The sequence below is a fragment of the Heliconius melpomene genome, chromosome 13, assembly GCF_056956725.1.
Source record: "Heliconius melpomene rosina isolate 202511_hmr_F chromosome 13, ASM5695672v1, whole genome shotgun sequence".
Lineage (NCBI taxonomy): Eukaryota > Metazoa > Arthropoda > Insecta > Lepidoptera > Nymphalidae > Heliconius > Heliconius melpomene.
The window spans coordinates 4,055,072-4,263,926 of record NC_140401.1 but is presented as its reverse complement, the minus strand read 5'-3'; the positions used below and the strand labels follow the sequence as shown (position 1 = coordinate 4,263,926).

Sequence of the window (208,855 nt, the reverse complement as noted above, 5' to 3'; positions counted from 1 at the left end):
AGTATAATTTATGGAGGCTATACTTAAATATATTTATAGCTGGATATTTCTGTATTTTATATTCTGTTTTAATTAAATTGTAAATTTGAATTTTAAATGTGAAATTATCTAACTTATTACTGATTCAATCCAAGGCGACCAATGCTAACAATCAATACAAAATGGAAAATATACTTAGGATAGACTCTGAGTATCTTTATAAATTATATTTATAATGTTATAGGCCGTATTGTAAATTCCGAATATTCAGAAGGTAGAGAACTCTTGTCTAAAGGAAGTCGAGTTAACAAAAATTGTCAATTAATCTTTCGTTATACTAATACGAAAAGTTAAAGTCACTTATCTAAGTACATTTTTTATCATTATAGCTAGCAAAGTTCAGCTCATATCTAGCGACCGCCCAGGGGCGCCAGATAAAAAGGGCGCCGTAGACGCCCGTTTAGGGCGCTTTGCGCAAAGATGCCTCCTCGCTGCAGTGGCGTAGCTAGGGTATTTTCTACCCGGTGCGGCTTGATGCCCTTTAAAATGGCCTAAGATCTAAAAAAAAAAAACAAAGTGATCGTCGACTTTGATGCCCCTTTCCTTTTGATGCCCTTTAAAATGGTCTAAGAGCTAAAAAAAAAAAAACAAAGTGATCGTGGACACAATCTAGCAATCTAAATTAACAAACTTAACAACTTTGAAAATAAAATTGCAGAAAACATAGACTTTGAATGCCTAATAAAAGAGTTCGCAGATAGAAAGGCTAGAAGTGAAATTTTATTAGTTTATTTCATTTTTTTTTTAAATAGATGGTTATTTCGTTGTACCCATTCAAATTCAAAATATAAAACAAATTCAAAGTGTTCAAAAGTTATTTTAGCTAGACATATTTTTAAAATTCTTTATATATAAAAGAACCCATTCACACACTTATTTTATTATACATTTTCTCATAAGACAGTCAAAAGACTGATATTTCAGGAAATCGAAATGGAAATTTTGTATAAAAAATCATTTTAGCTTTTATCTATCGCTTTTCAAATATTTTTTTTTTTTCACTTCATGCTGTATCCTGCATAAAGCAGAGCCAGAGGGAACCTAATATTAAGACCCTGTGTTCCCCGTTTTCCGTCGAATTTTTAAGGCAATATGTCTTTTGCCTTGTTACAAGAGCGAAAAAAACAAAATTTTAATAAATGATAATAAAATTCTACGAGTGGGAATTGTGGGCTCACCACAACCGTCGCATTTCATACGCTTATGCCACTGCGCCACGACTGCCTCAAATAATTTTATTCTATAATATTAATAATAATAGTGATTTTGTATTTTAAGTATTTTATTATTACAGTTTTATAACAACAAAATATGTATATATTTACGAGTCTATCTATAACTTTATTTCATTTATATTTCTTCAGCTGTGGACTTATTTTTAACCCTTAATTTAATATCTATTACTACAGTTTTCTTGAACATGTCCATAAGATCATTTCTAACATTTGACTTTATTTGTTGTAATCGCCCTCCTCCAGACCCACTTATTAATCTTACTAATCTTTCTGATGGACATTCTACAGACACAGAACAAAGAATTCTATCTAATTCTGTAGTATCTTCATAATATTCCAGTTTAGTAATCAAATTGTAAGGGATTTCTTGCTGAAGAAAGTCCATAAATTTTGCTCTTACAGCTTCTTCTATTAGTACCTCAGGTGACTGATCACACCAATCTGATGGATCATAACACAAACTGCGAAGCTTAGCGTTATTTACTAGGTATTCCTGAAAAACAAAAGTACATTTGTTTAGCGAGATTTGAAGTTGCTTTATCTTAAAAAAATGAAGAAAGCAAAATAATTCATTCCTCTGTGTGGGGTTTGAACTCGCAACCATAGCATTTTCTGCACAACACGGTCTTGCTGTACCACAATCTTCTCAAATATATTGATATACACAAGATTTTTTCTAATATACCTTTATATCAGACACACCATCACCATTTAGTGCAGATACTATGAATACATCAGAAAAATGATCAAAACCCTTCTCTTCTGTTGTTTTAACATGCCTAGAACGAGGTATTGGTTTCCCAGCTATCATTCCGTTTGTAAGATTTCTAATCAAATCCAATAATTGCTTCTTAGACTTTAACATATCTACCTGAAAAAGTAGAAAAAGAAATGCATTATAGATTTTGTTAGTTGAAAACTTGAGGTTGTGGGTTTAAATCCCACTAGAGATTGTAGAGAGAACGAAATATTTTCATTTCTTCATATTTATAACAATTAAAGCTTCAAAAATTGGAAGAAAAATGGTGACTACAGACAGTGTCTTATCACTAGGTTTTCACTACCTACACTGATATATATAGGATTTAATGAATGGCAAAATTTATTTTTAAAATTAACTGTTTAATTATATTTATTACACTTAAATATCATAGGACATTAAATTTACCTTATTGATTATTAAAAAACTGGGTATGTCTTGAACCATTTCCAACATATTAATGACATCATGATGGAGAGCCTGTTTTGACCATTTATTTGATATATCATGCACTACACCTATGACATCTGCACATCTTAAACTTTTATGACATGCTGCAAGCATCGATTCTGGTAATTTGTATCTAAAATATAAATATAATATTTTTTATTTCTCTAAATAAGTAAATACATATATAAAAGAAAAGACATATTTTTTTTCAACTATAGACTTTTCTTTAGAAATGATCTCTTCCAGAATGTGCCTGAAATTGTATTACCTGTACACAAAATAAGGGCTGAGACAATAGTACAGCAAAAATTTTAAAAAATGTTATAAACGAAAGTATGAATCTAACAAAAAAAATATATGGAAAGTCATATATTGCAAATATCTGCAATAAATATTATTATAAATACATAAGTAAAAGTTTATATGATAATTACTATAAATATAAAATAATGAAATGTATATATATTACACGCTTTTCATAAGCTTTATACTATCTATACAGATACAAAGGAAGTATAAAACTGGGTAATCACATACAAAGTAAAATGTATTTTAAAAATAAATGACATTTACTTTTTCTTTTCCTTCTCAGTTACAATGCCAGGGGTATCTAAAAATATAATTTGAGTATTATTCTCATAGGTAATGGCTCTTGTCAATTTTGTTGTTGTATGGACTTTATTAGAGGCAGCACATATCTGTAAAAATAATATGAATTACTAGCTTTTATATTAATATTAAAAAATTAATAATAATTAAGAATTTATCATACACTAATTTTAAAATTATTAAAATTAGTGTATGATAAATTCTATGTTCCCTTTGTAATTCTGACCACAAGTATGGTAGGCTAATTACAAGTGATTAATATAATATAATATAATTTATTCATAAACATAAACAAAATTACAAAAAAAAAAAACAATTTATAATGATTAACATGGTGTTATATATAACACTCTATTTATAGAGCTAGGCTATAGCCTAGTATCAAGACATGAATTAAAAAGATTTTTTAATTCTAACCAGTGATTCCCGATATTGTGTTATAAATTATAATGAAACCAGTTATGATGCAGGGCCACAAGCGTGTGGCTGTGACCGCGACAGCTTTTGGGTTTGAACTCCATTCGAGGTAACAAAATATTTAATATTTTCATTTCATTACTCTGGTGTCGAGTCAAAGTGTAAGGTGTAGAGTTCCGCCACTCAACACGCAATTCCTCCAGAATTCGCCGGTAAATAGATATTAAACTTCTACTTTGAAATGATGTACCTATTTGTAATTTTTTATATAAAGCTACCTTTATAATTAAGTGTACAAACCTTTCGGTTCAAGATTTTGTTGATTAAAGTGCTTTTCCCAGCGTTTGGTGCACCAATAATAGCAACATTCACGACTTTTCCTATTTTTTTTGCATTTTCATATTGTGGTTGAGACGAATAGAAAAGAGCTCTCACTATAAAAGCATTATTTATTTTTATGCCTGATGTAAAAAGGCATAATAATGACATGTTACCGCCAATATCAAACAATTAACATTAATGACGAATTAAGAGGAAAGCCATACACTTATCAAATCTTTATATTACTTTTAAATTCAATATTAGTAAAATAAGGTTTCAGCTTCTAACCTCTAACCCTTTTTGGAAAATGTCAAAACAAAATTTATATAAAATGTCACAATGACGTTAAATGTATGTAAATAAACCCAATGGAACAGTCAACATATATAATAAGTGAACCGCACTATTAAAACAGACCAGCACGGTACCGTATCGTACCTAGTTTTCTTATACGTTATTATATTTTTAAATGATAAAAGTTAGAAAATATTAAGGGTATATAAGGAGTGATATGTCATGTGGATTATATTACAATATATATATAACACAGCATAGACTATTATACTACATACTTACGTAGGGTAGTGTACTTACGAGGCGCAAGTGGTAGTGTGCGTGCACTGTGCAGTAAGCAGTTTAGATTAGACTTTTGTATACTCGTCGAGTGCGAGTTTCTATACTTGAATACTTTTTGCTTACAACTTTTATTTTAAGGTTTATTTTTTGTTATTTATTTTACATATGCTACTGATAATTAAGTATCTGTTTCGACAATATATTTAAATTTGTCGGCATGTATTTGCTCAGGTATTAATTATTTTCATTAAAGTTATCCTGCTTTGCCTACATAAATTAATAATTATTAAAATACAAACTTATTTCCTTTTCAGAAATGTCAGAGATAAAGTATAAAAATCAAATTTTGGCAGCAATTGATCATTTACGTTCTCGAAAATCTAGACCAGATATAAACAGAATTTGCAAGTTTATGCTGAAATGTTATAAAGTATCACCGAAAGATACAAAGGCAGATCTTAAACGGTGTCTTAAAGAAAAAAGTATTTACAAAGTCGATTATAAAGATAATGTAAGCTACAGAAACGCAGCTAAGTGGCGGAAAAAGTCATCACAAAATCACAGTAAGTCAAATTTTTGTTTTTTTTTTTTTCAATTTAACTAGCAATAATTAAATATAAAATTTTCAGAAATGAGTGCTTCCGTTGCAACAAGTGAGCGACGAATAATTACATCTGCTATTGCTACTTTAATATATCAAGATCAAAGTTACTTAGAAAATGGCATAGCATTTGATGAACTTGTTAAAGTTGCTGCCTCACAAGAATCTAAGTATAGTAAAAAGCAATTAGAAACAATTATCAACAAAGAACTTTTATCTGGAAGTTTAGTAAAATTACCCAATGGTGCTTTAGCTCTCGGTCCCGCCGACCATGATGGAGATAGCTCTGATAGTTTTAAGTTTGAATATACCGATTCTAATACAAAGGTAATATTTCTTTGTAATAATCTAAATATTTTTTATATTACTTATGCTTAAAATGTTTTATATATATTTTATTGTTAAACATATATTTTTTTATTATTATTAAAAGTACAGTTGTTATAAAGATATTTCTTTTACTAATTGTAACATATTTTTAGATGACATCTTCAGCCAATTCATCATGTAGATCCTCACCACAGCGTACAAGAGGAAGGCCAAAAAAATCCAGAGGCGGTGGTACATCTTGTAACAGTGTGCATAGTAATTCTCACAATACTGGAGTCAGAGTTGGAGAAAGACGTAAAATGGCTAAGAAAGTATTTGATCCTTCAGATAATAATGTTCCAAGTAAACGTAAAAGAGGGCGTCCCATTGGTTCTCTAAACAAAAGCACAATTAGAAAAAGAATGTTAAATGAACAAAATGAGCTCAATGGTAAAGATAAAGATGATATTCCTCTATCTGAAAGCCAACAATCGTTTGACGGGAGCGGAGACGAGATGGATCATGAGGAGCCAATAAGTCACGAAACTTCCGGAGTGTGTTCTGTTTGTTTAGTACAAAAACCTAGAGGATCTAATGATAGATTAGTGGAATGTCGGGATTGCAATAATAAAGCACATTTAAGCTGCCTTCAATCAGGTTCTGGAATTTTAAAGCCAAGGCCTGATAACACTTGGCAATGCCCACATTGTAAAACTTGTGTGGTTTGTTGTGAAACTAATGATGCTGTAAGTTTTAAAAATGTTTCCTATATTGTTAGAAATAGTATAAGTAAGGCACATACCTTTTTGCTTATCATTTAATTTATGTAAATAATTATCTGCAATTTAACTTAATATACTGCTTGAATAACAAAATATATTTAAAAATAACTTTAACTTAGTTGTGGGGAACAAGCATTGGGGGTTCGATTCCCACTTGTGGAAATTAAATATTTAATATATGAATTTCATTGCTCTGATGCGGAGGCAAAGCGCCGAGCCACTCAATAGGCAATGCCTGTAGAATTCGCCGGAAAGTAGGGAGCAGTGTTTCCTACTTGGCTTCCCCTGCCTACCCTGCTGCATGCATAAAGCTGACAAAAAATAATAAATAACTTTATTACAGGGTATATTGACTGTATGTAGTATATGTTCTGATGCATATCATGCTTTATGTCATTCACCACGAATACCCGAACGACTAAAAGCATGGGACCAATGGGAATGTAACAATTGTTTGGAATCTCGACCTACAGTTGTAGGGTCTCCAGCAATTGTACCAAGTTCAACAGATTATAGCACAAAAGGCTCACCAACAGATCCATTCCTTAAACCACATGAATTAGATAGAGCTCCTACTAAATTAACAGATGTACCTATAGACCCAAATATACCTGATGTCAGTAATTGGAATGTGGATGATGTATATGATTATTTTAGTGAGCATTTGCCTGAAGCTGCTCCTATATTACGAGAGCAGGTTTGTAGTATTTATTTTTTGTCATTTTTCTTTTCGAGGCCCTTATGGTCCGGTGCCATACTGTGAATGAGAAAGTTTGATCCTCCAACTCCTGTTTGAGGATCAAACTTTTGGAACAATAGGCTTTTAAAAAAGCGTTAAATTGCTTATCAATTTCTTTAAATAAGTAAAGAAGTACATTTATAAATATTGTTGCTTAATATATAATACTAAAATAGATAAAAATAAAATATACTTATTTGACAAAAATGTCACGTTAATGTTGAATTGAATTGAATTCTTCATATATGGCGTTAACACGTTAATATTATTACTGTAGCTAACTTATGATGAGGCCGTCATGGCGCAGCAGCACAGAGTCACTAAACGCGATTGTGGGTTCGATTCCTATTCGTGAGAAAGAATTTTTTTAATTTATACACTCAAGTAAGGAGACAAAAACGTTGAGCCATACCCCTGCTATATGCGGAATACAGTGTGAAGCAATTTTTTTTTTTTTTATTTATTTTTTTTTTTTAGGAATTTGATGGACAGGCTTTGAGTATGGCACGTAGAGCTGACATTGTTAGAGGTCTCGGACTTCCCTTGGGTCCTGCATTAGCTTTATACAGAATCATAGTTAAATTACAAACACGAAAAGATGATTGGACTATGTGTTGGGGTTAGCTAATCTTAGATAAATGAAGTTACAAAATTCATGCTAGATTTTTAAAGAGAACTTTATTTATATCAGTTTAAAAGAAAAATTTGAAAAAGTTATTTTATTTTACTAGAATAAATTAAGTAAAACTCTCTCAATGTCTGTTTTTTTATTAAATAAACAAAGTTTTTCAATTTGAGTGTGATTTAATTTTATTTAATTGTAACTTTAGTCTTAATATATTAACAAATACCACATTCACATCAGTATCCGTTTCTTTAATATTTTTTAAAAAAAATACTGTAGTCGCGCAGTGGCACAAGGGTGCTGTAAACTCGACAGTTGTGGTTTCGATTCCCACTCGCTGGAATGAATTATTGTTATTATTTTTATTTTCTTCGTTCTACTAACAAGGCAAAAAGCAACGACGTTGACTTCCAATGACAATTTGGCGGAAAGTGCGGAACGGAGGGTCTTAACACTAGATTACCATTGCGTACCATAAGCGTGAAGCTATAAAATACTTGTTTAATAACAAATTCGACGCTTCAGTTACCTATCATCCCTGGTAACTGATAAAAATAACGGCTACGCTATCTTTGTGAATTTATATATTTATGTTATACGACTAAAAAGTCTGTGGGACACACCGATAAGCTGATTTTAATACATATTTTAATTTAGTTAAACGAAAATGAGTCAATAAGAAGTATTTTATAATTTGTGAGAAATTGGTAAACACCTAATGTGACCATACTTGTGTGTCACATATTTTACAAAGTGCAAAAATTTTTTGCAAAGAACTGTTAAAGTTATGTATGATATAGGATAATTTTCGATCATGGAATTAAACTAATTTGCTCTTTGTATACAGTAGAAAAACCCATTACCTTGACTAATTGTTTTGCTGAAGCATTCAGAATTCAGATAAACAAACATTAGAATAATAATCCATTTGATTATCCTATGATGAAGAAATTTAAACATATATTTTGCTTAAATTATTAAATGAAATATGTACACAAAGTATGTTTGTGTGTATTTCTTAAATATCTATTAATGTTTTTCAGTTTTGAATTCAAATTTGTCTTTCAATCAAATATCTCATATACAGGATGTCCCAGGAGTCAACGATAAAACGAAAACAGGTGATAGAGTTATATTTGTAGTCCTGGGACTTGAAAAACCATCACAGGGTGTCGGTTTTTCCGATATTTTTTAAAATCAATATAATATGAAAAATACATGACACAGATTTTTTTTAATATTTTTCTCATAACTGTCACGACTTGGTCTATCACCTGTTTTCGTTTTATCGTTGACACCTGGGACATCCTGTATACAGCTATAATACTGAAGCCATATAATTGAGGGCTGTGCTATTAAGTCACATACTCCGCCTGGCTTGCGTGAGGTGCGGGGAAGAGCACCTCGCGCGCGACTGCCCGCGGCCTCGCGAAGAATCTGCCACCTGCATTAACTGCGGGGGTGCCCACCCGGCGAACTTCACCGCGTGCCCGCAGTTCCGCAAGGAATACAGAAACAAGAGGGCCGGCACCGTGGCCCTCTCCCAATCGGCGCCCCGCCCAACCAGGGGCGCCCCACCGGCTTCCACTAATATGGTTAACTCGGACGAGAGTGCGCCAACCCTGATGGCCCCAGCCAACCCCCCTTCGACTAGGGGCGCTGGCAGGAAACACAAGAGGGGGGGGAAGAGGACAAGGAGGCAGAAGGAGAGTCAACCCCAACCTCCCCCCGCAGCAGCAACCACCCACCCCGTCACCACCGCGGCCCCTGATGCCGCCCGGCGACCAACAGCAACCGCAGCGAACGCATCGCAACCACCGGCCAGTTCCCACCCGCCGGCGCAAGTGGCCATGGACAGAGCAATCGACACCCTCAAGGACGTACTCATCGCCCTAAGGGAAGGTCGGGACCCTGTTCAGTGTGTCCTTGAGGGGATGAAGAACCTCCTCCTCAATGTCTGACCACCTCCGGATACTCTACTGGAATGCCTGTGGCTTGAGGAGGAGGAAGAGGTTCCTCCGGCTCACGTTGCGCGACCAACGAATCGACGTCGCGCTCATCAATGAAACCCACTTGCCATCCGACTTCTCTGCCAACCTGCCTGGGTTTCATACTCTGCGGCTGGACTCCACCACTGACAACCCTTACCGTGGTCTCCTCATCGCTGTCCGCAGAGGGATAGTGTTTTCACCGCTGCCAGACCTCGGCACCCAGTCTTTCCAATCGCTGGGTGTCGAGATTCACCATGCTTCGAAACCCCTGAGGCTCTTCGCCTTATATCGCCCGAGCTCCCGTCCGCTGGTGGTCAGCGAGCTCCGGGCGATCCTCGACAGCACCACACCAACGTTGGCGGCCGGGGACTTCAACGCCAAGCACCCCGCTTGGCGTTGCTCCTTCGCCTGCCCTGACGGACGCCGTCTCCTTAGAGATGCCCAGCGCGCAGGATACGAGGTGGCTGGACCTGACCAGCCCACCCACTACCACTACGCCGACTGCTACGCGCCCACCACCATCGACCTGGCGGTGTACCGAGGCCTGGAAGCTGTGGACCTCGAAACGCTGCCCGATGCCTTCGGGTCGGACCATCAGCCCGTCCTGATTACTCTCTCCGGCGGGCTGACCTTGGCCAAACCACCTCCGGCCCGAGGCCGGATTTCCTGGGAGCGCTTCGAGGCCTCCCTTGCCACGAAGCCGGGGCACATCCCCCCGCTCACTGACTCCGCTGCCATTGATGACCTGGCCGCCGACATCACCGCGTCCGTCCAGGACGCGATGCAGGCAGCGACGGCGCCCCCAAGTTCGCACCGCCTCACGCCGATCCCTGGGCACGTCGCCAAGCTCATCCAGGAGAAAAGGAAGCTTCGCACCGAGTGGCAGACGACCAGGGATCCGGCGATCAAAACAAAGGTCAACCAACTCATCGAGCGCATTAGGGCCGCGCTCGATGAGGACGCTTCCGACGCGTGGGAGCGTCGTATCCAAAGGGCAAGCGAGGACCAGCCCTCGCTCAACCTGCTCAGCCGCCAGCTGATGAAAAAGAAGCCGCCCACTGGTCCGCTCCTCCACCCTGACGGCTCCCTCCGCTACTCTGCGGAGGAGAGAGCCGCGATCCTGGCGGAGCACCTGGCGACCACGTTCCAGCCGAACCCAAGTGAGCGTCCAGCACTTCACGCGCAGATGGAAGCTGAAGTGTCTTCCCGTCTCGCTGCTCCTGAACTTCCTCTGCCGCCGCCGCCGTTCATCTCGCCGACTGCCGTCAAGAAGGCAATCGGCCGGCTTAAGCCCAGAAAGGCGCCGGGTTTGGACGGCGTCACCAATGGGGCGCTCCAACACCTACCTACGAAGACCATCGCAGCACTGGCCAGGCTCTTCAGCGCCATTCTGCGCCTGGGCTACTTCCCCCAGGCGTGGAAGGAGGGCCTGGTCGTCATGCTCCCCAAGGCCGGCAAGAATATCCGCCACGCCGACGCCTACAGGCCTATTACTCTACTGAGTTCAGTTGCCAAACTGTTCGAGAAGCTACTCCTTCCGCTTCTCCTGCCGCACCTCCAGCCGCGGCAAGAACAGTTTGGCTTCCGCAGTGGCCACTCCACTACGCTCCAGGTGGCCAGGGTGCTGCACTTCGCTGCAGCAGCAGCTAACAGGAAGGAGAGTGCTGCTGCAGCAATCCTCGACGTGGCCAGCGCGTTTGACCGCGTCTGGCACCCGGGACTCCTCCTCAAGGTGCTTCGTGCTGGCACCCCCCATCACCTTGCTTCCACTGTTGCCGCCTACCTGAGCGGACGCTCCTTCTGCGTGAGGGTAGAACACGCCCGCTCCTGTACCTACCAGATCGCCGCCGGTGTACCCCAGGGGAGTATCCTCTCCCCTGCGCTCTACTCCTGGTACACCGACGACCTGCCAGTCGAGCAGGACACAATGCTCGCCCTGTACGCCGATGATGTCGCCCTACTCACCAAGAGCCTCAACGCCAACCATGCCGCCGTCAAGCTCCAACGAGCACTCAATCTGCTGCCGACCTGGCTCGCGGAGTGGAGGCTCTCGCTCAACGTGGCCAAGACTCAAATCATTTCATTTGGACGCCACCTGAGCCTGCCTCCTCCGCTGAGCCTGCAGGGCCAGCAGATCCACTGGAAGCCCACTGCGACCTACCTCGGCGTCGTGGTTGACCGAAGGCTCTCGATGATAGGACACGTCAAGAAGGCGGCGAACGCGGCACAGTGGCGCTGCACTTGCTGCGCCCCCTCTTCCGGTCCCGTCTCCCCCTCCGACTGAAGCTCGCACTGTACAAGACGTACGTCAGGCCGCATCTTACCTACGCCGCCCCGGCGTGGTACGCCCTAGCGAGTTCCCGCCAACGCAACATCCTGCAGGTGGTCCAGAACGTTGCCCTCCGGCGCGTTACCCAGGCTCCCTACTTCGTCAGGAACGCCACTCTTCAGCGTGACCTGAGAATAGAGAGCCTGGAGGACCACATCCGCCGGCTCGCGTCCGTCGCGTTCCGCCGTGCGGATGTCTCGGACCACCTGCACCTACGCAGCATCGCGCCGTGGCACACGCGGCCCCCTGACGTGCGTCGTCTTCCGAGGGATCTCCTCCCTCCCCCTGAATCCGATCCCGAGTCCGACTCCTGAGCTGCCACCTCGGTCGCTGGTCGCTTAAGCTGGGCCTCCCTCGGGTCAACCGAGGGTCTCACCCGGCTGAGCTTGACCGCCCAGGTGGCGCACAGCTCGTCCTTCCCCCTGAGTTAGTTCCCCCCCCCCCTGTGCCCCTGTCACACACAACAGGCGCACTCCTATTCCCCTGGCTATATGCCTCCCCAAAGACGCACCCATAGCAATGGGTGGAGACTGAAGCAGCGATCATAGGGCTAACGCCCTGCAATCGCTTCCCGGCCCACGGGTCGGAAGTATGAAAACAGATGGATGGCAGTCACATACTTACTCAGTTGACTTAGTAATGTCCAGTGTAAATTATTTTAAAGGCTAAAAATTAATGAATTCTTTCAAGTTTAGTCAAATCTCTATTAAAAAATTAAAAAGAAAACAATTTAAATAAATAAAATAAATTATATCTGTCACTAACATTTTTTATAACTACATAACAAAGGAATGATAATTGAATTATAGAGGTTTTTTGTGTTGATCATTATGTTTCATATATGAAAGAAATACATCAAAAACCATAGTTGCAAAGTTTATATAAAATACCCTGTAGTGTGTAGGTAAATAATAGAAATTAACAAATTGTACTGGAGGCCAAAACACACAGTCACCCTAAAACAATATAATATTATACTTAATCATTGTTATAATTTATATTTGTAACTTCACATAATTTACATATTGCCAATTGATACATACCAAATATACATATTTGAACTTTTCTTTTAATTCTTTTGTGCATTGATCAAAAGATTTCTTTTCTAATGCCCCCATTCCATAGAAAAAACAAACAATGGTTGCAGGTGATGCAAAAAACTGATCACCCATAATCTTTTTCATTACTGTTTTTACATTTACTTGAGGTAGTAATTTATCCAAATAAATATAATAATAATGATGTAATGGTCCCATCACTGTACCGACAATAAACATCCGGGCTGAAATTTTAATGATATGCAATAAAATATATGAATTACATTTTACATTAACAAAATATATGTATCTTAAGTATGATACCTGCTCTAGCCCAATCATATCTGGAAGGCAGTATTTTAGATTGTACTTCAATTTCTTGTTGAATCAAATCACCCATAGCCATAAATCCTCCAGATGTAATACTGTTTGTCAACAATAGATTTTTTTTAAACAGAAAATGCACTCCCCTATGAATAGACCACTTCATTGTCTTTTTTTTATTTATCTTTTTCCTCTAAATATCTGAAATATTTTAATAGTAGTAGAAATAACATAAGTAACTTTAAATAGCGATTGTATTAAACATTTAATTGATATTAATATCAAATTTATGTATTTTGAGGAATATAAAAAAAAAATAAAAAAAATCAGTTATACTTTGGAAATAAATATTTTACAAAGCTTACATAACATTTATATTCATAACTGCAATATTTACTGTTTTATCAAATAGAAACCCTTAAATCATCCAGAGATTTATAAAGATATTTTAAGCATATACATTTGCTGATTAAATATAAACATTTTTATATTGTAATTTATATATTACTGACTAGCGAATTAGCGATTAGTCAAACGAATTCAACTTATCATTATAATATACAAACAAATAACAAAATATAAATACAGATTACAGATGGTGATACAAGCTATCATCATAGATAATATAATTAAAGTTGAACTTTGCTACTTCACGACACTTATTATATTTAAATTATTTTCACATGTATTGTTAAAATAATTCAAGATATAAAGTATGTAATAAATTGAAAATAAAACATACCGGTAAACTAGGATGTCGCGCGATGAATAGACACGATATCGGGAAAGTTTTGTATCAAAATATCCAATTATTTGCGTTAGTAAATCTTTTATATTGATTTTATTGCTTTAAATTGTAATTTTTTTTTTCATAATGACTGATATAGCCTAGCCTTGTCGTCACTTGAACTGCTATAACTGTTGTACAAGAAAAGTTGCTGTTTTCTATATTACAAACGTTAATATTATTTTGATACAGAATATACTTTTATTAAATTAGTGAATCAATTTTACATTTTTAAATATAAATTATTATAAAAAAAATACATTTAAAAATATAAAAAACCACTCTTCCGAGGGCGGGACAAGGGTCCAAGCCATCGGTGGCTAGGGCTCCAGAGAGAGGAACCGCCACACAATACGTGCCATCTCAAGTAACACTGCCTTCTGTATCCGGTTCTTGATCCAACAGCTAAGCGATAGCCTCTTAAGGTGTTGGTCGAGGCTTTTCGCTATTAATTTTGATTATTATTAGAACAATTAAAACCAAATTCAATTTAAAATGAACTATAGGTACATTTAAGATATTTAGTTCTATTTCACAACCCATAATATTCACAAACATATATCGAGAGAGTAGAAACCCTAATATTTTCTATTATAGGCTAAATTTAAATTACCTATATTTATGTATTTTATAATTTATAATGGATTTAAAAAATAGTGGAGTAGGTTGAGTAGGAAGGCAGACCCTGGTAATAGCCGGGATTAATGTCAGGAAGAAGAAGAAGAAGAAGAATGGATATAAAAAATGTTTTCATTGTGTGGCAATATCGACTCATACTTTAGTTCGTTTTATATTTAAAGTCATCAGCATTAATTAAATATCTAAAATCATTTCTATCCACCCCATTTTACGGCGTAAGTCTAACTCTTTAGATTAGAATAAACAAAAAAAAAACGTTAATAACATTCGTGACAGTGGCAGATGATAGAAGTCAGCTGTTAAGCCTTAAGCGGAAACTGTCTTCTTTGAAAACTGCATATTGCAGATGCGCATTGAGCGAATCTCTCAATAAAAAAATACAATGCTATGACTTTTTAAATGAAAATATTGTATATTGGAAAAATTATTACAATATTTGTGGGAAAAGAAGTCTGAAAACAACAAATAATGTCACAACAAAGTGAAAATTTAGATTTTTCTGGTTTATTCAAATTAGATGTTTTAGTTCAACTTGATATTGCTACACACAGCTTTTACGAGGTTGGCTTAAATAAATTTTTGGCTTTGTCAAGCAACAAGGAACTTGTGTTTCTATATATTAATTCCCAATCTGAAAGATTTGATAATGTATTTGATTGGGACTTTTTGGATAATCCAGTTTATTGTATGTGTTTTGAACCAAGTGGCACTTGGGTATTGATTGTGAGTGATCAAAAAGTTTTGCTTGTTCCTTTTTTGCCCCGGTTTATACCGCAAAACACATTTGACTGCAAATGGTCACTATCAAGTGTCACAGTTTTACCATTACCTGAGATACCTCAACCTATTTCTGTTGTTTGGTGGCTTACCAAAGAATCGGAAAACATTGTTATTATTGGCTCAAAGGTAATTATTGAAAATAATTTATATTGTTATTTACTATGATAAAAAATGCCAAATATGCCTTTTTAAATTAGAATTAACTTCAGTATAATTGAGTACTTACTTGTTCTTTAAATTAAAATGTAAATTATTAATTTCAGTCAGGATCAATATTTTTTTACTCTTTGGAATCGCAAATAATTGTTGGTGAAACTAAAGTTCCAGGAGAAATAGCCGATTTGCAGATATGTTTTGATGATTCTTTGGATCTACTGGCTCTTTTGGTAAGTAATATAATATTATTATTATTCAGCTTTATTTATATTATTATATTAATAAAGCTGAATATATTCATTTATGTAACACTTTTCATTCAAGTTATTATTTTGTTATAGTATAAGGTGAACTTTTATCTACTTCCATTTTATATGCAGTTAAATATTCACTAATTCAAATCCTTTACATTACATTTGATTGTATTTATATTTACCTAATTGAATATCTTGGTCATCTTCTAATTGATGATTATCATAACATATAATAAAAAAGGAACAATTGTTGATTATTGATACATGGAAGATATGTTAAAAAAATGTTTGGAGGCACTTATCAATAAATAAAACTAAAACCCAAACTAGAATATTACTTGTTGTCTGTGTTACTTGTTTTTTAGGGTTCTGCACTTTTAAAAAAAAAAAGGAACCTCTCGGTCTGTATGTCTGTCTGCCTGTGTCCTAACATAAAATTTAGCAGCTAGCATCTACAGTTCAGGGAAAAATCTGAAACTCCAGCTAGTACTAAGTCAGGGAAAAATCTGAAATTTCATTTATGGTACAACCCATGCCCTGTATGGAAATTGAACCAAAAAATGTTTTACGCTAATAGTTAGAAGCTGTATGGGTGCAGTACAGAGTACTCCGTCCACGATGTAATCGGTACTACAATAATATTATTATTATATATTCTTTATTGCACATAAAAACACATAGGAAATACAAAATTAAAAGTTTAGTTAGCAAAGGTGGGCTTATTTCTAAAAGAAATCTCTTCCAGCCAACCAATGGAAGTGGGTGACTGTCAAATAGCGGGAAGAGAGTACAGTGCAGTTATCAAAGGAGAAAAATCACTAAGAATTTAAATAAAAAATAATAATCACAAAAAAGAGTAAATACATATCCAAATACATAAATAGATACATATACACTAAATTTATAAATACAAACTATATATAATACATATATACTAAATCTATGACAATATACTAATATACATATATAAATAAACATATATATATATATATATATTATTATATATTTATTATAAACATATATATATATATATATATATATTATTATATATATTATTATATATTTGTTTAAGATATCAAAAGGGCCTAACCAACAATGGAAGTTGGTTCTTGAACATAGATCGTTTGGTTATAATTGGCTTCAACAAATGCGAGTGCAAAATGATAGAGAGAAGAAAGATGGTTTCATGTCTTACATTAAACAGCTCTCTAAGGATAAAATTACTTTCTTCACACAAGGAGGATCCAAAGGTAATATTATACTTCCAAATTTATCTTCTTTACAAAAGTAATTTTCATATGTACTAAATATTTAGATTCAAAATATTCATATTTTATTAATTCACGCTATAAGCTACATTTTGACGGATTAAGTTCCCTCTGCCTATCTTACTATACAGAGGGTACAGAGGTAAACAGAGGGAACTTCAACTGCCAAATTCTCGAACCTTTTCCCGAACTCAAATGTTGATTGTCAACTCGACAAGATATTCAAGCAATCTATAAATTTCTTTTCTTATAGATGAAAGCAAGCCTCAAACAGTGGAGTATCTTTTGAAGCCTATTGAATATTTGCCAAATTTTCGGAAAAACTCTAACAGTTGGGCACTCACTGCGCAATATGTCACTGGTCGACATTTTTTGACGGCTTTCGAATTGAATGAAGGAATTATTATTGTAAGTTATTTTTAGATGCGTTTTTCTAAATACTAGGGTCCCACTGCCTACCCTGATTTGCGCTGGATACTGCGTGAAGTTGAAAATAAACATTAAATATTTTACAGTTGGAAAGTCCCGCAGATGATACTCCATCAAGAACTCTTAGACCTCAAATAAAGAAAGACGGCCTGTACTTACAAGGATTATGGTCGCAAAGGTTGATATATCTTGTTAGAAAAAATCAACTGGAAATACACAGTGCGCAGTTTTCAACTTCTCAGGTAAATATAATATAACTTTATTAACTTTTAATGTAATTCAGGCGCATGGTGACTTATCTTTTATGGACGTATATACGTTTAACGGCGCTAGAAAATTATCGTTATAAAGAAAGAAAAAAAAAAACAAATTGTCTTATTAGAAACGAAATTATATAACAGTTTTTAAATTGTATCTAAAACATGATTTCGACTTTTTAGTAACTTTGTCGTTAAGTCGAGTTTCGTTATTTCAAGTTTATGATAAGTTATTTCATTTTAAATCGTCAGAAAATCGTCAAAAAATTCAGCGGAAAGTGGGGAACTGAAATGTCTTAAGACTAAGGTCCCAGGTTATCCCTTCTATTTGTGGAATACAGCGTGAAGCTCAAAAATAATATTTTTAATAGGGGGAGACTCTGCTTGCAACGAAACGAGACTATTCCGAACTTTGGACAGCAGAATTAATAGGTGATGTGCACAGAGCATATCTAATGTCGGCAAAGGAACCGCCGTCTAGTTCAGAAGGATGGAAGGAACCAACGTTTATGTGTGATTTACAATTACCGAGGTTTATACTGGAGCCATGTCTTATAGTGACGTCTTGTGGCGCTTATGTGTTAAACACTGTGTAAGTATTTTCTTAAGTTTATTTTTAAGTTTGTTTTTGTGATATTTTAATTATTTTATAAAAAAAAAATAATCAACATAACTTGGTAGAGGGAACCTAGTGTTAAGACACTCTTTTTCCCGCTTTCCGCTGAATTTTGGAGGCAATGCGTGTTGAGTGGCATCAGAGCAAAGAAATGGAAATACAAATGGAAATAAATAATTAATTTCCTCCAGTAGGGATCGAACCCACAACCAGACACACTTTGTACCCCTGCGTCATGACTGGCCTCATTATTAATTATTCTATAATCTTCTCTATTAAAATTGCATATTTTGCTTACCAACAGAAAAATTAAAAAACAAAGAGCAATTATTTTAATATGTTTTTATATTTTTTGATATATCTATCTATCCTGTCCGTCGGCCCGCAGCAGTGACCCGGCAGAGTGGCTGGTGTCGCTGGTGCTGCGCGGCGGCGCGGGGGCGGAGCAGTCAGCGGGCGCGCTGGGCGCCGCCGTGCCCGCGCTGCTGCGCGCCGCCGCCGACCTGCACCTCTCGCGTGGCAAGGTGGCGCCCGCGCACTACCTGTATTGCTTGTCACAGGTTTGTTGGTTACACTGACTCTCTTTACATTGTTGATATCGTTTCATTTTTGGAACTTTTAGTGGCGGAACTTAACGCCATGCTTAACCACTTACTTCACTCAACCAGGACGTATGAATTAAAATGTTACATATATTTTATTTCCCGTTCCGTTGTGTTCACAGTAACGTTTGTACCACTGCATCACAACGCTCTGGACGGAAAATATATTATGTTGATGAATATTAACAATATATTAAAATTCAGTTAGATGATGTTCAAATTAAGTAAATATTACTGATTATTACAGTGGGGTACCCACCTCACATACCGCAGAATAAGCAAAAAGAACCTTGTGTTACGAAACTCTGTTCACACTTTCTGGCTAATTGTCAAGGCATTACAAGCTGAATGGCAGAACTCATTGCCCCGCTTTTTCATGCCACCAGAACGAAATGAAAATAACCCATTCCTCCGAATCGAACTCGAAAAATCGAACCCACACCTATTACGTTTACAGTTACAGTATATGTTGTATCGCTGCGCCACGGTGACCTTGTTTAGTTTTAATATTGTGAAAAATTATATTTAAAAAACATATATATTACGTAAGAACAAAGATGAATTACGAAGATTAATATTATATTTAACTAGCAGACGCGCGCAGCTTCGCTTGCGTATTTAGGAGTGAATTCTAATAACCCATGAAACATGTGTTCAATGAAATATTTTTAAGAGTCTAAATTTCAAATTTTATAAAAATCGGTGGCGATTTAAAGATTTTTCCATAAAAACTTTCAACCCCTTATTTGCACCCTTAGGGGGAGAATTCTAGAAAACGATGAAACACGTGTTCAATTAAATACTTTTAAAAATCTAAATTTCAAATTTTATAAAAATTGATGAGGATTAAAATTTTTTTCCATACAAACTTTGAACCTTTATTTCACCCCTTTAGGGTTAAAATTTTTCAAAATCCCTTCTTAGTGGATGTCCGGATTACGAAAGTAAACATCTGTCCAAATTTCACGTGTCTACGCACAGCGGTTACGGCTGTGCGTGCGTCTTACCTCAGTCAGTGAGGACAAGTCCTTTTATATATTATTTAATTATAGAGTCAACCAGATGGCTGGGTCGCCCGTTTGGGTGTCTTTGGGAGACTTCACGAGCTGTCCATGTATAAGCAGGTGGGCAATGTCGGCAGTCTCGGCAATGCGGCTATAACAGCTAAATTACTTGCGTTACTGTTAAAAATAGGAACTAACAGTGAGGAGAACTTCGATATGTAAGTGAATTATTATTTATTTTGTAATTATTTTTAAAATAAAGTTCTAATGAATATGTCATTCCATATCCTTTTTATGCGATTGAATCTTAGATTAATATTTAGACTGATTTTAGATAAAATTTTGTAATTTAATATATTTTTTAAAAAGGTAAACATATAGGTATATTGTAACTAATATTAATTAGAAGTCAATTCATAGTTATTATATCTTGAAATATGTTCAGTTCATTTCTAGAACAAGCATGTTAAATTTGGTTAAGTAGACAAAGGAACTTGTTAATGGAGACATGCTAAGGCATAAGCATGTGAGGGATATTATAATAGCGATCTAAGTATAGGCTATTTGGGCTGCCAGTTCCAGGTACTGCTCTAAAATCCTCTTTTTGCAAAGTAATGGAATCATTGAATACAAATAAAATACAGCTTTAAGCAATGATCTAGAAATGCGCGAAAAATAAAAAAAAACAATATAAAATTAGGTAAATTCTAAGGTACGAAAAAGGTACGAACTTAAGGATGGGAGGATCTTAAAATATTAAAATCCTTAATTTTTGCAATTTAAGTTTCGTAGTAACACAATAGTGTTTTAAATGTTTATATAAATTTCAGGGACGTCAAATTTACATCGCTCAGCACGGTAGAATTTCAAGAGCTAACTTCTATAGCCGCTGCTATAGGCTTGTGGGACTTAGTGCCGGTGTTCAGTATCCATAGAGGATATCCCAATTTATTGTTAAACGCTATTAAATCAAAAAACGACATTTGTAGAGGCGCAATCGTATGTCTTTTGAAGCAAAAATCAATTGTTCCGATTCTTTTGGAGGAAAATGGCCAGTGGTTCTTTGATTTTATTGCAGAGAAGTGTAATAAATTTGATACTATTATTTTGAAGGTAACTAATGACTTTTATTTATTTCTAATATTATTTAAGTTATGCTATGTACGCCTTACGAGAATATCCTTTTTACTGAGGCCTGAGGGTAACATTAATAAAATTATTAATTCAAACGAAATTATTTCAGCGCTTATGCTTATGGTTAAATCCTTTACAAGATCAGTTGCGACCTGTGATGAGAGATTTAAAACAAGGGATTACATCAATTTATGTAAGTATTAAATTTTTATGAATAATGTGTCAGACATAAATTTTACACCATTTTTAAAATATATCAAAATGTGAGCACGACTTGGTTATTTAAGGTTGCCTTTTTTAATTTTTAACTTTTAATTATTTTAAAAGCAGGCACTCGCATCATGTAGTTCTATAAACTACAATATTAGCATTGAGATATGTGCAAATAAATATTTTTTCTATTGTTATTTTGTGTGTTTTTACTTATATTTAATTTGTTTTACAGGCAACTCGAATGCTCCAATTAATAGCAACATTTATGCACATAACCAGCGCTATAGAGTCTCGACAGCCGTGCACAGACATACACACGGATATGACACAAAAGGCCGACACCTGGAAGACACATGTATGTTAAGAAAAATCCAGTTAGTTTAGCTTACCAAAATTAGTTTACCAAAATCGCTGATGTTGTGTATCAATAATAAAAATAGGATTAAACGTAGCGCGCCTTTACCTTGATTACATCGATTCCCCGTAATTATTTTCCAATAGGATCCAAGAAAACGTCTGAGAATGTTTTATATCAAAGCTTCACGCTGTATTTAGCGCATAGCAAAGGAGGCCGAAGGAATTTAATTATTAATTAGGTTATTATCTAATTAATGATTTTATAAATGATAACACGCCTTGGAATTAATGGAATGAAATTCGTCTAATTCATTTCAAAGGTATCGTCGCCACTAATAAATAAGTGTGATTCTGTATAATCTCTGTATATCTGTTGAATCAAAAGAAATCCCACCGAGTTTCATGTGCTGATTGTTCTCAGGTCTAGGGAGCTTATGGTAAATTATTTGACATTTAAAAACTGTATAAAATTATTTGACTTTGATGCAGTTTACACCGCGTAGAGCAGTGTCGTGTGGCCTCGGGCACTGGGCGGTGGCTGACGAGGGCAATGCCAAAGTAATGGTGGCTGATACGGCGGTCAATACGGAGTTGATAGGCATGGTGGTCGACGTGGCCTGTGGGAGACATCACACGCTGTTGCTTACTGAGAATGGGGTGAGTATTTTTTTTTCAGTTTCACTGTTTTCGATAGGCAGAAGAACCTAATGTTAGGACAATCCATTTTCCATAACCGACGCGTTTATACTCACACGTTTGTGCCCTTGCGTCACGATGCCATCGAGTATTTGTTTTTGCTATGATTTTTTATCTCATGTATAGCATGGTAGACAGAGAGAACTTGTTGTGTGAGCGCTCTTATATTAAATAAACTTAAACGAAAATTAAATGTAGATTAAATGCATTCCGTTCACAAGCACGTAATTCATAATAAAATATTTAATTATTTTAAAATGTTTACTTTCTATTTTTTTAGCGTCATGCTATGGAGGAAGCATTACGTGTTGAGTGGTGGAACTCACGCTCGTATTTTACTCCGACACCAGAGAGAATTTCATTTCTTCGAGTGGGCATCGAGCCCACAACCTGTCGCGTTTACAGTCACACTATGTTCACAAATTTCCTAAATGACATTCTTCATATATGTCAGATATACGCGGCGGGCGACAACTCGTTCGGTCAGCTGGGCGTGGGCGCGCGCTGGGCAGGCGCGGCGGGCGAGGGAGCGCGCGCGGGCGGCGCGCTGCTGCACGTGGCGTGCGCCAGCACAGCGCCGCTACGCGCCGTCGCCGCCGGACACTACCACTCTGCCGCCGTGGACGCGGGCGGCCGCCTCTACACCTGGGGGTCGGTGGTTCACAACCTTAGCATGAGGCTAACTCGTGTATTCAATATATGGACGAAAAAGTCATTTTCGATATACAAAATAATGTAGTTAATTATACCTAGTATCAGCTGTGCAGTTCAATCGACGACTCATGACCGCCTTACTAGGTTTTTTGAACTTTTGCCCATTTTTCACTCGGAAAGACAATAATCTAAAACCAAACCAACGCAGCCATTTACCTACAGAAAACTTTAGAGCAGTCACAACTCGTCAACCATAGTGCACTTTAGTGTTGATTATTTTCGCTAGGTAGCAAAGTGCTCCCTGGGTGGCACCTGCGTGGGCGTAGATACTCTTTTATCGTGTCTTTATACCACCAACTCCAGAGTGTCGCCAGATGGGGCCCTGTGTCCCGAACACGACAAATATATAATGTGATAAAACCGTATTTTATTATGTTACAGTTGGGGCGTGCATGGACAACTATGTTTGGGGAGTATCGACGATCAGTATACTCCACAACTGGTTACAAAGTTTCAAGGAAGAAAGGCGAGTTATATTTAATAAGAGTAATATTGCTAAGTTTTTATGCAGTATTGAAACAAAAGTACGGCGGGAAAAGTCGCCACTCAACACAACTTTTTATATTATATTAACGACGATATGTTGGGCAAAGCGGAATAGCGTCTGAATGTAAACACGAAGACTGTTGTTTCGATTCCTACTTGAGAGAATGAATTATTTTAAATTCCTCGCTCTGTTGAGAAAACAGAGTGTGGCGTTACTGAGAAAAATTTAATAAAAATTAAATACGCATTGTCAGGTACTATCAGTGGGCTGCGGCGCGTGCCACACTGTGGTGCTGATGAAGAACGGCGAGGTGTGGGCGTGCGGCGCGGGCGTGTTTGGGCAGCTAGGCAGCAGCGCGCGCGACAAGACCTCCGTGCCGGTGCGCGTGCCGGTAGCCGATGTGGAATCTATCGCTGTGGGGTATTTTCATAATGTACGTATGTTTGTTTTTTTTTAAATTGTGAATTACTTTTTTTAGCTGTGTCCTGTATTCAGAATGTGCCTGGGTGGTAGGGGACAACTTGTATTAGGATATTCTTTTCCCATGTGACGTCTCGCATGTCTCGCAAATGTAACATTAGATAAATTAACCTTTGAATTATTTAAATGAAACGCTCAATTTTAAAATATATCCATACGTTTTCAGTTAGCGCTAACATCCAAAGGGCAAGTGTATTGCTGGGGCGCGAGCCCGCAGCAGGTGCGCGCGGCGCAGGCGCGGCGTTCCGCCAGCCCGCCGCCCCCCGCTCCTGCCGCGCCCGCTCCCGACCCGCACCTCGCGCCGCATAGCGTGGACCTGAGCAACGTCAAGGGGACAGTCGCACAGGTCACGTATATACGCTGTGCTAAGTCAGCACGTACGTGCAGAGGGCAATTGACTGCTGAGAGAGACTCACACAGAGTCAGTCATAGCGCAAAAGCACAGAGTGACTGTAAACGCGACAGTTTGTGGATTCGATTCCCGCTCAAAGAAATGAAACATTTAATATTTTCCTTTCTTCGTCTTGGTGTCAAGGCAAAGAGTGGCGTTGAGTTCTACCACTCAACACGCAATGCCTCCAGAAGTCGGCAGTATATGGATAACGGAATGTCAGAGAGTAAGACACTCCCTGCCCTACTTTCCGGCGTATTGTAAAGGTATTGCATGTTAAGTGAAGTAACACAACTAATGCGAACAAAAGAAAATATAAAATTTCATTCAATCCCTTGAGTTGGAAAACGAACCCACAACTCACAAGCGTCGCGTTTACAATCGTTAGCTTGTGCCACTTTTAATATATTTAATTTATTTTACTGTACGTTTTATAGATATCGGCAGGTTGGCATCATTCTTGTATTGTAAACAACGCAGGGACAGTTTATTCGTGGGGGCTAAATTTCGATGGACAACTAGGTAAATATTTCTATTTTATACAGCTTTTAATATGATTTTTTTAAATGATTGAAGGATATTATGTAGTTTTTTATATATAAGGCACTCTTATATCATTAATATTTTTTATATAATAAGAATTAATATATATTTTTTAGGAAGTGGTGATCGTAAGCAAGTGCAAATACCGACAGAAGTTAAATTAAAAATAGACACACAACCGGACAAAGGCAATAAGTCACCCGATAAAGAGATTGCTAATATGAAAACTAAAGCCCTTATCGCTTGCGGTGGAGACTTCACTATATTTATAGATGATGATGGAAGGATTTTTGCTACGGGAAATATGCATTTACAGGTATAATGTATTTTTATTTGAGTTTATGGTACAGCAGGACAGCGTCTATACCACAATGACTGCGAGTTCGATTCCCTTAATGAATCGCCAGAGCAACATTAAATTCCGCCACGCAACAAGCAAAGCTAATTATTAAAATTGAGACAAATTGAGTGCATAATACAGTAATTTAAACTACATTACTTCTATCTAATGCCTACCATGAGCCAAATACGGGAAAAGCCTGAGGCTAGTCATGGCGTACTGAAAACGTACTTAGCTGTTTACACTAAAGTTGTGAATTTAAATGCCATGCGTGCAATTATTTATATGGTTTTTATTTGCATGATTGTCTCTATTGATAATCTACTTTTGACACTAGTACTAAAATGTACAAAAGATACAAATGTATTACCTTTGTATGTTTTGTATTAAGAGAAAATTTATTCAAAATAAATGTATTAAATATTTGACATCTTGACTTTATGCAGGATTAATGAAAATCCATTGTTGCAGTCAATGTAGTATATAGTAAATAATTGTATATTATTATTTTTTATTTGTTATACAGACTAACAATGAAAAGGACAAACCAAACAACCGTGTCATAATGATGAAGACGACGAAACGTGTGATAAAAATACCAGCGAGTCGAAGTAATAACAAATTCGTATTCCACCCAGTAGACTCTATTCATATCATGTTTCCGTTCGATATCGACGGCATCGAGAGAAAACCAATTGAACCTCGACTGAATCCTTTAAATATACTCACTGATTTTAAAAAGAAGTCTTGGGCTGATGATATTATATTACTATTAAGACCGTGGATCAACGAAGAAGATTTATCCGGAAACTTAAACATGGCGGCCAAATTGGCCTACCACAGACAAATGTATTCTGATTGCCTAAAATTTATGCTAGATAATCTAAAACTTGGAGTTCAAGAAGATCAATTCTATGTAACACACCAAGATAGCGACAATGTGAACCCTTCACGCAAAAAGGACGAACTCAAAATCGTCATAACGAACCTAATGTCTAAACGTGTAAAAGAAATTTCGTTATCGATTTTAAATGAGGAGAGTTATCCGATAATCGATTCTAATATATACATATCGATACCGTGCTGTTGTGACGAATTGAAGTACACCACTAAACAAATAATACCTAAATCGGTATTAAATATTCCACAAATCGATTTATCTGTGAAAGCGGCACAGTTGATAGATAAATCAATTAGTATTTTCCCAATTGACAGTTCGCTATGGGAAAAATGTTTCCGATATGCGAAGGATTTTTACGTTGACAACAATTTGGTTGTAGAAGAATTAGAAACGGTTTTACGTAAATATATGGAGAGCAACGCAAACACAATGGCGGCCGCCATTATGTATTCTAACGATTGTGCTCAATACAGTGCAATTTTGTCACCAAAATTCTATTTGAATATGTGCAGCGAAATATTAGACACGTGGGGCTGATATCACCACGATAATTACAGGATGGTTATATTTCAAATACTTATTTGCTAAAGTATCAATCATGGAATAAAAATTAACAAGAGTTAATTGAGCGAATTAGTTCAAACTTGGAATTGATATTGCAGATGAATTAATAATATTTTCAACATATTGATATTCATATCAATTTAAATAACTCTTGTAATAAGTGTATTCGATTATAAAACGAAATATAAACTTTTTGATTAGTCACGATTCTAACTAAATATTAACTACGATTTCTTTCGATCAAATGATTTATGAGAATTGAAATTTTACAGTTCACAATTGACTACAGCATGTCACTATGATTGTTTGTTGCTACGTATATTTGATACAACATAAAGATAATATTACTTAATTTTTTTGTAAACCAAAACAATATCTCTAAGTGTTTTTTGTGTAATAATATTATTTCTTTTTAATTTTTCATGACTTTTCATTCACTAATGAATAAAGTCGTGTTTTAAAGAAAATTTCCAAGTAAATTCTTGGAGTGTAACAAATTATTTATAAAAGTCTTCTTTAACTAAACAAAATCTTAAAGAACTTTACATCCTTCTATCTTAATAACACATAAGCTCTCTTAAAAATTTATTTATAAGTGTTCATAAATAGTTAAGGTAGTTTCAAATCAATTTGATACAGCAATGTATATCCACGATACCGTGTTTTAGTTGTTTTATATTTAGTTATCTATAATATTGCCATTGTTAAAGTTGAGTTGCCATTTTATATTGTTATATTTATTTGTAATTTTCATTGTAGATTAAGTAACTAACTATATACAAATACTTATCACTTTTTTAATTACTTATATATTTTATATTTATAATTGTTGTAAAATCAACTTGTTTGTTCCCATTTTATAGTTGTTCTATTTACTATTTTATTTTTATTATTAGTAACTTTTTTTATATCCCGTTATTTTATCTAGTCATACAAAATATTTTTTGACCACGATTTTAAATGATTTATCTATTTGTGTATATAATTGCCGTCCGCTGAATTACAATAATATTTTGAATTTAATATAATTATTGCTACACCAAATGTTATTTATCGAGTTCCGTTATTTTCTTGCCTTATTTATAAACGGATTCCGTCTGTTCCTTGCTTGTAAGTAGTAAAATGTTTTAACATTGTCTTTGTAGATATCGATATCTTATTTTTTTAATAGATTTTTCTATTTTTATATGTGTACTGGGCAGATTTTAACTTATTTTAGCTTCATCCAAAATAAACAATTATTACAAGCTTAATTTGTATAATTTAAACATAATCGTGTATCAATGTTTGATATTATTTATTTCAATTAGCATTGAATTTACACCATCAAATAATTTTATTCATTATAAATTAGTGTGGGAGTTTTTGTCATACGTGTTTAGAGATACAATTAGCATATATATTCGATTTTGAATAATAATGTCTGAGAATTGGAAATAAAGACATACAAAAGATCAATGGTATTTAATTTTAAAAAAAAGAAGTCAAAAGACAACATAGTGGTGTTTATTCTGTAAAACTATTATTTACAAATTAAATAAATACACAATTATTCACAACATTTACGTTAAGTAAATGCAGATGTTGAGTAACGAATCGGAATGAAATAACAACACTATGAAACAAAAATCTTTACATATTAACAAAACATTGATTCGGATCATCTTAACATATATAATTATGTTTATTTAATACCCAATTTCACATAGATTCATACGAGTTTTCTTAAAGTGAAAAGGTGAAGTGGTGAAAGGGCGACTAAGTCGTAAATTATTTGTACATATAAATAAATATTATATATATATTTTCTAAGTTAGAAGTTGATGGGTTTGCCGATGTACGCTGCTAAGTTTGCTTCTCGCAACGCTTCGGCGCATGTCTGTAAACAAAAAAAAATACATATAATGTAAACTCCATGTAACGTCACTGGATTTAGTGAATTACTCCGTAAAGCGACGAATTTACTCGACTTTGAATGCTTTAACTTGTTTTCCCATTGTTGTTAGGAAGTAATGAATAGTCTATATGTTATCATATTCTTAGTTGAGTAAACGTGACAGATTGTGGGTTTGATTCCCACTCAAGGAAAAGAAATATTTAATATTTTCATTAGCCAGAACTTCGATATTTTATAAAGTCTAAAAGTTTCTGTGTGCATACACCCAACACTACTAAGTACTCTCAAGGAGTATATGTAAGGAGTAGGAGATATGGAGTTTGGGTGGTGGTTACTTTGGCAGTTATTAGGTAACTAAGATACATAAGATAGTACCTAACTTTAGTTAAGTTATAAAGCTCAATATTTTTATATTTTCTTGGGAATAGAAATGACGTCCATTGCCAGACACTTAGCATAGTTTTAACCCCCTTTAACAGAAAATTTCAGGTTTTATTATATAACGAAGGTCTGGTCCTACTGTTTTCTCTCTTATGCAGTAGTTGATGTTATTAATATTAATGTTTGTAATTAAAGTTTTAAAAATGTTTTGCGATTAAATTTTACAATTCTTTTTAAATGAGTGTAAACTTTAAACTCATTTTGAAAATGTTTAAAATAATTTAATTATATTAAAGTAGAATTAATATTGATAAAGACTACTCTGTATTACGGCAGAGAATGCGCAATACCTTCGTTGTTATATAGACAGTATATTGTATTTTGAAATCAATGTTATTTAGTAAACAAATTAATATGTTTTGTTCAAAATTTTATAGGTTTTCCAACATAAAAAAGTACTAACGGGATGAGCGTGACAAACTCTCGCGACATCTTCAGCTGCCGCGCCGTACTCCTGCGCCAACACCGCCTCGTTGATTAGTTCACCACCGCCCTGGAAAATTACAGCATTATTTAGACAATTTTATCTTTTTTATCTGCCGATTCTTTGATAATTTCGTTCAAACGAGATTAGTTGAAATTGTTCAACGTCCAAGACTTTCCTACTACCCCCTTTTAATTTGCTACTATCAATCAAGAAAATAAAAAGAAATCCGTTTTTTTCGATTTTTGACCGTATTCAAGTGTTCAATGGCGGGACTGTGCTTTTTGTATTGTCATCAGAGAGAAGAAATCAAAATTATTAATTGAAATATACCATGCAGCAAAAAAAAAAAATGTAATTTTAACTTACGGGTCCAATAATGTGTGTGCCGAGGATGATGTCAGTGGCTTTGTCGGCCAGAACTTTGACAAAGCCTTCGGGCTCACCGTTTGTCTTCGCTCGGGAGTTCGCCATGAATGGGAACTTACCCACTTTGTACGCTCTACCCTGAAAAGTAATATAATAAATGTATAATTCGCAATTATTACACATTTTAAATTGTACTATTTAACCGGATTAATCGTGTATATTTATTACTAGCGGACGCGCGCAGCTTCGCTAGCTTATTTAGGGGTGAATTCTAATAAACCATGAAACATGTGTTCAATGAAATATTTTTAAGAGTCTAAATTTCAAATTTTATAAAAATCGGCGTCGATTTAAAGATTTTTCCATACAAACTTTCAACCCCTTAATTGCACCCTTAGGGAAAGAATTCTACAAAACCATGATATATGTGTTCAATTAAATACTTTTAAGAGTCTAAATTTCAAATTTTATAGTAATTGGTGCCGATTTTCAAAAAACTCTATACAAACTTTTAACCCCTTATTTGCACCCTTAGGGGGAGAATTCTAGAAAACGATGAAACACGTGTTCAATTAAATACTTTTAAAAATCTAAATTTCAAATTTTATAAAAATCGGTGCCGATTTAAATTTTTTTCCATACAAACTTTTAACCCCTATTTCACCCCTTTAGGGTTAAAATTTTTCAAAATCCCTTCTTAGTGGATGTCCAGATTACGAAAGTAAACATCTGTCCAAACTTCACGTTTCTACCATGAGCAGTTACGGCTGTGCGTGCGTCTTACCTCAGTCAGTGAGGACAAGTCCTTTTATATATATAGATTATACATTTTTAAAAATCCGACGTTTCGAATACTTTACAGTAGTCTTAGTAGTCATGGATAGTCTGTTCTTATAGTCTATCTACTTAAAGTCACTTATTCTATTTTTTTAGATCCACGCTGTACTCCGCACTTTCGAGTGATATTCATAGCGAATGATTGGAGTGACGGAGCTCAACGCCGTGCTTATCTGGTATCGTTATCGTGGACAACTCAACGTCTAGTGACCAGAGCGAAGAAGAATTATTCATTCCCCCGAATAGGAATAGAAGTCACAATCATCGCGTTTACATTCATACGCTTGTGCATCTGCATCACGACGGCCTCTAAGACTATATATTATCTTTGAAGCTTTACGTTGTATACTGCACATAGAAGGGTACCTAGTTAGTACCTGGGACTAATAAACAATATTTATTATATAATAACCTCCTTCTTGAGATCCTCTTCAGATTTCCCGACCCAGCCGACTTCAGGTGACGTGTAGATTACAGATGGAATGGCGTCGTAGTTGAAATGTACCGGCATACCCTGACATTGAACCATTTAAAATTTTTTTATTTCTTATCGTCACATTATAATAAGCGGTTATTAAAAATTGGAGTAAAATCTAAAGATATTGTTTTAATTGAACTTGTATTTTACCAACTGTTTTTTAGTAAATATTACCTTAATTCCTTCAACACACACAATGCCTTCGTCCTCCGCCTTGTGCGCGAGCATGGGCCCGTGGATGACGTCACCGATGGCGTAGATTCTAGATAAAAGTACATAAAAAATGTAACATTGACTTATAAATTCTTGATTTGACTTATTTATTTTGACTATTATAACTATTGACTTATAAAGTCCTTATAGGTAATATTACTATATATTTTTTTACCAAATTTTAGTCTTCTTCGAAAATTTTATTACAGCGGCGGGATTTGAACCCGTACCTCATGCAAATCGTTTAAGCGCTCTAAGTTGAAATATAAGTACCTTTTTACTATAAGTTCTCCTTGTTTGATGTTTTAATGATGTTTCCAAATATTTTGTTTTTTTTTCTTGGAACAACATGTTAATAACTATTAAATTATAAATATTTACCCAGGTATGGTAGTCTGGAACTTATTGTTAACAGGAATGCGGCCTCTGTCGTCCAAGGCGATGCCCACTTTTTCTAAACCAAGCCCTTTAGTGTACGGCCTGCGACCTATCGAGATTAAAACTACGTCGCAATCCAACTGTAAATAAAGTACAGAAATAATACAATGTTATAGTATTTAGAATTTTGTTTTATTTAACTAGTCCATTAAATAAAGCAACAAGGTATAAAGTATGAGGTCGTCGTGGCACAGGGGCACAAGCGTGCGACTGTAAACGCGACGGTTGTGGGTTTGAGTCAAACTCGGGGAATGATATTTTCATTTCCTCGTTCGGGTAACGAGGCAAAGGGCAAAGTTGAATTCCGCCACTCAACACGACTGCCGAAAAATTCTCCAGAAAGGGGGGAACGGATGTATTAACACTAGGTTGCCAAGTGTTAGTAAGTAGATCTGTCTACCCTACTAAATGCAGGATACAGTATGAAGGCAAATAAAATCATTATATTTCACTATTAAATATAATAAATTATATCTTGTACAAATCTTGTATATGAAATGTTTATATTTAACATAACTTAAGATACGTTATCAAAGTGATAAACGAATCACGCATAAGCTTTAGGAATGTTTCAAATTATACTTTTTTATATTCTTTTTATTTTAAAATAGAAAATTTCCAGAGGTAACATGTAAAAATGATTTGGAATTAGAAATATGCTTATGGGGGTTTTTCTTCAAGACCCCACAGCAGGGTAGGCAGAGTGTTAAGACACTCCATTCTCCACTATTTATATTAAATGGAGACATTGCGTGTTGCATGGTGGAACTAAATATCGCGCATTGTCTTGTCAAGAGAGAAGAGAAATGACAAGAAATTATTGCCAATAATTAATATAAATTCTTCAAGTAGGGAACCCACAAACTACATAGTGTTGGCGTATAGATGGGACTATTATATTTCATCTAGTTTCATGCATTATGTGTATAGTACGCTGGAAACCTAGTGGTAAGATACTTCCTTCCTTACTAAGACACTTCCATACTTCCCCACCACCAAATTGTCGAGAATACATACCTAATATATGCAAGATATAGTGTAAAGCTTTGAAAAAATTAAAAACTTACAGTCTCCTTATTTCCTCCTTTCGCAGCTTCAACTTCAATTTTTACAACACCACCTTCCTTCTTAACAGCAGTCACTTTAGTGCCGAGTTTGAATTTCATACCTTGTTTAGTCAAAATCTTCTGTAAAGTTTTCGATACTTCCCCATCTATACCAATACCTGATGATGTTAACAAAAAAAAATTTTAGCTTCCTGCTGTATTCCGCACATAACAGGGTGGGAACCTAGTGTTGAGACATTCTGTTTCCATTATGACAATTCCATTCTCAACTTTCCGTCGAATTCTAAAGGCATTGCGTGTTGAGTGGGGGAACTCAATGACGCGCTGTACCCCGTTACCAGTGCGAAGATATAAATATATAGAAAATTTTCAATTTCACCAATGCGTCACGACAAACTTCGACTTGACTTTATTTATTGTCTTACGCCCAATGTTAATAACCAATCCTAATCCAAAAATTGCTACCATAGATTGAAATAGACAGAGATGGAGGTAGGCATGCAGGTTAGTGATTGGATAGATATGTCGGACAGTACGAGATAGACGTTAACTGGAGATAGGAGATACATTATTAATATTGGGCGTTAATGTACCCCACCCACGGTACCTGTGGTTATAGTGCCTAAGGGTATTTAGAAGGAAGCACATACACAACTCTTTAATTATTTTCATTTGATCACAGTTTAATAAACACTAATTTCAACATAAGTTATTTCAATTTTTTTTTAAACCTTATATTATTAAAAAGGGAGACATCTAAAATATAAAAATCAAGACACACTTATGTACCTCCAATACTCTCAAGGAATTCAATGGCCGTAACGTCAGCTCCGAGCCTCTGATATACAGAGCCTAATTCAAGACCAATCACACCAGCACCTATTACTAACATTTTCTTAGGCACCTTAGATAGGGAAAGAGCACCAGTTGATGTTATTATTTGTTGTTCGTCAAACTGAAAACAATTGTGTTAAATTTGAGATATTTTTGAAAATTTATAAAAACATTAAGCCTCAATAAAATAATGTTTGTCAAGCATTATTGTATTTCTACTAAATAATTTAGCAAATTTATTTTGTACAAATTTAATTTTGTCAATTGTCCTAAACTTTAATATTGAAAATATTGTGAAATTAATTATGAAAAGAAATGTACTGCCTAACAAAGGTGTGTAGTGTATGTTTTATAAACAAAAATAAAATTACATAAAAATCTATTTTGGCCAGTTTCATATATACATAATATTAATAAAAAAGAAGCCAACAATACTTTGATATAGACAAGATAAATTTCTTACTGTAACTCCTGGGAATGGTGTCACTTCAGATCCACTTGCAATTATGATATTCTTAGTGTTAATAGTTTCCACTCCTTTCTCTCCTTGTACTTCAACTTTGTTGGGGGCTACAACTGACCCTACACCGCGCACTAGTTGTACCTATACAATTAATATCAATATATATACAGAATTATAAAAAGAATTCTAGATTTATCACTTAAATATTTATTATAAGAAATTAATTATTTCAATTTTCTGTCTACAATAGAAAAAGACAATGTTGTCTCTGCTAAGAGGCAGGTATACACAAAAATAAACAAAGCTGAAAGACAAAATATATAAAATTAATGGATCAAATTACCTTGTTTTTATTGAAAAGCATAGCAATTCCACCAGTAAGGCCTTTAACAGCATTGGATTTATAAGCCATCATTGCATCAAAGTCAAATTTGACTTCACCCACATCAATGCCTCTATGTTTGAAGTCATGTTTGGCCATGTGGTATAAATGAGAGTTATGGAGGAGGGCCTTTGATGGAATACATCCTACATTAAGGCAAGTTCCACCTAAGCTGGGATCTTTTTCCACTGAGATTGTCTATAAATACAATAAAACAGATTACTGTATGTTGGCTGTCAAAATCATGTTGCATGATACTGTATGTAATTTACATTTAACTCCACATGTTGTGTATGTAGGGCAAAAAAAGTAACCTTGTGGAAAGACACTCAGTTTCCCACATTCCACAGTATTGAATGTTGAGAAGCATAACCCGACAACTTGCTTAGGTTCTTACTAGAGGGTGTAAATTAAAATAGTTCCAATCCACAAGGATTAAACTCATAACTATTTTGTCTAAAGTAAGATGATAGCCCACAGATTGTATAGGTCTAAATAGGATTAAATGCAATAGTTTAGAATAAAAGGTAATGTTTTATGAACTTTGTAAGATGAATATAAACAATAAATATTTACTTTTAAGCCCAGTTGTGCTGCTTTAATTGCAGCTACATATCCGCCAGGGCCCGAACCAATGACTACAAGATCAGCATCGTGTGAGGTTGCATACTGTCTGACTCCAATTCTAATTGTACCACTCTAAAAAATGTTTTTGCATTAATATCATTAACTATATCCATAATAGTGTCAAGAGGTAAAGTTCATTTAGTAACTCATAATTTTGAAGATGGTATTTTTCAGTACACATCATTAAATAAAAATTAAATAGTATATTATCTGTTGATTTGACAGTCGGTCACATGTTCAAGGTCAATGAAGATAATTTAGTTGCAAAAAATAAATTCCTTATATAAAATAAAGAAATGTCTGTCTTTAATTAACCTATAAATAGAAAGTACCTATAATTATTTGTACAATAATTAAATTACTTAATTAAAACTTTTGGGTACGTACTTGCATATGCGTAAGGTTGCATAACTTGTATAAATGTAGATCAATAAAAACATGAAAATAAAAGGATATAAAAGAAATCTCACCCTAATAGAAGTTGATGCAAATTTTAAAAATTTATAGCCCATTTTCCAATTGCTTTATAGGGCCACCAAGAATAATTAATAAAGCAAAAAGTCTTTTTTTCGGAACCCTGGCGATCGGCGATATTGACAGCTATGTCATCGCTGTCATAAATTGTCTACAGAAAAGAATCTTTGACAGAGTAAAAAAATGTGCACGATTTTAAACTTACAATAAAATACGGCCTAATCTTTTAAATATAAATTGAAAGAAATATTATTTTTTTCTTGGTTTTAAGTTTCATCATATATTATTTTTATAAATCCATACAGAGTACGGTGAAGCTTAGTTAGATTTAGTTTTATGGCAACACAAGATTGCGCGCGCTGCTAAAGCGGAAGTTTTGTTTATCAATCAAGCGGAGCAGTATGAAACATAGCGATCTTGGACTTCGGTGCTGTTTGTTACTTGAAAACGCAAAAAATAGTCGTTACAAATTTTAATAGACAAATATCTTTATATTTACATACAACGTGACTTAAAATTATAGTTGAGTGAAAGTTAAACTAGTCGGCTATTATTTTTATTTGAAGTTTATATTACTGGTAAGTATTTTTTTTGTAATAATAAGTAACTTAACATTGATAACAATTGAAATGACTAACAATAATTTAATTTATATTTTATACATGAAAAGGAGGATTGTAGATTTCCAAAGAATTTGTTATCGTAATTCTGTTATAATAATTTCTTTATTTATTATAATAATTTAAAATAATAGTTTCGTTTTAAATGTTTTTATATTTGATAAAATTATTAACGTTTGTTATTATATAATTAAATTTTGCGATTCATATCTCCTTATTTAGATAAAGGTTTGGAAAAAATTGTAAATTGTTTTTTTTTTACACTTTTCGTAATTTTAATAGTGTAAGCCCATTAAATTATTGCAAAACAAAGATCCTCATGGTTAATATATGAGAATGTATTTTGTATCGATAACCTATCATAATTATTAAGTAGGAGCAATTTTTTAATATGGAGTTATATAAAAATTTATATCAGTTGCACAAATTAAAGTAGTTTTTTATATGCTCCAAATTAAAAAATATTCTTAAGATAAAATATGTTTGTTATAACTACATATTTTTATAATAAAGGATAGTATACTGTCTCTTGTGGATTCCAATCTCTACGAACATATTTACGAATTATAAAGCAATTATTGAAATAGTTAACTTACTTAATTATTTTCACGCATTAGGTAAGTAATATAATTAATTAAATATGCGTATGAACCGATTTGTCTTATTCATAAATTATATTTATTACACGAAACGTCAATCAAAATATACAGCCGTGTGTCACGAATCCTTTGTAAACATGCAATTGAAACAAGAAACTAATTTAGATAACAAATATGTATGAATCAATGGAATTCTTCAATGTTCAATTACAGTATGATTGTGCAACTCCTTAGTTTACGACGACCGTCCAATCATATTAAAGTATTTATTGTTTAACGATTTGCGGATTAGTTCTCTTGTTATTGTTTTGCTTTAATATTGAGATATTTTTTATTGCTTAAAATAATTTGATTACCTATAAGACCAGTAAGAGTAACATACGAGTATGGTCACCAGGTTCTTTGGACATAAATTTGCAAAGTAATTTAAAGTATTATAATAGACAACATTGTAATAGATCATAGGGCATTTGATGCTCCCCATGAATATCTCTAGAGGCCCTGCCACTTTTTTTCCTAGAAGGGATCTTCTAATAAAAAGTAAAACGGTATTGAACGGACGGTAAAGACGGAGCCATCACAATATTTCATAAATCATAACATAGGTATCTATAAAAAAAGTAACAAACACAGAAAGAACATTTCTGTTAATATAATAATATCGAACATCCTTAGCGTAACCTGAGCCTAAGCGTCTTTAAAGGTCGAGTGGGATAAAACTTGCCTGCTCATAATCCAAGAAATATCATAAGCCGGTTAAAGCATTTCTGGCCCATATCTAAGGTTCAGTTTACCTGCGCAGTGGAACAGGTAATCCTGTTAGGTGGCCGTGACACGTTGCCCGGCTTCTGCGTGAACCATTCGAGTCAGTGTGGTTCGGTGCGCATACGTGCTCGCGATGTGCGACGAGAGAACTCGTAAAACAGCACCTGCTATAAAAGAGAAGCTCGCCATCTATGAAAACGGTATACATATCAAGCAAAACAAATATTCACATTAAAGTCAATTTTTTTTTCAAAATAAGTATTTTTTAATCGTCAAATTTACCACCAGTTCGCTAAAGTTAATGCCTCAGACTTGAGAAGAACCGGTGCTGGAAAGTCAGCGGAACTTATTTCCAATAATTTACAATATCATATCTGACAATCCGGATCTGGTCAGGCCTCGTATTTGGTCAGTCTTCATTTTACGATCGAAAGTGTCCTAGCGTTTATAATTATGGCAATGCATATTCAAAAGGACGCGTTTCACCATGGCTAGTTGTCATTTAGTGCACGTGCTATTAATGCAAGCTAAACAAAAGAAGGTAGATCAGGTGCTTTCACACCTCGTGGGTATGTCATTCGATCCCTATGACATACTGCATCTGTGTCATGATACTGATTGTTGCAGCCATCACGCTAACAAGTGGGCATTCACTTTTTTTTAGTTTTGCAATTATTCTTATGAGCAACTGAAATCAAGAACAATGTATCTTAACAAGGCTTATGTGTAATTTGTTTACAACATCGTTTTTCGCCACCGCAATTGACTTTCTTGAACGACACTATTCTACTACCTATATAATAAATATAACAATTCTTGACAATAAGGCTAATATATTTTGGTTTAAATATTATTGCATATTTTTGTTTATTTTAGCATTAGAGTATACGTAGGTTACGTCTTATATGCAGGTATGGTGAACTTTGTCGGCGAGTTCTCATTAGCTTTGTCGGTTAGATGATGCGCTGTTCTCAAGTCACGTACGTTCAGGCGATTAGTCTCGTCCCTCACCGTTCACACCGATAGAGAACAAACTAGCATTCATTAACATTATCAGCTCCTTTTATATATAGAGGTCTCACATTTCTCGGTAAAACAGATCTATTGTAAAATTATTGGTCAATATTACATTTTAAAAAAAACGTATCAAACTTAGCAGGATCGATTGAGTTGATTCACATGGGTATCCTACATTTTCAGCAGAGTAGAAAGAACGTAGTGTTACAACACTCGGTTTTCTACTTGTCGCCCAATTTGCAAGACATTGCGTGGAAATGAAAATCATTCATCCTCCGGGTGGAACTTGAAACCACAATCGTCACCACGTCTCGCCACTACGGTAAACATTTCTTTTGCTATCTATACATCTTAAAACGTTTCAATTAAATACATTAATTGGACGTGACTAAGTTATCCATAGCCCTATCTAATACCAATTAAATAGAAGTTACTTCATCCGAAGTTTCATAGGCAAACATTAACTTTGTGAATTCATGTAACTCATTCGTTCACTTTCGCCGTAGGGCTTCTATTTAAAACACATAACACATGTTTGCAATTTTCACATCGCCCACTTACATATATTACCGTGTGTGTATGTATTACAATGTTGTAATATCTACGGAACTATTTGACCGCGGTCCATACTCCATATACATATGCGAGACAACAGTTACTCTTTGCGCGTTGCATGTCAAACGTCAAACACTGCATTACGTATGCACCTCGTACTTGTTGTAAGGCAAATGCTGTGCGTAGTTCATGGAAGGGATAAAACGACCTGGGTGGGTTTTTTTTATATCTGTGCTGTTTTTAGGGACTATTCGCTAGACTTAATTGAAATGTTCCTGTCGAAATTCAATTGTCAAAATGGATTCATCAATAAATAAGATATAATATAGTTACAGTTTAATGGGGAAGTATTGTATTTTCTTAATAATTATGTCATAGGCATGATATATTAAGACACTATTAGTTCTATTAAATGATATATTGTTATTTAATGATATATGCGGAAATAACCCGGTTTACATAAGTGATAGGTATAATATGGTGAAAATAATTTCATTCAGTTTGTATTTACCGATAGCTCCTATTTTATTAAAATATTAAAAATATATTAATTTTATATTTTACTTACATAAAGTGTACGTAAATATTTCTCGGCAAGAAAATCAATGTAAAGTTGATGATATATATTTTCAAGCTAACTTCAATTAAAAATATATTTAAAAAAAAGCTATATAAATAGGTATATCGAATGTTATAATTTTTGAATCAATATACTTTTTAAGAGCTCTCGTATATAATAAAACATAATATCCGCGACCAGCTTCATAAGAAAGTGTTGGTATTGTCGTGGTTACGACACGGCTATTACGCGTTTGTTGTAATTCCTTACGAGAGCGGAGCTAACCTGCTATCCGAGATAATCACCTTAGAGCTGAAACCTGTTTATTTTATTTGTCGGTAAAGTTTACCTGTTGCTTGGACATGTTTCTAATTTTTATTACTAATTAGATCTAAAGATAAGCTTACTTTCTAGGCTTTTAGTTAAAATGTGAAATAAGATAGTAGATGACTCCCAGTAGTTACATAAGAAAGTTATTAAGAATGAAAGAAATATGTAGTGGGCTAAATTCTTTATAAAAAAAGGAACCTGAGTTTAAATAATTCCAGTGATATATGACTTAGAATTGAAAACTATTTAATATTCATCATCAACAAGCCGCAACTTTATGAAATGTATATGTAGTAGTACTCTAAGATAAAAAAATCTAACAAATAATGCAATGTTAGAATGGAGAGACTATTTAGAGAAGAATAAAAGAATGTGTAATGCATTCGAAAAGGAGATTTCCTATATAATGATCGTTATATAAACGCTATTAGAAGATTAGGTACCGATATACAATTACTCGACACACCTTTTAGGCACGATAAAATAATAGTTTCCGTGATCGCAATATGTGCCACATAGGTGGAAAAGGAATCTACTGATGTCTCAGGGACTATTGGTTGAAATTAAAATGATTTTTTATAGATTAGTCCATTCATTCATTAAGGCTATATTACACGAGGTTAACCGTTAATCGCTCCGATACTCCGAAATTATATATAAAAAATGTTTTTAAGCTTTGAAAATTTAACAAAATAATATAGCTAATATTTTATTTCTTTTATTATCGTTGTATCTCATTTTCGAGTATTAAAAAAAACCTTGTCTTATGAATGTATGCGATTTATTAGGTGAGTACATTTTGTGCCTAATAAGGCTCCCTACGCAAGTATCATTTTGACAGAGGGCTTGGCATCACGAAAGCTCTTAAGCACGGATTTTTGGCGGCTGACATCACTTAAGTTTTAAAACATCCTGTAGTGTTACATCCTCAAGTGGAACCGTGAAATCAATGATGAATAACCGTCGAGAATTTATAATTGTTCCGTCTTTTATTAATTTCTGTTGATATAAGATACAACTTTCTTACTAATTGCTTTGGCCATTTTATTACGTTATGCAAAATTAGTATTTTGCAATTACTTTATTTTGTAATCTATTACACAATTATATATAGACATAGTTTAGGCGGGCGGCAAGTAGGGCGAATGGCGAAAAGCTTCGTCTGCGTCAAGGGTTCAACGCCCCAAGAACCCTGCCCGTGAACGTGGCGAGGGATGTTTCCAGTTGTTATCGATATTGTTTTATTTGCTAAGTGGCGGGTGACTCGAATTTTTAGATTTAGATGAAATACTTTTTTTTATCATTGATATAAATTAGTTAATTTATTTAAAAAAGTGAAAGAAATTGTAATACAGCGTCACGTTTTATTTCTCGCATTGTATACAGTTTGGTGTCAATACTATTCTCCGCTTTCTCCCCATATTTGAGATTTTGCCGCGATTTGTCTTATCAGAGCGGAGAAGATTATTGATAAATAATTGTATTTTATGAATTAATACTACTAACCGCTCGCGAGAATGATAACAATTATCATTTTCGCGAGTAGTCATAAAATTCACGAGAACTAAATCTTGTTTCATGTTGATTTCATTTAGGTAGTCATAAATAAAAAAAAACAATTTAATATTTTTGCAGTTTAGTAAGGATATATGCCGCATATAACCTGGAGGTCAGGTTGCTTTTTTAACCGACTTCTGTAAGAAACGAGGTTATCAATTTGACTGTATTTTTTGCGTTTATATTGATCTAAAAAAAGACAAATATGTAAGCAGAAATTTGTTTGTATTTCTAATTTCTGTTTCTTTTTATCGAAGTAAGTAACGCAGCACTTCGTTTTCCTTGTGAAAAATCTTATAAACAGCATAGAGTACTTGAAGTCTCGTACGAGTGCATCTTATGAATAACTTTACTTATGTTCTTTTAAAATTGCTTATTATTACTATTTAAGAAAATAGCACAATTTTAATAAGTAAAAATATATAGTTTTACGCTAAATCTCGAATACAGCATGGGAACCTAGTGAAAACACACTCCGTTCCCTACATTTCGCCCAATTTTCGAGTCTTGTTGTCAGAACTATATATTTTAAGATTATTATTTAACTCCAAATGTCAAATCAATAATAATCTTAACCTCCTACTTATTCCCAAAAGCTTATTTAACAAATACGAATCCTTATGTAAAGATAATAAAATTCATTACGTAGTTTAATAGAAGAAAGTAGAAACTGACTTGACGAAGGCAAACAAAAAAAAATCTCGTTTTAATATATGTACTTCGAGATTATTTAAAACATTTTGCCGAGGCCGTCGTGGCGCAGCGGCACAAGGGTGTGACTGTAACGCGACGGTAGTGGGTTCGATCCTCACTCGAGGAAGTGAAATATTTATTTACGTTTATATTTCCATTTCTTCTCGAGGCAAAGCGCGGCGTTAAGTTCTGCCACTCAACACGCAATGCCTCCAGAATTCGGCAGAAAGTGGGGAACGGAGTGTCTTAACACTGGGTTCCCTTTGCCTATCCTGCTGTGTGCGGGATACAGCGTGAATCTGACTTCTGTATACATATATAAATATAAAAGATTCAACATCATTCAACGCTAGCTGGCGTAGGTTTCTTTGATGGCTATAAATTATGCGTTGAGCTTCGATATTGCATTTCATTGCAACATTCATTAAGGCACTCGCTGCATAAACATGCATCTAGGTTACTGGATAAGCTACGCTGCAATAATTCACCATATTTAGATACGACTGGCTTTACCTACAGGTAGATTCAGCAGTTTTAAATACCTTAACATGCATTACTTAGTAGTATTAGATATGTACATTTATATAATATAATTATTATTTACTATATTATATTTATGTATTTTCCGCACATAGCAGGGTAGGCAGGAGGAACCTGGGACACTCGGTTCCTCACTTTCCATCGAATTCTGAAGTGGTGGAATTAACGCCGCGTTTTGCCTCGTTACCAGAGCTAGGAAATGAAAATATTAAATATTTCATTCCTCGAGTGAGAATCAAACCCACAGCCTCTCGCGTTTGCAATCACACACTTGGTTCCCTGCCCCATGACCTCTTGTAATAAATTGATGATCAATAATAAATTTGGGCTATAAAACGTATTGTCCAGTATTTTACTTCTTCAGCTTATCGAAACATAGTTCGAGTAGGTACATTTCTTCCACTTCAAAGCGTAACGCGTTTACTCATTACGCCCCATATGCGTTTCTTTGTTTACAAATACGGAGGTGTTATAGTGATTTAAAACTATGCTTAACATACACCTAGTTAAGGTGTATTTTTATTTATATATTTTTTAATTTATATATAAAATATACTTAGTTAACGTATTTTTTCTGATCAGCGTATTAAGTGTGTCGAGGTGATATTATTTTTAACATTAACGGCGTTGAGCGCATTTATGAGTTATATGAATTATGAATTGAATGAGCCCTAATCAGTTAAGCTGCTTCTATCAGTGACATGACACATTTCTGATATCGATAGATACTTAAATATGATTTCTTTTATTTGTTTTATAGTTGATTTAGAATTAGTGCTATTCCTTTATGGTAAGATGAGAGTTTGTTCACAATTTTTTTGTGGGAGAGACTTATATTTCTGGCTCATTTTATACAAAATGAGTGCATACGCCCGCAAATTTCATACTTTTATAAGTAACATTCCTCGCTCATTTGTAGTCTTGAAATTGGTGCGCCATTATTGGTGGCAAAATCGACGCGAGCTTGGCTGGTCTTTTAAATATGTAGGTAGGGAGGTCGCCGGATTATCTCGCACATATAATAGTACTAGCGGCCCGCCCACGGTTTCGCCTGCGTGAACTACTTTATTATTAGTTTCTGTCTCCATGAGTACCTACGTCCTATAAGTGACGTCCATGCAAAATTTGAGACTCCTAGCATTTGTAGTAACGAAGTTTCATACAAATTTTCAACCCCTTAGAAGTCGAATATTGCAAATTCCCGTCTTAGCGAGCACCTACGTCCTATAAATAACTCCTATGCAAAATTTGAGATTCCTAGCACTTGTAGTTTCTGAGATTTCGTGATGAGTGAGTGACCTTTCGATTTTTATATATATAGATAGATAAGATCTACCCCTACTTCTGCAAAAAGTTTAATTTATAAGTCCTAAATCCTAATATAGATAAGCAAGTCGACTATCTACACCGACCACGTCCCCTAAATCGCTTTCAACCCTTCACTATTCGCACCCTATCCGTTTCTAACCCGACTATCATTGTCTGTCACTTTATATGTTACTCTACATAACAAATTGTTACAAATTCTTTTAATTTGTTTACATTATTAGCTATATGCTATATTATTTCTAAATAATATAATTCTCACAATTCTTACCACATGTGCTATCTAAATCCTCAAAGTATCTACAGTGACCCAGAATTTGTTTAGGATCAATTAAAACAATGGAGTTCTATTAGTTTCATTAGAATGATTAAGCTCTTGCCTGCTTGTGACAACTTCTTGAGGTTCGACCTATCATTCTTATTTAACCTCGACCTTTAAGTCACACACAGAATTCACTATTAATGCTGTAACTGTCATCAACTTTAATAGCTACTCATATACGCCCGCATTAGGAAGTGGCTTGTTGACAGAATCGTAGTTTGATCTGAGGGGATTTAGTGATTGCGTGACGTCATCACCTTTGAAGGCGTACTAAATAATTTTTAGGTACAGTATTTTTAATTTACTGTAGTTCTCCTATAATGACCACTTCCATTATTGTAATAAAGTCTAAATTTATACACACGTAGACGCTATTAGACAAAGCTCTTAAGTGCTACTTTAATATGCTCCCCATATCTTAGAAATTTATTAGCTGTAAACTCACGACTCGACTACTACGTTTTACTTTCAAGAATTTTTCTAGACAATATTTCTTAACGACGTATTTCTATCGACACATAAAACTAATGCTTTATTGTTTAAGATTTATGCCCGTTTCATCATGATTACCCGAACCGTACACCATATTCAGGAATTCCCATTAATGACGCAATGCAAAATGTGGAACGATTGAAGCTTAAAAGAAGGCTGGCCCACTTCTGCTTTGTTCCAGTTCTCATAGTTTTTCTTGGTGTTGCGTGCACCAACTCGTTAAAATCCGATAGCAATTACTGAAACATATTCACACTTACATAGGTTTAATTGTTTATTGTAATAATTAATATATAAATTAATCAATATTATATATAAGTGGGCTCGCTTAGTTCGTCAACTCCCACTCGTAAATAGTAAATATATAAAATTCTTTAATCAAAAATATTGTTTTCTTTTTATTAACAGTAAGACACAAACGACAGTGCGACAAATATACATACTTATTTTAAAATTACAGGCCAAACTTTATTCATAATAGAAAACAAATGATTGTGATACTAGCATGATATAACATGTATTTATAGTTAACTTCAAAAAAATAATAAGTACAATCATAATAAACTTAGAAAAATAGATAAAAATAATGGTTTAACCTCAGTAGGCAAGTTTGCAATCCATCAATGTATCGGATATCCTTACCACATTAATTTATCTGTAGGCAGGGATCACCCTGTCCGCGATGGCACTGATTCGATTAATCAACTTAAGTAGTTTTATGATAGACTAGCGGACCCGTACGCGGCTACGCCTGCTTGAAATATAAGAATATAATTTCTATAGAAATATAATTTCAATCTAGATGAAATGCTAAAAGTGAATATTATATTTATTTTCATAAGGATGAATATCAAAATGACGCGGTAACGAACGCGGTCGCGTAGCGACGACGGTTGTTATTAACATGGCAGAATAAATTGCATGTCAAATTAGAAAGTATTTTAACTTATTAGTATGTATGTGTAATGTAATATTATATAGCCTATAGCACTTCTGAAGAATGCAGCTTTCATACAAAACAAAAACATAGTAAATCGATCCAGTAGATCCAGAGATCTTAGCGTTCAAACAAACAAACAAACAAACAAACAAACAAACTCTTCCGCTTTATTATATTAGTATAGATCAGGCGATAATATTATTTACATATTTATTTTCCATTAAAACGTCATTACAGTGTCATTAAATGCAAAATCTTAAGCAGAAAGTATACAGAATTTAATGATGACAAGTAGAGAACCTTTTTTTATAGTGAGTTTTAAATTAGCTTACAGTTTATAGTAAATTTGTATATCTTATAATTACAACTTCTTTTGCTTCTTTATTGTAGCGAGTGGTGCTTTTTTCATATGTAGTATAAATATATTATGTACATATTTGCTTTTATTTATTTTCTACTTACGAGGCTTAGATAGGCTGTAAAGAACATCTCTCATACCACCTCAGTAATAAAGATGGAGGAAAAACATGAAGCAATTTTTTTTGCAGAAACTGAATAGGCACAGTTTTTCATACGTCAGGTGACACTTGAAAGCTAGGAAATATGAAAAATCTTGAAGGAACGTATACAAAATAATATCATGAGGAGTTTTTTAACAATAGCATTTAACATAATTGTAGTTTCTTTGTAATAATTTAATTTTATTGTAAATAGGCTTTCTATTCTATTTTTTATAATAATAGTTGGTCTGTCGCATGTCGATAACAAGATTGACGGCGTGGCCTTTAGACGTGTTGTGACGTCAATTGTTTCAGCAAATGAGCAGTGGTGCGACCTTGCTGAAGCGATACATTGGATGGGGTTCTAAAAATAGTGAAAGGTCAGGGGTCGCGCCGCTGCGATTCATCAATGGATGGAAATTGTATAATGTCAATGTTTAATATAGATTTTTTTTATTTGTCGAGATTAAGTTCTTTTGGTATAACTTTACTTTAAAAATATTTCTCTCGTACAAAATGTTTGTGTACCAGTAGGTCCAAGCCATAGCTTAGGTGTGACTATACGATAGATTGTTCGAACTTATTTACAAAGAATATATATAAACGAATCTTATTAAATATATCTTTTTCGCTTATTATGTATTCCACCACTGAATCTTTTTTAGAGAGTGATGTGGTTTTACATTTTACACAATGAATTTATTATGTATGCATTTCATGAATATGGCTATTATACATAGGTTTGTATAAAGTCATAGCATACCTTCAAAGTGGAAAACGGAGCAAGTAGGTTTTCTAGTAAATGATAAAGTAAACTTCGACAAATGATGTTCCGTTAAAGCTTATACGTTAATATCAATATTGAAAATATTTTTTGTTTTCAAACGGAAAAATTTATAAGAAAATAAAATAGGCAAATTCTAATTTAAAATTATTATATGAAAACAAAATTTAATGCATACTTTACTCAAATTTCTTTTTTTGCACATATATGTAGGTATATGTAGTAAATACCCCAGAAAGACCTTGATAGAGACTTCTCTGGCACCTGCTCGCGACGACCTTCACCGAAGACTGGTTCAATAAGCGCGCCCTATAGCAACGTAAATATCCTTTGAAGGGCACTCCTTTTAGACTTTTACAGATGAAATTTATATATTATTTATGGTGTACTACACAGCTGCCCATCAACGATGTCTGTCTACACCATGTACATTACTATTCTATTTGTTTTCAATAATAAATTGGTATTGAAAAATAATAATTTTAAATGTTGAATATAACAATTGTTATTATCTAATAAGAATTATTAATTTAATAAAAAATATTAATTAATTATCTGTTTAAAATAAAATACATAATACAAATATTTTAAGTAATTACAACTACATCCATCACACAAGTTAACTTATCGTATATTTTGTCATGTAAACGTCCGTTCGTTCCGACAACTCAATACATAGCCGGTAGCATTTGTTTCCCGTATTGCAATTCATATACTCGTAGGTACCTAAGGCCCGTGCTAATATTACAAGATCGCCGTAATTTCACACTTTAATGAACCGTTTGTTATGATTTGCGGGGTGAAAGTGGTAGCTAAAATATAATGCATGAAACGTTTATAGGTACTTATATAAAGCATGTTAAATGATATATGCTTTATATGTAACTGTATGTTTATTGATATTATAAACGATATGTCTGGTCCGATGGTTGTGAGTTCAATCTTCACACTACAATCGTGCAGCTTATAGTAATTACATAAATTAATTAAAGCTATTTTTCCTACATTATGAAAATCGTACAATATAATTTTAATTATAGCTTTTCTTTCCTTTCTTTTATTTTGTTAAACAAAAACGTTCGGTCAAGTATTCAATTTAAACTTTAACTTGAATATTTTACGATGATTGTATAACAGAAAGTAACAATTTTTACCGAACGATAAACTTTAACTCTCTTTTGGTAAGTGTTTTTTAAAAGTAAATAACTAGTAGTTTCATTTGTTTAAAGCGCAGGAAACGAGGTCATGGTACGCCATAATGAACCAGGAGCTCGTGGTTAAATATTATTTGAGTTGCAATATGAGTTCAGTTACCCTCCGAACATATTTCTAGTATAGCACCGCTTTATTTTTATGGTAAAGCAAAAACCGTATTTTAATTATGTTTTCAACGAGAAATATGAAATATAGATAAAAAATCGTACATTCATACTCTTTAGTGCTTACCTCAGATGAAATACATGTTGACTATTCAAAACTGAATACAATTAGGTAGTTGTTGCGAAATGAATGCGTTAAAATATCAAAAGTTTAAAGTTAAACAGTGTTTTTTAGGGAAAATTCATATTAGCAAAATTCAGTGTACTCATCAATTTTTTTTCCATGTATTTCGTTGCTGTAATCGATGTTCAATTTTATTATTTTTTCTTAAATTTATAACTTGCAATTTCGGAAAGAGCATTCCGTAAAAAAGCATTTTATATTTCAGTTCTTAGTAAAGCTGCCTGTATCCAGTATATAGCAGGTTACGGGAACCTAGCACTAAGAAATTCCGATCCCGTTAAGACACTTCTTTTCCCCACTTTCCGTCGAATTTTCGAGGAATTGCATGATGAGTGACAGAACTCAACGCCTTGGTACCAGAGCGAGGAAATGAAAATATTAATAATTTCATTCCCCCGAACGGGGATGGAACCCGCAGCCATCGCTTGTAGCCCTGCGCCACGACTGTCTCAAGGTACTTACATAAAAGCAGAGCAAGCATAAATATTAATGTCAACATTATTTATTATAACCATCGCTAACTGCAACGTATCTATACTATCAGATTGCCCGACGATTACGTAGCAATATACATAATGGCGAGACTGTGATAAAGTCAAATGTATACCGTAAATTAATTATTTACCGACCAGACAGACGTAACTTTTTTATCAATAAATAAATTTATTTCTAACATCTGCTTATGTTTATTGTAATTCAGAAATTAGTCTATTTTTTATTATTGTTATTAAAATACCCAAATGATCCTTGACTTGAACGAATATTTAAAATTTATTTCGTTTGTTATTTTTTTATAAAATAAATGTAAAATATACGCTAACATTTGTTTTACAGTAAATCTTCAATTACCTACTGAATTTACTAAAAAGAAATAAAATATTTGACCCCTAAATGCATTATTAATATATTAACCCAATTAAAAATAAAAGAGCTATAAATATTTATTAGCATTATAATTGATTTATTAATTAGATTAATTACAATGACGGATTAATTAAAAATCTATAACATGCAACTGGAATGTGGTAACTGGCGAAACAAATCCTAATGATGATGATATCATCGCTGATTCACAAGGTTCTTTTTATAACGTAATCGTTTGTTTTACACTTAAGGTATCTGAGGATACTAAAATTCTAGCAACACATAAATTAAGTAATTTTTTTATCTGCTGTCCTTGACCTTTTTTAATATATATACAAGTTAATTTTTATATTATGTTAATAATATCCTAATGTTTAATTATTTAAAAGAAACTTTTATATAATAAATCTGTATTACATACAGAATTGGAACCATTATAATGCTATTTAATAAAGAATTGTGAATGAATTTTAGAATGATAATTCTTAATTACATTTGTGCAACGCTATTCCGTGAATCGAATAATTAACAATAGATATAGCAGTTAATTTTATTATATACAAATTAAATGTTAACATTAATCGTGTCAAGGTGATTTATTCTTAATAAGTAAAACATTTATATTTCTTTTATTTTTTGGCAGCTCTGGCAGTGGGTACATTGAACGAGTGTGGTAGCGTGGGCATTGGTCCCACGCTGTCCGAAACAAGACTGGGAGCCGTGGAGATGGTGCAAGAGGGGGAGGGCGTCGGCGATGGACTCATCGCCCCCCGCCGCCTGCCCAACCCTTGTTTAGAGAACCCCGTACGAATGGATTTGCATAGAGAACTAATGTTCAATCAGAAAATGTAAGTATTCAATGACATAATTTTAATATATGGACCGTTTATTTTGAAAGTGGTGTAAGTCCATTTTTGAGAAAAATGAGATATCACGTAATTCATGTTTAATTTAATGTAATGTTTTTATATATAACTAGTCCGTGTTTAATTTCGCAAAAAAAAACAATTTTTTGAACAACTGAAAATCGGTCGGTATATGAAATTGCATAATCATCGACATACTAACCTTTAATTTTCTCGAAACAAAAGAAAATGGACTTACACCACTTTCAAAATAAACGGTCCATATGTAGATGAGAAGTTGACACTCCGTCAGTATGTTGCTTTGAAATAATATGATATACACTTATGACATACATATGTATATGTCACGTTCATTATTATTTCTTACATAATTGTATATAATATAATTACCTAAGCGTATTATGTTTAGTACGAAAAAAAGTCGTAATGCTATTATATGCTTAAAAATACTTATTGATTTGAAAATATGTGCTATTTGCAAATATGTAATATATTAACACCGATAAATATGGTACATGTATAAATATCGTGTCTGTTTATTTCGTTATAATTAAAAATCAAAAACAGTAAAGTATACATAGATTAATATAAAGCAGTAGCCATTTGCAGGCCTGAAATGTTAAGTGTACCTTCAGCCTGACGTTGGCGTCTTTGTCCATTGTAAAGCCCTTGTGAAAGCACTTTGTGCCTCTTCAAAAGATTCTTCTAAGATCGCAAGGTGACACGGGCGTGTTATATCTTTTCTTGAAGAAGGAAACCCTGCTTCCGTAACCGTTCTTGATGAAAATGTGCGAGTGTGAGATGTATTATGTAATAAGTATACTTTAAGAAATAACCGTAAACCAAGTTATTATACTTATATAATTTATTGCTCTAATAAAGAAATTTTATTATAGTAACAATTTAAAACTATTAGCTCAATCGTAGCTGTGTAATTTATCATATAAATAAAAATATATTTCGTAAATATAAGTCATTACGCAATTAAATACTATTCTAGTAGGAAAAACAAAAACATTTTATAATAGAGGAAAGTAATGCTGGTGTAATAGTAAATACTATTATTATCTAAACAAAGGGATTAAGATAATTACGTAGCGTAAGCGCTAATGAGATATGTCAACATGTGCTGGGTGCTGGGTGCTGGGTTTTGTGATTATCTAAGGAATTTTTTTATTGCCAACATAGCGCCACTATTATGAACAAAAACAGTAAACTGTGAGCTCTTTTTTCATTACAGTTTTTAATCTTCCATCACTTCGTTTTTATTCCGAGTTCTTGTTTTTTTTTTATATTAAAACTCTATTGTAAATGGCTATTTTTAATTATTTATTGAGTTGTTTGCTTTTAACTACCTAGGACACGTTGGAAATTACTGAAACGTACACGTTTTATAAATGTTTTGTATATAAAATAGTTCTTTGTGTTTTTATCTCTACATACCTGTTATTGTAGGATAAATGCATTTTTGCTTGTACCGATTCGATTCGCAAATAACTCAACTAAAAAAAAGTTTTTGCTAACGCATTCCTGGGATCCTGCCCAGCCGCAGGTGCACGACATCCTGTCTTCGTCCGAACTCGTACTGCACATCTGCTTCTTTCATATTGTTATTAATGATGAACTATTTCTAAACATTTTTGATAGATGTAGATAGATATAGAATACGGATAATACAGTCTCTCTCCATTTTATATAAATAATATAATTTTTTAGAACTCTTTAATATAAGTTTTTGGGAACTCTTCTAGAATTTCTCACGGGACGTCAAATTCCGCCACCCACCACCCAATGTCTTCGGTAAGAAAAATACAGTGTGAAATGATTTATCACAATGTTCATTTTACTGACCTTGCTACGTATTGTAGGTATTATTTACAAGTGTCTTACATATAATAACGCCATAATAATACGCTATACTCGTACCTATTCTTCAAGGTACAATGAAAAAAATATAAAAAATATCAACTACACGTTGTTTTCCGCACACAGCAGAGTAGACAGAAGAAACCTAGTGTTAAGACACTTCGTTTTCCACTTTCCGCCGAATTTTGGGAACATTGGCGGAGTGGCGGAGTTCAACACAGCAAAAATATTATCAGGCTATTTCAATGCAGAAATTACCAAACTATACGGTTTATTACTCACCTGTTGATTCAGTCCATTTCCCAGTCATTTGTGATTGTCGGGACCTCCTCGTCAGTTATTTCCGCATTGCCTGTCGACGCGACGGAAGGAAGCAATTCCAGATGCCAACTGGGGCGCTAACAGTGAATATGTCACTGTTAGCATTTCTTTGTGAAACATACAATAATCTGTGGTGTTATGAATTCAGTTACTATATTTTCTTTACTTATTTTATAATTTTGAACTGGAACTTACTTGGCTTTACTTATTATTCATTATTATCCGACTACGGCGAAGCAAAAAAGAGGGTTATCATTTTGATTTTAAATAATAATACTGTTTAAAATTCAAAGATAAGTTTAAATTAACTATTAAATAGCTGCTCTAAGTATCTGTGCAGCTACTTTAAAATACGATTTATGTAATACCTAGGCCTAAATTAAACTAAGTCTAAATTAGCTAAAGATATAGAAAAGCGTAAAATCAAATGAACGATCGGCATTTCCTTATTGAAAACATCGCAAGCAAATAAGTATGCGAGTGCCAGACGTATTTACGATAGCAATACCAGTTTTGCGCTCCGGTACATACGCTGTACGCCTTCTAGATTTAGTTAGCGATATATGTTTCAGATGGCCTAAATTGTGTATCTTCAAATAGAAGCTGTTTTAATGTAAACTGTGACGCTCGGTGAAGTCGCCAGCAATTAACTGAAATTGAATGTTGATGAAGCTGGTAATGGCGTGGAAATTTCATTTCAGGACTCGACGAGCTCATAATTTCCAAATATAAACGTTGCATCTTTTTTTTCATTTTCCGTCAGTGTTAGGTAATGAAATAAATTTCATGTTTATGATTTCATAAAATCAATTTCGTTAGTCGATAGCTACAAAGTACAAACCAAACGGGATATGTAAGTAGTAAGAATGGAAATCCGAACGTGCTACAAAAATAAACACGTGTTATTTGCTATTTGGCATTGACGCTTTTAGTAATCCTTTTGGGAGGTATTGAATCATAGCAATCGCTTAAGAAATATGATATAAGTGTGTTGAAATATAGGAATGAGTTTAATTTACTTATGAATCAACTTTGAATATATGTGTTATATTATTGAGATAACTTAACACTAAGTTCCCTCTGCCCTGTACCCTGCTGTGTGCGAGATACAGCGTGAAGATATTCATTTATTTATTTTATTATTTAATGTTATACGTTTACAAGAAAATCAAATATTTAATATCAATATCATGTAATTTATATTATTTAAAGTATATTTAGTCTACCAAATTCAACAAATGTTCATCCATCCTCCCTAACGCTCCAGATGGCCAACAATGCAACGATTGACGTCATAAAACTAATAGTTCACACATGCAGGTAGTACGCGTGGGAATGCTATGAAGGAAGCTGCATCTCATGCAGTTTTTTTATTTAGCTATAAGTTTATTATCATTGATTTAATACAGAATGGTCATTCAATCAATTGTTGTTTTTATCTCGTATAACGACAATTATAAATTGTAATGTTTTATTAACTAATATTTTTTTATGGAGAATATATTAGAAAGTTTCACATGTGTTTAAAGTAAGCATGACATAAATTAAATATCTTAAAAGGCAGCAGTACAGGTAGTACAAGTAGCTAATCTTTATAAATTATTTGAATATTTTGTTATTCAAATATGATAATGGTAATGCAAAATAACAAAACTAACGCCATTATATTTTAAGGCAACATAAGACAATAGTCAACCACTTCTAATATTTATCAGGCAGGGTTTACAGGTACATGAAGATGTTTTTTTTTAAATATAGGTATTTGCCACAAGAGCGATATATCGTAGGACAACAGTTATCTTTCAACCTTGAAATCAAATTTTTGATAAACTTAAACAAAGATTTTTTATAAGATAAAATCGATATTATTGCTATAAATATACTTTCAGTTACATTTAAGGTAAATTCTAAAATAGAATGAAAAGAGGAATGTGATAAACGAAGTGCTGTCACTTAGTTTTCTCAAGATATTCTTTATAAAATAAGACAAATAAATAAAATAAAAAACTTAGTAACAGACAAAACAACATTAATATGTTATATATTTTTAACAAATAATTGTATAAACTAAACATGGACACCGAAAATATCATCTATATGTATGTACTCGTATATGCATTACAAATAAGATAGTCTTTGTAATAATTTGATATGAAAAAAAAGCGGTCATATAATCGCGCGAGTGTAATGACATTCTTGTCGTTGAAGTCGACATTGCCTTATATGGTAGCGAAAATGAGTGCGATAAGATTATAAGCAACAAATACTCTGTTATCATTTTTGTCGGGTTGTAATCTCTATTTTATTACGACATAGTAACGCGTGCTCGTTTTGTGAACTACGCACATATCTATGTATAATTTGAATGATGGTCAGGAGACTTAGACATTTATTTAGGGCTAAATATTTTTTTTTATTTTCCATATCAATATAGTCAAAAATATTTTTAAAGTAGTGGCTTAGTTAAAAATTAAATATCCTTAAAAATATAATATTTTTTGCTTACATTTACATTAGTATATAAAAATTATAATAATGTAGGGATTAATTAGGTTAAGCGTTTAACCGTTTGCATTAACTAATAAAAAGTATATTTTTTTCCAGAGGCAAAAATGTTCTCAATCAAAAGAGTGAACTACAAAAAGCACTTTCGAAACACAAAGAGAAGCAGCTCATGAATCAAATAAAGGAGCACAAGGAAACGCCAGGCAAGTTAATATTTAAATACATTTGCTAGTAGAAATAATATTAATTTAATACATTAAATAAATATTATTTTTCTATTTTCACGCTGTATTTCGCACATAGCAAGGTAGGCAGAAGGTACCTGGGAACTTAGTGTTAAGGCTTAAAACTCTCCGTATCCCTCCGCCATTACGGTCGCGTTAATTTCTTTAAAAATATAAGAAATTTAAAATCATCTCACGTTAAGAGATGTAGGTATGATTAATCATTAAGTTTTAGATGGCGTAACATGACGTGGTAATGTCAAAACGTAACTGTTAACCTCTGGCATTGCGTTTCATAATGGCTAAGGCTTCGTCGCAAGAATTGCTCAAACATTGTGAATTTTGTAATTATTTTTATATATCATACACAGAGGCTGTTAAAGCTACGCAAAATTAACAAATTTTTACGAAATATTTTCTATAGCAGAGCTGTAATAAATCCAAAATAGAGAGAATAGAGAGGGAAATTTAAAAAAATATGTGGTAATTATATGGACAAAGAAACTTATTTTGACGTACATACTAGATATAACGTATCTCATTCCATTTTTATTTTGTATTCATTCTGAGTCTCGTGAATAATTTATTTCAATATGGGATATTTAATAGGAATGACCGAGTTTTGCTGATGCTTTATCCTCTCACCCATATTCCGATATGTGCTAAATATTCTTTATTCTGTGCTTCAATGCTTTTATCAATATGACATGTATATTTTAACATATTTATATAAATAGTGTGTTATTTTATTTAATTAAAAGAAATATATAAACTAAAAAGGAACATTAAATTCAGGCACCGCACAAAATTTCTAGAAGAAAAAATAAATCACAACTAATCAATACCTATTTTTCTGAACATTTACGGGAAAAACAGTAATTTATATGTTTTAAATTTAAAGCATTTATCATTAAAGTTTAATCTTTTATAATTTAATATTAGTCATTATTTTTAAACGGCTTTGCGTCTCTGAATGGCTCAATATTTCACATAACACATAATTTTTTTTCTTCATATTTGGCGGCCACTCTGTCCGGTTCAGTGCAGGTGCATCGGGCGTTAACCCCTTCAATCATTATATTAGGGTTGCCGCTCGTGGCCGTTCGTTAAATTCCATATGCCTTACACCGTTTAGTTGGAAGGGTAGAAAAGTGCTTAAATATACAGGTATATTTAAATACTTTATATAGGTTTTAAATTTATTTAATGCACTAAAAATGCTATAAAGATATAAAATGTAAATGCAGAATAAAATTGTTTTAAGGAAGTGAATAGCGTGAATGTCACAGATTAACAAATCAACAGTTTTTTTAGCATTATGCTATATCCCGCGCGCACAGCTGGGTAGGCAAAGGGAAAAAGAAAGAGTGGCGGAACCCAACCTCGCGCTTTGCGGCCACACCAGATCGAAGGAAATGGGAATAATAAACATTTCATTTCCTTAAGTGGTGATCGAACCCACAACCTATCGCCTTTACAGTCACACTTTGTGCCCCTGCGCCACGACTGGCCTCAACCGTCTTTCACATTAATCTCGATAACCCTAGCATATGTATCTTTTGCGATCACATTTAATCCAATTGAACTCATTGAAATCTTGTTAAAAGAGCGCTCTGTTATTTCATTACCGAGAACGTCATCATTCATCTTCTTACAAAAGTAATATTTAAATACTTTTAAATGACTTCTAAACCATTAACTTAAATGTTTTAAAATTAGTCAAGAAAATATGCACTTATTTTAAGTGTAAGAAGAAATGTAAATGGTATAAATAAAAAAAGCTAGAAAATTATTAATGTCTCTAATTGGCTCCGGTCCTGGATGTCAATGACCAAGGTTGGAAGAAAGTGAATTGCTAACTTGTTCTACTCTTTCTATTGGCGGATTACCAGGGATATTAGCGCGGATAACTAATAAATTGCTTCAAAAGCTAATCCAACTACACAATTTACTTGACGTATAATTTAATTTAAAATATACTTCTATTGTGTATTATTATGTTATTTTCAAATGAGAAACAGTTGATTGTATGTAGGTATACTACAGACGATAGTACGGTCAACAAGTAGTGGCCACTTTGAAGTTAGGTTTTTAAACTTAACTAAGAAAATAATCAAAAATAATAAAAATCCTAAGATCAAATCTGCGCAGCCATCCACAGCTAACTTCAGGGCCACGACTTGTATGTACGAACTGTACGTTTGTGCTGTAGTTTTATGTAGGTGGTCGGATTTTAAATTTTATTATGTACCTTAATTTATTAAAAAATGTAAAGTCATAATGATATTTTTATACGTTAATACACCTATCTTTAAAAAAGATAAGAGTATATAATTCTTGAGGAGTTTTTCGTACGTTTAAAATGTACGGAAAGGTAAAGTAGGTAGCTACAGTGAATTGTTCAGAGCTTGACCCAAACCTGTTATTTTTTTGCATGTTACATAGGTGTTGCTTTAAATACATTTAAATATACCTTTTTTTAACAAACGTGGGAAAATATATTTTATTTAAGATATTTAATATCATTTTATTATTCTACAAAGTTTATTTTCAAGGTTTTTGAGTAGATATGATAATTATAAAACCGGTGTCGATGTACCTGAGTGATAACTTAATGATCTTCTAAATAGGTTAGGCAATACCAGTTTTACAAATGATAATTATTATTTAAAAAAACCATTAACTTACACAGTATTTAAGTTAACGCTTATACTCACCTTTTTAGCAACAAATAAGTATTTAATTAAAAATTTATACCATAATAAATATTTTTATATTAATTAGTCTATTGGTATTACATATAAAGTATTTCAAAACGTTGGTACAATTCCCAATGTACTATGAACTATTAATAGAAATTAGAATGTCTCATTATTTATTTGAGTCCTTAATAGCCACAGCGACACATCGTCTAAATGTAAAAGCGTTGGGTTCGATTCCTAATCGAAAGATGGATCATTTTCCTTTTTCTCGCTCGTGTACCAAGAAAAACAGCAGCATTGAGTTCGAAATATTCGAAAATAAGGCGTTGCGTGCTCAAAGCGGTGTCTTCTGCCTACACTGCTATAAGTATACGGGATACACCATGATGCTTAATAATGATTCTGCTATTATTTACAGAACTAGAAAGGGCAATAGCAGAACGAGCGCGGCGCCTCGAACAGGCAGAGCAAGGCTCGGAGGAAATAGAGGCAGGGACAAATCCTACGTTACAAGAGGTCCGCGCCCGATTAAGACACGCGGCACCCGCGGCCTCAGCGCATTAAGTATCGTTTAACTTTTGAAATTTTATCATTAAAAACCGATTTATATTTTCCTAATATCATATTAAAGTAGATATTTGATGTAGAAAATAATTACTTATTGAAATATTATAAATATCATATTCTTGTTGTTATCTTTAGAGTTTGTTAACGAAAATTTCAGGTTTGTATGATTCCTGCGATTATTTATTATATACGTGTTTTACGGTATGAATTCGGTTTTTATTGATAAGAGCAAAATACAAAATCAATCAACTATCGATAGTCGATAATCACAAATGTATTGTCGTTTTGAAATTATTTGCTTCATATCAGTTTAAAATACATTTCGCAAATGAAAATCCAAGTTAGGTTTTAACCTTAAAATAAATATTGTATGTGATGAGCGTGGGAACGATAAAGTAGAAAAACAATAAAAATTATAATCGTTGAAATTCTAAATCATTTCTGATTCAAATGATTCTAGAGTCAACTATTTAAAGTTATCTCGAAGCTCGAAGTAAAATAGATTGTTACTAACGCCATCTATTGTGATATCCTAGACGTTGGTCATATTTTCATAAGTCATAACAGATGTCGCTAATATTACGGTACACCAGAATGCTATTGCCCACTGACAGATTGTCCGATTAAAAATATATATAATTTGTTAACGTTTTTTAAGTTCGCTTATAAATCTCTAGATGGTTCTGTGATTATTTTATAGTGTAATTATAAAATATTTTTTGTTTGCTGATTTTTATAATGGCTTCTTAAGGATTTACTTATGTACAATTTAAACGATTTTACTATATTTTTCATTCATCATGATTATGCATGAATGTGACAAAATTAAAATTTGAGTTTTATGTTGTCGATAAAGCATATTATGTTAGATTTTGAATCTTTATAATTTGAGCAGAAAGTAACTAAGTTTGCACTTTTTAATGACTTATTTTCTTAATATTATACTACTACTTATTATACTACTTTAATAAAAAAAAATTTTTGTAACTTGCACATATTTATTTATTTTTATAATAATGCATTTAAAATCGTTAAGTGGGCAATAGCTATATGGTAAACACAATTTGGTACGATCACTTGAACGAAATGATAAGCTGATTTTTTTGCAGTCTAATTGGCGATAGTTAGTGATAGAGGGCGCTTTGAACGCAAAGCTTGTACGGTTCGTGAGGCTTAAGCTGAGCTGTGCTTTTGTGTGAATGATAAAAGTAAAACCAGGAAACACTTAATAAAAAAGGATAATTATTTCAAGTCAATAAAAAAAATATATGAATTCTTCTACGCCGGACAATACATCTTTACAATTTTTAGTCTCGTCTGATATGTCGTTAGATTTAATAATAAATTAAGAACAGTGTTGTGTCCATTTTTTACTGCTTGGTCATATACACTGTAAAAAAAAAAAAATTTTTTTTTATACATTGTTCTATTCTTATATAGTGCCAACTTTATCTTTTACTTTTAATAAATCGAACAAGAGCTAAGAGGTGTAGGCCGATTGTAAAACAGAAGTATAAGCAGGTTTAGGCCAATTAAGTGTCGTTACAGATAAACTATGTATATATGAACACACACAAGTGCAAAGCTCAGCTTAGACCTCGCGGACTGTAATTATTTGATTAATTATAATTTGTGTATAGTTAGATAGGAATTTGGTGTTTATTGTTTGTCATTGAAGCTAAGTCACTAAAAGTGTCACAAAAATATAATTTTTATATTGATGATTTTATTGTGTATGGTAGTTTATAATTGTATATTATTGTTTAAAGTTTTGGTATATTTCTTTTACGTATTAATTGTATTTATTTTGTATGTGTTCGTTACCGTCTCTAATTTGATGCCCATAAAAGTATCAATATATTCTTATAAGTCCAATATTGAAAATACTAGAATATAAAGAATTTTAGATTGACATATTTTTGTCTGTACTATTTTATAATACCGTTTCTTTAAGAATCCATTGATATTTTTATGATTAAGGTGTCTCGATTTTATTCATTTATACTGATAACATAATTTATTTAAATAAACCATTGACTGAGGAATGGACTGCGTGAGCTATAAACGTAAGGGTATCGTTGTCTTCAAGAATAAAAACATATTTTTCTAAACTTTTTAAAGTTACACTAACATTTTTCATCATCGAAATCGTAAGTTTACTATTCTTGTAACGCACCTTTATCATTCTGTAGATTTGTCTGTCACTAAAATAGGTATCATCGTACATTTCTTAGAAACTAACTTTATATCAATAATTACTTATAGAAGTAGTTAGATGTTGAAAGTTGCATTATGGCTTAGGTTTAGAGGTAAGTAAAGTTTATTATATTACGTATTTACTACAAAAGTAGAGTTCTTATGAAAACTAGCGGATTTACGTACATACATACAGAATTATTCCCATTTAAATTTTAAATGTTTACTCCCATATAGCTGTCCAGTTGATAATTTTTATCAAAGTGTTCATGAAAGTGATAGAAATGAAAGATATTTTTGTATTTTTATGTAAAACCTATAGAGCCTATTTGTCTAAAAATGTCTAATAGTAAGTAGTTCCCATGAAAAGCAATAAATTTTCATACAGAGTTGCTGGCATTTGTATTTTATATGCATAATATGATATTTAAATTTTCTTAGATATTTCTATTTATATTAAATAGTTTAATATATTAGTATAATTTGTTATTTCTTACTTTAAATCACGTTTTCTTGTATTTTGAGCAATAATGGTAAACTTTGACTGCAACTTCTGTATGGATATTAATTATATATCTTATGAATATTTATAACATTACAGAATCTCTAATACAATTGCAACTTAAAATACAATTTCTTTCTAGTCTATTACCTCTAATTAAATGAGTGTCTTTGAAGTGAATTCATCAATCCTTAAAACCAACACATATTTTATAAAGCGAACTCTTTCGATTTATTTAATATAGTAAAAGAGAAAATATAGGACAACTAAAGAACTTTAATTTTTTCAAAAAAAATGTTCTCCAATGTGCCTATAGATTATTGTTGATTATTTTCAAAAAAATGTATGTATATAAGAGTCATGTATAGGATGATGAGTCTCACTAAAACAAACAACCACTCGTTATTTGTTTCACTTCCGATCAAACATGTCTTCTTTTTATCGTTTATTTTGTTATATTAATATGACTTAGTACAAACAAAATGTCTTCTAAATGAAGAATAGCTTCGGCTTAAAAGCTGTGTGTCGTGGCCATTTTAAGTTTGATATTGTGACTAATCTAGTGTTAAGTGATTTAATTCTTCATAAAGTTTACAAAAATGTATCAAAGTTTGATAATTTACATAGAACAATAAAAGTGTTTTAGCATTCGAGTGTTTTGCATTTACCACTTTCCTCATTTTCTATAATATAAACCTTATATTTAATTTTTATTGGAAAATTTTATTGAATCGCTCCATGACTGTCTCTATATTTTTTCACTTGCTTGTGTTGTAATAGTTGATGTATTACATATAAAATTATACATATAAAATTATGTTAATCGTAATAAATCTTTAATTAATTAATATTACACGATTATTACCGGTCAATTTCCTCCGTGTGTTTTCCATACAACGTGACATTGGCGAAATGAATTGTGCTCAACTGGCACGCTCGAAACGCCATATACCGAGAAATCAATGAATATTACACGATCCAAAAAAATATCCTTTATAGGAAGTTAACATCGATTGTGATATTTAAACACACGTAATGTCATGCATTATTTAAACAAATTAATCGCTATTAGCAAACAATGATAATGATCGGGGGAAAATTGTCGGGTTCGCGAAGCGTAAACGCTTTCGTTTTCGAAGGACGGAGTCACGTCAGTGGTTAGTTTTACACCCCGGGTACGGAGCGAGCCCGCGCTCTGTTCTGATAGCTCAGTCGCATCTCGGACACCTATTACCGTCCACGCCTTTGGAACATGTTATAGCGCGGTTTTGCATCAGTGATCATGTATATCAAGTTTATCTGTGTGGCTCTCGTCTCATTTGCTATACTTCAGGATGCATATGGAAAGAAATCCAAGAAGAAACGAACCAATAACGACGACAATGAATCGACACCACAGCCAAATGTTCTAACATATTCGACGTTCGGTTTTAATGATGTTGGATCTTATGACGGTTTCGTTCCAAGCTCTCCAGATTTTGCCAATTATCTTACAAAATCTCAAGAATCCTCAACGCGGCTTTACGCGCCGGCATTCCCCTCGGCTATAGACACTACGGGTTTGGGCAGTTACTATGATCCGCAGCCGAACACGGGACCGTTAAACGTGAATAGCGATGTCACGGGAAACGGGAATTCCTATCAGGGAGTATCGATAAATTTTTTCACATCTCCAAATCTTGACGTTCATAGTGAAGACAGAGAAATAACGGAACCACAGGATTTAACTACTGATGATATAAATTCACCTATATATGGAGCTAAATTAAGTTCAAAAAGTAAGAATAAACATTTAAATAATTTTAATAGAACAGAATTTAATATATTTGACAGTGTATCGTCAGTCATAAATGATAATGCAGGTAATATTAACAATGGAAATAACTATCCGAGAATACCCTCAGCTTCTTCGGCAATTGAAAGCGATAAAATTGTGTCTTCGAATATAAACCCTTCAAATTCTTTAAAATTCACTAAGTTTGTTGATTTTACTGATGTTAAGAATTACTATCCAACAAGCGTAGAGAGTAAGTATCAAGAGTCTATGCAAAAACCAATCGTCGTGGAGCCGATCCAAAATAATGAGGGCGAGAATTATCAATCTTTCCACAATAGTCCTAATAATGAACATAAAGTAGAACAAACATATAAAAATAAGCTCAAATTTGCTAATGATGAATTAAAGTATGACAAAGATATAAAGAATTTTAAAAATGACGAAATACAAAATAGTAACACCAAACGACAAAAAATATATCTTAAACCAAACACTTTTAATAGTGATATTAAAGAAAATACGAAAACGAGACCAGTGATCAATAATAACGAGCGCAAAAGAATACGAAATCCAATGAAGGGATATCAATATGCAACCAATTACAGCACTACGACTTTCAAATTTGATTATGAACCTAAAAGACCTTTCAACAACAGCATTGATGAAATTTCACCTGCTAGCAGTAATCTAGAGTTTGTAGATTATAAATTACCCGAGAAAGAATTTTCTGGTTTTAAAAATATACATGATATTAAATCTTATGATATTGATAATCTTGATATACTTTCTGGTAACTATCAAAATAAGTATAAATTATCTGAAGATCATTTGAATTCCTTCAAAAATTTGTATACAACAGTTCCTAGTGCGACATCTCAATGGGGAAATATTTTTAAGAATTCCGAATATTCCTCGTATAAAAGTCATCCAATCAAATCTTATTTCAATGATGACTCTTCAGACGACATCATATATATTCCGAAAAAACCAAAAATCAAATTCGGAAAGAATACCGATTTTAAAATAAACGATTTCTCAATTTCAAACAGTTATAAACCATATAAAATAAATGATAACAAACAGGAATACGACTGGCCAAAAGATTTCTTCAATACCAGATTTAAATCAGAAGAGGATTTGTTGGGACTCCGAAACCAAGACACCGCGTATCCGTATCAACCAACTTTCAAACCAAGTTACAGTGATTTCGCAGAAGAAATTGATTACAAAAAGTTAGCACAAAAGTGGAAAAACAATTACTTAAAATCAAAATATAGAGATGCTGCTCATCGTGAATATGAGAGTTATGCTTCAGAGACGAAACCTGTCCACGTGCCACTTCCGAAACCATATCCGGTAAGTATTTATTTGCAAGACATATTTCAATGTTAGAATTACTGTGTGCACTGGCTTGGAATTTTTCCATTTTTCTTGCCTGATCATCATTTATGTAATTAATCAATAAAAACTGTAAACTGGAATGCGGATCGTATAAGTAAAATTCTCGCGTCGCGCACTATTTTCCTCGTCAGCTCGTGGATAGTAAGACGACTCGCTCATGTGACTACGTTTAGTAGGTGAAAACTGGAAACTGAACACCATATTCTAGATTTGTTAACATATCACGTTTCAATAGTTTATAGTGTTATTTTCTATCCAGAACGTTGAGAACATAGGTAAAAATTTTAATTCTATGGCTTAAATATTAGATAAATAACTTCATCTGAAAAAAATATTTATATACAAAACCTATAAAAAATAAAAAAAGGAATAAAGAAATAAAAAAATAAAAGAAGAAGCAAGTAAAAATAGAATGGCGTATTATTAATAAGATATTTACTGTGAACTACATAAAGTACGTTCTTATTTGTTACTTCTGAGATAGTAATGACATAGCAGGATAAGTTGTTGAATGGCGGTTACGGTACATTAATTTTCTTTATAATTTTAGTATGCAGAATGAAAGTTAAGCTTAAATATATATATATTTGTTTACGAAATCAAATATTCGTATAAATTTAATATTGTATGAGCGTGTTTCGCCTTATTTTGAGACAAATAAATAAAATAAAACAAATTTTACAAACAGATAAAAAGAAAAATATTGTTATTACATAATATCATTAAGGAAATGAAAAATCTACGGATATATTCTACATGTAAATGATTTACGCGTCATTTAGTGACGGCAATTAAGCTAATTTCTCACTGATTAGCTATCAAATTTGCATGTTTTAACACTTTACACTAATGCACATGCGGTGGTTTAATAGTTTTATTTTTATTTTAAGAGGGAAATGGTATTGCACACGTTGTATATTCTTCCGTTTCATAATGGATTTCAGATAGAGATTCCTCATCCCGTTATTGTACCGGTACCACAGCCTTATCCCGTTAAGGTACCGATACCGAAACCTGTCGCAGTACCGGTAATTCGGGAGTTGACTGTGCCCATCGAGAAGCCAGTGCCGTACCCGGTCATCAAAAAGGTCCCTTATCCCATAGAGAAGCTCGTTCCTGTGCCTGTTGAGAAACAGGTGCGTTCTCTTGTAACGTTGTAGGCTTTTATTTGTTTACGCTATACAATTTTTTTATGCATAATTTGTTGCCAAATATTTATTGTTTTTTTTATATATTTCATTTTTAATATTCAATAATGTTAATTATATGTTATGTTATATATGTTTATGTATAATTATGTAAAATATTTATTATATGCACTAGCACACTAATTAAGATTTGCTAGCACATGTATCTACTTGTAGTGATTGGTTATCACATCTTTTGTTATCTTATATTCTCTACAAAAATGGCATAGTTGCATGCGAATATGCATACCATTATATGCATTACGTGTATAAATATTTTAAAACAAAGCATCGACAACTTTTCTTTTATTGAACGTGGTTCATTGAAATGGAAAGTAAGGTAGAGCCGTATTAGAAATTAAAGTGTGTATTAAATAATTTATGAGGTAACTCTTTGTTTTGGTTTTATTTTCACGGTTTTCCTGTTCTCACATGATTTCATTAATTCCCAGGTCCACGTACCAGTAATTAAACCATACCCAGTACATATTCCACAAATAAGGCCAGTTTTTCATCATACCAAAACGCATGATTACGACGATTCAGATGTTGATGATGATGAATATGCTTCTCGACCAGATACCAAGAGGCCGGTTTATAAACGACCAAAAACGTAAAGTACAACCTTATACGTACCTGTTAATTTTTAACAATATGCACACTTATATGTAATTTCTATACCGATATTGGTTTTAATCATCATATAAACGTATTATAAATAGATATTGTTTAGTTCGAGAGTTGTAAATTAATTTTGTTGGTAACTTTAAAAGTTATAAGGAAACTTTATATTAAAAATATATATTTATGAAAGTTTTTTAATAAATTATTACTATAGATAATACTACTTTTAATACTGCTTTTAATTTACAGTTCACATAATCGGCCACGGTCACCATCGAGGAGACCTTCACGCATGACGTATCAAGATCATATCAAAAAACGGGTTCCAAGCAGGAGACCTGGACACTACGACCAGAGACCCCGACGTCCTTACCAATCAGAACACCGGCCGCACAGGCATCGCGATGTGGAAGAGTACGACAGTGATAGTGAGTTCGATATTTATTGCAGAAAAACGGGTAGATGTTAAATAGTGTAGAATTATTTTATTATATCGTTAGATATTAGGAATTGTGCATTTTCTTTAAAGTATTGTAGATGTAATTTAATTAGTTCATATCGTATTTATTTTTTACAATTTTATTATTTTGTGTATATTAAATTTATTTTATTGCTTTATTTTTAAATAATAATATTTCCTTGGAACATTGTGCCAAATATTTTATTTCTTATTGAATACGCGCATGCGTGCAATAAATAGAAATGTTTCATGTGGACATCAAGTAATTATTAGATATTTTAAAAATGATTGTAGTCGTCATTTTCTTAAGCAACACTATGTACATACTTACTTACATATGTTAAATTCTACTTAATTATTTATTAACTTATACTATAGCATTTTGCTGTAGACGTGATCTTAGGCATAACTAATTTATTGAAATTTATATTCATAAAATTTGTATTTTTTATATCTTTTAAGTTAATTTTATATATTTTGATAATATGTTATTAATTTATAATAATGTATTGTAAATAAAGTAGTTTTTATTAAACAGTTCTTTTATTTATTTTCTTCTAGTTTAGTTCCAAAGATAATTTATATCTGATTATTGTAATAATTTATTAAGTATTATTACTTTTTCCGTATATGTATGTAATGTATTTTAATAGTATTTAATTATCATTTCATTTAAACACTACGTGTTATGTTTTTACGTGACATTATAAAGGTTAGAGGTTTAAGTTACTGCAACTGTGCCGATATTGTAATAAAGGGAGTATTGCAATACCGGCCTAAAACCCCCTACTTCCCTAATACAGTATTTTATATTATATGCATTATGCATTATTATTTATTATAGTAAATATATAATAATGTTTATCCGACATCTTATCCGTTCGACATAGTCATTGTTATTGGTTTCGTACACGCATCGAGATCAACGCACCGTCACGGTTCGAAGCGCGCTTTTACCAACGCTCTGCTAAACAAGTCTCATTCCACGCTGATCGTAATATATTATTAAAGATATGTGTAGAAGAAGTTTATTTATTTTTTAAATTATAGTGAAACAGATCAGAAGAAAACAGAAAGAGCAATCAATCAATCAGATTCGCGGAGTAGAGTAGGTAGAGGGAACCTAGTGGTGAGACACTCCGTTCCCCACTTTCCCGCGAGTTTATTTTGGGCATTACGTGTTGAACTCAAGGCCGGAACGCTTCGGAATTCACTTATTAACTCAACTTGTTAAACCTATAATTGTGTCACGATAACACTGTAAAAGCAATGCTAAAGCGAGCAAGCGATTATGAACTATAATCTCACTCGAGGGAATGTTTATGTTTGCTATATTTCCGTTTCCCTTGTTTGATTATAAGGAAATTGGTGAAAAGGCATATTCACTAAGATCTATTCATTTACACCAATACCTGTTTAAAATGTAATAGATTTTTTCATTTCAGGGATTTACCGCTCATAGCAACGATACAGTGATGTTTGCCCCGATTTGTTTTTATCGACTGCATTACTCTTTCTTCTTCTTTCTTTCTTCTTTTGTCATCAGAAAAGAGGTCCAAACTACAATCACATTCTTATTCATAAATTTTTGTTATTACAAATTTGCTAGACACTCTAATGTCCATTGAAGATGACAGAGATTGATTTTCTGACAAATGAACCAATCAATATTTAACAAGGCACCACTTTTATATTTTGTTATAATGTAGCTGATCCCTTAGTTCACAAGGTCAATTTTCCAGGTCCTATTTTTTATGTTTTTATTTAACACCGTGTAACAAAATCGACAGCCCGACAGGTAACGGCAGTAAGGAGATAATACCGGTAAGTACAAAATCTCATTTATTATAGGTATATTCTTTGTTGTAATGTTCACATGCATAAATATCGGGTGACGCGACGTTACCCATTTATAATTTAAGCATTTACTCTAGGGAGGTTACTGGAGGAAGATCACATAAAAAGCATGAGGACCCCCCGAAGGGCATGTATGAAGAGGTTGATGTTGTTGAGAGGTTGTTGATGACAGTGGACGAGGCGAAAGAGGTATGTAGAGACGGTAGTGTTTGGCGCTCCGTTCTCTCTGACTACCCCGCTGGGGATAAAGCGTGAAGTTAAGTTAAGTTAAATTACTCTAGGGTAGAAAATGTCTGCATAAGCGTTTTCATTGAACACTAGCTTTATTTAAAAAAAATACAACTTTTTTTAAAAAAAATAAAAATTTTATTTTTTTATTTATATCTCTTCATATTATCTATCCATACCTATATTATAAATTCGAAAGTAACTCTGTCTGTCTGTCTGTCTGTCTGTCTGTCTGTCTGTCTGTCTGTCTGTCTTTTACGCAATCAGGGCCATACCGCTAATTTAATTGTGATAAAATACTCATATAGAGATACTTGAGGGTCTCGGGATGAACATAGGATACTTTTTTTTCTCTTATTTGTAATATTTTCGATATATACCAATATATTAAAATATTTATTAATTTGACATGCAATTTATTCCGCCATGTTAATAACAATCGTCGCTACGCGTTGCTAAGCAACGGCTTGCAAAGTTTGTTGTTTTAAGAAAACGTCACCCAAAGTGAGTTTGCTTAATGCATACATGACGCGCGCCGATATAGATTGTATACATTAACAAAAATTAGATGATTTCTATAATTTGATATTCATCCTTATGAAAATAAATATAATAGTCACTTTTAGCATTTCATCTAGATGGAAATTATAGTTTACTGTGTAACATTCTAATAAATAATTAAGGAGATGTCACTGATTCCAAATGACCTAGCCTACGAGTGGTATAGTATGACCGACGCGAACGGGCAGATGACTTTGATGATTTTGTAAATTTTTATATATTTTCGAATTACTATAATTTTTTATGTAATTATTTGCTGCTTATAATTAATTTATCTCAGTTCGGTTATCTATACCGATGTTATACACTTAAAATATCGTAATTTTAATCATTTGGGATTTTATTTAATATTGTTTGCAAAAATTAATAATTATTTAATATAGAAAAATGTTTAGTAGCGCGCACGGCACACTTTAGGTACTTTTTCTAATATTAAGAATTTCCTTTAGTTACTTTTACTTCTTTTGTTTGTTCATTTCGGTTACTCAGATATTTTTTCTAATAATAAATCTCCACTTATTATTATTTTTTAACTTATTTTAATTATTTAGGCTTATATTTTCGCGGGCGTAGCCGCGTCCGGGTCCACTAGTACCTATATAAAATTAAATATATTACTCAGTATTCTATATAATGTTTGCTTATAGCAACGAAGTAGCATTTAATATTTGCTAGGTTTATTTCAGCTAGGCGCTTGCGGTAAGAAGTCAGATACAACTTAATAATTAGTAATTTAGAAACACTAATTAGTGCTCAGGTCAGGGCTAGTGGTTGTTCGTCACGAGTTCAATTCCATTATTATTTGGATAGGTTATCTTTTTCGTAAGCAAGGCTATAATATAATAAACTATTTAAATAATAGGTAAACGGAAATTAAATTCTCATTTTAGCATCACAAAAATGACATGTTCTTTAAATAGGAAATTGTTGTACATTTATAGATAAAGGTCATTAATATACAACTATAAATTATTCAAATAACACCTTAATTGATAGTTATCGTTAAGACAAAGTTATTTAAATATCATATAAGACTATAAATAACTAAATAATATCTGAATGTACTATTATTTTAATTAAAAAGAAAAGAATACTGAAAAATATATAATATCTGTATTTTTCAACCAATAGTTTGTTATATCTAAAAACAACTTGTAATGTCGAGATTACCTATCTATGGCTATTTCTAATAAAAAAGAATCATAATATCTCATACATTGTCATTTATCTAAGTACCTAAACCTATCTACCTATTTCTTTATAAGCCAACGTAATAATGTTTGAATTATGTTCAACAACGATTAATCCTTAACTAAATAATTATATTGGAAATATATAGAATAATTCTCTTGCTAGCGGTTTTGTAAAATTTTATAGTTAGGTATTATTACTATTATTCTTATAATTTGTTTAATTATATGCTTCTCAAAAAAAAATGCAGACGTTAAGGAGTTTTCAGTTAATAAATAGAATAGTATTGAAAATGAGAACGCGTTACAGAAAATGTCTTTTGTATATTGGACCTACCTATACAATTTTTGGAATGGAAAAATGGAAATCTTTCATTCAATTTATTTACTACGACGGTGTCAAATTATATTTAATAGTTACTGACGCCGCAATTATTATTAAGCATGATAGAAATTTAATTTACAGGTGCCGAAACTATTAGTTCAATCTCGAAAGATGGAAAAATTTCAGCGATGTAGGTTTTAGTTTCGTAACTTTTAATCTTTGTTTTATTTAAGTTGGTTTCGAAATATAAAAAACTACATACTACTAAAAATAATTAATGTAGGTATAATTAACTATTCTAATTTATCAAAACAGATATAGCTATTTGGGTGTAAGTCATAGAGAAAACTCTAATATTTAATAGCTCTAACTTTGCTAAGGTTTTTTAATTTACCAAATTATATAGCGCGTACTATTATGAACATGTTATTGTAATTGTTAATTTGTGTATGGATCATTTTTTTACTTAAATTATTAATACAATTTAGAATTAATTTTAACTTTTGCACTGCGCTGTTATTATAACAGTTCAATGTGGCCATTACGTTGATTATTTTGATGGTACAGTACGACTGACGAGTCGTGGCCTCCCTAAAATTGATGGCTGCGTAGTTTTACATTCTAGCATTTTTCATACAAAATACTATTCAAAGAATACTCATTTTTCGGCAAGATATAAGACGTATGTATAATTATAACCATCATTTGCTAGTGGTTGTTGCGCAGGGGCACAAAGGTGTGACTGAAAACGAAATATTTGCTTAAATTTATACTTCCGTTCCGTCGCTCTGGTAACGAGGCAATAGCGCGGCGTTAAGTTCTGCCACTCAACACGCTATGTCGCCAGAATTCGGCGGAAAGTGGTGAACGGAGTGTCTTAACACTATGTTCCCTCTGCTTACCTTGCTGTGTGCGGGATACAGTTACCAAATTAGACATAAAATATTAGTATTATACGTAATAGGTAACGTATAGGGACGTAAAGGTACCGGCTGATAATCGTAGTAAGAAGGTTTTTTGGATAGTCTACATGCAGAATTAAAGGACGACTACTTAAAGTTGATTGACCTTTTATTTTGTATGACTAGCCTTAAAAATGATTTTAAGATATTTAAGAAATGCGTTCTTATCGCTTACAAAATATATAAACATGTTAAATGAAAGAATTCACGTTCTAATACTAATGCACAGCTCCTTCTCTAGCATTGTTTTTGCTTTGCTTAACAATTAACTTAACAATTATAAAATTTCATACCAATATAATTTAATATCTACCCTTTTTATTCCGTAAACCATAATGAGGGGAACTATATGAAATTTATTATTTATTTATTAGTATCGACTTTTATTTGTATCTCGCTTAGGTTTTGGCGACAGGCAGTTTTTTGTCACGCATAGAACACAAAGGTAGCTAGGTACAGTATATTTTTGTACATTATCAATAGTCGCATGAACGGTCAACAACGGATAGGTGAATCATGAGGATGAGCCTTGAATTATCTGAATCGAATTCACAACGGCTCGCGCAATCTATTCAACTTGACACACTCGCTGTGTGTACTGTGTACTCGTTAATCGATGGTTTTTGTAATAGAAATAATGATGTTTGAGCAGTTTCTCCGACCATCGTGATGCAATTATGGATATAGGAATAGGGGGAGGAAGGGGGCCTGATTTGGGGTGTTAAGGGTTGTAATAAATGATTTTTTTTACTTTTCTGGACATGTTTTTAGAGATATTACTAAAAATGTTTACACGAACATATCTCCTTAAAGCTAAAATTTAGATTCCAAACCCTCCCGGAAAATATCTCTAGATACGTCCATGGGTGTAATGATACAGAGTCTTGGTGTACTCAGCATGGTTATGAATTCATTTCTTGTTTTTAAGAACCATTATCGTCAAAATGTTTGCGTTCTGGGTAGGGCAAATCACTTCATAAAGCTCGAAAGAATTTACAATGCCTCGAAATACGAATGAAAGTGGAGAGCTGTGTCATAACTCAACTAGATATTTCTACACATTACATATAACATAAAATATAATATGGAAGAGCGTGTCGATAAAAATCTATATTTCGCATTAAGGGCATTAATTCCCTTTTAATATTTCGTCATATTTATGAAGCTTATTGTAAATGAGTATAGCTACTAAACAATTAAGTGAAAATTTACATAAGATAAAAGTACATAAGATTATAAGGATATATTAATTGTGATATTTTACTGTGCTTGATACAATCATTTAGATTGTACCTACCGTCCACCTAAAAGTCATAATCAAGTCACGCTTCATCATTATTATTTAATGGCTACCTCACATATTTATTATAGTATCTAACGTACGTTTCGTACTTAGCTTTTAAGAAATTTTATGTAATATTTTTTATTTTCACAGAGTTATTATAATCATATGTCCCGTTGTGTCGTAGGAGCACAAGCGTGTAAACGATTCTCACTCGAGGGAATTAAATTTTAAATATTTTCATTTTCTTTGCTCTGGAGTTGAGGCAAAGCGTGATGTCGTGTTCCATCACTCAGGGGAGTGGGGAGTGGAGTGTATTAAATTCCCTCTGCTTACCCTGGAGCAAGCGAGAAGCAGCACGAAGCTGTATATATTATGATCATATAATATTTTATTTAAGAGAAATAGAGGTCAGGTAGAGAAGTCCCACCTCTAAGACTTCTCAGTAATCAAAGCTTAAGTTATATTTTTCTCTATATTGAGTTAGATTGTCTGTCATACTAATAGTGGAACATGTAATAATTTAAAATAATTTCCACCACAAGAAAAAACTTAGAGAAAATTCTGATTCATATAAAAACAATTTCTTACGTTCACACAATTGTAAATTCTTTTTAATTAATTACGAATGTCTCAGCGCTTGCAATGAAGAGAAGACAGGGTTTATTCTTCGTTATACGTAACCCATGGAATCGAAATGCAATTTAAATTATTTCATTGATAGCATTTTTTGAAAAGCACATAAATAAATATAATAATACAGTGTATGCAAGTTTGTGGATAAAAAGGCAGTAAAAGCCTCGAACTGTTTAGTCTATGACTGCGGCCTCAGTGAACCGGTCGCGGACTGACCTTACGCGGTAAAACCAAATAGTGCACGTAAGTTTTTTTTTCTTATATCAGTACTAAATTTCGTCAGAAATATAATATTAGTGCTCTTACTATAGATTTTAATTAAGCATATGTGACCAAGGGAAGCTCTCTCTGACCAAGGGATTTTACTTTCACATTTTCATACTTAATGAAAATAATTTTTGTCATTTATATTTATTTAGATATATTAATTTTCATTGTGTTTAATAATAGCGGGCAACCGAAATTAATTTAGTTTTTGTTAAAAAAAATATAAATGTAAAAACTTCAAGTGAAAAAAAGTTTATTGATATAAATTAGTTTTATTTTTTTAAAAATAAAAAAGCAATCATTATTTTTATTTATTGTGAATGGTAGAACATATTATAATTGACTATAATCCGCTATAGTAGTACTTATATCACGGCTGGTTAGTCTAACTGTATACATACTAAATTTTAATTTCAAGGACTTTAGAAGAAATTGGTTAAATAGACACTGCTAATGCGGATATGAATTTAAAAGTTGTATTGATATCATATTCGTATTATATACTGGTTAGAAAAATATATGTAATGTATGCAAGTATTATGTAATTACTAATACTAATACTAAATAAACTGGTAATTATTATTTAAAAAGATAAAATTTTAATGTTTCGTATAATAATCTGTGAATACTGCCTAATGCAAGCACGGTAAACCAAAACTATAGATACTAACCATTTTAAAACAATATCTATATATATTATAGTTTATCTATAACATATTTTATTTATATCTTAAGACAAGGGCTCAAGTTAATTTAAATAAATAAATAAAAAATCAGCTTCACTCTGTATCCTGCACGCAGCAGGGTAGGTAGACACCTAGTGTTAAGACATTCCGTTCTCCACTTTCTGCCGAATTCTGGAGACATTGCATGTTGAGTGGCAAAACTAAACGCCGCGCTTTGCCTCGACACCAGAGCGAAGAAATGGAAATATAAACGTAAATAAATATTTCACTTCCACGAGTGGGGATCGAACCCACAACCGTCGCATTACAGTCACCTTGCGCCGCTGCGTCACTTAGTATTATATTTATCGACTCTATTATAATATGCAAGACAGACTCTACAATTCTGTAAATGTGATAGGTGCTATGAAAAATAATTCACAATATGTGGATTGATTCTGATCATTTCATATTACCATAGTATTAGTAAATAATTTAATTTAAATTTTTGATATTCAGTAAAAACAATTTTCTGTTCCGCGTAACAGAATCTTTTTAATATAAATAGATTTTGTTACGCGGAATATTTATTATGTAATTTCTGTAAAACGGAAGGCAAAATAGCGGAAAATATTGTTAAATTACACTAAAGTAAATAATATATTTTTTTTCAATAACACCAACTACTACACCTTGAGGTTATTATTAACTGTAGTAACTGTTTGTAAAAGGATTTTTATGGCACGTACTTGGACATGACTTGCTCTCTATTAAATTCATTAGATTACGTACAAAAGAGCTGAGGACCTTGAACGGCTGAGGCAAAAACTCATGACTTAACGACATTCTCTCGATCTCTTCTCTTTTATTCATTAAAAGACAACCGAATTAAATATAAATAAATATACGAACATTATTAATGGGAAATTATTTCTTTTTAAATATACACGTATGTACATAATATGAGTAAAAAGAAGCCTTATATCTGATTTAAAAATATTATTTTTATTTTCTTACTTAATATTATTTTACGTCTTATGATAAAACAATTAAAACAACATGGCTTATTAAATTATTACAATGGAAACCAGTATTATTAATTAGTTGTATGTATATAGTATAGCCTTTGTTACGTCTCATTCAAGAGTTGTTGTGCAACTGTCTCAGTTCTCATGATATATAAGCACATAACAAGGTAGATCTGCAATGATAGAGAAGCCTTCTCCATGTTTTAACATTTTCCCAATAATGAGTGACAAAAACTCATCTTATCTTTAATCGTTTCATACGTTACTGAGAAAAGTAAATACAATTTTCTTGGAGTGAGCTGCTAGATATTTTTATTTATTTTTGATTATTGTGACATATAGCGACTCGCTCGCGGCTTCGCCCGCATGAACTACACATTTTTTTACTTACTAATCTAAATTACATACTTTCGTGTTCGTATATAATTCTCATTGTAAAGACATCAATGAAATGAAACAGTTATTTTGTGTCAATTTTGTTGAATAAAACATTTTATATTGATATTTATTTTTTTATTTAGGAACTGATTTTAAGAAAACAAACACTAAATAGTAAATCGGTTAAGTCGTTTCTGAGGTGCACGGCGTGCACGGACGCACACAGCAAACAGGCAAAAATTTTAAAAATCATTGTTTTACTATTACCTTGATAAATGCCCCCAATAAAAGAATTTCTCATTAAATCTTCCATGTCCAGACAGCGATCAGTGTCAATTTTATTATAAGTATATAGGTATTTTTAGATAAATCTTATGACACTATCAAAATTTATGATTTTACTAACGAAACTAATAAGCTATTTAATATAATAAACAACTTAACAAAATTTACTTACGCAAACTTTATATCATTGTTACAGGCCGAAATGAAGGCAATTAGCTTTATTATTGCACTAACGGCGGTAATAAGTTGCAAGGCAGCGACCCCACAACTGCGTTTCGCGTGGAAAGAAGTAGACTTCACATGGGACTCCCCAGAACAGCGGGAAACAGCTATTAAAGATGGAGTATTTGTAAAGGCCAACAACCTTCCTTTAGGTTTAGCGAGATGGAAGAACAAGGTCTTCGTGACTGTTCCAAGATGGAAGAACGGAGTTGCATCTTCGTTAAATTACATAGACTTAGACGGTGCTCCAGACCAAGAGTTGAAGCCATATCCATCATTGAAAGATAATCTTGTAGCTGATGACGCCAAGGAACTGCCATCAAACAGCTCAATTATTTCTGTTTTTAGAGTGTTTGTTGATCCTTGCGATAGATTGTGGGTAATGGACTCCGGGTTGGCGGATATATTAGGTAAGTTATGCAGACTAGCTAGTTTATAGCTTTCAGGCACGTACTTATCGCATTTACATATCTTAACAATTTATGAAAATTTCCCCCAGAAAAGTAGGGAGAGTGGCTTACGTCGTTTAGAGAAAGTGTGTCACAGGAAATATAATAATTTACGATTGTTTATTATGTTTATTTCTTTGTATATTGACATTATTAATATTTTTTTGTAGGATCAGCGAATCAAGTGGTTGGTCCGTCTCTTGTGATATTTGATCTAAATACCAATCAGTTGTTACATCGATACTACTTCAAGGTGTCTGATATGAAAGAAGATTCCTTCTTCGCTAATATCGTAAGTAATAATTATATTTAAAAATATTTTATAAAATAATCTATTAATAAGTAAATATAAATAATATGTATTTTTTTTAGAAATGTAGCGTATAAATATCTTCCAAAGATTCCATTCAAAAACAATACTTCATACAAGTGTGCAATAAATGTTAGGCAATCAGCATTTGAGATAGTCATCATCGTAAATCGAAATAGCAATAATTGTAATTGAACTTTTTGCTTGAATTGCTTGTGTTAATGATTTATGGTAACATACAGCTAGCAATTAATTTTAAATAGCAATTATACTAAATAATGTATGTCTACAGTATACTCGTATAGGAGTGACGATACTTTCATATGTCGCTACCGCATTTTACTAATTGATATTAATTGCTTTCGCTCACGATTTATTTTATAATTAGTTTCATTATAGACGACATTTATTGTACGTTTCCTGAAGATTAATAAGCCCACGAATTATAATTTAATATAGAAATCATTAAATAATGCAGTAATTGTTCGCCGCAGGTATATTTTAAAATATTAAGGAGGTCCGTAAATTTAGATTTTTTTTCAATGTATAAAAAATATCTATCCAAATTAGATGCTATAATTGTTATTTATTGTTAATACAAAAATATTCAAAGTAGTCATTATAGCGAAGTTAAAACACATTTCACTTTACATAAAGGATCAGGGACCCATATAAAAATAGTAGGGATATAAAAATAGTATTAAATTATTTATATTTAATTAGATAAGTGAATAAACAAGTAAACCGACGTTAATTTAAATTTCATTCAATATATATTTACAGGCAGTGGACGCAAATAAGGATACATGCGACGATGCATTTGCATATGTGCCAGATTTAGGTGCATACGGCGTTGTTGTATACAGCCTTAAACAGGACGATTCATGGAGAGTGAGCCATCACTACTTCCACTTTGAGCCACTGGCTGGTTCTTACAAAGTGGGTGGTGTGGAATTCCACTGGACCGATGGAGTCTTTGCTTTAGCACTATCAGAGCCAAGAGAGAACGGGTGAGTGGCTAAAACCTTGTTCGTGTAATGCACGTTGAACTGACCGAAGGTATATTTGTATTCGTCACGCTCTACATAGCGTATACAAAGCGCGATAAAGCTCATATAAGTATTTTCTGTTCGATTTTATTGATGGTTTCTGTGATTGTTTACTTTTGTTATTTGTCTTGAATAAGTGGGTATGATGTATGAGTTTTGTATAACCTAACATATAAGAAATATTATATTTTAAAATTGTTGAAAATGACAGTCACTACACTACTCTCTGCCAACCCTGCTGGATGCGCGCGTTCGGACAGCGTGAAGCTGATTTATTTTTTATTAAAACCTATTTCCATCGGTCAATATCTACTTAAAAGATAAAGATTAAAAAATAATTTAAAATAAAAAAATGTATTCTACGCACCACACTATATAAACTATCATAGTTAAGGGTCACCCGGTTTCTTATAAGCACTAACTATTTCAGATATCGCACGATGTTTTTCCACGCGTTCTCCAGCACCAAGGAGTTCTGCGTGTCCACGGAGCTGCTTCGCAATTACACACACATCGACAAGAACGAGGCATTCCACGACTTCAAGGTTTGAATATTAACATACATTTTGTATTTAACAAAATGCACTCTACATTTACGTTGACATGAATTGTTTAACTTAGAAAGCAAACAAGTCCGGTCAGTGTAAAAACCGTTCAAAGTAACAAATAATTCTATATTTTTGACACCTAGATTTAATTTTTAAAAATTAATGATATTTACAGATATAAAGATAAATCTTAAATGTTTAAATTTTGAATCCACTTTTCCTATAGTGTTTTACACACAAAATATAAACAATTCACGACAAACCTCGTATTCGTTACAACATTTATTTTTGCTTTATATGCTTAAAGGTAATTTACATAAATATAATTATATAAAAGAACCTTTGTTAATAAGCATTTAACAAATTTCAAATAATTTTAGATTCACTTTTGAACTTTTAATTTTTTAAAAAAAGAGAGAGGAGAAAATTACCAATAATCCAATGCAATATGCAAAATTACATTTTTAAAATACCTAAATTAGTTATAATTTTAAATATTATAAAATTTATATAAAAAATATTCTGTGTAATAAAAATAGTTTATTATTCAAATAAACACCACCTTTTGCTACCAGAGAATGCGATTTATCGGTTAGCGGTTGGCGTTGGTCAATAATAAACGGTTGTTTATTTCCATATGTCATTGACTTTGCGCATACTAATGTTTAGAAGGGACATGCATTCGATCTTCAATTACGTACTTTACTATTAAGGTTTATTTTATTTTATTTAAGAATTTGAAATTGAAATTACTTTAGACTCATTAATTGATTAATTAACTAACTTAAATTGAACTTATGAACTAAATAACAATTTAACAGGGTCCTATTTGCGTTTCATTTGCATTTTCTTTCATTTTAAAATATATAATTGCATTAAACTTTTTTTATTAGTTACTTAACGTTTTATTTTTATATATTATATTATATTTAAACTTATTATGCAAACCTTGAAAAATATAATGTAAATTTCATTTAACAAGTGTATGACTGAAATAAATGCAAACCGTAAAATTATATGATCAATTTTGAATGTTTTATCCTTCGACTCTGTTGAAATTTGGTCATTTCACATGTTAAAAATAATGTAGGTATATCATTTATTTAGTAGTCTAGATTTATTTAATCCTCTTTAGCACTGACCTTTTCAAAACTGTTCCCAATGATTTTTATCAAGTTCATATTACGAAACATTCTTTAACATTACTACACTAGAATTACTTAATTGTTGACATTTATACTTTGTAACATTAAGATATCCTTATTGCAGCTGCTGGGTGATCGTGGGGAACGTACACAGTCTTCGGCCAGTTTCTATGACGAAAATACTCACGTTCTATTTTACACACAGGTATGATATTAAATATTACTAAAATATTTTTATACAGCTTCACGCTGTATCCCGCACACAACAGGATAAGCAGAGGGTTTCTAGTGTTAAGACACTCAGTTTATCACTTTCCGCCAAATTCCGTCCCGGAACTCAACGCCGCGCTTTGCCTCGACACCAGAGCGGAAAAATGAAAATATAAATTTTAAAAAATTTTTTCTTCGACTGGAAATCGAACCCACAACCAGTCATATATACTTAATGTAATCTATTAAAATCTATGTTATTATATATTTTTTACACTATAAATTTCCTTCTAGTATTATATAAGCATGTGTGTTTAACACTCCAAAGTGTGAGGTGTGTCATCCGAGTACCTGGTACCTGCTATACTTAGCTTCTTGTTTAGATACAAATTTCAAACTTGGAAATCCTTGGGTATTTCCAAGGAGGATAATTTTAAGGAAATACATATTTTTTTAAATCAATGAGATACATATAGATTTGACTTATAGTGACATAATATGGATAACTATTTAAATAAAGTTGCATCTTTCGGTTTTCTAATTATTTTACACTTAAGACATCGTCGCGCAGGGGCATAAGCGTGCGACTGTCAACGCGACGGTTGTCGGTTCGATTCTCTCGGAGTACGTAATGAAATTAATGGCGTTAGGTTCGGCAGGCGGTGAATTTGGCATAAAGTGAGAAAGAGAAGTGTCTTAATAGGAATGAAGTCTCTGAACAATAGTTTCCTTTGTTCCCTAAAAATAAAAATAAATAAAATGAAAAGACAGAGAATAAGTTACAAGAACACAGTGTTTATTTATCACTTTTCTCCTCTCGGATTTAACTCTCAAATATCAAATACTTGCTTAAGTGCCACATATAGCAGTATACCAGTGAAAATAAGTCGACCTATCTTAAATATAGATTTATGATCGACGAATATTATTATTTATTTTTGTTGATGTGACAGAGTAACAAAAATTAAGTAAGCCAATTGAAAATTATATAATATCATAAGGTAAATAATAATAATTAAACAAAGTAATGTTGCATTGATTGTGAAGAGTAACAAACTACGTGAAAAGGCAAGACCTATTTCTCAGATAATTAATATTTCCTTTATTATGAGAGCTATTATAGATTACTTGTTATCTAGAGATGTGAGATTATTGTTATATGTTTTAACAACAGTTGGCATAATACAGTACAAACTATTTATTTATTATTAATTTTGATTAAACTATAAATATGAATATTTTCTAAAGTAGGTAATATTTTATCACCAACACTGTAATTATTTAAATAAAATTGGAATTGCAAATAATTTACCAATTTGCCATAAATAATGTCCATTTAATTGTACGTGGGCTCGATGGTCGATCCTCACTCGGATCGCGTCGGAGGAATGAATTACTTTTTTTTGGTATCTGTTCGAGTAAGGCAAAGTTTCCAAGTCTCAAATTTAGGAGAAACGAGTATTTTGACTGTAAACGGGTGTGGGTTCGATGACCACACGGGAAAATTAATTATTATTTCTCCATATATTCATTTCTTCGCTCTGGTAAAAAGGCAAAGCGCGGCTTTGAGTGCCGTCGATCAACACACACTGCCTTGAAAATTTGGCGAAATTGGGGAATGGAGTTTCTTTATACTAATTTCCCTCTGCCTATTCCATTATATGCGGGATACAGCATGAAGCTGACAAAAAAGAAAAGTTATTACCTTTCTTCTTATTTGTAGAATATAACGAAGCTGAAAAAATATATATATATATTGGTGTTCATACACGATTTCACTTAATCCATACATATACTCATTTCAAAATGTATGCTTTTTACGTTACTTATAATTTAATACATAAAGTTTAATATTAAGGTAAAATTAATATATTTATAAAATATTTCAAAAGTAATATATCATTTTATTACATATTTCAGGTAAATCGTGATGGCGTTGGTTGCTGGAACTCTAATAAGCCATATACTCCAGAAAACAATCCTCTTATATTCAATGACCCCGAAATGTACGAGTTCCTCAATGACTTAAAGGTATACAATAATATACTTATACGAAGTATACAATAATATACTTTCAACGATAGGTCGATAGGTAATTAATTCGGGTAGTGGTCATAAGTGGGGAACAGAGTGTCTTAACACTAGGTTCCCTCTGCCTACCCTGCCGTGTGCGGAATACAGAGAGAAGCTGATTTAATTTTTGATTTAAAAACAATTCACATTCAATAATAATTCACATTTAATATTTTTTTACATTTTCTTTTATTATTTTTTGTACAATAATTTACATGGGTGTTATATTAAACTATAATTATTGTATTTACAGGTTGATAACGAAGGCACTTTATGGTTCCTGAGTGACAAGCTGCCGCGTTTCATTTACAAATCACTAGATCCCAATGAGGTTAATTTCAGGATATTCAGCATTAAAGCGACGGACGCCATTGCTGGGACCGCTTGTGCATAATTTAAATATAGATTTAAGTTAAATATTTATATTTTTTTGTTCTTTTTACCAAGTCACCTCTTATAATTATATATTAGTAATGAATCGGAAACAAATATGTTTAAATTTAATTCTTAATGTCGTGAAAATATCCACTGTCCATACATACCACCAAACTTACAATGCACTTTTACAATAACCCTTCCTTAGCAGTCGGGAAGAAAGACCGATTTTAATATTTATAACGATTTTATGATTTAAATATAAATATTGTCATCTTACATTTTTATTCATCAACACGTTTAAAACATTTATGTAGTTGGTTTTTTTAAACTTATTTAAGTTAGTGTAATACCTAATAAATTGTGTAAATTAATTTCTATTTAATTTAAATACTCTAAAATTGTCAACACGTGATGTCACGAAACAATAAATTTTCTCTGCAGATCCTGTGAAAGTGAGAAGCACCCATGTACATTTATAATGATAATTATTTTCTTATCAATTTTAGCATAAATAAAATATTAAATAATAAATTTTATCTTTAGTGTTTTACAAGAAACCAGTTTGCATTATTATCAAAAAAAATTAAACATTTCAATACCCTACTTTCTTTATTGGCTTTTCAATATCTTTGAATAGTTTTAAGTAAGTAACTAATATAAAGGGGCCTTTTATTAATAATCCAGTCCAAACGTATTTATTTTATTTAAATAGTAGTTTATAATAATATAAATATAATTTGTAAATCATCAATCATTTATATTATATAAACATAATTTGTAAATTACATAACGTATGGTTCAATAGCAAAGGTTATCTGTTTGTTGATGTCATAAGTAATAAAAATAGTTGTTTTGTATAATTAAAAAAATATACTTGTTTGTGGTCATTTTTGCAACAAGCGAACAATTTGCGAGGGGAATATTTTTTGTTCAAGAAGTAGATTATAGTTTTATTTTATTTATTTTTTTATATCTCGGTATCTCTTATACATTTTAATATTACCTATCTTAAAATTATTATATCTCTAACTTAGTCAAATGACAGTTAGAAAATATATAATTTTTATTTGATATTATGTGTTTTTGTATACAAATCAGTGCTCACTTAACTCTTTTTAATATAAATAAAATAAAATAATATAAATAATTACGATTATTATTTTTAGACACAAAATAGAAGGCTTAGACAATCAATCTATAGTTCAATGCAAGTATAGATTTTACATACGGGTCACAGGAAATGTCGTTTCCTCATTTAAAGTAATAAGCAAAATAAGTATTTTATTAGACAATAGTTGTCGTCCAGATTTTGCTTGTGAGATATTTTATACCGCTGAGAGGTTAATTTAGTTTTTCTTTTCCCGGAGGAAATACCCCCTACGCTACCCTAGAAACGTAAATTTCTGGTGGAAAAGCTCTGGTTTTCAAGCTCACTAGTATCAGCTATGCAATCCCTGGCAATAATTTTACATATTTTGTTGATTGATAATTTGATATAAGTATTCATACAAGGTATTTAAACGCCCTCGACATAAAATGTACAATGTTAGTAAATAAAAAACAAAATAAACTCTTAAGCGCGATATTTATTTATTTTGAAGCTGATGATTCAATTTTTAAGTAGTATTGCACGGTAATAGGTCAAGTTTGAAAGGAAGCGTTATTAGGAAGTAGAACAATTATTATCGGCACAATTACTTACTTCTGGAAACAATTAGTAGTTTATTAAATATTAATAAAAATAGAAATCGCCATTGTATGTGGGCAGAGTTCAGAAGTGTCTGACGACACGCAATCGTTCTGGGTTCGATTCCTAAACGGGAGAAATAAATTGAATAAATGTCTTTGCTGTCTTAAATTTGCAATCATGTATGGCTTAACAAGATCAAGTGAATTTTGTTAAAAGTAATCATTTGTAATTCTATATCAAGGGTGGAACCCACCATGCCCACTCATGGTGGGTTCAAATCAGCAATATAAATATAGCTATATTTATTTTATGTTTGGGGCTTATTACGTACTGCAGAAATGTATTAAAGTAAGAACAAAAAGTTAGTTAAGATCACATTGTTTTTATCAACGCTACAGTTATTGTTTAGTTCAGCAAATTGAAGTGAGTCCCGCTGATGGAGACTAGATGTATAGCGATAACTAGTTCGAAGTAATTACATAGCGGATTCGCGGAGCCGCCATTCCACCGAGAGTCGCTCGAGAAGGACATTGTGTCGCAACTTTGAAGTAGGCTACTTGCAAAATGGCGCCAAAGTTTAAGACTGAAAAAGTTGGAATCGTTGGCAGGTAAGATATAATCACGAGGTATTTTAATTAAATAATACAAAGATTATAATTAATATTTAAGTAACAAGATATTCCAATATAGTGTTGTGTTAATGGCACTCGGTAGCTGTCAATTCATTGTCATCAGTTGTAGTTTGACGTTTTGATTATTATTATTTTCCTCATTCAATGAAAGTAAGATTACGGACAAAGCTAGACCTATAAGTTTAAATACTATATTATTTTCTAAATGTATACTGGTATACCATATTTTAAATTGCATTGAATATTTTTATATTCAAAGAAATTCTTTTATATTTAAATCAAATTAATGGATAGGAACATCCCTAGTATAGGCGACCTTCACCTACTTCTCGTAATACAAGACCCACCCGTACAGTTATGCGAACTCTTTGTGCTATTGATTTACCTACTAAAAAAATACTAAGATGTTTCGAATACATTTAATCAAAATAGTTTTAGAACCAAAATATAATATAGGGGAATTGTGCTTAAGATGACATACTTTTTGTTTGAAGACAAATATTTCAAATAAATAAAGTCATCTGAGAACAGCATATTGCGTATACTATTATATATTTCATAATCAACGAAATTATTTTAGTTTCAGAACAATCATCTTTCAAACATCATAAAAACAAACAAAAATCGCATTTAGGTCGACCAGTGTAAGACGATATATCTACAGGGTAAAATGACATACTTAGTATGTGGCATAAAAACGCCATCATTATTTGTCGAGCATAGTTCACAAATAAATAGTTTCTTCTTTGCTGGGGGCTTTTATATAGTATTAAGGCCAGATTCATACATGTTGCAAATTTTATGAGGTGGGATTCCATTATCAGTCACTTCCTTTTCCAAAAGGGAAATAAGCTTCGTCACTTGCGGCTATTGAATGCCCTTGCTTTAGCAGCCTTATCCATGTCTTCTTGTGACCAATATATATTCGTTTGTAATTGCCAGGCATTTTGTAGGTAAAGCAAAAAATATATCGATTCTATTTATAAGGGTAAGATAGTATGCCATCTTATACTCACGTTATGTATGTCATCTTACCCAATAGATATATGAATTTAATTTTAACCGTTGTGTCAAAAGTTTATAGGTTAGGATGCGCTTTTAACGTAAGTTGTGTCATATAATATTCCTATTTTACATTTATAATTAGTTCAAATAGAAAATCTTTATCTTACATGTCTTTTCACCATCAAGCAAAAGCGAAAGAAAAATTTGTTGCAATTGAAAATAACGAAAACATGAATTATTTGCCCATCTGCATTCATTTGCACCCATACTGAATTTAAGCACTAGCTGCATCTACAGACACTCTCTAAAACGTCACAAGATCGCACTTAGCGCTAATAGTTTCATCAATATTGGTAGTGTGTCATCTTATCATAGTATGCCATCTTGAGCACAATTCCCCTATATTTTCTTATTAGAGTATGATATATATTTTCTTATTATAAATAAACTGTATATAATGCAATAATTTTAAGTGAATTTCATTACAATTACTGCAAAATATACCTACTACTTTACTATCATAATGACTGTTTTTAGTTTAGTTCTTTTTATTTTTTCAAAGTTAAAATTTACGCCTAGGTAATATTTTGATTTTGATAAAGCAATAATAATAGGCCGGTGGTGGTGCAGGAGCACAAAGTGTGCTGCAAAATCAATTGGTTGTGGGTTCAATCCCCACTCGAGAAAAGGAAATATTTATTTAAATTTATATGTTCATTTCTTCGCTCTGGTGTCGAGGTAAAGCGTTTTGAGTTCCGTTACTCAACACACAATGCCTCCAAAATTCGGCGTAAAGTGGGGAACTAGGTTTCTTCTGCCTACCCTGTGTGCGGGATAGAGCGTGAAGCTAACTTGATTTTTTAAGTAAGATAAAAACATATACAACGGACATATTACATGTTTTTAATTTTGGGGACCGCCAACATACTCAAGTCCTCTTACCGTAAACATCTCTTTATGTGTTGATAATAAAAGATATTGTATTTCTGATAAATATTATAAGGTTAATTTACATAAGATAACATTCAAGTTATCAATAAGTGTGTAAATATAAATATGTATATTTATTTGGACATTATATAATATGTGCGTAAACTGATTTTAAATAATTTTACGCACGTATTATGTAATATCCAGTCTAATCATATTTCAAAAAAAAATCAAAAATATACGGTACGGTCAATAAGCCTTGGCCGCTTCGAAGTTAACTTAAGACTGCGCAGATTTGATTTTAGAATTTTTCTTACTTTTTATTATTTTACTCCTGCGTGAACGATGAGGATAAATTCCGAAAAGTTAACTTTAGGGCCGCCACAACTTGTTGACCGTACTATACGTGACATGAAAAACTTGAAAAAGGAATCAATTAAATTACTCTAATAAATAAGTTAAATAAGAATAAATTAAATAAGTTACTCTGCCAGTTATGATAATATTCATGTTTTGGTTTCTACAAAAATGTGTGCAAATACAAAGTTAACAAATGACCTAGAAAAAACTTGTATATAAAATGTATTATACTATTTAATTTAACTATTAATGTTTAGTAACAATTCACATTAGAAGCATGTAGTGAGTCTAAATTATAAATTAAAAATTTATTTGGCGAGTTAGATACTGATGGTGATGGTCTTTAATCATAATCCTGTGACAGAGATAGTGTGGTCAAATCCAGCTCCGGAAAATTAGATTAAATTGTAAAATTCAATCAATAGAACGTTTATAAATCTATGGTTAATGAAATTAACACAAAAATATAAGTTGGGATGAATTAAGCAAATGTAACGTAGCTACGTTGCTTCAGTAGGCAATATTTGTATTAATTCTAAAAAGTAGATGAGTAAAAATAAAATATGCAACATTATAGTAATTTTTTTGAGGCCATCGTGGCGCAGCGCCACAAGGGTGTGACTGTAACGCGACGGTAGTGGGTTCGATCCTCACTCGAGGAAGTGAAATATTTATTTACGTTTATATTTCCATTTCTTCTCGAGGCAAAGCGCGGCGTTAAGTTCTGCCACTCAACACGCAAAGCCTCCAGAATTCGGCAGAAAGTGGGGAACAGAGTGTCTTAACACTAGGTTCCCTCTGTATTGTTAATCATATTTTGTATACTAAGTAAACTTATAGATTAAGTTAATTGAACGACATTACTTTCAGTGGCCTAATTGGAAGATCATGGGCGATGCTCTTCGCCTCGGTTGGTTATCAAGTGACAATTTTTGACATCATTCCTAAACAAGTTTCTGACGCACTCGAAGATATTAAAGTGCAGCTGAAAACTTTAGAAAAAGATGGGTTATTGCGTGGCGTATTAAATGCTGATCAACAAATGAGTTGCATTAAAGGTAATTTTTGGTTCATTTAAGGTTAACATTTTTGCACTAAATCACTTAGGAGATTTTTTAAATAGGTATTCAGTACAGTTGACGCAACTAGGATATTTTTAGGACAATTCGCAATGTTTAAATGAAATAAGTTATAAATAACACTCAATTCTACAATTATTTTACTAAAGCCTGCATTCACTACAATTTTTAGTTCTATATCAACCCATAACACTTCCCCGTGGACATTGCTGGAAGACAAGCAATGTAATCTTGTAATATCGTGAGCATTACAAAACAAGTAGTAACCATTTTCAATTAACCTTAAAAACAATTAATATAAAGATTTACCTTATTTCAATAATATTAAGTTGTTACCTAATGAGAAAAATATTCAAGTTAAGTTGTCTTTTGTCACGTAGTATTGAAGGTCAAAATCATGAAAAAATATTTCAAATATTTATTTCATTGTATCAATTACTTTATTGCATACTTACAAAGTATTTTCCGACGTTCACGGTAAATTTTATGAGCCTATTAGGCATTGTCTCTTGAGGTACCTCTATGTCTACTATGGAAAAGAACGAAGGAGATTTTTTTTCCGCTTCCTTCTGTATTCCGCACGTAAAACGGTAGGCAGAGGAAGCTTAGTGTAAAGGCATTGCGTGTTGAGTTGATGAAATCTAAAGCCACGCTTTTAGCTTGGTCTATCTTGGTCTATCTGAGCGAACAAATGAAAATATTATTAATTATCCATTCCCCGAGTAGGAATCGAACCCACAATCATCTCGTTCTGTCACACCTTTGAGATTTTAGTTCTTCGGCGATTGACGGAGCTCAAATTGAATGCGACTTAGGGTACTGCTAAACAATGTGTACTGAAAGTATTGTATTTCAAAATGAATGAACGGAAAAACGTGTTTTGTAATTATAAGTAGCTTCATATATACTGTGTATTAATGATATTTACCGAAGAGAGTGTAGATGCCTTTCTAATCCTGAATATCAGGATATCTATCTGTTATCTATCTATTATCTCGCATCCTAAGCGGTAATTAGGTAAATCTCAGTATCAGTCAGTGAAATAAATAATATTCTATTCTAGGCTCTACTGACCTTGCATCAGCAGTTAAAGATGCCATTTTCGTACAAGAGTGCGTACCAGAAAGTTTGGAGCTAAAGAAGAAAGTCTTCCAAGACCTGGACAAAGTTGTCGATGACAAAACTATACTTTCAAGTTCCACAAGTACTACTCTACCTTCTCTCTTTTCTGAGGGATTGAAACATAAGTCGCAGGTTTGCATGAATTTTATGAATTTCAATTATTTAATTTTACCCTTTATAATCATACTGTATTTTATAAAAATTGATATGTCAATTTATATAATTTTTTTTTTAAATGCGTTTTCATTTTTATGAAAAATAATGTCGTAATTGTTTTTATTTTAGATTTAAGTTTACTAAATATTTTTTTGGTTAAGTACAAATAATAGGTCGAAAAGTAAATTAAATACAATCTAATCTAAAAAATGTTTTAATAAACATAAAATGATCACAACCATGTGACAACTTCAAATTTAAAATTTGGTAATGATGTTTAAATGATGATATCTCCGAATACGTTTTTATTTATAAATATTACAATACGCTTTAATTGTTTATTTAAAATTTACGAATGAAAAACAAAAATTCTTAATTCTATTTGTCAAAAAATAATAATTTACATTATTATTATTAACAAATGACAAATTTAGGTGGTAGTGTCGCATCCAGTGAATCCTCCTTACTACGTGCCGTTAGTGGAAATAGTGCCCGCACCCTGGACTAAGCCGGAAGTAGCTAAGAAGACCAGAGAAATTATGGTTGAAATCGGTCAAGAGCCCGTCTCTCTGTCGAGGGAAATCGATGGCTTCGTATTAAATCGTATACAGTAAGTATCGTCGCCAAATCACAAGTCTAACTAAAATCGCGATGGTTGGGGGTAGAGTCCCACTAGGGGTTATAAATTATTTGCATTTTCTCGTTCTGGTAACAAGACATAGCGCGGTATTGACTTCTGCCCCTCAAGACGACGCTTAATATCTCAAAAATTCGACCGAATGTGGCGAAAAGAGTGCCTTCTCACTAAATTTATCCTGCCTACTCTACTAAATGCGGGATACAGCGGGAACCTGCAAAAATATAAACCACAACCTTTACAATAAGTCCTTGCTCTTTATATTTATTCACAAAAACGTAGGACGTGATCTAGTTACTTAAGTTTTTATCACTTTTTTTATCCTACAAGTTTGAAAGTTGTTTTAACCGTTAGCTCTAATACATACTAAATGGTATGTTACATTCAATAATCGAAAATTTAGTTTGAATTTAATATCAACATACAAAAATACAATATACATATATGAATAAATAAAATAATAATAAATATGTTTTTATAGATATGCAATTTTGAACGAAGTCTGGCGTTTGGTTGACGATAAAGTAGTGGACGTGCAAGATGTGGACAAGGTCATATCGGAGGGTTTGGGAATGCGTTACGCTTTCCTTGGTTCTCTAGAAACTGCCCATTTAAATGCGGAAGGCATGAAAAGCTACATTGAAAGGTAATAATAGAAAAAAAATAAAAATATCCTTATGTTATATCAAATATTATAGTATATATCACTTTGCTTTTACTTTGCTTTTTATGCATTTTAATCAACATTAGCATTTAAATATAGATGGAAAATAAAGCCAAAATAATCTTAGGCCACCTAAAAATTTAAATAAAGAAACAATTAGCTTATTTTTTAATTTTAAATATTTCAGATATGGAGAGACTATTTATAACGTGAGCAATACATCCGGGCCGAATCCTCGTATGACGTCATCATCGAGCGCGGATTCGATTTGCACGCAACTCAACGACATGGTGCCGCTAGAGCGCCTGCAGGAGCGCCGCGCGTGGCGGGACGCGTGCCTCACGAGGCTGGCGTTGTTGAAGAAAGAAATGAATACTAAATACAAGAACTGATCTAATATATCCATTAAAATTTAAATCATTATTTACAATATATGTATATAAAATATATTTGTTTTTGTATTATTATATAGTTGTTTTAATTATTATATAAAATTAAAATAATTTTGTCCTTTTCGTGGAATATATATTTTACTAGCCGCCCTAGGCGGCGTCGCCTGCATGCATTATACTAATATTAATTTAGGTGAATTCTAAAAAATCGTGTAACAGGTGTTCAATTAAATATTTTTATGAGTCTGAATATCAAATTTGATAAAAATCGGTGCCGATTTTTTAAAAAATCCAAATAAACTTTCAACCCCTTTAGGGTTAAAACTTTTCAAAATATCTTCTTAGTGGGAGTCCACATTACAAAAATAAACATTTGTCATAAAAATAACCACCGTATGTATGTTTGTTTTTTATTACTTAGTTTATATTATATAAATCAATATTAGTGGAATTCTGTTCTTTCTCAAAATTATTTGCTTGTAAATTATTATAATATTGCGCAGCAAAAGATGGCCGTTCCGAACGAACTCTTGAGTGAAACTGTTCACTGTTGAATTGCTGCTGAATTTCCTTTAATCTATGTTTAAGGATACTGGTCAGTGGTCCGCGTCGGCAATGAGCTCTCAATGTCACAACCAAGCCAAGCACTCCAAAATCACACGCTTGTATTGGTGGATTTGGTGGATGTTTGGCAAGCCTCGGCTAGCGTGTAAGCATATCATGACAGTTGCTGTTATACAACAAATGGTTTCATATTATCTATGTAATAACAACTTTTTTAATCTGCAATTTAACTTATCTGTGGTTTAATTGCAATATTTCAATTTTTCATGGATTCATATTTTATTTACCTTCATCCATTGCAAATAAAAATATAATTTTTATAAAAATCTTTAGTCCGCCATGAATGGATGGAATATATTTTGAGAAATGTGTAATTTATTTTATTAAATAGGATATATATATTGGCGAGATGCCTCGTAGTTAATATAAATTTACGGACTGTTTTCCAAATGTGTTGTTTTGGTAGATAATGGATCCAAGAATGTGTAGAAAAATCAGTAGTAGTGAAAGTCTTCCAGATGCTGAAAATGTGGAATTTGAAGTATCAAACATCATTGCACCGCAAGAAAGCGAAGATAATTTCTTATTGGATGGCAGTCCAGAACTTCACTCTGTAACCTGGCTTGATGACGATCAAATAGATGACTTAGATATTAATTTAGATCAAACTAATCTATTTTTTCATAGGGTTGATAGTGCAGATGTTATATATCGGAGTAAGAAAAAAAAATGTAAAATGGTAGGTAAATATGTAATGGGAGACGTGCTAGGCGAAGGTTCCTATGGTAAAGTGAAGGAAATGTTAGATTCTGAGACATTGTCTAGAAGAGCCGTTAAGATATTAAAGAAACGAAAGCTGAGAAGAATACCAAATGGTGAACAAAATGTACAGAGAGAGATTCAATTACTGCGAATACTTAGGCATAAAAATGTGATAGAACTAGTCGATGTAATGTACAATGATGAAAAACAAAAAATGTATTTAGTTATGGAATTTTGCGTAGGTGTACTTCAGGTAAGAATAAAATGGGGGTCTGTTTTTTACATGTTATGCAGACCATAACATATTTTTTTCTAGCTCTTTGTTATATTTAACATATAAAAGGTTAGGCAGAGGGTATATAGTGGGTAAGATAGTAGTCAATGCTTTGTCATACTTTGTCTTGTTATCAGAAATAGAAATAATTCCTCTTCCCCGAGTAAAACTAAACCTACAACTGTTGCATTTACAATGAGACACTGCTATTGCAACACTGGTTTCACTAACATAAAGAAAAATATAATTATTTGTAATAACTGCATAATTTGTCAATATGTCTATTATTAATAGGATATGTTAGAATCAAGTCCTGGCAAGAAGTTTCCTCAGCGCCAAGCGCACGACTACTTCACACAGCTACTGGATGGCTTAGAATATTTACACGGCCAGGGTGTAGTTCATAAAGATATTAAACCAGGGAATCTACTACTAACTTTGGACCAGACACTGAAAATAACTGATTTTGGTGTTGCTGAAGTAAGTAATTTGGTATATTTATTATTACACTAAATACTTGAAAAAGAGAAAGGCATAGAAGAAATTACTTTGTATTTTTAAAAACTTGAGGTACACAGAATGTCTCAATTTTCAAATACTAAAGGGTTTGACTCCATCTACATTAATTTGTTATAAATTTTGTAAAAGTATATATAAAAGGATGTTATGATGCAATGCACAAGCATGGAATTGTAAACGCTGTGGTTCTGGTTTTGATCCCACTCGACAGAAGAACATATGTTATATTTCCATTTCCTCATTCCGGTAGTGTAACAAAACACGGCTCTGAGTTCTGCCACTCCTCATACAATGCAGTCTGCCTATATGTACTACTATGTGGGGGATACAGCATGCAGCTAAAAAATAAATAAATATTTTCCAGGCATTAGACATGTTTTCCCCAAAGGATACATGTTATACTGGACAAGGCTCGCCTGCGTTCCAACCTCCAGAAATAGCAAATGGTGCTGAAACTTTTTCTGGGGTCAAAGTAGATATTTGGAGCAGTGGAGTCACTTTGTAAGTATTATTATTTTTCATGGTTGAAAATGAACAGCTTTGTTAAACTTTATCCAACATAAAGCCGCAGGGTGGGGATGGACTGTCATAACATTAAGTTTCCTCCACACTTAGTGTTAAGACATTCCATTCCCCCTGCGCCTATTCTTCGAGAAATTGATTGTTGCGTGGCAGAACCCAACATTGCCCTTTGTCATGCTACCCCTGGTTACCCCTGTTAACCCACACAACAAATACTGTGTTGCTATGCCACAATGGCCTTCCAATCCTTGTTAATTTTCCTTAAAATGACAATAATGTCAGTTGTTTTGTAACTTTTCCTATTATTAGTTTTCCTTTTGCTCATTGTTTTGTAATAAATATAACAAGATTAACTAATCAGATATTTTATAGTCCATACTATTCAATTCCTAAATAGAAAAATGTCTAGGTATATTAATTGATACAATTGTGATGCAATCTGACTGTAAGATATGTTATGATTGGTTTCGATTCCCACTTGGGGAAATGGGTTCTTGTTATTTCCCCGCTATTCTAATTATTTAACAAGCAATATTTTGAGTTGAGACGATAAACTGAAGTTATATGTTATTGTTTTGAGTAAATCATTATTATTAATACTCATGTTATTTAATTATATTTCGTGAGTCATAAACATAAGTTTAATTTTATGAATAAACATTGACTCATCCAAGCGCATTATGTGGAATTATATGAATTATAAAACATTTTTGAAATTTTTATATGTAAATAGATCCTTTAAATATTATAAATGTTAAAGTTTGTGAGGATGTATGTTTGCTCCACTTTCACGCAAAAAATACTGAGCAGATTTACATGAAACTTTACCCCTAGGATACATGCATGCAATATTTTATTCTACCAGAATAAAACATTTGCACTGTTATCATAACTTTTATAACTGTTTTTGTACTATATTTAAACGTTTTATTAATATAGTGGATCAAATTACTGGATTTTTCTAATCGTGTACTCCAAGGTTGACGCCAATCGTGGCAGATTGTGGGTTCAACTCCCATTTGAGGAATTGAAATATTGAAATTTTTCATTTTCTTCGCTCTGGTTTCGAGGCAAAGTACTTATAATAATAATAATATAAGCACAGACGCCTAATGTGCTCTAGAATTTTAACCCTGGGTTAACCTTCACGATTATTTATCACGTACTATATATTGCATATATCGCAGTGGTATAGCGTCTGAATGTAAACGCGATGATTGTGGGTTCGACTTGCACGTCATATTTACTTCTTTCATATCATCGCTCTCACAACAAGACAAAGCACGGCGTTTAGCTCCGCCACTCAACATGCAAGGTCTTGATTAATTTAATAGAATACAGCGAACAGATTATCTTAATAACCTCACTTCGTCGTAATGTTAATAATCTCCCGCCTACTCTGCTATATCAGATATCTTTATATATAAAAAGAAGATGTTCCTACTGACTGAGGTATAGAGTATAGAGGCACGCACAGACTCAACCATTGCTGGTAGAAACTTGAAAATAAAATTTGGACAGATGTTTATTTTCATAATTTGAACACCCTCTAAAGAAGGGATTTTGAAAATTTTTAACCCTGACGGGGTGAAATAGCGTGTTAAAAATATTTCGATGATAATGGGTTTTTTTTAATTTCATAAATATATTTAATAAATATTCATATAATTCAAGCGGGCGAAGCCGCCTCGGTCCGCTAATGTAAGATACAGCGTGAAGTTGCGTACCTTTACAGATATAACATGACGACGGGGCGGTACCCCTTTGAGGGCGACAACGTGTATCGGTTACTGGAGGCGATAGGGCGAGGCGAGCCCGCGCCGCCGCCGTCTTCCCTAGGATCTTCCCTTCAAGCCCTTTTAATTCATATGCTCAAGAGGAACCCAGACGAACGGCCAACTGTACAGGAGATACGACGGCACGAGTAAGTTATTTTTCAGCTTAACTGTATGCCGTGCCGTAACAGCTTCATGGCGAAATTCAACGCCGCGCTTTACCTTGATGAAAAAAGAATAAAAATTAATTTCTCTGGGTGGGAATCGAACCCATAACTCTCGCGTTTTCAGTCACATGCTTGTGCCATTGCGCCACGACAGCCATAGCAGTTTTTGCCTGGTACTTTAAATAAATAAATATATATATTTATTTATTTAAAGTACCAGGCAAAAACTGCTATGGCTGTCGTGTATATTAATATATATATATATATATATATATATATATATATATATATATATATATATATATATATATTAATATAAATGAAACTATATTTTAATTCTGCAATAATTGTACGATTATGAGAGTGAGTCATCTTTTATTTTTGAACAGATAATGCATATAGGGTTGATTCTTATGATGATTCTCCAATAAATTTTAATGAACGCTATAAACTTTGTTGTGTTGTTTGTGTTGCATTCAGCACGTGCATTACATACGCTTCTGAAATCTGTATGATCTTATTAATCCATGAAGCCAATTTACCTCACTAAGCTTTATGATGTTTTTCATGAGCGCAAAATTTATTATCTTTTTGTCTAACATTTTATATTGTTGTACAGTTAGTAATATTTATAGCAAAAAATAATAAATTTACGTCCATACTTATTTTATTCCCAAATCAATTTACAGTACTGATGGTGTTTGCTTAACATTTAAAATCCCACTTTTCTTGAATTATTCCACGCACTGAGATAATTATTTTTTAATAATTTTATTTTTTGTTATAAGTTACTAACAAGTCCAGAAATAAAAGTTTCGGTAGACAAAACTTAGACAAAATCTGGCAACGCTGGTACGTACGTACCTATATTTAATTATGTACCAAATTTGTAGCTGGCTCAGATCTCGACCGCCATTGCGGTCCGGCGAGGTGACAGTGGGCCCGCGCTCGCGTCGCTCGGACGAGCTGCACAGCTCCACGGTGATACCGTATCTAGTGGAACGTCACTACGCCTCCGCACACCACTACTTTACCGAACACGATCTTAGGAACGGTGAGTGTTATTGATTTTATGTTTATGCTGTATCCAGTATAAAGAAGAGTAGGCAGAGGGAAGGTAGTGTTAAGACACTCCGTGGCCCACGCATGGCTCAATTTCGAAACATTGCGTATTGAGTGGCACAATTGTATGCGACACTTTATCTATCAGACAATTGAACTCTCCGTTCAAAGTTATTTGTTGTCCCTGCCACTAACTTTGCTACTACTTTTTCTGCAGCGGCATAGCTGTGCGGGAAAAGTGTGAAGTTGTTTTCTTTTTTTTTTGTTTTCAAGAACAAAATTTGTGGAGTAGAAAATCATTTTTTGTTTATTACTATATTTCAAGGATTTTTTAATTAGGAAAATATTAAACCTAAGCAAAAAATAATCGTTTAATTATATGTATCGTATCGTGAATAGTAGTTTCAAATATTTTTTAATGTTTTGATGTACCCTTGAACTGTTTTTGGTAATTATAATAATGATCTTCAAATTCAGGAAACTGTTACATTTTATGATAATAATAACAATAAAAAATTAAATAAACGGTTACGAACATTTTTGTATAATAAATAGTTTGTTCATTTTAAACGATAACTAAAGAGTTACGCATATAAATACAAAATTATAATTTTTGATCGACGATAATGTCGTTTAATTGTTATTATTCGTTTGTATATTCAGTTTAACAGATAACCCAGTATAGGTGCTATGTAAATATTCACTTCACGTCACTGACATGATGTAAATATGGCTGATTATCATTTAACACATTTCACTACATTTATTATTTTCCACAGTACTAGAATGTTTTATATAAATCTGGATTCATACTTAATTTTTATTTATCACATACACGGCCTTATAAATATATAAATTATAAATTTAGTGTACACGTGATTGAATGACATAACTTATTAAGTAACCGAAACCTTATAAAACTATGGAGAGTCGAAATGGCGTTATATGATTTGGCGGTGTTGAGTTCCGCTACTCAACGCGCAACGCCTCCAGGATTCAGCGGAAAGTGGGGAGCAGTGTGTCTTGATACTAGGCTCCTCTGCCTACCCTGCTACATGCGGGATACAGCGTGAAGCAGAAAAAAATACGGTTTAAAATTTAACTTTATAGTATTTAGATTATTGAATTACATATTACAGATACAGAATGTTGCAAAGAGGGTCAAGTTCGCGCTCGTATATGTTCATTGAGTTAGGTTCGTAGCATGGAAGTGACCCTGCATAGGTTTTATAATGTTACAATTTGTTATCGAGTGAGCACGCGCACTTAACACGGCTAATCTAATTATAAGTACGCTGCGACGCAAATCCTGTTTAACTATTAACAGCTTATAATTGCCGTTTATTTATCTAATTATTATATATTATATAGTGTTGAGCTAATAAATATGCATGCTCATAGCTACCTACGTATTAATTTAATATAATAGTTTGTTTTTTTTAAATCGTGCATTTAGGAGAGGAAAACGATTGACATCACTTTTTCGCTTTCCTTTTGATTGCAGAACAATCGGTAGCATAAAAATGTTACTTAAAATGTCCCTAAACATAATTAATCATTTTCTTAATTATAATTTAATACACGACCACTTCAATAGCCTTTACCAAAATTTTTTTTGGTAACAAAATATTTTTTTTAATTTAAATATATCTGCTATTTATTTAACTGTTAGATGTATCAACGTTTGCCTTGTGACATCTTTTTCAATAGTAAAAAGGAATTTGGTTAATATATTCAAATATATTTATGTAGTCAGTTGCTATTCAATATGGAAGTGTATGAATGTGAATGATACACATTTAAAATCTGTCTGAATTGCAATACTAAAATGTAGGTTCCTAAATATTATGAAATATGATACAAACTTATCCCCTTTTTAAGAAAACATAAAAAGTTTCAGAGAGCTGGATTGAACCTTTGCTTCTTGAACACCTTCCAAAAGCTCTGACCACTAATATGTGTAGGTACATAATCGAAATGTCGAAATTCTTATATAGTACTTAATGATAAAAATAAAACTCATTATACAGAATTAGGTGACAACGGTTCCCGCACAATGTCGACGGCGGAGCTGTCCGACGCCGAGTCCACGCAGTGCAAGCGGCGCTGGCACTCCTCCTGCGGCCGCCTGCCCTCGTGCCGCCTCACGTGATGTCACCCTACTCACTAATGCTAGTCTTACCGCGGGACTGTCCTGTTTATTGTTACTGTATTTCTATATATTAATTATAATTTCAGTTAATGGGGGCCACCGCGTGACAATTCTAGTTAGGTAGCTAGGTCCTCAAAATGTCAAATGCTATTGAACTTCACTGTTTGTAAGCCTCCGTGGTTTTAATTAATGAATTTTATCACTGTGTGGCGATTTATGAATAATTTCGGCAAATAGAGAATATAAATTAATAAATGCTAGAGCTTTTAAAAAAAATTGTCTTTTTAAAGCTTCTATGCGAACAAAGTATTTGTTTTTTTAATTCGAAATATTCAAAGTGATTAACGATACTTAACGATATTAAAAGTTGTCGTAATGATGTTAAAATTCATACAGTTAGCTAAATACAATTTTGACTTTACATCTATACTTCGAGAACCTACACGCTAAGAGCGCTAACTGGTGACCACAACAGCAATAGCCCCCATTCCATCGTTTTTTAAATTGTATTGTCTCCCTACTAATCAATGTTGTATAATCAGTGCTGATGTCACTCCAGGACTGCCTTGAATTTTATTTCCTTATTTTTATCATCATTTTTTATTAAATTGTATTGTCAACCTACCAGCTAATGTATAAACAGTGGTGATTTTGGTCCAGTATTGTCCTGTAAATTGTTATTTGGATTTTTTTGTGTTAACACTAAGTATATTAGTTTTTTACGGTAACGTTTTGTATTATCTCTGTCATCCCACTAACATTTATAACTATTTTTTTTAGTCATCAGTTTTATAATTAAAGGCAAAAGCTAAAGTTTTAGTACGTAGTCACGAATACTGTAATAATTTATTATACTTTAATTATAGTAAATAAATTATTACAGTAAATTATTTAAATTTCCGTCTTACTTACGTATAAATTTTGTGGGCGAATATTAAGTGATCGGACGCCATTTAATCATAGTCAAATTGGATTTTTTATGTAAAAAGTACTATTTTTGACGTATACCACCTATTTAAGTGTATAATTCTTAAAATGTTTACAATAGTAAATATTAATTGTTGAACTGCCATTTCGACAACGAAATTAGAAAAACTTTGTACTCTTTTTTACTAAAAATTTGCTGACAGAGGTACAAAAACATTTTGCACTCCTTCTCTATATCAACTATATGTATAATACATATAGTTTATATAGAGAAGGAGAGCAAAATGTTTTTTTTACCATAATGAATAAAAATACATTAAATTAATAAAATAAATGAAGAGGAGTTCAAGACATGAGTTCAAGTGATATGTCTATGCACTACCAAACGTTTACACCATATACGTCACTACCATATGTTTGACAATACACACTTCGGTATAAAGTGACATACATGTTGCTATGGCAACGGGTCCATTGATTCTCTACTTTTTTAAATTGACGTCGAATAAAATCACCACTGAATGTTATATAATAACTGCATTTGTTTCAAACAAAACCACATTAGTTGACAGCTTTATGTGCAATATGGCTGTGAGATCTGCTATTTAGTTTAGATAATGACATTTGACGTCGTTACTTTTATAGAATTATATTTTGGTCAAATTGCACATAAAAGATTGTATTGTAAATGGCGTCCTTTTACGTGATGTTTTTAATATGTTTCTGTAATTTAACATTTATTCTAAATATTTTGAATTTGCTGTAATGTTTTAGTGTCCACTACATCAGTACACTGAATATTATAAAGTTTTTTTTACTCTAACTGAAACTATTGGATATCCGGTAGTCGTAATAGAATCCCATATTATTACTAGAAAAAGTTAAACAATAAATATCACAAACTGTTAATAACAGACAAGGAAATCTTATAACCGGAACAGACGAATAATCTGAAATTATGTTATAATCGGAACCGTGCCCACCATAGTATCCATGTAAACGTATTCGTATCTGGGTCTGAAATGTTACATCCCTAACGTCCCTGGAAACATTATTACAGATTAAAAGTTTTTGAGATATCACGTCCATATATATATATTTTATTCGATGAAACACCGTTGTGCCTTTTAGCGCGTAGTCAGTACGGATACAATGAATTGTATAATAAAACTAAGTCTTCTTATTTTCATTGATAATGAAAAAATACCTAATTGTAAAATAAGAAATGAAAAATCGGCTACAGTTCTTTATAATTTTATTTACTGTTGACATTTTGTTGATGTGTCTGTCACATTTTTTTTAAATTATAATACAAATTGCATCAACATCTAACGGAGATTTTGTATGAATGGAATATCAATATAAAAACAAAATGCTAACAAACAGTACGATCATAAATATGTTAATGTTTTAAACATAAAACTATTTTTTGCTTTTTTTTTTGAAAAGCATTCATACAACGACTTCGATTAAAGTAAAACTGCGCGCATAATTTATATAGTCTTATTTATATATATGGACATGATATTTTATTTAAATAAAATAATGATTATTGTTTGTTTATCAGTAAAGTTACTTGAAGTTGCATTTCACCACTAGATTACGATACTGCAGGTAATATTAATATTAATATTTTATTAAAAAGCACTACAACTTATTGTCTTATTAGATTCAGGGACACTCCTTGAATCTGATGACAATAAGATTTTTATACAAAAATGTTCACAGCAATCCGAGTGGCGTATATTTAATGAACAAGAGAATCAGAAAGTTGGACAAAAATGATTTTTATTACTTTTTTTATTATAAATTCCAAAAAAGATGACAATAATAATGTTAGCTTTCAGTAAAGTATTTTTTTGTGTAGTTTTCTGTAGTGAAATGCGACTTCGGTTTTCGATATTAAAATAAAATAAAAAATAACTCAAGTACTAATTACATTAAAAAGCTTAGTTGACCATAACAAAAAAAATGTCATTAGATACCTTTCTTTAAGAGGTCAAAAAGTTAATTGTTTGAATAAAAAAAAAACTTTATTTGTCTTTTTACCGTTTTGCTAATTAAAATTATTTTGAAATATTATGTACTTAAAGAAAAAATAGTGTCTAACCTTTAGATATAACCTGATAAAGAATTCATTTTGTAGTTTTATGTATGTATATGTGTTTAGCAGTTTCATAATTTTCTCTTGCATGCGATGCAATTATTAACACCATTGCCGCCAAAATGCATATAAACTGCCTTTTTCCAATTTTTTCATATGTTTATATTATTTTTTATGTTCTTTATGTTTGTTTATATAATTCGATGTCAACTTTTGAAATTTTGATGTTCTTCTGTGTTGTTAGTAATTGTACAATATAATGAATTCAAGCCAAAAAGATCCATTTCATGGCTTATTATAGAGGCCGACAGCGCCTGCAAACGTGACGATTGTGGGTTCGATGCCCACTCGGGGGAATGATTTTTTTTTCATTTCTTCGCTTTCGCTCAGAGAGAATGCAGAATTCGCGCAGATGAGAATGTGAAGAGTACGTGGGGAACAGAACGTTAACGGTAACGCTAGGTCCCCTCTATCAACCCTGCCATATGCTAGATATAGCATGAAGCTAAAAAGGATATAATATTTAGCTCTCATAGTAACTGTTATTAGCGCCACTCGGACCTCACTTTTTCTATCATTTTTATTTTAATATAAATCTTAGTATTTAGATTGATATAATATATTCGTGTAATCGTTATTAAATTGGCACATTAATAACTAAATAATAAAAATAAAATAAAAAATGAACATGTTCACAGATAATTATATAAAAAAAGATTTCATATTTTTGTGTAAGAAATTTTTTAACTATATTCTAAAATAAGCGTTTTAATACTGTTTAATGTAGATCGTTTTTAATTTCTATTATATAGTAGTTCAAATCAGTGATGTTACGCAGTTCCGTAAGTGTAATCTAAACTATCGAATATCCAAAATAATAAAAAAAAAACTATATTTCAATTTTAGATTTTGCCTGGTATCGGTATAAAGAACTTACTAAAAATAGATACACAAACTGTCAATAACAGTTTTTTTAAAGTATCTACCATTTGATATCTGTTATCCGAAATAATCTTGTAATTAATGTTCATATCAGAAAATAATCCATAACGAATCCGGAACTAGTTATATCCGTATCTGTATCCAGTTCCGAAATGTTACATCCGTAATATCTCTGGTCTAAATAAACTCCTATGGTGTTTAATTTCATAGTAATTTGTAGACAAATGTAGTAATGATTTTTAATGTTGTTAATTTAACTTTTTTATCATAGATTTTATAAAAAAATCGATGTTATTTTATATCTCTTTGGTAATTTTATATTTTTTTTATGTTTCGGGAACTTACAATAACAGGTTAGTTCACTGTATACATAGATTTACAAACTATATGAAAATAGCACATGTTTATTCAAATTATCTTATTGAAATGCATCAAAACATCATTAGTAATAATCCTTAATTACCTCGTTTTTTATTACATTTATAATTGTCATAATGAAAATATGTAGTGAAATAATGCTAATTGTAGTTTTGTATTATATTATATAAATTGAGTAGAATTTACGTTTTTATTGGTATTTTTTTTATAGAAAAAGTGAGGTCTAAATTGTTACTTAAATTATAATAATATGTGAAGCTTAATTTGACATATATACAGTGCCTGGACTGATTATGAGCAACGTTTAACAGAATGAAAACAGAGAATATTAATATATTGTAAATAAAACAAAAACAACTGAAAATCATTTTCTTTTATTTCTAGTCGACGTTTCTACCCAATTTTATTGTCAAAAAGCAAAGTTTTGATAACAATTACATATCATATAAAGTTAAATTTAAGATAATAAAAAAAAATATTCTAATTTAAATTTTCTTAAAATGTTATAGATTACTATAACATTTGTTGGCGTGCATAAAGTTCGCGAGGCTTAGCTGAACTTTGCATTTTTGTAAGTGATCGCTTAAAGTAGAGCCAGAAAAAATATTTTAAAAATAGAATGTATTATTTTAGATCGATGAAAAATTTAAACAAAACAAGTGTCTTAACACCGGACTCCCTCTGACTACCCTCCAACATGCGGGATACATCGTGAAGGTGAAAATAGGGATTATACAAAATGACACTAGATGGCACTAACCAATGTGGCAATTAACTTTACTCACTACTAGATAGCGTATAGACTATTTGATAAAGTCTGGCTAAGTTGTTTCAGAATTGAGGCTAATAACTGACTAAATACTCTATAACTGGCTATTGGCTGGCTCTATAAATACTCTATAAAAGCCCCTAAACTCAAATGGATATACGATAAAATTAATTCATAATATGAATTAATTTTATCATAATATGAATTAATTTTATCATATATCCATTTGAGTTTAGGGGCTTTTAAATATGTTTTTTTATATTATTTAAACATTTTAAATCAATATATTTATATTATATAACTAATTAGCCAATTATAGCTAAAAATAATCAGTTTCAAAATGTTTGCTACTTTATTGCACTTGGTGTAAGATTAGAAATAATTTAATATCTATAGTACAAAAACTATGTATGTAAGCGAGGCCATTGTGGTAGGTTGGCATAGTGTCAACGATGTAGGCATAAGTATTTAAATATATTTACCAGAAAGGCAAATCAAGCTATAATTTGGAATTGATCTTTTAGTGTAAACGTTTTCTTTTTCAGTGTTATTTACTAGATTAATATGGGGAAACTAAGATTTATAATATTAACAGAGTAGGTACATAATTTTCATTTCTTCGCTTTAGTAAGATAAAATCCGGAGGTTGGCGTGGGGAGGACCGTCATCTAACGTGCTACTTATTAGGTACTTAAATCTTATCATTCAAAGGGCGTCGTTAGTATTTACATGGAAAGTGAAAAACGGAGGGTCTTGACATTAGGTTCTCTCTGTCTTCTCTCCGATGTTACTAAAAGCGTGGAACTGACAAACAACTGATGGCTTTAACTCTATAAGATTAAAATGCTAATAAGGTATCATGATAGTATACTCACTTTTCTTTAAAAATAAAATACAAAAGATGTTTAGATCTACTACATTGTAGTATTTCGCCCTTAAGTAGTAAACCAGAGACAGTGTTGCAAGTGCCCGCGACACCATTCCCACCCACAATGCGCGGAAGTAGGTGCTTTGCCACAGTCTTCCGCTATATCACCTTTTCCCAATTAGATCAGTATGCCACGCCACATGAATGTACGTTATTTACATAAATTTGTAATTATTACTTCTTGAATACTTGATGGTACATAATATAATGTGAAAAAAAATAATAATGTAAAGTAAAGTAAAAGTAAAATACTCTTTATTGCACACCAAATTATTAATTACAAATGTGTTTACAATGATACAAAAAAATAGCACAATAGGCGGCCTTATTGCTAAGCCAGCAATCTCTCCCAGGCAACCTTTGGATAGAGGAGAGCATTAATTAAATTAGGAGGGGTGTACTAAATAAATCTGAGTATATAAAATATATAAATGGGCAAATATATACACATATACATACATACATTTATGCATTATTAAAAAACTGCTTGACTCTTTTAGATGAAATTTAAGGCATTTATAAATAAGAAGACAATATAAAGTATAATAGAATGATATAAATATTATTTTTAGTAATACAAATATACCTATATATATACGCAAATGACATATAGTTTAAGCAAATCCAGCAGGTGTTAACATCTAGAAATTGGACGATTTTGGCTATATAAATTACCAAACCGAAGTTTTACCAGAACTATTCCGAGTTTGTCGCTATGCAATGGTGCTCGTCCTGTATGAATTGCTAGAACGAATATCTCGATCTATAAAGAGACTTATAAATTTTGGTTATTAAAGCCAATGACTATATAGGTTATATAAAATGCGTACCAAGGTCTTTACTATATATAGTAAATAGCAATAAATGTTTGTGAAATATATATAGATAGATGCCTACTTACGGATTACCCACTGATATAATTTAACATAATTCAATATTTATTAATATACCTACAATAAAAGTGTAAATTCTAGACGTAAAATATATTTTAAAAGTTATTTTATATTTACAAAGAATATAAATATTTACGTAACATTACAAATTCGTATAGCCTTGCTTTACCAACTTTTATAAATGGTCACTGCAGTGCGTGAGCTCTTCGGAATGGTGTCATCGTTTAAGAGTAATCAGAGTGAAGGGTTGCGAAGGTGCCTAAGGTTGTAAACGATTTTCTCATTGTCGATGCTTAAAGATCAAGGTAATTTTTTAAGTTAATAGCTCTATTTTTTTTGTATAATTGTATAACATCTTCACGGATCGTGAGTTGTTACCTTAGTCATCTTAATAATAGTATTTTTATAGTTTCAAATGATATAATGTTACAAATACAAATGTATGTTTTTCCAAATTCGTACTTTGACATTTAAATTTTAAATGTTTATAATTTTATTATTTATGAAAAACCACTCATAAAAAACTTACCACTATTATATTAGCTTAGTTCCAAGTGCTTCTCTTTTTTATACTCTTATGTTTATGGGTAATCTACACTCGAACGAGATTATAAGCTACGACCACTGCGAAAGTGCGAATAATCAATAGTTTTGTTAGTTATGTATTTTAGCGGCAGGTACTAGCAGTTAGCGCCTTTCTTACATCGTAGTCAATATGTATAAATGCTTAACATACGCCGACGTCCACTTAGAGTTGATAATAAATTTTTATTCTTATTTCTTCGAGTCGGGCACTGAACGCTAAATTTGTACCTAGATGCGTCATACAAAAATATAGCGCAAGGTCCTTTCTACACCATCACATTAACAGCAACCTTTTCCCTTTCGCTCCAGCTTTTAGCGCTTAAAAATATTCAACTCCATTAAACATCAATAAAAATTAGAATAAAATACTGTCTTACTCGTAACTAGTTACTTAATATCGTAGAAGTTAATTATTGATAGAATACGGACTGTATAGGTTTTCAGGGCAATACATACAAACGAGTAAGTTAAAAAATAATAACTTAATAAATAAATAATTATCATTAATATTCGAACCTATTAACATTTTAAAATAGATTATTAATATTAATAGGTTAAATATAATTTTTTTTGAAAGTAAGTAATTCTTGAAAATGACAAATTTTAATATTATATTACTAAGCACATCCGTCATTTGGATGCAATATTACAGATCATTAAGTAAAATACCTTTAAAGGTTTCCATATCCATCGTAATAGATGTTTTAAAATATACACAAGTAGGTAAATGTCCGTAGGTCGTGAAAGGATGTTCCGAGGATATCAGCTAGTCGCTTAAGTCCTTGGCTCAGTCACAAACATCTTATAGTTATAACCTACTCATCGAATACTAAATTACAACATGTAAATACAAAATATAAGATATATTATAAATAGATGTGGCGTCATGGAAATTCTAATTAAGATTTACCGAATCTGTAAATCAATATCATTCGGGAATTTAACTTTTTACAAAATAAAATAGTTTTTCCTTACGCAATATCAAAAATTCTAAACTCTTTTTTTTAAATAGAATAAATAGGGAAATAATCTCTCTTAATTTCTTTCTATAAACGAATTATATAATAATTTGTTTTTATTATTGATATTAGACATTAATATGCCATTTTTGCTATTGAAGAGTGAAGCGACGTATAAGGTCGCTACACTCTTCAATACGACGTAACAATTACGATGGGAACCTAGACTGGAGTTATGTCATGCGGATATATATTGTTTTAATTAATCTTCTCACCGAGCTCTCAGTCAACCATTAAAGTTTTATCAATTATAAATGATCGAAAGATTCAGACAGACAAAGATCAATAGGTGACGCGAAAGGAATAAAGAAAGCTACTATTAAATTCCATTGTTATCTACCGATTTACGTTCGTAACTTATCTGTCTACAGTATACCGTAGTATTGTTCTTCTTTTAACACAATTTGAGTGATTGACATCTTAAAATTTAAACCCGTTTGAGTATAAGCAACACCTCTTATAGATTTGGTACAGATGTATTTTTTATAGTCTTCATGTAATATAACAGTTTTAACATAAAATCGATTTGTACTATTAATAAATCTACCATGAAGAACGTGTATTACTTCACGCTGTATCCCGCAACATTGGGGTAGGGTGTAATTTTGATCGAACGACTTTGTTTTTATCGGATTATACGACGTCTTCGCTAAGACGACGAGGGTACCTAGATAACTAGAAAATATAAAAAAAAGTTTAAAGCATATTATTTTTGCTTATAAATAACACTAATAATTACTATATTACTTGAGATACTATGATATAGTTTTTCTCTTTTCAACGACCAAAGAGATCGTCCATTACGAAACCGTACGAGTTTAATTTGCGTACGCGCATCAATTCGTGGTCGATTTAACCTTTAGCATTAGTTTTGCAAGTATAATGGTTTACAATGTGTATACATAAAGAAAATCTTACTTGATGAACTCAATTTTAAGGTAAAACTAATATAAAAATTCTTGCACCACTGCAAAGGGTTCGAGTTATTTTTATTTTTTATAATAATTATAAATAGATTTTTATCGATGGCAACAAAACATGTACATATACTTATACTTTTGAATTCGACAAAGTCTATCATATCGATGATTTTTTAAGAGGATAAATTTTATTTTTGATGAGAGAGCTATGAGTGGAGAGCGCAGTAGCAGCGCACACTAGGCTCTCTGTTTATCTAGCTGTTTTCAAGATGATTCAATATTAACGTTAAGATGTGAAAAATGACTCAATATTAGTGCCTATTTTCAGTTCAGTTCCTAATTTATGGTGTTCCGAGCGTGCTAGTTAAGCACTAATCACTACCATTGGAGTTGTTGGGATCACATTGTATGGAGAACACACGAAGGAGAAAAAAAAAACTGCCTTCACCTAATAATAATATTGTTTTTAAAAAATATTAAATTATAAGGTGAAATTTTAATTTAATTAAAATTTATATATAAATTATGATTTAATAAATTTTATTATAAACTAGGATTAGATACCCTATTATTAAAAATTTAATTATAAATACTAAAATAGTAAATAATAAATATTGAAACTTAAATAAAATGGCGGTATTTTAGTTCATTTAGAGGAATCTGTCTAGTAATTAGATAATCCACGAATAAATTTACTTAATATAAAATGTTGTATATCATTGTTAAAAAAATTTTTTTTAAATAAAAATCAATATTTAAAATATATACATGACAATGGGTTACAAATATGTTAGTTGCTTACATATATTTTTGTGGTAAATATTAATATTACCATGAAAGAGAACAAAAGTGATAATGTAATTAATGATATAGATGATAATCTATATCGTTAATTATTTTAGTATTAAGAACTTTTCCATTCAATTAATTGTATGTTCTTCAAAAAAAACTATAATAATAACCTTAGACAGCGGAAGTGGGAAATAGCGTGCAATGCGAGTAGTAAAGAACTATTTGTTATTACATTACAGCAGTAGGTAATCCACGCAAGGATGATACCAGGAAGTAGTCTGCGTAAGATTTTACGCAAGTAGTTAAAATATACTTTTTTTTTTTAATAATATAGTTACCGAACGCATAAAAGTTATTTTTTATTTATTTTTTATAAATAAAATATAACAGTCGAGGCCAGTAATGGCGCTAGGGCACAAGTGTGGGACTGTCTTGAAAATTGTCGTGAAATATTTAATATTTTCATTGTTTCGCTTGGTGTGTTATTCTAGTCAACACGCAATGTCTTCAAAATTTCATGGAAAATGGAACACAGAGAGTCTTAACGGTAGGTTCCCTCTGCCTACCCTGAAGAAAAATAATCTACGAACGTAGGAGTAATGATCGTACCTACATACAAACACGAAACAGTTTCATAATATATCTCAGTATATCGACATTTGAAATAAAACTTCTGACATCTGACACCTAGACCTATTGCTCTGACGTTGCAGGAGCAATAGTAGATAGCCATATACAGCACATTCGTGATGCTTGGAAAATTTCAACTAAATAACAAACCAAAGTTTAACATTTCAAATAAAACGTCAGATTGAATATCGAATAAATATCGATAAAACAAGTTAGAGCCACTTATATTAAAGAATATATATATATATATATTATAGATAGAGAAAGATATGATTTTTGCATACCATTTACTGCAGAAGCATTATTGCTTAATATTTAATAACGCTATCATTTATCTATATAAATTTGTACATACATACAAACCTCTAAAGATATAGATATAGATATTTATGAAATAAATATTTTAATTATGTAAGGGTGATATTTTGTATTATTCAATCGTTTAATATGGAATAGGTAAGGCTCAATGCAGAGGTTACAGGTCGTGAATCGTTGGGTCATAGAAGCTTCGGGCAAGAGTAGGGCTACTAGCAATATTTTATTTATTGAAATCTTACTACTATTTGCGGCCTTATTTATAGAATTTAAAAGAAGTAAAATTTTTTACAAGATTCATTAATATTGCATTAGCATAATTAACGATTATGGTGCTTTTAATTTTTTTTTTTGGTTAAGAAGGAAATGAGTGAGACTACTTTACGTTTATTCATTTATGTTTTATTTCCTTGAAGCCTGTGAGCCTGACAAAGGACAGTAACTTTAATTTTTTTATTGTGAAACATAATATTTTTATAATTTTATTAATTTTACGTGCTGATACTAAGAATATATTAAATAAAAAATATATATATTCATGATGTTTTATAAATATTTTAATCTCTTAACATCCACATCTACTTGAAAGCCCTGTATGAGAGAGGGGTCCATTCGTGATATACCGGGAGTGAAAGCGGGTTACCTAATTCAGCCTTGGCTGCGGGGCATGGAAAACGCAAATGTCACTGCTTACTGCCAATCCATCTTCTATAAATAAATTACCACTGCAGGGCCTGATGAAGTTCTATCATCATCATCATCATTGTCAGAAGTCGTGCTGTTTTTAAACACACATAAATCCAAAAACGTGACCAATATGTAAGAGAATGAGTTGTCAATAACTAAGGGACCTCACGACAGGAAATATAAACAATAAAGTTTTCATATTATAATTTATGATGAATCCTTAAGTAAATATATTTAATTAAAAGATTATAATTTATAATTCATAAAAATATTATAATATTTTGACACCTTGAACCTATGTTAAGTAGCAATATAATATTTTATTAAAACATAAAATTTTATATAGCTGTGAGAAGTTTTTTCAAGTTTTCGCTGACCACCCTCCATGCATGGAACATACGAGTCTACGAATTAAATTGAACAAAGAGAATTATACAATTTCATCAAGATTTAATTGTGTGCACGTAATCTAAAGTGCCTTATATATACTTATCTTATTTTATTCTTTTCACTTATAAAGTCTACAAATTATTATGAAAGATGTTCAGAAATTATATAAAGTTTCATAAATTATATAAAGTATTTAGCGTATCTTGATTATTGTATTTAAGAAAGTATTATAATTGACTTTCTTGATCGTTTGAATATTAATTGTTACACATTTATACTTTGAGGCCACTCATAGTGCAGGGCCACAAGTGTATGATTGTAAGCGCGACAGGTTGTGGGTTCGATTCCCACTCGAGGTAATGAAATATTTAATATTTTCATTTCTTCGCTCTGGTGTCGAGCCGAAGCGCGGTGTTGAGTTAGCTAATCAACACGCAATGCCTCCAGAATTCGGTGGAAAATGCATAACAGCGTGTTTTAACACTAGGTTCAAAATATAAAACTAACAAAAGCTATTTCTTTTTACATAGCATTCCGACTGACCTGTTCCTCATCAAAGATATATAATTGATTTATAACAGTAGAAACAAACTCAGCTAGTCCATTCGTATATAAAAAAGATATGAACATTAATTACACTGTAATTAAAACAGTAGTTTAACGCATAGCCGGCGGCACTGGATCAAAACGGTAACAGCCATCAATTGTTTTACTACCTCACATGGCCAGAGGCCAGTCGTAGCGCAAAGGCACTAAGTGAGACTGTCAAATCGAATGGTTTTGGGTTCGATCCCCATTCAAGGAAATGAAATATTTATTTAAATTTATATTTCCATTTCTTCGCTGGTGTCGAGACAAAGCGCGGCGTTGAGTTTCGCATATTAATACGCAATGCCTCCAGAATTAGGCGGAAAGTGGGGCAACGTAGTGTCTTAACTCTAGGTGCAACGTGAAGCTGATTTTAATTTTACTTAAAATATTCGCTAGGTGATTCATCCTAATCATTCCAAAGTACGCCCCTGGGTTTATATTATGAAACAAAATTATTTTAAGCATTTCGTAAGAAACTTATCCACGACCTTCGGCAGCCGTGAGAATCATCGGCGTGCTCTGCGTGCGACCAAACATTGTCTCCTTTAAATAATCGACAACGGGTTAAATGCACATGTTGCAACCGAACCACGAAAACAATCATTAGTTTCTTATGATCGCGTGTTGGTGGATAAACATTCTATATTCGCGTTTTAGTTTTATCGATGATTTTTACTTGGAAATGTGATAATAGAGTTTTTTGTGGTGTTTCTAAGTAATGATTTTTAATGATTGATTATTTTTGCCTAGTATAATTGTAATAGCTAATGTTTGAGAACTCTACAATTAGTTGAAAATAGAAGTTAGCGGCGTTGAGTCCCTTCACGCAACGCGCAGTGCCTACAGAAGTGGGGAACGGAAGTGTTTTAACATTAGATTCCTAGGTTCTCTCTACCTACCCTGCTATACATATCAAAGGTAATATTAACGATATCTAGTTGTCCCCACCCAATATTTTCGTTTCCGATTCTAAATTTCGCATTTATTGAATAAAGAAAGTTATACTTAATATATTTAACATTTTTGTCTCAAAAAATAGTAAAAATGTAGCCCAACCATGTATGTAGTGTCTAATGACGTAAAGTATACATAACAACTCGGAAAGAGGCAGCTATCTTGATCTATCACAACACGCTAATTGTGAGAAAGCTCTGAGAATAAAATACGAAACAAAAGTGTAAGTGAATGTGGTTATCGAGAAGCTTAGGCGCTAGGTACATATATTTCTTATTGACATCACGCAGTATCCCGCAGACAACAGCGTAGGCAGAGGGAACCTAATGTTAAGACGTTCCATTCCTCATTTTTTGTCGAAATCTGGAGGCATTACGTGTTGAGTGGTGGAACTCAACGCCGCGCGAGTGGATATCGAACCCACAATCACAGTCACCTTTACAGTGACACTTTGTGCCCCTGTGTCATGACTTTTGCTATGTTTTATTACAATTATATCTACTGACCTGTCCTAGTCTTAAACGTATATAATCCAATTATAGGCTATATCTTGGGTTCTCGGCGACATCTTAATATATATACTTATACAAAAACACATCTTCACATAGACCATTAGTCACATGTAAGGACTTATTGCGTTTTAATGATAATTAGTTTGTAAAAGCAATTTGTACTTGCGGCTTGACAGCTTAAAAGCTAGGGTTATTTCATTCTTGCAAAAATACTTATTAATTGTTTTAAAATGTATTTTACCTAATTGAATAACTTAAAATAATGAACGACAGTCTTTTCATAAAGAAATAATAAGGACTTGAGACCGTCATGGCGTAGGGGCACGAGCGTGTGTGTAACGCGACGGTTCTGGGTTCAGAGTATCATAACACTAGATTTCTTCTGCCTATCCTGCTATTTGCGGGATGCAGAGTGAAGCTAAAAAAAACAGCAATGATGACTATTCAAATGACTTTAGTAGTTATCTCGTTATAAATGTGCTAAGTTGGTAGAATTCCGCAAATAAAGACCAGATCCTGTTGCGATAGTCATCGTCCATGAGGTGGTTCCGTGTCGGTAGGATGCGCAGTAAAGGTTACACAAAGGTTTTAACATTTATGTTATTGACCATTATAAAATATTACATAGCTTACATACCTACCATAACAGGTATTTAGAAATACTTGGTTAATGACCGCAAAAATACCTAAAATAATAAGCTTTCATAGAACATAATGTTCTAATGCCATACTAATTTTGATCATTTATTTTCTGTGTTTATCTTATTATGCTTAGATATCTACCTACACGAACGAATTTGTAATTATAATATTATTATATTAGTAATAATTATAATTATTCAGGCTTATTGATTGCTCGTAGCGCAGGGGCACAAGCATGTGGTTTTAAACGTGACAGGTTGTGGGTTCGATTCCCACGTGACGAAACGAAATATTTAATATTTTCATTTCTTCGTTCTGGTGCACGGCGTTGAGTTTCACCACTCAACACGCAATGCGTCAGAATTCGATGGAACATTGAAACTGCAGATATTTTTTTTTATTATATTTGCATCGTAGAATGTTTCTATTACTTAATATATAATGTCATTGAATATATTTAAATGGTTATTGAATTTAGGTCCAGAATGCAGTTAACATTCTTGTTACAATTGATTGCAAATTTAGTTGGTTCTATATTGCTTAAGTAATAAGATTTAAGCTTAAAATTTAGCTATATTACAACCCGATGTAGACTACTATTGCCGTAATATAAATTTATTACAACCATTTTTTTATATAATCAACTAATTATGTATGGATACATAAGGTGTTTAAAAGAAAAGTATATAAAATTCATTTTATCTTTCCTATAAAAAAGGTTAGGCATTCAGTTTTAAGACAGTCTCTTCTCCATGTTTTGTCGGTTTTTTTTTATTTTAATAAAATAATTTATCCCAGTGGAGATGAAAATATAATCATTGCATTTTATAATAATGCAATAACTCACCAAGCCCCGAGGGCAACAATTTTAAAAAATTATATTATATTTTATTTTTCATGAAATTTAAATTGTTTTAGTATATTTATTTCATATTATTTCATAGACAATTTTGAATTGAATTTTCGCTCATTGTTCGAGTTAAATCAGATAAAATTAGGAGGTTACTCAATTCAAATATACTAGACGACAGCGACGCAACGTGAGGTGTGACTGCCAACTAAAAACTTTCCCACGTCGCGTCGCGTAGTTCGGCAGCCTTACAACGAAATTGTACTGAAATTCGTCTCGCATCAAATTAAAAGACACGCTATTGTAACGAATGAACGACGTACCGATCTAACCAAGAGATGGAACAAAAAATTGAAAAGAAACAGAAATTATAATTTAATGTCGTTATTTAAGTTAAAACAGCGAAATTGTTATACGGAATTATGTGTGTGTTTTAATTTCTATTGTTTTTCAGAATTTCATGATTTTATCGAATACCTGATTGAGAATTATTATCATTAAATAATTAAATCAGGCCATTCGAGGCGCAGAAGCACAAACGTGTATCTGTAAAGGCGTCAGATTGGGAGTTCGATTCCCACTCGAGGAAAAAAAAAATATAATGTTTTCATCTGCTCTGGAAGTTCCGCTTCTCAACACGTAAAGCATCCAAAATTCTAAAAGCTAAAAAAAACATATATACAAAGTTACTTAGTTAAATCGTTCACATTATTGTCGCAGTAATATAACCCCCAGTACAACAACACAGTGACAAATTGCAAAACTCCGGCAGTCGAGTGTTTACACAAGTGGTGCACATATTCACTCAAAACAATGCATGTTATGGGAAACTTTTAGCACAAACAATAATTGTTAGCAGTTTTAATCTAAATTATTACGAAATCACGAGCTCAAGGTGGATTTTATCTTTAAAAGCTATCCTCTAAACATAGGACGCTTTATTCTCATGATATCTATTATAAGTCTCGATTGTATTTATTATTGTTTTAAAGTTTTTTAGCCTCACTTTGTATCCCGCACACGGATCCTGTCGAAGCAGAGGGAACCTAGTGTTGAAGACACTCCGTTCTCCATTTTCCGCGGAATTCTGATGGCATTGCGTGTTGAATGGCGGAATTCAAAGCCGCGCTTTGCCTTGACACTAGAGCGAAAGAAATAAAAATATTAAATACTTAATTTTCTCGAGTAATCGAACCCCCGACAAGTCACGCGTATGCTTCTGCACCACGATCGGCCTTCTCTTAGTTAGGAATACAAATTTTCAATTATTTGCAATAAATATAAATTAATTTTATATAAATATAAATTAATATTATTTTTATTGTAACTTGTCTAACAACCATAATTTTTATATCACAAAAAAATTGTATATATTATACTTATGAAGAACAACTTCACCCGCTTTTGAGGCTAGCCGCCACTAAGTAGCATATGACATTGTTTGATCTAATTCTAAGAACAAATATTAGTTTATAATGAATAGAGTTGCATCACTAATGAAAGAATAACAATACATGATTGAGGAATCGTTGCTCCAGCCGATACAGATACCGTCCGCAGTCGACCGCGCACCGTGAAGAACATTTGGTCCACGGCCATCTTACATGTTGCATCGGAACTAATAGTATAGTGTTAGTATGTAAATACTAATATCGAAATATGAGCTACTGCTAAGTTTAATTTTATGTAAATGTTCTTGTTTTTACTAAAAACTTACAGATTTTGCTCTTTTAGGGAAATCGATTTTATAAAATTAAACGTGTATTTTTAACCTCATCTAATTCATTTTCTTTCATTTATACAGAATTTCTTAGAAATATGTGAGAATAAGTAAGTTGGTACGTGTATTATACTGCTTGTAATGCTTGTACAGTACACTCCAAATCCTCTCAGTCTAACCTTATAACAATATTAATATAGAAAATCTAATAGAAATTAATAAAATAATTAACAACTTTATGATCCTTTTAAAAAAATCATAAATTAGACCTAAATTGAATATAAATACATAATTTTTCTTATATAATAACATTATGAATTTATATATTCGATTATTTATAGTTCTGCGCCAATATGTACGGTATATGCCAGCCAAGTATTACAACTAGAAATTGGCTCTAGTGCCATAGCGAACCATCTAGAACTAAACTTTAACACGTTTACTGTATCTAGGTAATAACATTACATAAGTCTTGCAAGATCCATGACACTTCGATATATTATCGTAACGGCAAAATTATTACATTATTTTATAGCTTCCATCACTTAAAACGTAGTTGAAGTCGACATAAATACAAATTATTGTTTTGGACTCATAAAAATAAAAAATTCAATCAGCTTCACGCTGTATCCCGCACACAGCAGGGTAGGCAAGGGTTTCCGTTTTCTAATTTTCACCAATTTTTCAAGGCATTACGTGTTGAGTGGCGGAACACAACGCCACGATTTGCCTTATTACCAGAGCGAAGAAATGAATATATTAATTAATAACAATTGATTTTCCCGACTGGGAATCGAACTCTTAACCGTCGCGTTACATTTCTAAAAATAGTACTAAATAAACAGAAAATGTTATCTTATGAATCAGCCATAGCAAATGTAGTTCTTGAAATAGCAGGTACTACGTCTAACCTCGGTAACCGGTTCACAAAATTTATTGCTACAAATTATATTGTATAACGAATGAAGTATTCATAAAACAAACATATTTCCGTTGATGGTATGGGCCCGTCACGACCTGGTGCTGCACGTTCAATTTGTATAACGTAACGTCGATAAGCGTTTTACTCTACTATTCTGCAATGTATTTCTTTTATTGCTAATAAATTTCAAAGAAATCACACATTTAGATGCATTTTTGGTAAATACATCTTATATTTCATCAAAAATGCAGACGGTGCTAAAAATATACAAAAATCTCTATTAAATTTATGACAAGACTAAAAGGGATAGATGAAGGTATTCTTATTACCAAGTTTATTATTCTAAATTCTAAAATACTAAAGAAACTAGTGATTTGATGGTTCTGGTTATTGGACTTTTGGTATGGATTGACTTTTACACTAGGAAACTCAATCTATTTAATCACTCTAAATACGAAAATATACGAACGTTTTTTTTGCTTGTAAACTTTTTGCAACATTACATTGCAAATTTAATATTATAAAGTAATATTTATAATATTAATAAAATATATATTTTTTAAATTATATTTTCGATATTTATAAAATATTTTTGGCCTTTACTATCTTTCATCAATACAAAGAAGGCAGCTCCTTAAGTGATTTTAGTCACATGCACTATGACTATACGAATACGAACAAAGCACATTGTTATTGAGAGAATGGAGAGATAATCAAATTAAACACCTTTATGTTAACTTAGAGTTCCATACAATACCTTTTATTTTAAATTACTTGAAAAAAAACGTATAATTCACTTATTTGTATAAAATATAATACGTGAATATATGTATATATTTCCTTTAAAAGTTTTACGTCCTTATGATGAAAATGTTTAGGATTTATCAAAGTTCGCTGTAATTTTCAGTTTATTAACAAATTGATCTGGAAAATTAAGTATCATAGCACTAATTTCCTTCTGCCTACCTATCTGTGTCCGGGATACAGTGAAAAAGATGAAAATTTGATCTAAAGAAGTAGTTATAATAAACTGCTTGAAAAACTTTATGAAAAAAAATAATATAAATCATTAAAGACCTTGAGCCATTGTCTACCACCAATTGAATGAACCATCCGTCGGATGCCACAATTAGTATTAAAACTATGATAAATGATGATCTCAATTATTGTACCCAAATTACTAGTAAGTTGTGGGAATTAGACATCGGTAGATGCAAACAGTGTTGCAAAAGCTGACCTTTAAACCACCGTTTATTGGTCTAACTACTTTCATTTGGATATTTTTTGTTTTTATATGTATGTAATAGATGATGAATGTATTAAAAGAATAATTATTTATGCTATTTTTGAGATTTTTAGCTTGCTAAAATATAAAAGCATAGAAAATTGGTTGATATGATAAACTTTAAATATAAATAGGGCAAAGTATGTACATACTATGTATGAAAATATTCAGACAAGATTTTTATGTAATAGTGAGACATGCGATAATATCTAAATGATTAGAGGCCACCGTGGCGCAATGGCTCAAGCATATAACTGTAAACGCGGCAGTAGTGGGATCGATTCCCCCTCAGGGAATGAATTATTGAATATATTCATTTCTTCGGTCTGGTGTGGCAAAGCGAACTGTGGCGTTGAATTTCGCCAATACGCTGCGCTTGAGTAAGCAGGGAACGGAGAGAGAGAGAGAGAGTCGGAAAGTAGGGAACGGAGTGTCTTAACACTAGGTTACGGCTTACGGAATACGGCGTGAAGTTCAAAAATAATCTCTACACGAATAATGTAACAAGCTTAATTTCCTTTATAACGTAAAAAACTAATTTGTGCAAAGAAATAAAAACAGTTCATTATAAAATGCTTCTTATATGAATTACATTACATTATCTTAGATGGCGGAATATATTGTTTATATTCATTCTTCATTTATTTACAGCAGTCATTAGGTAGATGAGGCATAATTAACCTTTCCACAAATAGTAAATATGAACCTAGTAGGTATTACCGAGGTACTCACGAGACAAGTGTCCGCTTGGGAAATCTTCAGAGTGGAATTTGAGCATCCTCATCAAAGGTCACCACGAGGTCACAGCGCAAAGCTAGAAGCAGAACGTACAATAGCAATATTACAATTAAATAGAAGGTGAACTGCGAGTACTGGTTTACGTGAACATTCCCAATGCAAATAAGAAATGTTTAACGAATTTTGCCATTTACTTTATCAAAATTTATTTATATTTTGCAACTTTTAAATTAGAAGGTAAATAAATAATAAAATATTTAATTCTAATAATAACTTTTATCATTGAAACAATGAAATATTTTCTTAAATGTTGTAAGTTGATTAAAATGAAATTCATATTGTGTGAATTGTGTGTGAAATTGGAGATTTTTTAAAATGCTTTAAGTCCACTTCTTTTCAATTACTGACACCAAATAAAGAAATAAATAAAGTGAATTATAAGTAATTTACAGATAATTCACATATAATAATGTGTTACGGATTGGTTTAATGATTTATGTGTGATGAACAAACACAAATAGGGCGAAATTGTCCATTTATTATTAATGTACATACAGTATATTACGATCAGTAATATGTTAACAGGTTTATGTAATAGCTTCAAGCAAGATTGAGATAGGCACGAAGTCAGATGTAATGTAGTGTTTTATGACTTTGCTCATTAAAATATAACTTATGTAACCAGAAATATAATGGGGGTGATACCAATTGCGGTCAAGAAACACGCTGTGAGATGACCTGAGATATACTATGCTAAATGATACTATTACATCTTTAATTTGTAGAAATATTTTTTTTTGGCTTTACATTGTATCCTACATAGCAGGCTAGGCAAAGGGAACAAATATTTTTATAAATAAAAGTTAACCATAAAATTATTATAAAAAATTAAATATACTAACATAAGCTTTATGTTTAAAAATTCTATACACAATAATTCCTTAGTTTTAGGCCATTTACATTTTATACAAAAATTTCATATAAAAGACTTCAACGCCATAACATAATTTTGAGATACTAAAATGTTTATTACCCTTACAAGGACTTAACTTCTCCAAATATTAAACTAAAATAATAATGAAATTTATTAAATTGAGATATTTAATCACATACTTAAAGATAACATAATATAATACAATAATAGTATACTCCGTCATCAAAACTAGGCTATTTCAACCGCAACGACATTGTGCTCATTAAATAACATTCAAGTTTATCTTCCATTACTAACATATATACTGTTTTACACATGAAGGATTATACCGGCTGGTCTTCAGACCCTCAGTGGACAGAGAGTATCGAGTGTTGAGGGTGTGATAATCAGATATATCATCTTTCATGGCTAATGGAACAGAAATGATGATTGTGACATTAGCTGTTCTACGGCCGGCTTATATTACAATGTTTAAAGTTGTTATTATAAATTGTTTATAACGAATTATTATAAGCGTTGTAGATAAAAACAACAGGAAGAGAAACGAAGTGTTATTAATATATGAAAATTTGTTATCAATGTTTTTTTTCAGCTTCACTCTTTTTCAGGTACCTCAGGGTAGACAGAGGAAACTTTGTGTTAAGATACTCCATTCGCTACTTTCTGCCTAACTTTCGAGACATTGCGTATAGAGTGACGGTACTCTATACCCCGTTTTCTCTACCAGGGAATTCTACGGGGAAATGAAGATAAATGAACTAAAAACATTTCTCCAGGTGGAGATTGAACCCATAACGACTATGTTTACAGTTAGACGTTGTCTCGCTGTACCACGACCACCAATGCTTATATAATCCATATTACTGTAATAACTATATGTATTGGACTTTTTGTCATTATTAGTTTATTAAACTCCTCCTTAAATTAGATATTAGCTACTGCTTATAGGTATATTATATATGTGTATAATATGTGTATGTTTGTATGTATATAATGGAAAGAATGGTAGTTAATTTCAAATACTATATGTTTAGAAATAATAAATATAATTTACATATATTTTGCCTAAGAAACTAGTTTTAAAAGATACGTACGTATTAGCATTAGTTGGTAACGTTGTGGAAACCGTGTCGGATGGACTGCAACATGAATGCGGAAAAGTTATGAAACTAGGAATATGAGAAATTTCAATAACGGGTCTATAACGCGCTAAGTGCCACATAATTGTTTGTATGACGTAAAGTTGTAACTAATTGGTAACTTAAAATAAGAAGATGAATTCTTTAAAATAATATTGATATATACTTTATATCTAACACTACGTATTTAAGATGAGTTTTCACTATGAAACAACAAAAAATATAATTTAAATTTGAATGAGCTTAAGACTTTTTTACTTATACTTATACTTATATATAATACTAGCGGACGCGCGCAGCTTCGCTTGCTTATTTAGGGGTGTATTCTAATAAACCACGAAACATGTGTTCAATGAAATATTTTTAAGAGTCTAAATTTCAAATTTTATAATAATCGGTAGCGTTTTAAAGATTTTTTCATACAAACTTTCAACCCCTTATTTGCACCCTTAGGGGGAGAATTCTAAAAAACGATGAAACACGTGTTCAATTAAATACTTTTAAAAATCTAAATTTCAAATTTTATAAAAATCGGTGCCGATTTAAATTTTTTTCCATACAAACTTTGAACCCCTATTTCACCCCTTTAGGGTTAAAATTTTTCAAAATCCCTTCTTAGTGGATGTCCAGATTACGAAAGTAAACTTTTGTCCAAATTTAACGTTTCTACGCACAGCGGTTACGGCTGTGCGTGCGTCTTACCTCAGTCAGTGAGGACAAGTCCTTTTATATATATAGATTACAAATATTTTACAATATAATTACTAAGTAAATACTTTACATTGAATATCTAAATTCACCAATGCATTATCTTAGCGTTCCATGAATTCTCTGTACAGAGAATGGAACCTTTATCAGTTCCTGTGACTTGGGACCTATTCCGTATAATTTTACCTTTTATAACGCGCATTTATGATCACCTTTTGTTTTTACTGAATGAAATTTACAAAACCCATAAGCATTGCATACCTACGCAAAACTTCCCACATAAGTGTCAATACTATAATATTATTATATATAAATTACATAGATTTTTTATATTTGCATCGCCCTGGTAGCGAGGCAAACAGTGGCGTTGAGTTTCGCCATTCTACACGCAACAGAATTGAGAACAGAATATCTTAACACTAGATTACCTCTGCCTAACTTGCTTTGTGCAAGATACAACGGAAAGCCAAAAAAAAATTATACTATATTTTAATAAACTTTCGAGCATTTAATTTCTTTTATTATGAGATAATAAACACATTTATACACAACTGGAAAAATTCTATTGAAAGGAACAGAATTATGCACTATAGCATTGTTGAGTTGGATAACAATGGCAATTCCGATTACGTGAATGCAGCCAGTTTTAGAAGTGGGTGGTGGGTGGTACTCAACAGATGTGAATACCTTCGTGAATCATAGTACTCGTACCTAAACCTTAATCTCTTATAGATTGCTTAAATTTTAACAGAATTAATATTAAACTAAGTATTGTTATATTATTAGTAATCAACATGCTATATTCTTAAACATTTAAGGAAACCCGCAAACTCGAGTTTGTAAATTTTTATGACTTCCCATTGACCTAACAATCTGAACCCTCGGTAGACGGATCCGACTCGCACTTAGCCAGTTTTTTATATATTATCATATTATTAAAGAATCAGAATTGCGTAATACAAAGTAAAGTGCACCATCGCAACGCATGAAACATGTAAATACTAAATTCATTAGATGTGTTCCGTTTACAACGATGAGCAAACTGCATGCCCTTTCACGACGCTTACAACCTTTTATATGTCACGCTTACAGAAGTGAATATCTACTGTCATGGCTTAGACGTACATTTTTATATTGATTCTAATAATAAGTTTCTTGTATCATATATTTTGTAAGAAACAACAGGTTTATAAAGTGGATTTCTTATGCCTACACAACTAAGCATTACTATGAGCCCCTATTCCTGCAGTTATAGACCCGGCATCCGTCCAATAAAAATATACTGCATTTTAAAATCAATAATTAAAAAACACAATTATTTTAAAAGCAGAAAATAAACTCTACTGCAAATCTTTAATTATAAGAGTATAATTTTAGAGGTTTTCTCGTATACATCTGTATATTTAGCGTATAATTTGTTAGTAAGTAGAGTTTTAAGTATAAATGCGCTAAACGACATGTAAAATTGCATAGATTTGCATGTGGGTTTGTCAATGTGGCTCACGTTCACGTTTTATTTGCACAACTGTTACATGAGTCGTGTGCGCGTTCTGCTCGCTTAACAAGATGGGACAATCACGATCAGATGTTTTCTTTAAGATTATCTAAAAATCTATTTAATCTAACATTATAATATGATTGAGGCTATCGTGGTGCCCATTTGAGGGGATCAATTATAGGTAAAACGCTAAGTGTGGTATTAGCATACATGGCAATCCAAATGTAATATCATGAATTAGGGTAAAAAGTGGAGAATGGAGTGTCTCGACACTAGTTTTTCTATGCGATATTTAACCCTTTGATCTTCCGAAAATCTCAATAGAGTGCCTCTTGAATCAGAGAGATTATGAAGATTTCGAGAGACGGGGTCACCAATTGAACATCCCGGGAGTTGAATGGGTCATTGCTTGGGTATCGTCGATAATGTTGGGCTTAAATTGGCTGGGTAATCCAGGTGGGCTATGTCATCGTGTCTATATTATAGACGACACCTAATATTCAACTCCACAACACACAATACAATTATTATATTTTAAATTTAGTTATTTATAAGTTACAAAACATTAGCTGAAAATAATTTCACAACTGCGTTTTTAGTAAATTAATTTAGTGCGCTTACATTGCATGCTTACAAATATTTGTTTTGAATAACATGTTGTTCAATAACCCTATACTATATACAAAATGCTGTGTAATAATTTATATAAACGCATTATCGAATTTCTATTATCTTTACTAGCTAAAATTGTCAATTTTAGTTAGGTAAATTTTGATAAATATAATAAAGATTACTTAATTTTCTTTTCCACATGTTTTTTTGTGGGATCATGCTGTGTAATATTAATAATTACAATGAATCCTTAATATTCTAAATGAATTATGTTGTATAATAAATAAAACAAGGTAATATCTAGCATATACGTATGAACTAAGAGCGTTTACAATATCTAAGTATAAGCGGTCGGGCCGCGGGCGGGCAGGCGAGGCGGCGAGCTTTCAGACCCCTACCGAGCGGGCGGGCGGCGCGCGCGCATCCAACTCAGTCCCTTCGCGACGCTCCTCGCGGCAACATGTCTCCCGTGTGGATAGTTCTCGCATTACTCCCAATACTCGGTAAGTTAGTGATTTGTTGTAAAATAGTGGATGTGCTTACTACAGTGCAATTATTTTTTTAAATAATATATATTTTTAGTGATCCGGAAGGTGAGGATATATGTACGTAGGTAAATGTGCTAGTGCGGTTACGAGCATCTGATTATTAAGTGCAGGACGTCCGGACGCGTGGGAATTGAATTAATTAGGAGGAAATAATTAGCTATTATTAAAAAATATATACGATTTTTTCAATTCAAATATATATTTTTTTAAATGTAAAATGTAAATTTTATTTTATATTCATTGAATTTTTGGGCTTTAGGTTTGTTCTAACGCAATAATTATAAATATTTTAAAATATCCTTTATAAGTTCAAGTTCCTTTATAAGCAATTCACTTAGGTTTTCAAAAATTTTAATATATCTTCACCATACATGTATATTTTTTGTATAGTAAAAGTTGTAATTGCATCAATAATTCTAATTCACTTACCAAAACAAAATATCTTATAATTAGTGATATTATTTCGTGAAGAGATAAAGCTTTCGGTAATACAGGGCTTATCAGCAACATGTTTATATAATTACATACATATTTATGTATATATATCTAAACATTTAAAACTACGAAAAAAAATAAAAATAAACGCCTTCTCATGTATCTATCAATATAATGCATTTACTATCGCCATTGCGTACACTTGCGCAACGGTAATGCACTTTCCCTTCGACCGTACGACTCTAAGCAACCTATCGTACCTAACGTACGTCGCGTCGCGATAATCGATTCCCCGATTTACATAAGTTGTTTTCTCACGAATCCCTTCCTAAAAACTGGGGGGGCGTGACGGCTGGAGAACGGATGTGACCCAAGGCTCTGATGCGCACCAAAACAATACCTCTGTACGTGGTCGAGACAATAAAAGAATCATGTTCAATATTGCGTTAGATGTACTCTACGTACAACTTAAGAAATAAACGGTGCCTGGATTTCTATGGAATACTCATTAAAATGTTATTATTGTAATTTAAACAGATATTGTTATTTATAAAAAGCTTTTAATGCGCGTTATATTAAAAGCTGGTTTGTGGTTGTCTCATTATTCTCTAAGCTGCATATTACATTAAAGTACGAGTACACGTTATATGAGATTATATAATAAGCCTACACTTTCCATAGTTTTTACGATCTGACAATATTTATTATAATATATAATATACATATTGAGGGCAGTCGTAGCGCAGGAGCACAAGCGTGTGACCGTCAATCCGAGAGGTTGCGGGTTCGATTCTCATTCGAGGAAATGAAATATTTACTATTTTCATTTCCTCAAGTGGCCGACGCAAAGCGCGGTGTTGAGTTCCGTCACTCATCAAGCAATGCCTCCAGAATTAGGCAGAAACTGGGGAGCGGAGTGTCTTACCACTAGGCTACCTTTGCCTACCCTGCTACATGAAGCTAAAAAAAATATTTGCATATGGTACATACAGCATCTCTCTCTATTTTATTAGTTTCGCTATTAACGTATGCTTTTAATTTTAACACTAAAGTCAATACAAATAAAGAGGTTCCAAAATCAACACATTCACATAGTAATTTGTAGAAACAATAACAATTTAGATGCGTGATCATCAAAGCGTGAGAAATCTCGTTACGTGAATAGAAAAAGAAAGTTCCTTAGTCGTAGCGTCTGTGAAATATGAGACCGTAGCCCACCATTGATGGTATTGACAGACAGAATGTTGACAATGAATTGTTCTAAAGTAAGTGCTGAACATCACAACAATCAGTTATGTCATATTTTTGACACCTTGTCGAAAGTCGTGACCTGCGACTCGTAATATGAAACAAGTGAAAAATTATCATAATTACCAATAACTTAAATTATTATATTTACCAATAATAGGTAAAGGGAACCTGGGAACCTAGTTCGTTCTGATTAAGATGCTTCCGTTCCCCACTTCGTGCTTTGTCTCGTTACCAGAGCAAAGAAACAAAAATATTAAATATTTACTTCCCCAAGTGAGAATCGAACCCACGCTTGAGCCCCTGTGCTACGATGGCCTCATATAACATAATATCCAAAAACGTTTCTGTGACTAAATCCTCCAGAATAATAATAATTGCAATACTTTTTTTTTTTAAATGAACCATTACTTCTTTTATTACGCACGACTATAGAAAGTCCGATTATATTCTCACATAAATATTTTTTCTATGTATTTATATATAATTACAGCTGTTATATATTTACTTTTTATACATGATCGAAAAACAATAATTGAAGAGTTAACGTAACGAGTAGTTCCTTGGTTATAAATCGCTCCCAACGGAAGTTCAAATTAACTGATTCAGTTGCTTAACATGTCGATTAGTTCGTTATATTTTTTTAATCTAAAATGTTCTTATTTAACCTTTTTTTTCTGCAAAGATTATTAGTTACATTAATAAAAAAATATAAACGTGACGGATATATTCAAAAGAGTAATTATTCTATGCAAAAACTGACCAATTATCATTATTTGATAAGAAATTATGGATACTTTTTACCTACCTACCCTACTGTACGGGTGAGATGCGTGAAGCTAGGATAAATATAGATTATAATGAATGAGGCAAGAAAAAGAAATTACTTTTAAATTGGCGCGGTTTTTAAAAATTGAAGCATTTTCTTTTATAAATAGATAGTTCAACAGAAATAAAATCTTTTTTATATTGATCAAAATTATGATTATAAGAAATTATGCAAAAAAAATATTAAAATTAGTTTCAGTTACAATACATTATAAACAAAAAAAATCTTCTTTTTAATTAAAAGTTGTTTCAACAATTATAATACTTACACTATTAAATATATAATATTTCGTCACGAGCGTCGACCTTTTGGAGAGGATCGTACCTTACTGGTGGGTTGCACAATCGCCCACTCATGGGAATCTCGCTTAACCTCCGACTCGCCATGCATTCACCCGCTGAACGTGAAGCAACCGACAAATGACCACGGTTATTTGAATATTTTTGCAAATACCAAATCCAGTTTACTTGAATTTCGTGCTATATTAACTTAATACTTTATCCAGCAGATAGCAGGGTAGGGCAGAGGGAACCTATTGTTAGGACATTCCGTTCTTCACTTTCTGTCGAATGGAGGCGTTGCGTGTTGAGTAGCGGAATTCAACACCGCGCTTTGCCTCGATACTAGAGCGAGAAAATGAAAATAGTTAATATTTATTTTCTTTGAGTGGGACTCGAACCCACAACCTGTAGCGTTTACAGTCACACGCTTGAGTCCCTGCGCCACGACTGGCCTCGATTAAGTTAGCTTAATTGTGCGTAAATTTAGAATGAAGATGAAAATAAAAATATACCAACATAATATAAAGATAGATGCAAGCCGAAATGACCCCAAATATTAGATAGCTTTTTGTTTGTAGTCACTCTTCATTTCTTCAATTTATTTATTGAATGATAATAACAACAGGATTTAAAGGGAAACTTTTAACGATAAATTAATTACGATTTATTTTTAACTTACCTGGAAAGGAATTTGACGGCACCTCAGTTTTTTGTTTTCAGGTTCATAACAACTGCACCACAGTGGTGTAAATAGTTAAATTAAAATTTAAGCGGCATACACATCTTACCAAAAAATATTTACCTAATTATATATTTTCATAGTCTAAGTGTAAGGAAAGATAGAAAGAAATACAATAACGCGACACAATCCGTGTGAACCAAATGTACCAAGAGTTTGGTAACAGTTGCCTCCAAGTCGTTGACAGCCTGGTGCCGCCTCACCTACCGTGTAATTTGTGGCTTAGCAGCTAGCGGCTTGTATTCTACTTTGTAATATCAAAGCCGCAGCGAGATACTATTGAAACTAAATTATTATTTTTACACTAGCTCGTTGGTTTGGAAAATTAGTAATGATTTTCACTATGTTTTCTTATTCTAAAGTTATGTTTACTTCTAAATATCAATATGTAATTTTTTATATGCATATTTGTTTAGCTTCAATTAACTTAGGCAGGGGGAACGTAGTGTTAAGACACTCTGTTCCCCATTTTCTGCCGTATTTTAAGGCATTGCGTGTTTAATGGCGGAACTTAACATCGCGCTTTTGCCTTGGTAACAGAGCAAAGAAATGAAAATATTAATAGATAATAATTAATTATCCCGAGGGAAAATCGAACCCACAACCGTCGCGTTACAGGCACATGCTTGTGCCCATGCGCCCTGACGGCCTTTCTATATATGTACATACATATATGTTTTATATACGTAGGTATGAATATTATGTATTGTCAGATATTATTTTAATAACAAAATTTCCGCGCAGCTATTATTTAGATATCCGTTTATATTTTGAGTTCCCGTGACCTTTTAATTAATTAATAAAAAATATAATTAGCATTTATAATTAATTGCATAACTTTGAAACGATGTCTACAGCCAACGCCAAAGTTCTAAATTTGGCTGTCGACATGATTTCTAAATTATGTTAACATATATTTAACATTTTTGTTACTAACTTTCATGAGGGAAACAATTTGCATTTTTACAAAAATCATATTTAGAAACGAAACTAGTTTAATTTATAAGGAAAGAAACAGAATTGAGAGTGATATATCACTTATTTTTGTAAATTTTAGAAAAAAATTTAGAAATATGACATTTTGTGCATTTATTTATAAATGCAATAATCAATTTGTTCCATCAGAAAACACATTAAATAAAGAACTAGATGAGATAAAATCAATTATTTAACAATTTACTTACCATAGTTGGGTAAACATAATATTCATTTTGCTCACGTAATCGACCTCAATGTAAGTTGGAAGTGTGCCATTCGGGCAATGTACTATGATTTTACCTAACATGTTAGATAACCTCAAGATGTTCTGCAAATAAATATGCCTATTTATATACTATATTATAATAATATGCTTATATGTGAAATATGTTTAATTTAAAAGAACAAGTCTCGTTACTTTGTTAGTATGTTTAAGTTATTCAATAAAAAAAATATTTATAGTTAATTTTATTTATTATTTTATTTATTTGTTGTTTTATCGTTATAATTATATTAATTTTATTCTTATATTCTTAGGGGAAGCAGAAAGATTTAACTGTCGGGGACGCATACTGGGCGCATATTATGCTGACGCCAAATCTGGATGCAAGGCATTCCACGTCTGCGTAAGAGTGGCAGGTGGTGGTATTCGAGACTTCAGGTTTTTCTGTCCCCCCGGAACCTTATTCCACCAGGAAGCGCAGACATGTACCGACTGGGGCGATGACGATCCTCTCGCCTGCCCTGCCGACATCTACGATGGTCAGTTTGATCTGTACAAGATCGGATCTGGTGAGCTCGCTTTGCAACTAACAATATTTACAAATAAGCTTACATTATAAGCAATTTATGATCCATTTTGATTGGCATTTGAAGGTTTTTAGGTGGAATGTTTTTCGGCGTACTTATACTTTTAAGACATAATAGGTTCAAGATAATCTCCTGTGATAAGTAAGTTATAAGCTAGGTGTATGGTAGTTTAATTCAATTTAATAGTAAAAAGCGCTTGTACTATATAATATAATGTTTTTTATATACCAAAAGTAATGAGCATATTAAAAAAAAATATTAGGCTATTAATCGATGCTTAAAGAGTTGTGAGGAGGATGAAAATTCTAAGGCTGTAAGTTGGAATAGAAGCAGGCGCCTGTTTTATAACTTGAGCAAAGTAACAAAAGCTTTGATTATGCTTCTATGTAGTGCTTATGCATCGTAAAATAAATTAATAGAAATTGGAAAAGAATTAAAATTATTTTTATTTTAATCTAACCAAGTGAACTGTTTTAAATTTATTATTAAATATTTATTTAATTTAACACTTAATTATACAGGGTTCGACACAAAGAAGTTATCGTCTTCAGGGAACCGAGAAGAAGAACCTGAATTTGGTCTTCAGAGAGCAGAAACTGGTGACAGGCGTCTTTCACAAAATAATAATGGAGGAACATCAGACCTTCGAGCAGCGCACTCTTCAGACTTCTTTACCGGCCAACGTGATAGAGGACGCGATGAACCTGTAGTTCAAACCCAGTCACCGATATCCCATGCACCTGCTGCTAGGCAATCTTTCAGGCGACCCACAACAACACGTGCTCCTTACACAACTACACAAAATTCTTCTCCACCTTCGCCAGTGCCTCAATCGTCGGGTCATTCACAGTTCGATCACTCTAAACGTAAACTTGTCAGGAAACGTCCAGTCTACACACCTACTCCTCCACCTACTACACCAGCTCAAACAGTTCCTCCTCAAACATTCTTTGATCAATCACAAAACTTCAACCGTAAAAATCCACAACAGAATAAACAATATCCCACAACTGTGAACGTTCCCGCTCAATATAAAGATGAGTACGTTGAAGTAAGTAAAGTGACTCCAAAACAAAATAATAACAGATATTTCCCAAATAATCCTACTCCTACTCCTTTCTCCCCGACAACACAAACCCCTGCAACGAAAAAAGAAGGCCTTGTTGAAATTTATAACTATGATACGCAAACAACCAACTTTAATAAAAACAATGATAACCGTCCTTTTAAAGTTAAAAATAGTTTTAGCGTACAATCAGATACTCCTAAAGAATCTGATTTTGCACGAATTCGAAATAATAATAGTAAGGGTTTCATAACTTCTACGAGCGATTACAACGCTGTCCGGGCAACAAGTACATCTGCACCTTATAGAAACTTCAATAGTGTGTCATATGAAAATGAGAAAAATAACTTTGGGTCATTTTCTGGGGCTAAACAGAGCCATTTTAATAATCCGACCACCACTGTTCCTTCTACCACTATTTATACTACTACCCGTGTTGACCCACCATACAATTTAAATACAGTGGCATATAATACAAACATAGCTTTTAATACACAATCTTCAAATTATGGAGATAGCATAGAAGATGATGGCCAGTATCGTCTACCTCAAGGTGAGGATGACGGCCAATACAGACCAGAATTGTATGAACGTGAATCAGAATTGCTTTCTGGCGCACATTCTTTAAATATCGCCGCAAGCGGAAATAGACTGCCTGAAGATCAGAAACCAAATAAAAAATTATCTCAGAAGCCATACGCTAAAGCAGCTGTCCCACAACCATTTAAACCAGCCCCAACATCACCTTCCACATCGTTACCAGATTATTACTCAACTACATTTAGGCAGACTGAACAACCCACGCAACGGACTTTTGACTACTACCAAACTTACACTACAACATCTCGGCCTTACGAAGCCCCCTCTGCACAAGCTTACACATTCCCTCCAGCAAGAGTTACATCTACTTCAGCACCTAGAATCACTGAGCGATTCCAATCTCGTGAAACTGTGCCTCAAACATCCCCAGCAGTGTCACATCCACCTAAATCTACTCGACCGCCTCATTACCCTAAATCTAGCAATATTAAGGAAGACACAAGCTACGACTATGCCTATTATGACTCCGATCCAGGGTTTTCCGAATACGATCACATAGAGGAATTTGGTAGAACTAAAACTAAGCTATAAATGTTTCATTATTTTATATATACCACTGCCATTACGTTAGTCGCCTCTTTAGATAATTTATTTAAAAATTTTAAAATAATAAAATATTAATGACAATATATGTTTACGTCTAAGGAGTATTTAATAATTTATTTAAAATATATATTAATGATAAAAAAAACTACTTTGTAAATGTACTCTAAGATTTTAGAGTATTACATAATTTGTGCAAATGCACGTATGTATATCTAAAGAGGCTTTTTGATTGTAATGTTATCTTAAATTATTTTGTGATACTTTTGTGGATGTTCGTATTTCAATAGATTGTAAGTTATTATAATTAATATGTACCTTAAGTCTCCTTTTTTCATCAAAACATGCATAAGAATCAGTTTGTATACGACGATGATCCACGAGGCATATTTAAAAAAACACAGAGATTAAATAAATAAGTCATGGTGGGTATGTTTTTGTTTAAAATATATTTTACATTTGCAATCCAAAATGTAAATGTGTCAAATAAATAGAAGATGGTAGATAAAAGAGAATTATTTTTGCTATATGTTTGAGTACAACATAAATTAAGATGTAACTGAATATTGTAAAATATTTCACTGTAAATAAAGTTTTCTTAAAAAATATTTATATTTTTATATACATAGCAATCACTATATAAGTATATATGGTATATGTAGACCAAAATGAAAGAGTTCTTTACTTTATATCCATAAAAGCTTAGTATTTTGCTAAAACTAAATAACTCATTGCTCAGATCAATAATTTTTCAGGAAAAATAACAATTAGTTTATTAACTTTAAAAAAAAATGTATATTAAATATATTAAAGTATATTAAATCTGTAATTACCTAAGCGATTCTATAACAAATAATTTATCATAGTGGATTTTAAAAGTATCACTGCATCAGTCAGAGGGAACCTGGGAATCTAGTTACCATTAGAAATGCCTGAGAACGGTCTGTGGTAATTTCTGTTTTCCGAATACTGGAGGAATTGCGTGTTGAGGTGCGGCACTCAATGCCGTGCTTTGTCCCGTAACCAGAGCAAAGAAATAAAAATATTAAATGTAGTCTTCATTAGTATGTATCGTCCTCATATTTTTTTAACTACATTTAATATGCATTATCTACAAATTGTTATTGAATTTGTCGTTTATGTTTTCCTTTGTGTGCACAAGCTACATAATAAAGACTATTTTATTCTATGTTTTGTAAAATATAAATGTTTATAGCAAATAGTGTTAGACGACTAATTACAAAATCAGTGCTATAATAATAATAATATTATAAGCACTACATTAGTAGAGTTTATATTAAAAAATAATAGCAATTTCACAAAAGTAAAACATTATTTCAAACTTTAAGATATATGGCACAGCTAAGGAAAATTTTAATGGTGTTACTTAATATAATCCTTACTTAAAAACAAATTTATATAATAATAGAAAATTCCTCTTATTTTAGGAATGTCAACTCTTACAACGTTCAAATAATGCATCTTAGAAAAAATACCACTATGATTAAAAATACATTTAGTCTCATGTATTGGTAATTTAAACTAAGATAAACTTTACTTAGAGAAAAAATACTTTAACTGCAGCCTCACAGTTTTGCTACTTTTGTTAACACTAGCTTGTATCCTCCTGATGTACGTAGGGTAGAGGGAACTTTTAAGCTAGTGTTAACATCCTCTGTCCTATGTGAGTTCCGGTACCTAATAAGCAATACCTCGAAAATTCAGCGGAAAGTGGAAAATGGAGTATCTTTATACTAGGTTCCCTTTGTCCACCCTGCTACATGCAGGATATATCATCGAGCTGAAAAAAAAGTCTATTTACAAAACAAATAAATGTTTTAAGTCTTTTTAAAAAAATCATTGTTCAATCATTATTGTAATCATAGAGTGGAAAAAGAATACAAAGAATTATTCCACATAGTGTGAACTTTAATTGCATATTATATGTAGTTTGTAGGTACGTACCGTGTTAAGCAATATAACATCACAGTCATGGTTATAAATAAGATGACCAATTATCTACCGGACTTAACTATTGCAATATATTTATTATACGCGACGGTTGTGGGTTCAATTTCCGTTCGAGGGAATAAATTATTTAATATTTTCATTAAAGTAAAAAGATGAAGCGAAGCGTTTCGTCTCGGAAATTGGGCAGAAAAGAAAAGACACAAAAAAGAGAAGACAACCACTGAAATCTTATAGGTTTTCGTTTATTGGGTGGCAAAGTTTGAAAACGTAAAAATGTTTTCTTAATATTATATACATAAAAAAAAATTAATTTGAAACTTTCATTTAAAAAATATTATCATTTTGCCCCTATTCGACTGATATCAAATAAGTGTGATTCTAATTAATATATAACGCAATTTATCTCCCATTTTGTGAAATTCGTTCAAGACCAAATGTGTACTGCAAGTATGTATTTGTAATATACTCGTACGTACACTACGTAGTCTTGACCGAATTAAAAGAAAATAATATTTAAAAAGCTCTAAGTTTATTTAGATGGTAAAAGAAGTTAGCACTTTGGCACCATATTCATTCCAGGTGCTGGAGCCCATCAGCTATATACTTGATATTCTGAAGCGATATGTGATGATGTGAAGGTAATATCCATGAGCATCGCATTGAAAAATATGCTATGCTATGCATTTTAGTTTGCTATCTTCGATACTAAGAGCCTTTTGAATGCTATTTTCTCTATTATATTATAAACTGGCGGCCCCCATGTGGCTACGCCCGCTTGAATTGAATTTGAATCTTGAACTTGAATTTGAATCTTGACCCTGCGATTTGCCCTATCAGTCTTTTAATTGATTGACGTCAATAACTGACAACTTTAATAAGGTACGTTTTAATTTCAAATAAGGAAGAAAATAACGGACGTCAAAAATAAAATATTTTTTTAATCAAAGTGAGAGTCATAACTGCATCATCGTAGAGTCCAGGGCCTTCTTTGAAAGAACGGGTTTTTAGTATTGAAAATAAATACATATTAAAAACGTACAAGGTGATCGTCAATGACGCAACGCTATCTGCAACATGTGGTCGAGGCTAATGAAACTATAAAATATGATAGTCAAATTTTATTTAAATAAGTATCTTATTGCAAAATCACCGATACAGCTCATAAGATTTCAAATTTTGTATCTTATATTTAATTAAACATCCTCAGTAAAAATGGAGATTAATTATGATAATATTTAATCTTTTTATTTTATTGTTTTCACCACTTTATTTCTTACAAATTATGTATTTAATGAACAAATTGTATACGTATTGTATTGTATGTACGTTGTTTAACTTTAAAAAAAAATATATTCACATTAATTAACTTAACAGCTCTGGTAATATCTCTAAGGCAATTTTGATAAAAATAATACATTTAAAATAGTTTGAGCTTTTATTTTGATTTAATTTAGACGTTTAGAAATGAATAACAAAATAAAAAAAGAGGTAGGTGCTATTTATTGTACGTAAAACAACTGTTACAATCTTGTATATTTTTTAGTCCTATACAAGACGCCTATTTGTATTAGGAATTATGAAGTCTTATGCAAAAATAGTGACGTACTTTGTGAAGTTTTTTAAATGAATATTTTAAAATGGAAAATTATTTTTTTAATTATTCCTACATCACTATCGTGGACTTTTGCGTCATTTACCTATCCACCTTCCTTAAGTCTACATTACACCTATATGTACAATCGAATATTAACGCAAGCTAAGGCAAATTAATATAAAAGTATAAAAACCTCTACATACCAGATTACCAATCACAGAAATTTAATTTTTACATCTCTATAAACCAAAATACCATACACAGAGTTTTTACAAGAAAATAATTTATCTAGGGGAATTGTGCTCAAGATGGCATACTATGATAAGATGACACACTACCAATATTGATGAAACTATTAGCGCTAAGTGCGATCTTGTGACGTTTTAGAGAGTGTCTGTAGATGCAGCTAGTGCTTAAATTCAGTATGGGTGCAAATGAATGCAGATGGGCAAATAATTCATGTTTTCGTTATTTTCAATTGCAACAAATTTTTCTTTCGCTTTTGCTTGATGGTGAAAAGACATGTAAGATAAAGATTTTCTATTTGAACTAATTATAAATGTAAAATAGGAATATTATATGACACAACTTACGTTAAAAGCGCATCCTAACCTATAAACTTTTGACACAACGGTTAAAATTAAATTCATATATCTATTGGGTAAGATGACATACATAACGTGAGTATAAGATGGCATACTATCTTACCCTTATAAATAGAATCGATATATTTTTTGCTTTACCTACAAAATGCCTGGCAATTACAAACGAATATATATTGGTCACAAGAAGACATGGATAAGGCTGCTAAAGCAAGGGCATTCAATAGCCGCAAGTGACGAAGCTTATTTCCCTTTTGGAAAAGGAAGTGACTGATAATGGAATCCCACCTCATAAAATTTGCAACATGTATGAATCTGGCCTTAATACTATATAAAAGCCCCCAGCAAAGAAGAAACTATTTATTTGTGAACTATGCTCGACAAATAATGATGGCGTTTTTATGCCACATACTAAGTATGTCATTTTACCCTGTAGATATATCGTCTTACACTGGTCGACCTAAATGCGATTTTTGTTTGTTTTTATGATGTTTGAAAGATGATTGTTCTGAAACTAAAATAATTTCGTTGATTATGAAATATATAATAGTATACGCAATATGCTGTTCTCAGATGACTTTATTTATTTGAAATATTTGTCTTCAAACAAAAAGTATGTCATCTTAAGCACAATTCCCCTATATGTTTCCTGTTAAAAAACATCAATAACTGTCAGAAATTATAAAAAAAATTTGTTTTTTTATAATTTCTCTTGTCATTATCATAATTATGAATATTAATGATTTCACAATTAAAAATATATTCAATATTTATTTATTTAGTATAAAACAATTCTTCATGTGAACACTTTTTTCTAGTTGTACTCGTAGATAGTGCAGAAAAGAGCAATTTTTTTTTTATATAGCGCATTGAATAAATTTGTTTTTTTTATTTCAAAATAACATTGTTTGTTCTACAAATATGAATTATCTTTGTAAAGCTTGGATATTAAAGCAGAAAACACCATTTTATATGCTACACTTAAAATCATAATAAATAGAAAAAATCAAGAACTAAGAAACAAACGATAACAACTGATTAATTTTGTGATTAGGTAATATATATTCTGTGACAGCACCGAATATTATTCTAAATTATACTAACACTTGTTACTAATTGAGCTTATTATTTGAACTTATAATGTGAGATTCACTAAGCATTCGTTTCCGCCATTTCGTCTCTCTGATAAAAATTGAAAGACTGTTTAATTTTATTCAATCCTAGAAAAAATAAAAACACAACAATATTTTATTTTTATCTTTGTCTTATATAAAACTCTGAAGTAATATAACCATAGTAAAGTAAACCAGTTATTATAAAACAATAATAAAAGGCAACTTTGTTCTACAGAAGTATATAGTAACATGACATGTGGTACCACATATAAGTACCGCATTCGTATGTATTCGTATCACTGTGATGCTACAGCTCCCGCCATCCTCTGCCGTACGTCACCTAGTGCTGAACCATTGCTGAAGCCGTTCAGGAGTGGCAGCTTCATTTCTTTGGTTTCGTATTCGTGTTTAGATTGTTCTTCATCCTTCTTTGCTTTTGCTTTGATATTCTGTAATTAAAAAAAGAGTAAATAGTTATGATTTGAGGGCAAAAAGCGGAATAGACGACGGTCGACGGTTTCTTCCTGGATTTGAAATATAATATATTGAGTGGCGGAGTTGAACGCCGTGTTTTGGATAACGACTCGGGGAGCGATGAAAATAATTAACTCTTCCGAGTAAAGATTGGACCCATAACCATCATGTTTACAGTCAGATATAGTCCAACTGCGCAAAGAAGGCATCTGCTCCTACTTTTGTAATATTCTATAAGACTTTGTAATATTTGAAAAGGTAGGAAATACCTTAAAAATCTTTAAATGAAAATTATATACATTTGTCAAAATTAATACCTGTGCCTTCTTTATGTATGCCTGTTTGTAGAAATCTGAGAATAGATAGTAGAAGAGGACGGCGTGCATTCCTATCCACCAGACGAAGGCACGAGGGTAGTCGCAGTCGATGAACAAAAGCTGGAAGGCGTGGAAGAACACCAACACAAATTGAACCTGTAAATAACATTTTTCAAATAATTAATATTCATTGCTCAGTTTTCCTTTTTCATTTAAATAGACTGTCTGTTTGTTCAATTAATATAATATACTAGAAACGACCGCTTTTTTGAGCCTATCTATTTTTAAATGTTTAATAATACGAAAATGTAGGATAAGGAAGAGAAACAATGCGATACAAAATGTAAGTACAAACGGAATCGCGTTTATTTAATCCGTATTAGCCTTCACATAAAAAGTCCAGACGAATTACTCTATAGCAATACTAAACCTATATATTACAAAACTCGTTTTTTTTTTTATAAATCCGTATTCAAGAACCCTATATTTGATAACAACTCGCTTTTCGTACAAAAAAAATGTGAATAGCGAAAAAATCGAGCGAAACCAAATAAACTAGTTTTTAATGTTTATCATACAAAATATTAACTCGAACATTCTTCACAAGCGTAATGAGTCAGTCCAGTATAATTTCCTTTCTGATATCATTATCTGGATATAGGTGTTTATGTCTCGGTAATGACCTTAACGTCCCTTTTACTTAGTCCGTGATGCAATGGACAGTCTTATTAACCTTGCTGATGAACGTTTAATTACAAACGGCCTTAGAAATACCTTTGAATGCACTGCGTGCAATACTAAGTCAATTATGGCAATATATTTAAAATTCCAAAACAATTGTTGTTACATACTTCGTTAACGCATTGGTAATTAGTAGGTACTCGTTCTTGTCTATAATATTTCTGTGAACTATAATTATTTTTGTATATAATTACAAAAAGTCTGATTTTGAAATAAAAAACGGAGCGAGCATGCAAATAGTATGAGATACATAACTACTAGCTTGCTATAGTTGCCCTACCATCACAGAGATTGCCGATATATATACAGGGTGTAACGCGGTCGACGTGACAACGGTTGTCTATGGGTATACCCCTTGAACGGCTACTGAAGTCCTATAGGACTATTCAATTCACCCCAATGTATGTCAGTGGTTTCAGTGGTTCAGCAGATATCTGAGCAGATTAAATCGATAATAAGATCGAAAAAAAAATGTTATTATGGAAAACAATGTTATAGAACTCTAATATGTTTGTATTTTTGTCTGTGCGTTTCTTCACGCTTATCCCAGAAACGACTTAACAGATTTAAATGCAATTCCCTAAACTTTTAGTGTAAATTTTATGTCAATCGGTTCATAAATTAAAGGGTTATGTCAATATAAAGAATCGCATCGTAGGCAGAGAAAACCTTGTATTATGACATACCGGTCCCCACTTTCTACCAAATTCATGCATTGTGTGCTAAGTGGCGGAACTCAACGCCGCGCTTTGCCTCGATACCAGAGCGAAGAAATGAATATATAAACTTAAATAAAAATTTAATTTCCTCAAGTGCGAATCAAAGCCACAAAATAAATCAAAATAAATGATTGTGTAGTACATGCAGGCGAAGTCGCGAGCGGGTCTCTAGTTATAATAATTCAAATCATTCGTTTAGGCTTACCATTTGCAGAGTTGTAAGATATTTCTTCCACCACAAATACTTCTGGATTTTAGGGCCGAAAGCAGCTAATAAGTAGTATGAGTACATAATAATGTGAACAAATGTGTTGAGCAATCCGAAGAAAGTAGAGTGACCACCTGGAAAAAAGATTTACTATAAGATTTTTGATAATTTCGTTCACATCCTATACAAAAAATACTAAACGATGATTATTGTCTAAAAGCACAAGTAAAAGTAAAGCATTAAAACAAAAAATACAGAAGTAGTCACAATACGGTTCGATGCCATACGATACAATTTAATATTCGTTTGAACTGGTTACTTTTATACTTTTAAGTTATTATTTACAACCTGACAAGGGTACAGCACGGTCCATGTAAATAAATTGAATGGCATTGCAAGCTCTTATTTAATACATTTTCTTTTTGTGTAATAATGCATATATTTAAATTTTTTATAATAATTTGTTAAATATTAATAAATAATGCATCTTGCAATAACTTGCGTTATACTGTAAGTTGTATTTCTTCTTTAAGATTCTCTATTTATGCTAAGGTTTTATCGGTTTTATTTGAAGAATTATTTATATAATTTTAAGAGACTAGACGTGAAAAAAAACTATATTATACACATTTTATATTTATTCAAATATATAGAAAAAAATAAAATCATTTTACATTAATTTTATAGAAAAATAAAATAGTACCAAATACAAATTAAAATTTATTGTCATTAGCATTAAGTTACTAAATAAATATATAGGTACTATATCAATAAGCTCGCATCTTTGCGCTCGCCATTATTTAATATGTAACGAACACATACAAACTGAATTAAAATAATATACGTATCGTATTTAAAATTACAATGTTCTTGCTGAGATATATTTATTGTTTCTGTTCGGAGCCCAAATGTGGTATTTTCCATGTATAATAAATTGAATGGAATATTACTGAAGCTCTTGCCGTTACTATTATATTATAAGATATTATTATAGTAATATATTACTATAAAATTAAATTACATTAGATTAATAATTCTATACAAACATATAGCAAAGCTGTTTAATGTGAAAAAAACAAACTGAACTGTCAGAACGGGCTCAGATATTTTATGATAAACACATACACACACACACGTCATAAATCGTATCTATCATATTAAAATATAACAAAAAAACATTTTAGAGATCCTGTTCGCTAATAGGAAGCAAAAACGTATCGTACAGAAACCGGAATTAACGTCTAACAGAATATACACGTAACAATCTGAAAATCATAATATTGTAACGTCCATAAAAACATATTTAAATCATATTATTAAAAAAAAAAAATTAACTCTACCTTCTCCAATTCCATGAAACTCATCCTTATTAGCAAAATATAAGAGATGCTTCAAGGTAACAAAGGAAAGAAATAACTGTAGAAGTGGAAGCCAGCAAAAAATTTAATTATGAATTATAAATTTCTTTTCTATACATTTATTATTAAACTTAGTTAATTAGAATTTAAATTTAAAATAAATGTTAATGAAATAAAAGTAATAGGCATAAGCCTCTACTTATTAATAATGAATGGTTTTGCTTAAAACCATATTTTTATTATTTTATTCATTAATATATGAAAAATGTGTTATTCATAATTGCTTCCATCTTACGCACGTTAGCCTTTACATATTTTAATCATCTTACGCACGTGAATTCATTAATTTGTATTTTGAAGTTAAATTTGAAATTTTTATATGTGAATTCTCAAATAGTACCGGACGTTTTCGGATATATTAAAATATTTAACGAGCCATTGACACACGATCATGTCGTAATGTCATTTAAATAGTCAGTATTTTTGTTATACTTATATTACGTTAAAAACTATGTATTTCCTGTCTTTTACTCATATAATTGCGAGCGTGTAAACATTATTCTAGAAAATTCAATCTTAAGGATCTGTTTAGCAAGTCTTAGTCAAACATTCATTACTTCTTAGAGGTTTACCAACTTTATATAGGTACGCGGCGTACAAACATTAACATGACTTCTACTTCTTATTACGTCAAATCCTATGATAATTTGTTATACAATTGCCATAATCAAATATTATTATATATTTAAATAAAGCCCCTAATAAGCTATTTTAATGATGTTCTCATAAATTATAGTAGATTTTAAATTGATTGATGATAATGAATGAGTTGTTTGTAATAATTTTAAAAAGAACACTATTTTTATAATTTTTTTATCCCGTAGGTCACACATAGCATAGGTAGGCAGAGGGACCTTTATATATCACCTTATATATACTGAGTTGCGTGTACTCAACACGCAGAACTCAACGCCACTTTGCCTAAACAATATGAAAATATCAAATATTTCATTACCTCAAGTGGGCATCGAACCCACAACCTGTCGCGTTTACAGTCACACGCTTGTACATACCCCTTACCACGGCGGCCTTAATAATATTTAATATTGTGTATATTAAAAGTGCTTAACTGATCTAAAAGAATAGTTCTTATATTTTGAATATTTATGTCGCAAATTAAATTTCATTACTAATAATATACAGGGTGGAAGCGTCTGCGCTTCTTTTACGGGAGCAGCAAATTGGGAAAATTATTTCAAACCCATAATTAAAAACAATAATTAAGATACGTCAACAGTTTAGACGTAGGATTTTTTTTCATTTCACGATGTTTATCCATACCTGTATTTCGTGTGACGCAGTTACGCGTAGATACCAATAACGTAAACACTTACTACTACAAAAATACTACTACAGGTTAAACAACTTTGAACTTTACCACCAATACCTACGACTCGATTTCGTGAATGAGGCGTAGGCCCCTTTGATAGGTTTATATCTGCGTGCTTCGGTCCTAACAAAAGGCGTTTTATTTTACAACGTCAATTTTATAAATTATTTTGTTTAAAAAATCACCTTTTTCTTTTTTTATAAAATCTCTTTTGTTTTAATTGTATTAGGTTTTTATAGAGTAGTTAAAACTGTGGTTTCATTTAAAGTGGTGACGACAAAAACACTGTGTAAATTACTTTCGTATATTGTAAGTAGTCAATTATTTCATAAGGAAATATTATTATGAGAAGGTAAAATAAATCTAGGTTATATATATACGCTAAACTGCTTATGGAAGGTTTCTTATTACGCCTATAGTATCACAGGTTCAATATCTCACCAGGCGGTCCGCCTTGAATTTTACATCCTACATAATATGGCACTGGATAATTTTTTCCTCATTTACTTGGTTTTGTTAAAATATGAACTTAAATATATTAATATACTAAATACAAAAGAATTATTTATGTATTCGAATTTTTTTTCAGGTATTCAAGTTGCTATAACGCAATTATCTAACATGACTTGTAAAAATACAACATAAAGCTCAACGTACGATGTAAAGTTCTCAAGCACAATAAGACGGAGTCTTTGATAAAGCACTATTAAAATCTTATATATTTTTTAAGAACCTTCGAGAAAAGAAACAAAGAATATATGCGGTTATGAGAGGTAAATCATAATAAACAACTTAATCCTACGCCGTGTGTACTTACTCTGTATGTAGTATGTACACAGTATCGTGACAAGCGTACTAACGCCTTTATTTCACTTAAAAAATATAAACAGGTCCATTAAAGTAGGCTTATTTAGAATATATTATATTCTTTAAAAAACTAGTATAATAGAAAGAGTAATAAAAGAAATATTTTCGATCTAAATATTAATTAAATCTGTTTTTAATTATTAAATGAGATTCCTATATCGTGTATGTTGTAAAAAATTTTTGTCTGTAGCAATACGTAGAATATTTTAGTTTTGTATTTTTCTATTGCGAAATATTTTTTAATGTCGACTCTTCTACAAGCCTCTATTTCACTAAAGTACGTCCATCATTAAAAACCAGTATTGATTAACTGACGTCATTACTTTTTTTATGAATCGATTATAAATGCTTATTAAATGAGGAAAATAACCTCTTAATGGACCAACCTTGAAGTCATCTATCACAAACATAATTATGTTCTTATTTGTTAATCTTCACTACATCTTTATAAACATTAACTTAGGAGTGTTTTCAATATAACAGGTGAAGAAAGACAAGTAAATATTAAATAAAAAATAAATCAGCTTCACGCTTTACCCCACACACAGCAAGATAGGCAGAGGGAACATAGGGTTAAGACACTCTATTCCGTACTTTCCGTCGAATTTTTCGAGGCTTTTCATCATGTGTTGAGTACCGATACTCAACGCAGCGTGCTTTTGCCTTGGTGTCAGAGGGAAAAAAATTGAATAATAAATAATAATAATTGATTCTCTCGAGTGGGGATAGAACCCACAATCGTCGCGTTACAGTCAGTCAGTTCTGTATCCCTGCGCCAGGACTGATGCTGATCAGTAAATATTAAAATCTTAAATATATCTATTATTCATCTATTTTACATATTTTTTATTGTTATTACTAGAATTTATAGACGGCCTCCAAGCGTAAAAGTAACAAGTTGTTACTTATACGCTTCAGGGCAATTCATAAATTATATTAAAATTGCATAATTTGAAAGGCAAGTCGTGGTGCAGGCACAGGTTGTAGGTTCGATTGCGACTTTAGGAAATGAAATATTTAATTTATTTTCATTTCTTCGCACTGGTGCCAAGGCAAGAGCTGTTTTGAGTTCGCCATTCATCATGCAATGATTCGAAAATTCGGCGGAATGTAGGAGCGTCTTCACATAAGAGTTCCCTCTGCCTACCCTGCTATGTGTAGGATATGGCGGAAAGTGGGTACACTTGCATAACTTTTCGTATATTTTAGTATTGTATATAGCAAGTACTATTAAAAATATTCTAGAAACTGTTCTTCTATTTTCAAAATGCTCATATTATGTCATAAAATGTCTCGACAACATAAATATGCAAGACAGTTTCTTGTGATTATTCATGACCGGTTAGCGGAATTTGTAAAGCAAATAATTCCAAACAAAATATGTTGTCAAGAGCTCAAGCACAGTTACATCAATTTATAAATGACTCTATAAAAACATAAATTTTAAATAACTAAAATATATTTAAGTTTAGATTAAGAAAATCTATAATATCCTATATATTTTGTATCTAGAATCTTCTTGTCGTAAACAATTATAAAAATAAAAAAAAACGTTATTTTTTATTATAATTCGAGCTGTAATAGGTATATTACATTAGTTTGTGAATATTTAAGCAAAAGGACGATAAATATATCTATAAAGACTTACCTGGTGTAAATTTGACCCCGAACCAAACAGACATGGGCATAATGCCATGGTGAATGATGTGTAATTTGGAGAGTTGCTCATCTTTCTTGCGCAATACAAAGAAAAACTGGAAAAAAAAAACATTTTTAATATCAATTACGAATAAAAATTACATTATTATTACAACAAAAAATATTTTAATTATATTATTATTGACATATACTTTGTACTTCCTACAGTAATATATAAATAAGATAAAGCTAACAACAAAAAAATTATGTATTCAATTTAACAGTACTTTAAAACTTGTTATGCCTTGTTTACGCACACATTCTTATTTTTTTAAGTTTTTATTATTTTATTTAAATAGGAATCATTAATTTAAAAATATTCAATTGTTTTAAAATAAACGTATTATTCAAAAGAAAAAAAAAATGTGGGATTTAACGTTAATATTTAAAGTGATGCCAGGCAATGGCAATGAAACGTGGGTACATTACTTAAGGTACTTACTGTGTCGAAGAACTCTGTGAACTTGGAGAAGTAATACCACCAGCAGCCTCTCGCTACCTGTTCATAAAGAGAATAATTATAATTTATAAGTATAAATAATTTATAACTCTTATTTTTCTTATATCTTTATTGTATTTTTTGTGCTTTGTGCCTTGCCTGTCATAGCCCGATCCAATTAATTTTAACTATTACGAATACGAATTACTTTAAATATTTTTTGATAGCACAAAATACTGCTTTATTCATACAATTATATAGATTTTAATATGGGTATTAGCGACTATACCGATATGGATATTAAAATAATTTAAGGTAATATATTTTTTTATTTTTTTAGCTTCAGGCTATATATACCTCCTATATTGCAGGATAGTGAGAGGGAACTTTGTGTTAATACACTCCCCATTTCTCACCCGATTTTCGAGACATAGCGAGTTGAGCGGTGGAACTCAATGTCTTTTTACAAGAGAGGAAATAAAAATAATTCACTCCCTCGGCCCCAAAGTGGGAATCGAAAACCGTTGCGCTTACAGTCACACGCTGTGCCTTGCGCCAGCACGGCTCTTTGAAACTTTAAATAAATGGACTTATACTTTTTTAGAATAATAAATATGGATTTATTTTGCAATACAATAGTCACAGTTTATTTTTTTTATAGCAGTTTAAATATTAATGTAATCATTAAATCACTATTTCGTTTTTTAGGATCTTATCGTACCTTCTATACGTAATTTGAATAGTTTTTATAGCTTACACGTGACGTGATCACAAAAAAAAAGTTTTATGCCCAAATCAATATGTACGTATTTAATGAATTTAATCAATTTTTAAACAAAAAAAAACATGTTTAACATACTCCTTTATAATAATAACATATTTCGCAAAGGTATTAATTACCCTTTTTTTAAAAAATATGATTATATCAAATTATTATTTTGAAGTATTTTAGGTATAAGTAAATACTTATAACATATTATGTATGTATGTATATAGAAAACTTAAGGTGGACAGTCATAGTCGCAATAGGTTGTGGGTTCGATTCACACTCGAGGAAGAGTATTTAATATTTTCATTTCGAGGCAAAGCTCGGCGTTCAATACAAAATGCTTTGAACATTTAGCGGAAAATGGGGTGGGGGAAGAAACACAGTGTTTTAACACTAGGTTCCCTCTGCCATACACTGTTGTGAGCAGGATACAGTGTAGAGCTAAAATTTTAAAAAAAGGTATGAGGAAAACTTTAATTAGATATCTTGATCGATTTTCCTATGGCCTCTCAAATGAATATTCATATTTATTAAAAAAAATGACAAAAGCAACAAAAACAACAGGACAAAAACAATTTATTGAAGTTATTTCGTATAAAATTTGCGAAGGTAATAAGATCTAGCTTTTAATTTGAATCGGTTCGAGATCACTAAATATGATTTGTTATGTATTTATAATAGCTAATATCTATAAAAATATAGTTAGACGATTACATTACATTGTGCCCCAGCGCCATGGCTGTAGGGGTAAAGATATTAAATTAATGATTTCAAAAAGCTCACCCGCATAGCATGTGGAGACCTTGAATAATCAACGGGTTGGCAGCTAAAACTGTATTGATATCGTTTCTCCGAGAACCATCCAGCAACGAGAGCCTGCAAAACATATAAACGTATATAGAAAAACATAAATCGATTACGTACTATCAAAATATTGAAATATTCAAAACATTTACCTATTACTTTTTATAACAAAAATTAAATAAAAATGTTCTAAGTTCAAATCAACAGCACATTCTTAATTATTACCCCGGAACTGGAGCGAAGAAATGAAAGTATAAATTTTAAAATATGTTTTTTAATTCCTCGAATGGGGATCGAACCTACAACCAGTCGGCTTAAAATTACATTTTGTGCTACTGCGACTGGCCACTAGTAACAATTATTTTCCTATGATTTTAATCAATTTAATTAAAACAATTTTATTAAGCCTAAAGAAAACATCGTAGCAGATAAAAAAAAATGTAGCACAGATAATAAAATACATAATATATTGTATAACCAGTGTTGTTAACAATGACAGCTATTTACCTCATAAAACAACCAGGTGCTAAATATTACTTGAAATAGATTGTACCATATAAGCACTTGTTTCAATTCAAATGGTTTCCTATTTTTCATAAATTGGGGTCCAATAACCTGTGAAAGAGGATATAGATTAAATAATAAAATTATAATTACGAGTGCAAAATATTGCACAAAAACATAATTGTTATAAAACTTAAAAATATTTATTAAGCATATTTATTTGATTAGTAATGCACAATTTAACTAAGTTCAGTTCAAGGTAAATAAATAAAACTCAATTAGTAAATTTCGTTAATTGTTACAATCAATAATGATCGCTTATTTTAATATAAGGAAAAATAATTTTCCATGTATTAAAATACGTTATTTAAACTTCAGCCATTTTGACAAAATGTAAATGTTAAAATAATTTTGTTTTGCTGTTCTGAAAGATAAAGCGCAGCGATGAGTTACGCCACTCAACACTTAATATTTTTCAGAAAGCGGAGAACAATTAGTCCCAACACTAGTCTCTGCCTATCCTGGTATATACGTAAAAAAACAAACAAAAACTTACTTTTACTATAAATATATATGTGAGACAGATAGTAAGTGTGGGGAGGGGTGAAGACATGAGAAACCAGTCTTTCACCCTCTGGTCACTTTTGTTGTCCATCAAATCATGGTAGCCATCTACTATAGACCGTATGTACTCCATTTTCACTGAAACAACAAACAATGTGTTTTATTAATTAATAAAATAAATTAATTCTTCGATGTTAACATTTAGTTTACAATTTACATACGATATAATATAATTTTATGTTAAAAATCTATATGCGTGACTTCAAAACGACGTTCGATAGTGGTATGCCGAAATTTGGTCAATTTCTCAAGAGTCGAGTCAAGTTTATCGAATGTCAGGGTGGACTGGCTCCCTCTACGGTTACATTTTGCCAGCGAATTTACCATTCAACTTCACACATGTACCCTTGAAAATTTCATTTGCGATTCAATTAAATACATTTGATTAATTAGTATTTATTATAACAATTAATTATCATTTTCTATACGACGCAAAAACTTTCGATTGGATATTTTTGTGTATGTATGTGTAAAAAATGTCTATGCCTATGTAAAAAAATATACTATAACTAGTGGGCCCGGACGCGGCTACGCCCGCGAAAATATAAGTCTTAATAATTAAAATAAATTAAAAAATAATAATAAGTGAAGATTTATTATTAGAAAAAATATCTGAGTAACCGAAATGAACATACAAAAGAAGTAAAAGTAACTAAAGGAAATTCTTAATATTAGAAAAAGTACAAAAGTTTGCCGTGCGCGCGTACTAAACTTTTTTCTATATTAAATAACTAGTGGGCCCGGACGCGGCTACGCCCGCGAAAATATAAGCCTAAATAATTAAAATAAGTTAAATAATAATAATAAGTGGAGATTTATTATTAGAAAAAATATCTGAGTAACCGAAATGAACAAACAAAAGAAGTAAAAGTAACTAAAGGAAACTCTTAATATTAGAAAAAGTACCTAAAGTTTGCCGTGCGAGCGTACTAAACATTTTTCTATATTAAATAATAATTATTTTTTGCGAACAATATTAAATAAAATCCCAAATTATTAAAATTACGACATTTTAAGTGTATAACATCGGTAAAGACAACCGAACTGAGATAAATTAATTATATAGCAGCAAATAATTACATAAAAAATAATAGTAATTCGAAAATATATAAAAATTTACAAAACCAACAAAGTCTATCTGCCCGTTCGCGTCGGTCATACTATACCACTCGTAGGCTCAGTCGTTTGGAATCAGTGAGATCTCCTTAATTATTTATTAGAATGTTTTACAGTAAACTATAATTTCCATCAAGATGAAATGCTAAAAGTGACTATTATATTTATTTTCATAAGGATGAATATCAAATTATAGAAATCATCTAATTTTTGTTAATGTATACAAATCTATATCGGCGCGCGCCATGTATGCATTAAGCAAACTCACTTTGGGTGACGTTTTCTTAAAACAGCAAACTTTGCAAGCCGTTGCTTAGCAACGCGTAGCGACGATTGTTATTAACATGGCGGAATAAATTGCTTGTCAAATTAATTATTTTAATATATTGGTATATATCGAAAATATTACAAATATGAGAAAAAAAAGTATCCTACGTTCATCCTGGGACCCTCAATTATCTCTATATGAGTATTTTATCACAATTAAATTAGCGGTTTGGCCCTGATTGCGTAAAAGACAGACAGACAGACAGACAGACAGACAGACAGACAGACAGACAGACAGACAGACAGACAGACAGACAGACAGACAGACAGACAGACAGACAGACAGACAGACAGACAGACAGACAGTCAGACAGACAGTCAGACAGACAGACAGACAGACAGACAGACAGACAGACAGACAGACAGACAGACAGACAGACAGACAGACAGACAGACAGACAGACAGACAGACAGACAGACAGACAGACAGACAGACAGACAGACAGACAGACAGACAGACAGACAGACAGACAGACAGACAGACAGACAGACAGACAGACAGACAGACAGACAGACAGACAGACAGACAGACAGACAGACAGACAGACAGACAGACAGACAGACAGACAGACAGACAGACAGACAGACAGACAGACAGACAGACAGACAGACAGACAGACAGACAGACAGACAGACAGACAGACAGACAGACAGACAGACAGACAGACAGACAGACAGACAGACAGACAGACAGACAGACAGACAGACAGACAGACAGACAGACAGACAGACAGACAGACAGACAGACAGACAGACAGACAGACAGACAGACAGACAGACAGACAGACAGACAGACAGACAGACAGACAGACAGACAGACAGACAGACAGACAGACAGACAGACAGACAGACAGACAGACAGACAGACAGACAGACAGACAGACAGACAGACAGACAGACAGACAGACAGACAGACAGACAGACAGACAGACAGACAGACAGACAGACAGACAGACAGACAGACAGACAGACAGACAGACAGACAGACAGACAGACAGACAGACAGACAGACAGACAGACAGACAGACAGACAGACAGACAGACAGACAGACAGACAGACAGACAGACAGACAGACAGACAGACAGACAGACAGACAGACAGACAGACAGACAGACAGACAGACAGACAGACAGACAGACAGACAGACAGACAGACAGACAGACAGACAGACAGACAGACAGACAGACAGACAGACAGACAGACAGACAGACAGACAGACAGACAGACAGACAGACAGACAGACAGACAGACAGACAGACAGACAGACAGACAGACAGACAGACAGACAGACAGACAGACAGACAGACAGACAGACAGACAGACAGACAGACAGACAGACAGACAGACAGACAGACAGACAGACAGACAGACAGACAGACAGACAGACAGACAGACAGACAGACAGACAGACAGACAGACAGACAGACAGACAGACAGACAGACAGACAGACAGACAGACAGACAGACAGACAGACAGACAGACAGACAGACAGACAGACAGACAGACAGACAGACAGACAGACAGACAGACAGACAGACAGACAGACAGACAGACAGACAGACAGACAGACAGACAGACAGACAGACAGACAGACAGACAGACAGACAGACAGACAGACAGACAGACAGACAGACAGACAGACAGACAGACAGACAGACAGACAGACAGACAGACAGACAGACAGACAGACAGACAGACAGACAGACAGACAGACAGACAGACAGACAGACAGACAGACAGACAGACAGACAGACAGACAGACAGACAGACAGACAGACAGACAGACAGACAGACAGACAGACAGACAGACAGACAGACAGACAGACAGACAGACAGACAGACAGACAGACAGACAGACAGACAGACAGACAGACAGACAGACAGACAGACAGACAGACAGACAGACAGACAGACAGACAGACAGACAGACAGACAGACAGACAGACAGACAGACAGACAGACAGACAGACAGACAGACAGACAGACAGACAGACAGACAGACAGACAGACAGACAGACAGACAGACAGACAGACAGACAGACAGACAGACAGACAGACAGACAGACAGACAGACAGACAGACAGACAGACAGACAGACAGACAGACAGACAGACAGACAGACAGACAGACAGACAGACAGACAGACAGACAGACAGACAGACAGACAGACAGACAGACAGACAGACAGACAGACAGACAGACAGACAGACAGACAGACAGACAGACAGACAGACAGACAGACAGACAGACAGACAGACAGACAGACAGACAGACAGACAGACAGACAGACAGACAGACAGACAGACAGACAGACAGACAGACAGACAGACAGACAGACAGACAGACAGACAGACAGACAGACAGACAGACAGACAGACAGACAGACAGACAGACAGACAGACAGACAGACAGACAGACAGACAGACAGACAGACAGACAGACAGACAGACAGACAGACAGACAGACAGACAGACAGACAGACAGACAGACAGACAGACAGACAGACAGACAGACAGACAGACAGACAGACAGACAGACAGACAGACAGACAGACAGACAGACAGACAGACAGACAGACAGACAGACAGACAGACAGACAGACAGACAGACAGACAGACAGACAGACAGACAGACAGACAGACAGACAGACAGACAGACAGACAGACAGACAGACAGACAGACAGACAGACAGACAGACAGACAGACAGACAGACAGACAGACAGACAGACAGACAGACAGACAGACAGACAGACAGACAGACAGACAGACAGACAGACAGACAGACAGACAGACAGACAGACAGACAGACAGACAGACAGACAGACAGACAGACAGACAGACAGACAGACAGACAGACAGACAGACAGACAGACAGACAGACAGACAGACAGACAGACAGACAGACAGACAGACAGACAGACAGACAGACAGACAGACAGACAGACAGACAGACAGACAGACAGACAGACAGACAGACAGACAGACAGACAGACAGACAGACAGACAGACAGACAGACAGACAGACAGACAGACAGACAGACAGACAGACAGACAGACAGACAGACAGACAGACAGACAGACAGACAGACAGACAGACAGACAGACAGACAGACAGACAGACAGACAGACAGACAGACAGACAGACAGACAGACAGACAGACAGACAGACAGACAGACAGACAGACAGACAGACAGACAGACAGACAGACAGACAGACAGACAGACAGACAGACAGACAGACAGACAGACAGACAGACAGACAGACAGACAGACAGACAGACAGACAGACAGACAGACAGACAGACAGACAGACAGACAGACAGACAGACAGACAGACAGACAGACAGACAGACAGACAGACAGACAGACAGACAGACAGACAGACAGACAGACAGACAGACAGACAGACAGACAGACAGACAGACAGACAGACAGACAGACAGACAGACAGACAGACAGACAGACAGACAGACAGACAGACAGACAGACAGACAGACAGACAGACAGACAGACAGACAGACAGACAGACAGACAGACAGACAGACAGACAGACAGACAGACAGACAGACAGACAGACAGACAGACAGACAGACAGACAGACAGACAGACAGACAGACAGACAGACAGACAGACAGACAGACAGACAGACAGACAGACAGACAGACAGACAGACAGACAGACAGACAGACAGACAGACAGACAGACAGACAGACAGACAGACAGACAGACAGACAGACAGACAGACAGACAGACAGACAGACAGACAGACAGACAGACAGACAGACAGACAGACAGACAGACAGACAGACAGACAGACAGACAGACAGACAGACAGACAGACAGACAGACAGACAGACAGACAGACAGACAGACAGACAGACAGACAGACAGACAGACAGACAGACAGACAGACAGACAGACAGACAGACAGACAGACAGACAGACAGACAGACAGACAGACAGACAGACAGACAGACAGACAGACAGACAGACAGACAGACAGACAGACAGACAGACAGACAGACAGACAGACAGACAGACAGACAGACAGACAGACAGACAGACAGACAGACAGACAGACAGACAGACAGACAGACAGACAGACAGACAGACAGACAGACAGACAGACAGACAGACAGACAGACAGACAGACAGACAGACAGACAGACAGACAGACAGACAGACAGACAGACAGACAGACAGACAGACAGACAGACAGACAGACAGACAGACAGACAGACAGACAGACAGACAGACAGACAGACAGACAGACAGACAGACAGACAGACAGACAGACAGACAGACAGACAGACAGACAGACAGACAGACAGACAGACAGACAGACAGACAGACAGACAGACAGACAGACAGACAGACAGACAGACAGACAGACAGACAGACAGACAGACAGACAGACAGACAGACAGACAGACAGACAGACAGACAGACAGACAGACAGACAGACAGACAGACAGACAGACAGACAGACAGACAGACAGACAGACAGACAGACAGACAGACAGACAGACAGACAGACAGACAGACAGACAGACAGACAGACAGACAGACAGACAGACAGACAGACAGACAGACAGACAGACAGACAGACAGACAGACAGACAGACAGACAGACAGACAGACAGACAGACAGACAGACAGACAGACAGACAGACAGACAGACAGACAGACAGACAGACAGACAGACAGACAGACAGACAGACAGACAGACAGACAGACAGACAGACAGACAGACAGACAGACAGACAGACAGACAGACAGACAGACAGACAGACAGACAGACAGACAGACAGACAGACAGACAGACAGACAGACAGACAGACAGACAGACAGACAGACAGACAGACAGACAGACAGACAGACAGACAGACAGACAGACAGACAGACAGACAGACAGACAGACAGACAGACAGACAGACAGACAGACAGACAGACAGACAGACAGACAGACAGACAGACAGACAGACAGACAGACAGACAGACAGACAGACAGACAGACAGACAGACAGACAGACAGACAGAGTTACTTTCGAATTTATAATATAGGTATGGATAGTTATCATGAAACCGAAGCAATTTTATACAAGTTTAAGGAAATTTTTTGAAGGAGTAGTGAGTGGCACAAGGGCACGTGCGACACTAAACGCGATAGGTAGTGAGTTCGATTCCACTCGAGGAAATGAAATATTTAATATTTTCATTTCTTCGCTGTAGTGTCAAAACATTCCAACGCTTAACATGTAATGCTATCAGAATTTGGCGGAAAATGGGGAACGGACTGTCTTAAAACTAGGTTTTCTCTGTCTACTATCTACAATTACAACTTTAATACTACGACTTAGTTACGCTTGTGTACTTACGAATATGTAAAGTGAAGTGAGTGCTAAATAGACATGGGCACGATAAACATATTATTACTACTTTTGTTAGCAATTCTTTATATGTATAGAACGCGTGGTACTTTATGCTAAAATGTTTTTTTTATATATATATGTATATATAAGTTTTAAATTTATAATCCATGTTTAAATTCTTTTATATAATAATTTGATATGTTAGAGACGTGTACTTCCTGCTTTTTTGTTTATCAAAGTTCAATATAATTATACCAAGTCTATTACTTCAATACGAAAACATATTACGTTTAACAAAAAAAACTTTAATGGTAATAATAAATATTTCAAGTAATAATATATTATCTTAATTCTTTTTACTTTGCATATAACGTACTCGTATATTATATTGTCAATTTTGTTTTATTTTTTTTTCTTATTTAGCTTCACGCTGTACTTAGATAGTGTTAAGACACTCCATTATTAATTTTCCGTCGAATGCTTCGAGCATTCCGTGTTATAGGCGGAACTCAACGCCGCACTCTTGCCTTAATAGTTCATTCCCTCAAGTAGGAATCAAACCTACAACCGTCGCATTTACAGTCACAGTTCTATCTATTTTGTTTTCTTTTTCATATTTGAAAAGGCAAACATAGTGTATTCTTATTTCTTCATAGTTCAAGAGGCCATAATTATTAAAATACAGTTACATACACATGGTCAGTTTAAAAAATCATCGATGATTACATGAATTGACTATACTGTTATTGCACTCTGACCTTTTAATTACACATTTTAGTTTAAATCTAAATGAGTGAGTTCTAAGACCTTGAATGTAACTTAATCCCATATAATTATACAAACATTATTTATGCTACGTATCACTTAATAATTCAATTTTATTCTTCTTTAAATTAAGCTTTAGATTTCTTAATTTTCTACTACATTAATAAAACTGAGATATTAACGAATAGTGTACATTATAATTACGTTTGTATAACAGCTATTATATATTAGTATGGCAATAATATAAAAATATATGATATTAAAATAAAAACATATTGAAATCGATTTAAAGGAAAGACGTAACTTAGTAAAGCTATAGCTTAATACATTATAATTCAACCTTCATTATGAAATTTAACATTGTGAAAGTTGGAATTCTCAATGAATATGTTCAGCTTTTTATGACACAAATGTCCTTGAACATTAACATAATACTATCACCATTGAACTTCAATATTGGTGCCAGGGTCCGCGTTACCTAAGAGCATGTCCAACCAACTCTTGTGTGGGATAATATGAAAAACAAATTTAATATTCTGATTTCTTTAAATTATCTAAAAATAAAATACGAGCTTTTTAACTTGCTTTTTTTTATAGAAAAATATAAAATATACTATATTATTATTAAATATACAACGCAATATGTGTGCTACTAGTTTCATACCTCTAATAATAAAAATATCAATATTTTTACTTAGTTCAATAAATTACTAACTAAAGAGAAAATACACTTTATAAAAAGTGTATATGTGGGTCGCGCTGATGAAGTCATGATATATCGACTACTGTCCACTGAAACTTCCGGATATCCTCTCCACTTCCATACATATGTATATAGAATCACTCGCGCATTGTTTTGACTGAATGACGTCTCGGTGAACTAAGGTTACCACTACTCAGAAGAGCTTTAGGATTTATTTTAGCTGTATCCAGCACAGAGCCGGGTAAACAGACGGAACCTGGGAACCTAGTTTTAAGACACCTCGTTCGCCAAACGGCACTCCTGCGCCACGACTGGTTTCGCTTATCAATTATAATATATTGAGATTTATTAGTGCTTAAGTTGTACGATTTCCAGCCCTAAGCAGAACTTCCATGCAGCAGTTTTATTACGCATTGACAGCAGGCGAGCGAGGTGTTGCATACACACGACGTAAGATTAGGCTGCTGGTAGGGAGCCGTGAGCGATGGCCCTGTGTTTCCCTAACGCTATGACCATGACATTACTCCAAACTGGACGATAATAACTAGTGCATACATACGTTTGGTCGCTATATCACTGTTTGAAATAGTGTTCGGTTTAAGTTTTTATGTAAATAACCACTTTTTGGGCCTCTTTACAGTCTTAATATTACTAAACTAGATGTGATGTCATTCATCACAATATCTTTTATTCCCGCCATTTTATTAAAAGAATATGCGCGAATTGACATGTATGTATATTTGCATTTCTTAAGATAATTATTAAGAGGATAAGCGAAATTACCAACTCCCCATTATTTTTTTACCGTGACAGATGTTTTAAATTATTTTTTTTTATTGCTAAAAGTGGAGTGGCGAGCATTGGGGGAGGCCTATGTCCAGCAGTGGACCTTCAAAGGCTGATGGATGGATGATTGCTAAAAATATCTTGTAAGCGACTTGAAAGCGATTTAGAAATACGGACATAAATTACTTATATGAACTGTGAATCCCCGTGAGTCAGACCTAACGTTAGCATTTTTATTTCTTAATACGACGTATCATGTAATTAGATTGCAATAACAAAAGAAATATAAAAACCAGGTATAATATACAGGTTCTGTGGAAAATTACAAATGGCCGATCAGGATAAACCTGTTTAAACTTCAATATACTTTTTATTTATTCTTTACTTTTTAGTTCTACTTTATTTTATATTTTACTTCACCTAATATTCATAAAAAATGTGTTAATCCATTTTTTATTCGCACTAAATATTTTTATGTATTTGTAAATCGTTAATAATATACTTACATATAATATATATTTAAATATATACTTAATACTGTATCGTGATATAAAATGTATATTTTTTTATTAAAACATAAACCTATATAATTATAAGTAGACGGCACGTGGCAAATAGTTTAATACAATCTTAAAGGAAAAAATATACCTCGAATTGTAAAATTAAGAAAAAAATTGTATAATGTATAATAAAGTAAATGAATATAAGTTAGTAATTATGTTGAAATAAATCAAGATATAGAGCAGATTAATTCATAAAGTCTTATTAATGTTAAACGTCAAAAAGCCACTCTTACTATAGATGTATTTGAGATTAGCAACTACAAGTAGTTAATAAATGAAATACGGATTTCGGACATTTATGCATGCATTAGTTAATCATTTTATTAATAGAACATTAACTTAACTTCGTAAAGCATTTATTGTCTCTAATTAGCATTATAAAAGTTAAATTCAAAAAACATTCATTTAAATTTAAAATAAGTTCTTTTACATATAAATAATCCTATTCTCTTTTATTGACGTCTTCGTTGATCAGGGGCACAAGACAGGGTACGACTGAAAAGATGAGTGTGGATTCGATATTAAATATTTATTTCTCCATAGTGGGCTTTGGTGAAAGAAATATTGAATATTTTCATTTCTGCGCTCTGGTAATGAGGCAAGTTTACCAAGTTCCCTCTGCTTACCCTGCTATTAACCAGACACAGCGTGACGCTAAAAAACAATTATGCATATTAAACATACAGCAATAAATTCATAATTTATGCTCTCGTGCACGATTTATAGTGTAAATAAATTATGCCATAATACTATTTACTTTTATATTTTGTTCACATTGTCCATATAACTATGTATTTGTTGAATGCAGTCTATGATAGTGACGTGATTGCCCATTTTCTAATATAATTAACCCATCCATATTTAAAGTTACGTTAGTTATATTACCTTATAACATAGAGGCGAAGGGGCAAGAAGTGTAACTGTAAACGCGACTCGTTGTCGGTTCGATCCCCACTCGAGGCAATGAAATATTTAAAAAAAATGCCGCAATTCCTCCAGAATACGGCGAAAAGTGAGGAACAGAGTGTCTGAACTCTGTGGGCCTCTGTCTACACCATACAGCATGAAGCTGATATAATTTAATTTAATTTTTATACTTATAACATAGGGTCCATACTTTGCTCCATAAGTTGGAATAATAACAATGCGTACGACCGCCCACGTATAACTAATGTACGAGTATGTTTACATGTAACTGTTGATAAATAGTTAATCGATCTCGTCTAGAATACAAAAGGCCATTAATGTGTCGTCTATATTTATTTTTCTTTGAACAAGCACTCATAGTCACTCATAATATATTTTACGTTAGTTACCTATAATGTTAACCGTATTGCTACGCCACTAAATATACTATATAATATAATAACAATAATAAATAAATATATCTACTTTATAGCACATTAAAAAATATGTTTTAACAAAAACACCGACTCCTTTAATTTCAACCTGATTCCATAATCAGAACCTAACCAAACTTCCATCAAACTACCCTTGAAATATGTCCTTTCCAATTAAAAAAAAGAATCATTGAGATCGGTTGGCGTGATATAGAGTTATTAGTCCATTTGTCGCTCACATACCTAATGCAAATTTAAGACCTATTAATTTTTTTTTATTTGCAAACTCTTTGCTACAAAAACTAAATAGAAATAAAAAAGCGAAAACCTTTGAAAATTGAAAAAAAAAATTGAGAAACTTTGTTATCATTGTTTACTTTTTGTCTCACGCCCAAATGAATAGACTATAACTAAAATATTACAAAGTATGTAGGCTTATTGTGAAATTAAAAAAATGTTATTGTGGCTACTAATATCACCATTAAAAATAATAATACCTGTTGCTATTTATTATTTTTAATATTTATCCATTGTAATATTCCAAAATTTCTATTAATTAATTATAATTAATCTCGTATTATTTAAGGCTAAATATTTACGCGTGAAAAACTATTTCATGTGTATATATATATACAATAATAAAAATATTTAAATATCAAAATTACAAAAACTGAAATATGAGAGAAAATACAACGTAATCTTTACATCTACCAACATAACCTATATGTCAAATTTACGTGTCTGTCTGTTTTTCTTCGTCTTTCCGTTTTATTCGGGCTAATCTCTGGAACAGCTAAACTGGGACACCATTTTAGCTTGTGATGGGACTTTTACTGGAATATATAGAAGTTTTCAGAGTAAGATAAACTATTTTTTATCTCAGAATACCCCGGGATCGGAATTAACGATTAAAAATAAATAAAATCTCAAATGATTTAAATTACAATTTTAAAGTATGCACCAGAACAGATAATCATACCTAAATATCCAACTAATGTCCAATAAACAATAGTACAAGCGGGCGAAGCCACGCGGGGGCCGCTAGTATTGTATATAATTGATGCTTCTCCCCTCCCACTGCATATTGTTACGTACATATGTATCAGGCATTTGGCATTATTATCAGGTTTTTTTTATTATAACAAGACTCATCATGATAGTAAAAACAAAGTCATCCAGTATTTGACTGTTTGGCAAGATTAAATAGATATACTAGGATATCTCCTCGTTGCCTTGCTTATTTAGCTAAGCTAGATATTTAGAATTTTGAAGCTAGATATTTTGAATTCCACAAAAATCGCACAAATAATCTTATACTCAAAATCTATACTTATAATAAAACTGTAACTCATCATTATTTATACATGGAAGGTATATGCGAAATTCTATTATTCGGGACGTTTATTAATATAATACTTAGAATAAAATTTTGTGTTTTATCGAATTCGCTGAAACTTTAGCTTTTAATGTATATATGTTGATATATGTTAATATTGTGTGATCACAAAAGCAATTTAGATGAGAAAATTGATAATTGTGTTGAACGAGCGGACGAAGCCGCGAGCGGGTTGCTAGTAGAAAATAAAATTCATAATGCCTTTGAAAAATATTCTAAACATATTTTAAACAATCGTAGAAGGTTTAGATATATATACTCGTTTCTATATTTAAAATAGAGTTTTATGTAAATAATGATGCGCTAACAATATTAGCAAGTCATTATGTGGATAAGAAATTAATATACACATATTAATTTATAAAATTAGGTACGACATACCTTTACACGCGTCCTTCGTGTGGTATATCTATCACCCACTATTTAAGGAAAAAAATATATGTACATATATATCATTAGCATCATTTTTATCCTGTATTTCCATAAATATCCTCAAATGAAATTATTATTTAATTAAAATTATTGCGGTTGCTTATGTTTTTATCAGAAACCATCCTTTAAACCAACGTGGCTTATAGCTTCTCTTCTTTCGTCCGCCAAATAGGAATAATTGTAATATCTGACATTGTTGAATTCAAATTATTTTATTTTTCATATTGTTATATATCTTATGTGATCAATTATTAACAGCGGCTGTGGCTTGATAATGTACAAAGTTTTTATAATAAGAATATACTTATTCAAAGGGCGCAGGACCGGACGGAGTGGCGAGAATTAGGGGAGGCCTATGTCCAGCAGTGGACGTTGAAAGGCTGATGGATGGATGGATGATACTTATTCGTAGGTAGCAAATCATAGGCTCTACCTATTAGATAGAAATACTATATAGTATTTATATGGATTTATTTTATTGTTAGTAAATAGCAAATAATTTAAATGTTAACACTGATCTACTGTTTAACTTATGTGTTTTTTTTTCAGTGATTATCATTTACTTGCTAAAAATAGTCAGTTATCATTTGATGTATAAATAAGTTATGTATTTCATATAAGGATGGAATAGTATTACACAATTTTATATAAGTATATAAAGTTATTTTTAATATATAAAAAATACGAGAGAACCAACTGACAGGTAAATACGCGTTGATGTAGTAATATAGTAGTGTGTGTTACTTTTATTTTATTAAATTAATATATTTTTAAGCATTATTAAAAAAAACTGAAAAACCTTCTTTACATAAATAAAACTGTGCCAAATTTCACACTTCTGCGTCCGAGTAATTTTCGTAAAAAGGTACATTTTTTTTGTTTTATATATTATTAATATATAGATAATAATATTAAAAGTTACCTGACTTTTCCTACACTAAGAAAAATAAATATAAAAGAATAACAAAAATGAGTAAGCCTTTTAAGAATCTGTACGATGCAATGCAGGAAGTTCTACGAATGCTAACGTTACAGATTTAAATGCAAATATCAATATATTACAGATACTTGTGTAATGTGGCCCTTCATTGGAAGTAAATATAGTTAAGTTAAAAATTATACAATTTGACAATTGAAAATAACTATAATCTATAATTTCTTACAAATATTTGTGATATCTTATAAATGTCTGCATTTTATAGATAAGTATGATTGCCTATGACCATTTTACATATATAATTATTATATCTAATAATAAATAACTCTCACCTTATTAGAGGTGTAATGTTTAATATTAATATTTTTTCTAAGTTGCTAAAGATCATTAATGTACAAGGGATGATTATTATAAACGTAACTATCTCAAAATCAATGATTTAATAATATATTATTAATATAAATATAAATTTATATATATAAAATAATATGAATTTAAAAATGTTGAATTAACTATGTACTTGTATAATTTAATTTTTCTATTTAGTGCAACCCTAGAACTATATACCTACTATAAGTCCATGCTGGCATTTGACATTGAACATAAAATTAAATATGACATAAATGTGTGCTACATAATACTTACAAAGAAATTATTAAAACCAACTCTGTAGTTTAATATTTTTCGAAAATATATCGTACAACCACAAATTAAGAGTCACGTAAAGCCGACATATATAATATGAGAAAGCCCTAATCAACTTCACCTCGAAACCTCTCAAAAGTTATTATTATTATATTAACTCATTTTGCGAACATTCAGTTTTTCCAGAAAACTAATTATGTGATATTTTGTCAGTATATTTCCCAAAAAAACGTGTCGACTATTATTATTAACTCATTTTTAATAAAATACGTTTGTTGTTATTTCAAAGTATCCATTTTATTAGTAAAAAACAAACGAACAATCGATATTGTAATTTTATAATTACTTTAGTTCCTATAATTATCAAGCACAAGCTTTACATGTTTTTTATAAAAACAGGTATTTTCCTGCCAAGTTTTTGAAGTCTTCATCACGATTTTAAGAAAAACCCATGGAAATAATTATTACTTTGGTCGTAATTATAGAGTAAAATTGTCTCAGCGATCTCATTTGCAAGCTTACAAAACAATGTAATAAACTAAATTATTATTATAAAACGCAGCAATTGCGACATTAAGGTACCACAAAACGGATTCACTATTAGACATTTAGTAATGAACGGATGCTATGAAAATATTTAAGAGACCGTAATCTTGGATTTTTTATTCTTTTACCCGACTGCCAAAGAAGTGTTGTGTTTTTAGCGCGTATGTATGTTAATATGTATGTCCGTTCCTCCGCTCCCTTTTAACTGTTAAACCAGTGAACCAATTTAGATAAATGATACGTTGGGTTTATCTTGATAGCGAGAGTATATTTTGTTTACAAAATTAATTTTAGTTTATGCTGTCGAATGGTATTGATTTGTATAATTTCAGTTAAATTTTGAATGATATAAATATCTCAATAATTATATAAAATAAGTTTTTATATTTTTTTAACATTTAACAAGAGCGAAAATTAATTGTACAGTGTCTACTATATATAAATATACCTATGTGGTATACGAATGTAATGCATTCTTTATAATATATATGCATAGAGTCATTGCTCTTCAACACGTTCATAATGTAAATATCCATGCAAAGTAACATATAATAAAATCAGTATTTTATTATAGGTAAGCTAACGTTTATTAATAAACAATCCTATTTACCGAGTGTAGAAATTCAAATGGGTACAGATTCTGTATTCTGCCATACTTAGGTCCAACTATATAAAAACTGGGCCTCAAACTGTTATTCTTTTGTTTTAAATTAATATTCAGTTTATTCTTACTATCCAGTGCAACCACGGCGTGCGATGTTAATTAAAATGCTACTTGTTTTCAATATTTATTTTCTTAAATTGTATGCCATAACAATAAATACCAGAGTCAAATGACGCAATATAAATTGTTCAATGACAAAGATAAATATTATTTCTACATTATATATTATAAGTGTAATAACCAATTAAAATGAGCAAATAATTACTGAAATGTTGATTTTAGGATACAACGATATTACGCAATCAGAAAGTCTTCCGTGTACTTGATATTTGTAAGACACAAAAAGGAGTTAAAAAAAAATATAAACTAAAAGAATATAGCGGTGATATTATGATATGGAAATAATTTTGACATTGTGTCAAAATTATTTCCATATTTTATTTCAGATTAAATAAATTTTATATACTAATAAAATAAACAAAGTTGTAAGTGTGTATGCGACCTATATGTATATAATATAACGATGCATAGGTTCCACTTCGTTGCTCTCCTTTCGGCCGGGAAAGTAAATGGCTCGGATGGAACCTTGGTGGCCTTTTACACAAATAAAGTAGTAAAAATTTAAAAAAGGAAATAATCATTTTCTTTCCATTCAAAGTATTAGTAAACACTTCTGGTCTCAGATATGTACACTGCAGAATTAGCTACAGCTTTTGGAACACAGTTTACAGTTACAGTTTGAAAGTGGGTTTTGTATATTAATAAATAATAGTCATTACTTATTGATACTAAAAATATCCTATGCAATTTGCTGTTTCATATTACTACTTAATTAATACATACATATCACCAAAATTATTTATTAATTGATTACAACAATATTTTAAAATATAATAACTCTTAATAACGTAACGTACATAATATTAAAATAAGAAAAAAAATAAAAAAGTGACTCCACAAAAAAAAAATTTATTAGTAGATTTATGTTTCGCTTAATTATACACCGCCCATCTTTCGTAGTATCTATGAAACCTTGTACCGAATAAGTCCGTGTGAAACTAATATATTATTTTGAATATACAAATTGGCCAATGATTTTAGTAAAAGTATTAGAGCATTAAAGCCTTCGTTAATTGCGAAAACAATGTTACCCATACCATGTTGCTTTGATTTTACCATATATTTAATTCTAATTAGATGTATTTTAGAATTTTAATTATTTTTTTTTGTAATTGTAATATATATCTACATATTTTTATTGAGGATTGGATCTAAGTTCTCTTTATTCTATCACACGGCGGGATAAACGTCACGCTGCTTTTTTTATTCCGTTTTATATAGTAGGTTCCGTTTTATAATCCTACAACGATGTTTGATTAGAAATATTTGTGTTGGTATATCGAGGTCAATAGTCACTAATTTCATATTTTTAATAAATTACGATGCAATAGTAAGTTGACCTCGTAAAAAAAAATTGTGATTTTGGGTAATACAAATTAATCTGGTTTTTAAATAATTTTTACTCGTAGGTATATGCTTTAATTTTTATAACCTCCACACATTATCTTATATATTATAAATTTGTAATAAATTTATATTTATTTCTCAAGAATTAATAAATGAAAATTGGACAGTTCCATCAAGTTTACAGTTTATATTAAATTTAATAGATAATAAAATCTTACGGTACAGTTTCATTTATGCATCAATTGCAAAATCTAGCTAAAGTTCAAATTCTTTATTATCATTGTTATGGCCACTTCTATAATAAATACTGTATGATTAATTCGATGTTGACAAAAATTAAAGGCCTTTTTTTACATTTTTAAAGTGTAATGTTATTCCACACTTAGAAATTTAAAACAGTATTAAATATCTATATATTTTTTAAACGATTATAAAAGGTTGTTTTGCTTTATTGGATACAGAAAATTGTTACAATTAATTATCGAAAAAATTAAAGTATGAAATAACAAATTTTATTTATATTATCTGGATTTATAATTAATTCTGTACTCAATGCACATTTCTATAAGTAAAAAGTCCATGATAATATAAGCAAATGCTTTAAATACAAGATAGTGAATCTCAGCAAGACCATCAAGAAAAGCTAGCTCTCGACATAAATTTACATTCCAAAGCGCGTTCTTGTTTGAAGGACACTGAACAAACACTATAGAAAATCATAGAGCACGTTATAAAGAAAATTATATGAACTACAGATGGCCCTTTCGATACTTTCACATAGCACTAGTTTGGAATTCGCTACGTTTTCCTTTAGACATCTTCATTTCTAGGCATCATTTGCAAAAAGGTCACAGCTAACTCTACACTTGGAAAAAAAAGGAAAATTTAACGAGCGCCAACAACTATGAATATATAATATCGCTACTTCTTCCTTAATTGTTATATTTGATAACGAGTAGAATAATAATAACAAAAGTAGGTGTTGCCAATTCTATACAAAACTACCTGGCAGGTTATTATTTGTTATAGATAGATTTTAAAATATAATCTGCACAATATTTTTTGCTATCATTAACCTAATTATAGTATTGGTATTATTGAATCAAATATATATTGTTAAATATGTTTTTAAGCTTACTTTTTAAGTAACATTTTGTAAATACCTACCTACGTAGGTACTACAATTTACATATATTATTATTTATATTAATTACGTTTTGGGCAGGTATCTTAAACTTTTTAAAATAAAATTAAAATGAAGTGAACCTAAAACTAAAATCAAGTTCAAATGAATAAATAAAAAAGTTGTTGAGCAAGCATAAAGTTTCCTAATGGTGTCCTCACGATGAAACCGGATTAAAATAATGTTTTTATAACCAATAAAGTTTTACCGCGTGTATATACCAAAATTATAATCTTTAGAGGCATATTTTGCGATCTTTTATATACTATAGACGAAATAATATACCATATGTTTTTTAAAAATCATATACTTTGACAACCAACCAACCTATCTAATAAGTATTATAATACTTCAAATATATATTTTTGCGCAATCAACGGTATCTAGATCTTAATAATAATTAATGTTTCGTAAAAATAAAGTGCGGATGTAAACTTTATCCTTCACTAGAAGTAAAGAAATGATGTCAATGTAAAACCTACTTTTATTTATCGGCTACACAACATTTTAGGAAAAATTAATATATAGAATTATAAATCAAATTAATCAGCTTCACACTGTATCCCGCATACAGCAGGGTAGGCAGAGGGAACCTAGTGGTGAGACACTCCATTCCCACTTTCTGCCGAAAAATTCCGAATATATAGAATTATTCTCTGTTGAATCACAATACGATGTAAAATATTCACAAAGGTCGACTATTGTTTTTTTTCTTTTGCAAATTTATTATCTTTCACATACTACATATATGTAAATATCTAGTTAAATAGATTATTCTGGAACAATGTGGATAATAAATGTTTCTTTATATTCCGATACTAAACATACGCTAAGTAGATATACGCTTATGATTGCGGTCTCAGAACTTGTAATTAATTAATGAAATATTTTATCCTGCAGAATACTCGAGCAAAATAATTGAAATTCTTAAGTAAAAACAATTTCTTAGCATTGACTTATATACAAGGTAAAAGTAACGATATAATTACACCGTATTAATTATTATTTATTGGAATATTATTAAGCTAATTACAAAAACTATGAATTGTTAAGTTCGTTTAACAATTCTTTTGCTATTTACACTGTAGGAAAAAATCGCAGATTTATTTGCATATTGAAACTGTTACACTTTTGTTTAATTTTTGATTTAAAATGCTGTTTGTCATAATTATTTTGAAAAATTAATTTTGAAAAAAAAAAACATCTATAAGTACATCTATAAGTATAAGTATATTAAAAATATAAAACTATATATTGTAAAAATGTAACATTTATAGTACTTAAATATTTGAAATTTTAAATATTATCAAATATGTCACTTACCCAAAAATATATGACACTAAATAAACACTTATCCACTAAATTTATTTTATTTAAGGTGTTCCCAAATTATTTTTTTAAATAAAATATTGCTACGACAGTGCGCAAGTCACTCGCGGATAAACTTGCAATGTGCGCGAGAGCCTCTATCGACCGTCTATATATGTCGATCACTGTGACGTCACACGGCACGATAATACTATTTATCATTAAAACATAAAAACGTGCTATATCTATTCGGAGAGTCTATTATCTGTCCCATATTATCTCATCAAATTATCCATCTTATATAATTTTTTTAAAAATTAAATCAGCTTCACGCTGTATCCCGCAAACAGCGGGGTAGGCAGAGGGAACTTCGTGTTAAGGCACTTTGCACAGAATTCTGGATGCATTGCGTGTTGGGTGGCGAACTCAACGCCGTGCTTTGTGTTGACACCAGAGCGAAGAAATGAAAATATAAATTTAAATAAATATTTGATTTTCTCGAGTGGGGATCGAACCCACAACTAGTCGATTTTGCAACACACTTTGTGCCCCTGCGCCATGATTGGCCTCTATAAAAATATTGAGCTTAATATATTTTTAGGTAAAAATATATATTTTTTTTCAAATGTACCACTTATTTCATTTGTTCTATTATCTTACCTTACTTTAAAATATCAAAAGCTTTGTCTTACGCGCCTGAATGCGAATTCAGGCTTAGACCATTATTTTCTCTCATTTTTTTCACTTATTTTGTTTATGTTCGAAATTATCTGCATAAATTTATAATCATTTAATTTTCCTTATGATTTTCTTTTGTTTAGTAGGTAATACTCTTGTTGTACATATAGGTAGGTAATGTGTTTTATATGTTCAAATAAGTTTTAAGTCTAATTAATAACCTTTTTCAATCCTGCTAAAATCTATACTAATATAATAAAGCGGAAGAGTTTGTTTGTTTGTTTGTTTGAACGCTAAGATCTCTGGATCTACTGGTCCGATTTACTATGTTTTTGTTTTGTATGAAAGCTGCATTCTTCAGAAGTGCTATAGGCTATATAACATTACATTATACATATATACTAATATATTAAAATACTTTCTAATTTGACATGCAATTTATTCTGCCATGTTAATAACAACCGTCGCGTCGCTACGCAACCGTTACCGCGACATTTTGACATTAATCCTTATGAAAATAAATATAATAGTCACTTTTAGCATTTCATCTAGATTGAAATTATAGTTTACTGTATAACATTCTAATAAATAATTAAGGAGATGTCACTGATTCAAAATGACCTAGCCTTCGGGCGGCACAATATGAGTATGACCGACGCGGAAATATTCATATAATTCAAGCAGGCGTAGCCGCGTCCAGGTCCACTAGTATAGGTATAATAACAAAATATTGCATGATATTTCTAAACGGAAATAACATGTGCACGACACTTTTTGCTTATTAATCAAACAGCCAAATGTTACGTTCTGAGATTCAAAGAGCACGATCTTGGAAAAGCATTATGGACTGTTGTTTCATTAAAATATCTTATCAAATTGAAATACGTTGCAGATTCAACAGATTACACAATTACTATATTATTAAATTAGATACTTATTAGCGTCTCTAAAACCAATTTTCATATGAATAGGTATATAATATAAGATATGTCCGTCGTGGCGCGAAAGTTGTGTGTTCGATCCCCAATCGAGGAAAGTGAAATATTTAGTTATGTTTATATTTCCACTTCTTCGCTCTGATGACGAGGCGGCAAAGCGCGGCGTTGAGCTCTGCCACCCAACACACAAAGCCTCCAGAATTCGGCAGAAAGTGTGGAACGGACTGTCTTAACACTAGGTTCCCTCTGCCTATCATATTGTGTGCGGGATAGTTTGTGCGTGCGTGAAGCTGATTTAAGATAATATTAATATTACTTCAATGACTAAATACATAACAATAATTTACTTTAGTAGGTCAGTTTTCTTTACTTTTTACTTTCCTACCACAAGCGTTCATATTATTCAGAGAATTATCGAAACAAATCGCACATCAAAATTACATTTATTTTTTACCGATTGTAAATGACCGACTGATTACTTATTTGTTAAGTTAAGAAATCAATTTTTATTTCCTTGGTAACGGTACATTTTAATAAATGTAAAAAAATATTACATCAACTATACCTACCACTAAAAATTAAGTAAATTCATAACGTCATTGAATTTATAATGTTAATCTTTAAATTGATATTATTTTTATTTCAAAATCTTACATGGCTTGGACATCAAGCCATAGTCTAAGCTCTTAGCGTCGTCCATATGCTGTTGTCTAACTTTTTACTGCTTTACGCACCTACGGAAATAATAGGGAAGCCGGAGGGAACCTAACACTTAAGAGACTTTGTTGAGCTGCGGGACCTATGTGCTTTCTCTGCTGGTAGTTTTAAAATAAATATTATTTGCTACGCTAAGTAGAAATTGCACCCACAAACATCACGTGAAAACTCAGACCACGTCACCAATATTTCCTGCATTATGACTAGAGGAGCTACTCCAGGAAGTCTCGGTGCCCTAGGAGACACCCCGGGGCATCCTGAATGCGACGGTAGCTCGGAAAATATGAGTTTTCTCCCCCTCTATATTATATATATCTATTTATGATTTCTTTTGTTTATTTACCGATATAATTAGTTTATTTAAAGTTTTAATATTAACATATAATTAAGAAAAAAAGTCTCTTAAAATTATAGATTATAGATTTGTATTTCATTTTATAACGACAATTTAGTATTATTTTTAATTGTTATCAGTGTAAATCAGTCAAATTAGAAGTACATGGTGATAACAACTAATTAAAAACAAAATCTTATATTCACTTATCACTGAACGTGCCATATCCACAACAATAGATCTTATCGTATAGGCTATAGAAATTATTCATTATTATTTAATCTGAAAATCCAAATAAATTAAAAGATAGTCAGTTCCTTAACATCAGATTTAAACTCTATTTTTTACTAATATAGACTAGACTAATTAATGTAACAAGTTTGAGAGTAGCTATACGTAATATTGTACTCTTTAATTTTAAATAACAATATTTTAAAGTTGCGCCACCACGGTTTCTTAAGAATTTTGTCGAAGGGAAGGTATACACTAGAAATATGTTTTTAAATAATTTACACAGAAAAAAGATGTAACTTAATGAAGCTATCAAGCTAATGAGAAAATATCTTCATTTCTTCCGATGAAAACACAACAATTAAAAAGTGACAGTTGAGAAGCAAATGCAAAATAAAAGTATTTTATCCACGTCAGTCCAGAAACTGTTGTTTGCCATTATACAAAAATAGAAATGTCTTGAGCTTTTTATTCTTGTGATCATTTGTGTTACCACTCGCGATTAAGAATAACTAAAATTTAGATACGTTGTTATTACTACGATTTCAGTACATTGTTCAGTTAAAAATGCATTAAGATTTTTGATTATTTTAAATTTTATTGTGATTTTTCTGAAGATAGTATCGAAAATACCGGTTTTGCTTGAATGGAACCACTCGGTCGATATTACGACCCCTAATACAGACACACTTTTTTAACTTTCTTTATTTCATATCGAAGAAGATTACATTACATATACTTTATTAATATAATTATGTTGAATATACATTATATTTACTTAAGTTTCGAAGGTTTGAAAATTCTCACGATTTTTGTTTTCTTTTTTGTAATATTCTATTGTATATGTATAATATAAAATGTAAAATTTAGTTTTACATTCTATTATTCAATTATTTGTTGGAAAAACTACATCCTGCCATTGTTTCATTTTTAAATTTATATTTTTGTATTTTTTTAAAACGCTTTTAAAAATCCAGTAGTTATTAGACTATACCTACTTCAATTGCGCACTGTTTTCATTTAGAATGTTTTTTTAGGTTGATATCTACCTTATAGTATTGTACAAAACTAGATTAACAACAATAATAAATTAAAAGCAAAAAATATTTTTTAGAAAAAGCTTTTATTTAAAAGCTCTAAAAAGGAGAAAATATTGTTTTTCTTTAAAATTTTAACTATCAACTCATAACTTCATTGGTGTATCAGTTTAGCTATATCAAATTTTAACTGTCGTTGAGTAGATGTTTCGCTATAATATTGTCCTGCTCACGCCTTTCGTAGGGTCTTTGGCGTTTTGCGTCATCATCTTTGTTAGCTAGTTTTTCTTGCCGTTTTAATTTCTTTTTCTCCAGTCTTCTTTTCTTTTGTCTTTGGTATTTGGAAGAATGTATGTATGATAATATTTCAGCTTGAAGCTTACTTGTGGCTGTGCTCGACAAAACAGAGTTCTGTATTTGATATTATAGATCAATGCTGATGACGCCCATCTCGCCAAATCACACAAGTCAAAGTTAATTAATCGATGTTACAGGCTTACAAAGTAGATTTTTTTAAATCTGCAATTTTATTCTCAGCGAAGCCTTTCATTTGATACCCGTATTGCATATAAGTATAGGTACATAAACAATAACTATTCCGCTATCTTAGGTTTGCGAAGGTTTGCCGAGCTTCCACAAACATCATCGTGTAAAGAGCTTGTCGCTGATCCGGAAAATCCGTTTTTGAATACAGATCAAAGAGAGTTTGCGGCAAACGCTTGCGACGTGTTTAATTAATTATTATAATTTATATTTAACAAGTTCATATACGATTTACTTGTAAAGTGCTTCCCTCTATCGCTGTGTCATGGAATTTATAATTTCATAAGATTCAATTGTTATTTCACAGATGTCGATACTCAAATTGTAAAGCCACTATTGTATTGTATTGTATTGTAAAGATACTCAAATTATAATATAGATGGCAGTTTTATTACTTAAAATTTATAACCGTTGGGTTCATATATCTAAATACCTTTTAAAGTCTACGTTGCCAGATTGTTACTTTTGTAACATTTTATATTACTTGTCGGTTTCGCCTCTCATATTACTTTTATGTTACAAGACTCAAAATATTACTCACACATTAATTTATTAATACTTGTTATAAATAATACACGTTAAAAAATATATTTTTGAATTAATAAATTAATATTTTTTCGCGTTTCTACGCACATACTCGTGCCACAACTAAAAAGATACAGATGATAGACACAGCATCCTAAAAAACAAAAGTCTAGTAAGCAAAAAAATGATAACATGCCATATTCCACATAAGTCTTTTTTTATGAAAATGTTACTTTTGATGTGTCTTGTGTAATATTTGACTATCTGCCACCAAACAAGATTTTAAGCATAAGTTAAGATTTTGAAATAATGGTATACCATAAGGAAATAGTTGCTTCGAAAAGACTGTAATATATTTATTTTTAAATTGTATGTTTATTTATGTTGGCAATACTGAGTGGGAGTGGAGTAGTAGTAAGAGTTGGGTGTCTGATATGCATTTTCAAATTAAATAAATTTTATTTCTAATTATGCTTAAGTAATATGTACAGTTGTAAATTACAGTATTGTAAACAAATTTCGAGAATTTATGAATCATCCTTAAGATTAAAAAATAAACAGTTATATTTATAACCTATATTAGTCATCTATTGAAGATAAATGAAGAGGTGACAAACGTCTGGAATTGTATTAGTATAATATATTAAAAATTTATATTAACAATGCTACAATTAAGTACCTACTTTATTGTTCTGTGATGACCATCAGTGGTGATAATATCAGCAATTTTATTTGGTGAGTTAAATCATATAGTTATTTTTCTCGCTGGTCAAAATTACTTCTTTCCTAGTAAATAACGAACACGCCCACTGTTTCATCAGCTAGCATATTTTTTGTTTATAACAATTACTCACCAAGCAAGCATAATAGGCAGTGTTATTTTAATGTGTTTAATGTCATTTGCCAACTATCAACTTTCACTCTTACATAAATCAGCTTATATATTATATATGTAATGTATATTTTGTATTATTATTCAATAACTTTTATGTTTACTATGAATTGCTTTATATTCCATATGGGTATATCTGGTAAAGAAGTAATTTAAAAATGTACAATATCCAATTGCAAACTGATCACCAAAAGAATAATATTTTACAAGCATAATAAATAAATGTTTATAGTAATCATAAACCAAATATCATTTTTTTTATGTTAAATAAGATGTATAAATAATCTGTAAATCTATTATATTTGTTAAAACTTTAATATCAGTTGAATCAGTCATTCTTGCACATAATTATTAATTGATACATACTCATATATTGCACACATAAAAGTCATCATACTTATTAGTCAAACTAAACTAAATAACCTAATATATATAATCAGTATGGTTCTGGGGTAGTGGGTCATTGTGTTATTGTAAATATAATGGATAATGATTATGAGTTTAATTCCCGATTTAATGATTAGACCAAATAGGGCACTCAACATGCAATATCTCAAAAATTGGAACTGGCAAAAGAGTGTCTTAACTTGGTTCACACAATGTAAACATTTACAGGAATTTGACTACCTGAATGTCATATTGACTTATCCATTTAAACAAGAAGTAGAAATAAAAAAAAAAACAAGCTAAAATGATATATAATTAACACCTATTAGAAATAACAGTATTATCAACATTAACACCATTAAAATATTTGCATATGTGGCAAGATAGTACAGATACATTTTGATTTTATTTATAAATGTTTTTTTTTAAATATGCTTAAGTATACTTTGCTAAGATTGCTGTAAACTTTACTGTAGGTACACTAATTTTCACATTGAGCCACACTTTGTCTTGTTACCAAAGTGAGGAAATGATAATATTAAATAATCCTTTCCCACTGTGGAAATCAAACCTGAAACCATACATATTTACAGTAACACATTGTCACTGCATCAGTGGCGTAGCTGGGGGGGAGGGAGTGGTGCAGTCGCACTGGGCATCAAAAGGAAAGGGGTGTAGGGGTATTGCACCAGTATTAATATTATTCATAAAGATCAATTGTTAATACGCTATATCAGTGCCCTGAATTTATTGGCAACAAATGCAATTGTGAAATTATGTTCCACTATTGTTTTGTAGCGTATAAATAACCAAATTAAATTTACAATAAAAGAGTTGAATGTGAAGTCTCGTATTATTAACATTGCTACGATACCCGTGGCCCACAGGGGGATTGAAGTCAACAATCAATTTGCTAGTCATAAAGTGCGTAATGTCAAATTTTGCAATAATTTTTATCAAAATCTAATGTTATAACATATATATAGTTATTATAGTTTTGAAACAATAAAAATTTATATATCTGCTCTACTATATTTTAAACGGCATCAAGTCCTAAGCAAATACCCTAGCTACGGCACTGCACTACACCTCAATTGCCTCAATAATATTTTCATATCTATTATTAAGAAAAAGTTAGATAAGAAATGATATTACACATAGTGTGTGTTATAGAAAGCAAAGAATGCTCTATTGAATATTCATTTAGTATCTGTACTGTGAAAATGTAGCATAAGTGAATAAATAGGAGTGATGGAATCACTATTGATACATAGTTGATATGTAAATGTTTATTCTGTTGTGTTTCAGATATTCTATCCAGTTTTACTAAGCTAACAGCTGTTGTTACTGTGATACTAAATCAATTGGTGAGTAATCTAATTAGTATTATTCATGTTATAATAGATTATTTGCAATTTGACTTTTTATCAATATTATATTAAATTTGATATACATTGATAGAATGATTCATAGCCAGCTTGATTATTTCCTTTAAATGTAATGATAACATTTGTTATAGCACTCATAAAAATGCTATAACTAAAATGCTTTAAACTAAAAGTGCTCACATTAAGGTATTTTTTAGTCTACTTATTAAACTTTTTAAATTTGATGACAAGTTTATGGTACTTAATGTTTTTTGTCGCATTATAATAATTTTATAACATTTTTAAAATGTGTGTTTATTATTATACTTTTGTTTTTGTTTTCTTGTGTTTTTGAATGCTTCATGTAGTATCAGTTCAATCAACAACCTTCTTTTAATAGAAATTTGTATACATTGAATAAACAGTTTTTGAGATAGTTGCAATGTATTGACAAAGTATATATGTTATAAGTCTCTATATATTCTGTTTTAATTTTATATATTTTTAAAATATGATTTTTATAATTTCGTACTAGGCGTGAATGGAATGTTATGTTGATTTGTGTATATAAAACAGCACGTACTTTTATTAAATTAGTAAATCAATTTTACATTTTTAAATATAAATTATTATAAAAAAAAGATACATTTAAAAATATAAAAAAAACACTCTTCCGAGGGCGGGACAAGCCATCCTCCAAGCCATCGGTGGCTAGGGCTCCAGAGAGAGGAACCGCCGCACAATACGTGCCGTCTCAAGTAATACTGCCTTCTGTATCCGGTTCTTGATCCAACAGCTAAGCGATAGCCTCTTAAGGTGTTGGTCGAGGCTTTTCGCTATTAAACCATTTACCGAAACCACTATCGGCACAATGATAGTCGCATTGACATCCCACATGGCGGTAATCTCATGGGCTAGGTCCAAATATTTAGATTGTTATTCTTTTTCGGCCTTCACGAGATTTTCATCATGTGGGATAGTAACGTCAACAATCACTGCGCGGCGCGCCACTCGGTCTTCTAGTACTATATCAGGTCTATTGGCAATAATATACCTGTCAGTAATAATAGACCGATCCCAGTAGAGCAAAGCACAGCTATTTTCAAGAACAGACATGGGATTGTACCAGTAGTAAGGCACCTCCAATTCTACAAGGCTGTGTATATAATTATTAATAATTATTGGAATCGCTTTGTTTATAGGGTTGTTATATCATCAATAAATTGCTAAATCAATGGTGTGATATGTGATTTATTGCACAAACCAAACATGTGAATTTTTAAATAACTCATTTATTAAAAAATAGCTCCTAAGGAGAGTTATGAAAGAAAAGTTACTTAGTCTCATCATTAATATTGTTACAAAGAAAAACATTTTTTTTATTGTATATAACATTTATTACTACAATGTTATAATGTTACTAGTTTTAGTATATTAATATAAAACCATTAAAAATATATAAATATTATTTGAAATTATCTCCGTTAGCTGCAATACAGTCCTTTAAAAGTTGGGTCTAGTTATCAATAGCAGCACACTCTTTCTATGGGGAAATATATATTTCTCAATTGTATGGATTGTTTAATGGAATCTAAACCATCATAGCATTCAGAGCGAGCCTTACTGTAAAACTGACCATAAATCAATCCATTGGATTAACCCGGCGTCGAATCTTGCTGTAAGGACCATTCTTGGTTATTGAACATAGTATTAGTTAAGGGGGCTTAACTACCTTCTCAAGAATGATACACTAATGCCGATGTTTTGATGCCTTTTTCACAAAAATAGGGCTTAGTCACTTCTTCATAGCTAATATCTTTGCCTCGAAAGAATAAGTACGATCTTTGATAGACGCTCTTGCACCCCCCGATTAACACAATTATTTTATAGTCTTTTTCACTCTGTCTGTCTTTTATATCTGCCCTCTTTTACACGAGTTCGCTAACAGTAGATATAATAAATAATTAGCTCTACGTATCAATGCTCTAATATCTAATAATGTATATTATTATGAATATTAAGTTTCAACATTCCTTATAGAAATTCCGATAATGTCGTAAAAAACATATTAGAAGTCGTTATAATTGTCAGTCAATTCTGTGTATTAAATGAATAATCATGTAGTTCAAGCGGGCAAAGCCGCGGGCGGGCCGCTAGTTTTAAATAATTAAACATTCCAACATAATTTTCTCTAAATCGCAGACTCAGGTGAATGATGAACTGTTCCTCGTAAGTCCTGACAGCCAGGTTCCAAGGAGTTCGGTTTGCTTTGTATGGTAACGTTTTCATGACGTAAACGAGTGACTGGTGTGGTGGTTGTCACTTGTTCTTAGAACGACGGCCGGGCGGCGGCAGCGGGCTTCAGTCACTGGTCGCGCCGCCGCTGTACGCTACTCGCGTTTGCCCATCAGCGTGCACAACACGATACGCGAAAGTTTATACGCGTATTATATTTTGTATTCAATCGTAGCTCCATACAAGTTTAAAAGGGAATCCGTTTCCTATACCACCATTTAGGATAGTTCTCTTTTTATGTAAGTATTACTGTAATTTATTTTGTATTTTCGTATATATTTTTTTTATACATTTATATAGCCGTGTGTGCTTCATGAATTATTATTATTATAATGTGGAAAATTTCCTTAAGCAAGTGCAATTAAATCTAATATTATTTCTTTTGTTTAAATGTTTTTTTTTTTAATTTACTGTTTCTTTTAATGTTCGTTTTTACATGTTTTAAATTTTAAGCATCACGACTTTAAATTTTAAATTAATTATTATCTAACATTTGTCATAAAATTTCATGTAGTCATCGATTTCTTTTTTAGATCTCTACCTTTTTTTAATTTGTCTTAAATTTTAATTAATATTTATGTCCTACTTAAGTACTTATATAACAAAATGCTTATATCACGACATAATTTAAAAATCGTACCCGCTTAGAAAATCAATTAATTTTTAAAATTAAGGTTAATTACTAAATAGTATAATTCATTATTTTTACAATATTAACTTTCCCAATATAATGTAATAGAAAATGTTATAACGTTAGTTATTAAAAATTATATTGTGAATATAGCCTCAAATGAAAAATTCAGTTCAGTCAATTTTTTAACAATGAAATCTCGGTCTTGTTATCACTGAAATTTATGCGCAATTTAGGCAATTATGATAATTAATGTTTTACATGTTAAGATGTCGTAATTATAACAATGAATAAAGACATTGCAACCAATACAATGATCAAATTGTATTTTAACAAAAGTGACAATACCAGTTTCCAGATCACAACCTTCAAATTGACTTAATATATGCATGCGTACAATTTTTTATAAGAATAGAATCTTTTTAAAATTTATTTTTAACAAATTATTCAGTTATAGTAATCAGTTACATAAAGAGCTAGCGTCGGTGTCTTAATTGACTACCACCGCAGCATGTCGATGGTGGCTATTGGGAAACACCTATGTTGCAAAATCGTAAAGTTTGTATAGTGTTTGCATATACTACAATGTAGGTATAAGAACTTAAGCCGCAGTTTTTATTCATAATAATAGAATTTCGAGATAATGTTTTAATTTAGTTCGTTTTTAAAGAGAGAGAAGAGAGTTTTGACGTACTAATTCAGTTCATATATTTTGGTATGTCGTTTATATTGAGTGAACTTGTTTACAGTATCCTTGATGAATACGGAAATTTTAATAGATGTACTTATGTTATAAATGTAATTATTTGCAAATTTACAGTTTTTCATTTACAAACACACATCTTGAATATAATAACACCAAATTAAATGTTCTACTCGTATATAAAACATAGGTATATAAAATATATGTAAAGTTAATTTTAATGTAAAAATATCGTTCTAGTTAACTAAACAAACAGTTTAAAGTCAATGGAATGGAAACACTTTACAAATCGAATTGTTGATTAGAGTAAAACGACTAAAGTAATCGAAATTCTACTAGAGAAAAATACAACCCCTAGTTTGTTTTTTTTTACAATGCATAGGACGATTTCACATAGCGATTATTACTTGTATATGTAGCTATATACTGTAACTACTTTTTTTTGTAAACAATACGTTGGATCAAAAAATACGATAATTTAAAACAATAACATTATTATAAAATATTACGACTATTCGGATCATTTATATTTCTCATATTTTAATAAAATTATAAAACTTGAGACATTATATTTGCGTAGTATAATATTATATCAAATTATTTTCCTTTTACGACATCGATCGTTGCAACCGCGCGAGATTGCCTGTTCGTAAACGTTACTTCTTTGCACAATTGTAATTTTCCTTTCTAGAATTTAATGAAATAGTTTTCAGGCGCTTTGTAATGTTGTGCTCTGTATGTGATGCTCTGGTTGGTTTGGTATTCACCTTCAGCGATTGAGTGAAATTGTGCTCTAAGGAATTCATATCCAACTATCCGTATTTGGCGGCACGTAACATGTGTAACGCAATGTTTGAGAACATTCTATGGGATGGATGTCGGGTAGTGGGGTGCGAGTTTGTGGCAGTAGGTCACTGGTTCCTTACGTAAAGTGCGCGGCACCGGCTGCGAGTATGCGCCCGCGCATGCCGTACCTCCACGCTGGTGAAAGTTGTGGGCTTCACGGGCAACTCGATGCGAAATACTGTCACCTGCTCTTTGCCATCGTGGTTTTACCAAAGTGGATTTACGTTAACGGCGTTACGTAATAAATGTATTCTAATAACGATTAATTTTCAACGTCATTATAAAAAACTGACAATTTAAATATTACGCTTTAAAACGTTCCCAAATATTCATCATAGTTTTTGTTGGTATTATACGAGAACTTACTATACAAATTTGAAATAAGTGGTGGAGAATTTCAGGTTAAGGTCACATATCAGTAATGATTGTATAAGAGTTTTGGTTATTCATTCTTTGCATTTAACTCGGCCGTTGTTATTGTATACCTATGTACGTAAGCAACCCCAGATGTTCAAGAGAATATACGAGAAGCGAGTTAAACCTTCATATATACCAGTTTTTTTTCCTACTTCCTTAATTATGAGATATATTTAAGTATCCGTATAAATATTTATTATCTTATTTCATAGTATGTAGCGACTATTTTAATTGTTACCCTAAATTAAAATGGAATTTATAAAAAATATTTTTTTGTAAATTAGTTTTTTTTTACATTTACAATGTACACAAACATATACAAAACTTACTTATAATATTAGCTACTAGGCAAACACATTCTTAGAATGGAGCATTACGATCTGCACGATTAATAGTTCTCGACTATTGATATCAACAAAGTGTACTGTTTCTCAGCGATCAGCGATGTTATGCGATAGCAGTTCGACGAACGTGACAATAGCACGAAAGCATTTAATGTGAGATTAGAAATAAACGTGCCAACATTGCTTCCGATGTTATTCTTCACATATAAACATATTATGTAAAGTCAATTTTAAAATTTACATTATATATAAGTTATAACATGCTAGTTCTCCAGAGTTAGGTGGAATGTCGGGAACGAAAGTGTCTTAATAGAACCAGAGTGTGTTTACACTAGGTTTCCAGATATACTATGCCACTAGGTTTCCTCCTATGTGCGGAATACCTATGTTTAATAATGTAAAAACAAGAAATGAAGCGTGCAGGTACAAATACAACGTTGCACTTCCGAAAAGATACCTGGGAAATAGTAAGGCCCCCCTTTCTCTCTATATTGCCATTGTATCGTAATTGCCGGAAATTCTCTTAATCGCTCATTCCGTATGCGAAATCTACAAACGACCAGTTTTTAAGGACAGTGCTGCAATATTAACTTGACGCTTCCGCCATGTAATTTACAACCACGATCTTCAATATATTAATTTATTATTCATAATCGATACTTAAAAAATATTAAAAAAAAAGCGAAATATTACCTATATGTAATTATATTATTTATTTCAAATGCTATAATTTAAATTCTAGTTTATTAATACGCCGTCATAGTGTTAAAAATATATATTGTTAGTTTTAGTTGTACGTACTTGAACTTACGTTTAAATGATAAAACGCAAAGGCATTCCTTGAATTATCAATTCAAATGTCCTATACAATATAATTTGTGTATACGTCATTTTATTTTAAGTAGAGTAGAGCAATCATAGTAAAATCCTTCTTTTTCCTATAGAATTACTGTGACGAGATACGTCCCATCAAGTATGGCGAGACATTACTCTTGCAGCTTGTAAATGATTTTTTTTATATATATATTTTTCACAAAAATATAATTCAAAAACATAATTGAACGAGTTGCACGTGCCGAATTATAGCTACTCCAGATCGGCACCAAATAGCCCTTTAGTCACGAACGCCTCTCCATGTGTCACACATGACACAACGCTTTTACGTTAACTGCCCTAATTAAAACACCATAGTACCAAGCCCCTCTATTTAAACACCATTTTGTTTGTTTCAGATATAATTAGTTGATAAGAGTATAATATCCAAAGATGGAGAGTATCTACGGTTGGTACAAGGATCTCATGGACAACAGAGGCGGTAAGTGTTTTTTTTTTTGGTATTAGTTTTATGTTAAAAGTTTTGCATAATTTACAATAACATAAGAGAGAAAAGGAAATCAAACAATTTATACATTTAGTATCTAATAATAAAATGTAGAGATGTTATTTAATACTAAATTACTGAAGATGTTTTTCAAGGTTATTAATATAATCAAAATTTACTTATATATTACTAAAAATAACATCAATTCTCACCTTTTGTGGAAAGATGATACAAAAAAATATATAATTCAGTCAGTAGATGAATCAACAATACGTGAGACTATCTAGCAACAACAGATATCATTGTTTAATGTAATTTATTCATGACTATTACACAGTTTATTTTATAGGTTTACTTTATAGTTAGTCTAGCAGCTAATATAGGTGCCTATAACATTCCGTGCAAGTTATCGTTGGAAAATCGACGCAGGACGATCACCTTTACAGATTTCATTTTTATTTATTATTTATTCGAATTAGTAGCCAGTCATTGGCCCCCTAATAATATATGAAAAAGAATTATACTTAACGATTGTTAATTAATTTTCGGTAATTAATCGCCGTCTTAGAGTGTAAACCTGGTAAAAACCGTTTTTTGTTGTACCTGCACTCATACCTACTCATACATTCATACATACTGCTACATTTTTACGCCATTTGAAAGAGTAAAAACAATAAAATAAAGTAAAAGTAAAACCAAAACAATTTTCGTAATTGTAAAAATTTTCTGATTAACTTTTTTGACTCTACTGAGAATTTGCTTACTAGGCTGTTATCAGGCTCATACTCTAAGCTGGCGTTGTCTTAAATAACATTACAAATTTTTTAATATTACGATCGTAGAATATATAGAAAAATAAACGATTGTTTACTTACTTCTTGCGAGTAGGTTAGGTATTATTCATATGCAGATACCTATTTAACCAATAACTAACAATATTAACATATTTAACGTAAGTGCACATATATAAAAGAATTTACAAGTGTTAACAGACAGTTTTTATTCAGTTAAATGTATAGAAAGAGACAATCTAAAAAATATCGCGACTCTCTTAGAAATTAAATATTTAGATAATTATTTTTAGTTATACGAATAGTTTAAGTAGCAGATAAATATAAAATTAAAGTTGATGATTATGAAAAAGTTTAAAAAAAATACGAACCACGTGTCTATAGTGTTTAGTTGAAATATATATAAAAAAAAGAAACCAAACAATTTTAAGTACGCAAATGCAAGATTTACGTTACTCAAATTTAATAGGATAAATTTGCTAACGCCGCCACTCGTAGGTAGTTTGAGCCGGCGTTCGACTTCGAGCTAGAGCTAGAGCCAGTTGGAAATTTGCTCAACTATGTTACGTAAAGTATTACAAAGTCATCCACTAGGGCATAACTATAAAATGACGCTATCTCTACGACTGTTATGTCAGTGATGCCTTCGCAATTTTTCACCTTGCCCCTGAATATCTTTGGACTTGTTGAAATAATTTGATAATAGCTTTTTGCTGTGAGTAGTAATGTTTATATATTTTTTTTTCTATATCTAATAAATCTGATTAATAATATGTAAATACTCTTGTAAGCTATCATTGCCATTTGACATATTTGTAATTAATTACAAGGTAAAACAACATATTATGAGTATAACATTAAATATGTAAAATATATAGGCAAAATTGTTAACATTCTTAAACAACAATTTCAATTGTAATATACATATATACATACATTGCACATTTCAAGAGTTCTTAAAAAAATTACCCTACCATTAGTTCCACAGATCTTAGCGTTTAAAGAAACAAACAAACAAACTCTTACGCTTTATTATATTAGTATGGAAGTATAGATACATATTGTTAGGAATGAGACTGAAATATGAAGGATACCTTTTTTTTATGACCACTCTTAGTAGACGTAAAAAATATATTTCTAAAATATTTTTATTTATGCAGTGCATTGCAATGATCTATCAGAGAGGTTGTAGTACTAGATCGATTATAATTCATTATAAGTAGGCATATGAATAAAAAAGGCTTAAGAAAAATTCCTTAGTAGCTTTAATTAATTTCCTGTTTATTAAATTTACATACGTATTATATGTGTGTGTCAACGTAAATCTTTAATATATAAATATTTAAACGTATATAATAAATAATAAATAAAATCATAACCTAAATAAAAGCCTGATAATAAATAAAATCTTTATCGTTTAAATCATTGTAAATGTACATATGATGACATTTAACACAAATTAATATTATAGAAAACCAACACAAATTATATTATATTAAATTATTAAATCAAAACACAAATTAATTATTTTAATTTTTCATTTATATTTAAAATACCACGCATATTTTACTTCTTATAAATTATGTTTTAATAATAACTTCTGGAAACTGCGTTGTGCATGTGATACATGTATGTAGATATGAAGTCTTAAACATCAAATTACTTATTTTTAATCGATATTCGATACATATAAATAAAATTGTAGCGTCTGTCTGTAATTTCAAAATAACTGTGTGTTTTCAAGAGCCTGTGTAAATAGCTATTATTTATACTATTTACCCACCAAAACACAGACAAACGATGTTAATATTTTTGTCTTTCTGTTTGTCCGGAATTGCTGAAGCCCCAAATTTCCGCGTGATCGGATTTACGCGTGAAAAAGGCGTTTGGCATGTGCCTACTCAAATATTTTTGTATTAAATACGTCAAACATTGCGAGCAAAAAAAATCGCATATTAGAATTTATCAAATGTTTGACAGGTTATTTAATCATACTTAAATAACACTGGACAACCAAACAACCAATTTTCACACTTAAATACACTTGAATAATATAAAATAAAAAATAATCGAATAGTTTGGGCGGGTGAAGCCGCGGGCGACCCGCTAGTAGATTATAAATATAAAATTATATTTTCTTAGAAATTACATGAAAGAAACCTTTTTATACGAGTTTAGTATGGATACAAGTTATATGATGCATACTTACTTGCAATTAATATAAATAATTGCTATATCCGCGTCACGTACCTACTACTGTTATTTTGTAATAAATTTTAAGCACTATGTTTGTTGCTATATAAAATCGATGGTAAACTATAAAATTGTCAAAATCGTTATTACCTTACAAAAATGTGACATTGTATTTCTTTTGGCATAACGTATAAACTTCAAGTCCTGTTAAGGTGTAACTTATTCGTCACACCCGGTTCACCTTCTCGTCTTGCCTTCGCAACGTCGTCGTCATGAACATGACGCTAAATTATGCAGAATAATAATAATTAATTATGGCAACAAATTTATTTATGAACCTAAATGGTTCCATTCAATATTATATAACATGTTTTTTTTTGTTGTCACACATATCCTATATACTATAGGAATAATCAAAAAGTCAGTTAGTTAGTCAGTCAGGCAAACACTAGAAAGTATAAGGAATCTGGTAACTATTACATTAATAAATTGAAAGGAAGTTGCTCTTGTAAAAACATAGAATAGATAAATTAATATGTTAATCGAATCGTTCAATTTTTTAGTGAGGTTTTAATTAAATGTTATATTATCTTAAATCGATATAATTATGCTAAATCTTTAGTTCCATGAACACAAGTAGCATGTCAGTCGCGCTAATCAAATCAAAACATTTTAAATTAATTTATTAATTTAATCATGATATTAAATTTACAAAAGAAGTAGATAGAATGATTTCAGCTTGGCTATTATCTACTTACGGAAGGTTTTATGCATATGCATAGGAATGTGTTATTCTGTCATCTGAAAAAGCAATATGTTGAAAATGAACTAGAACTGTTATTTTATGCTGTAATATGTACATAAATATTTTTATTGTATCAAAAAATTGGCGGAAAGTGGGGAACGGAGTGTCTTCACATTAGGTTTTCTCTGCCTACCCTTCTATGTTCGAGATACAGGATGAAGATGAGAAAAAGAAACCTAGGTTGTCAATTAAAACTGTTTTGTTTCATGGTAAAATGTTTTTTATCATGACCAACTTCAATCACCATATAAATTCAATAAATTTCAATTGCGTATTACCTTTTTTACAGGATTTTTGTAGATTCTAAATTTAATGACGCATACCAACTCTAGATTTACAACACTTTAAATTAAATTTACTTACGTAACTAATATTTTGAAAATAACAGAAAAGTGTGTTTTTTTTGTCTTCAATGTAAAGTTAACTTAATAGTTAAATAATACTCAATTATTAACACATTTTTCTAATAAGATAATATTTGAGTATGATAATCTAAATTTCATTGTCGTATTTTCTAACTTACAGGACAGCCCAACTTTAATCAAAATCGGTTAAGTAGTTTTTGTGATATAACATAGTCTACAAAATATGCTTCATACATCCTTTTATATTAATGTCAAGTCCTTAATTCACTACTGTTGAGTGCCACGCGCCCGAAATTTCTGACGATTTGTAGTTCGCACTGGTCAAGATATATACGAAATTTTGACTCAGCTTTACCCTGTCTTAATGGGTTTGAACACTAGGTTCCCAGGTTCCGTCTGCCTACCCTGTTATGTTAAGCTAAAAATAAATTGCTTGTTCTACACCAGCTACCACGTGATGGCTCTATATTTATTGCTCAAAGAGAGTTCGTCAAATATATTTCATAGAGTTTCTCACGAATTTGCTCTTGTTTCAGATCCTCGTGTGAAGGATTGGCCTATGATGTCCTCACTATTTCCAACGTTATTCGCGTGTATTTGCTACGCAATATGCGCAAGGAAAATTGGACCAGCGCTGATGGCCAACCGGAAACCCTTCGAGCTGAGAAATATACTCATAGTGTATAATCTAGCGCAAACAATATTCAGTGCCTGGATATTTTACGAGGTAAGATACATAATACATATCTAACTTATATTAAAATAAGTAAATAATAGTTTAAATTATTTTAAAATGAAAAAGATTCATAAGAACAAAGGATACCGGCCACGATAATATGTGCTTCATGAAACGTAGTTGATTTCCGTGATATATAATATTATATTATTTAGGTATTATTTTATATTTTTAAGTAATTATTTTGATTTAATTGACCTATCTTATGTTCATTCAATTATTTCAATATTTTTATCTACAACTAAGCATTGTCTTAAGAAGCTTTTAGCATTTAGTCATAAGAAAAAATATGAGTTGATTATACATTCTTACTATATTACATGAAAATATTTGTCGACAGTATTTGGCAAGTGGTTGGTGGGGTCACTACGACTTTAGGTGTCAACTCGTAGATTATTCTCGAAGCCCCAAAGCGATGAGGGTAAGTGTATGATCAAATTATTATAATATTTATAAAAAGTAGTTATTCGAAAATGTAGAAGCTTAAGCTTGGTGCTCTCGTGTATACCAAGCTCAAACTTCCAAGATTTTTCAATTTGCATGAAAATTTAATGATCTTTTTGCATATACATGCTATTCAAAAAGTTTGAATTAGGTCTTTGGTCTGAGATGAAAGATCTGAGAAATAATCTACCTAAATCATTTATAATTCAATGGCTTCGAAGAGATTCATCTTCTATTCAATTAAGAAGAGAAAGAAATCCCTCTTTTTTTTGTATTAACATGAAGCTGTTTTATCTGGCTCTTATACCTACTACATTTATTACTTCAAAGTTGAAGAAGAGCGTTATCAGCTTAATTAAACATATACCTATAATAAAAGCAAAACTAAAAGTATATTTTATTTTAAAAATGTTAACATTTTTGTTTAAAATATGAATAAATTTTATAATTTAATTTATATTAACGTAATTATGTTTAGAAATAATTAAGTAGCTTTGTTATATTGCGTATTTTTTTAAGACATATTATTAATTACACGTATAATATAAATATTATATTTATTGAGGTGGTTGTCACTTGTTTTAAAAATTAAAAATCAGCTTCTCGCTGTATCCCGCACACAGCAGGGTAGGTAGAGGGAACCTAGTGCTAAGACACTGTTGGCCACTTTCTGCCAAATTATGGATTCATTGCGTGTTGAGTGGCAGAACTCAACGCCGCGCTTTCCCTCGACACCAGAGCGAAGAAATGGAAATATAAATGTAAATAAATATTTCACTTCCTCGAATGGGGATCGAACCCACACCCGTCGCGTTACAGTCACACCCTTGTGCCACTGCGTCACGACGTCCTCGTTAAAAAAATTGACCACAAAAAGCCGGACCTTGTCTCAACCGGTATTTGAAACGCCATTTATTACGTTATGACGAGAAAATTTCGAAATATTGCAAACGCACATAAAATATTCAAACTGTATAATATATATATATTGCCTCATACTTAAATTTTACTAATTTGATTGTGACCGGATGATATCTAATATCGAGTTCAAATAATCGTTACCTCAAGCTGTCTCACCTCGGTAGTACTAGTAACAAACATTCGTAAGAATATTTGGATTTTAGTAAAAACGTGTAATTGTCTAGTATAATTTTTGTGCTATTAATTTTTTTTATATATGTATATATTTCCACTTCGAAAAACATTTTTGTTTTTGTTTTATATTTTTTTTCCCTCCCTTTTTTATATTAATTCAGATTGCCTTTTTAACTCAGTTATATTATGTTGCATAGACTAATATTTGTTCAAAAACAAATTTGTAATGTAATTATCAAACTTTAAAGCTTATTACATTCATCTGTTGTAAGAAAAAAAAGGTTATTAAGATGTAAAATCAATTTCAACTGAATAAATGACTATACCTATATTAAAAACGATATATTATTTTTATAAATTTATTTAATATTGAATCTATGTTTTTTCAACTTATTTATATATAATTTAGATGGCGAACACTTGTTGGTGGTATTACTTCAGCAAGTTTACGGAATTTTTCGATACTCTCTTCTTTGTGCTGCGAAAGAAGAACGAGCATGTGTCAACACTTCACGTGATACATCATGGTATTATGCCAATGTCCGTCTGGTTTGGACTTAAGTTTGCACCAGGTACGTTAAATATAAATAAATTTATATATATATGAATATTACTATTATTAAATTAGTATTAAATATATCATAGTTAGTATGTATTTGCGTAATTTTGGTTTTTAATATTATTTAAAAAATGTATGCTTGCCCTTCATTGACGTATTTTTTAAATTGAATTATTGTTTAATTATTGTACTCTGTTAATTGATTTGATTAAAACTCACGCACGTATATTACTATTTAAGTCTATATATTTAAAAGTTCCAGTCGCGGCGTACTCGTACAAGCGTGCGAGGTTAAATGCTACACGCTGTGGGTTCAATTCCCAATCGAGGAAATGAAATATTTAATATCTCCTTGCTTTGGTAACGGTAAGGCAAAGCAGGTAATTAATCCGGCTGAAAGTGGGAACGGAAGTATCTTAATGGAAATTAAATGTCCTAACACTAATCCAGGGTCCCTCTGCGTACCCTGCTATGTGCGGGATATAATATAAAGTTATTATATATATATATATATATATTCTAAGTACATTTGCAGTATTGATTCACTAATAACATGTTTGACGTATTCGAGCACTTGGTCCTTGATCTTTATCCTCACTTTTCTCATTCAGCTATATATATTAAAGAATCATAAATATATGGTTCTAGTGAAATAGCATAATAAACAATTATGATAAAATCAAGATTTAACAACTAATTATAAAATTTCGTTTAACTTTTAATATATATTTGTATTTATTGTATTATTATAAAGATTTGCTGTTAAGACGACATTTGGTTGATATATAAACTCTATTTTAAATCGTAATAGATGAGAGTGCTAATTTGAAACTCGTTCACAAAGCAATAAGAACAAATATTTTAACACAGCAATCGTACATTAAATATTTGTTTCAGTTTTCTCGGTAACGTTTTTAACGATTAACGCCTACTAATACTGTGTAGATAACACATAGGTTTAACTAGCGACCTCCTCCTGGCTTCGCCCACTTGTACTAATTTACCAACTTGTTTTACTTTCGTCTTCTAATAACATGACGTATTTCGTCTTCTAAAAACAGTACGTATACTTGTATTTGAAATTAAAGTTTTAGCCAATTCTTAATTTTGTCAATCAGCATTCTTTAAAATGGTATAACTTTTTTTAATTATAAACTGATTGAAATAAACACTAATAGACACTAAATGTTAAACAAAGCTTCTCAAAATACAGTAGTGGAACTGCAATTAACTGTGTCAACTAAAGCCGTTGCTGAGTTAAGCATGAATAAACGCACATATAAAACACATATTTTTTAAAAAATCATTGTTTTTATTTTCTTATGTTATTAAATTCCACCAATAACATTTTTTCATATATATCTTCGATGTACTTACTGATCCTCTACGATGTTATTATAAGTATAGATTAGCACTTACGTCTTCTTAGATGAGCTAAAAAAGAAAATCAACATTTGAACTATTTACTTGCTTGTAATCTTATAGTCGTAATATAGTTTTTCCCAAATTCCAATAACGTTGATATCAGTGTTAATATATATGTCAAATTTTGTGATTTTGGCTAAATATTAATCGCTTATAATAATGTTTTTCGAACTCTGCTATGTTCTACAATAGTGTGATATTCTATCGTTGCTCAATTCGACAAATATTTGAAGCCGCGATCTCACACTGGGAAATTAATTAAATTCATTTCTCTGTTCTGATAAGCGTTGAGTATCGCTACTCAAGACGCAATGTCTGGACTCTTAAATTCAGGCGGAAGCAGGAAACGGGGTGTCTTAACAATAGATATTTTCTTCCTATCCTACTATAAAATTAAATGAAAATTATTATGTAAATGTTTTATGCTATGCATTCCATTTTCCTATAGCACATACCTATACCTTACTATACCTTACTATATATAATTAGTATTGAGGCTCATGGATGTCAAGTTCATAACAATTTGACTTAGCAGTTCAGTACAATAACATGAAAAGTCGTCTAATCACACGTTTAAATACTTGTTCGCCTCTAGCCTTAACCTGTTAATGACGTACATTATACTTGATATAACATTATAATAAATCCAGTTTATACATATAATTAAAATTTACCTTTGAACGTCAGCTATTAAGACATCAATTGCTTAAGATGGACGATAAATGAAAATGGCGTGTAGGTACCGACTCGTAAGGCAAAACATTTTCAATGATTCTTACTTAATAAGCAAAAACAGTGATGTCTGAATGTGTAATGTTTTTTTCCCCCGAGACTGTTTTACATACATGATTATAGATGAGGCATCATCACAAATGATTATTTGGCACAGTTTTCTAAAACGCGATGTAGACTTCTTTTCCGTTTCTGCTTTAAACGCTAGTTTCCATAATTCCCATTTCCATAATTCTTAATTTTTTTTCCCTTCCCACTCTCTGCCGAATTCTGGAGGCATTGCGAAGAAATGAAAATATTAAATATTTCACTTCCTCGAGTGGTAATCGAACCCACAACCTGTAGCACTTACAGTCACGCTTAATTCACCCTTGTGCCCCTGCACCACGACTGACCTCTAATTTTTTTTACTCATTTAAATTAATGTTTAAATATTCTTAAATTACAATTTAAATATATTTATATATCATAAATAAGTATATATGTATGCATTTCCAAATACAATATATGTTTAGTGTGTATAATTATGTGTATAGAATATACATATATTTATTGTGTATGTGTTTATGAATTTCGACAAACTACCCTTGTCAATTAATCTTTTCATTTTATACTTCTACAAGTTTTATTTTGTGCCAAAAAGAATCTAACAATAATGTATGTAATATACCTTTATTTTGTCGTAGGTGGTCACAGTACCTTCTTCGCTCTGCTGAATACGTTTGTCCACATCGTGATGTACTTCTATTACATGGTATCGGCGATGGGACCCAAATATCAGAAATATATTTGGTGGAAGAAGTACCTCACAGCCTTCCAGATGGTAAGCCAAGCCAATCTCGCTACAAATCTATTTGATTATTAAAAAAAAGAAGTGTTCTTAAGTCTTTTTAACTTTGTGTATTGCACATATCAGACGCATGTAAATTATTTTCTATTTATGTATTTTTTAGCTTCACGAGGCAACATGGGAACCTGATTTTAAGACACTCCGTTCCCATTAAGGCATCCGTTCCCTATTTCCCACTGAAGTGGAGTTCGAGTAGGAATCGAGCCGATAACCTATCGCGTTTACAGTCGCACGCTGGTGCTCCTGCGCCACGTTTACGCCTCTTTTACGTAAATACATTGTAAAATGCAGTATTCATTTCATAAAATATTTTAAAACTTGTTTAAATAATACTTCATTACGCACAAGAAGGTAGTTTATTAAGTTCATTGTAAATCTGATCGTAACTTCTCGACGCACAGACAATTAACGTAATGGTCATAATTTTGAGATATGCACCTTGAATTGGTGATAAAAGTAAACTATTAAGCAAAAACTAACACTGTAAAAAATGGTTGGCATATGGATATTTAATTAATTTCCCTTCGACGAATATCTAATATATGTACATACATATATTTTGCAATAAATGTCAGTTTTATTGGGGTTCGTCATATATATTATGACTTCATAGAATGTTAGTTATAACTACGTTTACTGTGACAATAGCAAATAAATCATTTAGTGGCTCATGAATATAATAAAAGGTTTTTCAAGTTAAAAGAAAAAAAAACGTATAAATGTAAAATATACAGTTTTTCCCTGAAAAAAATTACTAGTGCTATTTAAATATTTATTAAAAAACAGTGATATAAGTAATAACTTAATAAGTAATATAAACTGACACTCATTGAATACAATGACTTATTCATTTTTATTGTTATAATAAAGCTATTTACACACTAATGATTAAATAAATTTATAAAAATATATATTAGGCACATATATTTTAAGAATATATCCTCTTTGATAAGAATTGCTTGAATGACTATATAAGCGCTAATTCATATTTCGACACTGTTTTAAGTTTATTTATTTTATGTATTTTTATATTTACTAGGTATCGTGTAGAGTAACGATTGCTTCGCTGTAAGACTATATAAAATTATGATTTTATATATTTACCAGTGGCCCCTGCGGGGATTCGCATTTTTTTTCATTATTTAATGTTATTTAAACGGTTGTTATACATTTAATATTTCATAATTTAAATGTTATAGTGATTTCATTTAATTTTGCTCGCTTCATGAAACAACTGAACATTTTTCATCACATATTCATACACTTCAATATGAATTCAATGCACTTCTTATGTGTATATTAAAATTGTTTATTCTGCGACTTTAATACGTATCTACGTAGTATAAAATGAACTAACCAGATCTTCCAATTAAGTCTTTTTTGTTTTATTTACGTGTCATACGTGTTTTTTACCGTCATTTACACTTTTTTTACAATTTTCGCATTTGCGTTGTTTTGGCATGAGATCTAGATAGTTCCTATAGTGTATATATAAATTATTAAAGAATAATTTATTGGTTCTCTGTTTTTTATACGGAACAATTATGTGTGATCTTTGGTGCCATCAAGGGCAAACCCATAGATTATTTAATATAAATGAGTTTATATTGTCAATCACTTGAAATAAAAAACTGTTTATATAAAATTGTGTTAGTGTCATTTTAATAACATTTATTATTATTAATATTAAACATGTCTAAGGTTTTTTGCTCTTTAATCATATTATTATACGTTTTTTACTCGAAATTTAATTAAATTTTACTTACTCTGGTATTCATTGAATTTTAAGTTCAATTATAACAGGAGGCCAGTCGTGGCGCAGGTCTACAAAGTGTAACTGTAAACGTGGCAGGTTGTGGATATCGATTCCCACTCGATTTCCATATTTTTAATTAATTTCTTCCGTTTCGAGCCAAAGTGCGGCGTTGAATGCCGCAAGCCATTCCTCCAGAAATCTGCGGAAAATGGGAAACGGATTGTCTTAACACTAAACTCCCTTTATATAGCTTACTGTGTGCGTGATCCAGCGCGACGTTAAAAAAAAAGTTATAACAATGCAAATAATGCGTAATTACGTTGTAGAAGAGAAACACAAAAAACTTGCTACTATGTGTTAATTTAATACGATTGTATAATTTATTAAATAAATATAACCTTGTTATGTAATAATAATTATGTACTTTAGTCAAGTTTGTTAGTTTTAAAATCACTAAATTCTTGGAAATGCAAATATTTAATTTCAATTTTAACCTTGTATCGACGAGCACATTGAAAAATATAACGTATATTTTGCCAAATTGAAGCATTGAAGGTAACTTATTCGTTTCTATTCAGGGTCAATGATATATGTTTGGCCATGCAGAAATATATACATAAAGATGAAAGCTAATTGCATTCTATTGAGAAATCACGAACATCATATTATATTGTTATGATCTACATAGTTGTGTTAAAAAATAGTGACGTACTATAATTATATATTTCAGTGTAAAGATGTCTGTCTATACATCATTCGTTTGATAATAAAAAGAATTATTACTCAAAATTAACTCAAATTAGCTTTTTAAGAAAAATGCACTTACGTACGAGTACATATGTACAGGTCGTGAGGCTTAAGCCGAGTGATCGATGAAAGTGAAGCCAGAAAAACCCTTTAAAAATTAAGTTTTTCATTATAGATCAATAAAAAAATCAAACATAAAGAATACGAATCCTTCAACACTGGACAATGCATCCTCATAACTGTTAATAAATGAATAAATCGTACCGCTATATTATGAAGAATTGTTTATAATTTTTCGCTTTTTTACATACATTTTTTCATTCTTGTACAATAATAGTGCCAACTTTATCTTTAATAAATCGAATATAAAAGTATAGTATTAAGTAATAACTTTGTGATGATGCTATCGGCACAAGAGGCTGTAGGCCGGTTGTCAATCAGCGGTTTTGAGTACTAGATATACATATATCAACACTCACCAACCTCTCGGCATCCTATCCGTTCCTCATTTTCTGCCGAATTCTGGAAGCATTGCGTGTTGAGTTGTGAAACTACGACCAAAGCAAAGAAATGAAAATATTAAATATTTCATTTCCTCGAGTGGGAATCGAATCCATAAACGTACGCGGTTATAGTCACACTTTGTGCCTCGGGCCACGACTGGCCTCTACTAAATTATGAGTAGAAAATTAGAAACTTATAAGCATTTCATCGATTCATCGTGCGGGTGTATAACGGTATCTTGGAGGGTACGAATTTGACAGCAGTAACACCGATTCCATTAAGCCGCCTTCTACCTATGCCGTCTTCAAAGTATGATCTAGAAATGAATTTGAACCGAAGATATTTTTAGACAGATCTTTGAGCAAATTAACTCTCAATATTTTAATCAATTTTAATTAATTTGAATATGTTGTAGACTTTAATATATGTTTATGTTTCAATACAGGTACAATTCGTGCTGATCTTCAGTCATCAATTGCAAGTGTTGTTCCGGCCGTCCTGTCAGTACCCGCGCGTGTTCGTGTATTGGATCGCCATGCATGGCTTCCTGTTCTTATTCTTATTCAGTGACTTCTACAAAGCGAGATATAACAAGGCTGAAAGGAAATCTAAGACTAATGGCCTTTGTATGGTAAGTGTCGCCTTCGCTGTCGTATTAGGACTCATTGAAATATTAGCTTTACACTGTATCCTGAACGTAGCAGGAGAGGCAGAGGGAAACTAGTGTTAGAACACTACGGTCGTTATTTTCCGACCAATTTTTGAGATATTGCGTGTTGAGTGGTAGAGCTCACCGTCGCACTTTGTCTTGTTACCAGAGCGAACCATTAATAAAAATAATTATTTTCCCCAAAGTGGGAATACAACCCACAACGCTCGCGTTTACAGTCAGACACTGCGCCAAATAACAATAAATAAGTTATTAGAAAAGAAAAATCTTCTTTATCTATATCACATTTTATTTTAAGTAAGATTATAAATTACTTTTGTTTGTTTCAAATTTAAATTTATTAAACAGTGTAAACAGGAATAAAGCGTGTAATAAAATAATTAATATTCATTGCTAAATGGAAATGCAAATAGACCTATTAATATTTGATTTGTTTTCGCATTCCATATATTAAAATGTAATTACTGTTTTTTTTAAGCCATCTTGTTATATATTTTTTAATTTGTTGAATAGGAAGAATATAGGATGTATATATGTTTATATAAACTCATTATATTATGTAACTAGTTGTTTTATAGTTAGCGTTCAAGGTACTTCCATTGAAGGCTTAATGACCATAATGGTTGATAAAGATTAATGAGGAAATTAATACATATTGCACAAAAATTGTATATAAACTAAATGTAGGTAGGTGCTATAAAATAAAATGCATTTTATAATTTTTTACATTATTGCAATAATAGTCATTTGAATACTTAGTTTTATGATTTAGGGTAGGTAAAGTCCATTCTCCACCTTGAGCCTGAATTAGAGACATTGTCCATTTAGCGGAGCTCAACGACGTTCCTTGTTTTAGAGAAGAGAAATTGGAACAAACTATCGCATTGTATCGAAAACAAATTTAACCAACCAAAGTAATGTCATTTTAACACCCCAGGTTATGCAAGGGGAGGGACTCCGCCCAATTTTCATGACACAGCGTGTTGAGTGGCGAAACTTAACACTGAACTTTGTATACGGAGCTAACACTGCATTTATCCCGCGTGTTGATTACAGACGGTGATGGAAGACAGCCCGCTGACGGGCCAGGCCGGCTACAAGCACGAAGCGGGCTCCGTGCCCAACTCCTACGCGTCGTCCGCCGCCGACGCCTTCGTGCGCCGCCGCCCGCTCTCGTAGCCGCCAGGAGCCGCGCATGGATAAAGGTTATCTATTAAGAGTGTGTACATATAATAGCATCATTCATGAAACTCTTTAAGCGGAATTAAGAAATGTACAATGCTAAAACTTTTATATTTATATAAATATTGTTAACATTTCTTTATTTTAAAATTGTTGAGATTTTCATGACGAAAAAAATTGTATTTAGTGTTGTTCTTTCTGTTTCGAAATTGGAATTTTGCTACCTTTTTCCATGGGTGTGTTCACTTTATAACTATAGGGTTATAACTACATAGGTACATGGACTATGTCACGTCACGCCCTTCCAACTTGTGCTTTATTTATTTTTCGATTAACATTTAATTAAAACAAAATGGTCGTGTACCTTATTTACTTTATTGAATATATATAATATACGCTTCGTCGATGATGAACAATTTTGAATATCTATTTCAATAGAGTTAATATAGAGGAAATGTTTAGCCAAATATAATTATCGATTTTCTTTAACATTATCATTTTAACGACGTCTTTAATAAGTATGTATTTATAGTTTCCTTATTGTGTTTCAATAAATTATTCGCGAATATATTTTCATATTAAACATATGTAATATTGTAAACTGTTCTATTTTACTATATTCAAATATTTTTTTATAAATTTCAGTTGACATACATTTTTTATATTCAATATGAAAACATAAAAGCTAGGAATTCGGAATTAATTGTTTTTATCACACATTTTTGTAGAAAAAGTCCAATGACGTCAATATATTCTATATGGAATTGATTTAAAAAAAATATATACCAATGTACTTCCTTCTTTATATCGCCTTATTCTGTTATAGTTTTAAATAAGCATAATGGTAATAGGTGCTAGAAATAGAAATCGCATTCAATATGAAACAAATTCAAGTTTCTTAATTACGATTTTTTTGGGGTAAAAAATGTCCCCTTGATAATCTTGTTATTTTATTTAAAAATCTTTGTATTATTTTATATTAATCCTTTTTATAGTTATTTTAATGAACAGTCATTAAAATTACTCGTATTCACTATTATATTCAATTGTATATAAATACAACAAATATAGATATTAGCACAACGTCCCACTCGACCTTGTAATTTGTATCATCGAATGCCTTACATTATTTTTAAGTACAAAAACTATTTACTAGACTATAAAATGTTAAATGAATAGTTATTTTGTAAATGTTATCGGTTTCGGAGATTAGTAATATTTTTTCTTTAATGTATAAAATTAGAAAAAAAAAGCGGAATGTCGTTAGTATGTTATTGTACATACAATGGAGGAGTCTACTTACATTCGTTATATTTAATAAATATTTCTGTATAAGATTGAAATACTGATACGGAGTCATCCAGAAGTGTGACTAGATTTGGGATGGGGTCTCAAATTTCGTATGTGTATTACAATTTGTATTGTTATTTACTATCAAAATGTAATATACAAACAAAATCCTGGCTGTAATAATTTCAATGTGTAAATTATGTGACGTCACAGTTTTTATCTTACCAAAATGACCAGCTATGTTAAGGGCTCAGAATATTATGAAAATTGCGTGACGTTCCTTGTCATCCGGCTCTTATACAGAAATATGTTTTTTTTTCTGTAAATATTCGTGGAATATTATATATTAAAATAACATTGTTACCACATTATGTTTATTCGCATCCAGTGTCATTGATTTCAATTATTTTTCCATGCCCAAGCATTTATAGTAAATTTATTTTAAATATTGTATTATATAAGAAATTATCGTATTGTAACCCCGTATTGATCCTTGAACTATCAGTATTTATTTTACAATATATTTTGAAACACATGACTCTTACTAATGAGTTGAGCTGCCACTAGTGCAAATAATTTAATTTCAATAATAATTATATATGAAATAACAGAAAGTAGTGAAATATGTAATATATCGAGATACTTCAAGATATTTGAATACAGTTTGCAAATTGAAACCTTTTTAATTGGGATCTCAAGGGACCAAGGAGGTACCTTTTCAAGATAGTTAAATGTGTAGAAACTTGTCACAAAATTATAAAATGTGTCTCTTATCGCAATTATAGGGGTTAAACATCAAAAAATCCTAGAAATCAAATGTTATTTAACCAGGTTCGAAAAGTCCCGTTAACAAAGGCAGTCTCCCTCTTAACCAGATTTCCATGTAAATATTATTAATAATATTTATTTTATGATATTAATAATATATTATGTTAGTATCCAGCGCCTTAACATCAAGAATCAAGGAAGGGTTAGTTATGTAAGATATTAATTATTTCATCACCGGGATTTTTTTGTATTTTATTTTGTCTAATGTAATTTTGTTTTACATGTTGGTGTGTTAACGCTTTACGTGTTGTGTGAACGGCGAACGGTTGCTTTGGGCGGAACACTATGCTCAAATATTTGCTGCGAATTCACTGTTTTGCAACCTTTATTTATTATTTTAATAAAGTATTTTACAAAATATCGTGTATGTTTTTTTTATTATTATTATTATTTATCCTTTTTTGTACGACTTGTCAATTTTCATTACTTATAGTGTTTCTTTTTTATTCAAAACGTATTGAGATTGAATTCAATTGGTGAGAATTATAAATAAATATATAATGTTTCTTAATTCGATTTGTTTTTTTTAACTTCACATTTGTCCCGCACATTAATATAGTATGGTAGGCAGAGGGAATTTAGTGTTAAAGTAACCCTTTCCCCACTTCCGGGACTCAATGCTGCGCTTTCCATTTCTTCGCTCTGGTGTCTAGGCAAAGTTCTGCCACTCAACACGCAATGCCCACAGATTCGGCAGAAAGTGGGGAACGTAGTGTTTTAACGCTAGGTTCCCTCTGCCTACGCTGTTAGGGGCGGGATACAGCGTGAAGATCATTTATTTGATTTTTGTTATATAAATAAAATTAAAATTGTCTGTGAATTAAAAATAACCGTGTTTTTTCAAGTGCGAAGCAGCGGGCGGGTCTTTAGTAACACAATATACACTTATTCTTATAATATTTTTTTCTGTTAGATAAAAAAATACACCAAAAATATTTATGTAAAAGCTATTTTCTAAAACTATAACATTTCCATATAAAAGTATATTTTTCGTATAAGCATTTTTCATAATACTTAAGATAATTTGATAGCCTTGTAAATAATGATTTATGAGAACAACTGAGCGAGGAAAAAAATAATACAAATATGCACTCCATCGAACCCACAACTATCGCGTTAACTGTCTAACGGTCGCCTCGGCAACTTTTCTTTTAATATTAATAAACGTCTATTACAAGCACGCCATCTATATTTTACAAACTAGTTTATTGACGCAATGGTCGACCACTAAAATTAATATTAATAAACGATAACTGACGCAAACACCTTTTTATGAATAAATAGTAAACATATATACTAAATACAGGTACTTACGTAATCTTAAAGGTAAAAATTTGTTATAAGGTATTTTATGTTTTTTGTCGTATGACGCTTTTCTGTTAGTGTTGGTATCCGTAAGGTTTTTCCATATCTCCCTCAAGATTTTTGATTTGACTCGTCCCTTTTCATTCTATAGCAATCATGGAATTATTAGAATATTATCTATTTATAAAAATATATAAGTAATATTATTATATCCAATCTGGTACTTTGAGTTGCTGCGAACTTAAAGCATAAAATTTTATGTTTGATAGATATTTTCTATCAATATTGAAATTTTAGGCCGTAGTGGCGTAGCGGCACAAGGCTGTGACTGTAACGCGACGGTTGTGGGTTCGATCCCCACTAGAGGAAGTGAAATATATTTCTATTTCTTCGCTCTGGTGTCGAGGCAAAACGCGGCGTTGGGTTCTGCTACTCAACACGCAATGTCTCTCTTATCCATTATTAACACTAGGTAGTCTAGGTACCCTCTGCCTACTCTGCTTTACGCGGGATACAGCGTGAAGCTGATTTTTTTTTGAAAATTGAAATATTTTATAAACTTTAAACAATAGACAAGTTTACATTAAAATTTAATTTGAAATTATTTTTGTACATAAAAAAAACAATATCGGATTTAATTAAGTACGAACAAAAAATATAAAATAATTCATATGTTTATTTTTTGTATGCATTTAATAAGATTATTATTTTCTTGAGTAGAATTTTTGTTTTTCCGAATTTTAACTCAAACTTTAATAAGACAAGTAATCACCTAGAAGTGGTATGCACTGTATTGTTTTTTTTTACAAAACTACCAAAACTAAGAATTAATTAATAGACTTGTAATTGTCAATTTTTTTCATTTTTTTTTATATTAATATTATTAAATCGTTATTTCTAACAAGTCATCAACCTAACATTATTATAATCATATTTTTACCTTAAATAGTTTAGAAAATAAAAAAAAAATGCAGTAGTTAAATAGTCATAATGTTTTATATAAAAAACAACCTTCATCAAATAAATTAATTTACATATTAATATATTAATTTTATTGACAAAATAACAGGCATATCACTTCTACTGTACCATATAAGCTACCTTTGATATTGCAAATCATTGACATATTGGGAAATACGTAAATGTAGTCGTTCGCGCAGTCCTTGTGAGATGATTACACGTTAGAATTGTGTCATGCAACCTCGACTTGCCTCGTAGACCTAGATCCTAATAATCATTGTCACAGAAATATATAAAACACCATATATTCCTTTAAATTAAATCAGTTTCACGCTGTATCCCGCACACAGCAGGGTAGGCAGAAAGAATCTAGTGTTAAGACACTCCGCACCACACTTTCCGCTGAATTCAAGAACGTGTTGAGTGACGGAACTCAACGCCGCGCTTTGCCTCGACACCAAAGCGAATAATGAATATTTATCTATATATATAAAATCGAAAGGTCACTCACTCATCACGAAATCTCAAAAACTACGCGTGCTAGGAATCTCAAATTTTGCATAGGAGTTACTTATAGGACGTAGGTGCTCGCTAAGACGGAAATTTGCAATATTCGACTTCTTTAGGTTGTTTTTGGGGTCGAAAGTTTGTATGAAACTTCGTTACTACAAATGCTAGGAGTCTCCAATTTTGCATAACGTCACTAGGACGTAGTCATGGAGACAGAAATTAATAACATAGTTCACGCGGGTGAAACCGCGAGCGGACCGCTAGTATTTTATAAAAATGAATATTTCATTTCCTCGAGTGGGGATCGAACTCACAAACACTCACCTTTACAGTCACACACATGTGCCCCTGGCCACGACTGGCCTCACGTACATTCCCAAAATGTTACTTAGTAAGTTAGAATACAGCTACTATACGGATTTTTGTTTCGATTTCCGAGATTTATAGATCGATAGTTTTAAACTATTTATTGTTTGCGCACGAAAGGTCTATTCTTAAACTATATTAAGAAAAACTCAAGAGCACAGATCTTCACTGTATTTTGTATTTTCTTCACGAATATTTATTATTTATTTATTAATAATTTTTTTCTAAAAAATCACAAATAAGTTGAACTAGTGAAAATGGTTAAACATACATGAGATGGGGATGAAAGGATTGGTACTGAGATCCTCTACAAATAGACCACCATTGATCCATCGATGGAGTTACACCAGCATAACTAGCCTGGTAATATTCAAATAAATAGATATGATAATTTAACAACAGTAATAATATAAGTATTATTTTATAAGTTAAATTTAAAGTAAAGTTTCTCTTAAATAATAGAAGTACTTAGTGTAAATATAAAATCATTTAGGCCCGGTCTAACTGCGACTCAGTAGCGTTAATTTAAAAAAATATATATGGAACTTCTTCTTATTCTTATTCTTCACATGATCTAATTGATAATATAGATAGTATTCAAATCAAACCAATCTTTAAAAATACAAATATTAATAATTTAAGAATATTTCTTTGATATACATTTTAATTATCATATACTTAATATCTTCACAAATTTCGGGTAAATGTAAATCGGATAGCAAACGAAGTTGTGTGCACCTACTAGTTTGTATAATATAATATTTATTCATTATAAATAATAATTTGTCTTCACCATTGCCAGTCCATCACGTAAGGAAAACATTAAACATTATTTAATAACCAGCTGCGTAGGTACATTTTAATTGCTATACTGCCTAGCCTACTGCTAGATTTAGAGAGATTTTTTAATAAAGTTTAAAGTTTATTAGAAAAACACTATGAAGTTGTTGTCAGAATTATTTATAATTTAATGACAATTTAATATTATTAAATGTTAATTTTGTACAAAGATTTTAATAAAGGTAAGAAAAATGTGAGAAATAATAGTTTTTTTTATTGCTCTTAAGATAATTTGTGAAACAAAAGATTTCACATGTCCTTCACAAATTGTATAGTGAAAAAAGTAAATAAAATACATTTTAATTTTAAAAATCTTTTGTTATTTTTTCATTTTCACACACTGTATTCCTTCTCGTTCCATTTAAACTTTTCGCTCGATGCCCACAGTGCTGTAAAATATTCGTCACGTGGAAAAATCACCTTTTAAGGATGCCCATCGTCGAATTCTATTTTATTTTTTTTAATTATCTTTACGTAAAAAAAATGGTGTCATTTTTTACGTTTGTCGATGTTATATCAGTAATAAATAATTTAGAGTTCTCTTACTTGGAAATATGACTGCAGGGATTGATGGTAAATCTCATCAAGATTATAATAAAAAATAAAACAATAAAATCAAATTATGAGCACTCTTTAAAAGGTATGTCTTACAACACTTTGCACCCTATTATTAGATATATAAACCAAGACTTCAAAGAAAAAAAGATTTAAGAACTCTCATCTTAGTAATACATACTCTTCGAAATTGAATGCCTTAAAGCTCTATTAGTATTATAGGGTATAGTATCTTTAATAAAAATGCATTTCCCTTACTATAGATAATAAACTTTTTCTATGTCAAAAATCTATATTGTTTTGAAATTACGAGTTAATATATATCAACGTAGATAAATTAGAAATGTGTTGATAATTATAAGATATTTATTTATAAATAGATTTTCAAGTTTTTTCTATTTAGCGTGTCATTAGGAGGATATCGTGTTAAGGTAGTACCGTTACGGACATTAAAATTAACTGTCAATGTATCAACTTGTCCTGTGATTACTTTCTAAATCCATCCGTATTATTATAATGTTGTATCAATTCATTATCTAGGATTGATGATGTGATATTAAAAAGAACTAACGGTGTTTAGAGGTAAAGATAGAAATTTCACAATAAAGCTCTAAGCGTTACCGATAACGTAGCTTAGTTACTTTGTGGAAAAAATATGAATATTTTTTTTATTTTATAATAGGAAGCACGTGAATAACATTTTAAAATATGGGGTAAAACCCTATAGTATGCCTCGGTTTTGATTACTCTATAATAGGCATAACGAGACATTTTAAAATTAACAGTACAAATAGCCATATTAAAATAAGCAACCAATTTTTCTATATACAATTAAATAATATCTATTAAATAAATAATCGTAGGGCACAAGCGGGCGAAACCGCACGCTTGTTTTTAATAAATACGTATTTTTTATACAACCTTTTCAAAAGCGTGGAAACTATACGGGTTTTACCCCTACGTTAAATACTTATTATATATAAGCACCACGTGTTACATTTGTATTCACAATAATATGTTTTCACACGTATTGTATGACTACAAAAAAATACTGTTGAGGTGCGAGTCGAACTCGCCCACTGATGATTCCGTACAAACTTCAGGATTGTAGGTCAACGGGAAGTACAAACTATAAACGTCTACGTTAAAACTTACGTTGGCCAGCGTATGCACTTATTACATAATATATCCATACTTGAAATCCACCCATGCGTTTAAATTCATCTACTATTTTTGAAAATGTGTGTGTATAAAAAGACAAATGGACAGACAATTTTATTATCAAAAACGTATAAATAAAATTGAAAATATAAATAAAATTTAGAGTTACCTAATAACTTTATATACAAACAATATATACTTAGCACACGTTTTACATTTGTATGTAAAATAATGATTTCACACATATCGTAAGACTGGACAGAGTATACCTCATTATTATAAAATACAAATATATTAAAAAATTGAAATAACAGCGGTTTTGTATGTTAACCAGCCCATATGTATTCATGTATTGTTTTAATATTAAAATGACTAAATTAAGTATGAAAAAAAAATACACATTTAGGTTTTTGTCGACGAAAGAAAATTTATTTAGATGTAAGTAAATGATAATTGAATAAAAAATATTCTTTATAAATTCACAAATAATATTTTTTTAATGTGTAATATTCATAAATTTACAATATAACTTATGATAATTCAAAATAAATTTTTTTTTTCGTTTTTTTTTCGTTTTTCGATTGAGCAGTATGCTGTTGGCCATATCGGCCTCTACAGCGTCACCGGACTTGGGGAGGCCGAGCTAGACGAGCTCTGACCTTGGCATGGCTACCGTGGAAGGTACCAACAAAAGAGAACACAGTGGCGCAAGGGCGTCTCCTTTGAGACTCGGACCGCGACTTGCGAACACCGTTCGTAGTGGGGGGCTTTGCTTCGATCGGTTCGACCAAAGCCTACTGGGGAGGGCTCTTGATGCCCTATTGGATTAATGAGTGCGGGCTCCTCTCGCGCCGAGGCGCGATTGGGCCACAGTAAAGCTGGGACCTCGTCTTCACCGGCGGGGACGGTGTGCGTAGCGTGTATGTGTCCGATTGTGTGTGGCCCTACCTACAAATTTAGGGTCGTTCGCTTTAGTGATGGGGTCAGCATCATCGGTTAAGATATCCCGGGGTCGACGGCGATCCCACGGGCGACGTTTGGCGTAATTACACGAGTTTACCACCAGCGGATTCGGATGCGATTCGGCTTTAGTGAAATAACTACTAGAGAGCTTCCGACAGTGCTCTTTTACTGAGTCTAATTTGACGTCTCTATGGAGATCGGTATTACGCATGTACCACGGGGCACCGGTAGTATTACGCAAGAAACGGTTTTGGATTACTTGTAATCGGCTAAGGTCTGCCTGTGCGAACACAACACAGGCGTAGGCGAAAATGGGTCTGACGCATGCTTTATAGAGTCGGATTTTATTTCTAAGTGAGAGTTTACTTTTAGCACAAATGAGTGGATACAAACAACTTAGGACGTAGGCCGCTTTGCGGCGAACATAAGTAATGTGGGCTTTAAAGGACAGTTGACTGTCGAGAATGACACCTAAGTATTTGGCCTGTTTGGCCTCGGGAATTATTTTGCCTAAAAGGCGGACATGTGGCAGGTAGTCTGTCCTACGAAGGGGGAAGTAAATGATGTTACTTTTATCGGGATTGACCTCTATGCGCCATTGAAATAGCCACTGACCTATGCGGTCCATGGACTTTTGGAGTCTGTTAGCTATGCAGACTGATACACGGCCGGACGTGTAGACGGCGGTGTCGTCTGTGAAAAGGGCTAGGTTTGTACCTGGGGTTTTGGGGATGTCGTGAGTGTACAGATTGTACAGAAGCGGGGATAGTATGGAGCCCTGAGGGACTCCAGCTCTAACTAGCCTACTGGAGGAAAGGGTGCCTTCTACCCTGTATCTAAATGAGCGGTTTGATAAGTAGTCTCGAATGATGTGCACGAGTCTGTCAGGTACGTTAGTCTTTTGTAACTTGTAAATCAAGCCATTGTGCCAGACTTTATCAAACGCTTTTGCAATGTCTAAGAAGATTGCCGCTGATGGCATTAATTTGGCTCGGGATAACAGGAATTCCGTGAGGCGGTGTACCTGGTGTATGCTGGAGTGTTTGGCTCTAAAGCCGAATTGTTCGGGGGGGATTATGTCATTGGCCACGACTGCGGCTTGGAGACGAGTGAGGAGGATACGTTCGTATATTTTGCCCATTGAACTGAGAAGGCTTATGGGGCGATAACTGGACGGGGATGTGCGAGGTTTCTTAGGCTTGTGAATACCTATGACTATTGCCTCTTTCCATTGGTCTGGGAATGAGCACTCTTTTAAGAGTGTGTTAAAAATGGCAACGAGAAGCGTTAGAATGTGAATGGGAAGAATTTTAAGGATCTTATTCGAGATGCGATCGGATCCTGGGGCTTTCTTTGGCTTAAGGCGCTTTATAATGTCTTGTACCTCTTCGACAGAGGTCGGTCTTATAGGTTCGCCCGCTGGTGGCAACGGTGCCCACGTTTCGACCTGTGTGTCTACCGCGGCGACGTGAATTGGATCACACGGTTGTTCCGAGGGGGAGCATTGACTTTCTAGGTTATCCGCTAGGCATTCGGCCTTTTCGAGATCGTCTGAGGCTAGTGTTCCGTCCGGACGGATTAACGGCGGTAATTCGACTACGGTGTCGTTTTTGAATGATTTAGTTAATTGCCAGAACGCTACGTGCGATGGCGTAAGCTCTGATAACCTATGATCCCAAGATTCGTCTCTGAGGTCCTCGAACCGGGCTCGAACCTGTCTTTGGAGCCTCCAGAGTTTAGCGCGGTTAGCCGGCGACGGAAATGAATCGTGCGCCCTATTGGCGATGTTTTTACGTCTCATGAGCTTTCTGAGATCTCGCGGGATCTTAAAATGTCCTTCTGGATTACTTGGAATTTCCCTAGAACACTCGTCGAGAGTGCTACCCAGTCTGTCAGTAAGTTGGTTAATTTCCGCCTCGACTACTTCCACCGAGTCGAATCTGTCAGGTATGTCGTCTGTCGGTTCCGTGTCGGGATTGCCTAGGCGCTCCGCGAACTTAGACCAGTCGGTGATGGTGGTTTTAGGAAGAACTGGAGGACAATCGGGTCCTAATTTAACTATTACAGGTCTATGGTCTGAGTCTAACTCTGGTATTACCTCGATAGAGCGCAGCCTGAGAGAGACGCCCTGCAGGATGGCTATGTCGAGAATTGAAGGTCGGCCCCGGGGCCCAAATCTAGTGGGAGTGAGGGGGGCTACTATCTCAAAGTGAGAGGTGGTCAGGTCATAGATATTTTCGAGTTCGATTCCTCCTCTATTTGTGGAGTTGCAATTCCACCTGGTACTTTTACAGTTAAGGTCCCCGGCTATGATAACCGAGTCCCCCATGTCCAGTAGTGTCTGTAGGTCGCTTTTAAGTAAACTCTTTGATGGAGAGAGATAGGCGGAAGCTATAATAGTGGGTGGATGTCCAGTCATGTGAACCTTACAGA

The 208,855-nt window shown here is 32.1% G+C and overlaps 13 protein-coding genes across 22 annotated transcripts; 9 read left to right on the top strand and 4 right to left on the bottom strand.

Annotated features, from left to right (window-relative positions):
• Positions 1 to 1,303: 1,303 nt before the first annotated feature.
• On the bottom strand, positions 1,304 to 4,148 carry LOC146532579 (GTPase Era, mitochondrial-like). Of its 2 annotated transcripts, XM_085196223.1 has the most exons (5): positions 3,811 to 4,145; positions 3,058 to 3,182; positions 2,443 to 2,617; positions 1,960 to 2,145; positions 1,304 to 1,767 (listed from the first exon to the last, which is right to left on the bottom strand). In XM_085196223.1, the coding sequence occupies exons 1-5, from the start codon at positions 3,997 to 3,999 to the stop codon at positions 1,390 to 1,392; spliced, it is 1,053 nt and encodes a 350-aa protein (XP_085052349.1). In that variant the 5' UTR covers positions 4,000 to 4,145; the 3' UTR covers positions 1,304 to 1,389. The 2 variants fall into 2 exon arrangements, with proteins under 2 accessions (XP_085052349.1, XP_085052350.1); XM_085196224.1 differs by lacking the exon at positions 1,960 to 2,145 and having other exon boundaries at positions 3,811 to 4,148.
• A 272-nt stretch (positions 4,149 to 4,420) lies between these two features.
• On the top strand, positions 4,421 to 7,635 carry Lint-O (L(3)mbt interactor in ovarian somatic cells). Of its 2 annotated transcripts, none has more exons than XM_085196221.1 (6): positions 4,421 to 4,545; positions 4,722 to 4,970; positions 5,037 to 5,335; positions 5,491 to 6,063; positions 6,443 to 6,796; positions 7,316 to 7,635. In XM_085196221.1, the coding sequence occupies exons 2-6, from the start codon at positions 4,724 to 4,726 to the stop codon at positions 7,460 to 7,462; spliced, it is 1,620 nt and encodes a 539-aa protein (XP_085052347.1). In that variant the 5' UTR covers positions 4,421 to 4,545; positions 4,722 to 4,723; the 3' UTR covers positions 7,463 to 7,635. The 2 variants fall into 2 exon arrangements, with proteins under 2 accessions (XP_085052347.1, XP_085052346.1); XM_085196220.1 differs by having other exon boundaries at positions 4,427 to 4,638.
• Positions 7,636 to 12,518: 4,883 nt separating this feature from the next.
• LOC146532577 (mpv17-like protein 2) lies at positions 12,519 to 14,066 on the bottom strand. Of its 3 annotated transcripts, none has more exons than XM_085196228.1 (4): positions 13,887 to 14,066; positions 13,145 to 13,345; positions 12,827 to 13,065; positions 12,519 to 12,739 (listed from the first exon to the last, which is right to left on the bottom strand). In XM_085196228.1, exons 2-4 carry the CDS (start codon positions 13,308 to 13,310, stop codon positions 12,587 to 12,589), a joined length of 558 nt encoding a protein of 185 aa, XP_085052354.1. In that variant the 5' UTR covers positions 13,311 to 13,345; positions 13,887 to 14,066; the 3' UTR covers positions 12,519 to 12,586. The 3 variants fall into 3 exon arrangements, with proteins under 3 accessions (XP_085052354.1, XP_085052353.1, XP_085052351.1); XM_085196227.1 differs by lacking the exon at positions 13,887 to 14,066 and adding an exon at positions 13,542 to 13,716; XM_085196225.1 differs by lacking the exon at positions 13,887 to 14,066 and adding an exon at positions 13,510 to 13,712.
• Positions 14,067 to 14,858: 792 nt separating this feature from the next.
• LOC146532576 (uncharacterized) lies at positions 14,859 to 28,635 on the top strand. Its single transcript, XM_085196219.1, has 19 exons — positions 14,859 to 15,476; positions 15,614 to 15,736; positions 16,833 to 17,010; positions 17,282 to 17,436; positions 17,544 to 17,699; positions 18,086 to 18,306; positions 18,719 to 18,890; positions 19,985 to 20,154; positions 20,767 to 21,049; positions 21,180 to 21,263; positions 21,516 to 21,638; positions 22,130 to 22,297; positions 22,791 to 22,987; positions 23,432 to 23,516; positions 23,791 to 23,970; positions 24,184 to 24,363; positions 24,846 to 24,930; positions 25,068 to 25,267; positions 25,818 to 28,635. The coding sequence occupies exons 1-19, from the start codon at positions 15,039 to 15,041 to the stop codon at positions 26,727 to 26,729; spliced, it is 4,110 nt and encodes a 1,369-aa protein (XP_085052345.1). The 5' UTR covers positions 14,859 to 15,038; the 3' UTR covers positions 26,730 to 28,635.
• On the bottom strand, positions 28,206 to 35,850 carry LOC146532575 (dihydrolipoyl dehydrogenase). Its single transcript, XM_085196222.1, has 12 exons — positions 35,697 to 35,850; positions 35,176 to 35,298; positions 34,561 to 34,797; positions 34,218 to 34,358; positions 33,710 to 33,875; positions 32,921 to 33,078; positions 31,797 to 31,933; positions 31,377 to 31,464; positions 31,137 to 31,238; positions 29,888 to 30,025; positions 29,498 to 29,587; positions 28,206 to 28,635 (listed from the first exon to the last, which is right to left on the bottom strand). The coding sequence occupies exons 1-12, from the start codon at positions 35,736 to 35,738 to the stop codon at positions 28,570 to 28,572; spliced, it is 1,488 nt and encodes a 495-aa protein (XP_085052348.1). The 5' UTR covers positions 35,739 to 35,850; the 3' UTR covers positions 28,206 to 28,569.
• Positions 35,851 to 36,085: 235 nt separating this feature from the next.
• LOC146532574 (protein FAM107B) lies at positions 36,086 to 62,063 on the top strand. 2 transcript variants are annotated; one of them, XM_085196218.1, is made up of 4 exons: positions 36,086 to 36,278; positions 50,310 to 50,514; positions 55,324 to 55,427; positions 58,569 to 62,063. In XM_085196218.1, exons 2-4 carry the CDS (start codon positions 50,393 to 50,395, stop codon positions 58,712 to 58,714), a joined length of 372 nt encoding a protein of 123 aa, XP_085052344.1. In that variant the 5' UTR covers positions 36,086 to 36,278; positions 50,310 to 50,392; the 3' UTR covers positions 58,715 to 62,063. The 2 variants fall into 2 exon arrangements, with proteins under 2 accessions (XP_085052344.1, XP_085052342.1); XM_085196216.1 differs by lacking the exon at positions 36,086 to 36,278 and adding an exon at positions 37,734 to 37,884.
• A 340-nt stretch (positions 62,064 to 62,403) lies between these two features.
• LOC146532573 (uncharacterized) lies at positions 62,404 to 67,265 on the top strand. Of its 2 annotated transcripts, XM_085196677.1 has the most exons (4): positions 62,406 to 64,548; positions 65,538 to 65,729; positions 66,233 to 66,393; positions 66,654 to 67,265. In XM_085196677.1, the coding sequence occupies exons 1-4, from the start codon at positions 62,698 to 62,700 to the stop codon at positions 66,871 to 66,873; spliced, it is 2,424 nt and encodes an 807-aa protein (XP_085052803.1). In that variant the 5' UTR covers positions 62,406 to 62,697; the 3' UTR covers positions 66,874 to 67,265. The 2 variants fall into 2 exon arrangements, with proteins under 2 accessions (XP_085052804.1, XP_085052803.1); XM_085196678.1 differs by lacking the exon at positions 65,538 to 65,729 and having other exon boundaries at positions 62,404 to 64,548.
• A 6,747-nt stretch (positions 67,266 to 74,012) lies between these two features.
• Positions 74,013 to 83,448, top strand: yellow-c (L-dopachrome tautomerase yellow-c). The gene is made up of 8 exons (XM_085196215.1): positions 74,013 to 74,148; positions 76,725 to 77,160; positions 77,370 to 77,491; positions 78,293 to 78,519; positions 78,989 to 79,103; positions 80,376 to 80,456; positions 82,382 to 82,492; positions 82,788 to 83,448. Exons 2-8 carry the CDS (start codon positions 76,731 to 76,733, stop codon positions 82,926 to 82,928), a joined length of 1,227 nt encoding a protein of 408 aa, XP_085052341.1. The 5' UTR covers positions 74,013 to 74,148; positions 76,725 to 76,730; the 3' UTR covers positions 82,929 to 83,448.
• Positions 83,449 to 85,050: 1,602 nt separating this feature from the next.
• Positions 85,051 to 91,654, top strand: Had1 (beta Hydroxy acid dehydrogenase 1). Its single transcript, XM_085196214.1, has 6 exons — positions 85,051 to 85,210; positions 88,400 to 88,587; positions 89,672 to 89,862; positions 90,321 to 90,496; positions 91,005 to 91,169; positions 91,375 to 91,654. The coding sequence occupies exons 1-6, from the start codon at positions 85,167 to 85,169 to the stop codon at positions 91,577 to 91,579; spliced, it is 969 nt and encodes a 322-aa protein (XP_085052340.1). The 5' UTR covers positions 85,051 to 85,166; the 3' UTR covers positions 91,580 to 91,654.
• Positions 91,655 to 92,391: 737 nt separating this feature from the next.
• Positions 92,392 to 104,091, top strand: Lkb1 (Lkb1/serine/threonine kinase 11). The gene is made up of 6 exons (XM_085196213.1): positions 92,392 to 93,158; positions 93,474 to 93,659; positions 94,063 to 94,199; positions 95,956 to 96,144; positions 97,056 to 97,216; positions 99,255 to 104,091. Exons 1-6 carry the CDS (start codon positions 92,613 to 92,615, stop codon positions 99,374 to 99,376), a joined length of 1,341 nt encoding a protein of 446 aa, XP_085052339.1. The 5' UTR covers positions 92,392 to 92,612; the 3' UTR covers positions 99,377 to 104,091.
• A 21,029-nt stretch (positions 104,092 to 125,120) lies between these two features.
• LOC146532569 (uncharacterized) lies at positions 125,121 to 133,445 on the top strand. Of its 2 annotated transcripts, none has more exons than XM_085196483.1 (3): positions 125,121 to 125,263; positions 130,356 to 130,580; positions 131,150 to 133,445. In XM_085196483.1, the coding sequence occupies exons 1-3, from the start codon at positions 125,221 to 125,223 to the stop codon at positions 132,823 to 132,825; spliced, it is 1,944 nt and encodes a 647-aa protein (XP_085052609.1). In that variant the 5' UTR covers positions 125,121 to 125,220; the 3' UTR covers positions 132,826 to 133,445. The 2 variants fall into 2 exon arrangements, with proteins under 2 accessions (XP_085052609.1, XP_085052608.1); XM_085196482.1 differs by having other exon boundaries at positions 130,356 to 130,610.
• Positions 133,446 to 135,844: 2,399 nt separating this feature from the next.
• Positions 135,845 to 168,745, bottom strand: Elovl7 (ELOVL fatty acid elongase 7). Its single transcript, XM_085196234.1, has 9 exons — positions 168,600 to 168,745; positions 148,964 to 149,109; positions 148,411 to 148,518; positions 147,883 to 147,975; positions 146,334 to 146,390; positions 145,842 to 145,947; positions 140,576 to 140,712; positions 138,911 to 139,066; positions 135,845 to 138,568 (listed from the first exon to the last, which is right to left on the bottom strand). The coding sequence occupies exons 2-9, from the start codon at positions 149,102 to 149,104 to the stop codon at positions 138,416 to 138,418; spliced, it is 951 nt and encodes a 316-aa protein (XP_085052360.1). The 5' UTR covers positions 149,105 to 149,109; positions 168,600 to 168,745; the 3' UTR covers positions 135,845 to 138,415.
• A 5,236-nt stretch (positions 168,746 to 173,981) lies between these two features.
• On the top strand, positions 173,982 to 200,122 carry LOC146532567 (very long chain fatty acid elongase AAEL008004-like). 3 transcript variants are annotated; one of them, XM_085195575.1, is made up of 9 exons: positions 173,982 to 174,322; positions 176,175 to 176,233; positions 182,702 to 182,784; positions 187,481 to 187,671; positions 188,021 to 188,101; positions 189,629 to 189,791; positions 192,622 to 192,758; positions 196,238 to 196,423; positions 197,519 to 200,122. In XM_085195575.1, the coding sequence occupies exons 3-9, from the start codon at positions 182,736 to 182,738 to the stop codon at positions 197,639 to 197,641; spliced, it is 930 nt and encodes a 309-aa protein (XP_085051701.1). In that variant the 5' UTR covers positions 173,982 to 174,322; positions 176,175 to 176,233; positions 182,702 to 182,735; the 3' UTR covers positions 197,642 to 200,122. The 3 variants fall into 3 exon arrangements, with proteins under 3 accessions (XP_085051701.1, XP_085051702.1, XP_085051703.1); XM_085195576.1 differs by lacking the exon at positions 173,982 to 174,322 and having other exon boundaries at positions 176,094 to 176,233; XM_085195577.1 differs by lacking the exons at positions 173,982 to 174,322; positions 176,175 to 176,233 and adding an exon at positions 178,436 to 178,767.
• The last annotated feature ends 8,733 nt before the right edge of the window (positions 200,123 to 208,855 follow it).

What these genes read in the sequence shown, in the direction of transcription:
- LOC146532576 (XM_085196219.1), top strand. Translation starts at nt 15,039, where the DNA reads ATGTCACAACAAAGTGAAAATTTAGATTTTTCTGGTTTATTCAAATTA. An exon ending in TGGATCTACTGGCTCTTTTG is followed by an intron (nt 15,737 to 16,832) that starts GTAAGTAATATA and finishes TATTTGTTTAAG; the next exon opens with ATATCAAAAGGGCCTAACCA. An exon ending in AAATTTCGATGGACAACTAG is followed by an intron (nt 24,931 to 25,067) that starts GTAAATATTTCT and finishes TATATTTTTTAG; the next exon opens with GAAGTGGTGATCGTAAGCAA.
- Elovl7 (XM_085196234.1), bottom strand. Translation starts at nt 149,104, where the DNA reads ATGGAGTACATACGGTCTATAGTAGATGGCTACCATGATTTGATGGAC. An exon ending in CGGGGTCAAATTTACACCAG is followed by an intron (nt 140,713 to 145,841) that starts GTAAGTCTTTAT and finishes TCTTTTTTCCAG; the next exon opens with GTGGTCACTCTACTTTCTTC. An exon ending in ATCTTACAACTCTGCAAATG is followed by an intron (nt 139,067 to 140,575) that starts GTAAGCCTAAAC and finishes TGTTATTTACAG; the next exon opens with GTTCAATTTGTGTTGGTGTT.
- LOC146532569 (XM_085196482.1), top strand. Translation starts at nt 125,221, where the DNA reads ATGTCTCCCGTGTGGATAGTTCTCGCATTACTCCCAATACTCG. An exon ending in CGCATTACTCCCAATACTCG is followed by an intron (nt 125,264 to 130,355) that starts GTAAGTTAGTGA and finishes TTATATTCTTAG; the next exon opens with GGGAAGCAGAAAGATTTAAC. An exon ending in TCTGTACAAGATCGGATCTG is followed by an intron (nt 130,611 to 131,149) that starts GTGAGCTCGCTT and finishes TTAATTATACAG; the next exon opens with GGTTCGACACAAAGAAGTTA.
- Lkb1 (XM_085196213.1), top strand. Translation starts at nt 92,613, where the DNA reads ATGGATCCAAGAATGTGTAGAAAAATCAGTAGTAGTGAAAGTCTTCCA. An exon ending in TGGAGCAGTGGAGTCACTTT is followed by an intron (nt 94,200 to 95,955) that starts GTAAGTATTATT and finishes GTACCTTTACAG; the next exon opens with ATATAACATGACGACGGGGC. An exon ending in CGAACACGATCTTAGGAACG is followed by an intron (nt 97,217 to 99,254) that starts GTGAGTGTTATT and finishes CTCATTATACAG; the next exon opens with AATTAGGTGACAACGGTTCC.
- LOC146532574 (XM_085196216.1), top strand. Translation starts at nt 37,818, where the DNA reads ATGTGCGACGAGAGAACTCGTAAAACAGCACCTGCTATAAAAGAGAAG. An exon ending in GCTCGCCATCTATGAAAACG is followed by an intron (nt 37,885 to 50,309) that starts GTATACATATCA and finishes ATTTTTTGGCAG; the next exon opens with CTCTGGCAGTGGGTACATTG. An exon ending in GGAGCACAAGGAAACGCCAG is followed by an intron (nt 55,428 to 58,568) that starts GCAAGTTAATAT and finishes TATTATTTACAG; the next exon opens with AACTAGAAAGGGCAATAGCA.
- LOC146532573 (XM_085196677.1), top strand. Translation starts at nt 62,698, where the DNA reads ATGTATATCAAGTTTATCTGTGTGGCTCTCGTCTCATTTGCTATACTT. An exon ending in CACTTCCGAAACCATATCCG is followed by an intron (nt 64,549 to 65,537) that starts GTAAGTATTTAT and finishes AATGGATTTCAG; the next exon opens with ATAGAGATTCCTCATCCCGT. An exon ending in CTGTGCCTGTTGAGAAACAG is followed by an intron (nt 65,730 to 66,232) that starts GTGCGTTCTCTT and finishes ATTAATTCCCAG; the next exon opens with GTCCACGTACCAGTAATTAA.
- Lint-O (XM_085196221.1), top strand. Translation starts at nt 4,724, where the DNA reads ATGTCAGAGATAAAGTATAAAAATCAAATTTTGGCAGCAATTGATCAT. An exon ending in AAAGTCATCACAAAATCACA is followed by an intron (nt 4,971 to 5,036) that starts GTAAGTCAAATT and finishes TAAAATTTTCAG; the next exon opens with AAATGAGTGCTTCCGTTGCA. An exon ending in CTCCTATATTACGAGAGCAG is followed by an intron (nt 6,797 to 7,315) that starts GTTTGTAGTATT and finishes TTTTTTTTTTAG; the next exon opens with GAATTTGATGGACAGGCTTT.
- LOC146532577 (XM_085196228.1), bottom strand. Translation starts at nt 13,310, where the DNA reads ATGAAGTGGTCTATTCATAGGGGAGTGCATTTTCTGTTTAAAAAAAAT. An exon ending in ATATGATTGGGCTAGAGCAG is followed by an intron (nt 13,066 to 13,144) that starts GTATCATACTTA and finishes TTAAAATTTCAG; the next exon opens with CCCGGATGTTTATTGTCGGT. An exon ending in AGTTCAAATATGTATATTTG is followed by an intron (nt 12,740 to 12,826) that starts GTATGTATCAAT and finishes ATATTGTTTTAG; the next exon opens with GGTGACTGTGTGTTTTGGCC.
- Had1 (XM_085196214.1), top strand. Translation starts at nt 85,167, where the DNA reads ATGGCGCCAAAGTTTAAGACTGAAAAAGTTGGAATCGTTGGCAG. An exon ending in AAAGTTGGAATCGTTGGCAG is followed by an intron (nt 85,211 to 88,399) that starts GTAAGATATAAT and finishes CATTACTTTCAG; the next exon opens with TGGCCTAATTGGAAGATCAT. An exon ending in GATTGAAACATAAGTCGCAG is followed by an intron (nt 89,863 to 90,320) that starts GTTTGCATGAAT and finishes TGACAAATTTAG; the next exon opens with GTGGTAGTGTCGCATCCAGT.
- LOC146532575 (XM_085196222.1), bottom strand. Translation starts at nt 35,738, where the DNA reads ATGGGCTATAAATTTTTAAAATTTGCATCAACTTCTATTAGG. An exon ending in CAGCACAACTGGGCTTAAAA is followed by an intron (nt 34,798 to 35,175) that starts GTAAATATTTAT and finishes TTGTATTTATAG; the next exon opens with ACAATCTCAGTGGAAAAAGA. An exon ending in GAGTTTGTCACGCTCATCCC is followed by an intron (nt 28,636 to 29,497) that starts GTTAGTACTTTT and finishes TTTTGTTTACAG; the next exon opens with ACATGCGCCGAAGCGTTGCG.
- yellow-c (XM_085196215.1), top strand. Translation starts at nt 76,731, where the DNA reads ATGAAGGCAATTAGCTTTATTATTGCACTAACGGCGGTAATAAGTTGC. An exon ending in TCAGAGCCAAGAGAGAACGG is followed by an intron (nt 78,520 to 78,988) that starts GTGAGTGGCTAA and finishes TAACTATTTCAG; the next exon opens with ATATCGCACGATGTTTTTCC. An exon ending in ACGTTCTATTTTACACACAG is followed by an intron (nt 80,457 to 82,381) that starts GTATGATATTAA and finishes TACATATTTCAG; the next exon opens with GTAAATCGTGATGGCGTTGG.
- LOC146532579 (XM_085196223.1), bottom strand. Translation starts at nt 3,999, where the DNA reads ATGTCATTATTATGCCTTTTTACATCAGGCATAAAAATAAATAATGCT. An exon ending in GTTTTTTAATAATCAATAAG is followed by an intron (nt 2,146 to 2,442) that starts GTAAATTTAATG and finishes CTACTTTTTCAG; the next exon opens with GTAGATATGTTAAAGTCTAA. An exon ending in ATGGTGTGTCTGATATAAAG is followed by an intron (nt 1,768 to 1,959) that starts GTATATTAGAAA and finishes TTTGTTTTTCAG; the next exon opens with GAATACCTAGTAAATAACGC.
- LOC146532567 (XM_085195575.1), top strand. Translation starts at nt 182,736, where the DNA reads ATGGAGAGTATCTACGGTTGGTACAAGGATCTCATGGACAACAGAGGC. An exon ending in TCTCATGGACAACAGAGGCG is followed by an intron (nt 182,785 to 187,480) that starts GTAAGTGTTTTT and finishes CTCTTGTTTCAG; the next exon opens with ATCCTCGTGTGAAGGATTGG. An exon ending in ACCTCACAGCCTTCCAGATG is followed by an intron (nt 192,759 to 196,237) that starts GTAAGCCAAGCC and finishes GTTTCAATACAG; the next exon opens with GTACAATTCGTGCTGATCTT.